This window comes from Vipera ursinii (assembly GCF_947247035.1).
Source record: "Vipera ursinii genome assembly, chromosome: W".
Classification (NCBI taxonomy): domain Eukaryota; kingdom Metazoa; phylum Chordata; class Lepidosauria; order Squamata; family Viperidae; genus Vipera; species Vipera ursinii.
In genome coordinates this window covers 32,403,641-32,691,998 of record NC_139522.1, presented here as the reverse complement: position 1 = coordinate 32,691,998, position 288,358 = coordinate 32,403,641, and the positions used below count along the sequence as shown (strand labels likewise).

General features: G+C 44.3%; 2 pseudogenes across 2 annotated transcripts; both read right to left on the bottom strand.

Annotated features, from left to right (window-relative positions):
- Nucleotides 1-210,076: 210,076 nt before the first annotated feature.
- On the bottom strand, nucleotides 210,077-212,185 carry LOC310648296 (homeobox protein Hox-B2-like; annotated as a pseudogene). The gene is made up of 2 exons: nucleotides 211,802-212,185; nucleotides 210,077-210,712 (listed from the first exon to the last, which is right to left on the bottom strand). The product of its transcript is annotated as a homeobox protein Hox-B2-like (transcript).
- A 6,553-nt stretch (nucleotides 212,186-218,738) lies between these two features.
- On the bottom strand, nucleotides 218,739-225,851 carry LOC310648248 (homeobox protein Hox-B3-like; annotated as a pseudogene). The gene is made up of 2 exons: nucleotides 225,383-225,851; nucleotides 218,739-219,421 (listed from the first exon to the last, which is right to left on the bottom strand). The product of its transcript is annotated as a homeobox protein Hox-B3-like (transcript).
- Between the last annotated feature and the right edge of the window lie 62,507 nt (nucleotides 225,852-288,358).

Here is a 288,358-nt window from a genome sequence, read left to right as displayed (position 1 = left end):
TCTCGTTAGGACTTCTAGTGTCAGTATGAACAGCAGTGGAGATAAAGGGCAACCTTGCCGTGTTCCCTTTTGGATTTGAAATTTCCTAGATGTTTCCCCATTAATAATTACTTTTGCTTCCTGGTTATAAATGTTTATAAATTTTTCACCCATATCCATAAAATTGAGTGTTGATATAAAAATGACCATTTTACATTATCAAAAGCCTTCTGGGCATCTAGAAATAGTAATGCCATCTGTTGTCCGCTGTGTAGTTCGAAATACTCTAACGTATCCAGTATTACTCTAATATTATGTTTAATCTGCCTCTTAGCAAGGAAGCCATTCTGGTCTACATGTATAAAGTCATTCAGGAATCGTTTAAGTCATTCAGCTATGATTGATGTGAATATCTTATAATCCGAATTGAGTAGCGATATAGGTCTATAATTTTGAATTGATGTATGATCAGTATTGTCTTTCGGGATGAGAACTATATTTGCCTCAGACCAAGATTTAGGCGTTCTTGCGTCTTCTAATACCGCATTAAACACCTCCAGTAAGGGTTGTGCTAAAATATTTTGTTGTTCCTTATAGATTTCTATCGGGAGGCCGTCAGGACCCGATGCTTTATTGTTTTTTTGTTCGTTAATGGCCTTTATCACCTCGGACAACCTAATTTCTTCATTCAGCATATTTCTAATTTCCTCTGTAACCTTAGGTAGTTTAGCTTTTGGGAAACATTCCTCCACTTTCTCCACGTTTATCTGACTATCTTCTTTGTATAATCGCTCATAAAATTCCTGGGCTATAATTTTTTTCTCCTCTTCCTGATAGTGTATGGAGAATACAATACAAATACAAATACAAATCTTTGTCATCACATAATTTACTAATCCAGCTTTTCTCCTTTTGTTTTTTCAATTTATATGCGAGCCATCGGCCCGGTTTGTTTGCATTTTCAAAAAAGTTTTGTTTTATGCCTCTCATTTGTTGTGCTAGTTTCTCTTTATCTAGAATATTAAGCTTATGTTTAATCAAATCCATTGATTGTCTGATATTCTTTTTTGTGGGTCTTGTTGGAGTATTGTTTCTAAACTTTTATATTCCCCTTCTAACCTTTTCCGTTGTTGTTTTTTCCCCTTGTTCTTATTTATCATATATGCCATTGCTACTCCTCTCATTATTACCTTGGCTGTGTCCCAGTTGTTTTGTACAGAGGTGTCTTCAACTTTATTTTCCTTGAAGAAGAGATCTAATTCTCTCTCCATCTTTGATTTAAAATCATCTTCTTTTAGGATTGATCTTTGTAAGGTCCATCTAGATATTTTTTTTGAACCTTTCCAGCTAAATTTCATGGGGTTATGGTCTGCCCAAGTACCTGTCTCAATACACACCTCTTCAACTTCGGAGTTGATTTCTTTTGTCATCCAAACCATATCAATTCTAGACCATGAATTACGCCGATTAGAGTAATATGTATATTGTCTTGCCTTGTGGTTTCTCTCCCTCCAAACATCCTGAATGTTTAAGTCTCTAGCCAAATTAAAAAAAGATCTCGGTAAAGTTCTTCTTTTCTTTTTCCTAATCATCTTGCCCATATAGTCCAGATTCGTATCTAAAATAGCATTAAAGTTTCCTAGCAAGCAGATCTCATCATGATCTATGCTACATATCTTATTATGTAGTGTCTTGAAAAACTGTTCTTGATTGCGATTTGGGGCATATATCTCTACCATCATCACCTTCCTATGGTTTATTTCAACCACAACTAGCAATATTCTACCCTCTTTGTCATTATAACTTTGTTTGGCTGCCAATTTCTGATTTACATATAATGCCACCCCTCTCTTTTTCTTTTGTCGGTCTAATGAAACGAATAAGTTCCCTAATTTTGGTTGGGCTAGTAAATGTTTTTGTTGTTCCTTTATATGGACTTCCTGGATTGCAACGATAACTAATTGTTGGCTAATGAGCTTATTAAAAATTTTCCGCCTTTTCACTGGCGAGTTTAATCCGTTGATGTTTAAAGACAAAATTCTACACTCATCTCCCTTTGTTTTACTTATTTCTAGTTTTTGTAGATCTCGTAATTCGGGGCTCTCTCGCATCCTTATCTCTGACTCCATGTAACTCTGTGGACTCTCCAGGTTTATTCCTTCTATCCTCTACTCCTAAAGCTTTCCCTTCCAAAACTATCCGTCTTGTGTCTCTTTCTCTTACCTCCCTTCCGTCTTGATCTTCTACTTCTACTTCATCCTGGCTATTGAAGTGGAGTTTATAAAAATCTTCTCCCTTCTCTATCAAATCCAATCTGTACCTTCTATCCTGCCACGTAACTAAAATACCTTCTGGAGTTAGCCATCTAAAGTTCACATTATCACTAATCAGTTTCGATGTTAAAAATTGATAGCCGCGTCTCAAATCCCTCATCCTTCTAGGTATCTGTTTAAGAATAGTTATTTGTTGTCCTCGAAATTCTAATGGCTCCTCTCTTGATCTATGCAGAAGTTCATCCCAGATCGATTTTTTAACCAGTCTTACATGTACTTCTTTAGGGAGGTTGTGTCTCCTCGCATAGTTAGTTTGAACCCTGTATGTTTCATCAATTTCCGCCAACATTTCCTCCTTCCCTAAACCAAGTGCCTTTGCCATTAATTCTGCCATCATATCCAACAAATCTTCCCCTCTTTTTTCTTGAACATTTTGGAAATGTAGGTAATGAGCAGCCTTTTCCGCTTCCAGAAAAATAACTGTTGTCTCTAACTCCTTATTTGCCTGAAGTAGTGTTTCATTTAGATCCTCAACTCTCTTCTCCTCTTTTTCCATTCTAGCTTCCATATCTTGTAACCTTTGTTCATTTTTAATTAATTGTTGTTGAATTCCTTCAAATTTATCATCTATCACTTGGATTTTCCCCTTAAGTTCACCACTATCGTTCCTTATTTGACCTATTTCTTTCTTCATCTCCTCATGATTTTTGGTCATTGCCTCATGCATATTTTGTAAGAGGGCTTGTAAATCTTTAAAAGAATTTGAATTTGATCTTTCCCTTTGCAACATGTCCTCTATGGATTTCTGACTAGAAGGGCTTCATGACATCCCTTGCCCCTGTGTTGTCGCCTTCTTACCTGCGCTAGACTTAGTTAGACTTGGAATACTTGTCATATTTAACCAGGTTGCTTAATCACTAACACGCTTTACAAGTATTTAGTTCCTTTAGCCTTATATAAACCTTTTAACTATGTAACCTTGGGGAGCACCTGCGGCCGGCGTCAACTTCCCTCCGCCCAGTACGATCCCACAGAGAGGGCCTCCTCAGGGTGCCACCGGTCAAAGAATGCCGACTGGTGACCCCCAGGGGGAGGGCGTTCTCTGTGGGCGCGCCAGATTTATGGAACCATCTTCCGGTCGAGCTCCGGATGGCGCCTGACCTCCGCTCCTTCCGGCGCGATCTAAAAATTTACCTCTTCGAACAAGCTGGCCTGGCCTGATGGGATGGGGTTGGGTTTTATTAATGTGTTTTAACCTGCTTTTAATGCGTTTTAACTTATTTGTGGGCACCTTGTTTAATCTTTTTTAATTTTTGTATTTTGTGTTTTAATATGTATTGCCCTGTTCACCGGGAGAAGGGCGGTATACAAATTAAATAAATAAATAAATAAATAAATAAATAAATAAATAAATAAATAAATAAATAAATAAATAAATAACGAAGGGTTATGTATAACAATTACAGCCAGATACTTATTACCAACTAAACAGATTATATAATAAGATTATGTAATATATTTATCTAGATATGTTCAAAATCATGTTCCTATTTCATTTCCGGCTCTGAAATTGGCACCTTTTATGTCTTTCTCTGCCACCAAAGACCAGTAGGTGTCTCACTATCCGGACTTCAGTTACTAAGTTGCTATGTCACTTACTCCATCTTAAGTCCATTAACCACCCGTGGCAAGTAGAGCAAAGTTTCAAAAGTTCAAAATTTACCAAGACAGTTCAAACAGTTCACTTTCCATGCCCGGTTTTTCAAAGGCTCAGTCTCCGAGGCTCCAAAGATAATCTTTGCCCTGATGCTTTTCTGTCGTTTCGTCTGAGTTCACGGCTAATTTACAGTTTACAGCAGTTTCCACAGCTAGTTTACAGTCTAATATATATATATAAATGTTAACTATTTAGATTACCTTGCTAGGCCCCAAACATGGGGCAAATCTTTATTTCCTGTTTTCAGCCTATCTTGAAGGCCATCAAACAGGCAGTAGTCACACCGGACAATTCATATATTTGTGTAAATTACTAACAAAGAATTAAAGGGAAACTGAGATGCATTTCTGACTCCTTAGTCGTCCTCAGTCAGCTATACCCTTCTGAGATTCGAACCTGGGCTGATTGCATACAAGGCAGTGTTATTTGCCTCTAAGCCACAAGTTCCCTCTCGCTCTGTTAGCTTTTTTCTGCAAGGGAAGATATGTTTCAAATGTTAACTATTTAGATTACCTTGCTAGGCCCCAAACATGGGGCAAATCATTATTTCCTGTTTTCAGCCTATCTTGAAGGCCATCAAACAGGCAGTAGTCACACCGGACAATTCATATATTTGTGTAAATTACTAACAAAGAATTAAAGGGAAACTGAGATGCATTTCTGACTCCTTAGTCGTCCTCAGTCAGCTATACCCTTCTGAGATTCGAACCTGGGCTGATTGCATACAAGGCAGTGTTATTTGCCTCTAAGCCACAAGGTCCCTCTCGCTCTGTTAGCTTTTTTCTGCAAGGGAAGATATGTTTCAAATGTTAACTATTTAGATTACCTTGCTAGGCCCCAAACATGGGGCAAATCTTTATTTCCTGTTTTCAGCCTATCTTGAAGGCCATCAAACAGGCAGTAGTCACACCGGACAATTCATATATTTACCCTTCTGAGATTCGAACCTGGGCTGATTGCAGGGTATAGCTGGGTATAGCTGACTGAGGACGACTGCAAGGGTATAGCTGACTGAGGACGACTGCAAGGGTATAGCTGACTGAGGACGACTAAGGAGTCAGAAATGCATCTCAGTTTCCCTTTAATTCTTTGTTAGTAATTTACACAAATATATGAATTGTCCGGTGTGACTACTGCCTGTTTGATGGCCTTCAAGATAGGCTGAAAACAGGAAATAAAGATTTGCCCCATGTTTGGGGCCTAGCAAGGTAATCTAAATAGTTAACATTTGAAACATATGTTCCCTTGCAGAAAAAAGCTAACAGAGCGAGAGGGACCTTGTGGCTTAGAGGCAAATAACACTGCCTTGTATGCAATCAGCCCAGGTTCGAATCTCAGAAGGGTATAGCTGACTGAGGACGACTAAGGAGTCAGAAATGCATCTCAGTTTCCCTTTAATTCTTTGTTAGTAATTTACACACACACACACACACACACACACACACACATATACATATATATATATATATATATATATATATATATATATATATATATATATATATATATATATATATAATATATATATATATATTTAATAAATATATATATATATATATTCTATTGTTTTTACTGTGGGCAATAATTTAATTCTTTTTTAACTTTTGTATTTATGTAGTTTTATGATATGCCCTGTTCACCGCCCTGAGTCCTTCGGGAGAAGGGCAGTATAAAAATTTAATAAACCTTAAACCTTAAACCTTAATAACTTCCTGGTTTCCTCTTCTTGTCACTCTCGCCTAACACCTTCTCTCAGCGCTTCTATCGCCGCTTGTTCCCTCTCCGTGAGGCACCCACTTCAAGCCAGAGTCTCTTTCCCAAGCGCTTTCTGATATTTTCAGATATAAATATTCGGATATACTTTCCGTCAGCTCCATTCTACCGTTGTACCACTAGCTCCGTGCTGGCTCCGTCCCTCTGTCAGGTCTTCATGTCGGCCATTACTGGCCTCCTTCTCCCCAGTTCGCTCGCATCAGGCTTTCTCCAGATCTCCGACACGAGCCGCCGCACATGTAGGTTCTCCGGGACGCCTGCAACTTCGGCTGTCCCTACAGGACCTCCTAGAGCTCCAAAAAGGCCCCGCGAACACTGGGTGAGAGGTTGTGTGTGACAGAGAAATCCGTTCACACAGCCACCCGCTCTGACAGCTGGCTCCGCCCCCTCCTCTATGTGCATTTGTTCTAACCAAAAATGTAGGAAAAGCTTTTAGTAAAGCCTTAGGAAAAGAAGAAATTATACAGTTAATGGTTAAAAGATTTTCTAAGCATGGCAATGAAGACCTTTCAGAGAAATAAAAATTAAAAGGGGGGATTTGATAGGAATAAGTGAATGGTCTTCAAAATTTAATAATGAAAGAGAAATTTAAAACTGAATTTGCTGCAGTGGAATATTACTGAGTGGAGAAACAAGCCTGCCAAAGAAACTACAATGGTTGGGAACCAGGAAAGGATAGCATAAAGGGAGATGTAAGATAAACAAGTAGGTAAAACATTATCTGGGTCTCCAGAATTGGGAAAGGAAGAATACAAGCTGTAAAAAAAATGTTGCAAAAGGAAATGGCTAGCCAGGGAAGATTAAACTGAAAAACAGGAAAGAACCTATTGTTTTAAGCAGCCATAAAATATCAGAGCTCAAAATAACTAATTGAATATGTCTAATATTTTATATTATTGTAGCGCCACCCCTGAAGGGACCACTGAAGTCTGGGTTCTCCTGGCCCTCTTGGTCTGGCTCCTGATCTAGCACCTCCGCACCACATGTCTCTGTCAAGCAGAGGTGTCCCAGTGATGATTATGGCGTACAGCTCATGAAAACCCCAAATTCACAATCTCAGAAAATTAGAATATTACATGCAATCAATAAAACAAGGAGTGTACATAGAACAATATCGGACCTCTGAAAAGTATAAACATGCATATGTACTCAGTACTTGGTTTGGGCCCCTTTTGCAGTAATTACTGCCTCAATGCGGTGTGGCATGGAAGCTATCAGCCTGTGGCACTGCTGAGGTGTTATGGAAAACCAGGATGCTTCAATAGCGGCCTTCAGCTCTTCTGCATTGTTCGGTCTCATGTCTCTCATCTTTCTCTTGGCAATGCCCCATAGATTCTCTATGGCGTTCAGGTCAGGCGAGTTTGCTGGCCAATCAAACACAGTAATCCCTGAAGGGGAAAGAAATTCAGATGTAGGGACAGGAATTCAGGCGAAGGAAAAAGAATTCAGACCTGAGTCGATAGAGAGCTTTGAACCAGCCAGGCAGCCTCGTCTCCAGAAAAAGAACTCCCCCGAGCACTGCCCGCTGAACTTTTATTCACCTCCAATCTTACAAAAAACTACATCAGTCTCATACCAAATAGGATACATAGAAATAATTGGATTATTCAGGTGCCTATGAGATCACACAAAAACAAGGTAGCATAAGATGTATGTGAAGGCTTTATCATAGCGTTTCCCAAACCTCCCACATGCCAGCCCTCCCATGAGCCAGGAGAGTGTGCTCTCACTGTAACTCAAGTGAAGGCCAAGCTAAGGGGGGGCCGGAAAAGCAGAAGGGTGAGAAACCAAATTCTTGAGAAGCCAAATTCTGGCCGTTCCCACAATCCCATGGTCATTGAACCAGGTTTTGGTGCTTTTGGCAGTGTGAGCAGGTGCCAGGTCCTGCTGGAAAATGAAGTCAGAATCCCCATAAAGCTCGTTTGCAGAAGGAAGCATGAAGTGCTCCAAAATCTCTTGGTAAATGGCTGTGTTGACCCTGGACTTAATGAAGCACAGTGGACCAACACCAGCAGATGACATGGCTCCCCAAATCAACACAGACTGTGGAAAGTTCACACTGGACTTCAAGCATCTTGCAGTGTGTGCCTCTCCATTCTTCCTCTCCATCCATCTGTGTGTGGTGGCTCTTGATGCACTGACTCCAGCCTCAGTCCACTCCTTGTGAAAGTCCCCAATGCTTTTGAATGGCCTTTTCCTGACAATCCTGTCCAGGCTGCGGTCATCCCTGCTGCTTGTGCACCTTTTTCTTCCACACTTTTCCCTTCCACATAACTTTCTATTAATGTGCTTTGATACAGCACTTTGGGAACATCTAACTTTTTTTGCAATTACCTTTTGAGGCTTTCCCTCCTTATGGAGGGTGTCAATGATGGTTTTCTGCACAACTGTCAGGTCAGCAGTCTTCCCCATGATTGTGATTCCTACTGAACCAGACTGAGAGACCATTTAAAGGCTCAGGAACCCTTTGCAGGTGTTATGGCTTATTTAGCTGATTAGAGTGGGACACTTTGAGCCTACAATATTGCACCTTTTCACAATATTCTAATTTTCTGAGATTGTGGATTTAAGGTTTTCATGAGATGTACGCCATAATCATCACCATTATGACAAATCACGGCTTGAACTATCTTGCTTTGCATGTAATGAGTCTATCTCATATATTAGTTTCCCCTTTTAAGTTGCATTACTGAAATAAATGAACTTTTGCATGATATTCTAATTTTTCAAGTTTCACCTGTAATTCTAGCTCTCTACAGTACTGTAGTCCTCAAGGCCAGCAAGCAGCAGATCGTCCACGCATCTCCAGGAAAACAAGAACAAATGGTCCTGCGGGTCAGATCTTGTTTGGCCATGTAAGGTTTTACACTTAGCCTCACAATTGCCCCAGCATTACTCAGGAATTTAAAAGAGCCAAAAGAAACTCCTGAGCTGAGGTTTCAGCAAGCAAACAACTTTTACTTTGATCAAAATAGAGTTGGGTCACCACATCTCTCTTCGTGGCTGGTAGAGAGATGAAGGCAACAACCAGGAAAGATGTCTTCTACCTTTTATACCCCTTCAGAACAAAGAGATCTGGTCTTGGTACTAGGAACCAAAAGGTACAGAAAAATAATTCCTAGATGATGACTCATATACAACAACCCAGGCTCCACCACAACTCCTTTTCCCCCCTCCCCTCACCATGTTCTTTTCACATAAGCAATCACCTGTACCTAAAGCATGAAACATTTGCCTTTATATAACTAATTTCCCAATATAAAGCACCTACAAAGCTGCTTGCACATAAACAAAGATGATTACAAAGTATCACTACTGATATCAATATTACTAACATCAACCTTAAGCATAAAAAATCCCTTCAGGACCAACTTTGGCCTTTTAATCTGTAACAGGCTGGTGGCAAATGACCGTCTCTTCCTGCTCTCTGCATCTAACAGAATTGAAGTGGATCATAAACCTCAAACAAATGTCCAGGTTTTATTTTAGGGTCTATGAATATTTCCTTCTGCATGTTAACTGCATTCTTCAACTAGCAAGCTTGCTTTGGGTCTGCCAGACAAGGTCACCTCTTCCTGGGGCTGTTATGTCACAGAATTAAATGCATAAAACTCAGCTGTTCATGATCAGCACAGCATGCTCACCAAAAGAAAAGGCACTGCCATTGCCTCCTTCCTAGGGCTTTGAGAAAGTGACTGGCCCAAGGTAACCCAGCTGTCTTTGTGCCTAAGGCAGAACTCAAACTGTGGGAACGGCCAGTTTTTGGCCTCCCAACCTTCAGCTTTCCCAAACATTTCTTATCGGCCTCTACGTGAATTACAGTGATGAGCACACTCTCCTGGTTCGCACAGGGTGGCATGTGGGAGGTTTGGGAAACACTATGATAGAGCTTTCACATATATCTTTTAGTATCTTGTTTTTGTAATGATCTCATAGGCACCTGAGAAGTTCTCACTACGTATCCAATTATCACTATGTATCCTATTTTTCTGAGATTGATGGGGGTTTTGTAATGTTGTATTTGGTATTCAGAAAAAGGAGGTGAATAAAAGTTCAGCGGGCAGTTGCTCAGGTTTTTTTTAGAGAGAGACGAGGCTGCCTGGCTGGTTCAGAGCATCTCTATCAACCCGGGTCTGAATTCTTTTCCCTACATCTGGTGCCCCATGTGAGGCACACTGTAACATCTGGCTTACCTTCACTCGGCAGGAGCTAAACGAACGTGTTCAACTATTCATTCCGGTATTAAGGAATCAACGAGGTAAGTATGGGGACTTCTCTTTCAACAGGACAGAAAAAACAGGTATCTGACCTTTGCTATTTGTTGACAAGGACTATGCAAACAGTTAAAGTCTATAAAGAGGATGTGGAAGAGCTGGTTAAGATGATTGGTAAGTTATGCCCTTGGTATCCTGCAGATGGGTCTCTTAGTCCCAATGATTGGCAAGAAATTGGGCAAAATTTGCATCGGGCTGCAACCACTCCAGTATCAGTACTACACACTTGGCAACTCTGCTGTAAAGCTATTATTGAGTTGTCCAATCCTCTCTTGTACCCTCCAAAATTAATAATTCCTGAGGCACCAATCCTGCACCCCCCAGACCCTCAGCCACCGCCGTCTTATAATAATTCTTCACGGCAGTGGAGCTCTGAGAGTCAGCAAAATTTGGACCCTCAACAGCCTCAAACACAGACTGCTATTCAGCAAATGGTGCAATCTGCATTGGCCTCTGGAAATTCAGAGGACGTCCAGGAGGCATTGCCATTAATGGCTGTCTGCCCCGTGGTCTGAAACGCTCAAAATCAGCGAGTCCATGAGTCTGTCCCATTTGCAGTTTACAAAGAGCTGAAAAGAAGTGTTACAGAAAATGGGTTGCAAAGCAATTTCACCCGAGGGCTTTTGGATGGCTTGCGAGGTAATAACAACATGTGCTCCTGTGATTGGCAATCTATGGTAAAAGCTATGATGACTCCTGCACAGTATGTATTATTTTTGCAAGAATGGCGTGACCTGGCTAATATAAAGGCCATGGAAAATCTTGGGCAACAGCTGGCAATCGATGTTGATATGCTGCTTGGGGAGGGACAATATGCAACCACTGCACAGCAGATCATAATGCCAGCCATCGCCTTTCAACAAATTGGCCAGATAGTCAAAGTTGCCTGGTATCGTATCCCAGACAGTGGGACACCTCTAGGGTCATTTGCAAATATTCGCCAGGAAGCAGGTGAGTCCTATATGTCTTTTGTTAATAAATTGCAGAGAGCTATAGAATGACAGGTTCAAAATGAAACTGCTGCTGACGTTCTGATGAAACAATTGGCATATGAAAATACTAATCAGGACTGCAAAACAGCCCTGAAAGCAATTTATTCCAAACCTGAGACTACCATTGCTCAGATGATTAAATTGTGTCAGAACATTGGAACTGAATCTCATAAGACAGAACTTTTGGCTACAGCTCTTGCAGCTGTAGTTCATCCAGCCAAAGACAAAAAATGCTTTGCTTGTGGAAAATTTGGACATTTTCAAAAAGAATGTAGATCAGTACCACAGAACTCAGGCCGACCCAAAAAGCCCTGTCCAAAATGTGGCAAGGGGTTCCACTGGGCGAACCAATGCTGGAATAATAATAAGAGCCAAAAGAATGGGTTCCAAAGAAAGCAGTCGGGAAACTGGATAGCGGGCGGTCCTCCAGCCCAGGGCCAAAGGAGGGTGATGCCTGTATCACTAAGCCAGAATTTGATACCCTACAACCACGAGGAATTGAACAATTAACTAATGCCACTACAGGGAGTGCTAGCTTTGATCTCACTACTGTAGAGCCCTGTGAGTTTCAATTTCCACAACAGGTTTATAAGATACAGGCTGATGTTAAGGGACCTTTGCCAGCGGGAACCTTTGGACTTTTATTGCCATGCTCTAGCACTTCTCAACGAGGTCTCTTTGTGATCCCTGGTGTAATTGACAGTGACTATACAGGACAAATAATCATACAGGCTTGGTCTAACTTGGCTCAATTGCTACCCTCTGGAGAGCAAATAGCTCAGCTTGTCATTTTGCCTTACTGTCAGGGACAAGCTCAGCTACAGCAGCGTCACGGAGGATTTGGCTCAACGAAGGTAGTAGCAGCTACAACTCTCATTCTACATGAAAAGCCAATGATGGCTTTGAGAGTAGGTGACAAAACCATTAATGGCCTTTTAGACACAGGTGCAGATGTAACTGTGATAGCACAATCAGAATGGCCTGTGGAACTGCCAACAATTCCTACCCAGGAGATTTGGGGTATGGGGGGATATCGTCCTGCTCAACGCAATGCCACTGCTCTTACTATACAATCAATTTCTGGCAACACAGCAATTCAATTAACACCTTACATTCTTCCCATTCCATTTTCTATTTGGGGTCAGGATCTTTTAAGTCAGCTTCAAGATACATTACAGACAAATTTATCCTAGCCGCCTCCACAGCATTGCAAAAAGAAAAAACAAGTCTTTAACTTGGCTTCCTGGCGCTCCCGTATGGGTAGATCAGTGGCCACTTCCTAAAGAAAAGCTTGAAGCTGTGGAGGCACTAGTAAAAGAACAATTACAGCAGGATCATATAGAACCATCTACAAGTCCGTGGAACACTCCAATTTTCACAATAAAAAAGAAATCGGGAAAATTGAGATTATTACATGATTTGAGACAAATAAACTTACGTATACAGCCCATGGGACCTTTGCAATGTGGGCTGCCTAATCCTAATTTAATTCCGGATGATTATGAGTTAATAATTGTGGATTTAAAAGATTGTTTTTATACTATTCCATTATCTCCTCAAGACAGAGAAAAATTTGCATTTACAGTTCCTGTATACAATTATGCACACCCCACTCGACGATATCAATGGAAGGTTTTACCTCAAGGAATGCTAAACAGTCCAACACTTTGCCAATGGTTTGTCCATGATGCCTTACAACCCATGCGTGAAAAATATCCACAGTTGTTGATTTACCATTTTATGGATGATATCTTGCTAGCTGGAAAGCCTTTACCTGCCAATTGTTTACTAACCTTACAGGAAATCTTGGCTAGATCGGGACTTGTTATTGCCACTGAGAAGGTTCAAATAAAACCTCCCTTCCTATATTTAGGTCATCGGATTCTTCAGTCTACTTCTTCTCCTTTTGTTCCAGCTTTGCACATTCCATCTCATTTTACTCTGGTACAATTGCAAAGCTTTTTAGGTTATCTTAATTGGGCTAGACCATTTTTAGGGTTAACTACTGCTTTGTTGCATCCACTTTTTATTGCCTTGCAAGGTCATTTAACCCCTGACGCACGGATTCCAGTCTGCACGGCGATGCGACATTGCCTTCATCAAATCAATTCTGCCCTTCGCAAAGTTATGGTTAACAGAGCTCCTCTTTTAGGATCGTTGTCTGCAGCACTTCTGCACACTCCTTTACAGCCAACTGCTATCTTATTCTTTCCTGAAACGCTTAAATCTATATGCATTGTAGAATGGTTGTATTTGCCACACACACCAGCTAAAAATGTGTCTCCCATTGATGTGTTATATTCTGATCTTTTAATGAAAGTACGGCATCGCGCGCTCCAGTTAACTGGCTTTGATCCTTTAGTCATTCATTTGCCTTGCACCAAGGATCAGCATGATTTCTTTATGCAAATGTCTAATGCTTATGCGATTGCCTTTGTAGATTATGTGGGAGCTGTATTGTTTAACCCCCCCAAGGACCAACGTTTGGTTTTATTGCAGGAATTGCCTTTTGTTTTTCAATCTGCACAGGTTTCTACCCCTCTTCCTAATGCTATTACATTATTCACAGATGGGTCTCATACCCATGGGGTGGTTGTTTGGCAAGTTAATGGCAAATGGCAAACTAAGTTTACAGCTTCTCAGACATCCGCCCAGCGTGCTGAACTTGCTGCAGTGATTTTAGCCTTTCAATTACAGGCTACAACTCCTTTTAATCTTATTGTGGATTCTCAATATGTTTACAATCTTTTTAACCATATTGCATTTGCTTATCTATCCCCTCTTTTGGACCGTAACTTGCTTTCTCTATTCCTTACTTTTCAAACTCTCCTGCGTGACCGTACTGCCCCATTTTTCGTTGCTCACATTCGCTCCCATACAGGTTTTTCTGATACTATTTCTGATGGCAACCACAGAGCAGATGCTGCTCTCCACTCTTTTAAGGTGGCTTCACTTTTTACTGACCCTTTGACTAGCCATTCCTATTTTCACCAGAATGCTAAATCTCTTCGTGCTACCTTTAATATTCCACTTTCTCAGGCTCGTGATATTATCTCAGCCTGTCCTTCTTGCTCCTCCTCCCCCCTCTCTTTTCCCTTTGATGCTGTTAATCCAAGAGGAACTGAGGCCAATGCTCTCTGGCAGATGGATGTTACACATGTTCCACAATTTTCTCCAGCTTCTTATCTTCATGTTTGCATAGATACTTATTCTGGCTATGTGTGGGTTACCCCCCTTCGCGGCAAAACTGCCTCCCATGTTATTCAGCACCTTCTCGCTGCCATGGCTGTCATGGGACGACCACTTGTCTTGAAGACAGACAACGCTCCTGCGTATACTTCTAATGCTTTTTCTCAATTTTGCAGCACTTGGGATATTTCTCTCCAACATGGCATTCCATACAATAGTTCAGGCCAAGCTATAGTGGAACGTGCACATCGTACATTTAAAACTTTGTTGTTTAAACATTTAAAAGAAAGGGGAATTACTCCTTCAGATCTTAAAACTTTGATTCCAGTATTGTTATTTACTTTGAATCATTTAACGATCACTAATCAAGCCTATACTCCTGCAGAGAGACATTTTAGAAAGGAGCTTCCCCTGGAACGACCACAAGTGCTATATAAGGAGCTGCCCGAGCCAACCTGGAAGGGACCAGCTGAATTGATTACTTGGGGAAGGGGGTATGCAACTGTTCTTACTCCTACAGGACCGGTGTGGGTGCCTGCCAGGTGTGTGAAGCCATTCCGAGCCAAACATGAGCTGGCACCAGAGGCTGAGCAGTCCGCTCCCAGAGTTCAATCCAGCCCTGACATTGAACTCGAACCCAATGGGTGAAACACCACGAAGGCGTAAAAGACCTTCGCGGCCAGCAGGAACTCAGCCACCAGTGACATGGGGAATGTTAAAAACACTCAGTGCAGATGCCCTTCGTGACCTTACTACTGCGCAGCTAGAGCCGACCCCAGAACTATTTCTGTCAGCAATTATTGCATGACTTAACACCAATTCAGCACTTGGACTGTTGCTGTGTTTTTTGGTTTTTATTCCTTCAGCTGTAGGAATTCATGAAGATTTAGCAAATAGAGGACAATTCAATTTGTGGCTACAACTGGCCAATATTTCTGGTCAGAGTAATTTTTGCTTAAAAATGTCTGCCTCTGCTCATGAAGTTACTAGCTCTTGCATTGTTCCTGTCTGTGCTCCAGCTACTACTGTTCAAAATTATACTCTTTTTGCCAATGTTAATATATCTACCACCTATGATACAATGTATTCTTGGGGCTCTCCAACTTATAGACTTAGAAAAAATGCTTTTTCTATGATTACTCCAAATGTCATTCATCATGAGAATATCACTTGTGCTAGAATCATTAATTGTACCCGTAGCTGTTTTAATTTTGGTGATTCAGCTTTGACTAATTGTGTTAAGATTGTTAAGGTATCCTACGCTATGGGTCACATTCCTCTTCCCAATGGATGGTTTTTTTCATGTGGACAGAGAACATTTAATTATATTCTGGCCAATCTGTCCAGTCCAACCTTATGTTGTTTGAGCCATCTAGCGCTCATCATGCCTGACAGTAAAACCATCGGGCAAGCATCTTCTGTCAATCGTAAGAGGCGTGTGTACAGTGGCGATGAGTTAGACTCCACCTGTGATTCTTCCACACGCCTTTTCAACAAGGAGGAAATTTTAGCATTGGCTTTGTTTGTTCCTCGTGCTTTAGCTGCTAGAAATAGCAGAAATATTAATTCTCTTGCATGTCTTGTAGCTAAAGCTTTGAACCATACTTCATCTACGATTGCACAGTTAAATGATGAACAGAAGGTGTTACGCCATGCAATTTTAGAAAATAGGGCTGCTATAGATTATCTTATGCTTTTACATGATAACGGTTGTGAAGCAGTGGAAGAAATGTGCTGCTTTAATATAACTGATAATTCTAATGCCATTCGTAACCATATATCTGCTTTGCAAACACTTGTTCACCAAATTCGTCAGGACAAAGGATGGGGTATTTGGAAGTGGCTTACATCTTGGCTACCAGATTTAGCTTGACTTAAACATTTATTTGTTTATGGTATCTTAACTATAATTATATTGATTAGTTTGTGTTGCTGTATCCAATGGATTCCCTCTTTGCTAGCATTGTGCCGCTCACTTATTGTTAGACGATCCCACACCTCTGCCTTCAACGCCAAAGATTTACACATTGTGCAAGCTTATCTCGAACATTCTGCTTCTGTAATTAAACAAAAAAAGGGGAAATGTGGGAACGGCCAGTTTTTGGCCTCCCAACCTTCAGCTTTCCCAAACGTTTCTTATCGGCCTCTACGTGAATTACAGTGATGAGCACACTCTCCTGGTTCGCACAGGATGGCATGTGGGAGGTTTGGGAAACGCTATGATAGAGCTTTCACATATATCTTTTAGTATCTTGTTTTTGTAATGATCTCATAGGCACCTGAGAAGTTCTCACTACGTATCCAATTATCACTATGTATCCTATTTTTTTGAGATTGATGGGGTTTATGTAATGTTGTATTTGGTATTCAGAAAAAGGAGGTGAATAAAAGTTCAGCGGGCAGACTTCCGGTGGCCACGCGACGCCGAAGACAGCCGTCTCCGGGCTGTCCACTCCGCAGCTGTGTTTTTTTCATCGTAAACAGCGCCGATCAGCTGTTTAGATGGATCTGAAGCCCCCTCCTTGGGAGAAGAGGAGGGGGTGAGGCCCCAGGTAGGGGTTGAGCTCTCCGGGGCCGCCTGAGCTGAGAGTTTGGGCGGCTGAATGATTGAGCCCCCCCGAAGCCTGGGTTGCTCCGAGCTGCGCAGTGTCTCTGCTCCGTGATTTTTGGAGCAGAGCCAGGCGTTAGCAACCACCCCTGCCAGAAGGAAATACTTTTGAGTATCAAGATGCAGGCAGAGCGGTACAGGAGGTCAAGGTGAAGTGGACTTTTATCTTTACTCTCTAGCTCAATGGATTTTATAGCTTTAAAGTGAAAGTGCACAACAAGTGAAAGTGGGGAAAGATGGCGGCCAAAACTTCTAAAGCTCTTCGGAGTGCGGGGTCTTCCCCGGTGCAACAGACCTCGTTGCAAGCTTTGCTTCCTCCTGCACCTCCTCCAGCATTGACGCTTAAGGATTTACAAGATGCCTTGAAAAAGCATTCACAATTAATGTCTGATATGATGGATGAAAAGTTGAAAAAGCTGGAGGAGAAATTGGAGAAGAAGATGGAAGAGAAGTTTAGAGCAATGAGGGTAGACATGTTGTCTATGATTGAAAGTGTAGCTGAATGTGTGCAACAGCTGGATGGAAAAGTGGAGGATCTCAGTCAAAAGAACTCTATATTAGAAGTAAAGGTATTAGAGAATGAAAATATAAGGGAAAAATGGACGAGGAATTGAGCCTTGTTCAGTACCATCAGATGCAGTATGCTATTAGAATCAGGGGCTTAAAGGAGAACTCTAAAGAAGATTTAAAGCAGCTGATCTCTGAGGCTTTGGAAGCGGTATTGGGCCAGCCAGCATCTGAAATTGAGGGAAGTATGGATAAAATTTTCCGTGTAAATTCATGGATTGCAAGACAGAGGAAGTTACCCAGAGATGTGGTGGTCTATTTTACAAAGAGAGTAATTAGAGATGAAGTTATTCAAGCTGCTTATGATACTAAATTGGTAGTTGCTGAGCAAGAAGTCTTGGTTTTAAAAGAGATTCCTCCAAAGATTTTAAGGAGAAGGAAAGATTTTGCATTTCTTGTACAGGAACTTAAGAAATGTGATATCAAGTTTAGATGGGAGATTCCAGTTGGACTGGTGGTGATGCACGAAGGTAAAAGACATCGTCTGGTTACTGTGGCCCAGGCACGTGATTTTTATAGCAATGTGTTAAAAGCAACCCCCCTATTACTTCTGGAAGCTGCAAAGGGATATGGCGAGGGAAAGCCTCAAGATGTTGCAGATAGACAGACAGAGGAGAATGGTGCTCGAGGGGATCAAGTTACAGTCTCATCGGTTGCTGCTGGAGAGCAGAGGATGACGCGTGCCGCCCTAAGACGAGCGAGACGAGAGCAAGAGCAAGACCAACAGAAAGTTATGGAACCTCCAAAGCATACTTACAGTGAAGCTGTGGGAGGGGCGTGGTCCAAAGAAGCTACAGGGGCCATTTCAGACGTGCTCCAAAATCTTTGGAGCGTCAAGATTGGTGACTAAATTTCTAATTTAGAATGTCAATGGATTAAATTCATCATAGAGGAGAAAGAAAGTTTTTCAATATTTAAAACAATTTAAGACTGGTGTTATCTGTTTGCAAGAAACGTATATTAGGGTTATGGACTAAAAGTATTTATTGAATTTAAGATTGGGTACGCAAGCTTCTAATCAACAACAAGTTGATTTTTCTTAACTTATTACATATAAAGGTTACCTAATTGGATTATAAATTTTTTTAAATTTTTTATTTTATTCTCATTGGAGATTGGAATGGTGTCCTAGACGTATAGATGGATAAAGCTGGTTTTTTTTTATTTGATATCAAGGATGATCTGGAACTGCGAGACATTTGGCGTGATACATGCAAGAACTATTTTTGATCATAGTTTAGTTTGGTTGGAGATTAATAAGGTTAATAGAGATAGGCGCTCTTGGCGCGTAATTGAGAATTTGTTTAGAAATTAGAGAAATGTGGGAGAATGTAAATAGTAGATGAAAGTTTTTTTTGTTTTTTTTTAAATTAATATGAATAAGGGTTGGGATTAAGAAATTTTATTTAGCATTTGAGTAAAGCTCCTTTTCTGTTTTCTTCTTTTTTTATCTGTAATATTAATATTGTTTGTAATCATTTTACATGAGCTAGAGGGTGATAGAATTAATAGTTTATTGTTGATAGCATATGGATGCTTATGTTTGTTTTTTGTTTTTATACCCTGTATTTAGCTCTGGGAAGTCAGGGGGGGAGGAGGGAATGGGGGAGAGGGATAGGGAGGGTTAGGTTGGGGTGGGGGAGGGGGGGATTAAAGTTAAAATGTACTGTAAAACTTTTTAAATAAAAAAAAAAGTTCAGCGGGCAGTTGCTCAGGGTTTTTTTAGAGAGATGAGGCTGCCTGGCTGGTTCAGAGCATCTCTATCGACCCGGGTCTGAATTCTTTTCCCTACACAAACTCATTGTCTCCTGGTTTCTAACCTGATGCCTTAACTACTACACCAACTGGATCTTTATACTGTCGTCAACATGTATCTCTAAACTCGGGGAATTCCTATTTATTCTATTGAACCTGATATGCTTGCTGATCCTCCAATCCAAAGACATAGACATTTTTCCCCCAGGCTTGACGGTGATCAGCTAAGGCACAATTGCTTGACCTAACCATAACCATCAAAAAAAAGTTGGGGGGGATGCAGGAGCAAAAAAGGGAAAACAATATATTTTAGAGATGGGGAATACTGGGTGTTGTGTAGCCAGTTCTTTGCAGGCAATAAGCAAGACGAGAGGTTGCAAACAGGAACATTGCTTTATTGAAGCAAACAGGAACAGAACTGAAACAGAGGCTGCTGCACAGCTACTTATATGGTTGGCCACTAAGTGGCGGCCAATAGGTTTAAAGGAACCCATTCCCACCCCAAATCATACAATGATCTTCTTGGAGACAGCAAGTCTGGCTTAGTCAGTGACCGTTACACAGACACACCATTGAGCAACCATAAGCAACATTCAAACAGACACGTGAACAGTTCAAGTAAAAATCCCAATACATTACACACCTCTCCCTTAGAAAGTACACACATTATTTAAGAATATAATCTTGTAAATATTGTGGTGGTCTACGCGACTGTTCAAAACACCTGGGGGATGCAGGCAACTCCCGGTCTACCAGCTTGCCCGCTGGGCTGGGTATACCTGGGCTCTTAAGTTCATGTGAGTCGGATTGACTCGAGTTCCTTTGCACTCCAGGACTATGTCCATCTACAACCACCTCCCCATTATACTGACTGATTGAGTCCTCAGAGTGTGTGAACTGCTCTGTATGGCTGCCGGTTCCCTGCTCTAGTTGCGGACCTGCCATGAGGTCCTCGCTTAGTGGCCGTTCTGCAAAATGCTTCCACAGCTGATCAATATGGCAGCAAATGACTCGTCCCCCATCCAGAGCCACCTCATAAGAAAGAGGTCCTGAAATTTTGACAATTTTACCCGGCACCCACAAATTCCGATGCCCATAATTCTGGTCCCACACCCCATCACCCACTTGCAACCCCCTTGGAACCTTTGGGTGTGTGGTGTCTGCTGCCACCTGGTCAGGATGCAACATGTCCAGTTTTGCTATGAGCCTTTTTAAACAGCGAAGCTCTGCTGGGCTTTTGCCTGTTGCTGTGCAAGGCGTAGTGTGCTGGCAAAGCAAGAAATCAGCCAGCCTATGATGCCAATCCCCGGTCACAATGTGCTTGAGTGACTCTTTTGTCATATGCACCATGCGTTCGGCCTGCTCATTAATTGAGGAGTGAAAAGGAGCCGATGTTGCATGCCTTATGAGGTTAGTCCTCAAGAAGGCCTGAAATTCTGCCGCTGTGAACTGGGCCCCGTTGTCCAAGACTACGATGTTCAGCAGCCCATGTGTGGCAAAAAGCTTTCTAAGCACCTGGATGGTCCTAGCAGTAGTCATAGTAGATATAGGAATTACTTCCAATCATTTAGAGTGGCTGTCGACCACTATCAAAAACAGCTGTCCCTGAAAGGGGCCAGAGAAGTCAATGTGAATCCTTGATCACAGTGTATGAGTTTCCTCCCGTCAATGGACAGGAGCCTGTGGCATTTCCGGTCTGGACTGTTGACACTTGTAACACCCGTGTACTTGGGCCTCAATAGCCTTATCTAACGCTGACCACCAAAGGTAGCTCAATGCCAGTGCCTTCATCTAGACTATGCCCAGATGGCCCTCATGCAGAGACTGAAGCACACGGTGCCTTAATGAACTGGGAACAATAACCCTGCTCCCCCATAAGATGCAGCCTTTATGAGCTGAAAGCTAGTGTCTACGTGTGAAATTGCTCTGGAACTCTGGTCCAGGGCTATTTTCAATCCACCTGGTGTGAATCCATGACAACACTCTACTTAAGATTTTGTCTGTGGCAGTTTCCACAGCCACATCCCCAGCATGGAGGGGAAATTCAGGCAAATCCTGAATTGACAAGATGCAAGCTGCTGGAGCCGGATCTGGCTCCACATGTGGCAATGGCAGCCTGCTAAGGCCATCTGCGTGGCCCATGTCTTTGCCAGGTTTGTGAACCAGCCTGTAGCTGTAGGGTGACATTAAAATGTGTTGTGATTCAGTGTCAGCCTGTGGTTTCGGCAGCTGAGTCAGACAATTCTGAAGAGGAGGAGGAGGGGTTTGGAGAGCCTTTGGTTGCAGAGGAAAGTTCTGATGCACTGCAGAGCTCTCAGCCAGGCCCCTCCCATCTTGTTCCTCCTCAGACCCAGCTGTGTGAGCCTGAAAGATTGGAAGAAGACAATCCACAGCTGGCTCTGTTCAGGGATGCTCGAAGCAGGAGGCAGACTAGCAGAAGTGAACAAAGAAAAGCAATGAGGCACCTCAGGAGAAGGCAAAGAGAAGCCACGCCTTGAGACTGCTGTTTAAAAGGGGAATGTGTAGGAGGTGCTGGTTGCTGAAGGCAACCGTTTGAAGAGCTTCTGATATAGTCTCGGTCTGTATTTGTTTAACTCTGTTTTGAACTGTTTCATTTAGTTTTTGCAAATAAATTTGGTTGGCTTAATTCCAGCCTATTGAATATAAAAAAGGGGTTGTCCCTGACATTCCAACAGGGCCGGTTGTAGGCTGGAACAGAACAAAATGGACCATCTTAACTTTCTAGGGGACAGTATTTGAGGTGTCTGCCTATCTGTGGTAAATAACTCCAACAATGGCTTGTGGTCAGTGAAGACCGTGAACTTCCTGCCATTCAAGTAATCATGGAATTTCTTCACCCCAGCCACGATGGCCAAGGCTTCTTTGTCAATCTGAGCATAATTGCGCTCAGCTGAGGACAATGTCCTTGAGTAATAGGCAATGGGGACTTGAGTCCCATCACTTGACAAATGGCTTAGTACAGCCCCCACCCCATAAGGGGATGCGTCACATGCAATGCATACAGGCAATGTTTCATTAAAGTGCGTAAGGACTGAATTTGTGTACAGTAGTGACTTTACTGCCTTAAAACTATTTTCGTGAACCTTGGTCCACTTCCATAGGGTGTTCTTGTCTAAGAACCGGTGTAATGGCTCTACCACTGCGGCCTTGTTAGGCAGGAATGCATGGTAAAAATTCAGGAGACCCAGGAATGCCTGGAGCTCTCCTTTGGATCTGGGGCTTGGTGCCAGCTGAATTGCCTTCAGCTTGGACTCTGCAGGATGGATGCCTTCAGCATCAATACGGAATCCCAAGAACTCAGTGGAAGGGACCCCAATTTTACACTTGTCCCTCTTCAGTTTGAGTCCTGCTGTACAGAACCATTGAAGGACGGCCTTGAGCCTCCTTGCAAGCACCTCAGTGGACTCACCGGCGATGAGCACATCGTCAAAATAGGGGCAGACCCCTGGAATCCCCTTGAGCATACTCTCCATAACTCCCTGGAAGATTCCTGGGGCTACGCTAACCCTGAATTGAAGGCGTTTGACCTTAAAAGCCCCCCTGTGTGTCACAATTGCTTGTGCGGCTGCTGTGGCCTCATCCACAGGTAACTGCTGATAGGCCTGTGCCTAAATGGCTTGGGTCCGGGATATCTGAGGGAGCATTTGCTGCCGGCATCAAGCTCCCTTCGTCCTGTGCACTCCCACAGGGAGGGTCTTCTCAGGATACCGCCGGTAAAAGATTGCTGGCAGACAATACCCAGGGGGAGGGCCTTCTCTGTGGGTGTGCCTGCCCTTTGGAACCAGCTGCCTGTAGAGCTTAGGACTGCCCCTGACCTTTGCTCATTCCGCCGGGACCTGAAGACCTGGCTCTTTGAGCTTTCTGGCCTGGACTGAGAGTATTAATTGGGGTTTTAATTGGATTTTAATTGGGATTTTTATTTATTCAAGGTTAATGTAATCATTTTAATTGTTTTTAATTTTTGTAATTGTTGTATTGTTTTTTAAAAAACCTTGTGAACCGCCCTGAGTCCTACGGGAGAAGGGCGGTATATAAGTTTAATAAATAAAATAAATAAAATAAAATAAATCTAACTTAGCAAACACGGTACCCCCTTGCAGCGATGCCAAAATGTGGCTAATGACTGGCATCGGGTACGCGTGCTGCTGTAGTGCCCGGTTAATGGTGCACTTGTAATCAGTGCAAATTCTGATCTCCCTGTTGGCCTTAAGTGGCGTGACAATGGGAGTTTCCCATTCACCCCCATCTACGGGATGTAGTACCCCCTGACTGACCATCTTGTCCAGCGCTGCATCGATTTTGTGTTTTAGTGCAAATGGCACTCGACGGGGCTTGATCCTAATAGGCATTATGGCAGGATCAAGCTTAAAGGCTATCGGAGGGACCTGGTACTCTCCCAGGCTTGTGTCAAAAACATCTGCGAATTCCTCGCATACTGACACGAAGTTTGCCGTTTGTGTCTGGTGCATACCGGTAACTTGAATACCCAGTGTATCAAACCAATCAAGACCTATTAAGTTTGTTCTCTGGCCCTCCACCACAATCACATCTAGGGCCCCTGAATACCCCTTGAATTTGACGGCCAAGGTGGCATCGCCTTTGATGGCTACTCGGGAATTCTGGAAGTCAGTTAGAATGATGTCAGATGGCCTAAGCTTGGCCCATCTCTTGCTGCAGTTGTACACAAACCGGAAAGTCTCCAGGGAAATAATAGATACAGCTGAACCAGTGTCCAGTTCCATGCTGCAAGGAACGCCTTGCAGCTCGACGTGAAGCCGAAGATTTGGTTTAAGGGGGCGGCGAGCTCCAGTGCGGCAAACACTCTGGCGACTGGAGCAGAACCCTACTCTATGCGGCCCTGGGGCCCCGGTACTTCTCCTGATCGGATCATCCGATTGGCGGTCCTTCTGGCGACCTCTACAGACAGCTGCGATGTGGCTGGATTTTCCGCAGGCCCGACACATTGCTGTCCGGAACCGGCAGTCTGCTTGTTCGTGGCAGCCGCCACAGTCCAAACACCGAAGGAAGGGAACTGCCTTGTAAGAGGGCTTCAGTTCCTTGTGGTGCTGTTGTATCTTGTCGACTTCATGGTTGGAGTCAACATCTTCTGAATGCTCGGCATCCTCGTGGTGGACAGCTTCCTCGTGAGGAGTACCTTTGGTGGGCCGCAACACCTTCACGGCCCCATCGGTGGCTTCGTCCACCATGACTTCTTTTAGGCCTTCCTGGAGCGAGAGAGTGTCTTTTGCGAAAAGTTTTTTTGAAGCTCTCTGCTCCTGAGTCCACAGACGAGTCGGTCTCGAAGCCTTTCTTCCAAGTCCAAAAATTGGCACAGGCGCAAAGCTTGTCTCAAAGCCGTGATGAACTCTGTGGCCGTCTCTGTTAAGTCGTGGGCTCTGGAGAGCAGGAATGATGACACGAGGCTGAGTACAGAATAACTCATACTTTTATTCTTGTTGGAACTGTACTGAAGCTTGGGCCACAACCAGGCACAATATATAGTCTAGCCCCTAAGCAGCAGCCAGTAGGTTTGAACCCATGCTTGCCGCCTGGGGCTGACCAATTGCAGGACCGGAGACGGTTTGTCTGGGTTGCTGGAGAGCCATTAGCTCCTCCAGCAATGCACATGGTGTAACACCACAAGTCCAATACATAACACCCCTCCCCTCTTAGATCAGACTATGACACCCTTAAAATAGTCTTAACAACTGTCAAGACTTATTAATCACTCCCAACAACCGTAATGAAAATAATGAAAAATAATAAATCAATAATAAATCAATAATTTTGCTGTGGCTACAATGAAATTAAACAACGTCTGAACAGGCTTACCAACGTAGTAAGAGCTACAATGAGATTAAACAACGTCTCATGAACAGGCTTACATTGCATTAATGGCAGTTTCACAATGCCCAGGTTTCTGTAGGTAGTGGTACAAGTTTCACAACACTATACATCACTTTATTTTACAATATAGTCTGTGAGGTACGCAGGAGGGTTGTGTGGCCTAGAAGAACGTCTTGGAGTTCCCCTCACTTTGTGGTCTACCAGCTTACCCAGTGGGCTGGGTACACCCATGTCCCCTTGTGCTCCAGTGTCCAGGGGAATCGAAACGCTCTGGCTGGCCTTACCAGGTTGGCCCACCCCAGAGTCAGTCTGTTCTGCAGAGTAGGCACAGCGGTTGCTGAGGTTCGGCTGGCTCGCTTGGTCAGGAGTTCCATGTTGCACTTCCGTGCTTCCCGGTTCTTCCTAAGATTCCACTTCTGCTGAGAAGAAAAAACCCTGGTGGTTCCAGTGTGGGCTGGCTTGGCTACCGGTTTGAGGACCTTGGGAGGGACTTATGCCACAGTCCTCACTTAGTGACCATTCTGGAAAACTTTTCCTGAGTTGGTCGATGTGTCTTCTGACCAGTCGCCCTCCCTCCAACCCCACTTCATAAGATAGGGGTCTGGATGCCTTGGTTATTTGACCAGGAACCCATAAATTCCCTGGACCATAGTTCCTGGCCCAAACCCAATCGCCCATGTGCAGCCCCCTTGGGGGTTTTGGTCGAGAGGCTTCTGTTGCCACTCTGTCTGGATGCAACCTGTCCAGTTTAGTAATCAAACGCCTCCCCCAACGTAGTTCAGCAGGACTTTTACCTGTAGCAGTGCAGGGCATAGAATGCTGGCAGAGTAAAAAATCTGCCAATCTGTGATGCTAGTCACCTGTGACAATACGCTTGAGTACCTCCTTTGTTGTCCTCACCATGCGTCCAGCTTGTCCATTAGAAGAAGGATGAAACAGTGCAGACATTGCATGTCTGATGAGGTTAGCTCTAACAAAAGCCTGAAATTCAGCAGCAGTGAATTGGGCCTCATTATCAGAAAATAAGACATCAGGCAACCCATGTGTTGCAAAGAGTTTTCTCAGCACCTGGATGGTCCTAGCAGTAGTCATATTAGGAACTGGAATTACTTCCAGCCATTTTGAGTGGCTATCCACTACTATCAGGAAAAGCTGCCCCTGAAAAGGGCCAGCGTAGTCTATGTGAATCCTAGACCAGGGAGTGTGCATTTCCTCCCACCTGTGAACTGCGGCCTGAGGCATTTCAGGCCTAGATGGCTGGCATGTATAACAACAATGAACTTGATCCTCTATAGCCTTATCAAGGCCAGGCCACCAAAGGTAGCTTCTAACTAAAGCTTTCATTCTGACAATGCCTGGATGGCCTTCATGTAAGAAGTGTAAGACCCTGTCCCTTAGGGAAGTGGGAATTATGACTCTGTTCCCCCATAAAATGCAGCCCTTATGTGCAGACAACTCATGTCTCCTGACAAAATAACTTTGAAATTCAGAGCCTGGACTTTTTTCCAACCAGCCCGTGTATACCCATGACAACACGCTACTCAGAATTTTTTTTAAATTGAAAAGTTTTACAGTACAGTTTTTAAATAAAACAAAACAAAAAAACACTCCCTCCCTCCCCCTCCCCTCCCCCCAACCCCCCCTCCCCTCCCCTCCCCCCTCCCCGACTTTCCAGAGCTGAATACAGGGTATAAACTTACAAACTTAAGCTACAATATGCTAACAACAAAAATAAAACATTAAATTCTATTGCACTTTAACTCTCCATAAACATAACTATATTACTAACAAATAACAAATAAGTAATAATACATCATATAAAACCACTACTTATTCAAATGCTAAATGAAACTTTTTAGTCCCATATTTATTCTGAATATATTCAATCCACCTTCTCCATTCCACAATATATCTCTGTTGCGATTGTTCTTTCAAATATGCTGAAATCTTTGCCATTTCCGCCAAGTTAGAAACTTTCAAAGTCCACTCTTCTATAGTAGGCAGTTCCTCCTTCTTCCAATATTGCGCTACTAAAAGTCTTGCTGCCGTAATTAAATTCAACATCAATTTAGTATCTATAACAGTAAAATCTGTAATAATACCCAACAAAAACAACTGTGGAGAAAACCTTATCTTTCTCTTAAATATCTTTTGCATGTTCCACCAAATTTTAATCCAAAGAGCTTTGACTTTTTTACAAGTCCACCATATATGATAATACGTTGCATCCTCACAACCACACCTCCAACGTTTGGGCTGGCAGTTCGGATACATACTTGCTAGTTTTTTAGGGTCTAAGTGCCACCTATAAAACATTTTATAAAAATTCTCTCTTAAATTTTGAGCCTGTGTAAATTTTACGTTTCTAACCCAAATCTTTTCCCAAGTATCCATTGTTACAACCTCCTGAAAGTTCTGGGCCCACTTTATCATACAATCTTTGACAAGTTCCGTTTCTGAGTCAATTTCTATCAATGCATTATATATCCTTTTTATATGTGCTTGACCTTGATCTCTAATTTGTTTTACCAAATTTCCATCAGTTATTAAAATACCAACTTTCTGATCTTCTTTCCATCTTGCTTGCAACTGCCCATACTGAAACCAAGTTTGTACAATCATTTCTTCTTTTAAAATATTATATGGCTTTAATTGCCATACATTCCTTTCTATCCTTAAAATTTCTTTGTATGTAATCACATCATGTTTAAATCCAACATTTATATTTTCTATTGCATGTTTAGGTATTGCCCAAATTGGTATCTTGTAATTTAACTTATGTCTATATTTTTTCCATACTCGCAACAGAGCATACCTTAATATATGTATCTTAAACACATTATCCACCTTCTTATCATACAATAAATATGCATGCCAACCAAATAACAAATCATAACCCTCGAGATTTAATAATCTCCCTTGTGTTAAATTAAACCAATCACTAATTGAAGATAGAGCAGCAGCCTCATAGTATAATTTAAGATTAGGCATTTTAAGACCACCTCTTTCACGTATATCTTGCATTAACTTAAATTTAACTCATGGTTTTTTCCCTGCCCAAACAAATTTATTAATACCTTTCTGCCATTCCTCCAAATTTAAATCCTTTTTAAGTATAGGTATCATTTGAAACAAAAATAGAAATTTTGGCAAAACATTCATTTTTACTGCTGCAATTCTTCCCAATAAGGATAATTGTAATTTTTTCCAACCATCTAGCTCTTTTTGTATTTTTGACCATAACAATTCATAATTATTTTTATATAATTTCACATTTGAAGCTGAAAGATATACCCCCAAATATTTAATCTTTTTAACTATTCCAAATCCCATTAACTCTTCTAAAACAACCTTTTGTTCTATAGTCATATTTTTAGACAATATTTTAGTTTTTTGCGTATTTATCTTAAATCCAGAGACTTTCCCATATGAAGCTATTATCTCCATCAACTCTACAACTGAATAAGTTGGTTGACTTACTGTAATAACCAGGTCATTCGCAAACGCTCTCAATCTATAATCTTGATCTCTTTTTAAAATTCCCTTAATTTTATTTGAATCTCGTATTTTAATCAATAATATTTCCAATGTTAAAACAAACAGCAAAGGTGACAACGGACACCCCTGTCTTGTACCCTTTTCAATATTACATGTTTCTGTCAGACTACCATTAACTATTATTTGAGCTGTTTGCTTGCTCTAATAGATTGTAAAAAAATTTCCCCAAACTCCATTTTCTCCAATGCCTTAAACAAAAATTGCCAATCCAATTGATCAAAGGCTTTTTCAGCATCCAAAAAGATCAGCGCTGCAGGGACCTGGTTATTTCTGTCCAAAAATTCCAATAAGTCTACAATATGTCTCACATTATTCTTCATTTGTCTACCACTTATAAATCCAGTTTGGTCACTCTGAATCATTTGCTGCATTACCTTCATTAATCTATTTGCTAAAAAATTTGCAAATATCTTGTAATCAGTATTTAAAAGCGATATTGGCCTATAGCTTTTGGCTTGAGTAACATCTTGATCTTCCTTCGGAATCAACGATATAAAGGCTGTTTTCCACGATGGAGGCACTTCTCCTCCCAATTGAATTGTCCTAAACAATTCTCTTAAAGGTTTCACCATTTCTGACTGTAAATCTTTATAATAGACGGCAGTCAAACCGTCTGTTCCTGGTGCTTTACTCACCTTTAATTGCTTAATTGCTAAAATAATTTCTTCATCATTTATCAATTGATTCATCCCTTCCCTTTGCTCTTGTGTAAGAACAGGGATATTAACTTCTTGTAGATATCTATCTATATCTACATCTCGAATCTTGTCTCTAACATACAACTTAGAATAAAAATCAACAAAGGCCTTTTTAATAAAATTCTTCTGAAACACCACTTTACCCTTGTACTCTATTCTATCTATATTACATGACCTTTGTTTCTTCCTTAACAAGTAAGCTAACCACCTACCCGGCTTATTAGCATTGCAAAAGGTATTATGTTTAGCATACTGTAAATTGGTTGCCACTTGATCTGCCATCAACATATCAAACTGGCCTCTTAGTAAAGTAATTACCTCTTTAATCTTCCCATCAGATGGATTCAAAATTAAGGCCTTCTCTTTCCTCTTAATTTCCTCCTCTAATTCTTTTCGCCTCAGAATTTTATTTGTGGCTGTTTCAGCAGCAATATCCCCTGCGTGAAGGGGAAACTCAGGTAAGTCCTGTATGGACAGTATTCTAGCAGCAGGAGCTGGATCAGGATCCATTAGTGGCAGTGGTAGTCTGCTGAGGCCATCAGCATGGCCCATTTCCTTCCCTGGTTTATGAATTAACTTAAAATTGTATGCAGACAAAAAAAATAGACCATCTCAACATTCTTGGAGATAGTATGTGGGGGGTTTGTTTGTCTGTTGTGAACAATCCCAACAGAGGTTTGTGGTCAGTGTAGACAGTGAAATCCCTGCCATATAAATAATCATGAAATTTCTTAACTCCAGCAACTATGGCCAGGGCTTCTTTATCAATCTGTGCATACAGCAGTTGCGCTCAGCAGAGGTAGAGTAAAATGCAATAGGAACCTGTTTCCCATTTTTCTCTATGTTGCTTAAGACTGCCCCCACCCAATAGGGAGATGCATCACATGCAAGACATACAGGTTTAGACTCTATGAAATGAGTTACAGTGGACTTTTCTGATAGAAGGGCTTTCAAATCCTGGAAGCTTTTTTCATGTAAGTTAGTCCATTTCCAAGGGGCTTTTTTATCACGCAGCCTGTGGAGGGGCTCTGCTATTGCTGCCTTATGAGGTAGGAATGTGTGATAAAAATTCAGGAGGCCCAAAAATGCTTGCAGCTCTCCTTTTGATTTTGGCCTAGGAGCCATTTTAATGGCCTTCACTTTAGAATCAGCGGGGTGAATACCATTAGCATCAATACAGAACCCTAAGAATTCTGTTGATGAGAACCCAATACTACATTTGTTCTTCTTTAATTTGAGGCCCGCTTCGCGAAGCCTCTGCAAAACAGCCCTGAGCCTTCTGGCCAACACTTCTGGGGATTCCCCAGCAATAAGAACATCATCAAAATAAGGGTAGATGCCCTGAATACCCTTAACTGTGCGTTCCATAATCCCTTGGAAAATACCCGGTGTGACACTGACTCCAAACTGTAAGCATTTGACTTTGAATGTCACTCTGTAAGTCATGATCGTTTGAGCCGTGGCTGTGGCCTTGTCAAACGGCAATTGCTGAAAGGCCTGTGTTAAATGAAGTTTAGCAAAAATGGTTCCCCCTTGCAAGGAGGCTAAAATATGGTTGACTACAGGAACCGGGTAAGCATTTTGTTTGAGGGCCTTATTTAATGTGCATTTATAATCAGCGCAAATGCGAACTTATCCATTGGACTTCAGTGGGGTGACAATAGGAGTTTCCCACTCCCCTCCCATCAACAGGCTGTAACACGCCCTGTTCTACAAGCTTATCTATTTCAGAATCAATTTTGTGCTTTAAGGCAAAGGGGACCCTGCAAGGTTTAACCCTAACTGGAACAACGTTAGGATCTAACTTAAAAGAAATTGGCGGGCCAGTGTATGTCCCCAGGGTTGAATCAAAAACATCTGCGTATTCTTCGCAAACAGTCATGAGGTCTGCAGTTTGTGTCCGGTTTATGCCAGTAATCTGAATACCTAAGACATCAAACCAATCAAGTCCAATAAGACTCGTTCTTTGGCCCCCTACTACTATTACATCCAGGTGCCCCCAAAACCCTTTAAATTTTACCAATAATGTGGCTTCACCCTTAATTTTAACGTGAGCGTTCTGAAAATCCATTAAAATGATATCTGAGGATCTTAGTTTAGCCCAATTGTTGCTGCGCCTACACACGAAGTCAAATGTGTCTTGTGAAATGATCGATACTGCAGAGCCGGAGTCCAACTCCATCTTACATGGAACTCCTTTTAGCTCTACCAAGAGCTTAAGTTTAGGCTTGAGGGGGCATCGAGCCCCGGTGCGGCAAATGCTTCTCTGGCTTCTGAAGAACCCCACACTAACTGGACCCTGGGCCCCAGTACCTTTCCTAGTTGGTTTTTCCGACTGGTGTTTGGGTGGCCTGTCTCTCTGGCGGGCTCTGCAAACCACCGCAATGTGACCAGTTCTTCCACAAGCTCTACACGTGGCCAAACGAAATCTGCAGTTGGTGCAAATATGGTTGCCTCCGCACCCTTTACATCTCGGTAAGAGAACTGCCTTGTAATCGTTCCCTCGCTGGTGGCTGCTGCGGTGTTGCGCATTTGGTTGCCTTTGGAGTTTGTTGATTTCAGGTTCTTCTTCTTCTGACGATTCTCCGGCGCATTTGGCGACCTCAAGATGGACCGAATCTTCGACTTTTGAAGGTTTGGTGGGCTGAACTGTCTGCACTGCACCCCTGGTGGCTTCGTCGGCCATCACCTCATCCTGTGCCTCGGAGAACGTTAGATTGGGTCTAGCAAACAGTCTCTGCTGAAGGGTTCTGTCCCGAAGGCCACAGACGAGCCGGTCCCTTAGTTGTTCTTCTAAGTTTGAGAACTTGCAAAGGTGTGCGGCCTGCCTTAGGCCCGCTATAAACTCTGAAGCTGTCTCCCTGGGTAGCTGCACTCTTTGGTCAAATTTGAATCGCCACGCTATCTCTGACATCTTGGGCTGGAAGTGCCCGGTCAGCTTCTTCTTAAGGTCTGCATATGATACTGCTTCGATGCATGTGCATATGATTCTGGCTTAGTCAGTGACCGTTAGGCAGACACACCATTGAGCAACCATAAGCAGCATTCAAACAGACACGTGAACAGTTCAAGTAAAAATCCCAATACATTACACTGGGTATTTTCCTACACCCCCCACTTTGGGATCTCTAGTTCTGTGTCTGCTGGAAAGGCCCTCCATCTGTGCACCTGTGAGCACACTTCCACCCTTACCCTTTTAACCCAAGTAACAGAAGATGCAGTCCTGGGAACAGGAGAAGAAAGGTTAGAGGATGAGGGATTGCTTCAGACGTGCTTCTGCAACAAACATTTGCTACATCTGGTAGGGGAGCAGGGGGAGAACAACTTTTTATCCACTTCAATTTATGATTTAACTTTTACCCTAGAAGTTGAGACTGGGTTTACTCCCTCCAGATAGGTTGTTTTAACTTTTAACTCCAGTCTCCCACCCCAGAAGTAGAGGTTCTTAAAAACCACATAAGTTTAACAGGTTTCCCATAGAAGAGAATACAGTATATGTAGCTCAGGGTTAAACTGTGGAGTTCTTGGTGCTCTCTGACCATGATTTTTTGCTTGCAGACATTTCATTACCCAACTAGGTAACATCACCAGTGCTAGTAAGTGTGGGGTTTGCTCCTTGTTTATATATACAGTAGCTTGCCCTGCCAGTGTTGGTGGAGATGAGGTTTTCAAGAGGTTTGTTAAGAAAGCAATACTTGCTTTCAAGATTAGGTTATGAGTGCCACCTTCTGGTTGCCAGAGCACAATTGACAGTGTCCCCCCCCCCCAATTTTTTCCCTTTTCCTTTTACTCCAGCTAAAACTTGTGTTCCCATTATAGGGTATGTGTATGTTTCTTTTTGTGTATTCCATCATTTTTGGCGGATTAAATAAGTCATTAAAAATTACCCCTGAAAAGTTGGAATTTCCTATTTTGTAGATCTGTAGAAATTAGGACAAAACCTGGTTTGTACAGATTAATTTTAAAAAATGTAGAGGTTGAATAGCCACACCTGCCTGCTCCATACTTTGAACTTAAAACAAAAATAAAGAAAATAAGGAAGTTGCATGTTCAGCAACCGTCTGTTATGTGCATTTTTGTCTTTCTTACAATAAACCTGTTCATAAATTTCCTTCTGAAATAGTTGAAAAGGAATGTACCCAGGGGGATAACATTATACAAATTATATAAGATATATGTTTACCCCCACCCCCAACCACACATTTACTTACTTTTAAAGGGGGGGGGAAAATCTTCTGTATCAGTGTAAGAGTTGTTATTAACTTCAACTTCAATGTTTGTAAGGTTTCCAGAGTCGTCTTGAAGCGAGATGGGTGGCAGAGGCCCAGTGGCTCAGTGGCTTAAAGACACTGGAGATGGTCTCTGCTCTGGCAGTTTGAGTCCCAGCACCAGCTTCTGCCCACCTAGCAGTTTCAATGCATTCTAGATATGAATAGATAAATAGGTACCACTGCTGGTTGCGGAAGCATGCCTGAAATTCTTCTTTAAGGCCTTAGAAAGTAACAAAATATGCCATAATCCTGTTTCCCCACCCCCCTATTCAAAACATGGGAAATTCCTGGAATTTGTCTTCCGCACAAAATATCTTCCACACAAAAGATATTTGTCTGTTCATATTGTTACCTCTGTCTCTATCCTTCACAACCTTCATGTTTGTACTGTTCAGAAATTCTCTCCCCCTCCCAGTTCCAATTTAGACAACCCACTAACTAATCCCCATTTTTGATTTTAACTCCTAGCCTTCCATTATAAAATATGTTAAATTTAAATTGTGTAGTTGTGTATTGAATATGAGATTTGTTTTTTTCCCCTTTTTTCTTGCTAAATAAGGATAGTATCTGGGGAACATAACAGATTGATTGATAAAGTAACTAGGATGGGAACAAAAATGAGTGTCCCAAATCTTGCTAAAACTGCTAAAAACCAACTTCCACACGTCCGGTATATCAGAGATCTATTGAAACAATGCTCCAACAAGAAAAAGCCAATAACTTCCAAAAAGAAATGCAGACAACACTCCAGTTAATTCAAGAAGCAATTGTCTCACACAAAGAAGATACAAGAAGAAATCACAAGGAGCCAAGAAACAATTTGGATAAGATAAATAAGCAGGTCTTCAATATAAATTCACAGCTAGACAACTTTCAACAAATGATTACAAAGAATGAACAAAGAATCGACTTCCGCTTGGGACCTCACTGCAATGCAGACGCAGGAAGACAGATTCCGTCTTTTGTGTCTGGTTTCTCTCCACTGGGGGACCCTGGAAAGGGTTGAAAGCTGCCCCATAGAGGCAGCAAGCAAAGAGGGGACTCTCATTGATTGCAGGGGGTGGCAGCCGCGATGTGTTCTGACGCAGTCTCACCCGGCTGCTGTATTCATTGTTCAAAGGCGTAGCGCCAAGCATGTCGCGGAACAATTAACAGTCCGAGCAGAGGTGGATGGACCGTGGTTCATTTGCATGGTCAATATCAAAGAAAAGAAATCCAAAACATGTTCTATAGTAAAATTTGTTTAATGAGAAAACAAAAGACCTAGACTGACTACATTCTCTCATCAGGCAGAAGAACAAAGTAAAGTAGTAACTGTGGGAACTTTTTTTAGGCATGCGCACAACACTGTTTAAAACCAAAACATTGGCTGGACATAGCTGGAGTCACTATGGTTACATGATAAGATAATACACAGGTGCAGAGCAGAAAAAGATGTACAAGTAGAAATGAGCGAAGCTGGCAAAACTAAAAAAACATGCAGTGACATCCCCTTCTTTTGTCAGCGAAGCAGAAAATCAGATAAGACACATCTTCTTGCGCAGGTACTCGTGTTGGGCTGTAGGAAGTGGCTTGTTCAGCATATCAGCAATTTGGTCATGTGTAGACACGTACTGCAATTTGACAAAACCTTGTTTAACTGCTTGTCTTGTATTTTGGTAACGGATGTCAATGTGTCTAGACCTGGAACCTGTAAAGCGATTCTCAGATATATAGACCACAGATTCGTTGTCCTCCATCACAGTGATTGGTCGAATTGGAGGTGTCCAGATATCTGTGATTAAGGCATCAAACCACGTTAGAGGAATACATGCATCTGAAACACAAGCATACTCAGCTTCTGTAGAAGAACAAGAAACAAAATTCTGTTTACGCACATGCCAGTAAACAGGACATCCATTCAAAAACATCATGTAACCCGAAGTGCTTTTACGTGATTTCTTATCACTTGCCCAATCTGAATCTGCATAACAACATAACTCTGCATAGTCAGTATGTGTGGGTTCTAACAACAACTTCATGTCTTTGGTGTGTTTTAGATATCTCAATAATTTCTTAACACATGTCCAATGAAACTGTTTTGCCTTGCCTACGTGTCGTGATAGGAGATTAACACTAAGTACAATGTCAGGTCTAGTCCAACTACTAACATATAGCAGTGACCCAATGACTGAACGATAAAGTGTTTGATCCTCGAACTCAGGACTCGGTTCATGTGTCAAGTTGTGAAAGTCGGTTTGCATGGGTATACTCACAGGTTTAGCATCCTTCATGTTGCAGTGATGCAATAGTTGTTCAATCTTATCTTCCTGTGCAAGACTGAACCCCTTCTGAGTTTTGGTAACTTGAACATTTAAATAAGTATTAATATGTCCTAAAGACCTCAATGTGAAAAACTGTTGTAAAACGTTAGCAAAACATTCACTCATCTGCTTATTTGGACCAATATAAACAATATCATCAACATAAACAAGAATTATCTCATACCTATTATCAGATCTTTTTGTAAACACACATTCATCTGTTTCGGACTTAATAAAGCCCATTGAATTTAGTTTGTCAGAAAGACATAAGTACCACATTAAACCAGACTGTTTCAGACTCTTAGTGCATCACTTTAAGGCCGGGCTCGACAGTGCCTTGCGGCGGGCTTGCGTGGTACGGGGGGTGCCGGCCCGTCTGCAGGACTGGTTCCGGGTGGCTGTCGAGCTGGACATTGGATTACAGGACACTTGAGGAAGGCCTGACGGGGTGACCGGGGCCCGGCGGCCTGCCGAAAGAGTGAAGCTGGAGGAGCGGCCCAGCCTGTCAGCCTGTCAGATATATAGACCACAGATTCGTTGTCCTCCATCACAGTGATTGGTCGAATCGGAGGTGTCCAGATATCTGTGACTAAGGCATCAAACCACATTAGAGAATTACAAACATATTCAGCTTCAGCCTCCCGGCCACCTTCCGGAACTCCCCGACATAGCGCACCGCCGGTCTTCCTTGCTGGTGCAGATCCAACACCTCGGCCTCGGCGCGGAGCACCCGCAAGATATCCTCAAAACGGGCCCGTAGAGCCTCCAGGAAAAGACCAAGGTCCCCAAGTTCACGGGCATGGTCACATTATAGGTCGGCCACCCAGGCCGCGGCTTCTCCTTGTAGACACGCCGTCACGGCCACGACCATCGCCCACTGGGACGTGTAGGCCGGTCCGTATTGGTCCATGTGGTTGATCACCTGGCCCAAGAACATTGCCAGGCGGTCTGGATGACCATCATAGACCGCGGTCAGGGGCGGTGGACCCCACACCAGCCCTGGACCCCAAGGACCCGGCAGCATCCCCTGGACTGGGGCCCCCACGTCTGGTCGTAGTGGCTGTTGTCTTGGTCTTCCGCCCAGGCCATCCCAGGGAGCCGTGCCGCTCGGTACCGTCATTGCGGGAGCCGGGACCCCGGGACCTCTGTGGGCCTCAGTTTGACGGGGCGGGCCCTGGAACCTCGGGCTGTCCATACGGAAGCGGGGCGGGCTGGACCGCCGTGTAGGGACACCTGGGAGGGACCACTGCCCCTGGTCTGACTCATCTGGAACAGACCAGAAAGCAGGCTCCCGACCCCTCACTTCCCCGAATCGATCCCTGAGCACCTCCATGGTATGGCTGCCCGGGGCAGTGGAGTAGCTCCATTCCTCACTGCTGTCCTCCGTGTAACACCGCTCTCTCCACTCTGTAGATGCACCTTTGGGCCGGGTCGTCTGGCCCTGACCGGGTCCTTTGTGTTCCCCAGCGGAGTGTGTCCACCAATCGCCGCTGCAGCCCCGCACTCCACTCTCCTGAGGCCCCGGACCAGGGCCTTCGAGAGGGGGAGGCCTTTCCTTCCGCCGCACCGAGGGCAACGCCTCTTCCCCCACCTCTACCGACTTGAGGAGCCCAGCCGTAGCTCCAGCCTCCTCCTGCGTTTCAGCCAGCGGTGCAGCATCCTCCGTGCCTTCCGCCATTGCAATCTCCCCGAGAATGCTCTCCACCAAGAGTAAAGGAATGCTGAGTTACTTTCAGCCCCCGTCCGTCGAATCACCAGAAAGAATGAGTCCGGAACGAGAGCTGGTTCTCCTGAGCCACGTTTATTACCTTCACAAACAGTCACTCGAAGACAGTCAAAGTCAGCGTTGATTCCACAGCACAATCAACGCTGCTAAGTAGCCGGCAGAGCCGACACCCACTACCACGCCCTTAATTGCTTAACCACCCCCTCACCCTACTTAACCACCGCCCCCCTTGGCTCCTGCCCTTTGGCACCCGCCCCCAGGTACGTATCCTCCTCGTCCCCGTCCCACCACCATTGCAGCCAGTAAGCCACCCCCCAGCCCAGACCGCCCTCCTTTTCCCCTGAGCTCCGCACATCCTCGCCTCCCCCCTCAGGTCCCCAGACCGCCGTGAGTTGCGCCGCTCGGACCATCCGCCGCTGGTGCCTGCCATGCAGTCCCTTGGCAGGCAAAGAGGCCGGCAGAGCGTTGGAACGTGTCTTCTGCGGGAATGTGTTTCCAGGGGGACGCAGTGCCAGTGCGCATCCTGGGCCCCTCCCCGTTCCGCCGGTAGGCCCTGCCGCCTCCTGGACCGCCCTGGCGCCCGTCCTTGGTCTGCTGCTCGGGCGCTGGACAACTGCCACCCACGCCACCGTACGGCTGCTCCCCGGCCCTCCGGACGGCCCCGGGGGTTGCCGGGCTGCGTCGGCGGCCGCGCTCTTCCCCGGCTCGTCGGTGGGATGCGGGCGCCGGCGGCTGTTCCCAGGGGCTGGTAAGCTGCTCTGCGGCCTCTCTGGACGTCGGGCGGGTGGCTGCTGGGCCGACTCGGTGGCCGCACTCTTCCCCGGCTCGTCGGGGGAATGCAGGCGCCGTCGGCTGTTCTCGGGGGCCAGCGGGTCGCTCCGCGGCCTCTCCAGGTGTCGGGTGGGTGGCTGCTGAGCCGTCTCGGCGGCTGCGCTCTTCCCCGGCTCGTCGGTGGGATGCGGGCGCCGGCGGCTGTTCCCAGGGGCTGGTAAGCTGCTCTGCGGCCTCTCTGGACGTCGGGCGGGTGGCTGCTGGGCCGACTCGGTGGCCGCACTCTTCCCCGGCTCGTCGGGGGAATGCAGGCGCCGTCGGCTGTTCTCGGGGGCCAGCGGGTCGCTCCGCGGCCTCTCCAGGTGTCGGGTGGGTGGCTGCTGAGCCGTCTCGGCGGCTGCGCTCTTCCCCGGCTCGTCGGGGGAATGCAGGCGCCGGCGGCTGTTTCAACATCAAACTGGAAAACTTCTAGACCAAGGATAGTTGCAGTGGCTAAGGCGATTTTCACACTCTCAATCCACACTGTGGGTGAATAGGTATTTGTATAGTCCTCAGGATAACGTTGAGCGAAACCCTGGGCTACAAGTCTGGCCTTGTACAACGACTCACCATTTGGCTTCTTTTTAATTCTGTAGACCCATCGAGTGCCAATAACTTTCTTGTTTGCTGGAGGGCTTGCAGGTGTAAACACCTGAAGTTTCTTTAGACTGTCCATTTCAGCCTGCATTGCCTCAAACCATTTATCTTGCTCTGATTCAGGAAGATGTTTGATTTGTGTGAACATCTCAGGAGGAAGTGTAACATTACAAATCAAAGGTAAAGGTGCTTTCGTTACTTGCCACGAATATCGCTTTGGAGAAATTCCTTTTGTGGTCCTCTTGGAACGTCTCGGAACAACCGTCCATTCTTCTTCCGTTTCGTCCTCGTCTTTATCATCGTCGCCAGCGGCAGCATCGGTGGCTTGCGAAGACGGAACAATGGCTTGAGAAGAACTCGTGGAAGGAACATTCGCCTGTGCATCTCGACCATCAGGCTGCATGGCATCAGCAGCATCATCTCTAGGAAAATAAACTCCAGGATCGTTAGAATGAATCCTGGACCAGTCAGCATCTTCCTCAAAAATAGCAGATTGTGAAATTACTACGACATGATGAGAGTCCATGTATTTGCTCCATTTTGAATTATCATCAATGCCCATAAATCTCATCCTTTTTGCTGCAGGACCCCCTTTCTTTCTTTGGGCTAAAGGAATATTGACCATAGCATAGGAACCAAAAATATGGAGATGTGAGAGGTCAGGCTTGTGTCCATATAACATGAAATAAGGGGTCTGATTTATCACACTACTCCAAGTGCGGTTGATGATATGGTTAGCATATTTGATAGCTTCACCCCAGTATGGGAGACTGAGGTTAGCATCTTCAAGGAGGCAACGCATCATGGTTTGCAGAACTCCATTTCTGCGTTCTGCCACTCCACTTTGAGCCGGAGTGTAAGGAGCTGAGGTCTGGTGTAGTATCCCATTCTTATGCATCCAGTCCTGGAAACGCTGAGACATGAATTCAGCATCGTGATCACTCTGAATTCTGGCGATGCTGACTTCATGTTGGGTATATACAAGAGCGGCAAAGTTTTTAAAGTTCTGAAAGGTCTCAGATTTTTCTCTCATAGGAAATACATAGCCATATCTAGAATAATTATCAACAATTGTCAAGAAATATCTTTTACCACCAATTGTTGGTGCAAAAGGACCCACTATGTCGGTGTGTACCAAATAAAAAATGCGTGTTGACAGGCGTGTAGCACGTTTTGGAATTGCTGCTGCTTTGGATTTGGCTTTCTTGCAGACAGCACAGTCCAAGAACACCTTACACCCCTTTAGATCCAAACCTCTTGAGAACTCTGGCATCTTCTTCAGAACACGGGAACTGGCATGACCCAATCTTCTATGCCACTTATGGATACACCTGGAATGCAAAGGTTTATCTGTTAGTGAATTCTCAACATTAGCATTTTTATTAGGAACCTCAGGCTTGCCGTGAGCAACCTGTGTCTTATTTGTCCTTTTATTGGCTTTAGGAGCCTTTGGAGTAGCAGCAGGATCTCTCTCTGGGACATCTCTCACTGGGCCTGTGCTCTCCCTTTTTGGAACTGGTATACCTGCCTGCTCTTGCGGCTTAGACTTTGGCTTTATATAATAAACACCACCAATCAACATTGTTTCAGCAACAATATCTCCATCTTTAACTACATAACTTGCTTTTTCGAGATGGTGTACCTGGAATTTTTGATACCCTAGACAAGTGACTCTGACTAAGCAAACTACTATTAGCTGATGGTATGTAGTAAACATCGGGAATGGATGCACCAAGCTCTTCAATATAAACAGTTCCTTTTCCCATGACCTGAACAGGATGATTTGAAAAAGAGTACAGTTCACGAAGTTCAGGTTCAGGCTCGTGCATCTCTGTGTAAAGCTCTTTTCTGTAGGTAACATGTAATGCTGCTCCGCTGTCCAAAGTCCAAAGTAGGCATCTGTCGTACTCTGGTTGAGGCTGTGAATCGTTGGTTACAACCAATGTGGCAAGTGGAGCTTGAGGATCACCCCTGGAACCACGACCACAACCTTGTCGTCCGCCTCTACCTCTGCCTCCTCTGGAATCTGTTCCTCTGGGCTGGTACATGGCGGGCGCTGGAAACCGTTGGGGACAATCCCGGGTGGCATGTCCCACATGATTGCAGATGTAGCATCTTGGCATTCTTGGAACGTAGGCTCTTCCACGGAATGGACGCCTCACAGGAGCTCTTGATGCAGGAGGTTCCCTTAAATGTGGCGCGGCTTGCATAAGTGCCTCTTCTTCGGTTAAAATTCTGCATATATGATCCACTGTGCATTGAGCAATAGGCACTTGATTAATCTTAGAAATAGCATCTTTCCATTCATAATTCAAAGAGTTAATGATAATGCTGATCATTTGAAAGTCATCAATAGGATAGCCTTTTTCACCCAGTTCTTTTCTTATTCCTTTCGTTTTCGTTAAGTGTTCTCCGATATGCTCACCAGGTTTTAAACATGTAGACTCAATGGACGTAGGCCAGTAACATGCTTCTAATTGAGCCCAAATTTGTTGGGCAGATGCATCTTGTGAAAATGTGAGCTGCAATTCAGTGTCCATGGACATCAATATTGTTGTGCATGCTCTATTATTCAAGTCCCATATGTCAGGAGGCCATGGCTGGGCAGGAGGATTAAACACCATCACATGGGTACCTTCTCTACAAAGCAAAAGTCCAACTTCACTGACCCATGCCCTGTAATTCTGTCCTGACCACTTCAGTTTTGAATCACCAGCCAGTGGTACAATAGAGGGTGCCTGTTGAGGAACAGGCAATTGGGGTACTGGCTGTGCAGTTTGTGCAATTGGGACTTGGCCTGCAGGAGGTGCTGGTTGTGCAGGCTGTGCCATCTGGGCATAACCAGCAGGGGGCAACAGTGGTGCCTGAGCCAGGGCCTGCGGCAGTTGCATTGAAGCTGCTACAGGTACTGGTGCTGGGGGTGGCTGTACCTGAGCTGCAATACCACCCTGGCCAGCAGAAGGTGCTGGCGCTTGAGCTGCTACATTAAGTTGGCCTGCAGTTAGCACTGGCCTTTGTATTTGAGGAACCAGTGGAGACTGCACTTGGGGTGAAGGCTGCTGAGACAGGAACTTTAATAGTAGCAGGCTTAATAGGCATTCTAGCTGAAGCTCCCAATGAATGAGGAGGTGTGGCAGCTTGGAGTGATGCCTGCTGAAGGGACATCTGTGAAAATGCATTCTGCATTCTTTGACACAGAAGACAGTCAGGCTCCCATTCGTCTGACACAAGATCCCACTGTGGGCATGCCTCTGTCTTTGAGGAAGAAGGCAAAATGGCGATTCCTTGTGGGTGTGGCTTTGCTTGTGAAGAGGGAGGCAAAATGGCTGATTCTGACAACTGAATGCCAGCAGAGGCTCTCCCATGCTTTTCATACCATACTGCACACAACTTTGCGTTTAGCAGCTCCTGCTCAAAAACTGCAATTTGTTCATAATAACTTTGCAAAGCCTTCTCCTGCACAGTTTGCTCAGGGCTTGGAGGATAATAGCTCACCTCCTTCCCTTCCCTAGTGAAGCCTTAGGTCTAGCACCAAATCTCTCATAATCAGCCTGATCCCCATGAGCAGAGGTTACTGCTGGGGCATCAGCTTGAGAGTCTGAAGAAACAGAAAATGGTGAAACTGACCTTGGCTCAGAGGCTGCTTCTCCAAGACGTGTAGCCGATGCCAACGGAGTCTGTAAACTTGAAGGGAGATCTCTCTGTAAAACGGCTTCCTCCTCCTCAGCAGAGAGATAACCGGCCTTCTTCTTTCTCCTTTTCCTCGGCATATTTGCAGCAATTAATCACAGCTTCCTCAGTGCCGGACTAACTGCCTGGCTAATTGCCTATCAATAAATCTTGAAAATAAAAATAAACCATCCTCGAGGACCAAATGTCGTGGAACAATTAACAGTCCGACCAGGCAGAAGAACAAAGTAAAGTAGTAACTGTGGGAACTTTTTTTTGGCATGCACACAACACTGTTTAAAACCAAAACATTGGCTGGACATAGCTGGAGTCACTATGGTTACATGATAAGATAATACACAGGTGCAGAGCAGAAAAAGATGTACAAGTAGAAATGAGCAAAGCTGGCAAAACTAAAAAACACGCAGTGACAAAGCAATCACCGACATCTTCGGTTGGAAGTTTTCTCCGAGCTTCTTCTTTAGATCAGCGTAGGAGACTGACTCCAGTGGTGTTGGCGCAAACAGGTTTTCAGCCAGATCGAATGTTGCTGGGCCGCACACACAGAGCAGCGTGGCGGCCTTCAAACCATCCTCTGCAACCTGGTTCCCCCGAAGGTAGTTTTCGACCTGGGACAGGTATGAGGGCCACCCTTCTGGTCACTTGATGTCAAACTCTCACAGCCTTCCGACCTTGGGCATTCTTCTGGTCTTCGCGGCTGGTTCTTGCATCTTCTGATCCTGCTCCTCCTTTGCCCAGGGACTGATCCACTGTAGGTGGGGGGGGAAATGCTTTTCCTGCCAGGTGTGCGCTGCCTCTCTCCTAGTGACTTTCAGCTCCTTCGGAGAAGCAGGATCCCACCCTCGTCACCAGTGTTGTGTTGTGAGTTCGTTGCGCAGGAATGAAGATGAGACGAGTGAGTTCAGCAATGAATATGTTTATTTGCTTGCAGGATCTGAACATGGAACTGGGCTGCATCTTCATCAATTTATAGCCTGGCCCCTAGGCGGCAGCCAATAGGTTTAAACCAACCTATTGCCGCCTAGGGGCAGCCAATAGCAGCACTGGAGATGAGGTGTCTGAATTGCTGGGAGCCATTAGCTAGCTCCAGCTTACCACGTGGTGTCACAATCAAGCCCAATACATTACACTTGGGTTTTAATCCTGTCAAACAAATGTAATTTATTTTACCCCCTTATATTTAGTCTGTCTATTACCTCCATTGAGTTCTCTTTGTGAATCAACAGGCCTGATTCAATGTTTCCACTTCGTACATTAGACAGGGGTTTCATGAGTGAAACATTGTTTCTGTATTTCTTTTCCTGAGTTTTATTCTTGTGATTTGGGGGGCATAGTAAAAAAGGATTGGGGGCATGTGTGTTCTTACCACAAACCCCACTTTGTGCCAAATAAGTATGGGGTGGTGATGGTAGGGTGGCACCCTGGTGGCACCCATACTTATATTGACACAAGATTAAGGATTGATTTGATATTTTCCAATTTGGCACATCATCAAGGAGACTCGGTGAGAGCCTCTGTTGGCATACCAGGTTGTGGGGAAACAAGCTTTTAAACTGTTAATGCAAAGGGGAAGTCATTGATAGTGGCAGCAGAAAAAGATCCCTGCAGTGGCTCCCAAAAGGAGAGCTTTCAACCCATGAAAGTCTAGCAACCAGGGCAAAAAATTCTGTTAAGTAGAAAAAATTATATAATATCCAATATTCTGTGCCAATTATTTTTGGATGTTTGATGTCACTTTCTATGAGCTTTCAGTCAGGTTGAAGCAAGCACATGTCCCAAAATTCTTCGTAGTCATGGTTTTGCCTTAGTAAATAATTACTGGCTGTCCATTTTCAAGGGTTGCTTCCTGAACCTGCCTTAGCTCTTAGTTTAGTGCATCCAGGGTTTGTGATTTCAGATTGGGGTTAGCCAGGTGCAAGACAGGCTATTAATATTTCTTAAATTGCACACAGTGAGCCCTAGGACTCCCACTAATGAGACCACCAGTGCAACATATTTTGCCTTACTGGGCAGCATCATTTGTGAGTCACAATCAGGGCTTAGGGTTTGAAGATCTCTTTTCTGCTACCTCCTCACTGAGGGTATATGGATTGTTAATTGCCTGAGGGGGCATGGTCCTCCTCCCATGGAATTGGCAGGACGGTATGCATGCATAGGCCTTAGTGCCACAAAGCAAGAACCAGCCTGTGGAGCTTTATGTGGAGGTAGGTGAAGGGGATAGCCTCAGTGTGGTTCTGAATGGTGTGTCTGTCTGTGTGTGTGTCTGTGTGTGCGTGCAGCTACTTCTAAAAGGCAGATAATACAAACATCCTTAGAGACTTCTGGTCCTGTGTGCAGTGCAGCAGTTGAGGGGTTTGGGACTCTGTACCCTCTGGCTGAGTTTCTTCCTGTTAGGGGACCGTAAATGGGCCAGAGGCCACCCTGGAGAGTTGGCAATAAAGGAAGTAAGTCCCGGGGACCTCAGAGAGATGGCTGTCAACCCGATCGGTGCAGGAGAAGCCTTCCAGAAACCAACAGGAGAAAGGCTAGCCTAACTTCAGAGTCTAGCCCAAGGTAAGCAACCAAAGACAAAAGCACTATTTTAAGCTGATCGTAAGCAGCGTGCTTGAATCTGGGTAAGAACATCGATTTTCTTTATCCTACCTATCAACTTTTCTGAAGGGGAGAAAAAAATCCCAAGAAGCAAAAAACCTCCAAAAGTGAAGGAGGGGGGTTGCCCCACCCTTTTGCTAAAGGAAGCCAGGAATTGAACCTTTTATGGAGGATTAAAATCTGAAAAATGAACCAGTGCTCACACCTACTGGTGGATGAGGAGTATGACAGCTATGGCTTTCATGTAGGACTTGGTAAAATCTGGAAACAACTAATCTCTACTTGTGACATTCAAAGCTTTAACAATAGAGAACAGCTGTGACAAAAAAGAAAATAATCTGGGCTGTAGATAAAGTGAGACTTACAAATTTTAGGGAACAAAAAAAAGAACTTTTTTGAACTCTCTGGATTATAAGTATTTATTTAACTCTGACCTCAAAGCTATTTCCAGAGGGGGAAAAATCTGGATTCTTGGTCATCATGGAAAATCAGTGATTTATAGAAAGAACTTATCAAGGAAAAAATAAATACTTTTCAAGAGGAGACATATGATATGTTTCAACTAATTCAAATAACAATGATTTCAAACCACAAAGAAATCCAAAATAACTTTGAACATATAAACCAACTCATCTACAATTCAATTTTATACAAAAAAAAATCCCAGGAAAATACAACAGAGAAGGAACAGATAAAACAGATATCTGAACATAAATTTGAGGATAGAGACTTAAAGATGGAATTCTAGAAAACAAAGAAATATTATTTAATCCAAGTGGAAAAAATTTTATAAGAAATACTGGATTTGGAAAAGACAACCTATATTTCAACACTACAAAATAAACTTGAGGATAAGAAAAAAGTATGGATAAAATGGACTGCAGAGATGCCAGGGAAAACACTAGAACTGGAGAGACAAAAATGACAAGAGAAGCAGAGAGAGAAAGAAGTAAAAAGATTCCCAATAAAAAGGAGTGTGCAAATGCCTCTAACGAAGATACTGTACTTGACTTACTTTTTACTTCTACAGTAACATCTATAAGAATATGGAAAGATTTTTTGACTCAGCAGAACATATTGATTAAGAAAGACATTGGGCAAAAGGAAAAGGCTAAAGTGAAAATTAAGAAAATAGATGATGGGGACTATCAGAGAGAATATTTTAAAAAGAAACACTTATTTGAGAATGGTTAAAGAAATAGAAAAATTTTGGATGTGAATTTGACTTTAAGAGGGAGGAGCCCCTCAAGTAACATAGTGCTTTCTTTTTCTTTTTTCTTTTTCTTTTATTTTTGGATATGTGTAGTATAAAAGAGTTAGAATGGCCTATATAAAGGAAATGTTTTAGATATCTAAAAGTGATTGACTTTAAGAAAATTATAAATGGATTTAAAAATGTTTTGACTAAGAGCTAAAAGACTAGAGGATTAGGTTTATTAAATGGAATATTTTAAGATTAAATACATTTTCAATAATGGTAAAAAAGAACAAAAAAATTCGGAAATAAAAATGTGTTAGCTTATAGGAAATAGGGATTTTAAGTAGTATATAAAAAGGTAAAGGTTCCCCCGCACATGCGTGCTAGTCGTTTCCAACTCTAGGGGCCGGTGCTCATCTCCGTTTCAAAGCCGAAGAGCCAGCGCTTGTCTGAGGACGTCTCCGTGGTCATGTGGCCGGCATGACTAGTTGCCAAAGGCTCACGGAACGCTGTTACCTTCCCACCGTAGTGGTCCCTATTTTTCTACTTGCATTTTGATGTGCTTTCAAACTGCTAGGTTGGCAGAAGCTGGGACGAGTAACAGGCGCTCACTCTGTTACGCGGCACTCGGGATTCGACCCGCCAAACTGCCAACCTTCTGATCGACAAGCTCAGCATCCTAACCCACTGAGCCACCGCGTCCCTTTTTAAGTAGTATACTATCTTTTTATTTTATTCTTTTTCTTATTTTTATTCTTTCTCTTTTTAGTCTTATTTATTCCTTAAGAAAGGTAAAAGTATTGGGTTGGTTTACATGAGAAAAAATAGATTTAAATATTTAAATGTAATTAACTCTGAGAAAATCTTAACCAGTAAAAATGTTTGGAAAATTGTGGGAAAAACAAATGTAAACAAGAACTGTAAACAGGATATATGATGAGACAACCAGAATGACTAGATAAAAAAGGAATATTATATTGATGTGATTATTTGTAGAAATAGTAGAAAACTTTTATACTTAATTATCATTTATTAAAGCAATAAGAATTGTATTAACTTAAGGTTGGTAAAAGAGAACACTATGGGGAAAAGAGGAAATCATGTAAAGTTATCATGTGGATTATAGATTATAGAATTTAATTGTTAGTGAATATTTGTTAAATGTAAACCCAGACAACGCACTGTCTACCGAATATTAAGGTGATTATGTTAAAAAATTAATAAAACATATTTTAAAAAAATGCAAACATCCTTGACAGATTTCCTTCCCACCAGACAGAAGTCCGAGGTGTTCAGGACTTGTTGTGCCAACCACTTCCAAATGCCATGCCTCCATGAATCCATTTAACTGGCTAATTCCAACATAAATGAGGCAAGAAAGAAAACCTTACAATGAGTTTCTGCCCTCCCTTTCCAGTTGTCTTCTAAGGCTTTACGTGGGGGGCAATGGATCCAGAAGTCCTTCTTTTCTCTGCAGCTTTCACAGGCATTTGGATAATATAGGACCTCTGGTTGTAGTGGTGACGTTTCTAGTAGATGGATGGATTCAAACCCAATTCCCTGGGAGGCAGTGTCTAGGTCAGTGTGCTCTGCTTCCAAAGGTTGTGGAGTCATCTGTGCAGGGCTGAAATATATGAGAACAAGCCCCTCTCCCCCCTTTGTGGGTGACCCTCCCAGAAGAGGCAATATTGGTCTGACATAGGAATGGAGAACACAGGATAAGAAATGGAGAAGTGGAATGAGGGGGGGGTAGCTTGCAGGCAGGGTTTGAAAAGACATAGGTTAACATTACAGATAATAATAATAATAATAATAATAATAATAATAATAATAATAATAATAATAATAACAACAACAACAACAAGAAGCCCCAGAGAGGCACTACCTTGACGTGGTTGTGGAGCTTGTGTACTCTGAGGAAGATGAGAGCTATGCCAGAGGTTCAACCATACTGGACAGGTCTCATCAGAGGAGTCAGACAAAGAGTGTCTCTCCCATAAAAAATATGGTGAGATGTAAATTTCAGAATGCCATACCGGCTCGGATGTCACCCGGGTTTACAAGGTCTGCGCTAGATGTTGGAGTTCCTGGATATCTGGTGAAAAATGGGTTACAGGACTCAGGACTGTTGGCTGAGCAACCAGGGCCAGCAGCTGAAGAACTACTGGAAGAAAAGGTGTTTACCCGTCGCAAATACACAGTGATTGAAAACAAAGAAATAATGATCTGTTATTACAGATCAAATCCAACAAGAAGAGGATATCTAAAACGAATGCACCAGTTCTGGAAAGAACAACATCCAGAATCAGAAATAACAGAACAGAGACTAGCAGATCAACGCCAATTTATAATACGAAATGTGAGGTGATCTCACGATGAATCGTTAAAGGAGCTTCCAAGCAAAGGCATCACGCAGAGATGTAATCATATTAGCTTTATTCATGATAGATCAAAGAGAAAGAAATACTTGGCATGAAAGCATTCATGCCTGCATGTGAGAGAGAAATAAAATAAAACAAACTAGCATTACATAACTAAAACAGGAGAAGGACTGAGAGCTAGGAGTAGAGGTAGAAGTTAGAACTAGAAATGGAGAACAAAGAGCAGCCCCTCGTGCAGAGGTATTTATGGGGGGTCTTGGTCCCTCCCTGACCATAAAACTCTCTCACCAATGGGGCTGTCGGGTCCGAGACCCTTGGCTCATCAGTGGAAGCAAAGAAGCCTCTTTGCTCCCATCTGATGACCCTTTTGGGGAACTGCCATGGCTGGCACTAATCATCTAACAATTCCCCTTCTTGCCAGCCAATGACAGGGACCAGTGAATGTATGTAAGGGGCGAGCAGGTGTCATAGACATGCATAAAAACATTCAGAAGGCCAAAAACAAACGCTTACACAGAAGGTTGTGCCGGTCAATGGGAACAGGCTTGGTAAACAGATCAGCCATCTGGTCAGCTGTATTACAGTGCTCAACATGTATAAAACCCTTTTTGGTAAGCTGCCTGACATTTTTATAGCGTATGTCTATGTGGCGAGATCTAGATCCTACTGCATAAGCGCCCGAGATTGCAATGGCAGCTGTGTTGTCCTCTAGAATTTGGATGGGCAGAGGGGAAGATGCCCAGATGCTTGTTATCAGCTCATTGAACCAAGTCAAATCATTGGCCGTGTCTGACAGGCTGGCATATTCAGCCTCGGCCGTGGAGCAAGAAATAAATTTTTGCTGCCTAACATGCCAATGTACTGGGCAGCCATTTAGCAATATGAGGAAACCAGAAGTGCACCGTCTAGTTTTGGTGTCGCCAGCCCAGTCTGCGTCTGAGTAAGCGGAGAGCTGGGCCGTCTTCCCCTTCTCTGGTTCTAGCATAAGGAGGGCATCAGCTGTGCCCTTAAGGTATCTAAGCACCCTTTTAACAGCAGTCCAGTGGAATTCCTTTGGGTGTTCCACGTGCCTGGACAATAGATTCACAGCTAAAGCTATGTCAGGTCTGCTCCAATTGCTGATGTATAGCAAGGAGCCAATCACAGATCTGTAAAGCGTGTTATCTGTGAACTCAGGACTGTCCTTATGGGTGTGGTTGTAAAAGTCGGTTTGCATTGGGCTATGCGTAGGATTAGATTCTGTCATTTTGCATTTGGCCAGTAATTCCTCTATCTTTTCTTTTTGAGATAGAGCGAACCCCCCCTTAGTGGCCAAAATATGCACACCCAAGTACTTGTCAACCCGCCCCAAAGACTTCAGAGTAAACTTTTCTTCCAGGGCCTTGGCAAATTCATCACACCTTTCCTTGTCAGGCCCTACATATAATAGGTCGTCCACATAAACTAACACCCGTTCTGTGGTACCCTTGGAATTGCGTGTGAAAACACATTGATCTGCATGAGATGTATGGAAACCAACTCGTTCTAAACTCTTTCTGAGGCAGTCATACCACAATTTCCCTGACTGCTTGAGACCATATAACCCTTTGTGAAGCAACCATGTATTTCCCCCTTCTTGCTGGTAGCCAGGAGGAGCCCTCACGTAGATCTGCCGGTCCAAGTTGGCGTGGAGGTAAGCTGTCTGGATGTCGAATTGGAAAACTTCTTCTCCCAGAGCGGCTGCAGTCACGAGGGTGGCCTTGACGCTCTCTGCCCGGACGGTTGGAGAGTAAGTCTCCGAGTAGTCCTCCATGTAACGCTGAGCGAAGCCCTGGGCTACCAAACGGGCCTTATACAGGTAGAGACCATTGGCAAGTGGTTTGGCCTTGTAAACCCACCTTGTGCCAATGACTTTCCTCTCCTTTGGTGGTTGCTGGGGGGTGAAGACTTTGAGTTTCTTTAAGCTCTGCATCTCCTTCTCCATCGCGAGCTGCCATTTCTCCTGCTCTTCGATGGGCAGCTCCTGGATGTCAGAGAAGGATTTTGGGGTGACCACAATGCTGTTGACAGACGCGATGTGGCCAATGTCAATTCTCTTTGGCGGGACCCCTTTGTTGGACTGCTTTGACGTCCTTACCTTCTGCCACTCACCGCTCTTTTCTTCCGCGGGTCTCTGAGGTGTCGCTGGGGGTGAAGACGGCGTGTCTTCCTCCGTGGGACTGGACGCATCTTCGTCTTGTTCCTCACTTTCGTCGGTGGAAGGGTACGTGGTCGCCTCTGGTGATGTCGTGGTCGGTGTGTCCTTGCTGGGTCGGTTGGCATATGGGCTCAGATCATTTGAGTGGATCTGAGTCCAATTGGAGTCCTCTTCGAAAGAGGCAGATTGGAAAGTCACAGGCCTGCCCCCTTCTCCCAGGAAACGATAGGCCTTGGAGCCAGGAGCATAACCCAAGAACCTTAGTCTCTGGGAAACAGATCTCCCCTTCTTCCGCAGCTGCTTGGGGATGTGCACCCATGCATAGGAACCAAACACACGCAAATGTGCCAGATTTGGTTTCCTACCGTGAACCAGGAAATATGGGGTCTGGTTCACAACACTGCTCCAGGTGCGGTTTAAGGTGTAATTGGCGTAATGGACCGCCTCTCCCCAGTATGATTCTGCGACACCTGCGTCTGCAATCAGACTACACACCATGGTTTGCAGGATTCCATTCCTTTTCTCAGCTACACCATTTTGCGAAGGGGTGAACGGTGCAGTTAGAAAATGGAGGATTCCCTTACGCCTTACCCAGTCCTGAAACTTCTGAGACATGAACTCAGCCCCGCGATCGCTCTGCAATTGTGCGATCTTGGTCTTGTACTGGGTCTCTACGAAGTTGTACAGTGACTTTATGGCATCAAAGGCTTCAAATTTTACTGTGAGGGTATACACATGGCTGTATCATGAAAAATCATCAACGGCAGTGAGAAAATACTTTTTCTTTCCTAGGGATGGTGTGAAAGGCCCAACCAAATCAACATGTACTAGTTGGTATGGGTACTGAGCCTTACGGGATGACACCTTTGGTATAGGGGCAGCCTTCCTCTTTGTTTTCTTGCAAATGGCACAGTCCAGAAACACGTCACAGTCCTTGAGCTGGACTCCCTCAGCAAATTCTCCCATCTTTTTAACTACAGGGAAGCTTGCATGTCCTAGCCTTCTGTGCATGAGGTGGACGCACTTATTGTGAATCGGCTTCCCCATTGACACCCTCTTGGCTCTGGTTGCTTTGAGTGGTGCTGTAGGTGCCTGCTGAGATTCAGGCTCCTTGCCCACACTGCCCTTGGAAAGCCTTGGGGCAGGCTGTGGTGGCTTGGGAGAAAAATATGGTAAGCCGTTTATGATTGTAATATTTCCAATGACCCTCTGGTCCCGGGTGACATGACCTCCCCCCTTGCGAAATAAGACTTCCACTTTGTCATCGTCACACAATTTGGTAATGCTTAAAAGGTTGTTGGCTATGGAGGGGGTGTGTAAGACACCTTCAACTTTCCCAAGACCAGGTACAGAAACAAACCCCTCCCCAACAACTGAAGCAGTATCACCGTTTGCAACCTTGACAGATGAGTTAATTTTCTTTAACCTTTTAAAATATAAGGGACGCGGTGGCTCAGTGGGTTAGGATGCTGAGCTTGTCGATCAGAAGGTCGACAGTTTGGCGGGTCGAATCCCGAGTGCCGTGTAACAGAGTGAGCGCCTGTTACTCGTCCCAGCTTCTGCCAACCTAGCAGTTCGAAAGCACGTAAAAATGCAAGTAGAAAAATAGGGACCACTACGGTGGGAAGGTAACAGCGTTCCGTGTGCCTTTGGCGTCTAGTCATGCCGGCCACATGACCACGGAGACGTCCTCGGATGAGCGCTGGCTCTTCGGCTTTGAAACGGAGATGAGCACCGGCCCCTAGAGTCGGAAACGACTAGCACGCACGTGCGGGGGAACCTTTACCTTTACCTTTACCTTTAACCTTTTAAAACCTTGACTCATATTAGTAATGTGAGAAGAAGCTCCAGAGTCCAGTAACCATAAGTCAGCGGAGGTATCAGCCTTTGTTGTGGGGGTGAGGGAACAAGTATGCAGTGAATTTCCCTTGCCCCTGCCACGCCCCCTTCCTTGCCCCTTGCCCCTTACTTGATTGGGACCACGTTTAGGGGCTTGATGTTGATGGGGGCAGTCTTTCTTGAGGTGCTCCTCAGAGCCACAGATGAAACACTTAAGTAGAGCATTAATTTGCTCTGAGTTGTGGCGCCCCCTTCTGGCTTGCTGAGTGGTGACTCTGGCGTATTCTCCGGCATTTTTTCTTCTCCGATCCTCTTCGATCAGTCTCCCTGTGAGGTAGGACAGATTTATGTCTTCCCTCTTGACCACTTCGAGTGAAACAATGAAATTGCTCCAACTCCTGTCTAGGGAAGCAAAAATGATAGCGACCATGTTCACATCAGTTACAGGAAAATCTCTGGAAATCAATTCTGCCCTGGGTGCCTTTAATTTTGCAAGATGTTCAGGCATGCTGGCACCAAACTTCAATTTGGTTGTATAAAGCTCAGTTGTATATCTGGTGATGGAACCAATGGTATCGCTGTTGAATAAATTGTATAATAATTGCCAGACTTGAGCAGCTCTGAGTCCTGCTGGTATGCTGGAGAACAAGTTATTATCCAGAAAACTGAGCAGAGCAGAATAAGCCTGCAAGTGTCGCTGCTCTTCTTGACGTCCCCATGGGGGAGGGGGTGGTTTCTGAACCATTTGTAGAGTCCCATTCTTTAAGAGATACAGCTGTATATCTTTACTCCAACTGCTGTAATTTTCCCTTCCCAGTTGTAGCTTTTCAAAATCGCTAGGAAGATTTGCGGGTGGAAACTCAGACCCATATTCAAAAAAATCTGAAATGTCCATTGACATAAAAGGGAGAGGGAAAGTGGTTCCTACAGTGAAAGGGGTCCCTCTAGTGGTCGAGGAGGGAATCCTTTCTTGACTATTTAGTAACTCCAGATGGGCGTGCCCGGAAACCATGTGATCCGGGGGAGGGCATTGTTCAGGATTTCTCCCTTCTTCCCATGAGGCATTGGGGGGGCGGAGCCCAGATTTGCTAGCTCGGAGTTGCTTCAATGAATCCTCCCGAGAATTGCAGCCACATGGATTTTCAGCATTGCCTGGTTTGCCTGGCTGGTCCTGAAGACCTGAAGAGAAGGTGGGAGGCCGTGGGGGTTGATTGTTGGGAGGCTGCAGTCTGGATTCCCCCCGGCAGTTGGGCCCTGGGGAGAGGGAAGGAGGCCTTGGGGGGGGTGTGGGCACCCCCGACGTCTGCTTGGCCCCCAGGGCCGTAGTCAGGACTTGGATGGCCGTTTTAATTGCATTTGTATTTGTATTAGTATCGGCTGGGCAGATCTCATTGTCATCATTGCACTTTAGGCTTTGTGGTGGGGAGAACTCAGGAATTTGCATGCTATTTCTGCTGGATGCCAGAGACTGCTGGCTTTCCAGGCTTAAAAAAGGGTTGTCTTTGTTAGACCGTGTGGGCTTAGTGGGGGCCGCCATCTTGTTTCCTGTGCCAGACCACGTGGGTGGAGCCATCTTGTTTCCGCTTGCCCCAGGAAGCTGTAGCTCACAGCTGGGCGGGGGGGTTCGCGCCAAAAGCCCTGGGGTCCCGGGGTCACTAAGGGAGGCGGGCGCCATATTTGGAGGCCTCGTGGTCTCTAGGGAAAGACTCACCACGTGTTCGGAGGCTTCCTGCGCGGTTTCCTGGGCTGCCTTCCCCCTCCCCTGCATTGCAAAGATCTCTTTAAGCAGCTCTTCACGTTCCTGTGCAGTCAGTTTACTCACGCGGCGTTTGGCTTCAGCCAGGTCCATCTCTGCAGCATCTGAACAATCTTGGGCAGTCTGCAAACCTTCTATGTTCTCCTCTGTGGCGTTCAGGGAGGGGAAGGCATGCGGGGCGCTCCCAGATGTTCTGCTGGATCCTCTGATGGGATGAAGGCCATTTGTGCTTTCATCTGCAGCTGAGGTTGCTTCAGGAACTGAAGTCTTGGATGTAGGCAGGGATGCCGTCTGCGATCGATGACTTCTGGTCATGATAGGAGAAGTCCTGCCATCTGTTATAAATGGATTTGAGCCGGGTTTTCCAGACATCTTGTTGGCTAGTTCCTGGCTGGCTTGGAAGCATTCCTTTAAACCATCCTCTGGCTACCAACTTGTGAGGTTATCTCACGATGAATCGTTAAAGGAGCTTCCAAGCAAAGGCATCACGCAGAGATGTAATCTTATTAGCTTTATTCATGATAGATCAAAGAGAAAGAAATACTTGGCATGAAAGCATTCATGCCTGCATGTGAGAGAGAAATAAAATAAAACAAGCTAGCATTACATAACTAAAACAGGAGAAGGACTGAGAGCTAGGAGTAGAGGTAGAAGTTAGAACTAGAAATGGAGAACAAAGAGCAGCCCCTCGTGCAGAGGTATTTATGGGGGGTCTTGGTCCCTCCTTGACCATAAAACTCTCTCACCAATTGGGCTGTCGGGTCCGAGACCCTTGGCTCATCAGTGGAAGCAAAGAAGCCTCTTTGCTCCCATCTGATGACCCTTTTGGGGAACTGCCATGGCTGGCACTAATCATCTAACACGAAATAAAGTATTCACAGAAACAGAATTGGACGAACTGCAAAAGTTTACCCAGGGCAAAGAAATCAAAGCCTTGCCAGAAGTAATTTACAATGTAGAGGCAAGCCAGGGGGAGTTGGCAGTGAAGGAATCCAGCAGAGATATACAACTGTTCTCATTTGGAAACCAGGCACCTCTTCCTCAGGAAGAACAAAGCCCTCTAACTAAAGAAATAAAAGAATTGAAAGAAAGAATAACTGAGCATCTAGAACAGCACAAAAACAACAGAATAAGGCTGCCTGCATTGAAGCTTGTTCCAAACAAACAGCTAGCACAAGCATTAAAAGATGCAAATACTGCAATATCAAGTATAAGCACCAATTCACTGCAAAAAGCAAACCAACTAATGTACAGAACAGTTGCAGTTATAACTGAATACCTGGGATGCAAAATCAACAAAGAAGAAAAACAAACAAACAGTGCACCACAAAAATAGAAGGTTAGACTAGAAAATAAGTTCAGCAAGTTAAGATCACATGCAAGCAAGCTAGAACAGATGAAAGAAAAGAAGCTGAAGAAAAAGAAGACCAAAGAATACCTAATCAAGAAATAACACTTAGAAACAAGAAAGATCAAGGAAGCACTGGCAATAATAAAGCAGCAAATAACAGCTCTAGCCAGGAAAATCAGTAGATAAGAAGCTCGAATTGCAAATTATAGGCAGAACCTCCAATTTCAATCCAATCAGAAATGTTTCTACCAATCCATCAATGGAGAAACTGCAATGAATCAGTCAGTACCTGACAAGGAAGAAGCAGTGCAGTTCTAGAAGCAGATATGGGATAACCCAAAGAAACACAACAAGAATGCGGCTTGGTTAAAAGAGGTGGAGGCAAAAAAAACAGAAGTTGAAATGAAAGAACTAGTAATAACAATATAAATGGTATAAAAAAGAGCAAGGAAGATCAAAAATTGGTCAGCACCAGGTGAAGATGAACTGCATGGGTTTTGGTTGAAACATCTAACTGTTATATACCCACTCATTGCCAAGCAGTTCAACAATACATACTACAAGGAGGAGAAATTGAAAAGTGGCTAACAACTGGGAAAACCTACCTAATAATGAAAAATCCAGCAAAAGGGGCAACACCAGGCAACTACAGGCCAATTACCTGCTTACCAACAAATTTCAAATTGCTAACTGGTGTGGTAGCTGATGTAGTACAACAGCAACTAGTTGAAAACAATCTCTTTCCACCCGAGCAGAAAGGAAACCGCCCCAATAGCAGAGGAACAAAAGATCAACTCCTAATAGACAAAATAATCTTGGAAAACTGCAAGAAAAGGAAGACCAACGATAGGTAGACAAAAATGCCAAATCCATTCTGAACATCTGGCTGACTGTGCGATGAATAATAATAATAATAATAATAATAATAATAATAATAATAATAATAATAATAATAATAATAATAGTTGGAAGGGACATTGGAGGTCATCTAGTCCAACCCCCTGCTCAGGAAGGAAACCCTATGTATGCTTTAGCTCAGTGGTGGCGAACCTGTGGCACACCTGCCAGAGGTGGCACTCAGAGCCCTCTCTGTGGGCAAGCACGCCATCGCCCCAGACAGAGAGACGTGGGCCCGGCTGCTCCCCTCCCCCTCTTCACACATGTGGAGTCTGGAAACAGCTGTGAAAAAAGACAGCATTACAAAAATAACAGAAACAAAGGCAGAATATAAGGAAAAATGGCTGGGTGACAGATTAAATAGATGGAAAACCAAAGCTTTGCATGGACAGCATTTGCAAAACATTGAAGGAAAATTTGATAACAACTTGACATGGGCATGGCTTAATATGGGAACCATCAAGAAAGAAACAGAAGGCTTAATACTGGCTGCTCAAGAACAAGCACTACAAACTAATGCCATGAAAGCGAAGATACAAAAATCTACTGACAATCCAAATTGCCGACTTTGCAACAACAAAGTTGAAAAGTTTCACATTTAATATGTGAGTGCAGCAAAATCGCGCAAACTGATTACAAAGCTAGACATGACCGAGTTGCTAAACTAATCCACTGGGCATTGTGTAAAAAATACGACTTGCCTGTGTCCGAAAAGTCGTGGGAACATAGGGTGGAAAAAGTTGTCGAGAATGAGAGGGTGAAGATCTTGTGGGATTTCCGAATACAGTCAGATCGCCATTTGGAACACAACACGCCAGATATCGCAGTCGTAGAGAACCGAAGCGTACAGTTGATTGATATCGCTGTACCAGGAGATGCCAGAGTCGAAGAAAAAGAACTGGAAAAAATTACGAAATACCGCGACCTGGCCATCAAAACTGTGCGATTATGGATGAAACATGTAACAGTGATACCCATTGTCATTGGGGCACTGGGAACTATGTCCAAAAACTTTGCAAAATACATCAAGAAATTGCAGCTGCAATAACTCCAGCAAAGCCACAAAAAACTGCGCTACTCGTAACAGCTTACATTTTAAGGAGATACCTGGTTGATACCTAGGATGCTGGCAGCGACCCGTGTCAACCATTAGTGTCAGTCAATTTGAGTGTTCAGTTGACTGAGTTTCATGTTTTATGAATAAAAGTTTAATAATAATAATAATAATAATAATAATAATAATAATAATAATAATAATAATAATAATAATAATAGTTGGAAGGGGCCTTGGAGGTTATCTAGACCAACCCCCTGCTCAGGCAGGAAACCCTATGTATGCTTTAATTCACTGGTGGCGAACCTATGGCACACCTGCCAGAGGTGGCATTCAGAGCCCTCTCTGTGGGCACACACACCATCGCCCCAGACAGAGGGACCTGGGGCCGGGCTGCTCCCCTCCCCCTCTTCACACATGCGGAGTCTGGGAACAGCTGTGAGAGACGGGAGGGGTGAGGGGAACCTAGTAAAGGAGCAGGTTTTGCTGGGAGAGTGAGTGAGCGGCCTTTGGAAGTGACCAGTGGTGGGTTTCAAATAATTTAAGAACTGGTTCTCTCCCTCACCTTCCCTCTGCCTTGGTTGGGGTGGGCTGCACAGGGGGTCGGCTGGGGTAGGGGGAGGAGCTCCTGGTTGCAGAATTACTGGAGGTCCCAGCTGGGAGGGGCAGTAGGGTACGGTTAGGGGGGGATGCAAGAGTCTCAGACTGGGGTGGGTACAGGAGGGTGGGATGTCATCAGGCGAAGGGGTCTGGCTAGGGGTGGGTGGGTGGGAGGGCCAGGATGCCTCCGCAGAGGAAAGCCCCCCCCACCAGCCGAGCCTCTCATCCACACTGCAGTCATGTTGGATTGCATAAAAGGGGCACCAGGCAGGGGGCTGGGGGGGTGGCCAGTAGGGGGGAATCAGAGACACCACCATCTCCCCTCTGCAGTGCAGCCCCATCAGTGTGGGCAGAGATGGCGCTGGGATAGCCAGAAGGGAGGTCTCACCTGGTGCAGGCCCTGTCCACTTGGCGGCTGCTGCTGCTCCTGCTGCTCCAACCACGCAGGGAAGCAGGAGGAGGAGGAGGGGCGGCCAGGTGTCTGGAGCCGCCTCAGCTGCTCGCTGGCCGCAACCAGCCCTGCCTCAGCAGCCCGACGAGGCAGCGGTTCTTGCGCACCAGCTGCCCAGCCTTGTGGAGCAGTGGCGCCTGGGCAACGAAGATGAATATTTTACCAAAATTACTCTTTTTATTTCAAACAATACCTATAAAACTGGGGAAATTTTTTTTTATGAATTGAATACACTGATTTTGAAATTTATTTGGCAAGGAAAGAAAGCTAGAATTAGATTGAAAATGCTACAAGAAGTGAAAGAAAATGGAGGATTTGGCCTGCCAGATTGGGCTTTTTATTATCAAGCATCTGTATTAACTTGGTTAAAAGAATGGATAACTCTTAGAGATAAAAGATTACTATACCTAGAGGGGCATGACCTACAACTCCGCAGAGGAAAGCCCCCCCCCCCTGCTTTTCGATCTATCTGGCCTGGACTGAGGGGGTTTTTAGTTTCAGGTTTTTAACATTGTTTTATTGTTGGGCTATTAATTAATTTAATTCTTTTTAATTCTATTTTTTATCTTAATTTTATTGTCTTTTAAATATTGCCCTGTAAACTGCCCTGAGTCCTTCGGGAATAGGGTGTTATAGAAAAATAAATAAATAAATAAATAAATAAATAAATAAATAAATAAATAAATAAATAAATAAATAAACTCAGATGGCATGCCTTCTTATGGTATGGGAAGAATAAAATACATAGATACTTTCAAAACCACTACATAAGAAACACACTTCTTCTAGAATGGGAAAAAGCTAAAATCTAGATGAAAATACCTGGATGGCTTTCAACAATGGAAGCGTCTGTTCACCCAAACTTAATTGACTAAGAAAATTGTGACCTATAAAGACATTTTGAATACTGAATGGAAACTAAAACCCAGACAAGAACTGAAAGAACAGGGCATTGATCTATCATGGTGGCCACATTTGAAAATTCAAACGAGATATGAAAAAGATTTTAAAATATCTGGATTTTATAAAGAACAGGTAAAATTTGACCAGATATTATTGACATCAGATGAAAAATTGATTAAGAAACTGTGTAAGTATACAGTATGTTAAGTTTAAAGACGGAAGAGGAACAAGTTAAAGAAACAATGATAACATGGGCAAAAATCTTTGGGCATAACATAGAAATTCTAAAATAACAAAGGCAGTGACTTACAAAGAAAACCTATACAAAATGTTCTACAGATGGCACTTAACACCTGTGACGTTAGCGAAAATGTTTAAAAATATGTCTAGCAATTGTTGGAAATGTAGACAAAAACCAGGCACATTCTATCATCTTTGGTGGACGTGCCCTAAAGCCAAAAGATTTTGGTCAAGAATACATACAGGTGAAACTCGAAAAATTAGAATATCGTGCAAAAGTTCATTTATTTCAGTAATGCAACTTAAAAGGGGAAACTAATATATGAGATAGACTCATTACATGCAAAGCAAGATAGTTCAAGCTGTGATTTGTCATAATTGTGATGATTATGGCTTACAGCTCATGAAAACCCCAAATCCACAATCTCAGAAAATTAGAATATTGTGAAAAGGTGCAATATTCTAGGCTCAAAGTGTCTCACTCTAATCAGCTAATTAAGCCATAACACCTGCAAAGGGTTCCTGAGCCTTTAAATGGTCTCTCAGTTTGGTTCAGTAAGAATCACAATCATGGGGAAGACTGCTGACCTGACAGTTGTGCAGAAAACCATCATTGACACCCTCCATAAGGAGGGAAAGCCTCAAAAGGTAATTGCAAAAAAAGTTGGATGTTACCAAAGTGCTGTATCAAAGCACATTAATAGAAAGTTATGTGGAAGGGAAAAGTGTGGAAGAAAAGGGTGCACAAGCAGCAGGGATGACCACAGCCTGGAGAGGATTGTCAGAAAAAGGCCATTCAAAAGTGTTGGGGACTTTCACAAGGAGTGGACTGAGGCTGGAGTCAGTGCATCAAGAGCCAGCACACACAGACAGATCCTGGACATGGGCTTCAAATGTCGTATTCCTCTTGTCAAGGCGCTCCTGAACAACAAACAATGTCAGAAGCGTCTTACCTGGGCTAAAGAAAAACAGACCTGGTCTGTTGCTCAGTGGTCCAAAGTCCTCTTTTCTGATGAGAGCAACTTTTGCATCTCATTTGGAAACCAAGGACCCAGAGTCTGGAGGAAGAATGGAGAGGCACACACTGCAAGATGCTTGAAGTCCAGTGTGAAGTTTCCACAATCTGTGCTGATTTGGGGAGCCATGTCATCTGCTGGTGTTGGTCCACTGTGCTTCATTAAGTCCAGGGTCAACGCAACCGTCTACCAGGAGATTTTGGAGCACTTCATGCTTCCTTCTGCAGACGAGCTATATGGGGATGCTGACTTCATTTTCCAGCAGGACTTGGCACCTGCCCACACTGCCAAAAGCACCAAAACCTGTTTCAATGACTGTGGGATTACTGTGCTTGATTGGCCAGCAAACTCGCCTGACCTGAACCCCATACAGAATCTATGGGGCATTGCCAAGCGAAAGATGAGAATCATGAGACCGAACAATGCAGAAGAGCTGAAGGCCGCTATTGAAGCATCCTGGTCTTCCATAACACCTCAGTTCCACAGGCTGATAGCTTCCATGCCACACCGCATTGAGGCAGTAATTGCTACAAAAGGGGCCCAAACCAAGTACTGAGTATATATGCATGCTTATACTTTTCAGAGGTCCAATATTGTTCTATGTACACTCCTTGTTTTATTGATTGCATGTAATAGTCTAATTTTCTGAGATTGTGGATTTGGGGTTTTCATGAGCTGTACGCCATAATCATCACAATTATGACAAATCACGGCTTGAACTATCTTGCTTTGCATGTAATGAGTCTATCTCATATATTAGTTTCCCCTTTTAAGTTGCATTACTGAAATAAATGAACTTTTGCACGATATTCTAATTTTTCGAGTTTCACCTGTATTTAGGTTTTCAAGTTGTCAAAACTCAGAAGGGGTTCAGTCTTACACAAGAAGATAAGATTGAACAACTATTGCATCAGTGCAACATGAAGGATGCTAAACCAGTGAGTATACCCATGCAAACCGATTTTCACAACTTGGCACATGAACCAAGTCCTGAGTTCGAAAATCAAACACTTTATCGCTCAGTCATTGGGTCACTGCTGTATATTAGTAGTTGGACTAGACCCGACATTGCACTTAGTGTTAATCTCCTATCACGACACGTAGGCAAGGCAAAACAGTTTCATTGGACATGTGTTAAGAAATGATTGAGATACCTAAAACATACTAAAAACATGAAGTTATTGTTAGAACCCACACATACTGACTATGCAGAGTTATGTTGTTATGCAGATTCTGATTGGGCGAGTGATAAGCAGTCACATAAAAGTACTTCAGGTTATATGATGTTTTTAAATGGATGTCCTGTTTACTGGCATGTGCGTAAACAGAATTTTGTTTCTTATTCATCTACTGAAGCTGAATATGCTTGTGTTTCAGATGCATGTAATTCTCTAACGTGGTTTGATGCTTTAGTCACAGATATCTGGACACACCCGATTCGACCGATCACTGTGATGGAAGACAACGAATCTGTGGTTTATATATCTGAGAATCGTTTTACAGGTTCAAGGTCTAGACACATTGACATCCGTTATCAAAATATAAGACAAGTAGTTAAACAAGGTTTTGTAAAATTGCAGTATGTGCCTACACATGATCAGATTGCTGATATGCTGAACAAACCACTTCCTGCAACCCAGCATGAGTATCTGTGCAACAAGATGTGCCTTATCTGAGTCCTGTGTTACTGACAAAGAAGGGGTTGTCACTGCGTTTTTTTTCTGTTTGTCAGCTCCGCACGTCTCACTCTGTTTTTCTGCCAGCTGCATAGTAATCTGATCAATGTAACCAAGGTGATTGTCACATGTCCAACCATGTTATGGTTTCATGCCTAGAACTGCTATTAAGCGTGCATGTCTACAAAAGTTTTCTCACTTTACTTTTTTTCTTCTCTTTGTATTCTGTTTGATGAGAGGATGTAGTCAGTTAGGAGTTTTCTTTTGCTTTCCAATTAAAGTTGTATATACAGTAGAATACGCCTCGGTTTTGTTTATTTTTACCTGATGTTTACCATGCGTCAAATGAACCACGGTTAATCGCCCTCTGATAGGGAAGTATTAATTTATTTTCCCTGACAAAGACCACGTACGGAGCTGTCATATCTGTGCAACTGCTAAACCTCGTGTGGGAAAGCTGTTGGGGTTACTTCAACCTGTGGCCAACCCTACTAGACCCTGGCAGGACATTGCAATGGATTTTGTAGTCGAATTGCCGGAGAGCCGTGGCTATAATGTTATTTGGACAGTCATCGACCTGTTCTCCAAGCAGGTGCATTTTGTGCCATGCAAGGGATTGCCGTCAGCCAGGCAGCTGGCATGGATGTTCATCACCCACATCTACCGCCTGCATGGAGTGCCCCGTTGAATCATCTCGGATCGAGGGGTGCAGTTCACAGCCCAGTTCTGGAGGGAGTTTGTCCACTTTATAGGGTCCTCCCAAGGCCTTAGTTCGGCATACCATCCAAGTACCAAAGGGGCAGCAGAACGTGCAAATGCCGTGGTAGAGCGATATTTACAGTGCTATGTGTCATATCAGCAATCGGATTGGGTGGACCTGTTGGCGTTTGCTGAAGTGGCACATAACAACGCAGTCCATAGCAGTACGGGATTCTACCTTTTCAGGGTGGTGTCTGGTCATGACTTTGTCCCCATCCCTGAGTATGACCAGGGGAAGCCCCTCCCATGCCAACCCAAGGAATGGATGGAACAAGTGGAGGCGGTGTGGGGAATGGTAAAGAAGGCTTTAGAGAGAGCTGCAGAGACGAGTAAAGAGCAGGCAGATAGGAAAAGGAGACCCTTCGAACCCTTCAGGGTGGGGGACCTAGTGTACCTGTCCACTAAATACCTACGCCTGCAGGTACCATGCAAGAAACTTGGTCCCAAGTTCCTGGGGCCTTTCCAGGTAATACAAGTAATCAACCCTGTGACGGTGCGGCTCTGGCTGCCCAGGTTCCTAGGTAAGATTCACCCAGTCTTTCACAGTAGCCTGCTGAAGCTGGCCAGGGTATCGCCCCATGGAGTAGGGTAGGGAGGTCCAGGGCCTGTATGTGACGACCATTTCGAGGTGCAAGAAATCCTAGATTCCAGGGTGCGGAGGGGAAGGTTACAGTATCTGATATTGTGGAAGGGTTATCCCATGACGGAAGCCTCATGGGTGAATGAGACGGACGTCCGTGCATCCTGCCTGGTTCGAGCGTTCCATCGCAAGCATCCAGGGAAGCCGGGTGGGGGACGCCCGGAGTCCTCCAGTCAGGTGGTCAGCCACTCATGTGTAACCTCTTGTCTTCCAGGTGGAGCCCTGGTAGGGGGAGCCGTCTGTCGAGCCCCGTAGGCCCGACACTCCATGGGGGAAATGGCCTCGCAGACCGACCCTGCGCCTTCCTCCTACCGTCCCCATCATGCTGCAGGGTGGCCAGCTCATTCGCCCATTCCCTCTGATGTTGCTGGCCTTCCCAGTCGTCCGTCTTTGTCGGCAGGCCTCCAGAAACGACCCAGGCTTTCGGCAGCCGCGCCTGCGCAGACGAAGCAGCCAGCCGAGCCCGCCGAGTGCCAGCTGATCCCTCCATCCTCGGTCGCCTGTCAGCTGTCTTCAGGACTACTGACAGGCATAGCCGAAAGAACAGAGCCTCCTGCTGAACCTGCCGGCCACCAGATGACAGCTGGGTCATGGGTCGCCTGCCGGCTGCTCTCCAGGACCCAGGCAGGCGTGGCTGGGCAACCGGACCCTCCAGCCAGGTCTGCCGCCAGATGACTGTTTCAAAGCGCGGGGCCGGACATCCTGGGGATCACAGAGGGTGGTTTGAGGCACGGATCCTCTGGTGTGGCCGGGCACGGTGGGGTTGGGCACCTGGGGATAAGGGTGGGGGTCACCGGGTGTACGTACCTGGTTGAGGGTGGTATGCTGGATGGGGGGAGGTGGGTTGACACGCACACGGAGGTATGGCGACTGGGGTAGCAGAAAAAGGGATTGTAGGGGGGAGGTGGGTCTTATATAGATGTGTTGGTGGGTGTTAGTCTGTAACGTGAGGGCGGAGTCCTCGTACCTGACGGCTATGTAAGCATTGGGAGCGAAGTGCTACCAACGCTGACTTTGTTTCCACTGGAGCTGAATAAAGTGACCTTTGATTTGTCACCCGTTCCTGCTGGAGTTGTGAGTGTGCTTCTACCCACGGACATGGTTTTGACAAATTCATGTTGTTTCATTGAGAGAACTGTATGTTAGAACACTTAGCATTTAAAGGTTTAAAGCTATTTCCTTAAAGAGATGGCTTCTTGGTAATGCAGTCTAGCTATTTAGTAGATCCTATGCTTTCTAGTTAAGTGGGAGGAGCTTCATAGTTTATTACAGGATTTCCTGGCTGTGTGCCAGGCTTGTATGCCCTTTGTTCTAACACTGTGCTACACCTGTGACTGCAGATGTAATCAAGAATAAGTGAGATGGACAAATTACTCTTTTTCTTTTACCTATGAAAATGGACAGATATGATTGTGTGTCTGGACCAGTCTACAGCAAAGTAAGTTTGTCTGGATTACCTGGAAATAAATCTTTCTGTAAACCCATTTCATTGAGTTATACTTTATGATTTCTTGAGCTAAAGACGCATTTTTAGGTTCTGGAAATCAGAACAATCATTCACCTGCAAGCAAAAACTGGTGAGACCATAAAATAGAGAAAGTCATAGAAAATGAAGACGTTAAAGTGCTCTTTTAACGTGATCTTTTCCAGGATATTTCCAGGTATTGATGTCAGGCTGATAGGTCTGTAGTTTGCTGGATCCATTTTTTCCCTGTTTTTTGAAGATGGGAACTACATCAGCCCTTTTCCAGTCATCTGGTGTTTAAGGCCCTACATGGCATGGGTCCGGAGTACCTTAGGGAGCACCTGCTGCCGGCATCAACCTCCCTCCGCCCTGTGCGTTCCCACAGAGAGGGCCTCCTCAGGGTGCCACCGATCAGAGAATGTTGATTGGTGGCCCCCAGGGGGAGGTCCTTCTCTGTGGGCGCCCCGGAGCTATGGAATCGGCTGCCGGTTGAGCTCCGGATGGCGCCCGACCTTCGCTCCTTCCATCGTGATCTGAAGACATTCTTATTTGAACAAGCCGGCCTGGCCTGATGGGGGATGGGTTGGGTTTTACGGTCATTTTTAATATTTGTATTTACTGTTTTTAGTCGGGCATATGTTTAATTTTCTTTTAACTTTTGTATTTTTGTATTTTTTATATTTGCCCTGTTCACCGCCCTGAGTCCCTTGGGAGAAGGGCGGTATATAAATAAAATTATTATTATTATTATTATTATTATTATTATTATTATTATTATTATTATTATTATTATTATTATTATTATTATCTGGTAGTTCCTCATTGCTGTAGGATCTTTGAAAGATATGGTTCAGTAGTTCTGAGGGCACGTCTGCCAGTTCCTTCAGAACCTTGGGGTGCAATCTATCTGGTCCTGGTGACTTGAACTCGTCTAGAGCGGACAAGTGTTCTTTTATAATCTCACTTTTCAAAGTCTCCCAAGCTTCTAGGTTTTTTTTCCCCTTGAGGATTTTCATCCATAGAATCCTTCCCAAATTCTCAGTTTATTGAAATCAACTCTCTTAAATTCCAGGACTCTAGTTTGATTTTGTTCTATTGCTTGAACTTGCATTAGGTTGAATTCCAATATTGCATGGTCACTACTTCCCAAGGTTCCTGTAGCTACAATGCCTTCTATCATTTCATCTCCGTTAGTGAGAATTAAGTCCAGTATGGCCTCTGATTTCAGGAGGCTGCAATGGAAAACAGGGTGAACTCTTCTGAGAGTTTTAGGTAAGGCAGGTAATAAAACAATAAAAAGAACATTAAAAAAACCCTTTATGATCCAGCAGGGGGTTAAATTAGAACAGCATTCAATCAGTTGATTAACATTTGAAAGTAAACATTAAAAGGGGAAAAAAATCAAAACCCAGGCATTCTTAAAACAGCAGGCAGCTGGAAGGAAAAAATGGAGAATCTACCCTCCGACTGCTCCCACTGAGAATTGCTACCTTCTAGGTCCTCTTCTCAGTGTTGGAAGTCACCCTCCTAGAGAAGGAAATATTTTGGGGGATATTAAAAAAGGCAGAATATTATATTTCCCCAAAGGAATAATGAAAACTCTTAGTCAAAGAAAGCCCCAAGTCTCCCTATTCCAAGCAGAAACTGAGTAGAAACCAGCTTTTAGAAATGCAGATTCAGTAATCTATTCAGAAAGACTGAGGCCCCATTCATGAGCAAACAAATACTACCAGCAGAAGCCCATTCAAGACAAGATGTTTCAAAATCCCTTGGAGCAAGATTTGACAGCTAACAATAGCAGAGTGATAGGATTAGAACCAGCAACCCCTCACCCAAAAAAATCCAACACAGGACATAGCCATCAGCCACAATAGAAGTTACCCAACACTCTTTTACAACACAAAAGCCCACCTCATTGCACAGCCCTCTGGAGCAGTCCAAACACAAAACCCCAAAGAATGTATAAAAGCCCACCTATCCCAACCCCACTTGATCAGCTGTCCCAGAACCACATGCTGTTGTTTCTGTTCTTCAATAAACAGAACCTTCCTTCTAAACAGCCTCCATTTTATTTATTCCCGGCTTGGACTTGTCACTGTGTAAGAAATGTTATGAACTGGAATAGCCATAGCAACAAACCAGCCAATGAGAACTGTTTTTGATTAAGACACAGTATTGGCTGTGTGAGGCATGTGATCCAGCCTAGGTCTGGGCATGTCTTAGTCTTCTCTGTGTTTGTTTTTGCTGATTTCCAAGTTAAGAGTTGTTGATGTTTCCCAGAACTGAATGAAACTGTATGTATCATGTTTTTATATATTTTATAGATAACGTTTTTCTAAAATATGCCTCCTGCTCATTTTGAATGTGTGCTTATTTTGGGGCTTATTTTTGGGCTGGAAAGCTGTAAAACTCTAACAGGTTATGGGCCCAGATCCAAGCCAGCCCTTGCACACAGTTCAGACTGAAGAAAAAGATTGAGGCTCAACATGGAGCTGTAAAAATCAGATGAGGGACTGCCTGAATTAAGAAAGAAAAAGACTGCTAAGATGAAGGCTTGCAGGATGGCTGCTGATTTAAAGGAGAGCTCAATGCCTCAATTGGAACAAAAGAATTATCTTATTTGGGCTGCAAAATGGAATGCTTCCTGAAGGCTAAGGAGCTTTGGGATATTGTGATTAATGCACCCCAGGGGCAATTAGCAGCTGCAGTTCAACAGAGGCCTGATAAGACACTGGCTTACATCATCTTAAGTGTGGAAGATGAACATTTCTTAAATGTAGCTGACTTTAAAACTGCAAAAGAAGGTTGGTTGAAGCTAAGAAGTGTCCATGTGAGCGTGTCAGCATGCAATATAGTGCAGTCATCGAGGCAATTGTACAGAGCCCAGCTGCTGCCACATGAGAGCATAGCACAGTATTTATTCCACATGCAGAAACTGTTTGTTGAATTAGAACAGTGACGAATGGAGATTCCTGAGTCTCAGAAAGTGCTGTTGGTACTTAATAGTCTTGATAAAATGTGGGCCATCATTTTAGCGGTTTTTCAATGTAGACCAGAACAGGAATTACAGGTGAATTCCTGAAGGGGAAACTAATATATGAGATAGACTCATTACATGCAAAGCAAGATAGTTCAAGCCGTGATTTGTCATAATTGTGATGATTATGGCGTACAGCTCATAAAAACCCCAAATCCACAATCTCAGAAAATTAGAATATTGTGAAAAGGTGCAATATTCTAGGCACAAAGTGTCCCACTCTAATCAGCTAATTAAGCCATAACACCTGCAAAGGGTTCCTGAGCCTTTAAATGGTCTCTCAGTCTGGTTCAGTAGGAATCACAATCATGGGGAAGACTGCTGACCTGACAGTTGTGCAGAAAACCATCATTGACACCCTCCATAAGGAGGGAAAGCCTCAAAAGGTAATTGCAAAAGAAGTTGGATGTTCCCAAAGTGCTGTATCAAAGCACATTAATAGAAAGTTATGTGGAAGGGGAAAGTGTGGAAGAACAAGGTGCACGAACAGCAGGGATGACCGCAGCCTGGAGAGAATTGTCAGGAAAAGGCCATTCAAAAGTGTTGGGGACTTTCACAAGGAGTGGACTGAGGCTGGAGTCAGTGCATCAAGAGCCACCACACACAGACAGATCCTGGACATGGGCTTCAAATGTCGTATTCCTCTTGTCAAGCTGCTTCTGAACAACAAACAATGTCAAAAGCGTCTTACCTGGGCTAAAGAAAAACAGACCTGGTCTGTTGCTCAGTGGTCCAAAGTCCTCTTTTCTGATGACAGCAACTTTTCCATCTCATTTGGAAACCAAGGACCCAGAGTCTGGAGGAAGAATGGAGAGGCACACACTGCAAGATGCTTGAAGTCCAGTGTGAAGTTTCCACAGTCTGTGATGATTTGGGGAGCCATGTCATCTGCTGGTGTTGGTCCACTGTGATTCATTAAGTCCAGGGTCAACGCAGCCGTCTACGAGGAGATTTGGGAGCACTTCATGCTTCCTTCCGCAGAGGAGCTTTATGGGGATGCTGACTTCATTTTCCAGCAGGACCTGGCACCTGCCCTCACTGCCAAAAGCACCAAAACCTGGTTCAATGACCGTGGGATTACTGTGCTTGATTGGCCAGCAAACTCGCCTGACCTGAACACCATAGAGAATCTATGGGGCATTGCCAAGAGAAAGCTGAGAGACATGAGACCAAAAAATGCAGAAGAGCTGAAGGCCGCTATTGAAGCATCCTGGTCTTCCATAACACCTCAGCTGTGCCACAGGCTGATAGCTTCCATGCCACACCGCATTGAGGCAGTAATTGCTACAAAAGGGGCCCAAACCAAGTACTGAGTACATATGCATGCTTATTGTTAAGGATTGTTATGCAGAGGTCTCCTTGTGCTACCAAAGAGTTGCACAGACAAGGAAGGGTACTGAGAGCAGTAAGAGTCACACAGTAACCACAAGAGTACACTGAGTTGTAAAAGCAAAAAGTATTTTACTTTGAGGTGGTGTAAGAACAAAAATGCACGGTCAGAAATAAACTGTCCAGGTCATACACAATAGCAACACTCCAAGGAGTAATCCAAAATACAAAGTCTTCTTACCGGTCCAGAGGTCAATACACAGTTGTACAGGTTTATCACAGTAGTAAACCAACAGTACAGCAAAACAGAGCAAAAACAGTAATAGTAAAGAGCAGTGAATTCAGAGAGAGAGAAGTTACGTTCCTAGCTCCCTCTTATGGCCATGAGAACACTTACACACCCATTGGCTAATTAAAATCTTAAAGTCACAACATCATGGTTTATATATTTTCAACTCAACATTGTAGGCTATCACCATATGCCTAACACTTATACTTTTCAGAGGTCCGATATTGTTCTATGTACACTCCTTGTTTTATATTTTTTTTATTGAAAAGTTTTAAAATACATTTTAAAAACATAAACTCCCTCCCTCCCCCTCCCCCCCCACTTACCCTCCCTCGCCCTCCCCCCCGACTTCCCAGAGCTGAATACAGGGTATTAACTTTTACAAACTTAAGCTAAAATATGCTAACTAACTAAAAAAAACCACATTAAATTCTATCACACTTTAACTCCCCTTAAACATAACTAAATAACTAACTAATAATGAATACCTAATAGTACATCATATAAAACTAATACTTATTCATATGCTAAATGAAACTTTTTAGTCCCATATTTATTCTGAATATACTCGATCCATCTTCTCCATTCCACAATATATCTCTGTTGCGATTGTTCTTTCAAATATGCTGAAATCTTTGCCATTTCCGCCAGGTTTGAAACTTTCCAAGTCCACTCTTCTATAGTAGGCAGTTCCTCCTTCTTCCAATATTGCGCTAATAAAAGTCTTGCTGCCGTAATTAAATTCAACAGCAATTTAGTATCTATAACAGTACAATCTATAATAATACCCAACAGAAATAACTGTGGAGAAAACCTTATCTTTTTCTTAAATATCTTCTACATGTTCCACCAAATTTTAATCCAAAAACCTTTGACTTTTTTTATATGATAATACGTTGCATCATCACAACCACACCTCCAACATTTAGTCTGACAGTTCAGATACATACTTGCTAATTTTTTAGGATCTAAATGCCATCTATAAAACATTTTATAAAAATTCTCTCTTAAATTTTGAGCCTGTGTAAATTTTACATTTCTAACCCATATCTTTTCCCAGATATCCATTGTTATGACCTCCTGAAAATTCTGGGCCCATTTTATCATACAGTCTTTAACAAGTTCCAGACTTCCGGGTGGCAAGGCTCCGTTGCCGGCAGCCATTTCGGCTGTCAGCCCCGTTGTTTCCGTAGAACCGCCAAAAACAGCGACGATCAGCTGTTTGGCGGCTCGGAAGCCCGCTCCTCAGGAGAAGAAGAGGGGGTGAGCGCCCAGGCAGGGGTAGAGCTCTCCCAGACCGCCAGAGTTGAAACTCTGGTGGTTGAAGGATTGAGCCCCCCCGAAGCCTGAGTTTGCTCCGGACTTCGGGACGCCTCTGCTCCAGGGCCTTGGAGCAAAGCAGGATGCAGCAACCATCCCTGCCAGCGAGAGTGAACTTTGGATTACTTGGATGCAGGCAGAGCTGTACAGGAGAATGTTGTCAGAGCAAGTATATGAACTTTAACTCAGTAGATTTTGTGGAGACTTTTAAAAGTGAAAGTGCGCAACAGATTTAAGTGGGTGAAAATGGCTGCCAAATCATCTAAAGTTCCTAGAAGCACGGGGGCTTCTCCAGTTCAGCAATCTTCATTACAGGCTTTAATGCCCCCCCCGGCACCTGCACCCGCACCAGCCTTGACAATAAAAGATCTGCAGGATGTTTTGCAAGAGGCTTTGAAAAAGCAATCTCAACAATTAGCTGAACTTATGGAGGAGAAGAACACAGAAATAAGGGCTTACTTGCACTTCAAGGCATGGTTGTTTGTATTGAACGTTTGGATGAGAGAGTGGAAGAACTTAGCCAAAATAGTGTGAGATTAGATGCTAAAATGACGGATGCTGAAACGGTGATGGAAAAGATTGACGACGATTTATTATTGGTTCAGCATAGAGAGATGGAATTTGCTGTGAGAATTAGAGGGATGAAGGAAGACCCTAAGGAAAATTTGAAAAAAAGTAGTTTCAGAAGCCCTTGAAGAGGTTTTGGGGTGCTCAGCAGAAGATATTATGGTGGATATAGATAAAATATTTCGTGTTAATTCCTGGATTGCAAGACAAAGGAAACTACCTAGAGATGTGGTGGTTTATTTTACAAAGAGAGCAATTAGAAATGAGGTTATTCAAGCCTTTTATAATAGCAAATTTGCAGTTGCAGAGCAAGAAGTTTTAATTTTGAAAGAGATCCCTCCAAAAATTGTAAGGAGAAGGAAAGAGTTTGCTTTTTTGGCAGAAGAATTAAGAATACGGGATATCCAGTTCAGATGGGAGATCCCAGTAGGTATGGTGGTGATGTATGCAGGCACGAGATATCGTCTTCTCACAGTGTTATAGGCACGTGATTTTTATGCCAACATTTTGAAGGCAGTCCCCATACCACTTCTGGAATCCAAAAGGAAGAATGGTGAAGGACAGCGTCAACCACAAAGTGAGAGTACACAAGGTGCTGAAGGAGTCACGCAGCTGAAAGATGGAGAATTCCAGAAAGTTACAGGAGTGGATCAGATTTCAGTATCAATGGAGGAGGTCAGAGACCAAAGAATGACACGCGCTGCAGCTAGACGAATGAGACAAGAGCAAGAACAGCAGAGAGTTATGATGGCATCTCAAAAACCTACTTACAGTGAAGCAGTGGGAGGAGCGAGGCCAAAGAGAGTGCAGGTGATTTTGGAAGAGGCGCTCCAAAAGCTTCAGGTCGCAAAAGATGGCGACAAAGCTTCTAACCTGGAATGTTAATGGTCTAAATTCACCACATAAGAGAAAGAAAGTATTTCAATATCTAAAGCAATTTAAAAACGATATTATTTGCTTACAGGAAACACATATTCGAGCGGCTGATCAAAAGTACTTGGTAAACTTTAGGTTGGGCACACAGTTTATTGCTTCTGCGCCTGATAAGAAAAATGGAGTTGTTATTTATGTTAAGAATACTTTAACAGCGAGTTTAATTGAAGCAGACAAACAAGGAAGATATGTTATAATTGAATTATTAATAGAAGGCAAGAAAATGCTTTTGGTTGGACTATACGCTCCTAATCAACAGCAAGGAGATTTTTACAATTTACTACACAGCAAGATTATTCAGTGGGATTATAAATCTTGTATTTTTATGGGAGATTGGAATGGCATCTTGGATGTACAAATGGACAAGGGAGGCCTTTTTAAAAGCACGCCAAGTCATGCTAAACTGCCTAAATCTTTTTTTGAGATGAAGGATGACTTGGAATTGAGAGATGTTTGGAGAGAAAGGAACTTGAAAGAAAAAGACTTTACTTTTTTCTCCGACAGGCATCAATCTTTCTCCAGGATTGATTTTGTATTAATTACTAATGATTTTTTTTCCTAGGATTAAGAAGATCAAGATTTGTCCAAGAACTATATCTGATCATAGTCCAGTATAGTTGGAGATAGAAAAAGATAATGGAGATAGACGGTCTTGGCGTTTAAATGAAAAATTTTTAGATACCAGGAAAATGTGGAAGAGTGTAAAAAACAGATGAAATAATTTTTTAAAATTAATATGCATAAAGGTACTTCTATTGAGATGGTTTGGGATGCAAGTAAAGCTTATATGAGAGGGGTATTAATATATTTGAATAATAAACATAGACGTAAACTGGAATTTAAGAGGAAAGAATTAGAGGATGAAATTAAGGAAAAAGAAAAGGCTTTAATTCTGAATTCATCTGATGGGAAGATCAAAGAGGTAATTACTTTATTAAGGGGTCAGTTTGATACGTTATTGGCAGATCAAGTGGCAACTAACTTACGGTATGCTAGACATAACACTTTTTGTAATGCTAATAAACCGGGTAGATGGTTAGCTTACTTCTTAAGGAAGAAGCAAAGAGCTTGTAATATAGATAGAATAGAACATAAGGGTAAAGTAGTGTATCAGCAGAATCTTATTAAAAAGACTTTTGTTGATTTTTATTCTAAGTTGTATGCTAGAGATAAGATTAGAGATGTAGATATAGATGAATATTTGATAAAAGCCAATATTCCTGTTCTTACGCAAGAACAAAAGGAAGGGATGAATCAATTGATAACTGATGAAGAAATTTTTCTAGCAATTAAACAATTAAAAGTGGGTAAAGCGCCGGCAACGGACGGTTTGACCACCGTTTACTATAAAAATTTACAATTAGAAATGGTGGAACCTTTAAGGGAACTGTTTAAGACAATTCAATTGGGAGGAGGGGTACCTCCATCGTGGAAAACTGCTTTTATTTCGTTGATCCCGAAGGAAGATCAGGATGCCACCCAAGCCAAAAACTACAGACCTATATCACTTTTAAATACTGATTATAAGATATTTGCAAAAATCTTAGCTAATAGATTAATGAAGGTAATGCAACAAGTGATTCATAGTGATCAAACTGGATTTATAAGTGGTAGACAAATGAAGAATAATGTGAGACACATTGTAGATCTATTGGAATTTTTGGAAAGAAATAATCAGATCCCTGCAGTGCTGATCTTTTTGGATGCTGAAAAAGCCTTTGATCAATTGGATTGGCAATTTTTGATGAAAGTATTAGAGAAAATGGAATTTGGGGAAAAAATTTTACAACCTATTAGGGCAATATATAAAAAGCAAACAGCCCGTATAATAATAAATAACGGTTTGACAGAACCATGTAATATTGAAAAGGGTACAAGGCAGGGGTGTCCGCTGTCACCTTTATTATTTGTTTTACCATTGGAAATATTACTGATTAAAATACGAGATTCGAATAAAATCAGGGGAATCCAAATAAGAGATCAGGATTATAGATTGAGGGCATTTGTGGACGACCTGGTTATTACAGTAACTCAGCCGGATTATTCAGTTGTAGAATTGATGGAGATAATAATGTTATATGGGAAAGTTTCTGGATTTAAGATAAACATACAAAAACTAAAATATTGTCTAAGAATATGACAGTATCACAAAAGGCTGTTTTAGAAGAGCTAACGGGATTTGAAATAGTTAAAAGGGTTAAATATTTGGGGATATATTTGTCACCCTCAAATGTGAAGTTATATAAAAATAATTATGAAAAGTTATGGGGAAAAGTACAAAAAGAATTAGATAGTTGGAAAAAATTACAATTATCTTTATTGGGAAGAATTGCAGCAGTGAAAATGAATGTTTTGCCAAAATTTTTATTTTTATTTCAAATGATACCTATACTTAAAAAGGATTTAAATTTGGAGGAATGGCAAAAAGGAATTAATAAATTTGTATGGGCAGGGAAAAAGCCACGAGTTAAATTTAAAATAATGCAAGATACGCGTGAAAGAGGCGGTCTTAAAATGCCTAATTTTAAATTATATTATGAGGCTGCTGCTTTGTCATCGATAAGTGACTGGTTTAATTTAACACAAGGGAGATTATTAAATCTTGAGGGTCATGATTTGTTATTTGGTTGGCATGCATATTTATTGTATGATAAGAAGGTGGATAATGTGTTTAAGATACATATTTTAAGGTATGCTCTGTTGCGAGTTTGGAAAAAGTATAGACATAAGTTAAATTATAAGATACCAATTTAGGCAATACCTAAACACGCAATAGAAAATATAAATGTGGGATTTCACATTTGAAGCTGAAAGATATACCCCCAAATATTTAGTCTTTTTAACTATTTCAAATCCAGTTAGTTCTTCTAAAACAACCTTTTGTTCTGTAGTCATATTTTTAGACAATATTTTAGTTTTTTGCGTATTTATCTTAAATCCAGAAACCTTTCCATATAACAATATTATCTCCATCAAATCTACAACTGAGTAAGTCAGTTGACTTAATGTAATAACCAAGTCATCCGCAAATGCTCTCAATCTATAATCTTGACCTCTTATTTTAATTCTGTTAATTTTATTTGAGTCTCTTATCTTAATCAATAATATTTCCAATGTTAAAACAAACAACAAAGGTGACAACGGACACCCCTGTCTTGTCCCCTTTTCAATGTTACATGCTTCTGTCAAACTATCATTAATTATTATTTGAGCTGTTTCCTTCTGATATATTGCCCTAGTGTAAGTACTTATCTATATCTAAAGCTTGTATATTCTCGCTAGCATATAACTTTGCATAAAAATCTAAAAAACCCTTTTTAATCAGATTTTGTTGATATATTTCTTTACCCTTGTATTCTATTTTCTCTATGGTACGTAACTTCTGTTTTTTCCTTAATTGATAAGCTAACCACCTACCAGGCTTATTTGCATTATAAAAAGTATTATGTTTCGCATATTGCAAGTTAGTTGAAACCTGATCCGCCATTAACATATTAAATTGCTCTTTCAACAGATTTATTGAGATCCTTAGTCTCTTGTCTGATGGATTCAAGATAAAAGCTTTCTCCTTCAATTTAATCTCTTCTTCCAATTCTTTACGTTTTTGCATCTGCTTACACCTATGACCGTTATTCATATGAATCAAAATCCCCCTCATATAAGCTTTACTAGCATCCCAAACCATTTCAATCGGTGTACCTTTATGCATATTCAAAACAAAAAATTCTTTCAAATAATCTCTACATTTCTCTGAGAGCACATCATATCTAAATAAGTTTTCATTCAATCTCCAAGATCTTCTGATCCCGTCTTCCCTAAACAACTCCATCCATACGGGACTATGATCTGACAATGTCCTAGGAAAAATCTTGACATTCTTGACCCTGGAAATAAGATCACCAGTAATTAAAAAAAATCAATTCTAGAAAACGATTGATGCCTGTCCGAGAAAAAAGTAAAATCTCTGTCCTCCAAATTCCGCTCCTGCCAAGTATCTCTTAGTTCCAAGTCATCTTTCAAATTAAAAAAAGCTTTAGGCAATCTAGAATGGTTAGGAGAATTTTTAAAAGATCCCTTCTTGTCCTTGCATGAATCCAAAACACCGTTCCAATCACCCATCAAAATAACAGATTTGTAATCCAATTGAATTAATTTGTCATGTAAAAACTTATAAAACTTTCCTTGCTGTTGATTAGGAGCATATAATCCAATAATAAGAATTTTCTTGCCTTGTAACACTAATTCAATAATAACATATCTTCCCTGTAGATCGGACTCAATTAATCTAGCCGATAAGTCACTTCTTAGATAGATAACCACCCCACTCTTTTTATCTGGGGCAGATGCTGTAAAATGTAATCCCAACTAGGAATTAATCAAATACTTTTGATCTTTTGCACAAATATGAGTTTCTTGTAGACAAACAATATCATTTTTATGTTGCTTCAAGTAGTGAAATACTTTCTTTCTTTTTTGTGGTGAGTTCAGGCTATTAACATTCCATGTCAGGAGGTTTATCGCCATTCTTAACGACCTGAAGCGTATGGAACACCGCCTGGAGATCCGCAGTTGGTCTCTTCGGTCGCACCCGTCCCACCGGCTCCGTAGTAACAGGGCCCTGTATCATAGGCCCAGAATTTATCTTCTGTTTGAATTGCTCCTTTTCTTTACGTTTATGCGCTGCCCGCGTCATTCTCTGTTCTTTTGGATCACCCTTTAACGCCAAAATCTGTTCAGTAGATTCAGCCAGCTGTACCTCTCCAACAAACTGTGATGTTGCACCTTCAACTTGCTGTTTATCTTCCAGACTTTCTTCTGTTCTCTTAAATTGTGGAGATGGTGGTGAACCTGCTTTCAGGACATAAGTATAAAAATAATAAGTCAGTATCGTGTCCCTGCATAGTTTACCACTATTCCAATAGGTATCTCCCATCTGAACTGAATCTGTCGATTTTTAAGCTCATCAGACAAAAAACCAAAATCCTTCCTTTTTCTCAAAATTTTAGGAGGTATTTCTTTCAAAATTATAATATCTTGACCTGCAATTTGAAATCTCTGTTGATAAAAGGCCTGGATGGTTGCATTTCAGAGTGACCTCTTAGAAAAATAAATCACCACATCTCTAGGTAAATTTTTCTGCCTCACAATGCAAGAGTTAACCCTGAAGATTTTATCCACCTCCCTTAATAACTCCTTAGGATCCCATCCCAAAATGGGAGCTATAGCCTTTACCACCTCCTCTTGCAAATCCTCTCGTGGATTCTCTTTCAATCCTCTTATGCTCAGAGCAAATTCCATGTCTCCATATTGTGAGATAGTCACCTCATCCTCAGTTCTATCGATTTTATTTTTAGCTTTAGCAATTCTACTTTCTAATTTTTCACTGTTTTCCACAACCTCATCCACACGGTCATCTAAGTGTTCAATATGTGCAGCCAGCCCTTGAAGTGCAAGCAATATGTCTTCTCTCATCTATTTTTACCCTCAAGAAGATCAGCCATCTCCTCCTTTATTTGTTGGGCTGTTTGTTGTGCTTGAAGCTTCAAAGCATCCTGCAGATCTTTAAGTGTAAATGCTGGTGGTGGAGGAGAAGGTGGAGGGGATCTGGGCTTTGAAGTGGATTGCGTTGCAGGCTGTGTTACAGGAGAATAAATTAAACTTTTAGAAACAACAGGAATTACCTGCTGTCTTGAAGCCATTTCCCCACTTGTTACAATTCACATTCTCTTATTACTTTCACTTTCCCTCTGCACTTCAGGATAAAAATAAAGTCCAAGAAAAAAAACAGAAAAAAATCTTTAAAATTTTTTAAAAACTCTGAAATACACAAAAATCCAATATGTTGTTTAAGCTTTAGCAAAATCTTCACACTTTATTCTTTTAAAAAACAAAGAAAAACATTTCGGCACCATCTTTTCTCTTTCAAAGTCAAATTAAGGTGTGGAGAAGATTAATGCACCCCGAGTTAAAGTTTTAAATACTTGCAAATTTGCCTTCTCCTGATCAGCTCTGTCTGCTTTAAAATCAGTCACAAATCACTATAATCCGCAGATGTGGATGCGGCGTCTGGCTTCGCCCCTGCAATTCAGAGCAAAGGCATCCTGGACTCAGAGAAAGCCTCGGGCTCCGTGGGAGCTCTCACCCTCTGACCCCCAGATATTTCTGGGAGGTCTCAGGGAGCTCTACCCCAACCCGAGGATAGCTCACCTCCCCCTCTTCTCCTGAGGGGGAAGTTTACGAGCCGCGGGACAGCTGATTGTTGCCGTCCCCGCGGTTCTAACGAAGCCTCAGGACGGGCAGCCAAAGAAAAGCCACCATCGGCGCGGCGTTGCCACTGGAAGTCAAAATTCTCCTTGCTGTTGATTAGGAGCATATAATCCAACCAAAAGTATTTTCTTGCCTTCTATTAAAAGTTCAATTATAATATATCTTCCTTGTTTATCTGTTTCAATTAAATTAGCTGTTAAATTCTTCTTCACGTAAATGACTACTCCATTTTTCTTATCTGGAGCAGACACACTAAACTGTATATTCAATCTAGAGTTTATCAGATATTTTTGATCAACTGCACAAATATGCGTTTCTTGTAAACAAATAACATCATTTTTAAATTGTTTCAAATACTGAAAAACTTTCTTTCTCTTGTGCGGGGAATTTAATCCATTAACATTCCAGGTTAGAAACTTTGTCACCATCTTTTGTGACCTGAAGCTTTTGGAGCGCCTCTTGCAGAACCACCTGGACCTGCCTCTTCGGTCTCGCTCCTCCCACAGCTTCACTATAAGTAAATTCTTGAGACATGATTGCAGCTTTTTGTTGTTCTTGTTCTTGTCTCATTCGTCTAATTGCAGCCCTTGTCATTCTTTGTTCTTTAACCTCTTCTGTCGACGTCTGGGGCTGCTCAACTTCTACAATTAGCTGAGATTCCTTAACCATCTGCGAAGTAACTCCTTCATCTCCTTGTTTAGTCTCCACTTAACTCTGACGCTCTCCTTCTTCCTTCCTTCCTTTGAATTCTGGAGATGGTGGAGGACCTGCCTTCAATATGTTAGAATAAAAATCTTGTGCCTTCAAAACTGTATTAAGACAATATCTCGTGCCAGCATAATTCACCACCAAGCCTACTGGTATCTCCCATCTAAACTGAACCTGCCGTTTCTTTAATTCATCTGCCAAAAACCCAAATTCTTTTCTTTTCCTTAAAATTCTTGGAGGAATCTCTTTCAGAAGTAAAACTTCTTGCTCAGCAACTTTAAATCTATTATTATAAAAGGCTTGGATAATCACATTTCTGATCGATCTCTTTGTAAAATAGACCACCACATCTCTAGGTAATTTTCTTAGTCTGGCAATCCAAGAATTAACATGAAATATTTTGTCTATATCCCCCATAATATCTTCCGCTTGACGCTCCAAGATCGGTTCGAGGGCTTGTGCCAATAACTCTTTCAAATTTTCCTTTGGGTCCTCTTTCAATCCTCTAATCCTCAAAGCAAACTCCATATCTCTATATTGTATCATAACTACATCATCACCAATCTTTTCCATCTTATTTTAAGCTTCCAACATTTTAACATCCAATCTCAAATTATTTTGATTCAGCTCTTCCACACGATCATCCATCATCCAAGTTGTTTTGATTGCATGTAATATTCTAATTTTCTGAGGTTGTGGATTTGGGGTTTTCATGAGCTGTACGCCATAATCATCACAATTATGACAAATCATGGCTTGAATTATCTTGCTTTGCATGTAATGAGTCTATCTCATATATTAGTTTCCCCTTTTAAGTTGTATTACTGAAATAAATGAATTTTTGCATGATATTCTAATTTTTCGAGTTTCACCTGCAAGTATGGAAGCACTTAAAGCCTGTTTGATTTCTGAGGAACAGAAACACCATTTTAGAACAAGCCACAAGGAGACATTCCTTTTTTTTTATTGAAAAGTTTTACAGTACATTTTATCTTTAACAATCCCCCCTCCCCCCACCCCTACCTAGCCCTCCCTGTCCCTCCCCCCATTTCCCCCTCCCCCCCGACTTCCCAGAGCTAAGTACAAGGTATAAAAACAAAGAACAATCATAAACATCCATATGCTAACAACAATAAACTATTAAATCTATCGCTCTCTAGCTCGTATAAGATAACTACAAGCAATATTAATATTACATATAAAAAGAAAGAGAAAAGAAAAAAGAAAGGAAGACTTATTCAAATGCTAAATGAAACTTTTTAGTCCCATATTTGTTCTGGATATAATCAATCCATTTTTTCCACTCCGTAATATAACGTTCTTGCGAATGATCTTTCAAGTAGGCCGAGATCTTTGCCATTTCCGCCAGGTCAGAAACCTTTAGAGTCCATTCTTCTATAGTCGGCAGTTCCTCCTTCTTCCAATATTGACCTATTAAAAGTCTTGCTGCTGTAATTAAATTCAACATCAACTTAGTGTCCACAACAGTAGCATCTGTAATTATGCCCAACAAAAACAATTGCGGACAAAACTTTATCCTTTGCTTGAAGATCTTCTGCATATTCCACCAAATTTTTATCCAAAAAACCTTAACCTTTTTGCAGGTCCACCATATATGAAAATATGTTGCATCTTCGCCACCACACCTCCAACATTTTGGCTGGTAGTTCGGATACATACTTGCAAGCTTTTTAGGATCTAAATGCCATCTATAAAACATTTTATAAAAGTTCTCTCTTAGGTTTTGAGCTTGTGTGAATTTTACGTTCCTCACCCAGATCTTTTCCCACGTGTCCATTGTAATAACTTCTTGGATATTCTGGGCCCATTTTATCATACAATCTTTAACAAGTTCTGTTTCTGAGTCAATTTCTCTCAATGCAAGATATATCCGTTTGATATGTGCTGGACCCTGATTTCTAATTTGCTTTATCAAATTTTCGTCAGTCATTGCAAAACCAATTTTCTGATCTTCTTTCCACCTGGCCCGTAACTGAGTATATTGAAACCAAGTTTGAACAATCTTCTCATCTCGCAAGAGGTTGTACGGCTTTAAACACCAGACATTTCTTTCCAAGGTTAAAATCTCCTTATACGTAGTCACATCATGTTTGAAGCCAACATTTATGTTTTCTATTGCGTGTTTTGGAATTGCCCACAACGGCATCTTGTAATCTAACTTATGTCTATACTTCTTCCAAACTCTCAGCAATGCCTGTCTTAAAATATGCACTTTAAACACATTATCTACCTTCTTATCATAGAACAAATATGCATGCCAGCCAAATAACAAGTCATGGCCCTCAAGATTTAATAATCTCTCTTGTGTCAAATTAATCCAATCACTTATTCCTGATAACACAGCAGCTTCATAATATAATTTAACATTAGGCATTTTAAGACCACCTCTTTCATGAGTATCCTGCATAATCTTAAGTTTAACTCGTGGCCTTTTCCCTGCCCAAACAAATTTATTGATACCCCGTTGCCATTCTTCCAAATTAGAATCTTTTTTAAGGACCGGTATCATTTGGAATAAAAATAAAAATTTAGGCAGGACATTCATTTTCACTACTGCAATTCTTCCCAGCAAAGACAATTGCAATTTTTCCCAGCTCTCCAATTCTTTTTGAATTTTTCCCCATAACTTTTCATAGTTATTTTTATATAACTTTGTATTAGAGGGTGACAAAAACACCCCCAAATATTTGACCCTTTTAACAATCTCAAATCCAGTTAATCCTTCTAAAAGGGCCTTTTGCGATACTGTCATATTTTTGGCCAAAATTTTAGTTTTTTGTGCATTAACTTTAAATCCAGAAACCTTCCCATATTGCATTATTATCTCCATCAGGTCCACAACAGAGTTTTCTGGCTGGGTCACCGTAACCACCAGATCATCTGCGAACGCTCTCAGTCTATAATCCTGATCTCTAATTTGTATACCCTTAATTCTTTCCGAATTCCGTATTTTTACCAATAATATCTCCAATGTTAAAACAAATAATAAAGGTGATAACGGACACCCTTGTCTTGTGCCCTTCTCAATATTACATACTTCAGTCAGGCTATTGTTAACTATTATTCGGGCAGTTTGTTTTTGATATAATGCCCTAATTGGTTGCAAAAATTTATCCCCAAAATTCATTTTATCTAAAACTTTAATCAAAAATTGCCAATTCAATTGATCAAAAGCTTTTTCAGCATCTAGAAAAATTAGCGCCGCAGGGATCTGGTTGTTCCTTTCCAAAAACTCCACCACATCAACTATATGCCTCACATTATTTTTCATTTGCCTACCACTAATAAACCCAGTTTGATCCCCATGAATCACCTGTTGCAGAACCCTCATCAATCTGTTAGCTAACACCTTGGCAAATATCTTGTAATCTGTATTTAAAAGTGATATCGGTCTATAGTTTTTTACTTGAGTAGCATCTTGATCTTCCTTCGGAATCAAAGAAATAAAAGCAGTTCTCCAAGACGGAGGCACCTTTCCCCCTCTCTGAATTGTCTGGAACAGTTCCTTTAACGGCTTTATCAGCTCCAATTGTAAATTTTTGTGGTAAGCCGCAGTCAAACCATCCGTGCCTGGCGCTTTATCCACCTTCAATTCCTTAATTGCTATAAGAATTTCTTCTTCTGTTATCAATTGATTAATCTCCTCCTTTTGTGCTTGCGTAAGAACCGGGATGCTAGCATTCTCCAAATATACATCAATGTCTTTTTCATTAATCTTCTCCTTAGCATATAATTTAGAATAAAAATCCACAAAGGCTTCCTTAATAAGATCCTGTTGAAACACAACCTTTCCCTTATATTCAATTTTATCTATATTAGAAGCCCTTTGCTTTTTCCTTAACCTGTAAGCTAGCCATCTACCTGGCTTATTAGCATTGCAAAAAGTATTATGCCTAGCAAACCGTAAATTGGTTGCCACTTGATCAGCCATCAACTTATCAAATTGTCCTCTTAATAGATTAATAACCTCCTTAGTCTTCACATCCAATGGGTTCAAAATTAGGGCCTTTTCTTTTTCCCTAATTTCATTCTCCAGTTCTTTCCTTCTAACTTCCAAGGTACGTCTGCATTTATTATTCATATATATCAACACCCCTCTCATGTAGGCCTTGCTAGCATCCCAAACCATGTCCATAGAGGTATCCTTATTCATATTAATTTCAAAGAAATCCTTCATCTGCTGTTTACATTCTTCCACATTTCTCTGATTTCTAAACAAATTCTCATTTACGCGCCACGAGCGCCTGTCTCTATTGTCCTTATTGATCTCTAACCAAACTGGGCTATGATCAGAAATAGTTCTTGCACAGATCTTTACCTTCTTAATCCTGGAAAAAAAGTCATTAGTCAACAAAATAAAATCAATCCTGGAAAAAGATTGATGTCTATCAGAAAAAAAAGTATAATCCTTTTCATGTAGATGTGTATCACGCCAAATATCTCGCAGTTCCAAATCGTCCTTCATTTCAAAAAAAGATTTAGGCAATCTAGCATGGCTCGGAACACGCTTAAAAGAACCAGCTTTGTCCGTCTGTACATCTAAGACACCATTCCAGTCTCCCATAAAAATAAAAGATTTATAATCCAATTGGGTAACCTTTGTATGAAGTAAGTTAAAAAAGTCAGCTTGTTGTTGATTAGGAGCATACAGTCCAACTAGAAGCGTTTTTTTTACCTTCTAACAGCAAATCTATCATAGCATATCTTCCTTGCTTATCTACTTCAATTAGTTCCGCTGTTAGAGTACTTTTAACGTAGACAACCACTCCATTTTTCTTGTTCATCGCAGAGGCAACAAATTGCGTACCCAACCTTGAGTTCGATAAGTACTTTTGGTCCATAACCCTAATATGCGTTTCTTGCAAACAGATAACATCAGTCTTAAATTGTTTTAAATATTGAAAAACTTTCTTTCTCTTCTGTGGTGAGTTTAATCCATTAACATTCCAAGTTAGAAATTTAGTCGCCATGCTTGGCGTCCCAAAGCTTTTGGAGCACATCTGTAATGGCCCCTGTAGTTTCCTTGGGCCGCGCCCCTCCCACAGCTTCACTGTAAGTACGCTTTGGAAGTTCCATATCTTTCTGCTGGTCTTGCTCTTGCTCTTGTCTGGCTCGTCTTAAGGCGGCACGCGTCACCCTCTGCTCTCCAGCAGAAGCTGATGAAACTGTAACTTGATCCCCTCCAGCACCATTCTCCTCTGTCTGTCTACCTTCAGCATCTTGAGGTTTTCCCTCTCCAAATCCCTTTGCAGCTTCCAGAAGTGATAGAGGGGTTGCTTTTAAGAGATTGCTGTAAAAATCACGTGCCTGAGTCACGGTAACCAGACGATGTCTTTTACCTTCATGCATCACCACCATTCCTACTGGAATCTCCCATCTAAACTTGATATCACATTTCTTAAGTTCCTGTGCAAGGAATGCAAAATCTTTCCTTCTCCTTAAAATCTTTGGAGGAATCTCTTTTAGAACCAGGACTTCTTGCTCAGCAACCACAAATTTAGTATCGTAAGCAGCTTGAATAACTTCATCTCTAGTTGCTCTCTTTGTAAAATAGACCACCACATCTCTAGGTAGCTTCCTCTGCCTTGCAATCCATGAATTTACACGAAAGATTTTATCCATACTTCCCTCTATTTCAGATGCTGGCTGGCCCAGTACTGCTTCCAAAGCCTCAGAGATCAGCTGCTTTAAGTCTTCTTTAGGATTCTCTTTTAAGCCCCTGATTCTAATAGCATACTGCATCTGATGGTACTGGACAAGGCTCAATTCTCCGTCCATTTTGTCCCTTATATTTTCATTCTCTAGTACCTTTACTTCTAATATAGAATTCTTTTGACTAAGATCCTCCACTTTTTCATCCAAACGTTGCACACATTCAGCCACACTTTCAATTGTAGACAAAATGTCTACCCTCATTGCACTAAACTTCTCCTCCAGCTTTGCCTCCAGCTTTTCCATCTTATCATCCATCATATCTGACATTACTTGCGATTGCTTTGCAAAGGCATCTTGTAAATCCTTAAGCGTCAATGCCAGAGGAGGTGCAGGAGGAAGCAAAGCTTGCAACGAAGTCTGTTGCACCGGGGAAGTTCCCGCACTCCGAAGAACTTTAGAAGATTTAGCCGCCATCTTTCCCCACTTTCACTTGTTGCGTACTTTCACTTTAAAGCTATAAAATCCATTGAGCTAGAGAGTAAAGATAAAAGTCCACTTCACCTTGACTTCCTGTACTGCTCTGCCTGCACCTTAATACTCGAGAGTCTTTCCTTCTGGCAGGGGTGGTTGCTAACGCCTGGCTCTGCTCCAAAAATCACGGAGCAGAGACGCTGCGCAGCTCGGAGCTAACCCAGGCTTCGGGGGGGCTCAATCTTTCAGCCGCCCAAACTTTCAGCTCAGGCGGCCCCGGAGAGCTCAACCCCTACCTGGGGCCTCACCCCCTCCTCTTCTCCCGAGGAGGGGGCTTCAAATCCACCTAAACAGCTTATCGGCGCTGTTTTAGATGGATAAACACAGCTGCGGAGCAGACAGCCCGGAGACGGCTGTCTTCGGCGCCGCGTCGCCACCGGAAGTCCTCAAGGAGACATTCCTGAGGTGGTGGTCCAAGGAGCAGAGAGAGCAAAGCAGCAGACCAACTGTCTATAGAGATCAGAATTCCCAAGAGGAAAGGGCAGGAGAAAAAGACATGCTTTATCTGTGGAGCTGAAACTCTTTTAAAGAAAAACTGTTTACAAGGAAGAACAACAGCGAATGGACAAGCTGCTGTTGCAAAAGTTACCTATTGTAATAGCAGAGACAAATGGTTAATAGATAGTGGGGCTAGTCAAACAATGGTTAATAATTTTACGTTGTTTTCCAGATTGGATTCAACTGGAGGAGATGCATTGGCCTTAGCAAATGGCCAGAAGGCAAAAGTCATGGGGAGAGGCAGTGTGCTGGTTCCATGTTTGGAGGAAAGGTTTAATAATGTATTATGTGTGCCAGAAATGGAGCATAATTTACTGAGTGTCTCCAGTCTTGACAAACAAGGGTTTGAGACCACATTTGTAGATGGGAAATGTCTCATAAAAAGAAATGGGAGTGTATGTGCACAGGGCATAAAACAGGATAATCTTTATGTGTTGCAGGCACAAAAGTCTCAATGTGCCCAAACATTTGGTAATGTGGCACAACATGATTCATGGATTCATCTCTTGCACAGAAAGCTTGGCCATACCAGCTTCAGAGTGTTGCATAGGATGCCTGAGTTTGCAGAGGGATTAACCTTAAAAGGGTGTAAGACATACTTAGACTGTGCAGTATGTAAATCATCGAAATCCAAGGTGTTCCCAGTGAGCAAGAAGAGCACAAGACAGACAACAAGGGTTCTAGAGCTGCTACATGCAGATTTGGTTGGCCCAATGCAAGCCAGCTTGGGAGGAGCCAAGTATGCGCTGGTCATTGTAGATGACCATAGCAGATTTGGGTTTTGCTATTTGCTTAAGAGCAAAACAGAGCTGCTGCAGAAGATCAAGCAATGGGTGAGCTTCGCAGAAAGAAGATATAGGGAACAGGTATGCCAGCTGCAAACTGACAAGGGTTCAGAATTCATGTCAACAAATTTTCAACAAGGTTGGGACAGCTAGGAATACGACATAGACGCACAAATCCGTACACAGCAGTTGAGAATGGCATGGCTGAAAGACGGAATGGAGTCTTGCGGACCATGAAAGGCTCACTGCTGTAGGATTCTGGTCTGAGAAGGTCATATTGGGGCAAAGCCTTTTTTTTTATTGAAAAGTTTTATCATACATTTTATCTTTAACAAACCCCCCTACCCCTCCCCTATCCCTCCCTCCTTACCCCTCCCCCCCTCCCCCCCGACTTCCCAGAGCTAAGTACAAGGTATAAAAAACAAAAAAAAGAATCATAAACAACCATATGCTAACAACCGTAAACTCTAAAATCTATCACTCTCTAGCTCATATAGGATAACTACAAACACTATTAATATAAAATATATAAAAATATATATAAAAAAAGAAAGGGAAAAAAAGGAACACTTATTCAAATGCTACATGAAACTTCTTAGTCTCGTATTTGTTCTGGATATACTCAATCCATTTTCTCCACTCCATAATATAGCGTTCTTGCGAATGATCTTTCAAATAGGCCGATATCTTTGCCATCTCTGCCAGGTCAGAAACCTTTAAAGTCCATTCTTCTATAGTCGGCAGTTCCTCCTTCTTCCAATACTGACCTATTAAGAGTCTTGCTGCCGTAATTAAATTCAACATCAACTTAGTGTCCACAACTGTAGCATCTGTAATTATTCCCAACAAAAAAAGTTGCGGACAAAACTTTATCCTCTGTTTAAAAATCTTCTGCATGTTCCACCAGACTTTTATCCAAAAAGCCTTAACCTTTTTACAAGTCCACCATATGTGAAAATATGTTGCGTCTTCGTCACCGCACCTCCAACATTTAGGCTGATAATTCGGATACATACTTGCAAGCTTTTTAGGATCTAAATGCCATCTATAAAACATTTTGTAAAAATTCTCTCTTAGGTTTTGAGCTTGTGTAAATTTTACGTTCCTCACCCAAATCCTTTCCCACGTATCCATTGTAATAACTTCTTGGATATTTTGGGCCCATTTAATCATACAATCTTTAACAAGCTCTGTTTCTGAGTCAATTTCTATCAATGCAAGATATATCCGTTTGATATGTGCTGGACCCTGTTTTCTAATTTGCTTTATCAAATTTTCATCAGTCATTGCAAAACCAATTTTCTGGTCTTCTTTCCACCTGGCCCGTAGCTGAATATATTGAAACCAAGTTTGAACAACCTTCTCTTCTCGCAAGAGGCTATATGATTTCAAACACCAGACATTTCTTTCCAAGCTCAAAATCTCCTTGTACGTAGTCACATCATGTTTGAAACCAGCATGTATATTTTCTATTGCGTGTTTTGGAATTGCCCACAGTGGTATCTTGCAATCTAGCTTATGTCTATACTTCTTCCAAACTCTCAACAATGCCTGTCTTAGAATATGCACTCTAAACACATTGTCTACCTTCTTGTCATACAACAAATATGCATGCCAGCCAAACAACAAATCGTGGCCCTCAAGATTTAATAATCTCTCTTGTGTCAAATTAATCCAATCACTTATTCCTACTAATGCAGCAGCTTCATAATATAGTTTAAGATTGGGCATTTTAAGACCACCTCTCTCACGAGTATCCTGCATAATCTTAAGTTTAACTCGTGGCCTTTTCCCTGCCCAAACAAATTTATTGATACCTCGCTGCCATTCCTCCAAATTAGAATCTTTCTTAAGAATCGGTATCATTTGAAATAAAAATAAAAATTTAGGCAGGACATTCATTTTCACTGCTGCGATCCGTCCCAACAAAGACAATTGCAATTTTTCCCAACTCTCCAATTCTTTTTGAATTTTCCCCCATAGTTTTTCATAATTATTTTTATATAACTTTGTATTAGAGGGCGACAAAAGCACCCCCAAATATTTAACCCTTTTAACAATCTCAAATCCAGTTAATCCTTCTAAGAGAGCCTTTTGCGAAACTGTCATATTTTTGGCCAGAATTTTGGTTTTCTGTATATTAACTTTAAATCCAGAAACCTTCCCATATTGTATTATTATCTCCATCAGGTCCACAACAGAGTTCTCTGGCTGGGTCACTGTAACAACCAGATCATCTGCGAATGCTCTCAATCTATAATCCTGATCTCTAATTTGTATACCCTTAATTTTTTCCGAATTCCGTATTTTAACCAATAATATCTCTAATGTTAACACAAATAACAAGGGTGATAACGGACACCCTTGCCTTGTGCCCTTCTCAATATTACATGCTTCTGTCAGACTATTATTAACTATAATTCGGGCAGTTTGTTTTTGATATAATGCCCTAATCGGTTGTAAAAAATTTTCCCCAAAATCCATTTTATCTAAAACTTTCATCAAAAATTGCCAATTCAATTGATCAAAAGCTTTTTCAGCATCTAGAAAAATTAGCGCCGCAGGGATCTGGTTGTTCCTTTCCAAAAACTCTAACACATCAACTATATGCCTCACATTATTTTTCATTTGCCTACCACTAATAAACCCCGTTTGGTCCCCATGAATCACCTGTTTCAGAACCCTCATCAGTCTATTAGCCAACACCTTAGCAAATATCTTGTAATCTGTATTTAAAAGCGATATCGGTCTATAATTTTTAACTTGAGTAGCATCTTGGTCTTCCTTCGGAATCAAGGAAATAAAAGCTGTTCTCCAAGACGGTGGCACCTTTCCCCCCCTCTGGATTGTCTGGAACAGTTCCTTTAACGATTTCATCATCTCTAATTCTAAATTTTTGTAATAAGCCGCAGACAAACCATCCGTACCTGGTGCTTTATCCACCTTCAATTCCTTAATTGCTGTAAAAATTTCTTCTTCTGTAATTAATTGATTAATCCCCTCTTTTTGTACTTGCGTAAGAACCGGGATGCTAGCATTCTCCAAATATATATCAATGTCTTTTTCATTAATCTTCTCCTTAGCATATAATTTAGAATAAAAATCCACAAAAGCATCCTTGATAAGGTCCTGTTGAAACACAACCCTTCCTTTATGCTCAATTTTGTCTATATTAGAAGCCCTTTGCTTTTTCCTCAATCTATAAGCTAACCATCTACCTGGTTTGTTAGCGTTGCAAAAGGTATTATGCCTGGCAAACCGCAAATTGGTTGCCACTTGGTCAGCCATTAATTTATCAAATTGTCCTCTTAACAGTTTAATAGCCTCCTTAGTCTTCACATCCTCTGAATTCAAAATCAAAGCCTTTTCTTTTTCCTTTATTTCATTCTCCAGTTCTTTCCTCCTAGCTTCCACAGCACGTCTATGTTTATTATTCATATATATCAACACCCCTCTCATATAGGCCTTACTAGCATCCCAAACCATGTCCATAGAGGTGCCCTTATTCATATTAATTTCAAAAAAATCCTTCATCCGCTGTTTGCATTCTTCCACATTTCTCTGATTTCTAAACAAATTCTCATTTACGTGCCACGAGCGCCTATCTCTATTCTCCTTATCAATCTCTAGCCAAACTGGGCTATGATCAGAAATTGTTCTTGCACAAATCTTCACCTTCTTAGTCCTTAAAAAAAATCATTAGTCAACAAAATAAAATCGATCCTGGAAAAAGATTGATGTCTGTCAGAAAAAAAAGTATAATCCTTTTCCTGCAAATGTCTCTCGCGCCAAATATCTCGCAGTTCCAAGTCATCCTTCATTTCAAAAAAGGATTTAGGCAGTCTAGCATGACTTGGGACACGCTTAAAAGCTCCAGCCTTGTCCATCTGTACATCCAAAACACCATTCCAATCCCCCATAAAAATAAAAGATTTATAATCCAACTGGGTAAGCTTTGTATGAAGTAAACTAAAAAAGTCAGCTTGTTGTTGATTAGGAGCATATAATCCAACTAAAAGCGTTTTTTTACCTTCTAGCAGCAACTCTATCATAACGTATCTTCCATGCTTATCTGCTTCAATTAAGTCTGCTGTTAAAGCACTTTTAACATAAACAACCACTCCATTTTTCTTATTCATTGCAGAAGCAACAAATTGCGTACCCAACCATGAGTTCGATAAATACTTTTGATCCACAACCCTAATATGCGTTTCTTGCAAACATATAACATCTATCTTGAATTGTTTTAAATATTGAAAAACTTTCTTCCTCTTCTGTGGTGAATTTAGTCCATTAACGTTCCAAGTTAAAAATTTAGTTGCCATGCATATCATCCCAAAGCTCTTGGAGCACTGCTTTGATAGGACTATCTTTTTTAGGCCGTGCCCCTCCCACTGCTTGGCTGTAAGTACGTTGTGGAAGTTCCATAGACTTCTGCTGATCTTGTTCTTTTATTTTTTTTTGATCGTTTTAAAGCAGCACGCGTCACCCTCTGCTCTCTAGGATCATCCAAAGAAGTTGTAGCTTGATCTCCTCCAGCACCGTTCTCCTCTGTCTGTCCATCTTCAGCCTCTTGATGTTCTCCTTCTCCAGATCCCTTTGCAGCTTCCAGAAGTGATAATGGGGTTGCTTTTAAAACATTATTGTAAAAATCACGTGCCTGCATCACCGTAACCAGACGGTACCTTTTACCTTCATGCATCACCATCAACCCAACTGGAATCTCCCATCTGAACCTTATATCTCGTTGCTTGAGCTCTTGCACAAGAAATGTAAAATCCTTCCTTCTCCTTAAAATCTTTGGAGGAATTTCTTTTAGAACCAAAACTTCTTGATCAGCAATCACAACTTTAGTATCATAGGCAGCTTGTATAACTTCATCTCTAATGGATTGAGTATATCCAGAACAAATATGGGACTAAAAAGTTTTATGTAGTATTTGAATAAGTCTTCCCTTCTTTTTTCTTTTTCTTTTTTCTTATTTTATATATTTTATATTAATAGTGTTTGTAGTTATCCTATATGAGCTAGAGAGTGATAGATTTTAGAATTTACGGTTGTTAGCATATGGTTGTATATGATTTTTTTTGTTTTTTATACCTTGTACTTAGCTCTGGGAAGTCGGGGGGGGAGGGGGGGAGGGGAAAGGAGGGAGGGATGGGGAGGGGTAGGGGGGATTGTTAAGAATAAAATGTATGATAAAACGTTTCAATAAAAAACTTCATCTCTAATTTCCCTCTTTGCAAAATAAACCACCACATCTCTAGGCAGCTTTCTCTGTCTAGCAATCCATGAATTCACACGAAACACTTTATCCATGCCTCCCTTTATTTCAGATGCTGGCTGATTCAATACCACTTCCAGAGCCTCAGAAATCAGCTGCTTTAGATCTTCCTTAATATTCTCTTTTAAGCCTCTGATTCTAACAGCAAACTGCATCTGGTAATATTGAGCAAGACTCAGTTCTCTGTCCATTTTGTCTCTTAAATCTTCATTCTCCAATACTTTTGCTTCTAATATGGCATTCTTTTGAGTCAAATCTTCCACTTTTTCATCCAAATCTTCCACACATTCAGCCACTTTATGCACTGAAGACAAAATGTCTACCTTCATCACACTGAACTTCTGTTCCATCCTCTCTTCCATTCTCTCCTCCAATTTCTCCAATTTCTCCTCCATCTTTGCAAATTTATCACCCATTGATTCCAGAATTACCTGGGCATGTTTTTCAAGAGCATCTTGTAAATCCTTCGGTGTCAATACATCAGGAGGATGCAACGCCTGCAATGATGATTGTTGCACCGGAGAAGTTCCAGCACTCCGAAGAGTTTTTGGGGGAGGTTTAGCCGCCATCTTTTACTTTCACTTGTGACGCACTTTCACTTTAAGTTTAAAAAGTCCTTCAAGCTCGAGAGTAAAATATAATAATCCTCTTCACCTTTTCCTCTTGTACCGCTCTGCCTGCTCCTTTTATTCCATAGTCCTTCCTTCAGGCAGGGGTGGTCGCAAACGCCTGGCTCTGCTCCAGGAAATCCGGAGCAGAGACGCTGACCAGCTGGGAGCGACCCAGGCTACGGGGGAGTTCGATCCTTCAGCCGCCCAAGCTACAAGCTCAGGCGGCCCCGGAGAACTCGACCCCTACCTGGGGCCTCACCCCCTCCTCTTCTCCCGAGGAGGGGGCTTCAAATTCACCCGAACAGCTGATCGGTGCTGTTTCGGGTGAAAATTACTCAGCTGAGCCGCGGGCAGCCCGGGAAAGCTGTCTCCGGCGCCGCGCAGCCACCGGAAGTCTGGGGCAAAGCCATTTTGACTGCAAATTATTTGGTCAATAGGCTGTGGAGTTCCTCTATAAATGATACTCCATATGCTGTGCTATATGGGAGAAAGCCATTTCTAGCACATTTTAGGGTGTTTGGAAGCAATGCACGGGTGCATATTCCAAAGGCAATCAGGAGAAAAGGGTAACAAAAAGCTAGAAAGCTCAGATTTATGGGCTATGAGCCTGGCTCAAAGAGCTATTGTTTTAGCAATGGAAGCAGAAGTATAGTAATTTCCAGATATGCTAGCTTTGCAGAGCAGAATTGGGGCAGAATTTATGCCAATTCTTGGGTTGATCCACTTAGTGACAATGATTCACTTAGTGACGGTGTCAGAGTTCAGGGAGGAGAAGCTGAAAAAGGACAAGAAAAAGGAGTCAGAAGAAGCTGGTGACTCTGATGTAAAGCAGGAAAGGGTTGACAGTCAAGAGGAGTCAATGCCACACAACTCAGAGCGATGGAACAAAGGATTCCACCTGATAGGTATTCAGTTGAGAAAGTAGAGGTGTGTAATGTGTGGTATGAGCCAAGAAACTATCAGGAAGTATTGGCACTACCCAAAGTGGAGCAAGAGAAGTGGAAAGAGGCCATGGACAAAGAAATGAAATCCATGGATGAACATAAAGTGTTCACCTCTATGACTTTGCCACAAGGTTACAAAGCTGTAGGATGTAAATTGGTATACAAAAAAGAAGTGTTACCCAACAATGAAGTCCAATATAAGACAAGATTAGTGGCACAGGGTTTTTCACAGAAGAAAAATGTGCACTATGATGAGGTATTTGCACCAACGGTAAAAAGTGAAACTATAAGGTTGGCACTAGCATTGGCAACAGCACGTGGGCATAAAATTTGGCACTTTGATATAACCACAGCATTCCTCAATGCAGAGTTGGAGGAAGAAATTTACATGGTTCAAGCACCAGGGTATGAAAGTAAAAAGCCTGGCACTGTGTATAAACTGAACAAGGCCATTTATGGGCTGAAGCAATCAGCCAAAAACTGGAACATCTGTTTAGATGTGGCATTGAAGGGTTTTGGGTTCAAGAGTTGTAATGCTGATGGTTGCATATATACTGCAAGGTTCCACAGTGGAGATTGCCAATTATTAGCATTTGTGGATGATCTTTGCTTCATTGCAAAGGATCTAGCACAGGTGAAGGAATTTGCTAATCAATTGGAGAAAAAGTTTGATTTGAAAAGACTGGGTGAAATACAAAACTATCTTGATGTAGACGAGATACAAAAAACTGAGAAAGGTGGCTATGTTCTCAGTCAAAAAAGGAAAATTGAACAACTGTTGGAGAGGTACAATATGAGGGATTGTAATTCTGCTCCAAAACCTATGAGCATAGATTTTCACAACACTTTAGGTGAGGACAAAAGTGAAGCCTGGGATCAGGAGATATATCAGTCAGCAATAGGGAGTCTGTTATATCTGTCACAGTGGTGCAGACCAGACATAGCTTGTGTAGTAAGCATCTTAAGTCGCTTTACTGCTGCACCAACACAGTTGTATTGGATGGGTGTGAAAAAAATTCTCAGGTATTTGAAGGGAACTGTGTATTTGGGTCTTCAAATACAGGTCTATCAAGAGTTAAAATTAAAATTGTCGCAGAACAATTAACAGTCCGACCAGAGGTGGATGGACCGTGGTTCATTTGCATGGTCAATATCAAAGAAAAGAAATCCAAAACATGTTCTATAGTAAAATTTGTTTAATGAGAAAACAAAAGACCTAGACTGACTACATTCTCTCATCAGGCAGAAGAACAAAGTAAAAGTAGTAACTGTGGGAAACTTTTTCTAGGCATGCGCACAAAACAGTTTAAAACCAAAACATGGCTGGACATAGCTGGAGTCACTATGGTTACATGATAAGATAATACACAGGTGCAGAGCAGAAAGAGATGTTCACTTAGGAATGAGCGAAGCTGGCAAAACTAAAAAAACATGCAGTGACAAAAATGTTATGTTGACAGTGATTATGCCAATGATGTCCAAACCAGAAAGTCCAATTCTGGGGTTCTGGTTAGGGTTAGTGTCCTCCAAAAGTAACAGGTTTCTTTTATTTTATTCTATTTTTATTTTAACTTTTTAACCCTTTTTGACACTGCATTTTAACCTACTTTTAAGCTATTTTTAACCCATTTTTAACGTATTTTTAAATCTGTTTTTAACCCTTGTTTGACTTTTTATAATAGTCAAAGAAATGGTGGGATTCAAATATGTGAACAACCAGTTCTCTGTGTGAATGCCGCTTCTGGAAGTCAATTCTGGGCTTGGGCAACAAAAAATTAGCTACCGGTTCTGCCGAAGTGGTGCGAACTGGCTGAATCCCACTCTGAGTCAAAGACTTTTTATAAAGGATATATACTGGAGAGGCTACCATTGTTGTGCCTACATTTTAACAACTCTACAAGCCAGGATTAACAAGAATGGGGAAAAGGAGAAAGAGACAGCGTGTTCACTCGGCAGCACAGAGTTCTTCCAAGCCACTGAAGCAGCAGAAAATGGAAGATTTCGCTGCAAACAGACAGTCTGCTCCAGTAAGTAACTCATCTGTATGTGACTCATTGGAATGGGATTTACAAACTGAACTTGAAAGCAAACAGCATATAGAACTTTCTGTTTCTCTCACAGAAAACAGCTCCCCTCCCTGGAAGTCAGCACCCGCTTTTCCTGCACAGGATGGGATAGTAACAAACTTAGTAAGGGAGAATGAAATAGATCTCCTTTCCAGACAATGTTTGCTCACAGTTCAAACCGTAAATTCAATCTATGAACTTTTATCAGTTGTCACAAATAAGGCTGACTGCTTGAAAGAGTCTTTTGCAAAGTTTATCAGCAGACAAACATTGCAGAAGGACCCAGGAGGACACATATAGAAAGACATGGGATGGCTAATGCTGAAATGGAAACTAGAATAGGCCCCTCTCTCCCTTCTATAAACGAAAGAGGAAAGAATATCCACAAAGAAAACAACACTCAATCAGATAGTTCTAGAGGTGACCATTATAATCTCAGTTTATAGACCAACCAGGTTACCTTGCAAATCTATGACAACAGAAGGAATAGAGGATGTTTGAGTGATAGAAAAGCTGTTAGACAGTCTCTCAGACAGCTGCTCCGCTACAAGTATACACAGATTGATTTATTACATGCAGAGTGACTGCCTGCAAGAAGGCAATGTATGTGGATTTTGTCATCCTTCAAGCAGTCCATAATTCCCTCAATGCTTCTTAGAATGAAGCACTTCCTGAGAACTTTTTCAATATTTCCAATATGTGTTTTCCGCTCAGGGAACCTGCGCCCACTCCTGGTTCAGTCTCTCCATGAGGGAACTATTGCTTTAAATCCAAGCGGCAACAGACCTCATACTGATAAGTTTGAAACACGGGCAGCTGAATCAACCTTGAGAAAACAGAGAAGTGATCCACAAACAGAGTTACCCACAGTCACTGATTCAGCTGAGGGTGTGCCAGATGAAATGTTGATAGACTTTAATGATATATTGCCAGAACCTGAGCAAGCTAATTATACACAGAGACTGGATGATTTAAAAGAAGCATTGACAATAACTACTCAATCTAATGCATCAGATAACAATTATCATAACTATCCTCCAACAAGTGCCCCTATGGAGAACTTGAACTGACTATATGAAGGCCAGTGCAAGAAAAACACTTTAAACATCATGTCATGGAATGTAGCTGGGTGGTATCGTTTCAAAGGCCTTAATCACTCTGATCCTCTGAAAGGTAAGGATATTATATTGGTGCAAGAGACTTGGACTACTGATGATCTCCTGCTTAATGGCTTTTATTCATATAAGTTGGAAGCAAGGCCAGGCAGAGGCCCAGGGAGACTGAAAGGAGGGCTGGGTATATTTATTTCTACCAACTTGAGAGCAGAGTCCACACTTATTACCCCTCTAAACCATTCAGCTATGGCCCTTCTCCTCAAGTTGGACTCCCTCCTGCTTTTGATGATTAATATTTATCTCCCTCCTGCACTAAGAAAAGCTGAAACCACTGCTTATGGCTCGAGTTGGAACACTACATTAATAAACAACTCATGAAACACCCAAATGCAAGGGTCCTACTAGGGGGAGACTTTAATGCCAGATTGGGACCAGATGATTATACATTATTCATGAAACATCATCAATACTCACCATCAGAGGTCCCTATACAAACCAACACCCCCCTCATATGACTCTCTAAAGATATTAAAGCTAACTATTCTGGCCTCTGTCTTTCCAAGTTGGCAAATAAATTTAACTTCTTCATATCTAACGGCTCATGACCTGGTGACTAGTCTGGTGAGTTTACATTTATGGCAGGGTCCAAAACTAGCACCATTGACTACATCTTAACTTCTATGGACTTAGTACATTATATAGAAAATTTTGAAGTCCTGCCTTACCTAGAAAGTTATCATCTACCTCTGTGTACATACTTGAAGCCCTTTATCAGGCAGATATGCTCCAAGCACCATTTTATCCCTGCAATCTCTACAGCAGGCCTAACAAGATGTCGGGTCAAATGGACCCAACAAGTTGATCAGAAGGTAAGAAGAGCCCTAACAGGATAATTTTCGAAAAATCCACACAGCCTTTATATCAGCCAACCCGACTCAAGATTTATTAGAACTATATAAAAGTTTAGTTTATGAGCTACAACCATTATTAGCACATGACTGAAATTTCTCAGCTAAGAGGTCCTGTACCACCTCCAAACCATGGTTTGATAAGGATTGCGTAGAAGCCAAGAAAGCCCTTAACTTGGCATACAAGGAGTACAAAAGTGAGAGTGGATATGGCAATAAAGCAATTCTTAAACAGTTACTTACAATTAAAAAAACAATTCAAGCAATTGATGGCATTCAAGAAGAGACAAGACACAAGGTCTTCCTGGGAACAGCTCATCATGGCAGCAAAGCAAAAGAACTCTTCTTTATTTTGACGTCTAATAGCTTGCCACTCTGAAAGAATCTACAGGTGAAAGTCGAAAAATTAGAATATCGTGCAAAAGTTCATTTATTTCAGTAATGCAACTTAAAAGGGGAAACTAATATATGAGATAGACTCATTACATGCAAAGCAAGATAGTTCAAGCCGTGATTTGTCATAATTGTGATGATTATGGCTTACAGCTCATGAAAACCCCAAATCCACAATCTCAGAAAATTAGAATATTGTGAAAAGGTGTAATATTCTAGGCTCAAAGTGTCCCACTCTAATCAACTAATTAAGCCATAACACCTGCAAAGGGTTCCTGAGCCTTTAAATGGTCTCTCAGTCTGGTTCAGTAGGAATCAAAATCATGGGGAAGACTGCTGACCTGACAGTTGTGCAGAAAACCATCATTGACACCCTCCATAAGGAGGGAATGTTAGGTGTTTAGTGCCAGCCATTGGCAGTTCCCCAAAAGGGTCATCAGATGGAGGCAAAGAGGTTTCTTTGCTTCCACTGATGAGCCAAGGGTCTCAGACCCACAGCCCCATTGGTGAGAGTGTTTTATGGTCAAGGAGGGGCCAAGACCCCCCATAAATACCTCTGCACGAGGGGCTGCTCTTTGTTCTAGCTTCTAGCTTCTCTGATTCTCTTCTTTGTTCCAGTCCTATCTCTACTCCTAACCTCTATTTTAGTCATGTAATACTAGCTTGTTTTGTTTTATTTTATTTCTCTCTTACATGCAGGCATGAATGCTTTCATGCCAAGTATTTCTTTCTCTTTGATCTATCATGAATAAAGCTAAATATGATTGCATCTCTGCGTGATGCCTTTGCTTGGAAGCTCCTTTAACGATTCATCGTGAGATCACCTCACAAGTTGGTAGTCAGAGCATGGTTTAAAGGAAAGCTTCCAAGCCAGCCAGGAACTAGCCAACAAGATGTCTGAAAGGCCCGGCTCCAATCCATTTATAACAGATGGCAGGATTTCTCCCATCGTGACCAGGAGTCATCGATCGAAGACAGCCTCCCTGCCTACATCCAAGACTTCAGTTCCTGAGGCAACCTCAGCTGCAGATGAAAGCGCAAATGACCTTCATCCCGTCAGAGGATCCAGCAGAGCGTCTAGGACCCCTTCACATGCCTCTCTACAACTGAACGCCACAGAGGAGAGCATACAAGGTTTGCAAACTGTCCAAGGCTGCTCAGATGCTGCAGAGACGGACCTGGCTGAGACCAAACGCCGCGTGAGTAAACTGACTGCACAGGAACGTGAAGAGCTGCTTAAAGAGATCCTTGCAATGCAGGGGAAAGGGAGGGGGAAGGCAGCCCAGGAAACCGAAGAGACCACGAGGCTCCCAAATATGGCGCCTGCCACCCTTAGTGACCCCGGGACCCCAGGGATCTTGGCGGGAACCCCCCTCCCAGCCGTGAGCTACAGCTTCCGGGGGCAAGCGGAAACAAGATGGCGGCCCCCACACAGTCTAACAAAGACTTGACTTCTTTAAGTCTGGAAAGCCAGCAATCTCTGGCTTCCAACCAAAATAGCCTGCAGTCACTGGCATCCAGCCTGAATGACATGCAATTCCTGGCATCCGAGCAAGGCAGCATGCATATTCCTGATTTCTCCCCCCCACAAAGCCTTAAATGCTATGATAGCAATGAGATCTGCCCAGCCAAAACTGTTACAACGGCTCTCCAGACAGCCATGCAAGCTCTGGCCACTGCCTTAGAGGCTAGCAAGACAGCGGCCACACAGACATCGGGGGTGCCCACCCCCCCTCCAAGGCCTCCCATCCTCTCCCCAGAGCCCAACTGCCGGGAGGAATCCAACCTGCAGCCTCCCAACAATCAACCCCTGCGGCCTCCCACCTTCTCTTCAGGTCTTCAGAACCAGCAATGGGCTCCTCAAGGCAAGCCAGGCAATGATGAAAATCCATGTGGTTTTAATTCTCGGGAGGATCCATTCAAACAACCCCGGGCTGGTAAATCTGGGCTCCGCCCCCCCCAATGCCTCATGGGAAGAAGGGAGAAACCCTGAACAACGCCCTCCCCCTGATCACATGGTCTCCGGGCACGCCCATATGGAATTGCTAAATAAGCAACAAGAAAAAAGAGTGTCCCCTTTCAATGCAGAAACAGCTTCAGGAGTAAGCGTTTTTCCGCTTCCTTTTACATCAATGCCCATCTCAGAATTTTTTAAATATGGGTCTGAGTTCCTGGTCACAGACCTACCTAGTGATTTTAAAAAACTGCAAATAGCAGGAGAAAATTATAGCAGTTGGAGTAAAGATATACAGCTATATCTCTTAAAGCATGGGATTCTACAGATGGTTCGAAAACCACCCCCTTCCCCATGGGGACGTCAAGAAGAGCTGCTACACTTGCAGGCTTATTCTGCTCTACTCAGTTCCCTGGATAATAACTTGTTCCCTAGTATCCCAGCTGGTCTCAGAGCTGCTCAGGTCTGGGATCTGTTATTCAAATTATTCAACAGCGATACCATTGGTTCCATCACCAGATATACAACTGAGCTTTATACAACCAAACTGAAATTTGGTGCCAGCATGCCTGAACATCTTGCAAAATTAAAGGCACTCAGGGCAGAATTGATTTCCAGAGATTTTCCTGTGTCTGATGTGAGCATGCTCTCCATAATTTTTACTTCCCTAGACAGGAGTTGGAGCAATTTCATTGTTTCACTCGAAGCGGTCAAGAGGGAAGACATAAATCTGTCCTACCTCACAGGGAGACTTATTGAAGAAGATCGGAGAAGGAGAAATGCTGGAGAATACGCTAGAGTCACCACTCAGCAAGCCAGAAGGGGGCGCCACAACTCAGAGCAAATTAATGCTCTGTTTAAATGTTTCATCTGTGGCTCTGAGGAGCACCTCAAGAAAGACTGCCCCCATCAACATCAAGCCCCTAAACGTGGTCCCAATCAAGTAAGAGGGAAGGGGCAAGTAAGGGGGCGTGGCAGGGGCAAAGGACATTCACTGCATACTTGTTCCCTCACCCCCACAACAAAGGCTGATAGCTCCACTGACTTATGGTTACTGGACTCTGGAGCTTCTTCTCACATTACTAATATGAGTCAAGGTTTTAAAAGGTTAAAGAAAATTACCTCATCTGTCAAGGTTGCAAACGGTGATACTGCCTCGGTTGTTGGGGAGGGTTTCGTTTCTCTACCTGGACTTGGGAAAGTAGAGGGTGTCCTGCACGCGCCTTCTATAGCCAACAACCTTTTGAGCATCACCAAATTGTGTGACGATGACAAAGTGCAAGTCCTATTTCGCAAGGGGGGAGGTCATGTCACCCGAGACCAGAAGGTCATTGGAAATATTACAATAATAAATGGCTTGCCATATTTTTCTCCCAAGCCACCACAACCTGCCCCAAGGCTTTCCAAGGGCAGTGTGGGCAAGGAGCCTGAATCTCAGCAGGCACCTACACCACCACTCAAAGCAACAAGAGCCAAGAGAGTGTCCATGGGAAAGCCAATGCACAATAAGTGCGTCCACCTCATGCACAGAAGGCTAGGACATGCAAGCTTCCCTGTAGTTAAAAAGATGGGAGAGTTTGCTGAGGGAGTCCAGCTCAAGGACTGTGACATGTTTCTGGACTGTGCCGTTTGCAAGAAAACAAAGAGGAAGGCTGCTCCTATACGAAAGGTGTCATCCCGTAAGACTCAACACCCTTACCAACTAGTACATATTGATTTGGTTGGGCCTTTTACACCATCCCTAGGAAAGAAAAGGTATTTTCTCACTGCCGTTGATGATTTTTCACGTTACGGCCACGTATATACTCTCACAGAGAAATCTGAAGCCTTTGACGCCATAAAGTCGCTGTACAACTTCGTAGAGACCCAGTACAAGACCAAGATCGCACAATTGCAGAGCGATCGTGGGGCTGAGTTCATGTCTCAGAAGTTCCAGGACTGGGTAAGGCATAAGGGCATCCGTCATTTCCTAACTGCACCGTTCACCCCGTCGCAAAATGGTGTAGCTGAGAAAAGGAATGGAATCCTGCAAACCATGATGCGTAGTCTGATTGCAGACGCGGGTGTCGCAGAATCATACTGGGGGGAGGCAATTCATTATGCCAATTACACTTTAAACCGCACCTGGAGCAGTGTTGTGAACCAGACCCCATATTTCCTGGTTCACGGTAGGAAACCAAATCTGGCACATTTGCGTGTGTTTGGTTCCTATGCATGGGTGCATATCCCCAAGCAGCTGCGGAAGAAGGGGAAACCTGTTTCTCAGAGACTAAGGTTCTTGGGCTATGCTCCTGGCTCCAAGGCCTATCGTTTCCTGGGAGAAGGGGGCAGGCCTGTGACTTCCCAATCTGCCTCTTTCGAAGAGGATTCCAATTGGACCCAGATCCACTCAAATGATCTGAGCCCATATGCCAACCGACCCAGCAAGGACACACCGACCGCGACATCACCAGAGGCGACCTCGTACCCTGCCACCGACGAAAGTGAGGAACAAGATGAAGATGCGTCCAGTCCCACGGAGGAAGACACGCCGTCTTCACCCCCAGCGACACCTCAGAGAACCGCGGAAGAAAAGAGCGGTGAGTGGCAGAAGGTAAGGAGGTCAAAGCGGTCCAACAAGGGGGTCCCGCCAAAGAGAATTGACATTGGCCACATAGCGTCTGTCAACAGCATTGTGGTCACCCCAAAATCCTTCTCTGACATCCAGGAGCTGCCCATCGAAGAGCAAGAGAAATGGCAGCTCGCGATGGAGAAGGAAATGCAGAGCCTGAAACAACTTAAGGTCTTCACCCCCCAACAACCTCCAAAGGAGAGGAAAGTCATTGGCACAAGGTGGGTTTACAAGGCAAAACCACTTGCCAATGGCCTCTACCTGTATAAGGCCCGTTTGGTAGCCCAGGGCTTCGCTCAGCGTTATATGGAGGACTACTCGGAGACTTACTCTCCAACCGTTCGGGCAGAGAGCGTCAAGGCCGCCCTCGTGACTGCAGCCGCTCTGGGAGAAGAAGTCTTCCAATTCGACATCCAGACGGCTTACCTCCACGCCAACTTGGACAGGCAGATCTACGTGAGGGCCCCACCTGGCTACCAGCAAGAAGGGGAAAATACATGGTTGCTTCACAAAGGGTTATATGGTCTTAAGCAGTCAGTGAAATTATGGTATGACTGTCTTAAAAAGAGTTTAGAACGAGTTGGTTTTCATACATCTAATGCAGATCAATGTGTTTTCACACGCAATTCCAAGGGTACCACAGAACGGGTGTTAGTTTATGTGGATGATCTATTATATGTAGGGCCTAACAAGAAAGGGTGTGATGAATTTGCCAAGGCCCTGGAAGAAAAGTTTACTCTGAAGTCTTTGGGGCGGGTTGACAAGTACTTGGGTGTGCATATTTTGGCCACTAAAGGGGGGTTCGCTCTATCTCAAAAAGAAAAGATAGAGGAATTACTGGCCAAATGCAAAATGACAGAATCTAATCCTACGCATAGCCCAATGCAAACCGATTTTTACAACCACACCCATAAGGACGGTCCTGAGTTCACAGATAACACGCTTTACAGATCTGTGATTGGCTCCTTGCTATACATCAGCAATTGGAGCAGACCTGACATAGCTTTAGCTGTGAATCTATTGTCCAGGCATGTGGAACACCCAAAGGAATTCCACTGGACTGCTGTTAAAAGGGTGCTTAGATACCTAAAGGGCACAGCTGATGCCCTCCTTATGCTAGAACCAGAGAAGGGGAAGACGGCCCAGCTCTCCGCTTACTCAGACGCAGACTGGGCTGGCGACACCAAAACTAGACGGAGCACTTCCGGTTTCCTCATATTGCTAAATGGCTGCCCAGTACATTGGAATGTTAGGCAGCAAAAATTTATTTCTTGCTCCACGGCCGAGGCTGAATATGCCAGCCTGTCAGACACGGCCAATGATTTGACTTGGTTCAATGAGCTGATAACAAGCATCTGGGCATCTCCCCCTCTGCCCATCCAAATTCTAGAGGACAACACAGCTGCCATTGCAATCTCGGAGGCTTATGCAGTAGGATCTAGATCTCGCCATATAGACATACGCTACAAAAATGTCAGGCAGCTTACCAAAAGGGGTTTTATACATGTTGAGCACTGTAATACAGCTGACCAGATAGCTGATCTGTTTACCAAACCTGTTCCCATTGACCGGCACAACCTTCTGTGTAAGCGTTTGTGTTTGGCCTTCTGAATGTTTTCATACATGTCTATGACACCTGCTCGCCCCTTACATACATTCACTGGTCCCTGTCATTGGCTGGCAAGAAGGGGAATTGTTAGGTGTTTAGTGCCAGCCATTGGCAGTTCCCCAAAAGGGTAATCAGATGGAGGCAAAGAGGTTTCTTTGCTTCCACTGATGAGCCAAGGGTCTCAGACCCACAGCCCCATTGGTGAGAGTGTTTTATGGTCAAGGAGGGGCCAAGACCCCCCATAAATACCTCTGCACGAGGGGCTGCTCTTTGTTCTAGCTTCTAGCTTCTCTGATTCTCTTCTTTGTTCCAGTCCTATCTCTACTCCTAACCTCTATTTTAGTCATGTAATACTAGCTTGTTTTGTTTTATTTTATTTCTCTCTTACATGCAGGCATGAATGCTTTCATGCCAAGTATTTCTTTCTCTTTGATCTATCATGAATAAAGCTAAATATGATTGCATCTCTGCGTGATGCCTTTGCTTGGAAGCTCCTTTAACGATTCATCGTGAGATCACCTCACAGGGAAAGCCTCAAAAGGTAATTGCAAAAGAAGTTGGATGTTCCCCAAGTGCTGTATCAAAGCACATTAATAGAAAGTTATGTGGAAGGGAAAAGTGTGGAAGAAAAAGATGCACAAGCAGTAGGGATGACCGCAGCCTGGAGAGGATTGTCAGGAAAAGGCCATTCAAAAGTGTTGGGGACTTTCACAAGGAGTGGACTGAGGCTGGATTCAGTGCATCAAGAGCCACCACACACAGACGGATCCTGGACATGGGCTTCAAATGTCGTATTCCTCTTGTCAAGCCACTCCTGAACAACAAACAAGGTCAGAAGCGTCTTACCTGGGCTAAAGAAAAACAGACCTGGTCTGTTGCTCAGTGGTCCAAAGTCCTCTTTTCTGATGACAGCAACTTTTGCATCTCATTTGGAAACCAAGAACCCAGAGTCTGGAGGAAGAATGGAGAGGCACACACTGCAAGATGCTTGAAGTCCAGTGTGAAGTTTCCACAGTCTGTGTTGATTTGGGGAGCCATGTCATCTACTGGTGTTGGTCCACTGTGCTTCATTAAGTCCAGGGTCAACGCAGCTGTCTACCAGGAGATTTTGGAGCACTTCATGCTTCCTTCCGCAGACGAGCTTTATGGGGATGCTGACTTCATTTTCCAGCAGGACCTGGCACCTGACCACACTGCCAAAAGCACCAAAACCTGGTTCAATGACCGTGGGATTACTGTGCTTGATTGGCCAGCAAACTCGCCTGACCTGAACCCCATAGAGAATCTATAGGGCATTGCCAAGAGAAAGATGAGAGACATGAGACCGAACAATGCAGAAGAGCTGAAGGCTGTTATTGAAGCATCCTGGTCTTCCATAACACCTCAGCAGTGCCACAGGCTGATAGCTTCCATGCCACACTGCATTGAGGCAGTAATTGCTGCAAAAGGGGCCCAAACCAAGTACTGAATACATATGCATGCTTATACGTTTCAGAGGTCCGATATTGTTCTATGTATACTCCTTGTTTTATTGATTGCATGTAATATTCTAATTTTCTGAGATTGTGGATTTGGGGTTTTCATGACCTGTATGCCATAATCATCACAATTATGACAAATCACGGCTTAAATTATCTTGCTTTGCATGTAATGAGTCTATCTCATATATTAGTTTCCCCTTTTAAGTTGCATTACTGAAATAAATGAACTTTTGCACGATATTCTAATTTTTCGACTTTCACCTGTATACCCCATTAGACTGTCATATATTTCCTATAACCTGGGAACTCCATTTACGGAGAATGTATGAAGACCCCTCCAGCGAGAGTACAAGGTCTATATAAAGAAGGATTTACCTGAGTGGCCTCCAGTTTCAGAGTCTGAAATCAAATCTCTCATTGGCCAACTCAGGATCAGGAAGGCTTCAGGAGCTGACCAATAAGTCAGCAGACTCTATTCCAAACACCTTCAAGATAAATTAAAGGCGTGGCTGGATCTTGAAAACCTGATTGCTGAAGAACAAGCTGGGTTTAGAGAGGGGAGAGGCACCATAGATCAGTGCTTAGTTCTTCATAATTTGATTGAAAAATATGCATCAGATAGACCTGTATCGTTATATGCTGCCTTTATAGATCTTAAGGCAGTTTTGACATGGTTACAAGGACTAAGCTATGGGAGAAGCTGGAAGCTGCCTCAATTGATCACAGACTTCTCCATCTGTTACTTGCCTTACATACCAAAACATCCCTCAAGGTGAGGTGTAATACGCAAGGGTCTCCCTCGAGGTCAGTTGAAACTCAAAAGGAGGTTAAACGGGTGCATTTTGGCCCCCTTGCACTTCAATTTTTTAAATAAATGATATGGTAAAATGGTTAAATAATCCAGATTACCACCCCCAAAAAATAGGTGACCAAAGCATTGCTCTGCTGCTCTATGCAGATGACGCTGGGATTCTCTCCAGGACTCCAGTTGGCCTTAAAAGAGCCTTGCCAGCCCTTGTCTAGTATTGCAAATATAATAAACTGGACATAAATTATGAGAAAACAAAGGTTATGGCTTTTGCAAAAAGGCCAAAACGGTACTCATGGTATTTAAATAGCCACAAAATAGAGCAGGTAACCATCTTAAGTACCTAAGGGTGGTCATCCATGCCACTGGCTCACAAAAAGCCCATGGAGAATACGCAGCTGCCTCTGGCCAAACATCAGTGAATGCCATTCTTAAATTTTTCTGCACAAAGGGAGGACACTATGTTCCAGCTGCAATTAAGCTCTTTCTGGCCAAGTCGCTAGCACAGCTTCTCTACGGGACCTTGCTCGGAACCTCAGCTTTGTGTTTTACACCACTGGAAAGAGTTCAATCCAAATTTATCAGAACAATTCTCCAGATGCCGCACTGTGTCCCAAATGCACTTCTGCGCCTGGAGACAGGATTGATAAAAGTTGAAGCAAGAATTTGTATAGCTTCCTTAAACTTCTGGCTAAGGCTTAATTGCTTTCTGCAAGGCCTTGCTCCACTGATTCTACAAGATAAATTTTCCTCTTTGTTGATCAAGGCAGTAGAGTCCAACCTTGCCAAACTAGGCTTCTCGTCAGCCTCAATTCTCAAATTGGACTACGACCAAGCAAAACAAACCTTGCGTCAAAGGGTAGAGGACATCGAGAGGCAAGCGGACTTAGGTATAACTCCACTGTTTCTGGCTCCAGACTCTATTAGATACGTGGTTACACCTGCCAGGTTTCTTAATCAGTTGAAGTCAGTAAACCACCAAAAAGCATTCTCGCTTGCACAGTGCCATGTGTTTCCATCGGCCGTCCTGTACGGCAAGTATAAAAAGACACCACTGTCTGAAAGACTCTGCTCCTGTGGCTCAGGAGAGGTGGAGACCATTGGACACATACTCCTTCGATGTTCCTTCTACAGAGCCATTCAGAAAAACCATATCCTCCCCATAATTGATAGGTCGTTCAGAAAATATTTATCTCCAGTGGCTGCCTAAGGATGAGCAGGCAGTGATCACAGCGCAGGTGGCTAGATTCTGTGCAGCAGCATTGGGGATTCACCAGAAACAATCATTTTAGATCTTTTTAATAATCTTTTATAATTGATTTTAGTACGTGTTTTATCCAGTTTTAGACTATTCTCAATATATTTTTATTGTCAGGCCAGTATGATTCAGTTTTTCTGAAGCTAGCTTGTTTTTGATATACTGTCTGTAAAACTAGGCAGACCTTGGTCAGCCATTGATTGCATCATTGATTGTGATGTATTGCTATGTCCTCTTGTGATGGTTCTGTTCAGTTTTGTTTTATTTGGATGTTTGATTTATGTGTGGCCTTTGGCTGTAATAAATTGATTGAACCTTTCAGGGGAATGAAAATATATTGAAATGAAAAGACTACAAAACTTAATTTGGCTAAGTTTGAAATTGGTGGAATCTGTTAAGATTTTCCTTTTATATCATGAAAATAGAAGTAAATAATTGTCTATTACTGAAAGAACTGGTGCTGACATCTAGTGGTGGATGAAAATATGCAACAGTTGCTTTACTACAGAGACTGGCAAGGCCCAGGAAAAGATAAATTTGATCTTGGTGACCTTCAATGTCTTAATACCAAAGAACAGCTGTGACAAAAAAGAGAAAAAAACATCTTGGGCTTTCTACAAAGTGAGAATTATAAACTCAAAAAAAAAAAAGAATTGTCCTATCTGGGTTACAAATACTCAACTGTGACTCTAAAGCTGTCTGCAGAGAAAAGAAAACTTTGATTTTTGGCTATCATGGAAAACCAGAGATCTGCAAAAAGAATATACCAAGAAAAAACAAATACTTTCCAGAAGGAGATTTATGCTATGTGGCAACTAATTCAAACAACAATAATCTCAAAGCACGAGGAAATTAAACATAACCTTGAAAACAGAAATGAACATATCTCTAATTTAACTTTACAACCTAAAAATTCTCACAAAATAAAAATAAGAGAGTGAGCAGAAAAAACAGACAACTGACTATGAGACAGAAGAGAGAGATTTCGAGATGGAATTTAACAATACAAGTGTGGGAGATGAAAATATAGTCCCTTCCTCATATAACAAGATGAGGCTGGAGCAAACCTGAGATAGGCCCCACAGTAGTGATTTAAAACAAAGCTTTAACTTGAACTCTACATACTGTTTCACAATACGGACATATTATTTGTAATCTGCTGAGCTTTGTACAATATGAAATTGCAAAGTAGATAGTTCTATGTATATTTGGAACATGAGTATTGAAACTGCTGGGAAAAGGGAAACCAAAAGTTTGCAATGTACACGGGTATATGTGGAAAGTTATTTTCAGCAAAAGTCAGCGGACCATCTGACTACAGTCTTAGAATGAGAATGAGACTTAGCAAGCAGCATGTTTTCCAGCGAAGCGCAAGCCAGCTGGGCAGGAGCCCAGGATCGTCATGTACAGCTACAGCTGATCCGCGCTTCTGCGGAGCCGCCCAGAAGTGTGGATCAGTTGTAGCCCAGTGCTGATCCTGGCAGCCACATCAGTAAAAGGTCTGAAGAGCATAAGAAGAAGCTGGATCTGGCCTGCCTCTCTCAGCCAGGGAGAACAACACTGAGCTAGCATTATGAGTTGATAGAAACATGTTGCCAATCTGTCTCTTTTCCTATTGATCCTTGCCTTGCAACTTGCTGAACCAAAGCACTTTCTGTCCAACCCCTTCCACAATTACCCATGAATATGTAGAGTCATTCTGTTGGAAGGACCTGTTGTGGGATACTTTTTCCACAACACTGGGGCAGATTTGAGCTGTCTGAATACACTGCAAGTCTCTTCCCCACTTTTAAAGCCAATTTTTCCTCTTAGCAGGAGATTTGACATCTATCATTCTCCAGAGTAAAATGTAACATGCATAGTTTTATAAAAGGCAAAATATCCATTAGCTCAGCTTCAAGAGACATATATAAGCAGTCCACATGGTTCCAGGAAAGAACTTTTGGACTAACTTGTTAAAACCTCTCCTTGTGCAAAGGTTGCTCTTTCATTCTCTTACATTTTACCTTGGAGGGAAGAGATGATATTAAAGGGGGTGAGGGAAGAGAGGATATTAAAGGGGGTGAGGGAAGAGAGGATATTAAAGGGGGTGAGGGAAGAGATGATATTAAAAGGGGTGAGGGAAGAGATGATATTAAAGGGGGTGAGGGAAGAGAGGATATTAAAGGGTATTGTGTAGTGTGTCCGACGCAAGAGAGACGCCAGCCGGTGTGTGACTTCAGCTCTTTATTGGAAGGGGAAGTGAACTGGGGAATGAGGGCTACCTGGCCTCCTTATATACCTGGCCAGGTAAGCTAACAGCCAATGGGGTTGGCCCTAGGTTTCCCGCCGAAACTGTCCAGGCCAACGCCCCCTGATGGCTGTTGCTATGCAGATGCCTGCATACATAACAAAGGGGGTGAGGGAAGAGATTATATTAAAGGGGGTGAGGGAAGAGGGGATATTAAAAGGTGGGGTGAGGACTACCTGTACTTTATCACTTTTATCACTTTATCACAGGGGTTTTTTTTGGTCATCAAGCTTTTGACACCTTGCTAGGTGACTTGTGGTACTTGAATATTGCCATATTCTGAAAGTGGTACAATTGGTGAAAAGGTTGAAAAGCCCTGATCTAGTCCTTTAACTTTTACTCAAAACATTTTTTATATAATTTTCTTAGATTCAGTCACATTTAAGTATCTAAAACATTTCCTTTATTTAAATCATTTCAACTTTTTTATATTACTCATAGCAAGGAAAAGAACACAAAAGAGAAAAAAGCATACTATATTGTTTAGAGAATTCATCCCTCTTAAAATAGTATATTCCAAAAAGTTTCTATTTCTTTAACCATATTCAAACAAATGTTTTTTTTAAGTATTCTCTCTGATAAGTCCCATCATCTATTTTCTCGGTTTCCACCTTAAACTTTTTTCTTTGCCCGATATCTTTCTTAATCAATGTATTTTGCTGGATCAAAGGTTTTTTCCATATGTTCATAAATGTTACTGTAGATATAAAAAGTAAGTCAGTATCTTTGTTAAGGGCATTTGCCCACTCCTTTTTATTGGGAATCTTTTCCCTTCTTTTTCCCTCTGCTTCTCTTATCACTTTTTGTCTCTCCAGTTCTGGTGTTTTTCCTAATATTTCTGTAGAACGTTTTATCCTGTTTTGTAGAATTCCATCTTCAAGTCTCTATCCTCAAGTTTATGTTCAGTCATCTGTTTTGTCTGTTCCTTCTCTGCTGTATTTTCCTGAGGATTTTTTTGGTATAAATTTAAATTGGAGATGAGTTGACTTATATTTTCAAAGTTATTCTGAATTTCTTTGTGATTTGAGATCATTGTTCTTTGAATTAGTTGCAGCTTTACATATATCTCTTGAAAAATATTCATTTTTTTCTTGATAAGTATTTCCTATAAATCTCTGATTTTCCATGACGACCAAAAGTCCAGATTTTTTTCCCACTTTGGAAATACCTTTGGAGTCAAAATTGAATAAATACTTATAGTCCAAAGAATGTTTTTAAAAAGTTCTTTTTTTGTTTTCTTTTGTTCTGTTTTTGTTCCCTCAGGTTTGTAAGCCTCACTTTATCCACACAGCTGTTATTTATTTGTTAAGGCTTTGAAGGTCACAGGAAAACCCAAATTTTACCATGACTGTCATAATCCTCATCCACCAGTAGGTGTCATCACTGGTTCATTTTTAAGATTTTTTTCCTCCATGAAAGGTTAAAAATTGCCACTTCTGGTGGCAAAAGGGTGGAGTAACACCCCCCCCCTTTCTTCACTTTTGGAAGGGTTTTTTTTGCTTCTTGGGAGTTTCTACCCTTCAGGAAAGTAGGTAGGATAGAGAAAATCAATGTTCTCACCCAGATTCAAGCACACTGTTTACGATCAGCTTAAATTAGTGCTTTTGACTTCCATTGCTTGCAGCTGGGGCTGGACTCTGAAGTTAAGCCAGCCTTTCTCCTGTTGATTTCTGGAAGGCTTCTCCTGGACTGATCAGGTTGACTGCTGTCTCTCCTAGGTCCCTGGGACTTCCTTCCTTCATTGCCACCTCTGGGCTTTTGGCCCATTTAGGGTCCCCTAATGTTGCGCACGAATTCAAAGACAAATTAAATCCACTAATTGGGTTGCAAAGAAAATGAAATTTATTGCTAACAAAGAAAAGAAAACAGTGGTTTGCAAATTGTGGTGGATCTGAGTCAAGACTTCACACAGGAAGTTCCCAAACAACGGATCACACGTGAGCCACGTTGAGCAGTCATTTTTATTCATCCTATTGCAATGTCCCATTTCCCTTCCCCTTTGGTCCCATTGGATAGGCCCGCAGAGGTCACAATCTATCAGAAGTGCCTGTCTTTGTCTGCTCAGGTTACCTCAACAACTGACATACTACCATATATGGGCATGTTGTTGTTCCAGTAAAAATTCACAGTTTGTTCTTTGGTTTTGGTGCACTAATCCTGTTTATTTTTAAAACATCCTTTTGCCTTGAACTGTTTCCCTCAAATTCCCTCCTTTTATTTTTATACTATTTTAAAAATAAAATTAAAGAAACTTTTGGAGATTGTTCCGTATTTCTTGTTCCCTTTCACATTCCACTATATTGGTCCCTTCAATCAGTTTTAAAATTTCTACTTTCTTAAAATTTAGGTTTTCATAGCCTGAAGTGTGATTCTTTGAGGATTTATCCACTTTTACTATTAGCATGGTTTCCTTTTCCCCTGTTTCTATGGATTCAGTAATCAATTTCATACTCCCAATTGTACTTTCAACAATCATTCTGATGATTGGAATTAGACAGGGTAATAACATTAATCCTAGAAATCCTACTGTTAACATAAATAAAGCTTGTTTCCAATTCCTAAACATTCCTCCCAGTAATCCCCCATCATCAAGTATTCCAGTCCAGGTTTGGACCAGTACATGGGCTATTTTCCTCATTCTATTTGTTATCTCCTCAGTGGTCTTCCTTTCATCGTCTATTTGCAGACAACAGTTGGTTAAGTTAAATTTTCCGCAAACCCCTCCTTCTTCTGCCAATAAATAATCCAATGCTAACCTATTTTGATAAATTCCAGTCCTCATCTGGGTATTTTGTTTAGCCAACTTATTCAATGCTGACGCTGTTTCATTAGTAACAATTTCCAGAAATGCTTGTAACCTAATAATGCGATTCAGCATATAAATTGGAGTCCTATATCCCCATGATCCATCCTCAGCCCAAGTAGTAGGTCCATACACCTGTATTATATGCCCAGGTGGCCATTCATTATCCTTCCAATCCCCAATTTTCAATGATCGCTTTTTCCTAGCTCCCTTATCCTTGTATACTGCTATTCCAAGTTTTTCCCCTTGAGGAATGGGAAGTAGGAAAAAACTAGGTTTTATATTCCCCAATACACATGAACCACAGCAATTGTTAGGTAGGCTGGTATATGCAAATTTTCCACAGATCCAATAAAATCCTTGCAGAGTGGGCCATTCTTGAGATGCATTGTTCCATAACCCCTGTAAAACTGTGTTATTAAAAGGATTTTGGTCAATACTATGCATAGTTCCCCAATTCTGAATACTTGAATTCCCATAAGATCTCTGGCCTTCGCATACCATGGTTCCTACTTCTTCCTGGTTTTGGGAGCAATTTCTCTGGAAGCAGAAGTGACCTACAATGGATGTAGTTAAGGAACATTTTTTACTTTTCTTTGTTAATTTAGTAGCCCAAGTAGACATAATGTTAATGTCTTGGATATCAATTTCTTTAGCTTCCCAAGGCCATTGTTCCCCCATATTTGTTCCACCACATACATAGCAATTCTTTACTCCCAGTGTAGTGGCTATTCTTTCTGCTAGTTCTATGAAGAGATTTTTGGTAAGAAAGGTGAGTCCCAAGGTATCAGGGTGATTAGCCTTCTCAAGCTCGTCATAAAAGGAGTGGAATAATCTTTTTTTCTATTGGGACAAATTTTTCCTGGTTACTTTAATGGTGATGCAGGTGTTCAGGTCCTTTCCTGTACCCTCAATTCGCAACCCATATTCTTGTGATCCTTCTTCAGGATCCACAAAAATGTAAGCATGTGGGGGTACAATGGTCTTCTAAGCGATCAGATTGCCCTACCCCCTTGGTTAAATTAAACCAACTGCTCTTATCTGTCCACACTCTAGGTGGGCCCCTACCATCAGAATACCAAATTGCCTGGGAAGCCCTGTAGGTGCTTCCTCTCTGTTGCTGTTGGCTGTAAACATATATCCTTTGTGTGAGATAACTCCGCTGCCAATTCAGGCCCCAACAGGTGGTCCAAGGGCTAAACCTCATGGCATAGCAGGCATCAAAACAGACCCTACTCTGTTGTTTAGCTGAGGTACTGGTGTTTTGTCCTAATAATAATTTTGACCTTTTCCACCTTGAGAGAGAAATACCTGAATGGTTGTTTGATATTTCACACTAGAGGGGTCAACGCATGTAACCTTCCTGTTTCTTTACACAGGGAAAATCGGGTGGTATTATGAACACATGTTCCTACCACCTTCTGGCAGCTTATCTGAGTATGATATTGTTGTAATTCCGTGTCAGCCTGTGCTCCCAGCAGCTGAGTCCGAGGGATCCAAGGAGGAGGTAGAGGAGGAGGAGGAGGAGGGGTTTGGAGAGCCTTCGGTGTCAGAGGGAGGCTCTGATGCATTGCAAGACTTTCAGTCGGAGGAAGAGCCCGCCGGGAGAGCGTGGAAGGTCCGGGTGGCATCTGCCGCGAGGAAGGTGCGTCTGAGGCGGGATGGGTGGGGTCTGAGTCAACAACTGTCCAGATGACATTGTGGCCCTTGCTCTCAGGCAGTTCAACGATGAAGTCCATGGCTATGTCCTGCCAAGGCTGGGTGGGGTCGGCTACCCGCTGGAGAAGGCCCAATGGCTTTCCAACGAAGGGTTTAGCAGTGGCGCAGACGTGGCACTTCCGCACATAATCTGTCTTTTACGTATTGCCCTGTTAACCGCCCTGAGTCTCTTGAGAGAAGGGCGGTATATAAATTAAATAAATAAATAAATAAATAAATAAATAAATAAATAAATAATTCTCGATGGTACTTTTCATGTGAGGCCACCAAAACTGCCGGCGCGCCAGGTGCAGGGTCTTCAAGAACCCAAAATGCCCTGCCTGCTTGGCGTCATGGCACTGGTATAGATGAAGGGCGATCCCGCATTGTCAGGAGGTCCGGATGGGCCTGCAGCCAGTCGTCCACCCGAAGGGCCTTCCTGAGCTCATGGCACAGACTTTCCTTTGCCACCTGGGCCGTTTCCCCTACCCGAACTGCCCCCTCCGCCTCTGCTGGCACGAGCGCCTGTACCACCTCCCTTTTGCTATCGTACTGCGGCATGCAGGACAAAGTGTCCGCTAGAAAGTTCCTCCCTCCTGGAACATACTTCAAAGTGAAGCGGAAATGGCAGAAGTATAGCGCCCACCGGACATGCTTGGGCGACAACCGCCGGGGCGTTTGAAGGGCCTCCAGGTTCTTATGATCCGTCCATACTTCAAACGTGTGGGTGGCCCCCTCCAGGTGATGCCACCACGTTTCCAGGGCCCAACGGACCGCGAAAGCCTCCTTCTCCCAGATCGCCCAGGCTCATTCGGTGGGAGTAAGTTTCTTGGAGGCATATGCACAAGGCTGGAGCACCCCTTTGCTGTTCCGTTGGAGGAGGACGGCCCCAAGAGCAACGTCGCTTGTGTCTGCCTGGACCACATAGGGCAGATCATGGTTTGGATGCAGCAGGACAGGTTCCTTGGCAAACAGGGTTTTGAGTGCTTCAAAGGCCCATTGGCATGTCATGGACCATGCCAGTTTGAGCCCCGGTCATGGCTGTACCACTAACTGTCGTGTGCGCAAGAGGTCCGTAAGTGGCAAAGCAATGGCTGCAAAACATGGAATGAACTGCCGGTAGAAGTTAGCGAAGCCCAGGAAACTTTGCAACTGGTGACGAGTCCGTGGGGCTTACCATTGCCGGATAGCCTCCACCTTCTTGGGGTCCATCTCCACCCCGGCTGCAGATATCATATATCCCAGGTAATCCAATTGCGTCCTGTGGAATTCGCACTTGGACAGTTTGACGTACAGCTGTGCCTCCCGTAGCTTGGCCAACACCTGCCGCACCAAGATGACATGTTCCTCCACCGTCATCGTGTAGATGAGGATGTCGTCCAGGTAGACCAGGACCCCACGGTACAAGAACTCATGCAGGACCTGGATCAGATGTACCATCTGCTACCCCCCCAGAGGTCAGAGATCTATGGGGGGTATGCCTTACCCTGGATGTGTATTCCAGGCTGCTTCCCTGATCAGGCCTGTGACCGTTGTGAGAGGGCGGTGGCCGACCTGTTTCGGAGGTTACCCAGCTCGAGTGGCAGTGGAGCTGGTTTGGCGGACTGGAGATCTATCTAACTTCTGGCTTTAGATCCTCCTTATCGATCATGGGACTGCCTTTGCTGGACTTGCATGGACAATTTTGGCTTGCCTATATTACACCAGCACGGACTTATTCGCTCTCAGGGGTGCCCCCCCTTCCTGGGTGCGACCCGCCTTTTTCTCTACTTCTCCTCTTGATGACGGGCCCAATTGTTGGGACCCTGAGAGATGGTTGGGCAGGGATAGGAGCCTCTGGTATAAATCTAATAAGAGGCTCCTGGTTTGCTTTTTATCAAAATATTTTACAAGGTTAGGGAGGGGGGAGGGATTGCGGGTTTGGTTGGATTTTGGGGGGTGTCCACCAACCGCTGTTCAGTCCAGGCCCGGGACAGATCGCAGTGGGATGGGGCCTGGGTTGGGCGCCTCCGGGGCCCCGGAGTGGGGTGTGGGATTTTCTATCCCCACGACATCTGGGAATGGCAGCAGACGATTGTACAGAGGGCCGTATCGACATCCGGGAGCGCGTCCCTGCTGTCTCCAAGCGGTGATGTGCTCCGACTCTCTGGTTTCGACCCGTGGTTCCAGGAACGAGGGTGAGCAGCCACCTAAGCTTAGGCTTGTGTATTGTAACGCCAGGTCCGTAGTTAATAAGGCTCCTCTCATCTGAGATTTGGTTGAGGAGCGTGCGGACCTGGCTTGCATTACGGAGACCTGGTTGGGCCCAGAGGGTGGTGTCCCTCTGACTGAACTCTGCCCTCCAGGCTTCTGGGTGCTCCACCGGCCTCGGGCTCAGGGTAGGGGCGGGGGTGTGGCAGTGGTTGTGAGGGAGACCTTATGTCCGTGGGAAGCCACCATTGTCCAGATATCCGGGTGTGAGTCACTCCTCCTGAGATGTGGCCCTAGGGCTCAGTTGGGCTTGCTGCTGGTGTACCCTGCCTGAACTTCTCGATATCCTCTCGGGTTTGGTGATTGAGTTCCCCAAACTTATGATTTTGGGGGACTTTAATCTGCCATCCCTGAGGGGATCATCAGAGTTGGCTCGGGAGTTCATGGCTTCCATGATGGCCATGGACCTGATGCAAGTAATTCAGGGCCCGACTCATGGGGGGGGTCACACGCTCGATTTTGTTTTTCTATCTCGACGGTGGTTAGATGATCTGGGTGGGGGTTCTCCAATTATTATGCCCCTGTCATGGACCGATCATCATCTCCTGCGACTGGCCTTCCGTTTCGCCACCCCCCATCGCTGGGCCACGGAACCGACAAGATGGTTCTGCCCCAGGCACCTAATGGACCCTGAGCGGTTTCAGGTGGCGCTTGGGTCCCCGCCTGCCGCCTTCGCTCACAGCCCGGCCGATGCCTTGGTAGAAGCCTGGGAAAAGGCAGCCACGGAGGCACTCGACCGCGTTGTACCCATGCGGCCCCTGACCCGGCGCAGATTCCAGTGGCCTCCATGGTTTTCCGTTGAGCTCCGGGAGATGAAGCGTCGGAGACGGGGCCTAGAGAGCTGTTGGAGATCCAGCCGGTCTGAATCCGACCGATTGCGACTAAGGTCCTCTACGAGGTCTTATCTCGCAGCGATGAGGGCGGCAAAGTCTAATTACTTTGCTGCCCTCATCGCGTCCGCAGATAACCGCCCGGCCGCCCTGTTCAGGGTCACCCGCTCCCTCCTTAATCAGGAGGTGAGGGAGGAGCCCTTGCAGGATTGTGCCGAGGAGTTTAGCCAACATCTGGCGGACAAAATCGCTCGAATTCAGGCCGGTTTGGACTCCGACTGGGCAGAGTCTGACAGAGGTGACACGAGCGTTCTTGGTGATGTTATCTGGGATGAGTTCGACCCTGTGACTCCGGAGGATGTGGACAGGATCATGGGGAAGCTGAGCTCCACCACATGTTTATTGGACCTGTGCCCCTCCTGGCTGGTTTATGCGGCTCGGGAGGGGACACGAGGCTCGCTCCAGGCAGTGATAACTGCTTCTTTAAGTGAGGGTAGCTTTTCTGCCACCTTGAAGGAGGCGGTGGTGAGGCCCCTCCTCAAGAAGCCTGCCCTGGACCCGGCTATTTTGAATAACTAATCGCTTTATTGCGAAGGTTGTTGAGAGCGTGGTGGTGCATCAGCTCCCTCTGTTCCTGGAGGAAGCGGATTATCTGGACCCATACCAATCGGGCTTTAGGCCCGGGTACAGCACGGAGACAGCATTGGTCGCACTGGTGAATGATCTCTGGCAGGCTCGGGACAGGGGATGTTCCTCTGTCCTAGTCCTATTAGACCTCTCAGCAGCTTTCAATACCATCGACCATGGTATCTTACTGCGGTGTCTCATGGGGTTGGGAGTGGGGGACACTGTTCTTCAGTGGTTCTCCTCCTACCTCCTGGGACGTTCGCAGTCGGTGCTGACAGGAGGGCAGGGGTCGGCCTCGAGGCATCTCGTTTATGAAGTTCCTCAGGGGTCGGTCCTCTCGCCTCTCCTGTTCAACATCTATATGAAGCCACTGGGTGAGATCATTCGTGGTTTTGGAGTGGGGTATCATCAGTACGCCGATGATACCCAGCTTTTCATCTCTACCCCAAACCACCCCAGTGATGCCCTCGATGTGATGTCCCGTTGCCTAGAGGCGGTTCGGGTCTGGATGGGGAGGAACAGGCTTTGGCTCAATCCCGACAAGACCGAGTGGTTGTACATTCCGGCATCTCGGGAAATTCAGTTCATTCCATCTTTAACCATGGGGGGTGAGGTGTTACCCCCCTGTAGATAGGGTTCGCAACTTGGGTGTCCTTCTGGATTCACAGCTCAGTTTGGAAGACCATGTAGGAGTGGTGACCACGGGGGCTTTTGCCCAGGTTTGCCTGGTGCGCCAGTTGCGACCCTATCTGGACCGGGATGCCCTGCGTACAGTCACTCATGTGCTCGTGACCTCTCGTATAGACTACTGCAATGCTTTGTACATGGGGCTGCCCTTGAGGACCACTCGGAGGCTTCAGCTGGTGCAGAATGCAGCCGCGCGAGTTGTGATGGGGGTCTCCCGATACTCCCATGTAACGCCTCTTCTCCGCGAGCTGCATTGGCTTCCAGTTGCCCTTCGGGTGAGATTCAAGGTGCTGGTGATTACCTATAAAGCCCTAAATGGCTGTTCTGAACCAGCCCTCTTCTGGCCTTGTAGTAAGGCAAACCCCTATTCAGAAAGAAGAGACTGGAGAGCGTCCAAGGCTAAAAGGCATCAGCCAAGATTTATTACGCAGTTAACAAAAACACTAGAGCTTGACTCCTCAAGCGGAAGAGTTGCTTTCAGCAACCAGCCCCTCCCCAAACACTCCTTTTATAGAGAGCTCAGGGCGTGGTCTCCCTGTGCCTCCTCCCGAGGAGTCCCACAGCCTTTCTTTGTTTGTTCCTGCTCGACTGCCTCCTGCGTCGGGCGTCCTTGAACAGGGCCAGCTGTGGGTCATCTTCCTCCGCACTCTCGGGCTCACGCAGCTGAGAAGAGGTTCCCGGCTGAGGGCTCTGCAAAGCCTCCAAACCATCATCAGCCGGTTCGTCACCCAAACACACCTCCTCCCCCTCATCTGAGTCATCCGATACATCTGAGCCGGGTGCCGAACCCACAGGCTGACCCTGAGTCACAACAATGGCATGGGTCCAGATTACTTACGGGAGCACCTGCTGCCGGCGTCATCTTTCCTTCATCCTGTGCGCTCCCACAGAGAGGGCCTCCTCAGGGTGCCGTCGGTCAGAGAGTGTCAGCTTGCAGCCCTCAGGAGGAGAGCATTCTCTGTGGGCGCACCAGCCCTTTGGAATCAATTACCGGTTGAGCTCCGGATGGCTCCCGACCTTCGCTCTTTCCGCCGGGATCTGAAAACCTGGTTATTTGAACAGGCCGGCCTGGTTTAAGGGGTTTAAGGGGTTGGGGTATTTTTTAATTATTTATTGTTAGGGCTTAATTAATTAAATTTTATTTTAACTTTTGTATGTAATGCTTTTATTGCCCTGTACACCGCCCTGAGTCCTTCGAGAGAAGGGCGGTATAGAAATTCAATAAATAAATAAATAAATAAATAAATAAATAAATAAATAAATAAATAAATAAATAACTGCATGAATACTGCGGGGGCTCCCTGCAGCCTGAACGGCATCACCCGAAACTGAAAACTACCGAGGGGACAGTTAAACGCTGTTTTCCACTCGTCCCCGGCCTTAATCCTGATCCGGTAATATGCCTCCCTCAGGTCCATTTTTGTGAACACCCGACCCTTAGCCAGGTGTGCTAGCAAATCCTTCATTAATGGGAGGGGGTAGAGGTGTTCGACACACACTGCATTGACTCCCCCAGTAGTCAACACACAGACGAAGGGTCCCATCCTTCTTTTCGCGGAACATAACAGGCGCCACCATCCTGGACTGTGCAGGCTGAATAAACCCCCTCTCCAGGTTCTTGTCGATGTATCACCGGAGCTCCTGCATCTCCTTCAGCGACATGGCATACATGCGGGGTTTAGGTAGCCTGGCACCAGGCTCTAACTCGATAGCACAGTCTGTGGGTCGGTGGGGTGGCAACGTGTTGCATTCGTGCTCATTAAACACATCCATCAGATCGGAGTAGGCCCGGGGCACCTGGGCCTCCTGGTCTAACCCGACCCCACAGGCCTTCTCCTGCTCCCCCATGTTGCCATGAAAGTGTGCTCCAGAGGGGGCTGGGGTCCCAACCCAAGATGGAGGTGTCGACAGCCCCCCTCCCACCAAATCGTGGGGCCCCACCTGTCCAGCCATGTGAGCCCCAGGATGACTGCTTCCATCATGGAGTGCACTACAACAAACCGCAAGGTCTCCCAATGGCTTCCCATCTCTAATCTGACCGGTTCTGTAAGGTGGGTGATGAGCGCCCCACCCAGGAGAGACCCATCCACTTGTTGGAACCAAACGGGAGTCGCCAGTTGTCTTAGCGTGACTCCCAATTCAGCCGCCACTGCCTGGCTTATGAGGCATCGGGTACTTCCCGAATCGATAAGGGCTTTGAATGCCCTCTTCCGTCCCATCAGTGGGCTGACCAGCAGCACTGAGAACACAAAAGGGCACACCGGAGCACTTACCAGTGGGTCCTCCTCCTGCTCCTGTTCCTTGGGACTCTTGTACTGCGTGGGCTGGGCAGTCACTGGAACGTCCACGCAGAGAGGGGTCGTTGTCCTGGGCGTTTCGCTGAATATTTGGTGAGTGGCCCGTGACCACTCTACGGTCTTCCTAGGGGTGGGACCCCGCACCGGGGAAACAGAAGGAGCCGCCCGGGCCAGTGGCAGTGGGCACTCAGCCGCCCAATGACCCGGTTGGTTGCACCTGAAGCACCGGATGGTAGCTCGTAATGGCTGAATAGGGGGTCTTGACGATGCCATCACGGGTCACTCCTCTGGTTTTGCCTTCTTGGTAGGCTGCCGACCACTGGGTATGACCTCAGGCCTTCCCCGGACGTCCTGTAGTCTGATATCCAGCTCTACAGCCACCCGAAACCACTCCTGCAACTGAGCTGGGACACCGCGCACTACACAGGCCCAGCGAAGAGCACCGTCGAGCCTGGCCCTGAAGTGATGTATGAGAAGGCGCTCTGGCCATGAGCACAGTTTCCCAGCCACCTTACAGAAATCCCCGACATAGTCCACTGCCAGTCTGCCCCGCTGACATAGGGTCAACACGGCTTCAGCACGATGCACCCGGGAAATGTCCTCGAAGCGGCCTCAAAGGGCCTCCAAAAAGAGACCGACGTCCCCGAGCTCGCGGGCGTGGTCGCTGTATAGGTCGGCCACCCAGGCTGCAGCCTCTCCCTGCAAGCAAGCCGTCACCGCCACCACCATCGCCCACTGGGACGCGTAGGCCTGGGCGTACTGGTCCATGTGGTTTATTACCTGACCCAGGAACATCGCCAGATGATCAGGGTGGCCGTCGTACGTCGCCGGCAGGGGTGGTGGCCCCCACACCACACCAGGACCCCAAGGCCCCGCCTGTGATCCCAAGGCTCGAGGTCCCCCGATCGGTCGCGTTGGATGCTGGCTGGGTCTTCCATCCGCTCCTGGCCAGGATCCTGAACTGCTTCGCACTGTGGCCGCTGGAGGCGGGCCCTCTGGAGCCCCTGCATGGGACATGCTTTGACTGGGTGGGCCCCGGAATCTTGGAGTGGCCAACCGGAAACGGGATGGGCCGGACCGTCCTGATTGGGTCCCTGTGAGGGACCACCGTCCCATTTCCAACTCAGAATCAGCGACCGTCCAAGGAGCAGGCTCTTGCCCACCAACCTCCCCGAACCTGTCTCTTAGGACGTCCATGGTTTGGCTGCCTGGGGCGGTGGAGTAGCTCCACTCCTCTCCATTGTCTTCCGTCAGGCACCGCTCTCTCCATTCCAGCGAAGCCCCTCTTGGCAGAGTCACCTGTCCCCGATCGGGCCCTCTGCATCCCAGGGCGGAGCTCAGCCACCACTCCCCTCCGCGGTCCCGGCTTCCAGTCTCCTGGGGCTCAACCACGGACTCCACCAGTGGAAGAGACCTCCCCTTTGGTCTCACCGTTGGAAGCGCCTCCTCCCCCACTTCCACCACTTCAGGAGGCATTGCAGCAGCACCGGCCGCATCCTCTGTAGCAGCCGCTGGAGCGGCCCCTTGCGTACCTTCTGCCATGTCCGACTCCCCCAGGAGGGTACACAGCAAGAAGAGGGTGAATGCTGACTTACTCTCGGCCCCATCCGTGGTAGCAGGAAAAATGCACAGCCGGAATGATTGTCGATTCCACAGAAAAGCGTTTATTGCAAGGCAAACAGCAATCCATGAAAAGGCGAAGTCAGCGTTGGCTGCTACCCACAACCAATGCTGCTAAATAGCCGGCCGAGGCATACGCCCATGCCCCGCCCAAACAGGCCAACATCCGCCTCCCCCCCTATTTACACCCCACCCTCCCCCGTCAATGTCCTTTGATTCTCGCCCTGACACCCAGTGCTCTCCTCCTGCCAGATATGTACCCACCCGGCCCTAAATCCGCGACCCCGCACCCCACCACCTCCACCCACAACAACCATCCCCCACCCAAAGACGTTCCCTACCCGACCCCGGGCCCTGGACACCCCTCCACCACCCACAGTCCCTGGTACTGCTGTAGACCCGTCCCCGCAGGCTCGTTCATTGAGTTCGGTCTCTCGCCACGGGCTTCAGGAGACGGGAGCCAGCAACTGCCTCACGGCAGGCCCACCAGCAAAATGTCCTCTTGCCGGCACCGGGTCCGGCCCCGGCGTCATAGGCGCAACTCCTGAGGACGAACGAGATCCCGGTCGGCAAACCTGAGCAGGCACCAGCCCCTCTCTTGACAAGGAATCCACGGAGCAAGCTGGCGCCGGGCAGGGCCCGGCAAGGAGGTTCTGTGCATGCGCGCGCTTCCCAACTGATCAGGAGTTCTCAGGATGCCTAGGCAGGCGCCTCTCGGCCAGCCCGGAGAGCGTGGAAGGTCCGGGTGGCGTCTGCCGCGAGGAAGGTGCGTCTGAGGCAGGATGGGTGGGGTCTGAGTCTCCTGCCGCGGGGAGGACCCGTGGGCGGGGTACTCCAGCCGGTCGCAACCCCCCTGCTGAATGTCAGGCCCGTGGGGCTCGACAGTTTGACTCTTGTTTGAGGTTTGAATCATTTCTTTTTGTTAAGGAAAATATTCTGCTGCTTTTTTGTTTGAAGGACTTTATTATTTGGAACTGTAAATAAATTTGGGTTGGTTTTTCCAGCCTATTGATTTAAAAAGAAAAAAGAGGTTGTCCTTGAAGTAAACTGGTACTGTCATAGGCTGGAACAGAACAGATATGTCAGAGTTTTGATTATCTTATTACCCATTTTGGTGGTTTTAATGCAAGCACTGCAGTTATCAGAGTTATTTATACTTTGCTGTTTACTAGTCTTTCTCTCTGGTCTAATTTTTAAACAATTGTGATAAAGGGTCTAAAGGAAAATAAATAAAGGTTATTCTTTTATAAATGGTACCAAATGTAACACCAATGAATTGTATCAAATGTAACACTAAGATGTGGGGGCCATCTATTTCCTGTTTAGACAGAGAATTCACACATGGTAATCAACAAAGTTCTTTTGAAATGTTAAAAAGGATACTCACCTCAAGAAGGTGAGTAAAACAAGATAGTGTAGTGACGAATGTAAGGAAGTTGTTACAATAAGTCTTTTGGAAGTAAAGGTTCAAAGAAGATCTTTTAGAAATGTAAATGACTTCAAAGACTAACTTAAGTTTCTTGGGGGGGCATGTATTGAGAAAAGAAAGTATAAATGCTTGCTTTGAAACTTGCTCAGCGCGCTGTTTGAACCCAATCCAACTTGGGAAGGGTCTAAGAGGCCGCGTTTGCAAACGCTTTCTTTCTTTATTATTTTCTTTATTATTTTCAATTTCTTTTCAATAAATCTTTGTTTTTGTTAACCAGACTTGTCTTTGAGTTGTGAGTATCAAATTTTGGGTTTTTAAATCTCACAATCTTGGCGACCAAAGGTGGGGCTTGAAAGAGCCTCTTGGGGCGAGCTGTTCTCAGTAAAGTCCAGGGGCGCGCCTGTTGATTTCAACTGCCTGGAGTTGTCTAAGATCTAGCTTCCCATTGCAGGCTCCGAGCCAAACTAAATTAACAATTCTGGTCTACCAAATCAAAGAATAGGAAAAAGGAAGAGAGTCAACAACTGAGGCCCAGGACCAGGTAACCCAGTGCACTGGCCCAGGTAAGAAACTTTTGCCCCGAAGGAGGGAAGCACGCAATTGTACCTGGGTGGTCAGGAGAGCGATTGTGGGAGGTTTCTGCGATAATGGCTGTGTGAGTGTGATGGGCTGTGTTCTGGGAACACTGGTAAGTCCAAAGCGAGTGCGGACCTGAAAGGTTGCATTTCCTTAACCCATGAGGGGAAAGGACAGCCTGAAGGGAAGTGAACTGGTGTTGGAAATTTTGAGTGGCCATAAGATCGAGAACCTCAGGGAACCATAATCAGGGAAACTCTCAAAGAAGATGGGCAATTGTTGTAGTTGTTGTAAACCTAAAGAAAAGAAAATTCAAAGAAATAAAAGCAAGTTTTTCTTCTATCTTTTTCTTTTAATCTAGCTCTTTGGACTATTCAGTTCCCTTTGTCAAAGGTGAGGTGAGGAGGGTGCTACTTTTCCCCTCCCCCTTTACACTTGCAAAAGACCCCAGGTTCAAAATTCCTTTTAGTCTTTCCCCACTGTCTTTTGAAGTTGGTGGGATAAATTGGAGGTAACCATAAATGTTTTTCCCCCTTTTTTAATTAAAAGGGGAGACCTGTTTTGGCCTAAAACCCCAAATTGATATGTGTGTTTTATTTTGTTATATATATATATTTGGACATTTGGAACATTAAGCTTGGACTTGGAATGGTGAGAAAAATAGGAGATGGTTAAAGGGCCCTATAGAAACCATGTTCGGTTGGAATCACCTCATGATTTTTCTCACGTCTTGTAAGACAAGCCATATGTCTAAATAAATTTTGTTTTAATAGTATCTGTGTATATATGTCTGTCTGTGTTGTTCTGTGTTATTTCCAAGACTTGGAAGAGGGTCAAAATCCTTTCTGATAACACCAAACAAAAAGGTCTTATTTAACAATGTATGGTTTGTCTGGAGAAAGTATGAAATGAAATTTTTGTATGTGAAATTGTTTATGCAAGCAGTCAGAATGGAAGTGAATGAGTTAATTTGCTGATATGTAAATGTGTGTGTTAGCCTTCAAACATCACTCACCCCCACCAGTCCCAGGAAGGAATAGTAAATTGCAGATTTTATTGTTGTAAAAGTAAATGAAAAAACAACAACAATGAGACAAGTTTCATGGACAATGTGTGAGAGAATTTATGGAAAAGGCATGTGAAGGACAGCAAAAAAAAAATTAGTGGTGAGATTTTTGTAAAATTTCTTTTACTCCTGTCTCTTTCTCTTCCCCCCTCCCCAGTTACTTTACAAGAGAGAGAGAGAGAGAGAGAGAGAGAGAGAGAGAGAGAGAGGAGAGGGAGGGGAGAGGGGGGCTGGTCATTTTAACCATTTTTTTTTTCTGCTTAGAATTCTGGTCTGAGGAAGGGGGGGTGTGAAATGTAATGCCCACTCTTGCAGTTTCAGCTTGTAATTTTTTTTTGGAAAGAGGATACAGTAATTGTTGGACAATTTTTTGGAAATCTTTGAGTTTTAGAAATTACTCTAATCTTTTTGTGGAGTTGTTTTTTTTGTTTTTGATGTTTTTGTGTCTGTGTGCAGGACACATTGATGGAAGGTGATATCTGGGAGAATTGGGGGAATTGCAATTCTGTCCTTGTTTGGAACAGGGAAGGAGTTGGGAAGATTTTTTTTAGGATTGTGAATGGCTATGTTGTTTTGACTAATGATTTGCATGCAAAACTATTAGGGAAAGAGGCAGCCAGTGGCATTTTTGTCTAAAATTGACATTTGGGGAAGTCTTGGTGGTTAGCATTTCTTGTTAAGTGTGGGTAATTTTAAATCAGAAAGCCCAAAGGAGGTATCCACTTGCTCATAGCAAAGTAGTTGGGGAAAAAAGAAAAAAAAGACACAATGAAGGTGGGAGAGTAAATGGAAAGAAAATGGAAGTGGAAGCTGGGAGAATTTCCCTCCCTTAATCAGCACTAACCTGTGGATTTTATGCCTTACAACAGGCTCTGAGATTGTTAATAAAGGAAAAGGGGAACATATACACTGACTCCAAATATGATTATGGAATCTTCAATACTTTTGGAGAAGAGAAATGTAGAGGACTGATTAATAGCTAAGGGAAACAGTTGGCTCATGCAAAAGTTGATAGAAGCTGTGGAAGCAGAAAAGACAGAAGTTAGGCCAGAGTGCCAGAAGGGCAGTGAATGAATGGAAAAGAGAAGGGAGAAACAGAAAAGTTGTTTTTAAGTTGGTTTGCACAGATTTGTGAATTGCATGCATTAAAATTGTTGAAAACAAGGGGATTGCCACTAACGGGGTCATCCTAAACATGTGAATTGTATGCCTTAACACAAGCCTTAGAATGCTGAAGGAACAAGAATGTACTATAGAAATATGGAAAGAGAGAAACATGGAAAGTAGAAGAAAGTGAGAGGTGGATGTTGCATGATGGGAGATGGAAGTTGAAAAGACAGGAAAAAAAATTAGCTAGAACACAGAAGCAGCAAAAAAAAAGAGATAAATGCTGGTGATACTACACAATGAACACTCCTCATAGGATGTGTAATAAATGAAAGACTGGTTTGCTTTATCAGAAACGTCTGAGATTTTTGCCATAAAGAATGTTAATTTCAAATTCTGTTGAAAAAGTGGAGATATCTGTATGATGTTTGTCATTCCATTCTTCGTTCACAAGTTCTCTCATTCCTATAATAGAAACTGTGAAGCAACTATTAAATCTTTGTTTTTGTTAAAAAATATTACAGATAAAAAAGAGGTGTACGGTTGTATTTATATTTTAGTTAAACAAATCTGTGATAAATAGAAGTAAATAAAAAGCTTTTCAAAGTTTGGCGTTGAGGCCATTTCAATATAGGCCTCAATCGGAAAACTCTCTTTGTCCCTTTCAAATGATGTATGGGAGACTTTTGTTACTTTCAAGAATGTCAATGAGGAAGAGTAGAAAATTACTCAATATTTAATCTGGCGTAGGTTTTCTCTTCTATCTCAGTACAGGCCCAGGCTGCCCTACCACCTGTCTCTGGCCATTGTTGTTCCTGGAGAGTGGGTTCAGGTGAAAAGAACTGTCACCTAAAAATACCAGCCCTGAATGGTCTCAACCATGACAAGTCCTCCTGATTTAAGGAATCAAGGTGTGAGTCCATGGAAAGTCCCATCATTCCCTCTCCAGTGACAAGCTCTGCAGCTGGACGGTCTGCAAATGAAATTTCAACCTGCCTCGCCTGTTGAACTGTTTCCATCCAAGTATGAGAAAAACCTCAATGGATTGGACTACCCTGGAAATCATGTTCCTGGAACCTGGACTGTGTATTGCAATATTTTTCTTCTGCTACTGTTGTTTCCCTCGTACCTTCTTTGGTAGAAGGAAGGACCATGGGCAAAAGGGAGTTGTGTTTATAACAAGGCTACGTATTCCACTTGCAAAGGGGCAACAGGGTCACTTGTTATGCTCCTGTCAATACAGTGCAGCTTTAACAACAACTTTAAATCTGGACATACTGTATGGAGGAACATACAAACATTACCTTTTGGGGAAGAATAACACCAGACTTATGGAAAAGTGCCAGAAACTTTTTTTTGATGCATGTAAAGCTATTGACTGTAATCAAGCTAAATGGACTAAGTGTGGAGACAGGCGTACTCATTAAATGCCAAATATGTTTGCACATCCTACCCAACCTGGCATAAACAAAGGATTCCTGCAACCCGGTGTGCTTCAAGATAACCAGACCAATGGATTTTTCAGTATCATTTGAACTTGCTATCAATTGAACCAGATACAAATATGGGTTCAAGTTGATCTTCCTGAACTGGAAACCACATTTGAGATTCCTTCAGTATCAAAGACATTTTTTACTGATCTGGCCCAAACAATTGTTTCATTTTCAAATGTGAAGTTTGAGAGAACATCACTTCTTATTTTAATTTGACTTAAAAAGAAAAGGACTGTCCAACCAAATGGGTTCTCTATTTTGTCATTGTGGCCCTAAACTGTATTATTAGACCCCAGTCCGATATTACATATAAGGAATATGTCAAAGAAGTCACTGACAGAAATGTGAAAGCTTGTAATCATGTATATGTATCTTTGATTATGTGCAAGCAACTTTGTAGGTGCTTTATATTGGGAAATTAGTTATATAAAAGCAAATGTTTCATGCTTTAGGTACAGGTGATTGCTTATATGAAAAGAACATGACTTTAATAACAACAAAAGACTGGGAAGAAAGAAACAATGTTAATAATGAAGGTAGTAAAACAAGGGTTGGGGAAAGAAGATTCAGAATATAATAACTTGCTTCCACAGGAATTTGAAGAAAAATTAGGGAATGATGAATTCCTAAAAGTATAAAAGAATAATTCAGGTAGAAGAGAAAAAGGGTGGAATTAAAGGAAAATAAATAAAGGTTATTCTTTTATAAATGGTACCAAATGTAACACCAATAAATTGTATCAAATGTAACACTAAGATGTGGGGGCCATCTATTTCCTGCTTAGACAGAGAATTCACACATGGTAATCAACAAAGTTCTTTTGAAATGTTAAAAAGGATACTCACCTCAAGAAGGTGAGTAAAACAAGATAGTGTAGTGATGAATGTAAGGAAGTTGTTACAATAAGTCTTTTGGAAGTAAAGGTTCAAAGAAGATCTTTTAGAAATGTAAATGACTTCAAAGACTAACTTAAGTTTCTTGGTGGGGCATGTATTGAGAAAAGAAAGTATAAATGCTTGCTTTGAAACTTGCTCAGCGCGCTCTTTGAACCCAATCCAACTTGGGAAGGGTCTAAGAGGCCGCGTTTGCAAACGCTTTCTTTCTTCTTTATTTTCTTTATTATTTTCAATTTTCTTTTCAATACATCTTTGCCTTTGTTAACCAGACTTGTCTTTGAGTTGTGAGTATCAAATTTTGGGTTTTTGAATCTCACAGGTCCAACAAATATGTGTGTTCCTTGTTTTGTCTTTATCACAAAGAGTGCCTATCTCCTCTCTAATAGCTTTTACAAACTGACAATTTTGGGTTATTTGATCTTCTTTTATACATTCCACTGTTGCATTTCTATCATAAAATCCTAAGACCTTATTGTTAAATTCCCATTGTCCTTTTTCATTCCATACAAACCATTGATCTACTCTCATATTAACTATTGTTGTAACCAAGGACAGGCAGAGCGCACAGAGTCCTGCCATTCTTGCCATGTTTTAAACCTCTTCCCTGTTTTTAAGTTTATATACTTCTTATCTTTTGGAACCTCGAAATAGTCTGGTAACAATTTTTCAGTGATTACAATGTTACACTCTTGTTTGCAATAACTGTGAGCTGGTCCACAGTCTACACAATGCTAACAACAACAACAATCAAATATACATGTGCAGTTACAATACCAACACATCAGGTAAATTCTGTAATTCTGTTTCATCCACTCTTTGCCTACCAGTAACCCAGTTGCCTTACCCAGTAAGCAATGGTTATAACTAAGAGAAGAAGGAAAATGTTTAAACCTATCCCTATCCAGAAGGGTTTGTCCACTGGCAACATATGTTCTTATCTCCTTTTCAGGACCAGTTTTAAAGGATCGTCAGAAGGCACAATGGTCCAGTCCTCATGAGGTTCAGTCACTGGTCCCTTAGTTTTTGTATGATGGGTCCACCCTTTTTCAGCAGTCCGGATAGCAGTTTCAGAGGTCAGCAACACCTGGAATGGGCCTTCCCACTTGGGTTGCAATTTCTCCCCTTTCCAGCTCCAGATCAGGACCCAATCTCCGATCTTGAATTTGTGTACAGGAAACTCCAGAGGTGGTGTTTGAGCCAGCAATCCTTGCTTCCTGCAATGGTCAAGATACTGGGACAGTTTATGCACATATTGTCTTAGTACATTATGTTTAGTTTTAAATGAATCTATACATATATTCCCTGGGGTGAATCCAACACCAAATAATAATTCATAAGGGGATAATCCAATATCTTTTCTAAGCTGAGTGCATAACCTTAGTAAGGCTAAAGGCAAACATTTTGTCCAAGGCATCTTTGTTTCCAATACCAATTTACTTATGGATTCCTTTAGTTTGGAATTTGCCCTTTCCACTTTCCCACTGAACTGAGAATGCCAGGGCGTGTGAAACTTCCAGTCCATTCTTAAAGCTTTCCCTACCTCTTGTACTATTGTCTCTGTAAAATGACTACCTTGATCACTATCTACTTGAGTTACTAATCCATATCTGAGAATTATTTGGTCTAATAATATCCTCACAACCATCCAAGTAGTTGCACTATTCACTGGGAATGCTTCAGTCCACCCTGTTAGATGGTCAATAATCACCAAAATATGCTTATAAGTTCCACTACGGGGTAATTCAGTGAAGTCTACCTGGATACACTGAAAAGGTCTATATGCAGGCGGTCTTCCTCCTTGAGGTTGTTTATGCAAAGCCTGTCTATTTATCTTTTTACAAATTAAGCATTTTTCTATTATTTGTTGTCCTATAGTGTAAATACCCATATAAGCATAATTCTTCAAAAAGATGTCTACAAGCGCTTGTGTTCCCCAATGGCTACCTTCATGTAAAATTTCCAATAGCCCCCTTGCAATGGCTTTTTTCAGGATTTGCCTTCCATCTGGAAGATACCATTTTCCTACTTCATCCTCCTATCTCTTTTAACTTCATTGTTTGTTCTTCAGAAAATAATGGGATGGGACTATTCTTAATGGTTGGGATTAATAACCTCATTTCTACTTGTTCTTCTTCTCCTGCTCTTTTAGCTTCCGCATTTGCTATTCTATTACCTATTGCTTCAAATGAGTTCCCTTTCTGATGCCCATCCACATGTATTACAGCAATCGGGCAGGGTTCAAGCAACGATTTAAGTATCTGTTTAATTCTTCATGTATTAATACTTTCCCTTTACTATTTATCATCCCTCTTTCTTCCCAGATTTTTCCGAATGTGTGGACTATACTGAAGACATATTTGGAGTCAGTATAAATGCTCCCTTTCTTATCTTTTAACAATTTTAGTGCCTGATTCAAAGCATACAATTCACAAATTTGAGTGGACCAATTCTTAGGGAGTTTTCCTGCTTCCAATAATTCTTTGGTATGTCCATTTATTATTGCATATCCATTTTTCTTTTCACCCATTTCCACTCTGGAAGAACCATCTATAAACAACGCTTCTCCTTCTATTAAGGGGAGCTCTTCTAGGTCAAAAAGGGACGCGGTGGCTCAGTGGGTTAGGATGCTGAGCCTGTCGATCAGAAGGTTGGCAGTTTGGCGGGTCGAATCCCGAGTGCCGCGTAACAGAGTGAGCACCTGTTACTCATCCTAGCTTCTGCCAACCTAGCAGTTCGAAAGCACGTAAAAATGCAAGTAGAGAAATAGGGACCACTACATTGGGAAGGTAATAGCAAACAAGATAGTGTAGTGATGAATGTAAGGAAGTTGTTACAATAAGTCTTTTGGAAGTAAAGGTTCAAAGAAGATCTTTTAGAAATGTAAATGACTTCAAAGACTAACTTAAGTTTCTTGGTGGGGCATGTATTGAGAATTGTACATTTCTAACCCAGATCTTTTCCCAAGTATCCATTGTAATAACTTCTTGAAAATTCTGAGCCCACTTTATCATACAATCTTTAACAAGTTCCGTCTCTGAATCAATTTCTATCAATGCAAGATATATCCTTTTTATATGTGCTTGACCTTGATCTCTAATTTGCTTTACCAAATTTTCATCAATCATTGAAAAACCAGTTTTCTGGTCCTCTTTCCACCTAGCTTGTAATTGCCCATACTGGAACCAGGTTTGTACAATCTTTTCTTCTTTTAAAATGTTATATGACTTCAATTGCCATACATTCTTCTCAAAACTTAAAATTTCCTTATATGTAGTCACATCATGTTTAAATCCAACATTTATATTTTCTATTGCGTGTTTAGGTATTGCCCAAATAGGTATCTTATAATTTAACTTGTGTCTGTACTTTTTCCAAACTCGCAACAGAGCATACCTTAAAATATGTATCTTAAACACATTATCCACCTTCTTATCATACAATAAATATGCATGCCATCCAAATAACAAATCATGACCCTCAAGATTTAATAATCTCGCTTGTGCTAAATTAAACCAGTCACTTATCGCTGACAAAGCAGCAGCTTCATAATATAATTTAAAATTAGGCTTTTTTATTACATTTATATCCCGCCCTTCTCCGAAGACTCAGGGCGGCTTACAAGCTTAGCAGTAGCCTTCATTCTATGTATATGCCTGCTTGTTAGGGCTTTCACACACACCCCAAGCGGCATTATTACAAAGTCAGCTTATTGCCCCCAACAATCTGGGTCCTCATTTTACTTACCTCAGAAGGATGGAAGGCTGAGTCAACCTTGAGCCTGGTGGGATGCGAACCTGCACTAATTGCAAGCAGCTGGTGTTACTTAAGGAGGCATTAGCCCTCTGCTCCACCAAGGCTCTTTTAAGACCACCTCTTTCACGCGTATCTTGCATTATCTTAAATTTAACTCGTGGCTTTTTCCCTGCCCAGACAAATTTATTAATTCCTTTTTGCCATTCCTCCAAATTTAAATCCTTTTTAAGTATAGGTATCATTTGAAATAAAAATAAAAATTTTGGCAAAACATTCATTTTCACTGCTGCAATTCTTCCCAATAAAGATAATTGTAATTTTTTCCAACTATCTAATTCTTTTTGTACTTTTCCCCATAACTTTTCATAATTATTTTTATATAACTTCACATTTGAGGGTGACAAATATATCCCCAAATATTTAACCCTTTTAACTATTTCAAATCCTGTTAGCTCTTCTAAAACAGCCTTTTGTGATACTGTCATGTTTTTAGACAACATTTTAGTTTTTTGTATGTTGACCTTAAATCCAGAAACTTTCCCATATTGCGTTATTATCTCCATCAATTCTACCACTGAATAATCAGGCTGAGTCACTGTAACAACCAGATCATCTGCGAACGCCCTCAATCTATAATCCTGGTCTCTAATTTGAATTCCCTTAATTTTATCCAAATCACGTATTTTAATCAGTAAAATTTCCAATGTTAAAACAAATAATAGAGGTGACAACGGGCACCCCTGCCTTGTACCTTTTTCAATATTACATACTTCAGTCAGACTATTAACTATTATGCGGGCTGTTTGCTTTTGATATATTGCCCTGATTGGTTGTAAAAATTTATCCCCAAATTCCATTTTCTCTAATACTTTCATCAGAAATTGCCAATCCAATTGACTGGATCCATTATTTTTGAAAGGAAGGCTACGGGTTTCCTTTATCCAGCCCAATTTTGAGTCAATACTCCTTGGGCCACCCCAACATCTGCATTCACAAATAGGTGAAATGGTTTATCCAAATTGGGAAGACTCAAAACAGGTGCTTGCACTAAAGCCTGCTTGAGGTCTTCAATACTTTTCTTCCCTTCCTCATCCCATTGTATCTCCCGTGGCTCATCATCAATTAATTTGGCATACAAGGGTTTAGTTAAATTGGCATAATTATTTATCCATAATCGGCAATAGCCCACTAATCCCCAAAATTTTCTCACTTCTTTCTTATCTTTAGGTAGCTGCTGTTTAGCTATTCCTTCTATTCGTTCCACCATTATTTTTCTGCTTCCTTCACTAATTAAATGTCCTAAATACTTTACTTCCTTTTCTGCATATTGCAATTTCTTCTTAGGTACTCTTAGTCCTTGTTCTCCTAAGAAATTCAGCAGTTTATCAGTGGCCAGTGTTACCTCCTGTTGCTTCTCTCTGGACAACAGTAAATCATCCACATATTGAATCAAATAGATCCCTCTTGGGATTTCAAATTTTTCCAGCACTTGTTCCAATATTTGTCCGAATAAATTGGGAGATTCAGTAAATCCTTGAGGTAACACTGTCCATTGATATTGTTGTTTTCTGCCAGTAAATGGGTTTTCCCATTCAAAGGCAAAAATGAGCCTTGACTCATTATCCAGAGGACATGCCCCAAAAGCATATTTTAGATCTATCACACTGAACCACTTATGTTTAGGTGGAATATGTCCCATTAAAGTATATGGATTAGGGACAACTGGATGCCTAATCCTTACAATTCTATTCAGGAGCCTCAGGTCTTGTACCATTCTCAAGGTTCCATCTGGTTTTCTTACTGGCTGAATGGGAGTGTTAAAGGGAGACATTGTTTGGCTCTAAAAGTCCATCTTCAATCAATTGGTCAATGATGGGTTGCAATCCTCTCCTCCCTTCCATTGAAATGGAGTATTGTTTTTGTTGCACTACTTCTCCTGGTGTTTTAAGTTCTATTTTCAAAGGGGGTACTCTAAGTCCTCCTCTATTTCCTACTCTTACCCATACTTCGGGTTGTATTCTTTTTTCGTCCTCCTCTGTTAACACATTAATTTTAATCTCTTGTCCAAATGTTATGCTTAAGCCAAGAGCATTTAAGGCATCTCTTCCTAACAAATTCACACTTGCCTCTGGTATATATAACATTTCTATTTCAATTCCCCACTCCTTATCTTTTTGCTTCATTTGTAATGATTTTAATTTCCGTATTTGAAAGCCTTCCCCTTTTACCCCTGACACTCTGATTGTTTGTTCACTTAGTTGCATTTGAGGGCTTAAGGTAGACACAGAGGTGCGCATTGCTCCAGTATCCACTAAAAACACTATCTCTTCTCTATCGGGTCCCACTTCTAAATTTATCAAGGGCTCATGATGGGACCTTAAAGAAAATTGCCCCTGACACCCCTAAAATTGACTTTCATCTTCTTCCATTAATTTACACACTTGCTGATCCATCTGCACTTGTGGACAATCTTTCTTAAAGTGTCCTTTCTGTCCGCACTCAAAACATGCACTTTCTCTGAATCCCATTCCAAAACTTCCTCTACCTCTTCCATTTAGATATGGATACTGTCCTCCTCCTCTGTTTCCATTTCTTCCTCTCCCCCTTCCATATGGGGACTCGAAGTGAGGGGTCCATCTGAGATTTTTCAGGTTGCTTCTTTAAGAGTTCATTTACTGTTGCAACCATCATTATTCCTTTTTGTTTAGCCTTTTCATTATCTCTCTGCACATATATTTTCTGCACTTCTTTCAGTAAATCATCAATCAACCTCCCTGTCCAGTTATCCAACTTCTGTAACTTCTTTCGGATGTCTGCCCAAGATTTAGTAACAAATTGCACCCTAACTAGTGGCACATTTGCGGCTTCATCCAGATCCATTCCGGACCACTTCCACATGCCATCTTTAAGTCTTTGTAAAAAGGCAGCAGGGGATTCCTCTTTTTCTTGCTCTATTTGTAGTGCCTGTGACATATTCTGTGCCTTCGGCACAGCTTCCCTCATTCCCCATATAAACATAGTTCTTAGATCTTCCATATTCTGTCTATCTACTGGATTATTATTATTCCAGTTTGGTCTTATTAATGGACATTTAGCTTCCCCATTTGGCGGTGGGTTATTCCCTCCCTGGGGATGTTCCCTGTCCCATATCTTCATTGCTGCCATACGAATGAGTTGTCTTACTTCAGCAGAGAACAAGGTATTCAAAATGGCCATAATTTCATCCCACGTGTAAATATTTGGCACTAATAAATTCTCTAGCTGTTCTGCTGTTCCTAAAGGATCTTCTATCAGGTTTTTAAGTTCCTTCTTAAAGGCCCATACCTCAGATGCCCGAAGGTGTTCCCGTACAAAACTAATTATGGGCACCCTCTGAGCATCAATTCCATTGGGTACCTCCCTTAAAAGGAACAAAGTTGGGTCCTCCATTTCTTTGTCTTTAGTGAAGGGCAAATTTTCAATATCTTTTTTACACTGTTCTAATTCCCTTCTGAGATTTTTATACTTCTTATTCTTCTTTTTAGTAATTGAAGGAGTTTTGGGTCTGGTCTCTGCCTAAGGGGGTGGACCTTGTGGGATGTTTTGAACTTCTGGAACAAGTCCGGGGTTATATGGAGGGGTAAAATATCAGTGTTGCCTATCTTCCTTGTCCTCTTCTTCTTCCTCTTGGTTCAAATAAACTGTGGTATACTCCAGATCTGCTGGTTCTACCCACTTATCAGGGGTCCAAATTAAGGCATAATCCAGTTCATTGTCTAAGGGCTTGCATGATTTTTGTTTAACATATTCATACAAGTGTTGGCATGCAAAATAGTAGTTCCCATACGTGGCCATTCTATTCTCTCGTCTTCCCACCAAATAAAACAACACATCTTCCTTGGTCAAATTCAACTTAATAATGATCTTATTATAGGGTTTTTTTTTCCCAATTGGCCAGCAGGATTCCTAATGGACTTCCCGGATCAATGTTCAATTTGGGGTTCTTTCTTATTTTCTTTACACATTTCTTCTTTTGGGATCCTCCTGAATTACCCATACTGGTTTACCGCACTGTTCTCTTATCCTAACCGATCTAATGAGACCACAGTTCGCTTCACAAAGCCACTTTCTCTTTCTCCCCACCAATCTCCTCGCAGAGGTATGGAAATCAACTACTCAAGAGTCCGCACTCACTTCGCCTTGCAACCCTATGGTTCTTGGGGAATCTCAAGCAATCCTCTCACAGATCTCAGATTCACACAGTCCTACTGTTATGTATCCAAGTCATCTGCATAGCAACAGCCACCAGGGGGCGTTGGCCTGGACGGTTTTGGCGGGAAACCTAGTTTCGGCGGGAAACCTAGGGCCAACCCCATTGGCTGGTCGCCTACCTGCCTGGGTATTTAAGGAGGCCAGGTAGCCCTTGTTCTGCCAGTACGCTACCCCCCCAATAAAGAGCTGAACATGTACTCTGGCTGGCATCTCTTCCTTGCGTCGGACCCACTACATTACAGTGGCGATGAAGGTGGGATCTGCTGCTGACAAGGAGCTGAAGTCACTTGGGGAGCGCACCGCACGCTGAAGGAAGGAGGAATCTTCCCTTCCTCCCAACGCGACTGCCAGCCACCGCCACCGGCCACCCACACGCCGCAACGACTGATGGGACAATGGCATGAGCTGGGCAACCCCGCGAGTTTGACACCCGCCACCCAGAGAAATGGGCCCGGTACCTGTCGCACGTCGAGCTGTACATCAGATTTAACCAAATCTCGGAAGACGGCTCGAAAGCGGCAGCCCTGCTCTGCCTAGGCAGACCAGCACTCCTCAAGGTCGCCGCAAACCTGTTCGCTCCAGAGGCCATCGATACCGTCTCGTACCGGGACCTCATAGCTAAGCTGAATGCCAATTTCTGGCCCTGCAGATCCAAGCTGGCTGCCCGAGCCCAGTTCGAGAGGAGGAACCAGCAGCGCGACGAGTCCGGGGCCGATTTCATCGCCAGCTTACGAGAAGCCGCCACGCCTGCAAGTTCTCAAATTTGGAGGAGCGGCTACAAGACAGGCTGGTTTGCGGCCTACGGGACACGAGGCTGCAGGAGCGCCTGTTCGAGAGGGAGGAGGTTTCACTCCAGGAAGCCCAGGACGCCATCCTGGCCCACGAGGCAGCCTGCGGGGCCGTCCAGGCCGTCCAGGAAGCCAACCCCAGCGGCCTGGCAGCCAGCGTCCACCAGCAGGTCGCCTCAGACGACGGAGGACAGAGCATCGACCTCCTCCAGTGGAAGTCGACCCCTGACCATCCAGGCAGACGCCCAGACAAGCCCAGGCCCTCTAGCAACGCTACCAACCTGCAGAAGTGCGCAGGGTGTGGTGGAAACCATGTGCGCAGCCTCTGCAAGTTCCGGTCGGCCACATGTCGGGCCTGCAAGAAAACAGGCCACATAGCCACGGTCTGTCGTAGCCTCCGCCCCCGAGAGGAGATCCACGAGCTGCAACCGGAGGAATCACCGTTCAAAGGTACTGGGGCCCCGACCAAAACGCGAATTGGCTATGTTGAGAGCTGGCTGGCCATCCACCACACGGGTAGCTGCTGGTTGCTCAAACCCAAAATTAGATTAACAATCCGCTTGCAAGGCGTTCCTTGCAGCATGGAGCTTGACTCCGGATCCACGGTCTCCATCATTTCGGACGAGACCCTTAACTACATTAATGGCTGGAGCAAGCAGCGGATTAAATTACGGCCTTCAAATTTAGCCCTGACCGACTTCCAGAACTCATCGGTCAAGGTAAAGGGGGAGGCCACCGTTTCCGTGGGGTTTAAGAGTTGTGAAGAGCACCTGGAGGTAGTAGTGGTAGAGGGTCAGAGAGCCAGCCTAGTCGGCCTAGACTGGTTTGAGGCCCTGGGAATCGCCGTCTCCGGGAACCACCGGATCCAGGGAGAATCCATCGAGGCCGTCTGCAAAGAGTTCGCAGACGTCTTCGATGGGACGCTGGGCAGGTACACAGGGCCCCCCATCTCGTTCAAACTAAACCCGAACGTTCCCCCCGTAAGGGTCAGGCCGCGGCGAGTTCCCTTCGCACTCAAGCACAAGATCGAGTGCGAACTGGATAAGCTGGTGGCCCAGGGAATCCTAGAGCCCGTAGGGGGGGGGGAATGGGAGATCCCGATAGTCACCCCACTCAAACCCAATGGGGAGGTAAGGATCTGCGCCGACTACAAATGCTCGGTGAACCACACCCTTAACCTGCACGCTTACCCGGTCCCCACGGTCAGCCACGTTCTTGCTTCCCTCCAAGGCGGCGCCATATTTGCAAGGCTCGATCTTGCGCAGGCGTACCAGCAACTCATGGTTACCCGGGCAACGGCTGATGCCGAGACGATAGTGACTCACAGGGGAGCGTTCAGGGTGAATAGGCTGCAGTTTGGGATCAGCGTAGCTCCTGGCATTTTCCAGGAGATCATGGAGAAGATGCTCAGGGGCATCCCGGGGGTTTGTCCCTATTTTGATGACGTCCTGATCGCAGGAGCATCAACGGAGGAACTGGCAGGTAGGCTGAGGAAGGTACTAACCAGGCTGCGCACTGTTGGGCTCAAATTGAAGAGGGAGAAGTGCAGCATAGGGGTCCAGTCCACAGAATTTCTGGGATTCAGGGTAGATGCCAAGGGAATCCACCCCACAGAGTCCAAGGTGAGGGCAATCAAACTGGCACCCACACCAAAGAACAAGGCGGAGCTACAGGCATTCCTGGGCCTGCTTAACTTCTATCACGCATTCCTTCCACACAAGGCAGCCATTGCAGAACCACTTCACAGGTTACTGGACAAGCAGGCATCATGGGTCTGGACTTCCGTCCATGACCAAAGCTTCAGGGCTTTAAAAGCACTACTGTCGGATAAGTCCACAGTAACCCACTTCATCGAAACAAAGCCCATTTGCGTCGCATGTGATGCATCCCCTTATGGTGTGGGCACAGTACTCAGCCACCCCGAGCCTAATGGGGCTCAAATCCCCATAGCCTACTGTTCCAGGATGCTGTCTGGAGCAGAGAGGAACTATGCCCAAATTGACAGGGAAGCCCTGGCAATCGTGGCCGGAATCAAGTTCCACGATTATCTGTATGGCAGGGAGTTCACTGTCTACACAGACCACAAGCCCCTGCTAGTCCTATTCACCACGGACAAGCAGACCCCCAAATACTGTCCCCCAGAATGCTCCAGTGGTCCATCTTCCTTGCAGCTTACAATTGCAAGCTGGTGCACAAGCCAGGGAAGGAGATGGGCCATGCAGACGGCCCAAGTAGGCTACCCATAGACACTACTGAGCCAGACCCAGCACCAGCAACACAAATCCTAGCCCTGCAGGAACTATCAGAATGCCCAGTACATGTCAAGGACATTGCAACCAGCACAGCTGCTGACAACATCATGAGCAGGGTACTCTCATGGCTTTGCACGGGGTGGCAGGACAAGTCTCCGGGGCCTGATTTCCAGGCCTATTTCACCAGGCGTCACGAGCTCTCCACGCACCGGGGTTGTCTCCTTTGGGGAAGCAGGGTCATCATTCCCACCGCAGTCAGGGGCAGGGTATTGGAATCCTTACACGAGGGACATCCAGGGGTGGTCAGGATGAAGGCACTGGCCAGAAGCTACCTCTGGTGGCCAGGGCTGGACAAGGACATTGAGGAATGGGTCAAGACCTGTTATACATGCCAGAGATCCAGGCCAGAGATGCCTCACGCCCCAGTGCACAGGTGGGAAGCCACACACACACCGTGGTCCCGCATTCACATCAACTATGCGGGGCCGTTCCAGGGCCAACTGTTCTTAGTGGTAGTGGACAGCCACTCAAAGTGGTTGGAGGTAGTCCCTGTCCCCAACATGACCTCAGCAAGGACAATCCAGGTGCTCAGAGCCCTCTTTGCCACACACGGTCTCCCCGACGTAATTGTGTCTGATAACAGGCCTCAGTTTACCGCTACTGATTTCCAGGCGTTCTTGAAGGCGAATTGGATTAGGCACGCCACCTCCGCGCCCTTTCATTCATCGACTAACGGGCAAGCTGAATGGATAGTAAGGACGACCAAGGACGCACTCTGGCGCATCATCAGCGGGGACTGGCGTCACAGACTGGTGAAATTTCTACTTGCCCAACACACTACACCATGCGTTGCTACTGGAAAGAGCCCAGCAGAACTTCGATGGGGACTGCGTCTCATCACCAAGCTGGACCATTTACACCCGGACCGAGTAGCAGCAGAGATGGATAGGCCACCATCATCATCATCATCATCAACACACAGGGATCTCAACGTGGGGGACCTGGTCTGTGGCAAGGAACTACGGGGCAGGGCATCCATGGATTCCGGGGACAGTGGTTGAGAAAACTGGACCCCTCTCTTACATCGTGGGGGTGGAGGGGGACAGACACATAAGGCGACACATCGACCAGCTCAGAGGAAGGAGAGACACATCGACCACGCCCAACAGGAGAGCCACACCCCAGGGGTGGTCAGCTCAACCAGAAACAACTCAGAACCAGAACCAGAGGAGGAGGGTCTCCTGCAACCAGCTCTGCTCAACCCAGCACAGAGGCTTCACGAGCTGGCTGTCCAAGTCCCGGGCCAAGCCACACCCAGACGGTCCACCAGGCCCCACAGAACACCTGCCTATTTAGCGGACTATGTGTGCAAGCGACCTTTCAGTAGTTGAATGGGTATCGGCACATTGTATATAGTTGTGCATGCATACAGTGGTAATGTGGTTCTTCTCTAAGGGGGGAGGGGTGTTATGTATCCAAGTCATCTGCATAGCAACAGCCACCAGGGGGCGTTGGCCTGGACGGTTTTGGCAGGAAACCTAGTTTTGGCGGGAAACCTAGGGCCAACCCCATTGGCTGGTCACCTACCTGGTTGGGTATTTAAGGAGGCCAGGTAGCCCTTGTTCTGCCAGTACGCTACCCCCCCCCCAATAAAGAGCTGAACACGTACTCTGGCTGGAATCTCTTCCTTGCGTCTGACCCACTACATTACACCTACCCAGTCCTCCATCCGACTGCCTAGGCAGTTTTTTCCTCTGATTTACACCAGATAACTCACCTAGGTTTGTGCACGAAATTGCCCAATCACTGAGGTCAGTAATTCATCACTGATCCCTCATTTCGTCATTTTCTTATCAAACTCTATTTGGGTCCATGGAAGCTGAGTGTCAATTCCAGACCTCGGTCCCTGGAGTTTGAGATCAGACCATCAAATTCAATGGGGCATGCCTTCCAATGTCATCTCCAGGTTCTCCGGGATCCGGAAATGAGTGTTTCCTTAAGGCTCCACGTTGGGCACCAAAACTGTTGTGCGTGAATTCAAAAACAAATTAAATCCAGTAATTGGGTTGCAAAGAAAACCAAATTTATTGCTAACAAAGAAAAGAAAACAGTGGTTTGCAAAGCATGGTGGATCCGAGTCAAGACTTCACAGAGGAAGTTCCCAAGTTCCCCATTTCCCTTCCCCTTTGGTCCCATTGTATAGGCCTGCAGAGGTCACAATCTATCAGAAGTGCCTGTCTTTGTCTGCTCAGGTTACCTCAACAACCGACATACTACCATATATGGGCATGTTCTTCCGGTAAAAATTCAGTTTGTTCTTTGGTTTTGGTGCACTCATCCTGTTTATTTTTAAAACATCCTTTTCCCTTGAATTGATTCCCTCACTAACAGGGAGAAACTCAGCTGGAGGGCTCGGAATCCCGAATCCCTCAACTGTTTCACTGCATGCAGGAACCAGAAGTCTAATTTCTTTCATTTCTGTCCATTTCTGCACAGTCCAGTATTTTCTTGATTATCTCTTCTTCAGATGGTATTTCTTCATTTTTCCAGTGCTGGGTAAATATAATTCTTGCTGCTGTTAATACATGCAACATCAAATATATATTTTCGTTATCATATTTTCCTGATATTATACCTAGTAAAAATAATAACCTTGGAAGTGCTGAATAGAAACATTAGACAGGATCCAGAAATAAAAGGAATGGAGATAAATGATGAAAAATATAAACTGCAAAATATATACTAGAGGAACCATTGGAGACAAGTCCCAAACTACTGAAAAGGATAGAAGAATTTGGAGAAGTAGCAGGATTGAAGATAAATAGAGAAAAAACTAAAGTTATAGTGAAGAATCTTACAGATAAACAGATAAAAAAAATCAACTGTCAGAAAAAATAGGTCTCCAGATAGTTAAGAAAGTATATCTAACAGCAAGATGCGCAACAATAAAAGAAGACAACTTAAAGCAAATAAAACTGGGTTTGGAAAAATGGAAAAACTTACAATTATCAATGCTAGGAAGAATAGCTACTGTGAAAATGAATATTTTACCAAAACTACTTTTCCTATTTCAAACAGTACCTATAAAAATAGAGAGATTTTTTTTGATGAGTTAAATACATTGATTTTGAAATTTATTTGGAAAGGGAAAAAAGCTAGAATCAGAGTGAAAATGTTACAAGAATCTAAAAAAATGGAGGATTTGGACTACTGAACTGGGTTTTATATTACCAAGCATGTGTTTTAACATGGCTAAAAGAATGAATAACTCTTAGGCATAAAAGATTATTATAATTAGAAGGGCATGACCTACAACTTGGATGGCATGTTTTTTATGGTATGGGAAGAATAAAATTATAGATACTTCCAAAATCATTATGTAAGAAATGCATTATTTTTAGGATGGGAAAAGATAAAAGCTAAAACCTACATGAAAATACTAGGATGGCTTTCAACAATGGAAGCATTTGTTCACCCAAACTTAATTAACTTTGAGAGAATTGTAACTTACAAAGATATTTTGAATACTGAAGGGAAACTAAAATCTAAACATGAGTTGGTAGATCACAGTATTGACTTATCATGGTGGCCTTTATTGCAAACACAACTGAGATATGAGAAAGATGCTAAAATGTATGGTTTCTATAAACACCAGACAATGTTTGATCAGGTATTGTTGACATCAGATGAAAAACTGATTAAGAAACTGTGTAATATTCTATTAGACCTAAAAATGGAAGATAAACAAGTGAAAGAAACAATGATAATATGGGCAAAAATTTTGGGCACAATATAGAATTAGAAAAATGGCAAAATCTATGGGAAAGAAACTATAAATTGACAATGGCAACTGCTTATAAAGAAAACTTATATGAAATGTTTTATAGATGGCATCTAAACACCTGTGAGGTTAGCAAAAATGTTCAAAAACATGTCTAGTAACTGTTGGAAATGTAAGCAAAAACCAGGCACATACTATCATATTTGGTGGACATGCCCTAAAGCAAAAAAATATTTGGACAAAAATACATACTTGGCTAAAAAGATGTTAAGAAAACATGTAGATTTTAAACCAGATTTTTACTAGGTATAATATCAGGAAAATATGATACGTTATTTATTATTGATCATCGCACAGTCAGCCAGATGTTCAGACTGGGTTTGGCATTTTTGTCTCCCTATCGAATCCTTACCAGACATGGATATTTGATGGAGTTACAGATATGGATGGAAGCTGTTCTGAGTAAGGCTGCCTTTTGCAATTGACTGATGGCAAATTTGTTGATGCCAATGGTGTTCAAGTGGTGCTCCAGTTGTTTTGGGATTGCACTCAAGGTGCTTATTACTATTGGTACTACCCTTGCTTGCAGGTGCCTGTCTGTTTGAATTCTAAAGTCCCAAAGCAATTTAACTTCTTCATTCTCTATGACTTTTTCTATTTTATGGTCCCACCAGTTCTTCCTTGCAGGCAAATGATATTTCTTGCAGATCTTCCAAAACACCATTGTTGCTACTTTGTCATGACACTGCTTGTTGTCAATCTGTGTGATCTTCTTGCAGCAGCTTACCAGGTGGTCCACTGTTTCTTCAGCTTCTTTGCATAGGTGGCACTTACTGTCTGTTGCTGTCTTCTCAATTCTGGCTTTGTATGCATTTGTTCCTCAGTCTCTTTCTTCAACTTTCCTGCTCTTAATCATTGCCAGGTCTTGTTCTTATCTGCTTTCCCTGCTATTTTTAATGTATTGTTCATGTAGTGGTTTGTCTTCCCAAGCCTCCATTCTGTTCTTCATTTCGTCTTTCTTGTAGGGCAGTTTGGTCTCTCCAGTAGCCAGTAAGCCTTCCTGTTCAAAGAACTAAGTTCATTGCATCTTCTCCATTGTCTTTTAGATATTCTTCCTTTTTTCTTCTTCAACCATCTGATGTACCTGCAACATTCCACACCCACCCATTTTCCTTGGAATGTAGAGTCTGTCAAAGTCGCTGCATGGATGAAGGGCATGATTCATTGTCATTATTTTTCTGGTCTTCCTATCCATAGCTTTTAGTTCTGCGTGAGTCCAGTCCACGATTCCAGCTGTGTATCTAATGACTGGAATTGCCCAGGTGTTGATTGCCTTCACGGTATTTCCTCCATTGAGTTTGGACTTTAAGATCTTCTTCACTCTCTTGATGTATTCACTTCTAACCTTTTTCTTGACTTGTTGTGGTTGATGTTATCACCTTGAAGGATACCCAGGTATTTGTAGTAATCTTCCTCAGCCAGTCTCTTAATGTTATTTTCGTGGGGCATCTTTATTCCTTCAGTTTTCATTATTTTTTCTTGTTTGATAGTGAGTGCAGCATATTTGTCCAACCCAAACTCCATTGCAATATCTTGGTTATATATACAGACAGTGTTGAGCACTGATTCTATTTCAGATGGTGTTTTTCCATACAGGTTCAGATTGTCCATGTAAAGGAGGTGGGATAGTCTGGCCAAAGTTTTTGATGTTTTTGATAGCCATGGCCTGAGTTATTCAGTATTGTTGACAGAGGAAACAGTGTAATGACAAATAGTAGTGGCGATATTCCCAAGGACCTGGGATAGGTAGATGTGGATGTCTGATGGTGTTACAGATATCGTCACAGGATATAAGCCGTAGGATGTAAGCTGTTCCAAGGAAAGCTGCCTTTTGCAATTGACTTGTTATTACTTCCCACTGAAGGCAAGGAATCTGGCAATGAGACATTATTCCTGTTTCCACAGCCAGGTCCTGAGACTTGGCAAGTGCTTGCTGTTAATTCACTGGGTCAACAAACAACCCTAGAGGGAACAGACTGTAAGCTAGGAGGAAAGGAACAGTGTGTGTTTTATTTTTTACATCCTCATCTAGTACTATAACACAGGTGTGTAGTAAAAAGAAATCCTCCCACAGAAAACAGAAATGTGTTGATTGCTGGGCCATGACTCCAGGTCCCTCCATGTCAGGGGGAAAAATTCCCATACTACACGCCCCCATACTCTAGGTTGCCTCCAATAAATTGGCATAGAATTTTAATACGATGAGCAACCTAATATGATCTGCAATCTTCCCATCATAACATTGTGTTCAGTATTTATTTGCTAGCACTAGACACAGTTTCCAGAAAAGGTTGGTTTTAGACCTGATCCTTGAAGCCCAATGTGGTGTTTGTACAGTAACCAGGACAGAATACTGTACCTTTGTACTTGAGAAAGAAGAGATCCATAGTGCACCTACAAGACCCCAAAAGCTGCAAGAAGGCATGGACTTTCATCTTTCTATCACCTTTTGAACTGAAACATGCACTGGGGAAACCTTTGCATGTTAAGGACCAATTTTTCTAATCCCCTCCCGAAAGAGTGTCAGGACCCCTTCAAAATCATATTTTTGGGGCTCTGCCATTTTGATGGGAGGGGGGAGGTTTCATACTATTGGGAGGGGGGGTTCAAGGATGTATTTCCTTTACTTTGTTCACTCTACCTTTGATGTATCACTTTGGGTATGAAGAGGGGGAGAAATGTGCCAGAAGCCATCTGCCTTATCTCTGAGCCATTGTAAAAGGAAGACACAGTGCCTGGGAACCGTCCCTTATCATTCCAGTTCCCATAACTTCACACCTGTGGATTGGCTGCAGATGTGTTGGACAGTGGGACAATGGGGAGGGGTTTGTGAAGGGAAACTTTAATGTAATGATTTACATAGGAATTCCTCAGATCTTGCTTTGCCTTTCTGCTTTCACTGACTCTCAATAAAGGTTCCTGTTTGAAACAATGCCTGTTTCAAGAGTTCTGCTTTCTTGGGAGTACTAGGTGAGGCAGGACCTTACAGGGAAAACCAAAAGGAGAGAGTTGTACTCACATATCTGGACACTGACTTAACCAACTGCTCTTCCTGCTTGATCACTTCAATATCTGGACTTGCGCCTCTAGTGCAACTTCAACTTGTGCCAAGAGGGACAGTGGGTAGAAATTTATAAGTGGATCTCAGGGGGGAATTGTATCAGTTGTCAGAACTATACAAAATACAGTATTTCCTGTATGCAACCTTGGGGGGCTGGGGACTGGATTTGCACACAAGGAATTGCTTAGACACTCTGGTTTTTGTCTACATTTTGGGCTCTCTTGTATTGGCAAATATTGGGACAATTGTGATTTTGCTGAGTCATGCAACCCCAACATTATGCAACCCCTTAAAACCCCACTCAGTACCAACTTTTATACTCTGCTTTGCTACAATACTGAATTGAGGGACATTAGTTCTATCCCTGATTTGTCTCTGGATCTGATCAAAGTTGGGTAAGATGAAAAACAACAATCTGGACTGACTTTAGACAAGACCACGGTGTAAGATAAGCCCCATTCATTTCAAAGGTAAGAAATCACTGGTTAGCTTATGGCTTTTGAAGGATTCAAAGAGCATCCCAAATGGTGAAGGCAGTTGCATAAAAAATAATCTTAGCCAAATCCCATTAGAGGATACTATTCAAAGAATAGGCACTTAGTAAAATCCTGCACTGGGTTGATCCTGCATGAACAAGCATTTCTTCTGCATGTGTGTTCATTTGTTTAATGGGAGTGCTTCTTCCTGGCTTTTAATTCCTGGGTAGCAATAGTAGACAGGTTTCCTTCATCTGGGCCAGGTCTATCCATGACTTAAGGATTCTGTTCTTGTAAATAAAAAGGTACCCCTGATTTTCACTAGGAAGTATAAGCCAAATTTGGGGAGCAGAATGATTCAGATAGGGAAGTAGTCCTACCCATATGATCAGCTCACTTCAAACTTCAAGTTTAATAAAGCTCACTGGTGCCCTTTTCAGGAATCATGGATCAAAATATGGAAGCAGCATCAAAAGACAGCAAAGCTATGGGCTATTTTTGTTCCTGTGTGTTGACAAACTCTCATTTTCCCACTTTCTAAATTCTCACTTTCTAAATCAAGATTAGACAACCTCATTTCCATCTGTCAACTCTGGAAACAGAGAAGTCTTTCCCATCTCACCTACGCTCAAACTAGCTTTACTTCCTTCTTTCCTCCTTTCCCTTCTTCCTACCACCCCTCCCTCCCTCTTAGGATTTGCCTTCTCAGGTGGGGAAAGGTTACCCAAAGCCCCTTGCAAGTAGCCCCCCTGATCAGAGCCATCGTGATGTAGTTGGAATTGCCCCAGGGTAACTGCACAAAAAGATTCAGGCATACTTCCCACTAGGTAGGAAGAGGAAAAGGAGGAAGCTGCAGCCAAGCTGCCAAGGTAGTCTGAGGTCTGGAAATAGGTTCCATCTGTCTCCATCTCTGGGGGACTGTGGTAGAACTGGGGGTTGGTGAAGCTGGGGCTAGAACCCAAGGCTGAGTATACCCCTTTCTCACCTTGGTGGCAGGGGCTGGTGAAGGGGATGCCAAGGCCAGCTGGGCTGCAAGAAAGAGGAGGAGGGTAGCTAGGGCCCTGTTGGTAGTAGATATTGGGCACAGTAGTGCCCATCCCCACCAATCCTAAAGTGCTCATCTGAGTGATAGCTGTCACAAGCTGGAGTGGTACCTGAGCAAGCTGGGAAGGAAGTTGTTCTTTGGTTGAGGTGTTGGTACTCCTTGGGCGGGTAGGTGCTCATTCCATGGTTATAAATTGCATAGTCTAAAAAGAAGTTCATTCTAGGTATTGTTCCTTTGCCAATTATGGAAGAGGGTTTCCTGTTTTATGGGGATTCCTTCTGCCCTACAACCTTTAGATGGTATGTCAAAGTTAACCAAGGGAAAAAGAGGGAGAGAGAGAGTGAGAGACAGATGAAGAGGAGAGCCACCCTTCCCATCTATGGATCTCTAGGCTTAAAGCCCTCCCCCCTTCCCAAAGCTTTCAGAATGGGGGATGGGAGAAGCTGGTGGTGGGGTGGAAGGGATTTGGACCATGTGGTTCCCTTCAAGCCCAATGAGCAAATGCCTCCCAAACTTTGTCAGATATCTGCAATCATCCATCAAGTCCTTGGCATTTGCATGACAAAGAAACTTCAATCAAACTTTTCCCCATACATCTGATTAACAACATGGATAGTCAAAAGTTGTTTCCCTCAAAGACTTCAGTAGAGGGGTAGAAAAAGGGAGTGTTAGAAAAGAGGTTGGGGGAGGAAGAAAGAAGGGGGAAAGTTAAAACTATTCAAAGTCTGTTTTTTGTGTTAGAAAAGACTAAAGGAAAATAAATAAAGGTTATTCTTTTATAAATGGTACCAAATGTAACACCAAATGTAACACCAATGAATTGTATCAAATGTAACACTAAGATGTGGGGGCCATCTATTTCCTGCTTAGACAGAGAATTCACACATGGTAATCAACAAAGTTCTTTTGAAATGTTAAAAAGGATACTCACCTCAAGAAGGTGAGTAAAACAAGATAGTGTAGTGATGAATGTAAGGAAGTTGTTACAATAAGTCTTTTGGAAGTAAAGGTTCAAATAAGATCTTTTAGAAATGTAAATGACTTCAAAGATTAACTTAAGTTTCTTGGGGGGGGGGCATGTATTGAGAAAAGAAAGTATAAATGCTTGCTTTGAAACTTGCTCAGCGCGCTCTTTGAACCCAATCCAACTTGGGAAGGGTCTAAGAGGCCGCGTTTGCAAACGCTTTCTTTCTTTATTATTTTCTTTATTATTTTCAATTTCTTTTCAATAAATCTTTGTTTTTGTTAACCAGACTTGACTTTGAGTTGTGAGTATCAAATTTTGGGTTTTTAAATCTCACAAGACTGACAAAAATCATCAGAATTTTTCTCCTTGGCTGAAACAAAAAGAGCTTTCACCCCATTTCCACTATAAGGGACTTGCCTAACAGAGAAAGAAATGTATGTGTATGAGAGAGAGTAAGAGGTACTGAAGACTTGTTTATGATAGAAAATGTTCCTTTTCCTCATTAAAATAAAATCACTGAAAAGATACTTAAACAGTTATGGGGTTTGCTTAAAATGTCATTTGCTTTCCCTTAAAAAAATTCAAATAACTTTGCTTTGCACATTGCCTTTGTGTCTAGAAGCAAAGTTCTTAAGAGCAATTTAATTCAATCAACATTCTAATGAGTTGTGAAATGAAGTTAGAAATACAATTGTGTTTTGTTAAAAGGGGAAGGGAGAGGAAGGCAAATGAAATTCTATCTGCTCTATCCATTTATTATTTATTTGATCTGATTAGCCATCCATTTTCCATCTCTACCTCCTAATATTATCTCCAACTCCCTCCATTTTCTTCTTCCATAAAAACTTGTAGTCGCTGGATTTTGATTTGTCTGTTATTAGAGGGAGGTATTTTAATTGTTGCAAATCATTCTTCACACTTAAATAAAGACAAGCAAAGGACTCCCAAAGGCCACTTTCTGAGTCATTGGTTCTTAATCCTAATTTGCACAGGAAGAAGAGCAAAGAGTCCCTTCATTTTTGATGGCAAGTGTATAAAATAGGCATTTGGTTCATTGCTTTACAGAGCAAAGGAAAACGAGTTGTTTTCATTTCTTTGAGAAGGGAGAAACTTCACCTTCTCATTTAACTTCTGGATAAATTGTGGACAGGTCCAAACCCTTCAAGTTGGAAAGCTGGCTCTTAAATGAACTTTTGGCCTATATCAACCTCTGGTGCTTTCACCCTGGGCTGTACAGCCAATAAATATACTGACAAGTAACAAATGACTGTAGGCATCAGCCTGCAAGTTACTCTTGTCTACTGTGTGCTAACAAGTAAATAAATGTTGTTGGCTTGATCTTCCATTATATTCAGCATCCCAGAGTGGTTGAGCCTCTTCCTCTTTGCCAATACACATGGGCTAGAGAAGGAGATTCCCCTGGAAAAGAAAGTCCATAATTACCCATTTATGGACTCTAGAAATTAAGGGTGCCCACACACCTCAAGCTGAACTGAAGAAAGGGAAGACAAGGGGACTGGGCAGCAGAAAAGCATTGGGAGTCCTCCCAAAGGCTTTAGAAATTTAGGATCAATATCATGTGTGATTGGAGGGAGCATCAGGACTCACATTTCTTTTTGCATTTTTTTCAGGAGGCAAAGGATGAGGAGACCAACCTCTCTGAGAGATTTGCTATCTTCATAGAATACACTGTATACTGTAAATGAGAGGGCTAAGGAGAGAAAACCAAGAAAGACTCACTGAATGAGAAAAAATGAAATTAAAAGTGGGACTGGGTTGATAAAAGTACTGTAGTTTACATTTTTTTTAACAAATGTATTTCATGAGAAAATATTTGCACTAAAAATATTTATAAGAAATTTCTTTTGGGCCATTCCCTCATTAACAAGAGGTAAAGAGCATTAAGCATGTTTGCCACCTTAAGTTATTTATAAAAAATAAACACGGGATAAAAATCTAATAAATAAAATAAGCTTCAGCTTTTCCCTTGTAGTCCTATCTAAAAATCTTGACCAAATGTTGTACAAATGTTGGCTTATGTTTGGAAATACTGTTTCCCTGCTTCCTTCCACATTTATTTCCTAACCATGTACCACTAAAAACTTCAGGTGCAAAGTGGCATTTTGATGCCCTTGTACCTTAAGCACCCAGTCAGAACCTGGGAGGCTTCTGCTCCCAAACCTGTGATGCCATCGATGAGAGCCCTGTCCAGCAGGGGAGTTAGGGCAGGAACTTCATCTGAATGCTGCCTTGGGAGTTCTTCTGGGCAGCTCCACAGTGGGAAGGCTCTCTACCAGGATGATAACCTTGTCATTGGCACAATGCAAGGGTCCGGGGAGAATTCCTTCCTTCCTTCCCTCCCTCTCCCATCTCTGCAAAAACTAACTTGGGGTATCACTTTGTCATTCCCACACTCACCCTGCACCCCCATGCCCCCTTTAGGAGGTTGCCCTGTTAAAAAGAGGTAGTAAATTGCAGTCACGGGAGAAGGAGTCATAAAACCCAAATAAAAATCAGGACCATTTATTAAGTCCAAGCAATGCTTCTGAAGTTGAAGGGGTGGTGGGGAAGGAAGGTTTGAAAGAGTTATTTGATTCAGGCTTTCAGAAACACCAGAAAAAATCAAGTTGTTTTGAGTCCTGCTCCTTCTGGGGGAAGGCAGTTCTTCAATGGCTGGGAGAAGCAAGTCTGCAAGGCTAATCATTGTGTAAGGAAACTCTAGCGGGGCTCTGGGTCCCAGTATTCAACCATAGCGAGAAAAGCGGGATAGGAACAGGGCAGGGGGGATGAAAGAAGGAGGACATAAATGGGTAGTGCTTGGTTTAAATCAACATTCTGAGCACTGTTTCCTGGTATAAAGGAAGTCTTAATTCTAGCTGTTATATTTTCGATTCTTTAGGCATTAAGCGAGACAAAGTGTTGAAACAGCAAACAAGTTTATTAACTCAAAACAGAAGCAGCCCTAATGGCTGCTTTGCAGCTATTTATACAGTTAGCCTCTAGGCAGCAACCAATAGGTTTAAAGTAACAGTTTCCCGCCTCAAACCTAATTATCAGCCTGGAGACAGCAAGTCTGGCTTTCAGTAACAGCAACCATTATATAACAAAGAAATCTAGGTCAGACATTAAGCAAGTGATTTAAAACAATTATGGACAATACATTACACCCCTTCCTGCTAGATAGCTCAAACCCTCAATTGTTTGACATAATCTTGCAGATATTTAGGCGGCCTTCTTGACCATTCCAAACGTCTAAGGGTTGCAGGGATCTCCCGGTCTACCTGCTTGCCTGCCAGGCTGGGTAGACCAGGGCTCTGAGGTTCAGTGGAGTCGGATTGACTCGAGTCCCTTTGGCTGGCCAGTTCCGGTTGGCCCAAACCAAAGTCCAATTGTGCAGCAAAGTGTCGCGCCCCGCAGGCCCGACATTCAGCGGGGCCTCAACGTTCGGCACCGTGCCCATGGACCCTCCTCACGGCGGGGCACCCAGACACCACCCGTTTCCCCGCAGACATACCTTCTTTGTGACGGCCGGCTCCTGCGCTCTCCCAAATGGCGAAGCGCCCGAGACGGCATCCCGGAGCTTCCAAATCAGCTGTGGAGGCGCAGGACAGCCCTGCCGGGCCCCACCTGGTGCCGGCAGGCTCCGTGGCCTTATCGTCGGGGGACGGGCTCGTTCCCACCGCGGTGCCTGCATCGGAGCCGGCACCGGAACAGCCAGAAGGACTAGGAGCTGGCGGACCTGCTGGGGGCCAGCTGCCGGCTCCCTCCCTCTTGGGCGCGCGGCAAGGGATCGTGCCCACTGAGCTCGCCGGCGCAGCTGGGACTGTAGTGGTGCGTGGGTCTGTGGGGGGCAGCGCGGTGTCCGAGGGCCAGGGCCGGGTGGGGGCCACCCTTGGGTGGGATATGGGGGTGGTGCATGGTGGTGGTGGGTCGTGGACTTGGGTGAGAGCTTACCTGATGGATAGGGATCGCTGGGCGTTGGGGCGAGGGGCAAAAGGCCTTGCTGGGGAAGGGTGGGGCGGGCGGATATGGGCGTGTTTGGGTGGAGTATGGGCGTTTGCCTTGGGCGAGTATTTAATTTAATTTAATTTAATTTAATAATATTTATATACCGCCCTTCTCCCTGAGGACTCAGGGCGGTTCACAGGGCAGAATAAAATACTAAATACAAACGTTAAAAAGAGATTAAATAATTGCCCATGTTAAAACAGTTGAAATAGAATTCTAAAACACCAAGTTAAAAATTAAGACACCAAAAATAAAAACCCCCACCAATCCCCATCAGGCTAGGCCGGCTTGTACAAACAGAAACGTCTTGAGATCGTGACGAAAGGAGCGAAGATCGGGCGCCATCCGGAGCTCTACCGGTAGCTGATTCCACAGCTCCGGAGCGCCCACAGAGAAGGATCTCCCCCTGGGGGCCACCAATCGACATTCTCTGATCGGTGGCACCCTGAGGAGGCCCTCTCTGTGGGAACGCACAGGGCGCAGGGAGCTTGATGCCGGCAGCAGATGTTCCCTAAGGTACTCCGGCCCCATGCCATGGAGGGCTTTGAACACCGTTACCAGTACCTTGAATCTCACCCGGAAGACAACTGGCAACCAATGCAGCTCACGGAGCAGCGGTGTAACGTGGGAGTATCGGGAGACTCCCAACACAACTCTCGCGGCTGCATTCTGTACCAGTTGGAGCTTCCGGGTGGTTCTCAAGGGCAGCCCCATGTAGAGAGCGTTGCAGTAGTCCAGACGAGAGGACACGAGCGCATGAGTGACCGTGCACAAATCATCCCGGCTAAGATAGGGCCGCAACTGGCGCACCAGGCGAACCTGGGCGAAGGCCCCCCTAGTCACAGCTCCTACATGGTCTTCCAAGGTGAGCCGTGAATCTAGGAGGACTCCCAAGTTGCAAGCCCTATCTACGGGGGGTAATAGTTCACCCCCCATTTAGCAGCGTTGGTTGCGGGTAGCGGCCAACGCTGACTTTGTTTTCCTTTGAATTGCTGTTTGCTTTACAATAAACTCTTCCTGTGGACTCGGCACTCGTTCTGGCTGCATTTTTTCCCTGCTCCTCCGGACAGGGCTAAGACAAAGTCCGCAGGGCTGTTTCTCAGCACAGTTTGCCTGTCCTGATCAGCGGATACAGTTTTGTTGTCCGAAGGAGACTCTTCTACGGCCATCCCCTGTCTCCTTGAGCAAGAGTTCTGTCAGAGCGTGCAAGCTACTCTGATGGACCGCTGTCATGCGGGCCCTGTGTTTGGCCCTCTTGGGAGTCCTGAGCCAGCGACTGATCCCCTAGCTGCTGACGCAGCTGGTCAATGTGCTAGCGAATGACTCACCCATCTTCCTGGACCACCTCGTAGGAGAGTAGTCCTGACAACTTAACAACCACTGCTGCCACCCACAAAGCCCCTTGCCCATAATTCTGGGTCCAAACCCGGTCACCCACTTGTAAGCTTCTTGTTGCCTTTGGCTGTGTAGTGTCTTAGGTGACTCTGTCGGGGTGTAGCCTCTCCAGTTTGGTGATCAAGCGTCAACCCCATCGGAGCTCGGCTGGGTTCCTGCCAGTGGCGGTGCAGGGCGTTGTGTGCTGACAGAGTAGGAAATCGGCCAGTCTGTGGTGCCAATCCCCTGTGATTATCCATTTCAGGGATTCCTTGGTGGTGCGGACCATGCGTTCTGCTTGATCGTTCAATGCTGTGTGAAAGGGAGCCAACATGGCATGCCTTATGAGATTTGCCCTGAGGAAGGCCTGGAATTCTGAAGCGGTGAACTGAGCCCCATTGTCTGAGACTAAGATGTCTGGAAGCCCATGTGTTGCAAATATTCTGCACAGTTCATGGATTGTCCTGGCAGTAGTCATAGTGGGCACTGGTGCAACCTCTAACCATTTAGAGTGACTATCGACCGCTATTAAAAACAGCTGTCCCTGAAAGGGCCTGGCAAAATTGATGTGGATTCTTGACCACGGTGTGTGAGTGTCCTCCCATCGGTGGACAGGGGCCTGCGGCATCTCCGGTCTGGATTGTTGGCACATGTAGCAACCATTTACTTTGGCCTTGATAGCTTTATCTAGCCCTGGCCACCAAAGGTAGCTCCTCGCAAGTGTCTTCATCCGGGCTATTCCCGGATGGCCTTCATGCAGACACTCAAGAACTTTGGGGCTTAAAGAGCTGGGGACTATGACCCTACTTCCCCAAAGAATGCACCCTTTGTGAGCTGAAAGCTCATCTCTCCTCATGAAGAAATTCTGAAATTCTGCCCCTGGACATTTGTTCAACCATCCTGTGTGTACCCAATTTAACATGCAGCTAAGTGTTTTCTCAGCTGCTGTCTCAGCAGCTACATCTCCAGCATGGAGAGGAGACTCTGGTAAATCCTGTATAGCCAGGATGCATGCAGTCAGAGCTGGATCTGGCTCCATGTGTGGCAGGGACAATCTACTAAGGCCGTCTGCATGGCTCATTTCTTTGCCCAGTTTGTGAATCAGCCTGTAGCTGTAGGCTGAAAGGAAAATAGACCACCTCAGCATGTGAGGAGACAGAATCTGAGGTGCCTGCTTCTTCGTAGTGAACAACCCTAGAAGTGGCTTGTGGTCCATAAAGACCGTGAAGTGGGGGCCATGGAAATAGTCATGGAACTTTTTAACTCCAGCGACAATGGCCAAGGCCTCCTTGTCAATCTGCACGTAATTGCACTCTGCAGATGACAGGGTCCTAGAATAGTAGGTGATGGGAGACTGTTTCCCATCAGCCGACAAATGGCTCAACACAGCCCCAACCCCATATGGTGATACATCACACGCGATGCAGACTGGCAACTTCTCATTAAAATGAGTGAGTACAGAGTTTGAGGACAGAAGTGATTTGACTGCCTGGAAACTCCTTTCGTGGACACTGGTTCACTGCCACTGAGCCTTTTTGTTTAAGAGCCAGTGTAACGGCTCTGCCACTGTGGCCTTATGTGGGAGGAATACATGATAAAAAATAAGAAGGCCCAAGAAGGCTTGAAGCTCTCCCTTGGACTTCGGACTTGGGGCCTGCTGAATTGCTTTCAGCTTGGAGTCCACTGGATGAATGCCATTGGCTTTCAGGAACTCAGTTGACTCTACCCCAATCTTGCACTTATCTTTTTCTTTTTTTAAATTTAATGGGGCTGCCCTTGAGGACCACTTGGAGGCTTCAGCTGGTGCAGAATGCAGCCGCGTGACTTGTGATGGGAGTTTCCTGATACTCCCATGTAACACCTCTACTCCGCGAGCTGCATTGGCTTCCGGTTGCCCTCCGGGTGAGATTCAAGGTGCTGGTGATGACCTATAAAGCCCTAAATGGCTTGGGTCCAGGATATTTGAAGGAACACCTGCTGCCGGCATCAAGTTCCCTTCGTCCTGTGCGCTCCCACAGGGAGGGCCTTCTCAGGGTGCCACCGGTAAAAGACTGCCGACAGTAACACCCAGGGGGAGGGCCTTCTCTGTGGGTGCGCCTGCCCTTTGGAACCAGCTGCCCGTGGAGCTTAGGACTGCCCCCGACCTTCGTTCATTTCACCAGGACCTAAAGACCTGGCTCTTTGATCTTTCCGGCCCAGGCTGAGAGTTTTTAATTGGGGTTTTTATATTTTTACTTCAGGGATCGAATTTAATTATTTTTAATTGTTTTTTAATTTTTGTATTGTATTGATGTTTTAAACACCTTGTAAACCGCCCTGAGTCCTACGGGAAAAGGGCGGTATATAAATCTAATAAATTCTAAAATCTAAATCTAAATCTAATTTAAGTCCCGCTGAGTGGAACTGCTGAAGGACGGCTCTAAGCCGTTCAGCCAGTACCTCTACAGATTCCCCTGCAATGAGAACATCATCGAAGTAGGGGCAGACCTCTGGAATGCCCTTGAGCGTGCGCTCCATTACTCCCTGGAAAATCCCTGGGGCTACACTCACCCCAAACTGTAGGCGCTTGACCTCAAAGGGCCCCCAATGGGTGACAATGGTTTGGGCGGATGCCATGGCCTCATCCACCAGCAGCTGTTGGTAGGCCTGTGCCAAATCTAATTTGGTGAACACACAGCCTCCCTGCAATGATGCCAAAATATGGCTGACAACTGGCACCAGGTACGCGTGCTGTTGAAGTGCCTGGTTAATGGTACACTTATAGTCAGTACATATGCATACTTCTCCGTTGGCCTTAAGTGGCATTACTATGGGGGTCTCCCACACCCCACTGTCTACGGGCTGCAATCCTCCCTGACTGACCATTTTGTCCAGCTCTGCGTCGATTTTGGGTTTTAAAGTGAAAGGCACTCGACAAGGCTTGACCCGAATCAAGCTTGAAGGCTTGAAGGGGATCAAGCTTGAAGGCTATTGGAGGACCCTTGTACTCCCCTAGGCTTGAACTGAAAACATCTGCAAACTCTTGGCAGACTGAAGACAAGTCTGCCGCCTGTGTTTGGTGAATGCTGGTTACTTGAATGCCCAATGCATCAAACCAATCGAGCCCTATGAGGCTCGTGCGTTGGCCTTCCACCAACACAACATCTAGTGGGACTAGATTTAAATAAGCATAAATTGAACATTATAGAAAAGGAAGAAATGGCACAAAGAATAAAAAGTATTAGACAAAAAAAATTTGAACAGGCAAACAAACCTGGGAGATGGTTGGCCTATAGACTGAAAAAACAAAAAGATAAAAGATGGATTAGTAAACTATGCAATGAAGCAGAGGAGATGGTACATCAAAATGAAGGGAAAAAATGGGTGACGTATGAATTCTATAAAAATCTCTATAAAGATGAGGAAAAAATTACTGAGGAAAGAATATTACAATATCTCATGAAAGTGGACTTACCAACGGTTCCGGAAGAATTTCAAAATATATGAAATAAGGACATAACAGCCCAGGAAATTATAGAAGCTATTAAAAAGCAAAAAAGTAATAGAACACCTGGCCCCGACGGATTACTGTCTGAAATATACAAGAACCTCCAAGAACTTTTGGCCCCAACTTTATTGGACATATTTAATGATGTACTAAACACAGCAAAAATCCCAAACTCATGGAAAGAAGCAACCATCTCACTAATTCCTAAAGAAAACTCCAATTTGACTTGCATTAAAAACTATAGGCCCATTTCTTTATTGAATACGGATTATAAGATTTTCATGACTATAACGGCAGAAAGATTTAAAAAATACTTGGCTGAATTTATCCATACTGACCAAAATGACTTCTTGCCCAAAAGACAAATTAGACACAATGTTAGGATTATACTAGACACCTTAGAATATTAATGAATCACACAGCAAAAAACAAATGGCATTGATTTATGTTGACGCTCAGAAAGCATTTGATAACGTCAAATGGAATTTTATGTTGCCTCAACTTAAACAGATGGAATTTGGGGAAAGATTTATAAACATGTTTAAAGCAATCTATTCCAAACAAGAAGCAAAAGTAATTATAAATGGAGAATTAACAAATAGCATTCAAATACAAAAAGGCACGAGACAAGGTTGCCCACTATCTCCTTTATTATTTGTTCTTTCTTTAGAAGTACTAACAAGAATAATCCGAAAAGATAAGCTGATTAAAGGACTAGAAACCAGAAAAGAGACATTTAAATTACAGGCCTATGCAGACGATTTAGTTTTTATTTTGGAAGACCCCTTAGAATCTGGAACAAGACTACTACAGGTGCTGGAAAATTATGGAGATTGCGGGGTTGAAGATTAATAAAGAAAAAAACTAAAATGTTAGTTAAAAACATGTCCAATTTACAAGAAACTGAGAGGCGCTCCAAAAGCTTCAGGTCGCAAAAGATGGCGACAAAGCTTCTAACTTGGAATGTTAATGAACTAAATTCCCCGCAGAAGAGAAAGAAAGTATTTCACTATCTAAAACAATTTAAAAATGATGTTATTTGCTTACAGGAAACGCATATTCGAGCAGTTGATCAAAAGTATTTGATAAACTCTAGGCTGGGTACACAGTTTATTGCTTCTGCTCCTGACAAGAAAAATAGAGTTATTATTTACGTCAAGAATACTTTAATAGCTAGTTTAATTGAAACAGATAAACAAGGAAGATATGTTATAATTGAACTATTAATAGAAGGCAAGAAAATACTTTTGGTTGGATTATATGCTCCTAATCAACAGCAAGGAGAATTTTATAAACTATTACATAGCAAGATTATTCAGTGGGATTACAAATCTTGTATTTTTATGGGAGACTGGAATGGCGTTTTGGATGTACAATTGGACAAAAGAGGCCTTTTTCGAAGTATACCAAGTCATGCTAGATTGCCTAAATCATTTTTTGAGATGAAGGATGACTTGGAATTGAGAGATGTTTGGAGAGAAAGAAACATGCAAGGAAAAGACTTTACCTTTTTTTCTGATAGGCATCAATCCCTATCTAGGATTGATTTTGTATTAATTACCAATGATTTCTTTTCTAGGATTAAGAAGATTAAGATATGTCCAAGAACTATATCTGATCATAGTCCAGTACGGTTGGAAATAGAAAAAGACAATAGAGACAGACGGTCTTGGCGACTAAATGAAAATTTGTTTAGATATCAAGAAAATGTGGAAGAGTGTAAAAAACAGATGAAAGAATTTTTTAAAATGAATATGTATAAGGGTACTTCTATTGAGATGGTTTGGGATGCAAGTAAAGCTTATATGAGAGGAGTGTTAATATATTTGAATAATAAATACAGACGTAAATTGGAACTTAGGCGAAAAGAATTAGAGGAGGAAATTAAGAGAAAAGAAAAGGCTTTAATTTCGAATCCATCTGATGGGAAGATCAAAGAGGTAATTACTTTACTAAGAGGCCAGTTTGACATGTTGATGGCAGATCAAGTGGCAACTAATTTACAGTATGCTAAACATAACACCTTTTGTAATGCCAATAAGCCAGGTAGGTGGTTAGCTTACTTGTTAAGGAAGAAACAAAGGGCACGTAATATCAGGGATCAGGACCCTGAGCTCAGACTGGTGTATTTCAATGCCAGATCCGTGGCGAACAAGGCTCCCCTCGTCCCGCAGCTGGTCTTCCATTGTGCCACCCCCCGCTGCCAGGCTGTGTAACTGACCAGGTGGTTCCATCCCAGGCGCCAAATGGACCCAGAACGGTTCCAGATGGCGCTTGGATCCTTACCTATCTCCCTCACTCACAGCCCGGTCGATGTCTTGGTTGATGCCTGGGAAAGGGCAGCTACCGAGGCACTCGACCGTGTTGTACCCTTGAGACCCCAGACTCGGCACAGATCCCGTTGGGCTCCATGGTTTACTGTGGAGCTCTGGGAGATGAAGCGTTGGAGACGGGGTCTAGAGAGCGGTTGGAGGTCCACCCAGTCTGAATCTGACCAATTGCGACTAAGAGCCTTTACAAGGTCTTACCTCACTGCGATGAGGACGGCGAAGTCTAATTACTTCGCTGCCCTCATCGCGTCCGCAGATAATCACCCAGCCGCCCTGTTTAGGGTGACTCGCTCTCTCCTTAATCGGGAGGTGAGGGAGGAACCCTTACAGGGTCAGGCTGAGGAGTTTAGTCATCATCTGGTGGACAAAATCGCTCAGATCCGGACCGGTTTAGACTCTGACTGGGCAGAGTCTGGCATGGAGGAATCAAGCAGTCTTGAGCATGTTATCTGGACTGAGTTTGACCCTGTTTCTCCCGATGACGTGGACAGGATTATGAGGAGACTGAGCTCCACCACTTGCTTACTGGACCCGTGCCCCTCCTGGCTGGTTTATACGGCTCGGGAGGAGACACGAGGCTGGTTCCAGGCAGTAATAACTGCTTCCTTGAAGGAGGGTATCTTCCCCGCTGCCTTGAAGGAGGCGGTGGTGAGGCCCCTCCTCAAGAAGCCTGCCCTGGACCCAGAGATTTTAAACAACTATCGTCCGGTCTCCAACCTTCGCTTTTTGGCGAAGGTTGTTGAAAGTGTGGTGGCGCATCAGCTTCCTCTGTTCCTGGAGGAAACTGATTATCTGGACCCGTACCAATCGGGTTTCAGGCCCGGGTACAGCACGGAGACGGCATTGGTCGCACTGGTGAATGATCTCTGGCGGGCTCGGGACAGGGGATGTTCCTGTGTCCTAGTCCTTTTAGATCTCTCAGCGGCTTTCGATACCATCAACCATGGTATCCTACTGCGGCGTCTCAGTGGGTTGGGAGTGGAAGGCACCGTTTTATGGTGGTTCTCCTCCTACCTCCTGGGCCGCTCACAGTCGGTGTTGACGGGAGGGCAGAGGTCCGCCCCGAGGTCTCTCGTTTGTGGAGTCCCTCAGGGGTCGGTCCTCTCTCCCCTCCTGTTCAACATCTACATGAAACTGCTGGGTGAGCTCATTCGTGGTTTCGGGGTGGGGTATCATCAGTACGCTGATGATACCCAACTTTTTCTTTCCACCCCGAACCAACCCAGTGATGCACTCGACGTGATGTCCCGTTGCCTGGAAGCAGTCCGGGTTTGGATGGGGAAAAACAGGCTTCGACTCAATCCTGCCAATACTGAGTGGCTGTGCATATCGGCATCTCGGATAAACCAGGTTGTTCCACCACTAATGATGGGGCGTGAGGTGTTACCCCCCGTCGATAGGGCTCGCAACTTGGGCGTCCTCTTGGATTCACGGCTCAATTTTGAAGATCATATAGGAGCCGTGACCAGGGGGGCTTTTGCCCAGCTTTGTCTGGTGCGCCAGTTGCGGCCCTATCTGGACCAAGATAAGAGCCTTGGTGGAGCAGTGGGCTAATGCCTCCTTAAGTAACACCAGCTGCCTGCAATTCGTGCAGGTTTGCATCCCACCAGGCTCAAGGTTGACTCAGCCTTCCATCCTTCCGAGGTAGGTAAAATGAGGACCCAGATTGTTGGGGGCAATTAAGCTGACTTTGTAATAATGCCACTTGGGGTATGTGTGAAAGCCCTAATAAGCAGGCATATACATAGAATGAAGGCTACTGCTAAGCATGTAAGCTGCCCTGAGTCTTCGGAGAAGGGCAGGATATAAATGGAAATAAAAAAAAATGCCCTACCCACAGTCACCCATGCGCTTGTGACCTCCCGGCTAGACTACTGCAACGCTCTCTACATGGGGCTGCCCTTGAGGACCATCAGAGGCTTCAGCTGGTGCAGAATGCAGCTGTGCGAGTTGTTATGGGAGTTTCCTGATAATCTTGTGTAACCAATGAGCTGCATTGGCTTCCGGTTGCCCTCCGGGTGAGATTCAAGGTGCTGGTAATGACCTATAAAGCTCTAAATGGCTTGGGTCCGGATTATCTAAGGGAACACCTGCTGCTGACATCAACTTCCCATCGTCCTGTGCACTCCCACAGGGAGGGCCTTCTTAGGGTACCGCCGGTTAAGGAATGCCGGTGGGTTACTCCCAGGGGAAGGGCGTTCTCTGTGGGCACTCCGGCCCTTTGGAACCAGCTTCCCACGGAGCTTAGGACCGCCCCCGACCTTCGCTCATTTCGTAGGGACTTGAAAACTTGGTTTTTTGAGCTGTCTGGCCCAGACTGAGGGGTTTTAATTATTTAATTAATGGGGTTTTAGTTAAGTTCAGGGATTAATTTAATCTTAGTTTTAATCGTTTTTAATTGTATGTGATGTATTTTAACTTTTAATTTTCCCTGTAAATTATATAAATTTAAATAAATAAAATAAATAAATAAATAAATATAGATAGATAGAATAGAGTACAAGGGTAAAGTGGTGCATCAGCAGAATCTTATTAAAAAGGCTTTTGTTGATTTTTATTCTAAGTTGTATATTAGAGATAAGATTCAAGATATAGATATAGATAGATATCTGCAGGAAGTTAATATTCCTGTTCTTACACAAGAACAAAGGGAAGGGATGAATCAATTGATAAATGATGAAGAAATTATTTTATTTTATTTTATTTTATTTTATTTTAAGAAATTATTTTAGCAATTAAGCAATTAAAGGTGGGTAAAGCACCAGGAACAGACGGTTTGACTGCCGTCTATTATAAAAATTTACAGTCAGAAATGGTGGAACCTTTAAGAGAATTGTTTAGGACAATTCAATTGGGAGGAGAAGTGCCTCCATCGTGGAATACAGCTTTTATTTCGTTGATTCCGAAGGAAGACCAAGATGCTACCCAAGCCAAAAATTATAGACCAATATCGCTTTTAAATACTGATTATAAGATATTTGCAAAAATTTTAGCAAATAGATTAATGAAGGTAATGCAGCAAGTGATTCATAGTGATCAAACTGGATTTATAAGTGGTAGACAAATGAAGAATAATGTGAGACATATTGTAGATTTATTGGAATTTTTGGATAGAAATAACCAGGTCTCTGCAGCGCTGATCTTTTTGGATGCTGAAAAAGCCTTTGATCAATTGGATTGGCAATTTTTAGTTAAAGCATTGGAGAAAATGGAATTTGGGGAAAAAATTTTACAACCTATTAGAGCAATATATCAGAAGCAAACAGCTCGAATAATAGTTAATAGTAGTTTGACAGAAACATGTAATATTGAAAAGGGCACAAGACAGGGGTGTCCGTTGTCACCTTTGCTGTTTGCTTTAACACTGGAAATATTATTGATTAAAATACGAGACTCAAATAAAATTAAGGGAATTAAAATAAGAGATCAGGATTATAGACTGAGAGCGTTTGCGGATGACCTGGTTATTACAGTAAGTCAACTGACTTACTCAGTTGTAGAGTTGATGGAGATAATAACGTCATATGGGAAAGTTTCTGGATTTAAGAAAAATATACAAAAAACTAAAATATTGTCTAAAAATATGACTATAGAACAAAAGATTGTTTTAGAAGAGTTAACGGGATTTGAAATAGTTGAAAAGACTAAATATTTGGGGGTTTACCTCTCAGCTTCAAATGTGAAGTTATATAAGAATAATTATGAATTGTTATGGTCAAAAACACAAAAAGAGCTAGATGGTTGGAAAAAATTACAACTATCCTTATTGGGAAGAATTGCAGCAGTAAAAATGGATGTCTTGCCAAAATTTTTATTTTTGTTTCAAATGATACCTATACTTAAAAAGGATTTAAATTTGGAGGGGTGGGGAACTTCCGGTGGCGACGCGACGCTGAAGACAGCCGTCTCCGGGCTGTCCGCTCCGTAGCTTTGTTGAATCATCGAAAACAGCGCCGATCAGCTGTTTAGGTGATTCGGAAGCCCCCTCCCCAGGAGAAGAGGAGAGGGTGAGGCCCCAGGTAGGGGTTGAGCTCTCCGAGGCCGCCTGAGCTTTAAGTTTGGGCGGCTGAAGGATCGAGCCCCCCCGAAGCCTGGGTTTGCTCCGGGCTGCGCAGCGTCTCTGCTCCGTGATTTTTGGAGCAGAGCCAAGCGTTAGCAACCACTCCTGCCAGAAGGAAGGACTCTTGAATATCAAGACGCAGGCAGAGCGGTATAGGAGGTCAAGGTGAAGTGGACTTTTATCTTTACTCTCTAGCTCAACGGATTTTATGGATTAAAAGTGAAAGTGCGCAACAAGTGAAAGTGGGGGAAGATGGCGACGAAAGCCTCTAAAGTTCTTCGGAGTGCGGGGGCTTCCCCGGTGCAACAGACTTCGTTGCAAGCTTTGCTTCCTCCCGCACCTGCTCCGGCACTGACTCTTAAGGATTTACAGGATGCCTTTGAAAAGCAAACACAATTAATGTCAGATATGATGGAAAAGCTGGAGGAGAAAATGGAAGAGAAATTGGAAGAGAAGTTTAGAGCAATGAGGGCAGACATCTTGTCTACAATTGAAAGTGTGGCTGTATGTGTGCAAAGCTTGGATGAAAAAGTGGACGATCTTAGTCAAAAGAACTCTATATTAGAAGTAAAAGTATTAGAGAATGAAAATATAAGGGATAAAATGGATGGAGACTTGAGTCTGGTCCAGTACCATCAGATGGAGTTTGCTATCAGAATCAGGGGCTTAAAAGAGAATCCTAAAGAAGATTTAAAGCAACTGATCTCCGAGGCTTTGGAAGTGGTACTGGGCCAATCAGCAGCTGAAATTGAGGGAAGTATAGATAAAATCTTTCGTGTGAACTCATGGATTGCAAGGCAGAGGAAGTTACCTAGAGATGTGGTGGTTTACTTTACAAAGAGAGCAATTAGGGATGAAGTTATTCAAGTTGCTTATGATACTAAGTTTGTGGTTGCTGAGCAAGAAGTTCTGGTTTTAAAAGAGATTCCTCCAAAGATTTTAAGGAGAAGGAAAGATTTTGCCTTCCTAGCACAGGAACTTAAGAAATGTGACATCAAGTTTAGATGGGAGATCCCAGTGGGCATGGTGGTGATGCACGAAGGTAAAAGATACCGTCTGGTTACAGTGACTCAGGCACGTGATTTTTACAGCAAAGTTTTAAAAGCAACCCCTCTATCACTTCTGGAAGCTGTAAAGGGATATGGCGAGGGAAAGCCTCAAGATGCTGATGGAACACAGACAGAGGAGAATGGTGCTGGAGGGGATCAAATTACAGTTTCATCGGCAGCTGTTGGAGAGCAGAGGATGACGCGTGCCGCTTCAAGACGAGTGAGACAAGAGCAAGAACAAGATCAGCAGAAAGTTATGGAACCTCCAAAGCGTACTTACAGTGAAGCTGTGGGAGGGGCGCGGCCTAAGGAAGTTAAAGGGGTCCTGGCAGACGTGCTCCAGAAGCTTCGAGACGCCAAGAATGGCGACTAAGTTCTTAACCTGGAATGTTAATGGATTAAATTCACCACAGAAGAGAAAGTTTTTCAATATTTAAAACAATTTAAGACTGATGTTATTTGTTTGCAAGAAACACATATTAGGGTCATGGACCAAAAGTATTTGTTGAACTCAAGGCTGGGCACGCAATTTATTGCCTCTGCAACGAACAAGAAAAATGGAGTGGTTATTTATGTTAAGAATACTCTGACAGCGGAACTAATTGAAGCAGACAAGCAAGGAAGATATGTTATGATAGATCTGCTGTTAGAAGGCAAAAAAATGCTTTTAGTTGGACTGTATGCTCCTAATCAACAACAAACTGATTTTTTTAGTTTACTACATACAAAGATTACCCAGTTGGATTATAAATCTTTTATTTTTATGGGAGATTGGAATGGTGTCTTAGACGTACAGATGGACAAAGCTGGTTCTTTTAAGCGTGTTCCGAGCCATATTTATATTTATATTACTGACTAATGACTTTTTTTCTAGGACTAAGAAGGTAAAGATTTGTGCAAGAACTATATCTGACCATAGTCCAGTTTGGTTGGAGATCAACAAAGACAATAGAGATAGGCGTTCCTGGCGCGTAAATGAGAATTTGTTTAGAAACCAGAGAAATGTGGAAGAATGTAAAAAGCAGATGAAGGATTTTTTTGAAATTAATATGAACAAGGATACCTCTATGGACATGGTTTGGGATGCTAGCAAAGCTTATATGAGAGGGGTGTTAATATATATGAACAACAAATATAGACGTAATTTGGAAGTTAGAAGGAAAGAACTGGAGAATGAAATTAGGGAAAAAGAAAAGGCCCTAATTTTGAATCCATCGGATGCGAAGATTAAGGAGGTCATTAAACTGCTAAGAGGACAATTTGATAAGTTGATGGCTGATCAGGTGGCAACTAACTTACGGTTTGCTAGGCATAATACTTTTTGTAATGCCAATAAACCAGGTAGGTGGTTAGCCTACAGGTTAAGGAAAAAACAAAGGGCTTCCAATATAGATAAAATTGAATACAAAGGAAAGGTTGTGTTTCAACAGGATCTTATCAAGGAAGCCTTTGTGGATTTTTATTCTAAACTATATGTTAAGGAGAAGATTAATGAAACAGATATTGATGTATATTTGAAGAATGCTAGCATCCCGGTTCTTACACAAGAACAAAAGGAGGAGATTAATCAATTGATAACAGAAGAAGAAATTTTTATAGCAATTAAGGAATTGAAGTTGGATAAAGCGCCAGGTACGGATGGTCTGACTGCGGTCTACTACAAACATTTACAATTGGAGCTGATAAAGCCATTAATGGAATTGTTTCAGACAATTCAGAGGGGGGGAAAGGTGCCTCCGTCTTGGAGAACTGCTTTTATTTCTTTGATTCCGAAGGAAGATCAAGATGTTACTCAAGTAAAAAACTACAGACCAATATCACTTTTAAATACAGACTACAAGATATTTGCTAAGGTGTTAGCTAATAGATTGATGAGGGTTTTGCAACAGATGATTCATGGGGATCAAACCGGGTTTATTAGTGGTAGACAAATGAAAAATAATGTGAGGCATATAGTTGATGTGGTGGAGTTTTTGGAAAGGAACAACCAGATCCCTGCGGCGCTAATTTTTTTAGATGCTGAAAAAGCTTTTGATCAATTGAATTGGCAACTTTTGATGAAAGTTTTAGATAAAATGAATTTTGGGGATAAATTTTTACAACCAATTAGGGCATTATATCAAAAACAAACTGCCCGAATAATAGTTAACAATAGTCTGACGGAAGTATGCAATATTGAGAAGGGCACAAGACAAGGGTGTCCGTTATCACCTTTATTATTTGTTTTAACATTGGAGATATTATTGATAAAAATACGGAACTCGGAAAAAATTAAGGGTATTCAAATTAGAGATCAGGATTATAGATTGAGGGTGTTTGCAGACGATCTGGTTGTTACGGTGACTCAGCCAGAAAACTCTGTTGTGGACCTGATGGAGATAATAATGCAATATGGGAAGTTTTCTGGATTTAAGGTTAATGTACAAAAAAGAAAAATCTTGGCCAAAAACATGACAACACCGCAAAAGGCCCTTTTAGAAGGATTAACTGGATTTGAGATTGTTAAAAGGGTCAAATATTTGGGGGTGTATTTGTCACCCTCAAATGCAAAGTTATATAAAAATAATTATGAAAAGTTATGGGGAAAAATTCAAAAAGAATTGGAGAGTTGGGAAAAATTGCAATTGTCTTTACTGGGAAGAATTGCAGCAGTGAAAATGAATGTCCTGCCTAAATTTCTATTTTTATTCCAAATGATACCGATTCTTAAAAAAGACTCTAATTTGGAAGAATGGCAACGGGGTATCAATAAATTTGTGTGGGCAGGGAAAAGGCCACGAGTTAAACTTAAGATTATGCAGGATACTCGTGAAAGAGGTGGTCTTAAAATGTCTAATCTTAAATTATATTATGAAGCTGCTGCGTTGTCAGGAATAAATGATTGGATTAATTTGACACAAGGGAGATTATTAAATCTTGAGGGCCACGACTTGTTATTTGGCTGGCATGCATATTTGTTGTATGATAAGAAGGTAGATAATGTATTTAAAGTGCATATTTTAAGACAGGCATTGTTGAGAGTTTGGAAGAAGTATAGACATAAGTTAGATTGCAAGATGCCGTTGTGGGCAATCCCGAAACACGCAATAGAAAACATAAATGTAGGCTTCAAACATGATGTGACTACGTATAAGGAGATCTTAAGTTTGGAAAGGAACGTCTGGTGTTTGAAGCCGTACAATCTCTTGCGAGATGAGAAGATCGTTCAAACTTGGTTCCAATATACTCAATTACGTGCCAGGTGGAAAGAAGACCAGAAAATTGGTTTCTCAATGACTGATGAAAATTTGATAAAGCAAATTAGAAATCAGGGTCCAGCACATATTAAATGGATTTATCTTGCATTGATAGATATTGACTCAGAAACAGAACTTGTTTTTTTTTATTGAAAAGTTTTAAAATACATTTTATCTTTAACAATCCCCCCTCCCCCCCTACCTATCCCTCCCTACCCCTCCCCCCCATTTCCCCCTTCCCCCCCGACTTCCCAGAGCTAAGTACAGGGTATAAAAACAAAGAACAATCATAGACATCCCTATGCTAACAACAATAATCTCTTAAATCTATCGCTCTCTAGCTCATATAAGATAACTACAAGCAATATTAATATTACATATAAAAAGAAAGAAAATAGAAAAAAGAAAGGAAGACTTATTCAAATGCTAAATGAAACTTTTTGGTCCCATATTTGTTCTGGATATAATCAATCCATTTTTTCCACTCCATAATATAACGTTCTTGCGAATGATCTTTCAGGTAAGCCGAGATCTTTGCCATTTCCACCAGGTCAGAAACCTTTAGAGTCCATTCTTCTATAGTCAGCAGTTCCTCCTTCTTCCAATATTGACCTATTAAAAGTCTTGCTGCCGTAATTAAATTCAACATCAACTTAATGTCCACAACAGTAGCATCTATAATTATACCCAACAAAAACAATTGCGGACAAAACTTTATCCTTTACTTGAAGATCTTCTGCATATTCCACCAAATTTTTATCCAAAAAGCCTTAACCTTTTTGCAGGTCCACCATATATGAAAATATGTTGCATCTTCGCCACCACACCTCCAACATTTTGGCTGATAACTCGGATACATACTTGCAAGCTTTTTAGGATCTAAATGCCATCTATAAAACATTTTATAAAAGTTCTCTCTTAGGTTTTGGGCTTGTGTGAATTTTACGTTCCTCACCCAGATCTTTTCCCACGTGTCCATTGTAATAACTTCTTGGATATTCTGGGCCCATTTTATCATACAATCTTTAACAAGTTCTGTTTCTGAGTCAATTTCTATCAACGCAAGATATATCCGTTTGATATGTGCTGGACCCTGATTTCTAATTTGCTTTATCAAATTTTCGTCAGTCATTGCAAAACCAATTTTCTGATCTTCTTTCCACCTGGCCCGTAACTGGGTATATTGAAACCAAGTTTGAACAATCTTCTCATCTCGCAAGAGGTTGTACGGCTTTAAACACCAGACATTTCTTTCCAAGGTTAAAATCTCCTTATACGTAGTCACATCATGTTTGAAGCCAACATTTATGTTTTCTATTGCGTGTTTTGGAATTGCCCACAATGGCATCTTGTAATCTAACTTATGACTATACTTCTTCCAAAGTCTCAACAATGCCTATCTTAAAATATGCACTTTAAACACATTATCTACCTTCTTATCATACAATAAATATGCATGCCAGCCAAATAACAAGTCATGGCCCTCAAGATTTAATAATCTCTCTTGTGTCAAATTAATCCAATCACTTATTCCTGCTAACGCAGCAGCTTCATAATATAATTTAAGATTGGGCATTTTAAGACCACCTCTTTCACGAGTATCCTGCATAATCTTAAGTTTAACTCGTGGTCTTTAACAGAACTTGTTAAAGACTGTATGATAAAATGGGCCCAGAATATTCAAGAAGTTATTACAATGGACACTTGGGAAAAGATCTGGGTGAGGAACGTAAAATTCACGCAAGCCCAAAACTTAAGAGAGAACTTTTATAAAATGTTTTATAGATGGCATTTAGATCCTAAAAAGCTTGCAAGCATGTATCCGAATTATCAACCTAAATGTTGGAGATGTGGTGGTGAAGATGCAACATATTTTCATAGGCTTTTTGGATAAAAAATTGGTGGAATATGCAAAAGATTTTTAAGCAAAGGATAAAGTTTTGTCCGCAATTGTTTTTGCTGGGCATAATTACAGATGCTACTGTTGTGGACATTAAGTTGATGTTGAATTTAATTACAGCAGCAAGACTCTTAATAGGTCAATATTGGAAAAAGGAGGAACTGCCGACTATAGAAGAATGGACTCTAAAGGTTTCTGACCTGGCGGAAATGTCAAAGATTTCAGCTAACTTGAAAGATCATTCGCAAGAACGTTATGTTATGGAGTGGAAAAAGTGGATTGATTATATTCAGAACAAATATGGGACTAAAAAGTTTCATTTAGCATTTGAATAAGTTTTCTTCTCTTTCTTCTTTTTTTTTCTCTTTTTATATGTAACATTAGTATTGCTTGTAGTCATTTTATATGAGCTAGAGGGCGATTAGAATTAATAGTTTATTGTTTTTAGCATATGGATGTTTATGATTGTTCTTTGTTTTTATACCTTGTACTTAGCTCTGGGAAGTAGGGGGGGAGGGGGAATGGGGGGGAAGGATAGGGAGGGTTAGGTAGGGGTGGGGGGAGGGGGGATTGTTAAAGATAAAATGTACTGTAAAACTTTTCAATAAAAAACAAATTGGAGGAGTGGCAGAAAGGTATTAATAAATTTGTTTGGGCAGGGAAAAAGCCACGAGTTAAATTTAAGATAATGCAAGATACACGTGAAAGAGGTGGTCTTAAAATGCCCAATCTTAAATTATATTATGAGGCTGCTGCTTTATCATCAATAAGTGATTGGTTCAATTTAACAGAAGGGAGATTATTAAATCTTGAGGGTTATGATTTGTTATTTGGTTGGCATGCATATTTATTGTATGATAAGAAGGTGGATAATGTGTTTAAGATACATATATTAAGGTATGCTCTGTTGCGAGTATGGAAAAAATATAGACATAAGTTAAATTACAAGATACCAATTTGGGCAATACCTAAACATGCAATAGAAAATATAAATGTTGGATTTAAACATGATGAGACCACATATAAAGAAATTTTAATGTTAGAAAGGAATGTATGGCAATTAAAGTCATATAATATTTTAAAAGAAGAAAAGATTGTGCAAACCTGGTTTCAGTATGGGCAGTTACAAGCAAGATGGAAAGAAGATCAGAAAGTTGGCTTTTCGATAACTGATGGAAATTTGGTAAAACAAATTAGAGATCAAGGTCAAGCATATATAAGAAGGATATATAATGCATTGATAGAAATTGATTCAGAAACGGAACTTGTTAAAGATTGTATGATAAAGTGGGCCCATAACTTTCAGGAGGTTATAACAATGGATACTTGGGAAAAGATTTGGGTTAGAAACGTAAAATTTACACAGGCCCAAAATTTAAGAGAGAATTTTTATAAAATGTTTTATAGGTGGCACTTAGACCCTAAAAAATTAGCAAGTATGTATCCGAACTGCCAGCCCAAATGTTGGAGGTGTGGTTGTGAGGATGCAACATATTTTCACATATGGTGGACTTGTAAAAAAGTCAAAGCTTTTTGGATTAAAATTTGGTGGAATATGCAAAAGATATTTAAGAAAAAAATAAGGTTTTCTCTGCAGTTGTTTTTGTTGGGTATTATTACAGACTTTACTGTTATAGATACTAAATTGATGTTGAATTTAATTACGGCAGCAAGACTTTTAGTAGCGCAATATTGGAAGAAAGAGGAATTGCCGACTATAGAAGAGTGGACTTTGAAAGTTTCTAATCTGGCGGAAATGGCAAAGATTTCAGCATATTTGAAAGAACAATCGCAACAGAGATATATTGTGGAATGGAGAAGATGAATTGAATATATTCAGAATAAATATGGGACTAAAAAGTTTCATTTAGCATTTGAATAAGTAGTGGTTTTATATGACATATTATTAGTTATTTGTTATTTGTTAGTAATATAGTTATGACTATGGAGAGTTAAAGTGCGATAGAATTTAATGTTTTATTTTTGTTGTTAGCATATTTTAGCTTAAGTTTGTGAGTTTATACCCTGTATTCAGCTCTGGGAAGTCAGGGAGGGGGAAGGGGAGGGGAGGGGAGGGTTGTGGGAGGGGAGGGGAGGAGGGAGGTTTTTTTTCTTTCTATTAAAAAAATGTACTGTAAAACTTTTCAATAAAAAAAAGAAACTGAGCTAGTAGAAAAAATTAACATCCAGACATCTAAAAGAGTAAGATCCAACTGTCAGCAAGATGTATTACACTTAAAAGAGAAAATTATGACAAATTAATAGATCAAATTACAGCAGACTTAGACAGATGGAAAAACCTGCAGCTCTCCTTTATGGGGAGAATAGTGACAATCAAGATGAATATACTTCCCCAATTACTCTTTTTATTCCAATGTGTACCAATTAAATTAGGCAAGGATTTTTTTGAAAATTTAAACAGAATTAACATCCAAATTTATTTGGCAAGGTAGAAAACTGAGAATTAAATTAAAATTATTACAGAACACAAAGGAAAGAGGAGGGCTCGGCCTCCCGAATTGGGAAAAATATTATCAAGTGGCAATATCGGTATGGATAAAGGATTGGATACACCTAAGGAATAGAAGACTACTAGCATTAGAAGGCCACAACATGCAGATAGGGTGGCATGCCATAATGTGGGACGGGAAATACAAGGCTCATCAGTACTTCCAGAATCATTATATCAGATGGGCAGTATTAGACATGTGGATAAAAATTAAAAAAATTAACTATATAGAAATCCCCAATTGGCTATCGATATTAGAGATATTCATGCACCCCAAATTCATAAACTTAGGAAGAGTAATCACATATAAAGATATCTTAGACGAGAATGAAGATTTGAAAACAAGGAAAAGACTATTAGAAGACGGTATAGAGCTGGAATGGTGGGCATACTTACAAATACAGTCACGATACAGAAAAGACAAAAAATAACCAGTGATAAAATTAGAGCATACACAATTAGATAAAATCCTTCTAGGAACAGACGACCAAATGATAAAAAAGATATATCAATATTTATTAGAACAAGATATGTTATAAGAACAGGTAAAAGATACAATGCTAATCTGGAGCAAAAATTTCAGTTACAGTATAGACAATTGGCAATCACCATGGGATAGAAACAGGAGGTTAACGCTAGCCACCTCCTATAAAGAAAATTTATACAAGATGTTTTATAGATGGCACCTTCCTCCCACAAGGCTAGCAAAAATAGATTAAAAAACCTCACCGACATGCTGGAAATGCAGAACGCTTCCAGGGACTTACTTTCACATGTGGTGGGAATGTTTAAAAGTGCAAAAATTTTGGCACCTGATAAAGAATTGGCTTGAAGAAATATTATTACAAAAAATTGATTTAAAACCAGAAACCTTCCTATTAGGGATTATTAATGATAAATTCAGCAAAGCATCTTTTTACTTACTATTGCATATTTTAACCGCAGCAAGATTGGCCTACGCTCAAAAATGGAAAAGAAAGGAAACCCCTACTGAACAAGAAATAATAAACAAAATTCTATCCTGCGCCTAAATGGACAGGTTAACATTAGAGATCAAAAATAAAACTGAAACAGAGTATTATGAAATTTGGAAAAAAAATGTACAAATGGTTAGAGTTAAGGAGGAACGCTGAGATGACTATCAATTGATTAGTTGATAACGATATTTATTTACAACGTAGATGACTGAAAGAGTGTTTACCAGAAAACTTACAGACGTTATATGTACATTTTGTCGATGTCAATGCTGCTAACATCGAATGTTATTACTTGACAAGAGATGAAGAAGTAGCTATTTCATATGTTAAACTTGTGTATTGCTTTAAGACATTTAGTTTAAGGTTGGGAGGGGGGATGAGTAGGATTGCACCTTTCAAGGCCATCTCTAACTAAGAAGTTAAGACCTTGGCAGGTTTTCTAATGGAAGGGAAACTGATTCTTTAAATTAATTGGAGAATATGATTAATCACAAAATTAGAAAGGTGGAGAATTGTGTTTTAATATACTGTGCAAGGGGCGGAGATTTCAGATTCCAGCTTTGTTCGACCAAGCATTTGCCGGTGTATAAGGCTAATAAAGGACTTTTAAGGTAAACAATGCCTCAGAGTCACTTGAAAAGCCCATACGTTGGAAACTTGACATCAAGCTGGAATCCACACTACTTTTAAAACTAATTAGGGAGTCCTGACCTCCCGTCGCTGTCTCCAAGTTTGGGAGGCAGTCTGGCAAAGAGTTGGGGAAGATCCCATAATGGAGGGAGTAAAATTGCATGAAGCCAGCTCCCCGGCACCAGCAGCCACCCCAGTGGGGGAAGGGCCAGCGAAGAAGCCGGCAGAGAAAGAGTTTCAGCAATCCTCCCAGCTGGGAGCTAGACCCAAACAACCAGGAGAATTGGTCTGGTCGTCAGAGTGGATTAAGCCCAGCGGAGACTCCAGGCGCCTCGGAGCAGCCAGGCCAGCTGAGATTGAATACTTGGGTGAGTGGAAAATCCTGTCTGCAGATCAGACAGCCTGCCAGACCCAGGAGTCCCCTGCCAAGCCCTCCAGACCCATAGAGGCAGAAGACCCCAGCCTGGGGCCTCTGCAGCAATGGGAGGTTGGGAAGCCCCCACAAGTGAAAGGCCAACAACCTCTGAGCTTGCCCCAGCTAATAGAAGCCTTGCAACAGCTGGGGGTGGTGCAGAAGCCTGGAGATCAGGAGCTGGTGGGAAGACAACAGCAAGGGTGGCAGCAGCAGGACCCAAACGTGCAACCCCTGAACATACAGCAGGACCAGTGGGGCCAGCAGCAGTGGGGGGCCTGGCAGCCATTAAATCAACAACCAGGAGGGGACCAGCATCAACTGGGGGCACAAGAGGAGTGGGGGACCCAGCAACCATTGATCCAACAACCAGGGGTGGGCAGCAGTAATGGGGGCCCCAGCAGAGTAACCTTCAATGGGGACCCAGAGAAACTGATTTTTTTCCTCAACCAAGTACGGTCTGACTTGAATCACTGGGGTCACTCTTACCCAAACCCGGGTGTGGCGGTCGATGTGATTGCATCCAACCTAGAGGGAGAAACATCTGAATGGTTGAACAATTTATATAATGGGCAGGCCCCTGAATTTGAGGACCCCCACCTTTTCCTCCTGGGGCTGAGGGAAAGATTTGAGGACCCATCCATTGCCCTCAAAGCAGAAGAACAAATCCATAAGATAGAGCAAGCTGGCCAGCCTGCCGTAGAGTATGTACAGGAGTTTCGAAAGATGGTAGGTCGGATAGAGAGATGGCCTGAGCAATCAATAATTCATCTTTTTAGAGAAGGGTTAGACGACCACCTTTCTCAGGCATGTATCTACTGAGCTGTACCCGAACAGCTGCATGAATGGTACCAGGCAGCAGTGAAATTAGATGTCCAGCTCGCTCGCTGTAAAAAGCATCCCCCACCTGAAGCTGCACCAAAACCAGGATCCAGATGGCTACCACCACCCCCGAAAAACCCCGACTGCTACTGCCGAAAGACCTAGACCACCTACAGGTCCGCCAATCAAGTGCTTTCGATGTGGACAGCAGGGACATCGAGCAGCAAACTGCCCAGTTCTTTACCCACAACAGCATAATAGACCACATCCAACAACGAGGAAGAAACCCACACAGCAGCCATTGAGAGAAAAGTTCAACTGGTCCACCCAGGAGCCCGTTACCCAGGTTACATCCCCCACCCAGGAGGACGCTGGCCCACTGACCAAACCCACCCCCACTTTACCCGGTTTTGACAGCAACGATGAAGGGGAGAATGACCCGATGATGAGTCAACGCATCCTACCTTTTTTATTGCCTGCTAAACTCATGATCCCTAAGTCAGGGGCACAAGTAGACCTGAAAGTGCTACTCGATATCGGCTGCTCCCGATGCATCATTAGCCTGTCATGTGACTTGAGACTGGGCATACGGGCCAAGCCGCTCTCCAAATCTGTGAGGTTCAAGCAAGCTGATGGCTCCCTAATGGGAGGGACTTTAGTCACACAATTAACGGAGCCCTTATGCCTGGAAATAGGCGAGCACTGGGAGTTTATTCGCTTCCTGGTAGCTCCAAAGATGTCTGAGACTATGATCCTAGGACTAGCCTGGCTAGACAAATGGAAGCCATTTATCTGGTGGGGAAAAAGGAATGAGAACTGTGAGATTACCCATAGGGCCCGATCCCCCCATTGATTCAACAGATGTTACAGGGGATTTTAGTCCACCCAATGAGCAAGCACACATGGCTGCCTTACGGCCACCTGGTGAGCCGCTCATCCCCAGCGAGTACCAGGACCTAGCGGAGGCATTTAGTGAGAAACAATGCGATACCTTGCCTCCTCACCATCCCAATGATTGTTCCATTAAACTGTTACCAGGTGCCAAACTCCCCCGACCAAGAATGTACACTATGTCCCACTTGAAATGGAGGAGATGCAGCGATATGTGGATACAAACCTAGCAAGGGTGTTAAGGAATTTGTTGTGCAGAGGTCTCCTTGTGCTACCAAAGAGTTGCGCAGACAAGAAAGGGTACTAAGAGCAGCAAGAGTCACACAGTAAACACAAGAGTACACTGAGTTGTAAAAGCAAAAAGTAGTTTACTTTTGAGGTGGTGTAAAAACAAAAATGCATAGTCAAAAAATAAACAGTCCAGGTCATACACAATAGCAACAGTCCAAGGAGTAATCCAAAATACAAAGTCTTCTTACCGGTCCAGAGGTCAATACACAGTTCAGGTAACAGAGCAAAAACAGTAATAGTAGAGAGCAGTGAATTCAGAGAGAGAAAGAAGCTACGTTACTAGCTCCCTCTTATGGCCATGAGAACACTTACACACCCATTGGCCAATTAACATCTTAAAGATGTTAATATATTTTCAACCCAACATTGTAGGCTAACACCATATGCCTAACAGAGGGGATTCATCAAACGGGCCAAGTCTACTGTGGGAGCCCATGTGTTGTTCAAAGAGAAAAAAGATGTGTCTCTACGTCTCTGCGTGGACTATAAAGGCCTAAACACTGTGAGTGTGAAAAATAAATACCCTCTCCCCCTCCTGAAAGACTTGCTAATCCACCTGGCGAAGGGGAGCGTCTTCAACAAGTTAGACCTGAGAGAAGCATATTACCGGGTAAGAATAAAGGAGGGGGATGAGTGGAAGACTGCCTTCAACTGCCTCTTGGGGAGCTACCAATTCAAAGTCATGCCATTTGGACTGCAGGGGGTCCCAGCCATATTTATGCAGTTGATTAATGAGGTCCTACATGATCACCTATACAAAGGGGTCCTAGTATACCTTGATGACATCCTGATATACAGCATGAATATGACTGACCACATAAAACTGGTCAGAGAAGTGTTAAAGAAACTATTGAATGCCAAACTTTATGTCAAATTGTCAAAATGTGAATTTCACCAAACCTGATTAGATTATCTTGGCTATAGAATCTCCAATGAGGGTATCAAAATGGACCCAGCCAAAGTAAAAACCATAATTGAATGGCAGCCCCCCAAAACCCGCAAAAAGCTCCAGAGCTTCCTAGGGTTTGCCAACTTCTACCATCAATTTATTCCCTCTTTTGCCGAGATTGCTCTACCTCTTACAGAACTACTCAAAACGGGCAAGGGAAGGGGAAAACCACGACCTGGCCAACTGCTAGCATGGACTATGAGTTGTCAGAAAGCTTTTGAGAATTTAAAAAGACTATTTGCGGCTGAACCAGTCCTAAAGCACCCCTGCCCAGGGGAGCCCTTCTTAATTCAGGCAGAGGCCAGCGACGTGGCAGTCGGAGCGGTGTTATTGCAAAAGAATAAAGGTGGGGTCCTGCAACCTTGTGCTTACACCTCTAAGAAATTTACTGAAAGCGATAGGAGATGGACAGTCTGGGAGAAGGAAGCCTTCGCTATTAGGTGGAGGCTATTAAACTGGCGGCACTACTTAGAAGGGAGCAAGGTGCCTTTTGAAGTATGGACAGATCACAAAAATTTAGAGGCACTAAAAACTCCCCGCAAATTGTCCCCAAAACAAGTACGATGGGCACAGTACTTCAACCATTTTAACTTTACTCTAAAGTACATACCAGGAAGAAGAAACTTCCTAGCTGATGCGCTCTCCCAATTGCCACAGTACAAAAGTGAATGTGAAGAAGTTCATGAGGCAATTATCCCCGGTCCACAAACTGTGGCCCAACTCACACCTCGCAGGACCCCTAATCTTGATGACCCCGGGGTAAAGAAAATAAAGCGAGAACTCCTCACTGATCAATGGTTTAAAGACAATCAGACATCCCTAACATGCAGGGATGGTCTGGCTTACAAGGGGGGGGGGAGAAATTGTACTTGCCTGAAGCTCTTCGTCTTAATGCCCTCAAACACAGCCATGATGTCAAACAGGCTGGACATTTCGGATATCTAGAAACTCTACATCTCACTCGCCGGCAATTTTGGTGGCCGGGAGTAAAACGAGACATAGAAAACTATGTCAAGACCTGTACTGTATGTGCCACCATGAAAAGAATCCCAGGAAAGACCCCTGGGTTACTGCAACCGGTGGCCGAACCTTCTCAACCATGGGAAAAAATAGCTATGGACTTTATAGTAGAACTACCTGACAGTAGAGGAAATACTGTCATTTGGACTGTGATAGACCTATTTTCAAAAGAGGCTCATTTTATCACCTGCAAAGGACTTCCATCGGCTCAACGCCTGACTAAGTTGTTCCTAAAACATATCTATCGACTACGTGGCGCCCCTAAACAAATAATTTCAGACAGAGGGGTGCAGTTCACAGCGAACTTTTGGAGAAACTTTCTTAAATTAATTGGATCATCTCAAGGCCTATCAACTGCTTTTCACCCGGCTACTAACGGAACCACAGAATCTGCCAACAAAATGGTGGAACAATACCTTCGATGCTACGTCTCTTACCAACAAACAAACTGGACCGACCTCCTCCCTTTTGCAGAGGTGGCTTACAATAATCCATTACATAGCAGCACCGGCTACACTCCTTTCCGTGTAGCCACCGGGAAAGAATTCAACCCCATACCGGAATACCCTCAGTTACCCTCTGCTTCCCAGACTCTTGATCATTGGGTGAGGGGTTGGGAAGAAGTTTGGAAAAATACAAAGATGGCCTTAAAAAAGACTTTTGAGACCTACAAAAAGCAAGCTGACAAAAAGAGAGCTCCCCAAAGAACATTCCAAGTTGGGGAAAAGGTCTATTTGTCGACCAAATACTTACGCCTTAAACTACCCAATAAGAAATTGAGAGCGAAATTCTTGGGGCCTTTCCCCATTGTCAAAATTATCAACCCAGTCACAGTAAAATTGAAACTACCCAGACTTTGGGGTAAAATTCACCCGGTGTTCCATTGTAGCTTGCTGTAAACTTTTTGAACCTCCACTTTAAGACCTCCCCCTAAGAAAGCATCTGGACCCCTCGTGGTAGCAGGTCAGACCCTGTTGTGATTCAGCATCAGCCTGTGATACTGGCAGCTGAGTCTGATGATTCTGAAGATGAGGAGGAGGAGGGGTTTGGAGAGCCTTTGGTGTCAGAGGGAGGCTCTGAAGCACTGCAGGACTCTCAGCCTGGCCCCTCCCGTCATGTTCCTCATCAGACTCAGTGGTGTGAGCACGAGGTATTGGACGTAGATGATTCACAGCTGGATCTATTCAGGGATGCTAGGAACAGGAGGCAATCCAGCAGAGTAGAACAGAGAAAGGCCATGAGGCAACTCGGTGAGAGGAGAAGGCAATGAGAACCCACGCCTTGAGACTGCTGATAAAAGGGGAATGTGTGGGAGGTGCTGGTTGCTGAAGGCAACCGTTTGAAGATCTTCTGCTAGAGTCCTGGTCTGTTATTCCTGTTTAACTCTTGTTTGAACTTTTGATTTCTTTGTAAATAAATTTGGTTGGGTTTTTCTAGTCTGTTGACTATAAAAAGGTGTTGTCCCTGACATTCAAACAGGGCTGGTCGTAGGCTGGAACAGAACAGACCCATTATAAAGTGAAACATATTCTTGACTCTAGAATCTTTAAAGGAAAATTGCAATACCTAGTACAATGGAAGGGATACCCATTGTCTGAAGCCATTTGGGTGAAATCTACTGATGTGAAAGCTGACAGACTTATCAAAAGGTCTTATGAGAAACTCCCCAAAAAACCAAAAGCCAGTTTCTAACTTGTGTTTTGTTTACATTACAGGATCTGTCCTTTTTGTAAGGGGGGGCGGATGTCAATGCTGCTAACATCGAATGTTATTGCTTGACAAGAGATGAAGAAGTAGCTACTGTAGGTAAGACATTAAGCAAGTGATCAGACATTAAGCAAGTGATTTAAAACATTTATGGCCAATACATTACACTGGCTCAACAGAAAGATGCCTCAATCTTGCAGTGAATAGAAGGTCCTGCAACTCTGTCCCCTGCCCAATGAACAACCCTTCCCTCAATATGCCGATTTTCTATTTGTTGGTTTCCTTTTCCTACTAAATCCTGCAACCTTCTCCACCAGAGGTTCCTCTTTGGCTGTGCTGGCTCCAGCAACCAATACCGGCAGTTTGGTATAGTTTAAGGAGAGGAAGGAAGACATGGTCTTCCTGCTGCTATCATTTTGTTTCACAGTATTATGAATAATAAAGCTCATGCCACAGAAACCACCTCGCAATAGTCCGTTTTAAAGTGCTAAATATAAAGCGTGCAGGGGGGGAGAGACTCAAATATGTTGAAATTATATTCTCCTTTCCAAAATATAATCCAAGAAAGACCACTCAGTGTTGACTGATCTGTGGATTTCTTCCTATGGCCTCACACAGGAGCAACTGCCTGCTAGATCACCTGCTTTGCCTCCCTTTGAAGCTCAATGGCTGCTCACCATCTGCTCCTTAAGGGTGGTGATTTTGTCACCCTGCATTCATCACCATTCTCTTGCATTTCACAAAATTTCTTGTGTCTCAAGAACCTTGGGAGGCGCCTGGTGCTTGCAAGTGAGTAAGAGACGTCTGATTTCTACTTTAAGGAAGATTTGTAACTGGACCTTCGCCATAAGCTGAGAACACCTTTGTGGGAAGACAGCACCCACCCACCCCCATAGAAGGAAATAGTTTGGGGAATATTTTAAAAAAGCAGAATATGTTTTCCCAAAGGTATAATAGAAAATCTTGGGCAGAAACCACCACCACCGAAATCTCTCTGCCCCAAGCAGAAACCAACTGTGTAGAAATGCAGATTTGATAATCCTTTCAGAAAGACTGGATCCAGGAAGCTTGAAGCTGATGGGATTAGAAAGACAAAGACCTCTAAAAATCTACATCCCCCACCCAAAATCTAAAGACATGACCTTTAGGATATAATAGGATTAACCCACCACCACTAGAATACCAAAAGGGCACACTGAACCTCAGGTCATAGTTCATGTCATAGGAAGAACTCCAAACACAAAAGCCCAAGAAGGTATAAAACCCCACCACTCCCAGCTCCATGTGGTCAGCTGCCCCAGACCCACATACTGTTGTGGTTCTGCTCTTCAATTAACATGAACCTTCTTTCAAAAGCAGCCTCCATTTTATTTATTCCTGGCTTGGACTGGACCCTGATGAAGATTTTTCTTTCAACACCTTCTAAAACTGTTTTCTAAGAACTTTTCAGAAAGGGAAGGTCAGTAGAAGGGTCCATTCTGAAGGCTGGCAAGAACAGGCAGCCATGATTTTTTTTAATCAAAATTCAGATCTTGGGGGATGGGGGGGAGAGAACACCCAAATTTTTTCTCACCAAATTTTCAGACTTTTCAAATATTAAATTAAAAGGGTTGTTAAACTAATTTTAAAGTTATATTGTGTTGTTGAAAGAAAAATCTTCATCAGGGTCCAGTCCAATCTGGGAGTAATCAAAATGGAGACTGCTTTAGAAAGAAGGTTGTAGTTTATTGAAAAGAACCAGACAGAAAGATGGCTCTGGAAAAACTGACCACATGTAGTAGTGAGTGGGTTTTTATACCTTCTTTGGCATTTGTTTGGAGTTGTTCCCGTGGCATGAACTTTGACCTGAGTCTGAGTGCGCCTTTCTGGTATTCTAATGGTAGTGGGTTAATCCTATTATGTCCTAAAGGTCATATCCTGCTTCCCTAGGGCTGTGGTTGATGAGTGTTGGATTTTTTTTGGTGTGAGGGATCTTTATCTTTCTAATCCCAGCTTCCTGGCTCCAATCTTTCTGACAAGATTATCACATCTGCATTTCTGCAGATCTGGTTTCTGTTTGGGGCAGAGACACTTGGGGGGGGTTCTGCCTTTAAAATCCTTTGGGGAAATATATTCTGCCTTTTTAATATTTCCCAAAATATTTCTTTCTCTGGATTCTTCCCAAAGTGTAGTGTTATGTGTGCCTTCAAAAGTCAGTACAATATTGGGAATGGTGTATGGTAGAGTATCAAACAAAGAGTTTATATGTTTAAATGCTAGCAAGAAAACTTGAATATTCTCTAATTAGCCATTTTAGAAGGGTTTATGGAAGTAGTATTTCAAAATATCTGGATAGCACCAAATGTTGGTATGGCATTAAATTTTAGTGATGTTCTAAAGTAGAGATTAGTTTTCATTGGTTCTTATGGATGTATTGCAATATATTTATTGATTGCTTGCTTCATTGTGATATCAACCTTATAATGATGAAAGTTATATTTTGCATCAGTTTCTCCAGTGGATCTGCTGCTTTGTCTATCCCATGGGTCAGCAACCTGTGGCTCTGGAGCCTCATGTGGCTCTTTCAGCCTTCTCCTGCAGCTTCCAGTCATTTGCAGAGAGAGAGACAGAGACAGAGAGAGGCACTTGTGCTTCCCTTCTCTCTCTCTCTCTGTGTGTGTGTGTGTCTGTGTGTGTAACTCATGCTGTCCTCCAAGAAGCTGACAAGCTTATTGGGCAGGGGTACAGCCTTTGCTGCATCTCCACAGGAAGCAGGAAGCAGCAGGAGAGCCAGCCCAATAAGAATGTGTGTCAGATTGTCCAGAACAGCGTGAAGCCAGCTTGCCAGGTGAGCAGAAGATTGGAGAGAGGGAGAGAGAGGGGAGAGAGAGAGAGAGAGAGAGAGAGAGAGAACTCATGCATACAAGCCTCTATTTCTTTTTAATTAAACTCTTCAATCAAGTTCCCTGCCTCGCGTGCATGCAAGTTTTGCGGCTCCCAGTGTTTTTTTTCCCCTCTGGGAAATTAGTCCAAGTGGCTCTTTCAGTGTTTAAGGTTGCCAACCCCTGGTCTATCCAATCCCCTCTAGCAGCTTATTCAACCTGGGTGCTTTACATATATGTGGATTTCAACTCTCAGTCTTCTTAATATAATCATGCTTGTTGGAAAATATGGAACTTGAAGCCCGTCGTTCTTGAAAGGTTCCAGTTGGGGAAGACTATACTACCATGGAAAACAGCAAGAACTAACTAAACAAGTATTTGAAGTGGTCCAGCCAAGGAAGGTGAAGATGTTCACAATCTCTCTCCTCTTCTTATTGGACAACTTAGTATTTTCTCATTTAATATTATTATTATTTTATTATTATTAATTTTATTTGTATACCGCCCTTCTCCCGAAGGACTCAGGGCGGTGAACAGGGCAGTACATGTTAAAAGACAAAATACAAAAATTAAAAGAGATTAAACAAAATGCCCACAACTCTTACAATAAGTTAAAACACATTAAAAAGTAGGTTAAAACACATTAATAAAACCCAACCCCATCCCATCAGGCCAGGCCAGCTTGTTCGAAGAGGTAAGTCTTTAGATCGCGCCGGAAGGAGCGGAGGTCGGGCGCCATCCGGAGCTCAACCGGAAGATGGTTCCATAAATCCGGCGTGCCCACAGAGAACGCCCTCCCCCTGGGGGCCACCAGTCGGCATTCTTTGACCGGTGGCACCCTGAGGAGGCCCTCTCTGTGGGAGCATACTGGGCAGAGGGAAGTTGATGCCGGCTGCAGGTGCTCCCCAAGGTATTCCGGACCCATGCCATGTAGGGCTTTGTAGGTCATTACCAACACCTTGAATCTCACCCGGAAGACAACTGGAAGCCAATGCAGCTCGTGGAGCAGAGGTGTAACATATATATTGGGCACATCCTCATGTACCCCAAACCCTGGCATGAACATGTCCCAATAATAAGGGTTTTATATACGCATGTCCCTTGTCTCCTCCACAGCTTAAAATAGTCTTTTGCAGTTCTTGTTTTAAAGGAGTGCCTTCCCTCTTTGTCAACACAAGTTTTGTAATGAACACAATCTAGCAAGTTTCACTGATTTATGATGCAGTCAGAGGTTGGGCACTTCAGAGCGCTGTTGGCAAGTCCCTTCCCCTCTGGTTGCTAAATTCCATCTTCCATGGTCATTTGCACTTGGGATTCAGGAAAAACTGGACATCTGGCTTCCTGTCAGAACCCTCACTTATTAATCCCCCTGTTATGTATTGCGTTGGTTTGAAGCATGAGGCAAGATGAGCAGGTGAAAACAGGAACATACTTTATTGAGCTGCTGGAACAGAAGAGGGCTGCGCGTGTGTCCGCACTGCTATTTATCAGGTTGGCCACTAGGTGGCAGCCAACAGGTTTAATGTGCCATAGTTCCCGCATAAATCAGCCAATTGCTGAGCAGGAGACTCTAAGTCTGGCTAAAACCCTCAAGCTGTTACACAGGCAACCTTTAGCAGCAATCACAGACATGTGAACTTTGCACACAAGAAAACCCCCAAAACATTACACCCCTCCCCCTAGAATGTACACACATTCTACAAATCATTTAGGCACAAAGTCTTGCAGATATGGTGGTGGTCTGCGTGACCTTGTAGAACGCCTGGGAGATCCAGGCACATTGTGGTCTACCAGCTTGCCCGCTGGGCTGGGTAGACCAGTAGTCAGATGTTCACGAGAGTTGGACTGACTCAAGTCCCTTTGGTTGGCCCTTCCAGATTGGCCCAGACCAAATTCCAATGCTGAAGCAGAGTTAGCAGCAGCGGTCTTTTCTGGTTGGCTTTCCCCATCAGGGGACCCATGTTGCACTCCCAGGCTGTGCCCATTTACAACCACCTCCCCGTTGAATTGACTGCAAGAGTCCTCAGAGCATGTGAACTGCTCTGTTTCTGGCCCTGGGAACGGGCCTGGTGCAAGGTCCTCACTTTGTGACTGTTTTGCATAACACTTACACAACTGATCAATATGGTGGTGGACGATCCTCCCCCCATCCATAGCCACCTCGTAGGAGAGGGGGCCAGAAATTTTGACAATTGTGGCCAGTACCCACAAGTTCCCATGCCTTGTCTTCCGGGTAAGGTTCAAGGTTTTGGTTATGATCTTTAAGTCCCTACATGGCATGGGTCCGCGATACCTCGAGGACCACCTGCTGCCGGCGTCGACTCCCCTCCGCCCTGTGCGCGCCCACAGAGAGGGCCTCCTCAGGGTGCCTCCTGTCAAGGAATATCGACTGGTGGCCCCCAGGGGGAGGGCCTTCTCTGTGGGTGCTCCGGCGTTATGGAATCAACTGCCGGTCGAGCTCCGGATGGCATCAGACCTCCGATCCTTCCGTCGCGGGTTGAAGACCCATTTATTTGAACTAGCGGGTCTGGCCTGATGGGGGTACTTGGGTTTTTTATTGGTTTGTTTTAGTATTCTGGTTTTAACTTGGGCATTAATTTAATTATTTTTTAATGTTTGTATTGGTGTTTATATTTATGCCCTGTGAACCGCCCTGAGTCCCTTTGGGAGAAGGGCGGTATAAAAATCTCAATAAATTAAATTAAAAATTAATAATTCCGGGCCCACACCCCCTTGCCCACTTGCAACCTCTGTGGAGCTTTTGGGTGCAGCCTGTCCAGCTTTGTGATTAGTCTTTTTCCCCAGCGAAGCTCTGCTGGGCTCTTTCCGGTCGCTGTGCAAGGCGTAGTATGCTGGCTCAGCAAGAAACCAGGAAGCCTATGGTGCCAATCTCCAATCACTATTCGCTTCAGTGACTCTTTTGTTGTGCTCACCATACGTTCGGCTTGCCCATTAGAGGAAGGGTGAAAAGGGACCGATGTGGTGTGCCTTATGAGGTTTGCCTTCAAAAAGGCCTGGAACTCTGTTGCTGTGAACTGGGCCCCGTTATCCAAGACTATGACGTCCGGCAGCCCATGTGTTGCAAAAAGCCACCTAAGCACCTGGATGGTCCTAGCAGTAGTCATAGTTGATGTGGGAATTACTTCCAGCCATTTGGAGTAGCTGTCAACCACTATTAGAAATAGTTGCCCTTGGAAAGGGCCAACGAAGTCAGTATGGATCCTTGACCACGGTGTATGAGTCTCCTCCCATCTGTGGACTGGAGGCTACAGCATTTCTGTCCTGGACTGTTGACACGTGTAACACCCATGTACCTGGGCCTCAATAGCCTTATCTACAGTAACCCTTCATGGATTACTGCCTTGTCGTGGCGAAGGGGCTTGTGTAATTCAATGAAGCTATGAGCTATGCCGTGCAGGGCCACCCAAGATGGAAAGGTCATAGCAGAGAGTTCTGACCAAACGTGATCCACTGGAGAAGGAAATGGCAACCCACTTCAGTATCTTTGCCATGAAAACCCTATGGACAGTTCCAAAAGGCAAAACGATATGACGCTGGAAGATGAGTCCCTCAGGTCAGAAGGCGTCCAATATGCTACTGGGGAAGAGCAGAGGGCTAGTACTAGTAGCGCCAGAAAGAATGAAGCGACTGAGGACCCAGATTGTTGGGGGCAATTAAGCTGACTTTGTAATAATGCCGCTTGGGGTGTGTGTGTGAAAGCCCTAATAAGCAGGCATATACATAGAATGAAGGCTACTGCTAAGCTTGTAAGCCGCCCTTAGTCTTCAGAGAAGGGCAGGATATAAATGGAATTTAAAAAAAAAGCCGAAAGGACACTCAGCTGTGGATGTGTCTGGTGGTGAAAGGAAAGTCCGATGCTGTAAAGATTTTTTCTCCATAGGAACCTGGAATGTAAGATCCATGAATCAAGGAAAGCTGGACGTGGTCAAACAAGAGATGACAAGACTGAACATCGACATCTTAGGTATCTTAGGAGGCGGTGGTGAGGCCCCTTCTCAAGAAGCCTGCCCTGGACCCAGCGATTTTAAACAACTATCGTCCTGTCTCCAACCTTCTCTTTTTGGCGAAGGATGTGGAGAGCGTGGTGGCGCATCAGCTTCCTCTGTTCCTGGAGGAAACTGATTATCTGGACCCGTACCAATTGGGTTTCAGGCCCGGGTACAGCACGGAGACGGCATTGGTCGCACTGGTGAATGATCTCTGGCGGGCTCGGGACAGGGGTTGTTCCTCTGTCCTAGTCCTATTAGATCTCTCAGCGGCTTTCGATACCATCGACCATGGTATCCTATTGCGGGGTCTCAGGGGGTTGGGAGTGGGAGGCACTGTTTTGCAGTGGTTCTCCTCCTATCTCCTGGGCCGTTCGCAATCAGTGTTGACGGGAGGGCAGAGGTCTGCCCCGAGGCCTCTCGTTTGTGGAGTCCCTCAGGGGTCGGTTCTCTCTCCCCTCTTGTTCAACATCTATATGAAGCCATTGGGCGAGATCATTCGTGGTTTTGGGGTGGGGTATCATCAGTACGCTGATGATACCCAACTTTTTATTTCCACCCCGAACCAACCCAGTGATGCCCTCGCTGTGAGGCGGTCCAGGTCTGGATGGGGAGAAACAGGCTTCGTCTCAATCCTGCCAAGACTGAGTGGCTTTGCATACCGGCATCTTGGACTAACCAGTCTATTCCACCTTTAATGATGGGGGGTGAGGTGTAACCCCCCCCCGTCGATAGGGCTCGCAACTTGGACGTCCTCCTGGATTCATGGCTCAGTTTTGAAGACCATATAGGAGCCGTGACCAGGGGGGCCTTTGCCCAGGTTCGCCTGGTGCGCCAGTTGCGGCCCTATCTGGACTGTGATGCCCTGCGCACAGTCACTCATGCGCTCGTGACCTCCCGATTGGACTACTGCAACGCTCTCTACATGGGGCTGCCCTTGGGGACCACCCGGAGGCTTCAGCTGGTGCAGAATGCAGACGCGCGGGTTGTGATGGGGGTTTCCCGATACTCCCATGTAACACCTCTACTCTGCAAACTGCATTGGCTTCCGGTTGCCCTCCGGGTGAGATTCAAGGTGCTGGTGATGACCTATAAAGCCCTAAATGGCTTGGGTCCAGGATATCTGAGGGAACACCTGCTGCCGGCATCAAGCTCCCTTCATCCTGTGCGCTCCCACAAGCGTACTGCCGATAAAAGATTGCCAGTGGACAATACCCAGGGGGAGGGCCTTCTCTGTGGGTGTGCCTGCCCTCTGGAATCAGCTGCCTGTAGAGCTTAGGACTGCCCCTGACCTTCGCTCATTCCGCCGGGACCTGAAGACATGGCTCTTTGAGCTCTCTGGCCTGGTCTGAGCATATTAATTGGGATTTTAACTGTTTTTAACTGGGGTTTTATTGCAAGGTCTATATAATTCTTTTAATTGATTTTAAGTTTTGTAACTGTTATACCTGTTTTTTAAAAAACCTTGTGAACTGCCCTGAGTCCTACGGGAGAAGGGCGGTATATAAATTGAATAAATAAATAAATAAATAAAGAAAGAAAGAAAGAAAGAAAGAAATAAATAAATATCAGGAAACTAAAATGGACAGGAATGGTAGTATACCATCAGGTATACTACTGCGGACAAGAATCCCTCAGAAGAAATGGAATAGCCTTCATAGTCAATAAAAGAGTAGGAAAAGCAATATTGGGAAACAATCCTCAAAATGACAGAATGATCTCAGTTTGAATCCAAGGCAAACCATTCAATATCACAGTAGTCCAAGTCTATGCCCCAACCACCAGTGCTGAACAGGATTAAATTGACTGGTTCTATGGTGGTACCTTGCTCAATAGTAGTAACTGTGAGAGGGATCTCGGAGTCCTAGTAGACAATCACTTCAATATGAGCCAGCAGTGTGCTGCAGCTGCCAAAAAAGCCAACACAGTGCTAGGCTGCATTAACAGAGGGATAGAATCAAGACCAAGTGAAGTACTAATACCACTTTACAATGCTTTGGTAAGGCCACACCTGGAATACTGCATCCAGTTTTGGTCACCACGATGTAAAAAAGATGTCGAGACTCTAGAAAGGGTACAGAGAAGAGCAACAAAGATGATTGGGGGACTGGAGGCTAAAACATATAGGGAACGGTTGCTGGAATTGGGTATGTGTAGTTTAACGAAGAGAAGAGTGAGGGGTGACATGATAGCAGTGTTCCAATATCTCAGGGGCTGCCACAAACAAGAGGGAGTCAAGCTATTCTCCAAAGCACCTGAAAGCAGGACAAGAAGCAATGGATCGAAACTAGACAAGGAGAGAAGCAACCTAGAAGTAAGGAGAAACTTCCTGACAGTTAGAACAATTAACCAGTGGAACAACCTGCCTCCAGAGGTGGTGAATGGTCCAACACTGGAGTTTTTTAAGAAGAGACTGGACAGTGATTTGCCTGAAATGGTATAGGGTTTCCTGCCTGAGCAGGGGTTTGGACTAGATGACCTCCAAGGTCCCTTCCAACTACTTCTTCTTCTTCTTCTTCTTCTTCTTCTTCTTCTTCTTCTTCTTCTTCTTCTTCTTCTTCTTCTTCTTCTTCTTCTTCTTCTTGTTGTTTGTTGTCGTTGTTGTTGTTTGTTGTTGTTGTTGTTGTTGTTGTTGTTGTTATTATTATTATTATTATTATTATTATTATTATTATTATTATTATTATTATTATTATTATTATTATTATTATGCCCTACAGCACCTTATAGAACTAACACCAAAAAATGATGTCCTTATCATCATGGGGGATTGGAATGCTAAAGTAGGAAGCCAAAAGATAACCGTAATAACAGGAAAGTTTGGCCTTGGAGTACAAAATGAAGCAGGGCACAGGCTGATAGAATTTTGTCAAAAGAATACGATGGTCATAGCAAACACTCTTTTCCAACAACCCAAGAGACGGCTCTACACATGGACATCACCAGACGGTCAACACAGAAATCAGATTGACTATATGCTCTGCAGCCAAAGATGGAGAAGCTCTATACAGTCAGTAAAAACAAGACCAGGAGCTGACTGTTGCTCAGACCATGAGCTTCTCGTTGAAAAGTTTAGGCTTAAACTGAAGAAAGTAGGGAAAAGCACTAGGCCAGTCAGGTATGAATTAAATCATATCCCTGTTGAATATACAGTAGAGGTGACAAATACTGTAGATTTAAGGAATTAGATCTGATAGACAGAGTGCCTGAAGAACTATGGACAGAGGTTCGCAACATTGTACAACAGGTAGCAACCATAACCATCCCAAAGAAAAAGAAATGCAAGAAAGCAAAATGGCTGTCTGAGAAAGCTTTGCAAATAGCTGAGGAAAGGAGAGAAGCGAAAGGCAAGGGAGAAAAAGAAAGATATGCCCAATTAAATGCAGAATACCAGAGAAAATCTATAAGATATAAGAATGCCTTCTTAAATGAACAGTGCAAAGAAATAGAAGAAAACAATAGAATAGGGAGGACCAGAGATCTTTTCAAGAAAATTGGAGAGATGAAGGGAATGTTTAATGCAAAAATAGGCATGATAAAGGACCAAAATGGCAGGGACCTAACAGAGGCAGAAGAGATTAAGAAGAGGTGGCAAAATTACACAGAAGAACTATACAAGAATGAGCTTAACGTCCCTGATAATCACAATGAGGTGGTCACTGACCTCGAGCCAGACATCCTAGAATGTGCAGTGAAGTGGGCCTTAGAAAAGCTGAGCAACAACAAAGCTAGTGGAGGTGACAGTATTCCAGCTGAGCTATTCAAAATCTTAAAAGACGATGCAGTAAAAGTGCTACACTCAATTTGCCAGCAAATTTGGAAAACTCAACATTGGCCACAGGATTGGAAAAGATCAGTTTACATTCCAATTCCAAAGAAAGGCAGTCCCAAAGAGTGTTCAAACTATCACACCATTGCACTCATTTCTCATGCTAGTAAAGTTATACTTAAAATCCTACACGCTAGACTTCAGCAGTATGTAGATCGAGAACTACCAGAAGTACAGGCAGGATTTCGAAGAGGCAGAGGAACTAGAGATCAAATTGCCAACATATGCTGGATCATGGAGAAAGCTAGGGAGTTCCAGAAAAACATCTACTTCTGCTTCATTGACTATGCTAAAGCCTTTGATTGTGTGGATCATAACAAACTGTGGCAAGTCCTTAAAGAGATGGGAGTACCAGACCATCTTATTTGTCTCTTGAGAAACCTATATGCGGGTCAAGAAGCAACAGTGAGAACTGGACACGGAACCACTGATTGGTTCAAAATTGGGAAAGGAGTCGGGCAAGGCTGTATACTGTCACCTTGCCTATTTAACTTATATGCAGAGCACATCATGAGAAAGGCAGGGCTAGATTAATCAAAAGTTGGAATTAAGATTTCCGGAAGAAATATCAACAACCTAAGATATGCAGATGATACCACTCTAATGGCAGAAAGTGAAGAAGAACTAAAGAGCCTCTTCTTGCGGGTGAAGAAGAAGAGTGCAAAACTTGGGTTGAAACTTAACATTAAGAAAACCAAGATCATGGCATCCGGCCCTCTCAATTCCTGGCAAATAGATGGGGAGGAAATGAAGGTAGTGACAGATTTTATTTTCCTGGGTTCCAAGATCACTGCAGATGGGGACTGTAGCCAAGAAATTAAAAGACACTTGCTCCTCGGGAGGAAAGCTATGGCAAATCTAGACAGCACACTAAAAAGCAGAGACATCACCCTGTCAACAAAAGTGCGTATAGTCAAGGCTATGGTCTTCCCAGTTGCAATGTATGGCAGTGAAAGCTGGACCATAAAAAAGGCTGAGCGCCAAAGAATTGAGGCCTTTTAACTCTGGTGCTGGAGAAGACTCCTGCGAGTCCCTTGGACTGCAAGGCGATCAAACCGGTCAGTCCTAGAGGAGATCAACCCTGACTGCTCTTTAGAAGGCCAGATCCTGAAGCTAAAACTCAAATACTTTGGCCACCTAATGAGAAGGAAGGACTCACTGGAGAAGAGCCTAATGCTGGGAAAGATTGAGGGCAATAGAAGAAGGGGACAACAGAGAATGAGGTGGCTGGATGGAGTCACTGAAGCAGTAGGCGTGAGCTTAAATGGACTCCAGAAGATGGTAGAGGACAGGAAGGCCTGGAGGAACGTTGTCCATAGGGTCGCGATGGGTCGGACACAACTTCGCAACTAACAACAACAACAGCAAACCCAGGCCACCAAAGGTAGCTCCGTGCCAATGCCTTCATTCGGACAATGCCCGGATGACCCTCATGGAGAGGCTGCAATACACGCTGCCTTAATGAAGTGGGGACAACAACCCTGCTCCCCCACAGGATGCACCCCTTATGAGCTGAAAGCTCATGTCTGCAAGTAAAATAACTCTGGAACTCAGGTCCACAGCTATTTTCTAGCCACCCTACGTGAACCCATGCCAGAACCCTGCTCAGAACTTTGTCTGCAGCAGTTTCTGCAGCCACATCCCCTGCATGTAGAGGGAACTCAGGGAAATCTTGGATTGACAAGATGTGAGAGGCTGGAGCCGGATCTGACTCCACATGAGGCAATGGTAACCTACCAAGGCCATCAGCATGGCCCATGTCCTTTCCAGGTTTAAATGTTAGCCTAAAGTTATAGGCAGACAGGAAAATGGACCACTTTAGCATTCTGGGTGAGAGGATTTGAGGGGTCTGTCTGTCAGTAGTGAACAGCCCCAATAATGGTTTGTGATCAGTGAATTTTGTGAATTCCCTGCCATTCAAGTAATCGTGGAATTTTTTCACCCTGGCCACGATGGCCAGAGCCTCTTTGTCAATTTGAGCGTAATTTTGCTCAGCAGCTGACAGGGGTGCATGAGGCTGCAGGTGTGCTGCGAATTGATAAATGCAAACTCAGCTATGGCCAGATAGTCCACCCAATTGTTTTGCTGCAGATTGACGTAGCAGCGCAGATATTGTTCCAGGATACCGATGACCTTCTCGGTTCCCCCGTCAGTTTGAGGATGATGCGCGGACGAGAGGCAAATCTTGATATCCAACGCATGCATCAACTCCTGCCAGAAGCGGGCTGTAAACTGGGCCCCCCTATCAGAGACCACTCTATCAGGGAGGCCGTGCAGCCGAAACACCTGCTGAATGAACATACGACTAGTGGCGCGGGCTGACGGTAAGCCGCGACAGGGGATGAAGTGCGTCATCTTGGTCAGCATGTGCACCACCACATACACTGTCATAAAACCAGAGGATGGGGGTAAATCCGTCAGAAAGTCCATGGACACAGCTCCCCAGGGTCTTTTGGGTGTCGGCAAAGGCTGCAGTAATCCAGGCGGGGCCCCTGTCGCTGACGTGGCCTGCCTGCATGGGATGCAGGAGGTAACATAGGACTGGATGTCGTGTCGGACTCGGGGCCACCAGAAGGTACGGGAGACCAGGTTCAGGGTCTTGAACAGGCCAAAATGCCCCGCCGCCGGGTTATCGTGACACTGGCTGAGGATGAGTCCCCTGAGTGGCCCTCCCGGAATGTAGAGCCGGTCACGATAATACAAGAGTCCATCCGTGACCGTCCAAGGAGAATCTGGCCCCACCTCCTCCTTCCGCTGAGCCACCCAAACCTCCTGCTGCTGTGCCTCCCGGATCCGAGCCCGTATATCAACCGGCTCCCGCACCGCAGCAAAAGACTCGATGGGGATCACTGTCCTGGGCAGAAGCTTGTCTTCCGCTCGAGAATATTCGGGCTTCCTGGACAGAGCATCCGCTCTTTGATTGTGCCCACTAGGTATGTACCGAACCCGGAAGTCGAACCTCGCAAAGAAAAGAGACCACCGGATCTGGCGTTGGTTCAAATTCTGAGCGGTCTGCAGGCTTTCCAAATTCTTATGGTCCGTCCGGACCTTGATTTTATGCCACGCTCCCTCCAGATGATGCCTCCAGGCCTCGAACGCCACTTTGATGGCCAGCAGCTCCTTCTCCCAGATTGTATAATTGCGCTCCGAAGGGTTCAGTTTTCGTGAATGGTACGCGCAAGGGAAGAGGGTACCGCTGGGCGTCGTTAGCTGGAGTAACACCGCCCCAATGGCAATGTTGGAGGCGTCCGCCTCCACGACAAACGGGTCAGGATGCTTCAAGATGGGCTCCTTCATGAAGGCTTCCTTCAAAGTCTGGAAAGCCCGTTGTTCTGGAGCGTTCCACTGAAACCGAGTCTTCTTCTGCAGGAGCTGGGTGAGGGGGGCTGTCAAAGCAGCAAACCCAGGGATGAAAGCTCAGTAATAGTTGGTGAACCCAAGAAGTCGCTGAACATGCTTCACATGACGTGGGGGTTGCCAACTCTGCAAAGACTCAACCTTACTCGGCTCCATGGCGATGCCCTCAGGAGAAATGCGGTGACCCAGGAAATCGATGGTCACCTGGTAGAACTGGCACTTCTCCAACTTGGCAAACAGCCGATGTTCTCAGAGTCGCTGCAGGACCTGATGGAGATGCTGATGGTGCACGTCACGCGACGGGGAGTAGATCAGGATGTCATCCAAGTAGATCACGACAAACTGATCCAACAAATCCCGGAAAATGTCGTTCATGAAATGCTGAAACACAGCGGGGGCGTTGGTCAGGCCAAACGGCATCACCGTGTACTCAAAATGTCCATAGCGAGTACCAAATGCCGTCTTCCACTCATCACCCGGCCGAACCTTGACGAGGTTGTAAGCTCCACGCAGGTCCAGTTTCGTGAAGATCTTAGCCTCCCGGAGTCGGTCCAAGAGTTCGGGGATGAGGGGCAGCGGGTAACGATTGCGCACCGTGATGGCGTTGAGTTTCCTATAATCGCAGCAAAGCCGCAATTCGCCCGACTTCTTTTTGACGAAGAGCACGGGTGCAGACACTGGCGAGGACGAGGGCCGGAGGAAACCGCGAGCCAAATTCTTCTCCAGAAAGTCCCACAATGCAGCCAACTCGGGGTCTAACATGGAGTACAAACACCCCACTGGGAGAGGCGCATCAGGGACTAAATCAATGGGGCAGTCATAGGGCCTGTGCGGGGGTAATTGATCCGCCTCTGTCTCGCTGAACACATCAGCAAAGTCGGACAGTTCGGGAGGCAAGGAAACCCCTGGGGAACCCTCCACCTGGCCGGCACAGATATGGCGGGAGTGGTCCACGCACTGCAAGCTTGGGAAGGTGACCAAGTTCTGTGACCAATAGATCTGAGGATCATGAGCCCGGAGCCACGCCAGTCCCAAGACCATGGGGAAATGCAGATCTGAGGTGATATAGAACTGGATGGCCTCCACATGGGAACTGATGGCCATACATAAGGGTTGCTTGGCGGCCGTAATTGGCCCAGACAGGACCACTCGACCATCGATAGTCTCCACTAACATGGGCGGATCCACCGGGCACTGGGGAACAGCCCATTTGGCCACAAATGCTGAGTCCATAAAATTTGTGGTGGCCCCAGAGTCAATTAAATCATGGACTGGAATCCCCTCTGGCTTGCCAGGAAGGATCAGACGTGCCTCCAATATCAGATGCCGTGGAGGTCCACAGGCAGCATCGGAAAGACGTCGCTCAGTGTTGTTGTGGGATGCCCGATCTATCACACTGTCTAGATCAGGCTTGGGGCGTTTCCCGACAGAAAAGTAGGGGTCTTTCTCGGGGCAGACTCGGTCACTGTTGCCCGCTGTCGCTTCTTTGGGCAAAAAGCAGCCAAATGTCCAGGGTCCCCGCAGTAAAAACACAACCCCCCCGATCGTCGTCTGTTCATTTCAGTCACCGATAGACGAGACCTGGTGGCACCCAGCTCCATTGGCTCCTCCCTTTGAACTGGGGTCTCATGCACAACAAGGGCTGCAGGGGTCTGTGGGGTGGCACGGCGACTCCTTCGCTGCTGCAACCGAGCATCGATCCGCAGGCAGAGATGGATCAGCCCATTCAGGTCTGAGGGAATATCCACACAGGCCAGCTCATCCAACATCTCCTCCGACAATCCATCCTGGAAGGCATCCACAAGCGCAGCCTCATTCCAGGCAGAATCCCGGCTAAGCAGCTGAAAATTGCTGATATAGCCCTGTAGGGGGCGTTGACCCTGCCTCAGAGCTTTCAGGCATCGAGTAGCAGTCTGCATCTTTATAGGGTCCTCATACATCAGATGCATATGATCACAAAAACCCACAAAGTTGTCCAACAATGGACCAGGTTGAGCCAGCAGAGGCGTGCCCCAACGAGCTGCATCACCCGAAAGAAGGCTTAACACAAACCCCACCTTATCCCGGTCAGTGGGGAAATCAGCTGCTCTCACGCTGATAAAGAGCTGGCATTGTCCCAGGAAAGCAGGAAACAGTTCTGGATTGCCAGTAAATTTATCCGGCATCACAACTTGGCATTTTCTCCTGGGTGGGGTTGATGTTGGGGTGCAGCATTTACCTGAGCTTGCAATTGAGCCACCTGAGCTGCCAACAAAGTGAGTTGCTGGGCGAGCTGGGCATTCTCAGCACGTAGCTGCTCCATAATAATAGTAAGGGGTAGGAGGCTGAAGGCAAACTGTTCTGTACCAGCCTACTACCGGCCCTGCAGATAAGGCAGGGACAACCCCTTTACAAGAAGGCAAGAGGCTGGAACTAAGCCTGCCAAATTTATGGACACAAAAGCAAACAGAACAAGATACGAACCATGAAACAGGAGCTATTCAAACTGTTGCCTTCAGCAAACCAGCCCTCCCACGCATTCCCCTTTTAAAGAGTTCAGGGCGTGGCTTCTCTCTGCCTCCTTCTGAGGTGCCCCATTGCCTTCCTCTGTTTACTCCTGATTGACTGCCTCCTGCGTCGGGCGTCCTTGAACAGGGCCAGCTGTGGGTCATCTTCATCCACGCTGTCAGGCTCACACAGCTGGCTCTGCATCATAACCAGGTGGGAGGGGCCTGGCTGAGGGCTTTCATCAGCAAGCTCTCCAACACCCTCAGCAACCTCTCCAACACCCCCCTCCTCCTCCTCTGAATCGTCCGACCCAACTGCCGAACCCACAGGCTGAACCTGAATCACAACAGGTGAGCTCCGTCTTCCAAAATCCGATTTTGCATTGCTGGGGGACCCTGGAAAGAGATGAAAGTCACCCTGTAGGGGTGACCAGCAAGGAAGGTGTTATGTATGCAGGCACCTGCATAGCAACAGCCACCAGGGGGTGTTGGCCTGAACGGTTTTGTCGGGAAACCCAGTTTTGGCGGGAAACCTAGGGCCAACCCCATTGGCTGTCCGCTTACCTGGCTAGGTATTTAAGGAGGCCAGGTAACCCTCATCCCTCAGTATGCTACCCCCCTTCCAATAAAGAGCTGAACTCGTACTCCGGCTGGCGTCTCTTTCTTGTGTCGGACCCACTACACAATAGTGGCGACGAAGGTGGGATTGCTGCCGACAAGGAGCTGAAGTCACTGGGGGAACGCTCCGCGAGCTGAAGGGAAAGGCATTTTCCTTCCTTCTTTCCCCCCACGACCCCCAGCCGACACCGGTCATCGCATCCGCGACCAAGATCGCACCAGCACCACGATGGCAAGAGCCAGACAACCCCGTGAATTCGACACCCGCCACCCCAAGACATGGGCCCGTTACCTGGCTCACGCCGAACTGTACATGCGGTTCAATCAGATCTCGGAGGACGGCGCGAAGGCGGCCGCCCTGCTCTGCATCGGGGGACCAGAGCTCCTGGAGATCACCGCGACCCTGTTCGCCCAGGAGGCCATCAACACCGTCGCGTACCGGGACCTCATGGCCAGGCTCAACGCCCACTTCAAGCCCCGGCGCTCCAAAGTGGCCGCGCGGTCACAGTTCGAAAAGAGGGACGAGCGCCCCGACGAGTCTGGTGCCGAATTCCTAGCCGCTCTACGAGAAGCCGCCGTCGCCTGCAGGTTCTCGTACTTGGAGGAGCGGCTACGGGACTGGCTGATTTGCGGCCTATGAGACAGGTGGCTGCAAGAGCTCCTGTTCGAGAGAGAGGAGGTTTCGCTCCAGGAAGCCGAGGACGCCATCCTGGCCCACGAAGCGGCCTGCGGGGCCGTCCAAGCAGTCCAGGAAACCCGGACCGGCAGCCAGGCGGCCAGCATCCACCGGCAAATCGCTACAGGCGAGGACGACCAGAGCATCGACCTCCTCCAGCGGAAGTCGACCCCCGACCAGCGAGCCAGACGCCCAGACAAGCCCAGGCCTCCCAGCAACGCCACCAACCCTCAGAAGTGCGCAGGGTGCGGTGGGAACCACGTGCGCAGCCTCTGTAAGTTCCGGTCAGCCACGTGTCAGGCCTGCAAGAAAACAGGCCACATAGCCGCGGTCTGTCGTAGCTGCCACTTCCGAGAGGAGATCCATGAGCTGCAACCGGAGGAATCACCGTTCGAAGGTACTGGGGCCTTGACCAAAACACGAATTGGCTATGTTGAGAGCCGGAGGGCCATTAACCACACGAGTAGCCGCCGGCTGCTCAAACCCAAAATTAGACTAACAATCTGCTTGCAAGGCGTCCCTTGCAGCATGGAGCTTGACTCCGGATCAGTGGTCTCGATCTTTTCGGACGAGACCCTTAACTACATAAATAGCCAGAGCAAGCAGCGGATTAAATTACGGCCTACAAATTTAAACCTGACCGACTTCCAGAACTCATCGGTCAAGGTAAAGGGGGAGGCCACCGTTTCCGTGGGGTTTAAGGGTCGCGAAGAGCACCTGGAGGTTGTAGTGGTAGAGGGCCGGTGGGCCAGCCTGGTCGGCCTAGACTGGTTTGAGGCCCTGGGAATCATAGTCTCCGGGATCCACCGGATCCAGGGGGACTCCGTCGAGGCCGTCTGCAAGGAGTTCGCAGACGTCTTCGACAGGACGCTAGGCAGGTACACAGGCCCCCCCCATTTCGTTCAAGCTTAACTCGAACGTTCCCCCCGTTAGGGTCCGGCCGCGGCGAGTCCCCTTCGCGCTCAAACACAAAATAGAGCGCAAACTAGATAAGCTGGTGGCCCAGGGAATCTTAGAGCCCGTAGATGGGGGGGAGTGGGAAACCCCAATCGTCACCCCCCTCAAATCCAACGGGGAAATTAGGATCTGCGCCGACTACAAGTGTTCGGTGAACCGCGCCCTAAACCCGCACGCTTACCCGGTCCCCACGGTCAGCCACGTTCTCGCTTCCCTCCAAGGCGGCACCATCTTTGCAAGGCTCGATCTTGCGCAGGCGTACCAGCAACTCATGGTTACTAGGGCAACAGCTGACATTCAAATCATAGTAACACACAGGGGAGTGTTCCGGGTGAACAGGCTGCAGTTTGGGGTCAGTGTTGCTCCTGGCATTTTCCAGGAAGTTATGGAGAAGACACTTAGGGGCATCCCTGGAGTCTGCCCCTATTTTGATGACATCCTGATCGCAGGAGCATCAGCAGAAGAGCTGGCAGGTAGGCTCAGGGAGGTACTGTCCAGGCTGCGCACAGCAGGCCTAAAACTAAAGAGGGAGAAATGCGGCATAGGTGTTCCCTCCACAGAATTCTTGGGATTCAGGGTAGATGCCAAGGGAATCCACCCCACAGAGTCCAAGGTGAGGGCCATCAAACTAGCACCCACACCCAAGAACAAGGCGGAGCTACAGGCATTCCTGGGCCTGCTGAACTTCTACCACACATTCCTCCCACACAAGGCAGCCATTGCAGAGCCACTCCACAGGCTACTGGACAAACAGGCAGCATGGGTCTGGACTCCCGCCCACGACCAAAGCTTCAGGGGTTTAAAAGCACTACTGTCGGATAAGTCCACAGTAACCCATTTCATCGAGACAAAGCCCATATGCATCGCATGCGATGCATCCCCTTACAGTGTGGGCACAGTACTCAGCCACCTCGAGCCTAATGGGGCGCAAATTCCCATAGCATACTATTCTAGGACGTTGTCTGGAGCAGAAAGAAACTACGCCCAAATAGACAGAGAAGCCCTGGCAATCGTGGCAGGAATCAAAAAATTCCATGATTATCTGTATGGCAGGGAATTCACTGTCTACACGGACAACAAACCACTCCTAGGCCTGTTCAGAACGGACAGGCAGACCCCCCCCCAAATCCTGTCCCCCAGAATGCTCCGGTGGTCCATCTTCCTTGCCCACTCCACGCCAAGGACATTGCCAGCAACACAGCCACCGACAACATCATGAGCAGGGTACACTCATGGGTTTGCACAGGGTGGCAGGACAAGTCCCCGGGGCCTGAGTTCCAGGCCTACTTCACCAGGCGCAACGAGATCTCCACGCACAGGGGTTGCCTTCTCTGGGGAAGCAGGGTCATCATTCCCACCGCAGTACGGGGCAGGGTATTGGACTCCTTTCATGAGGGACACCCGGGGGTGGTTAGGATGAAGGCACTGGCCAGAAGCTACCTCTGGTGGCCAGGGCTGGACAAGGACATTGAGGAACGGGTCAAGGCCTGTTACACGTGCCAGAGATCCAGGCCAGAGATGCCACACGCACCCGTGCACAGGTGGGAGGCCACACACACACCCTGGTCTCGCATCCACATTGACTATGCAGGGCCATTTCAGGGCCAACTGTTCTTGGTAGTAGTGGACAGCCACTCCAAGTGGCTGGAGGTAGTCCCTGTTCCCAACATGACCTCGGGGAGGACAATCCAGGTGCTCAGAGCTCTCTTTGCCACACACGGTCTCCCCGACGTAATTGTGTCTGATAACGGGCCTCAGTTTACCGCTAATGATTTCCAGGCGTTTTTGAAGGCGAACTGGATTAGGCACGCCACCTCCGCGCCCTTCCATCCATCGACCAACGGGCAAGCGGAACGGATGGTAAGGACAACCAAAGACGCACTCCGGCGCATCATTAGCGGGGACTGGCATCACAGACTGGCGAAATTCCTACTCGCCCAACATACTACACCATGCGTTGCTACCGGGAAGAGCCCAGCAGAACTGCGGTGGGGACGGCGTCTCATCACCAAGCTGGACTGTTTACACCCAGACCGAGTAGCAGCCGAGGCGGTTAGGCCACCATCACCATCATCATCATCATCATCATCTTCATCGCAATCATCACCAGCGCACAGAGTTCTCAACGTGGGGGACCTGGTCTGGGCGAGGAACTACGGGGCAGGGCATCCATGGGTTCCAGGGACAGTGGTGGAGAAAACTGGACCCCTCTCTTACATTGTGGGGGTGGAGGGGGACAGACACATAAGGCGACACATCGACCAGCTCAGAGGAAGGGTCCCTGAGCGCACCACACACGCCCAACAGGAGAGCCACACCCCAGGAGAGGTCAGTCCAACCAGAAACAACACAGAGCAGGAACCAGAGGAGGAGGGCCTCCTGAACCCAGCTCTGTTCAACCCAGCACAAAGGCCCCAAGAACCAGCTGTCCAAGCCCAGGGCCAAGCCACACCCAGACGATCCACCCGGCCCCACAGGACACCTGCCTACCTGGTGGACTATGTGTGCAAGTGACCTCCACACAGTTACATTGTTTTTGTTGTTTTTGACATACAGTGTACATAGTTGTAGCTAGTTGCAAATTGTTATCGTTGTTATGTGGTTCTTCTCTAAGGGGGGAGGGGTGTTAAGTATGCAGACATCTGCATAGCAACAGCCACCAGGGGGCGTTGGCCTGAACGGTTTTGGCGGGAAACCCAGTTTCGGCGGGAAACCTAGGGCCAACCCCATTGGCTGTCCGCTTACCTGGCTAGGTATTTAAGGAGGCCAGGTAACCCTCATCCCTCAGTACGCTACCCCCCTTCCAATAAAGAGCTGAACTCGTACTCCAGCTGGCGTCTCTTCCTTGCGTCGGACGCACTACACAATAGAAGGGATCCCCACTTGATCACAGGATGGCGGTAGCCCTTCCACCAGATCCGGTGCAGCCCTCCAAACCGGCGGACAAAACACCGGCCATAGAAATATGGCTTGTCACCAGGCTGCAGACAGCCAAAGTCAAACTTACTACCAGGCACCTACAAAGCAGCGTGGATGAGACTGGGTAAAATCTGAACCTCTCGTCAGTCCTAACTATCTTTTCCACCTGTATAAGCTGCCTAAAGTATTTTTCCCCCTGTGGAGAGAGGGAGGGGAAACTCTATCCCACTCTCTAATAGCGGCGACTGACTAGGGGAGTTTAAAATGTTGAAACAATAACCTGATTTTAATTGGATTTCTATCTTTCCAAAACTTGAGGACTAAAATATTTCCTATTTTTATTGAAGATTTGGGTTTTTATTTACAAAAAAGAAGTAAGATTGGAAAAAAGACTATAAAAATCTTGGTTGTTGTTGTTGTTGTTTTTTAAATCCAAAACAGTATGGGCAACATCTTGTGGCTAAACCTGATATTACAACCTGTTATTCTCTGAAAGACTATAGATAAGATTTTTGTGACCTTGCCAATCAGCTATGAGAAGCCCAGCTGTGTTCTGTACTCAGTAATAAAATTATTTTCATTCTATGACTGTAAAGCTTTTAAACCACACCACTAAGAGAACATGGACGAAGATCAGAAACAGATTTTATTTATGTTGAAAGCAATTCATGAAACTATTCTTAAAGCCACTGATGAAATAAGAGGCTACAGAAAAGGACAAGATGTCAGCCTAGACATATGAACCCAAACTTTGATTACACCCAAAGAATTAACTACACAGAATATAATAGAAGTGGAGCAATTAAATACTATGATAGAAGACTCAACTGATCAACAAACACAGTTAATAGAAAACTCAAAAAAGGGATTGATAACTTTGAAAATGGAAATGACTTTCTATATAAACCAGAAGAAACCTGAGGATCAAGAAAAAGAACAGACCGAAGGGAAGATAAACATTTCAGGACAACTATGCCGGGAGAGAAAAATAGAGAGACAATTTGTTAGCTCCTTCAAAAAAATGCTGACTGGATGGCCTTTCTTACCTCAAACAATGTATATAATAACAGAGGGAGATCTATATGATGATTTAAAAACACAGATATGGAAGGCAAGTTGGCAAAGAAAGAAAGCTAGAATAAGGCTGAAGAAAATCGGGGCCTTGATTTATTAGTAAGGATTAAAATAGAATATACTCAATTTGACAAGATACGTACTTTGACCACTAGATTTTGTTATGAACTGAGATAAAGAAAACTTTGGTTATTTTAAAATTTGGAAGTATAAATATTAAAAGTTAAATATGAATATTGATTTGTTTATAAAGGTTGAATGTAAAGCTAATTAAGATATACATAAGCTAAAAATATATTGATAAATGTAATAAACATGTTTTTACTTAGCTGATATAATAAAAACTGTATTAGTTTAAATATGAGATAATAGACATTAAGAGAAAAAGAGAGGAATTATTTGATGCTGAAGGAAGAGAAAATTTGGTTATTAAATTTAAGACGTTTGGAAATTAATAGAAAATAAGAAAGTTATATCGTATTATTAATTAGTTGATGTAAGATGGTGAGAAATAGAATATATTCTAATAGATATGTATTCTGAATATTAGACTTTGTGATGTATTGTGATAATAGGAACTTTGGTTACTTAAAACTTGGAAACTAGAAATATTAAATGTTAAGTTAAATATTAATGGGAAATTAAAAATTGGGGAAAACTAATTAGGACATTGTCTATAAAGACTGAATGTTAAAATAATAATGATATGTATAAGCCAAAAATTATTGATAAATGTAAGAATGACATTTTTATTTAATTGATTTAATAAGAATTGTATTAGTTTAAACAGGAGACACTAAATTCTATGGGGAAAAGAGAGGGAAAATTTAATGTAACAGCTTGAGACTTGCACTAAAAATACTTCTATGTCATTGTATTATGCCTTAACCCAGCCACCACATGTCTTTTCAAGTACTTAAATGTAAAATTAGAAAATCAATAAAATATTTTTTTTAAAAAACATGGGGCGAAATCAACTGAATTCTTTGAATAAATTACAATAAATACTGATAAAACTGTTAATTTCCTTTTTTAAAAAAAGTGGTCAAATAGAGAAATAAGATGGAAGCTGTATACATTACTAAGCAATATTTGTGTATCCTTGTATGTTGTCACATAAAGATACCAGTTACACTCATATACTGTAGGTCCTTATTTTTATGCTCCCTTGGAAACAGTAGCTTATATACTTATGCTTGTCTGTATAAGACAGAAGTATAGAATCTTTTTTGAAATGGGAGCCACACTTAGCCTCTGAGTGACATATCAGGAGCCATTCTCCAAACAGTGAAAGGAGACAGGATGAAATAAAAAATGGTGCCAAGACAAAATGGAATCTAAATTGTTCATATGATTTATCCCTGTGTAATTCACCCTTTCTGCTGCAGCAATACTTTTATAGCAACTTTGGGAGTCCCTAAGTATGAGACCTATATGCTCGGGCTCCTATTCAGAGTCCAGTGGCAAACAATTGTCTTCACAGAGCTTCTCAAACTTCTCCAAAGTGAAAAGGGGAGGGGGGAAAGCTGCTTATATCAGGCCATCTCTACCTAGAGGACAAAGAAGATGGTAGGTTAGAAGCTTCCCACGCTGTAGGGAAGCTAAACTTCACAAACACTTCACATGTACAAGGTTTTAAAACTGATTCAGACTGGAAATTCTCTTTGCCCAAAAGCACCCAGAGGGACTTTTAGTAGCCACTTTCAGTTTCACCTACCTCAAGAATTGTTGCAATCTGCATGTGTTTGGAAAGTCAGTTTTGAAGGGAGAAGAGTCAACACTGTTTGCCATAAGAGGACTGAAGGAAAGTTGGAATATAACAAAATAGGACATGGGGAGTTTACCAGTTATTCAAGCTCACAAAATGCATTTGGAGAATCAGTTTGATTTAAATGTTCCAATAGTATTGGGCCAAACTGCTGGATTAAACTGATTCTATTTGAATTGATTCAAATGTTTAAAATGCAATTACCCTGCATGGAAAATGCCTGAATCATTAGATTCAAATGCATCACTTTATTGGTATGATTTCTGACATGGATTAAAATGTTCACATATTCACATTACTGATGCTTCTAGAGTACTAAAGAATAATGGGATCTGAAAAGAACACCCCACAATCTTTTGTATTGCTGAGAACTAGTGTTGGGGCCAAATCCTGTTACAGATGTGCCAGATTTATCTCCATTGAGTGAGAATCTTGTTTGCTCTTGTACTCAGCTGCTAAGATTTTCCCAGAGCAGGCAAACATCATGGTACTTGTTTCCATGGAAATGATCATCCCATGCATGAACAAAAACACAGATGTCATACTTAAATCCATACTTAATCCATACTAATGTAAAATAAAATAAAGACAGCAACCAGAGTAAGACTCTCTCTGTGTATGTCTCTCTATGTGAAAAGGTTGGTTTTAATAAGGTGCTGTTTACCTGGGAGATAAGTGAAATAAGACAAGTCTTCCTTTCTCACTGCTTACCTCTGCCCATCTATAGAATATATTTCAATTTGTTCAGAATAGAAAATATGAATTTATCCTGCTACTTACCAATAACCAGTGCAAAAGTACTTTATTGTATTTCCCTGGGGCATCAATTGTGCTTGAAAATAATTTAATTTAAAACTATTACCAATGTACAAGAAGAGGGCTTCAGAGAACGCACATCCAGGGATTTGTTCTTTCCTCCCATAAATGTGGACCCCATTCAATTAGGCTTTCTGGGGGAATTCTTTAAAAACATGCAAGAAAGGAGACTATGTCTATTTTCCGCGAAGGGGAAATGCCTATCCGTCATACTCAAAATACAATTTAAGAAAGAAATGCTTAGATAAAGAGCTCATTGCATAATTATGTGATCTTGCTGAGCTACAATCTGATGGAGAATTTAGGATGTCAGAAGCTCCCACCTTGGTCAACCACAGCCTCCATTCCTAACTGCCCACGCTACCCCCGCAGTAAAAGAACAATTTCTGCCATCTATAATGGCTGCCTGGATCTGCAATGTAGCCCCCCCCCCAATCCTCCCGCGCAGACTGACATCCCTGCGCCATATTGAGTTTCCATTTCTCTTTCCCTCCACCTTCCGGCGTCGGTCCTTCGTCCTTCTCCCCCTATCTCGGGTCTCTGCGCATTACTTTGGCCATCCGTTGCGACTTGAATGCGTCCCCAAATTCTGCCATGTTAGGGAAAACACCCGTGATTTAACAAAGACATAACATGGTTTATTTGTGTGTACACGCCCGCCTGTGTGTGAGAGTATAACAATGTTTGTCACGGCGCTTCTGTTTCTTTTCTTCCCTAGGGCTTCTGTCGCATAATCCAGCAAATTTTCCTAAACGTAAAACATTTTTTAATCACTCTTTTGGCTCTGGTCTCGGAAATTTGGGCTTGTAAATAATAAAGTGAGTCCTGCTGGCGGAGTGGCATATTCAAGCCAGCCCTCCCCAAGAAAGAATATAGTCTTTTGTTTCGATTTGTTTTATCTTGAATTGATCGTGAGAAATCTTGATTCTTCACGGAAAGTGTTGAAAATCGTGGTTTTATGTAAATAATATTTCTTCTTTTCTCCCCTCCCTCTTTTGGTTCATTTACAACATCTTTGTCTTCCAGAATGTTTGCACATTTGAAAAGTTGACTTCAGAATTCAACATTCGACACCATTCTCCTACTAGGATTTCCATTCTTCCATTTTCCTTTCATTCCGTTTCTTTTATGAATTAGAAATCCATAGACACAAAGCAAAGTTAGCAAAAATAGAATACAAAGATTCCAAACAACCAGGTAATATTGTTGCTGTGTTGATTATAATGGTGGTGATGATATACTTCCGTTTTAAGAAGAGTTTTACAAATATTGCCATTTTTCATTCTACCCTTTCTTTCTGATTTATGCTAAGTGTATTATAGAGGCATCTAACTGGTCTGGCTCCAGATATTTAAATTCTTCCCAAATCTAGAGGGGTGTGTGTGTGATCTCCAACTATTCAGCCTGCTTTTAAAATATTTTCTTTTACTTGTTACAAATATTCTAAAACATCTCTGATGTATTGTAATCTTACAGAATTAACTGATATGAACACAGTCTTTTTTTTTACAAAAATCACAGAAAATAAAATTAATTTTAAATTACAGGACAGTATAATTCTTTAAACCCTGTTAGGAATAAAATCTCAATGAACCGGGACAGGATAGGAACTTAAATTAGATTCTTTATTTCGATGCCTATAAAACAAGAATACGCATTTTAGAGACTATAAAGCCATTTATTTAATCTATGAAAATAAAGTACAAGAAATATTTTGCATTTTATTATTAAAGCATTTTAAACATTTAAATTAAAGCATTTAAATAAATAGTCTACTTTTAAATGGAAGGGGCAAAATCTTTATTTTTAAATTAAGACAACTAAATGTTGTTTTGGTTCCTGAGAATTTCGTTAGGACATTTTCTTGTCCTGCATTTGTTAGTGTCTACTTGGTAGAAATGGGGGCATAGGAGGAGAAAGAAACTGTTTTTTAAAAATGTTTCAAAGTCTAAACGAGATATTTTCTTGAGCTTAAAAAATAAAAACCTCCTTACATAATATTCTGTATTTTTAACACCTAGGGCACCAGCTTTACCCCAAACCACACATTTGCAGTAAAATCCAAATTTTATTGACCTATACCTTCCCTTTGGAAAAAAAATCTGACCGTAATTATTTAACGCGATAATTTCACTGAAGACATACACCTTTCTCTCCAAGGTTACCTTTTTCCCCATGTAGTACTATGAGAAAATGGGAGGGTGGTTAAAAAGCAGTGGTTTGAAATGACTGGGCTTAACTGGGGATGGTGTGTGCATACGCTTCTCTGTATTATTTATAGGGGCATATTACCCAAGGCAGATAATAAACGGGGAAAGGGCGCGAGAGGTTACTGGAAATTGAAATGGGGCAGATCCAACGCACACATCGTGCTGATAAAAAAGTTCAGGTCTTCTAGGGAGAAACTTACAGGGCTATCTGCGCAGCCCTGGAGGCTGGACGAAACCTCTCCTGAGGCCTGTGGGCAGGAATTCGCCGAAAAGGTGCTCGCGTCCAGCGGCAACAAAGGGGACCTATCATTTTCCGAGAATGCTTCGCCCGGAGAGGAGGCAGAGGAGGAGGACGAGGCGAAGGAGGTGGTGCGAGCGTCGGCGCTCCCTCTGGGCTCCACGGTCGGAGCTCTGCCCTAGCTAGGCGTCGGGTAAGGCTCTGGAGCCCTCCGAGCCTCTCTGCTGTGGTTGCTGGCTGGGTAGGGACAAGGCATCTTCCGCGCCCCTCCGCAGGAGGAGAGGCTGTCTTCGGCTTCCCCCTCTTCTTGGCTGTTGTCTTGGTCCCCTTCGCTGGGGTCTATGCTGTGCTGTGTTTGCCTCTTGTGCTTCATCCGACGATTCTGGAACCAGACCTTCACTTGCCTTTCAGTCAAGTCCAACAAAGCCGCGATCTCCACCCGGCGGGGTCTGCAGAAGTATTTGTTAAAATGGAACTCCTTCTCCAACTCCAGGAGCTGCGTGTTGGTATAAGCCGTCTGGAGGGGGAAGACAGCAGAATTATACAAAGTAACACCAACCGGCCGCTAAACGAAGGGTCCCGTCATCGTTTTTTTCTTGGGGGTGGGTGCGGGACTACGGGACGGGAAAGGGGAGGGGAGAGAGCCATTTTAAATGGCTTGAGCATCTTGCAAAGTTTTGTGGGGCACAGTCTTCCCCGACCACCCGGATGCCTCTTCACCCAGGGACACACAGCGCAAAACGGCTCGGTCTTTCCACTTTGTCCAAGAACCAGAGAACAGTATAGAAACAGGACAAGGTTAATGCCAAATGCGTATAGGAACTGGGGGGAGTGCATTTTGGAAGAGCTCCCTGGCATTCAGCTATAGAGGAATCCACATTCAAGAGTGAGTGTTGGTTTGTTGTTGCTTATCCTTGCCTTTGTGTTGTGTCTTTCTATGTATGTCCTCTGTAAGAGGAGGATATTCCTTAACTAAGTGACCTAAAACCAACTCTGAGCAAGCAAAATAACATAAACCATGAATACCAAAAACAGAGAAAAAGGCAAGCTCGCCTTGAAAGTTGTATCTCCCTATCACCAACCTAAGAAATGAAAAGCCCCCAAAGCTAGCCTGTACTGTCCACTAGCCTGAACTAGAGAGGGGAAAGGGGAAAAAAGATTGGGTTTTCCCTCTGCCTTCTTTCTGTTCCTCACTCCACTACACTGGAAATAGAAGCAGAGTACTGTATACCACTCCCCATGCTTCCCAAAGCACCAGTAAGAGTCCAAACACAGTCACAGAGGAAGATGCCATATAACAGAGCTGAAAACATTGTAGAATAGGGGAGATAGAAGTGGAATTATTCACTTCTGAACATTGGCTGAGGCTGGAGAAGGAAGGAAGGAAGGAAGGAAGGAAGGAAGGAAGGGAGGAAGGAAGGAAGGAAGGAATCATCCATTCTAATCTTTCAGTAATTCAGATTAGAAATGGAAAATGGGTATTCCTTTGCCTCCTTTTCCAAGACCATCCAAGAGTTTTGAATAGCAGAAAATTTGTCTCTTCCCTCCACCCTGCCAGCCACCCAAATGTTCACTCTACCCCCCCCCCACCCCCTTTACTGTATACATACATACCTGCAAGACAAGTGTGGGAGGGGGGGACAGATCCAGGCACAGAACAGGTGGGAGACAAAGAGGCAGGGCCCTGGTAGGCTTTCATAAAAGAATTCTTCTTCATCCAGGGAAATTCTGCACCCAGGGCAGAAGGCTGGAGCATGGCTTTCTGGGCCTGCTTTAGCCTTGCTCTCTTTTGGCTAGGCGTAGGCTGGCTACTGGAACATGGATTCAAGCCAAGGAGGGTTTGTTCCAAAGGAAGAAGAATTAATGTTGGTGGTTTCTTGATTGATGAAGTTTGAAATGTCTCCAGGACAGTGGGAAGGGACGTCAGACACTCTGCTAGCAATGGCTGGCTGTTTATGAAGCCTATTTCCCTCTCAAATTCAAAATTCATGGCTTTTTCCAGAGGCCCAGTGCAAAAGGGAGGGAGCAGGGGATGCGAATGGGTGGGGAAGGAGTGCTGGATCTTTCAGGTCCTTCCAATATTCTATATCCTTTTTAGTATAAGTATTATTTGCAATCTCCTCTCCCTCTTCTACCCACCTTTTTATTTTTAATATCTTATATTGCTGATAAAACAGGCATATGGGGACCTTGCTCCATTAAACTGATGAACAGGGATAAATTGCAGCCAATTCCTCATCATGTGACCTGGCTGGCCCACTAGCAGGGCCAACCTAGTTGAAAACAGAGGGTTGCCCCCCCCACCTCACCATCATGGCTAATAATAATAGCAACCATGACAATAATAACAGTAATACTCCCACTTGTCAGATTTTTGGAGATTTCTAGTGCTGATTACAAAAGCTAAATCCAGAGGAAGGTGCTCTTGAAGGTTTGACTGAAGAGACAATAGTGGGGGCTAAGCAGGTGGTAATGGTTACAGTTTACCTTTTAAGTTCATCTGGCAAATGGATTGAGTGGCAGGCCCAATCCAAAAGAATGAATGAAGGGGGGCAGGAGGGGATGGGGTTTTGAAAGAGAGGACAGACATCAGGTATACAGAAAAAATACCCCAGGGAAAATAAAGACACTTCTCATGTTCAACCAGCCACACTGAAATGGAATGAAACAAACTCATGAGAAACAGCTGTTTTGAAACTTATCTGGATTAAAAAATATTCCAAACTGTTCAATTCAAATCAGTTTGAAAGGACTTTCAAAAGCTAACACATTCTAGAGCAACCGCTTAGAGACCTTGGAATGTTTAAGATGATGGGGAAAGAAGATATAACTTACTAAATAAAGATCTGTAAAAAGTTTCTTTAAGAATAAAGGGAAGAATTCTAACACTTTTTCCCTCCCCATAGTTTATCTCTTCTCCCCTCTCAAATGTATACTTTCTGGGATCATAGATTTAATTTTTAAAGCCCTTTTTCAAATATAAAAACTGGTTCTTAAGGATGTATCTTAGAATGTTTCCAGGTATCCATCCCTCCCCCTTTTTAAAGTTGCCCACAAACTGAGTGAATAAAGAACAGAGTCTGAAGGGGAGAGGAAGGTGATCAATCTTTTCTCACCAAAGACTTCTGACAGCCCAGGCTTTGCTCACTACTTAAAGAATTTGAATGTTTATCAGAATATCTGAAAGATGATTTTTTTCCCACAGATTTGGACTTGATTGGTAAAGTTATAAAATAAAATATTTTGAAGGCTAGCAGGTGGGAAATTGAGATGGGGATAAGAGAGATAAAAAACAAAAGAGCATCTTAAAATCTAGAATGCTGTTTGCCATTTGTTTGTTCAAGTTGCATTTCTCTCTAGCCTCCACTATACTAGAAAATAGAGATGGAAATCTTCAGTAGAGGAAAGAGGCAAAACATAAAATCTTTGTCAGTTCAAACTTCCATGTGGGTGGCATGAAAACCTTAAATCTGAGAGAAATAGATGGCTTGTAAGGAAAAAAGAATTCCAAAAGCCTATGTGGGCAGAACTACAGGTGAAACTCGAAAAATTAGAATATCGTGCAAAAGTTCATTTATTTCAGTAATGCAACCTTAAAAGGGGAAACTAATATATGAGATAGACTCATTACATGCAAAGCAAGATAGTTCAAGTCGTGATTTGTCATAATTGTGATGATTATGGCGTACAGCTCATGAAAACCCCAAATCCACAATCTCAGAAAATTAGAAAATTACATGCAATCAATAAAACAAGGAGTGTACATAGAACAATATTGGACCTCTGAAAAGTATAAGCATGCATATGTACTCAGTACTTGGTTTGGGCCCCTTTTGCAGCAATTACTGCCTCAATGCGGCCTGGCATGGAAGCTATCAGCCTGTGGCACTGCTGAGGTGTTATGGAAGACCAGGATGCTTCAATAGCGGCCTTCAGCTCTTCTGCATTGTTCGGTCTCATGTCTCTCATCTTTCTCTTGGCAATGCCCCATAGATTCTCTACGGGGTTCAGGTCAGGCGGGTTTGCTAGCCAATCAAGCAAAGTAATCCCACGGTCATTAAACCAGGTTTTGGTGCTTTTGGCAGTGTGGGCAGGTGCCAAGTCCTGCTGGAAAATGAAGTCAGCATCCCCATAAAGCTCGTCTGCGGAAGGAAGCATGAAGTGCTCCAAAATCTCCTGGTAGACGGCTGCGTTGACCCCCGACTTAATGAAGCACAGTGGACCAACACCAGCAGATGAAATGGCTCCCCAAATCAACACAGACTGTGGAAACTTCACACTGGACTTCAAGCATCTTGCAGTGTGTGCCTCTCCATTCTTCCTCCAGACTCTGGGTCCTTGGTTTCCAAATGAGATGCAAAAGTTGCTCTCATCAGAAAAGAGGATTTTGGATCACTGAGCAACAGACCAGGTCTGTTTTTCTTTAGCCCAGGTAAGACGCTTCTGACGTTGTTTGTTGTTCAGGAGCGGCTTGACAAGAGGAATACGACATTTGAAGCCCATGTCCAGGATACGTCTGTGTGTGGTGGCTCTTGATGCACTGACTCCAGCCTCAGTCCACTCCTTGTGAAAGTCCCCAACACTTTTGAATGGCCTTTTCCTGACAATCCTCTCCAGGCTGCGGTCATCCCTGCTGCTTGTGCACCTTTTTCTTCCACACTTTTCCCTTCCACATAACTTTCTATTAATGTGCTTTGATACAGCACTTTGGGAACATCCAACTTCTTTTGCAATTACCTTTTGAGGCTTTCCCTCCTTATGGAGGGTGTCAATGATGGTTTTCTGCACAACTGTCAGGTCAGCAGTCTTCCCCATGATTGTGATTCCTACTGAACCAGACTGAGAGACCATTTAAAGGCTCAGGAACCCTTTGCAGGTGTTATGGCTTAATTAGCTGATTAGAGTGGGACACTTTGAGCCTAGAATATTGCACCTTTTCACAATATTCTAATTTTCTGAGATTGTGGATTTGGGGTTTTCATGAGCTGTACGCCATAATCATCACAATTATGACAAATCACGGCTTGCACTATCTTGCTTTGCATGTAATGAGTCTATCTCATATATTAGTTCCCCCTTTTAAGTTGCATTACTGAAATAAATGAACTTTTGCACGATATTCTAATTTTTCAAGTTTCACCTGTACAATTACAGCCTGATTTCATGCCTTCAGTAGAACTAAACACATTATTTTAAGTACAAAGATAACTACTGGCATTTTCCCTAAATTACAATAAGTAAAAAAGAATCGGGAGAACAGGAAGAATAGAGAAGAAAATTTGGTTCTACAATGTTGAAGAAAAGACACCATAGTCCTTTATAACAAGTCAATATTAAAAAGAAAGGTACAATTTTCTTATAAATACATAAATGTTGGGGATAATGCAACAAAAGAAAAAATAGTTTAAAACAGGCTATAACATCTCCATTGTATTCCAATGTGTGTCCTTTAAAAGTTGGTACTGTATATATAGCCATTAAAATGTAAACTCTAAGTGCAAGAAAGAATGTTAGGCCAAAGAAGAGGTGCCAGTAAAGAAGTCCCCTCTCCAAAGGATCTTTTATTTCATTTTCATTTGGAGGACATATCAGTTTCTGATTAAATATAACCTGTGTTCATGTTCAAGAAAAGTTATGCAAACAAAAACAAAGACATATTAGATGTGAGAGTCCCCTAGCCTTTAACCAACCTTGGGGTTGGATTTTATAAATGGATTCTAACTTTTAATCTGTATTAATTTATTACGGGCACTGTTTAATTACTTTTTAATAATTTTTAATTTTTGTATCTTGTTTTTATGTATTGCCCTGTTCACCGCCCTGAGTCCTTCGGGAGAAGGGCGGTATACAAATTAAATTAATAATAATAATAATAACAACAACAACAACAACAACAACAACAATAATAATAATAATAATAATAATAATAATAATAATAATAATAATAATAATAACCTTAAAACAAAAATAGTAAAGAAGGGTAAGCAATCATTTTGATAGGTAGGACAAGTAGGAGGTCTCTATTTTTCTCCTTCCAGATGTTAGATTTTTTTTATTTGTATAAGCAATTACAATTTTGCTGTTAAATTTAATTGGCAAAGGAACCACTCCACTGCCCAATTCTGAAAAAAAACCTGATGGAATTAAAGAGGGAGGGGAATATAATCTGTAAGAATGTATTTTTGCAGATAATGGAGAGTTGGGCTGGTGAAGGAAACTGGCGGGGGGGGGGGTTGCGGGGTGCGTACGGGTGAAGATACACTGGGAATGGAAAAAGACAGTTTTCCATTCAATACTTTAGATTTCTCTTTCTCCTTTGTAAAATAAACCTTTAAGAATTGTGATAGATTAGTACTTAGCTAAGGGAGAAGGAAGTAGATATAAGAAATATTGAGGTGCATTCAAGATCCACACCAAGCTTTTTGTGCATGTTGTATTATTATTTTTTAAAAAAGTAACAGAAATAGATTAGAAATCAATGGATTTCTAAGGTTCAGAAAAACCAGGGCATTTTTTTACATTTAAAACATTTGTGTCAAAACCTCAGGACAAATACATGTATGAAATGCAAATCTGAAATAGATTCTCAAAAGGAATTTTAAAAAGGGGTGAAATTCACATCCCCCTTTCCCCTTATCAAAATGGGTTTCACCAAATCCCTGTGTGTAAGTGTGTCTTTGTAAATGTATGTTCCTGTGTGGCTGATTGTCTCCAAACAGCTACTGTATATACCCCATTTATGATTGTAAACAAAAGTATTTGCATACTTCTAAGAAAAGAAAATACTTGAAATGAATGGAAATAAATTCTACAGCTAGACAACTTTCAGCAGATAATTCCCTTGCACAAACTGGATTGAAATAAATGGCAGCTTAAGTTGTTTGTTTTGGGGAGATTGTGTCCATCAATCAGTGGTTTCAGCAGGTCTTTTAAATGGGGCAATCTTACATACATCCAAACACTTCCTATCAAATTGAAGACTTAATGAATGTATCAATAACCAATCTACAGTGATACCTTGGTACTCAAATGCTTTGAAACTCATCAGATTTGGTACTCAACACATTTTTAACCAAACATTTTGTCCCAGTACTCAGTACTCATTGTTTATTTGGTACCTGATGCACAAGCTAGAAATTGTCAGTGTTTGCTGCTTTGTGACACACTACATTATTCCTTATGGGAAAAATTTGTTTGGTACTCATTGTTTTTGGTACTCATTGTACCTCCTGGAACCAATGAATAATGAGTACTGAGGTACCACTGTATATTTAAGGAAATCTTCTGTTGAATATAAATAGGCTGCAGTTTTGTGGTCTGTGTAGGACACATAGACATGATTGGAAAATTTTCTCCTAATCTCATTAAGAATGCTTACTGCCTGCATGATTGGGAATGTGACCTGTGAATAGACAGAATGGTGACTCCTTTTGCCATTCAGATTATTTCCATGGAATTCCCCTTGACAAAGATTTACTTGGGAGTAATTAAGATTCTAGCAGTTATGAAAAAGGGGTGGTACAACAGTGGTAGGCATCTGTTACCATCTAGCAAATCCAGACTGCATCTCCCACAAAACTTATTTATTAGCTGACCAGGGCTGATGGAAGTCAAAGTCCAAAACTGTAAAAGGCATGGAGTTACCCTCCTATAGTATATATAGTGAGTTGGGACAGTTCTTCAGCTTGTCTTTAGACTGCAACAATGCTTCCATATTTACAATACACCTCCACCTTGCCTGTGGAGAGTTAGTATCTCATGAAAATGGTCTGCTTCATTCAAAACGTTACCTTGAGCTGTTAAAACATGGCTCCCACATGTATATTCACAAAACTGGCAAGAGTTGTGGGTCCAAGAAAGCACAAGTTTACTCTGCACCCTTGTCTGCACCCTTGTCTATTCCCTTGGACTAGAACACAAAAGATGGAGCATGTTTAAGATGCATTTCTTAAAGTTCTCACACTAAGGAAAATGGAAGTTGATTCCCACAATCATATTGACTTTTTTGCACTTTTGGGTTGCAGAAGACTAGCCATCCCTAGCCTGGGCTTACAACAGAGCCTTCTAAAGCTCAACTAGGGGCTCAGGAGCCCTAGGGTTTGTTTGTTATAATCCAAGGATTGTTATCTCAACCACATGAAGGGCCCTGGGTTGTCAGCTGCCTTCACCTTTCGTTTAGAGAGGAATATATAGGAATACTTCCTCTCCAAAGAGGAAGTATTATATATATAGGAATACTTCCTCTCCAAAGAGGAAGTATTCCTATATATTCCTAGCGATAAGCCTCCTAAGCTCTCTTTCACCCTAGGGAAGCCACCCCAATCAATCTGGCAGGAATGGCAAGACACAGCATGAATGAACTGTGCCCCTTAAACAACAGATTTGGAGTTTCAAAAAGGATCTCAACACAAATATTTGTTGACCATTCTCTTTTGCAAAGGAAGAGCCCATGGTTTCAAACAACCAGTCTGTCCACTGACCCACTAATCCCATGTCTGCCTCCCTTCTCTATTAACTCCCCACCAAGTCTGCCCTGCTTCTCATCACAGATGCGTCAGCTTGGGTGCCTCTTAGATTCTACCCTGAGTAGAAGCATGGTGAGAAGAAAGGTCTGTATAGGTTGGATTACCCTTGCAAGGCCGATGGTGCTGGATGGAGCCCATCTGAGAATCCATGTAGTTGCCACCTACATAGACTGGGCTTCCTTGCATATTGGTGGGGGCATAGTTGCCACCCCCATTACCCTGTAAGACATGAGAATTGTACTTGGGTGCCATATTGGTGTACTTCTGTTGGCTGAGGTATCCTTTGATGGGGTTTTGGTAGGCAGTGGGCATGGCATAGGCATTCTGGTGAAATTTGTGGAAGGAGGGCGGAGATGGTGCTTCATAGTTTGAAGTCATGGGGTGCAGGGCATTCAGGAGGCCTGCAGTGGCCTGCAGGGCTTGGGGCGGGCTCCCTGAGGGGGAAGGCTCCCTGGAGGATGTCCCAATGCCTTTTGACTTCTGATCCTTTTTGTATTTCATCCTCCGATTCTGGAACCAGATCTTGATCTGCCGCTCACTGAGGTTTAACAGGTTGGCCATCTCCACTCGACGTGGCCTGCAAAGGTAGCGGTTGAAATGGAATTCCTTCTCCAGCTCAACCAGCTGGCCACTGGTGTAAGCTGTGCGGGCCCTCTTAGAAGCTGAGGAGCCTGGAGGGCTTTTCTCACCACTGCAGCTTTCTGGAAAGGAGGTCCAGAAATGAAATCAAAGATAATTACTTACATGCAGAAAATTGAATGCACAGGCTTCTTAATAAATCCTCTGATGGGTGAGAAGGCTACACCCTCCCCCAGTTCCCACTACATAATTGTGTCATTTATTAAGAGTTCTATTCTCCAAAGCTGCCCCGTTTTATGAAAAATTGATCATATCATGCAGAGAAGATATCCAGGGCTATTTATTTGAGAGACCATTTCAGAGGAAATTAACAAGTTGGCAAGGCAAAATCAATCAAGTACCTGCCCTGCCCATGGCCCATTAAGACTGCTAGTCTGAATGAGTCAACAAAAGTGGGTACCTGCCTGCTTTGAGAAGTTTAACTCATAAGTCAACTTCCAGCGTATGCACACACAGACACACCCTCTGCACTTTTGAAAGGCACATGCCCATTGCAAGCCCCCATTTATTCCAAGGGAGGGCTGCATAGGAGAACTTCTTGTGGGATTGAGTCCAAGCATTTTTATAATAAAAAGTGCAAAAGATGTATTTAGGAAAGGACAGCAAGCTTTCTATACAGATCCAAATGCTGGTATTTACTGTATTTTGTGCTTTAAAGTAAATGGAAATAGTCTGGGTGGGGGGTTTAAGGAGCTGGGAATTGTTCCCCAACCCTTCAGTCCTGACTTGCAAGGAAAATCAACTGTTAAGCAAACAACTGTACTGCCTCAAACCTCTGTGTTAGAGGTTTGAGGCAATACAACTGGATTAATCATTTGAAACTGCAATTGGGGAAACCATTAGTAATAAATAGCTCCCCCCCTTGTAGAAATCACCCCACCATAGAAGCAAGTGCAATATGGAAACTGTCTTTTTTCAAATGATTTCTACATCTACAATCTGAAATGAGACTAAACCATTGTATTGCTCAAGAATCTATTACCCACTTCAACCATACATCTATCCTCTGCCTTATTTGGGAGAGTTTTAAATTGTAACAAACTTACACTCAAGGATATGTTTGTACATTAACAGTTGTACAGAGATGTGTTACAGCTGGGTGAAACACACATAATTTGAAGTCATAGTTAGTATCTATTAAATAAATGTGTAATTTTCCCACCACTGTTGTAAGGTGCAATAAAATTCTTGTGTTCTTGCAGTGAGAAGAGATGTAAAGAAAATGTAAGAGTTTCAAGAAAATGTTTTAATGTGGGACAAATAGTATTTGAGTGTGCAGTTAATACAGATTTGGTGGACACTGCTAAGAGTTCACATGCCTGTCAGGGCCAGGTGGTTTGCGAACTTGCCTTTACAAAATTCTTTCCTAAAAATTGTACTTTTCAGTGAAGGAGAGCTTTTCCATTTAGTTCTGAATCATAGGCATGTGTGAAACTGAATCTAATTTATACAATTGTTATTCTAGGCTATGATTCCATTAGTATTTACTCAATGCAACATGCACAGACTACTCAAGAATCCAAAGAAGCTGTGAATATGCAAGAGGAACTACTAAATGAAAACCTGGATATAATCTGTCCCAAGGGCTTCCAAACCTTTTGTTTTCACTGGCACATTTGAAATTTTAGAACATGATGTGGAATGCTCTCCTAGAATGTCTGCTTGGGAATTTATTATTTCCCCAAATGACTGTCATGAGGGAAAACAAAACACAGATTTATCAGAATGCTACCCTCCATTCATTGTGGATGTTTCCCTGTAGGGTGCTTCCTACTTACCTTTGTTTGCTGTTGTCCTTACTCTGGGCAAGTGGACATGCATCCAGAAATAGTACTGGGCTACAGCCACCTATCATTTTTATTTTCTTAAAAAACAAAAACAAAACAACCTAATGGAGTCCACTGGGGCCCAAAGGCATTGGTGTTAATAAAGGTGATGCTGGAGGATGGTACTTTGCTCATGCAGCATGCCAATTTTCAATTCATTTTTAATTGAAAGGTTTTTTAAATGTGATGTGATGCCTCCAGGCAAATAGATGCCACACTGGGATTCTACCTATTGCCTTTTAGTAGGACCATATTAACATGTTCAAACATATTAATCTGGCTACTCTCTTAATTCTAGCATGAATTTAGCTCTGTACCTTTTGCACAATAACACATTCATGCAAATTATTCATCCAAATTGAACTGTGTCATAGTGCTCAACTTTGAATAGTGCTGCTGATTCAAAATCACTTGGTATAGAGAATTGGCTATAAGAAGTTTATTCCTCAAATTAAACTCTTTATATTAAGAAAGGAACCTCACTGACATCAAAAGAATATATACCTAAAAGAGAATTGTAACCTTAGTATATTTAGAAATTAGTTCTAATAATATTATTCTCGCTTGCTTCCATTTGAATTTAGGATCTTCACACCAACTTGCTTAGAAATGAATCTGGAGCCATTGACATGTGTGGCTATTACAAATTTTGTCCCCTATAAAACCTGCTATCCCTAATAATTATATAGTGTAAATATCAAGCAAAACAAACAAACAAACCAAACAAACCTATTTCCCTACCAGACATGACTTGGACTAAATGACTACATTATATATGGACAAAACCCATTTTGTATGGTATTAGAAGGTGGAGATTGGGAAACAGTAGCCTTCATGCCTGCAACAAATTAAACAATCTCTGTTGGATACTGTATTAGTGAGCATCCATGCTAAACTAATGGCATATAAAATAGAGTATAGCACACAACTCAGGATTTGATGAAAGTACATTTTGCCATCTGTAAAAAAACAGACATTATAAATTGGAGACCATAACTCATGATAAGCCAGATATGCCTAGACTGTCTGGTTTTAAGAAAGCATGTTCTACAGGTGAAATTTGAAAAATTAGAATATCGTGCAAAAGTTCATTTATTTCAGTAATGCAACTTAAAAGGGGAAACTAATATATGAGATAAACTCATTACATGCAAAGCAAGATAGTTCAAGCTGTGATTTGTCATAATTGTGATGATTATGGCATACAGCTCATGAAAACCCCAAATACACAATCTCAGAAAATTAGAATATTACATGCAATCAATAAAACAAGGAGTGTACATAGAACAATACCGGACCTCTGAAAAGTATAAGCATGCATATGTACTCAGTACTTGGTTTGGGCCCCTTTTGCAGCAATTACTGCCTCAATGCGGCCTGGCATGGAAGCTATCAGCCTGTGGCACTGCTGAGGTGCTATGGAAGACCAGGATGCTTCAATAGCGGCCTTCAGCTCTTCTGCATTGTTCGGTCTCATGTCTCTCATCTTTCTCTTGGCAATGCCCCATAGATTCTCTATGGGGTTCAGGTCAGGTGAGTTTGCTGGCCAATCAAGCACAGTAATCCCACGGTCATTGAACCAGGTTTTGGTGCTTTTGACAGTGTGGGCAGGTGCCAAGTCCTGCTGGAAAATGAAGTCAGCATTCCCATAAAGCTCATCTGTGGAAGGAAGCATGAAGTGCTCCAAAATCTCCTGGTAGACAGCTGCGTTGACCCCCGACTTAATGAAGCACAGTGGACCAACACCAGCAGATGACATGGCTCCCCAAATCAACACAGACTGTGGAAACTTCACACTGGACTTCAAGCATCTTGCAGTGTGTGCCTCTCTATTCTTCCTCCAGACTCTGGGTCCTTGGTTTCCAAATGAGATGCAAAAGTTGCTCTCATCAGAAAAGAGGACTTTGGACCACTGAGCAACAGACCAGGTCTGTTTTTCTTTAGCCCAGGTAAGACGCTTCTGACCTTGTTTGTTGTTCAGGAGTGGCTTGACAAGAGGAATATGACATTTGAAGCCCATGTCCAGGATCTGTCTGTGTGTGGTGGCTCTTGATGCACTGACTCCAGCCTCAGTCCACTCCTTGTGAAAGTCCTCAACACTTTTGAATGGCCTTTTCCTGACAATCTTCTCCAGGCTGTGGTCATCCCTGCTGCTTGTGCACCTTTTTCTTCCACACTTTTCCCTTCCACATAACTTTCTATTAATGTGCTTTGATACAGCACTTTGGGAACATCCAACTTCTTTTGCAATTACCTTTTGAGGTTTTCCCTCCTTATGGAGGGTGTCAATGATGGTTTTCTGCACAACTGTCAGGTCAGCAGTCTTCCCCATGATTGTGATTCCTACTGAACCAGACTGAGAGACCATTTAAAGGCTCAGGAAGCCTTTGCAGGTTTTATGGTTTAATTAGCTGATTAGAGTGGGACACTTTGAGCCTAGAATATTGCACCTTTTCACAATATTCTAATTTTCTGAGATTGTGGATTTGGGGTTTTCATGAGCTGTAAGCCATAATCATCACAATTATGACAAATCACGGCTTGCACTATCTTGCTTTGCATGTAATGAGTCTATCTCATATATTAGTTTCCCCTTTTAAGTTGCATTACTAAAATAAATGAACTTTTGCACGATATTCTAAATTTTCGAGTTTCACCTGTAGATCCAGCACACTGAGGAAGGAGATGACAGGGTTCAATGATGGAAGGGTGTATAGAAGTAGTTTGGAGAGTCATCAGGAATGCTCCTGCAGCTAAACAAAACCAGCAAGCCTCCTTGTCATGAGACAAAGAGGACTGCAAATTTTCTGATTCAATTGTGTTTTACCTTTAGAGAGGAGGTTTATTTTTTTCTTTTAATAGGGAGTACAAGTAGTCTTTGACTTATAGCCATTTGTTTAGTGACCGTTCAAAGTTACAAGGGCACTGAAAAAGTTACTTATGACCATTTTTCACACAACCCTTGCAGCATCCCTGTGCCTATGTGATCATAATTTGGACGCTTGACAACTGTCATGTATTTATGACAGTTGCAGTGTCCTGGATTCATGTGACCACCTTTTGCAACCTTCTGACAACCAAAGTCAATGGGGAAGCCAGATTCACTTAAGTGTGTTACTAACTTAAAAACTTAAAAAACTGCAGTGATTCACTTATCAACTGTGGCAAGAAAGTTTGTAGAATGGGGCAAAATTCATTTTACAATTGTCTTGGTTAGCAACAGAAATTTGGGGCTCAATTGTGGTTGTAAGTGGAGGACTACCTGTATTACAAAATGTTGTTCTCACCTATAGAAACCTACATTGTGCCCAACAGCTGGGACTATTGGAAGTTAACTTTATGGACATCAAAAAGGGAAGTGCTTTGAGTCCCAATTTTACTAGTGGCAGAACCTCTGCATGGGTGTAGGTGTGAGAGACAGAACATTACTCCAGTGTAAGTAGCTGATACTGATCATCATGTGTGATTAGTATTAAAGGAATGGAGGTAGGAGGGATGTTGTTAATATAAGGAATTGAAGTGAAGAACCTGTTCCTCCTCCATTGCCAACTTTATTTTATTCATTTGTTTATTTGTTTATTTATTTAATTTATTGGCCACCCATTTTACCATAGGGTAACTCTGGGCAGCTTACAGTTACATCTAAGTCAAAGTTTAAACTTTTGCCCTGCTGCTTTCATGCACAATTCACAAATTCTACCCACACCTTGTTGTATTCTTTGTTGCAAGCCACCTCTCACTTCTGTAACAAGCTTTTCCATTGTGTTCAAATTTCCAAGCAGGTCCTTTTTCTGAGCTATCTTGATCATCCATTTTCTTCTAATCCAGATATGTGGAACAGGAACACACACACCTCATCACCCTGAGCCAGCATAGCTCTGCTGGCTCCAATGAATGTGGATTGTTGTTCCACCCAGGTTGCTGCCCTAAGTTAAATGATGTTCTTCGAGGGCCAAGTGGGCTGGGTTCCCAGTCTAGAACCTTCAGACAAGGGAGGGGAAAACATGTCACTGCAAACAGTGCCTGGCACTGCCCACCCTTCAGCAGGAGAATATTGCACTAGCTTGTACTCATCCACCACATCTTTCCTACACCCCACACCCAGCTGTCTAACCAAACTGAGCCTGCTTGTGTGCATGCAGAGAGCACTGTAGGTGCATGGGGAAGTGTGGGGCTATTTCCAAAAGCAGAAAATACCTGCACAGGGGGAGCTGTTTTTCTGCCTGGCGTTTTGCCTCGACTCTTTCATTCAGGGGAAAATCAGCTTGGTGAGGGCTGCATTGCTAGAGGCCAGGCTGGATTTGCTGGGGACACTTTTGACCACCCCCGATTGGCTATGGTTATTGCTGCCGCGGGTGGTGTTGGATGTGATACTGCCGCTGCCGGTGGTGATGGGGTTGGTGGGTGGCGAGACGGGCGGGGGCGGGTGATGCTCCTGAGGCAAGCTGGGGCACAGGCAGCTCTCATTCAGGTCCTTCGCCTTGGCCAGCGGGGCCGCTTTGTCCAGAGACTGGAGGGTGCAGGCAGGCCGCTGGTGATCGCTCTCCACGTGAGCCACGGGCTGGAAGGGTTGCAGAGAAGGGCCCTCGTAACCGAAGCCGTTAGCCCCCGGGTAGAAGTAAGTCCCAAAGAGCGGGGAGGTGTCGTAGTAGCTGGCCTTCTGCATGGCTGGGGTTCACCGAGGCGCTGTCTTGCTGCTACCAGGCTCCGGTTAGCCCTCTCGTGGAAGGACATTGGCACCCCCAGGGTCACGTGACGAGGGGCCCTTCCCTTCCCTTCCCCCGGTGCCTTTTGGAAGCTGACCTGAAAGGTTAGAAGGCACACACAATGATATGGCTCGGCCTCTGAATACATCTTGGCAGCTGAAAAGCGCGTGACATGAATAGGGCGCGGGCTACGGAGGAAAGCGGGCAGCAGATGCCGCAGCCGCCAACAGCTTTTTGCCGGGTGTTCTGGACTCACCTCGCCCCTCTCCATTGGGCCAGGATTTCTAGATATATACATATGTGAGATGTAAAAACCCAAAATTTGATACTCACAACTCAAAGACAAGTCTGGTTAACAAAAACAAAGATTTATTGAAAAGAAATTGAAAATAATAAAGAAAATTAATAAAAAAAAAGAAAAGACGTTTGCAAACGTGGCCTCTTAGACCCTTCCCAAGTTGGATTGGGTTCGAAGAGTGCGCTGAGCAAGTTTCAAAGCAAGTATTTATACTTTCTTTTCTCGATACATGTCCCCCCCCTTTTTAAGAAACTTAAGTCAGTCTTTGAAGTCAAAAAGATCTTCTTTGAACCTTTACTTCCAAAAGACTCATTGTAACAACTTCCTTTCATCCATCACTATACTATCTTGTTTTATTCACCTTCTTGAGGTGAATAACCTCTTTAACATTTCAAAGGAGCTTTGTTGATTTACCATGTGTGAATTCTCTGTCTAAGCAGGAAATACTGTAGATAGCCCCACATCTTAGTGTTACATTTGATACAATTCATTGGTGTTACATTTGATGTTACATTTGGTACCATTTATAAAAGAATAACCTTTTTTTTCCCTTTAATTCCACCCTTTTTCTCTTCTACCTGAATTATTCTTTTATACTTTTAGGAATTCATCATTTCCTAATTTGTGTGGAAGCAAGTTATTGTATTCTGAATCTTCTTTCCCCAACCCTTGTTTTCCTACCTTCATTATTAACATTGTTTCTTTTTTCCCATTTTCAACTGAAGATGTTATTAAGGTCATACTTTTCATTGTTCGTCTTATTAGTATTTGTATGAGAGGAATCAAACATGGTAAAAACATAATAGCCAAGAATCCTAGTATTGCAAATTTTGCTAGTTCTTTCCAATTTGCAAACCACCCTCCAAACCAATTATTTACCCCATCTAAGGTCAACCCCTTCCAGGTTTGGACTGGGACATGAGCTAATTTTATCATTTTGTCTGTAATTTCCTTTACTACCATACCACTTTCATCTACTTCAATGCAGCAATTGCTCAGATTAAATTTTCCACACACACCTCCTTCTTGAGCTAATAAGTAGTCTAAGGCTAACCGATTCTGCATAATGTAAGTTCGAGACTTTACACTTTCCTTAGCTAAATGCGTTAGAGTACTTACAGTGTCATTTGTAATTATTTCAAGCACTGCTTGTAGCCTAATTACCCTATTTAGAATATAGATGGGCTCTCTGGCACCTAAAGTGCCATCTTCCGCCCATGTTGCCGGTCCATAATAGTTGATGATCTTCTCTGGAGTCCAATCATCATCTTTCCAGGTTCCAATTTTCATATTGCTTGGTTGTATGGCTCTTTTCTTTCGGACTTTATCTGATAAATCATCATATACAGTTAGTCCCAGCGATTGTTTTTGTTCGATGGGAAGGAGGAAAAAACTTGGCTTTATTATTCCTAAGATACAAGATCCATACCACCCCTTGGGTAGATACCCATAGGCATATTTTCCACATATCCAATACATACCTTCCGGGGCTACCCAGTCCAGGGTGTCGTTTTCAGGATCTTTTAAATAAGCCATCTCAGTTATTTCACTTAATGTCTCTTTCTTTGATATTCCACTTCCTCCCCACCAACTGTCATTGTTCCATACAGCCAAGCAAATCATGTCCCCTACTGCGATTGTCCTATTCTTTCTTTGCCTCTCATAACATATTTTCCCTACTAAATTTGTGGTTAATGCCCATGTTCCCTCTTTTCCTTTTGTGAACTTGAGAGTTTTATTTTTCCACATTTCCACCACAATGTCATGTTTTAATTCTTGAGCTTCCCATGGCCATTGTTCTCCCATATTTGTTCCTCCACAAACAAAACAATTTCTTACTGTTAGAGTTTTTGCAATTTCTTCAGCCAATTGTACAAACATATTCACTGTTTTCTTAGGAAATTCAGGTAATTCTAATTTTTCGAATTCCTGATAATATGACCAAAAGATACTCTTGCGTATTGGTTTTATTTTAGTTGTTTCTATTTTTAATACTAGCCACCCCCATGGGTCTTTTCCAGTTCCATCAATTCCTATTCCAAAGTCCTTATATTGAATTCCTTTTTCTAATGACTGATTTATATGTATACACATTGGGTTACATTTTCCTTGAGTGCAATCAGTCCTGGTACTTCTGATACTAATATTCACTTCCTTTGGACCTATACTTCTCTCATTTGGGACCGTAGTAGTATACCAATAATCATAGCTTGGAGTAAAGGCAACAGGTACTACACTTGATATGTGCACTTTGTGAAATAAATACTTCCTTTTTTTATATAATTTCTTTCCCACTCTAAGTTTTCACATCTCACCCCAAACGAGTTATCAGATCCTTGTCCATTATTAATAGCTTGGCAAGCATCAAAGCACACCCCCACACTAGTTCCGCCCCTGGTTTCATTATGGGCTATGTAACCTCGTCTGATTTGACTTAATGAGAACATCTGAATTGCACCTACCCCTCCCTTATAAGCATACACCCACATTTTTGCAGTTACTGGTCCTATTGCTTTTGGGTCATAACATTCTACTCCTATGTTGGTGTGACAACGCTTATATTATATTGTGTGTCATTTTAAATGCAGTCTGTTAAGTTAGTTTGTAAACATTCAGGAATCATTGTTTTCTCAATTTTCCCTTCCCTTTTTGTCATTTTTACACATTGCGTACATGGTTCTAGTGGTTGGACAGGTTTTAAGAGTATAATAAGAAGAACTCCCAAGTACCACCCAGTAACATTCCAGTACATCCTCTATGCTCTTAATATCACACTCTATCTTACACCCCGTACATAAAATGCAATCAATATAATAGGAGCAACAACAACATCCACAAAGGCACTTACAAAACCAGCACCTCCCGGAGATATGGAGATATTGGATTTTTCCCAATCTTGGCTTTTCTCTGGGAGTGGAAGCATAAAAAAAATGCAATGTTTTAGTCCTTATGTCTCTTTTACCCCTCCTTCTGTCAAGAGTCTGTTAGGTCCTTCGAAGCTTTAACTTCAGTGGATCTCCTTGGTGAGATTCCACCTTCCACCTCTCTGGGGCTGGCACGGGCCCTTTCACTCGGGAGTAATGAATCCAACCTCTTTCAGCTGTCCGGATGGCTGTTTCAGTAGTTAACAAGATGATGTAAGGTCCCTCCCAAGTTGGAGTTAGTTTTTCATCTTTCCAGGCTTTTATCAACACCCACTGCCCTGCTTTGTATCGGTGTACTGCAAAGTCCAAGGGTGGAGTTTGAGCAAGAATGCCTTTCTGTCGCAAGAGAGAAAAACATCTGGACAGCTTAAGTACATATTCTATTATTTTATCTTTCAGTTCAACTCGTGGCAATCCCTCCCTCCCCATATAAGGTACTCCAAACATGAGTTCAAATGATGACAATCCAATATCTTTACATGGTTGTGTTCGTATCCTTAATAAGGCCAAGGGGAGGCATTTATTCCAGGGTAAATTTGTTTCCTCCATTAATTTAATCAAAGTTTGTTTTAATTTTTCATTAGCATGTTCAGAAATCCCAGAACTACTGGGGTGCCAAGCTGTGTGATAATCCCATTTTATTCCCACGGCCTCATTAATTAATTTTACTACCCTTGCCGTAAAATGCGTCCCCTGGTCACTGTCTATTACTTCAGGAAGACCATACCTGGGTATTATGTTTTCTAACAATATTCTACCCGTGGTGCTAGCATTTGCATTCACACATGGAAAAGCTTCTACCCATCGAGTTAAATGATCCACTATGACAAGCAAAAACCTTATTTTTCCTGCTTTTGGTAATTCAGTATAGTCAATTTGAATTTTCTGAAAAGGTGGTATTGCCAACTCGCTTCCCTTTTCCAAACAAGGACAGGATTGTAATTCCCCCAATTCTCCCAGATATCACCTTCCATCAAGGTGTCCTGCACACAGACACAAAAACATAAAAAAAAACCTCCACAAAAAAATTAGAGTAATTTCTAAAACTCAAAGATTTCCAAAAAAAATTGTCCAACAATTACTGTATCCTCTTTCAAAAAAAAGAATTTACAAGCTGAAACTGCAAGAGTGGGCATTACATTTCACACACACCCCCTTCCTCAGACCAGAATTCTAAGCAGAAAAAAATGGTTAAAATGACCAGCCCTTCCTTCTCTCTCTCTCTCTCTCTCTCTCTCCAGGGGAGGGGGGAAGAGAAAGAGACAGGAGTAAAAGAAATTTTACAAAAATCTCACCACTAAATTTTTTGCTGTCCTTCACATGCATTTTCCATAAATTCTCTCACACATTGTCCATGAAACTTGTCTCATTGTTGTTTTTTTCATTTACTTTTACAACAATAAAATCTGCAATTTACTATTCCTTTCACAGCCTGGGACTTGTGGGGGTGAGTGATGTTTGAAGGCTAACACACATTTACATATCAGCAAATTAACTCATTCACTTCCATTCTGACTGCTTGCATAAACAATTTCACATACAAAAATTTCATTTCATACTTTCTCCAGACAAACCATACATTGTTAAATAAGGCCTTTTTGTTTGGTGTTATCAGAGAGGATTTTGACCCTCTTCCAAGTCTTGGAAATAACACAGAACAACACAGACAGACATATATACACAGATCCAAAGAGCTAGATTAAAAGAAAAAGATAGAAGAAAAACTTGCTTTTATTTCTCTGAATTTTCTTTTCTTTAGGTTTACAACAACAACTACAACAATTGCCCATCTTCTTTGAGAGTTTCCCTGATTATGGTTCCCTGAGGTTCTCGATCTTATGGCCACTCAAAATTTTCAACACCAGTTCGCTTCCCTTCAGGCTGTCCTTTCCCCTCGCGGGTTAAGGAAATGCAACCTTTCAGGTCCGCACTCGCTTTGGACTTACCAGTGTTCCCAGAACACAGCCCATCACACTCACACAGCCATTATCGCAGAAACCTCCCACAATCGCTCTCCTGACCACCCAGGTACAATTGCGTGCTTCCCTCCTTCGGGGCAAAAGTTTCTTACCTGGGCCAGTGCACTGGGTTACCTGGTCCTGGGCCTCAGTTGTTGACTCTCTTCCTTTTTCCTATTCTTTGATTTGGTAGACCAGAATTGTTAATTTAGTTTGGCTCGGAGCCTGCAATGGGAAGCTAGATCTCAGACAACTCCAGGCAGTTCAAATCAACAGGCGCGCCCCTGGACTTTACTGAGAACAGCTCCTCCCTAGAGGCTCTTTCAAGCCCCACGTTTGGGCGCCAAGATTGTGAGATGTAAAAACCCAAAATTTGATACTCACAACTCAAAGACAAGTCTGGTTAACAAAAACAAAGATTTATTGAAAAGAAATTGAAAATAATAAAGAAAATTAATAATAATAAAAAAGACGTTTGCAAACGTGGCCTCTTAGACCCTTCCCAAGTTGGATTGGGTTCGAAGAGCGCACTGAGCAAGTTTCAAAGCAAGTATTTATACTTTCTTTTCTCGATACATGTCCCCCCACTTTTTAAGAAACTTAAGTCAGTCTTTGAAGTCAAAAAGATCTTCTTTGAACCTTTACTTCCAAAAGACTCATTGTAACAACTTCCTTTCATCCATCACTATACTATCTTGTTTTATTCACCTTCTTGAGGTGAATAACCTCTTTAACATTTCAAAGGAGCTTTGTTGATTTTGTTGTTGTTGTTGTTAGTTGCGAAGTCGTGTCCGACCCATCGCGACCCTATGGACAATGTTCCTCCAGGCTTTCCTGTCCTCTGCCATCTTCTGGGCTCCATTTAAGCTCACGCCTACTGCTTCAGTGACTCCATCCAGCCACCTCATTCTCTGTCGTCCCCTTCTTCTATTGCCCTCAATCTTTCCCAGCATTAGGCTCTTCTCCAGTGAGTCCTTCCTCCTCATTAGGTGGCCAAAGTATTTGAGTTTTAGCTTCAGGATCTGGCCTTCTAAAGAGCAGTCAGGGTTGATCTCCTCTAGGACTGACCGGTTTGATCGCCTTGCAGTCCAAGGGACTCGCAGGAGTCTTCTCCAGCACCAGAGTTCAAAGGCCTCAATTCTTTTGCGCTCAGCCTTTCTTATGGTCCAACTTTCACTGCCATACATTGCAACTGGGAAGACCATAGCCTTGACTATACGCACTTTTGTTGACAGGGTGATGTCTCTGCTTTTTAGTGTGCTGTCTAGATTTGCCATGGCTTTCCTCCCCAGGAGCAAGCGTCTTTTAATTTCTTGGCTGCAGTCCCCATCTGCAGTGATCTTGGAGCCCAGGAAAATAAAATCTGTCACTACCTCCATTTCTTCCCCATCTATTTGCCAGGAATTGAGAGGGCCGGATGCCATGATCTTGGTTTTCTTAATGTTTAGTTTCAACCCAACTTTTGCACTCTCCTTCTTCACTCGCAACAAGAGACTCTTCAGTTCCTCTTCACTTTCTGCCATTAGAGTGGTATCATCTGCGTATCTTAGGTTGTTGATATTTCTTCCAGCAATCTTAATTCCATCTTTTGATTCATCTAGCCCTGCCTTTCTCATGATGTGCTCTGCATATAAGTTAAATAGGCAAGGCGACAGTATACAGCCTTGCCGGACTCCTTTCCCAATTTGGAACCAATCAGTGGTTCCGTGTCCAGTTCTCACTGTTGCTTCTTGGCCCGCATATAGGTTTCTCAAGAGACAAATAAGATGTTCTGGTACTCCCATCTCTTTAAGAACTTGCCACAGTTTGTTATGATCCACACAATCAAAGGCTTTAGCATAGTCAATGAAGCAGAAGTAGATGTTTTTCTGGAACTCTCTAGCTTTCTCCATGATCCAGCGTATGTTGGCAATTTGATCTCTAGTTCCTCTGCCTCTTCGAAATCCTGCCTGTACTTCTGGTAGTTCTCGATCCACATACTGCTGGAGTCTAGCTTGTAGGATTTTAAGCATAACTTTACTAGCATGAGAAATGAGTGCAATGGTGCGATAGTTTGAACATTCTTTGGCACTGCCTTTCTTTGGAATTGGAATGTAAACTGATCTTTTCCAATCCTGTGGCCACTGTTGAGTTTTCCAAATTTGCTGGCAAATTGAGTGTAGCACTTTTACTGCATCGTCTTTTAAGATTTTGAACAGCTCAGCTGGAATACTGTCACCTCCACTAGCTTTGTTGTTGCTCAGCTTTTCTAAGGCCCACTTCACTTCACATTCTAGGATGTCTGGCTCGAGGTCAGTGACCACCTCATTGTGATTATCAGGGACGTTAAGCTCATTCTTGTATAGTTCTTCTGTGTAATTTTGCCATCTCTTCTTAATCTCTTCTGCCTCTGTTAGGTCCCTGCCATTTTGGTCCTTTATCATGCCCATTTTTGCATTGAACGTTCCCTTCATCTCTCCAATTTTCTTGAAAAGATCTCTGGTCCTCCCTATTCTATTGTTTTCTTCTATTTCTTTGCACTGTTCATTTAAGAAGGCATTCTTATCTCTTCTAGCTATTCTCTGGAATTCTGCATTCAATTGGGCGTATCTTTCTTTTTCTCCCTTGCCTTTTGCTTCCCTCCTTTCCTCAGCTATTTGCAAAGCTTCCTCAGACAGCCATTTTGCTTTCTTGCATTTCTTTTTCTTTGGGATGGTTTTGGTTGCTACCTCTTGTACAATGTTGCGAACCTCTGTCCATAGTTCTTCAGGCACCCTGTCTATCAGATCTAATTCCTTAAATCTATTTGTCACCTCTACTGTATATTCAACGGGGATATGATTTAATTCATACCTGACTGGCCTGGTGCTTTTCCCTACTTTCTTCAGTTTAAGCCTAAACTTTGCAACAAGAAGCTCATGTCTGAGCCACAGTCAGCTCCTGGTCTTGTTTTTACTGACTGTATAGAGCTTCTCCATCTTTGGCTGCAGAGCATATAGTCAATCTGATTTCTGTGTTGACCGTCTGGTGATGTCCATGTGTAGAGCCGTCTCTTGGGTTGTTGGAAAAGAGTGTTTGCTATGACCATCGTATTCTCTTGACAAAATTCTATCAGCCTGTGCCCTGCTTCATTTTGTACTCCAAGGCCAAACTTGCCTGTTATTCCGGTTATCTTTTGGCTTCCTACTTTAGCATTCCAATCCCCCATGATGATAAGGACATCATTTTTTGGTGTTAGTTCTATAAGGTGCTGTAGGGCTTCATAGAACCGGTCAATTTCATCCTCTTCAGCACCGGTGGTTGGGGCATAGACTTGGACTACTGTGATATTGAATGGTTTGCCTTGGATTCGAACTGAGATCATTCTGTCATTTTGAGGATTGTATCCCAGTATTGCTTTTCCTACTCTTTTATTGACTATGAAGGCTACTCCATTTCTTCTGAGGGATTCTTGCCCGCAGTAGTATACCTGATGGTCATCTGAATTAAATTCACCCATTCCTGTCCATTTTAGTTCACTGATACCTAAGATGTCAATGTTCAGTCTTGTCATCTCTTGTTTGACCACGTCCAGCTTGCCTTGATTCATGGATCTTACATTCCAGGTTCCTATGGAGAAAAAATCTTTACAGCATCGGACTTTCCTTTCACCACCAGACATATCCACAGCTGAGCGTCCTTTCGGCTTTGGCCCAGTCGCTTCATTCTTTCTGGCGCTACTAGTACTAGCCCTCTGCTCTTCCCCAGTAGCATATTGGACGCCTTCCGACCTGAGGGGCTCATCTTCCAGCGTCATATCGTTTTGCCTTTTGGTACTGTCCATAGGGTTTTCATGGCAAAGATACTGGAGTGGGTTGCCATTTCCTTCTCCAGTGGATCACGTTTTGTCAGAACTCTCTGCTATGACCTGTCCGTCTTGGGTGGCCCTGCACGGCATAGCTCATAGCTTCATTGAATTATGCAAGCCCCTTCGCCACGACAAGGCAGTAATCCATGAAGGGGTTTGTTGATTTACCATGTGTGAATTCTCTGTCTAAGCAGGAAATACTGTAGATAGCCCCACATCTTAGTGTTACATTTGATACAATTCATTGGTGTTACATTTGATGTTACATTTGGTACCATTTATAAAAGAATAACCTTTTTTTTTCCTTTACATATAATACACATACACAGAGAGAGGGGAGGCTGCGTGCCGGCGAACTGTTCACGAAATCAATTCCTCAATAGCTTTTCCCTTTTCTGTTGTTCGAGAGTTTAATTCCTTTTGTCCGTCCGCTTGTTTCTTTTGACTACACCATTACCTATATATAGTTCTTTTAGACAGAGAGATCGCTGCCGCAGGATTCCTTTTAGACCATTCAGCCCAATTCTCCAAGAACTCTGCCGTGGATAGTCCAACTACCTCTGTATAAACCAGTCTTTACACATACACGCGCACAATTGCTCCAGTTACAAGGACGAAGTATTTTATTTCCACGCCCCAAAGAAGTGAATCGATCTCAACCTCGCTACCGCTTATTTAAGGGACTGAATGAAGACGAAGAAAACGGGGACGGGAGGAGGCTTGAAAGTTAAAATTCCGGAAATCTGTGGAACTAACTTCCAGATAAACTATGTCTGAGTTGGAAGGTCACTTGTAAAATCTATTCGGAATGAATTTTAGTAGTATTTGCATATTTGTAACAACCACAGTCAGGCACCCGCATGGAAATGCCAAGCGTTTCACACCCGAATTCGTATTGCAAAATCAAAGTATATTTTTCCAATTCAGGATTAAGGAGCTTTGGAAAAACAAACCTAAGTATAAATTGAATAAAATTGTATTTAACGGTACCTTTAAATGCTTCTGAGGTTCAACATTTAACACAATGAAAATGTTTTTTTACGCTTCTGAAATATTTCGAGATTTCATTAATCTTTCAAAACAGGAAGGAGCTCAAATTCTTTGATGTTGGTTCTTTTGATGCTGTTTTAGCAATTCTGATTGCAGTTTGGAATTGGCTGTGCAAAGGCCCTCTTCCCTGTAGTCCTTAAAATTCTGCCTTGTTGCCGCTCAAGGTGTGAGCCTGCCCTACCTATCTCTTTCCTAAAGCCCAGCTACAGCCCAGTTTTCATCTGCTCTTTGAACAAAACAAATCCTGTTTTTCTCATAAAACCATTTGGTCCCTTGCTTTTCTTTCCCTTTTACTTTTATGTCAGGTTAATTTATTTCAGATAAGAGACTATATCCTTCTCAAAGAAATGGGACTTATTTCACTGCTAGTGAAAATTTTATAAATATAATAAAAGCTCTAATGTATTTCATGGGCCAAACCATGAATCTGGAAAGGAATTCTCTTTATCTCTCTTCAGCCCTTCTTTGTTTCATTTCATTCCAGATGGCTACATTCTATTTTCCTTCCTTTCAAGCATAAAAAGCCACCACTCAGTTCTGCCCATTGTTGGGGGATGGGCAAATATACCAACCTTACATACACTGATTCAGTTCAAAATCTACAGTATATCTCACCCCTTCCTCTTCACGTTTGTGATTCTCTGCCCTGGCCTTGAAACTGTAGCCATTGCTTTCTAGGCAACTAAAATCTTCCATGGCCCAGCGTTTCTGGAAAGAATTAGGGCAGCTGCCCTGCCTCAATTCAGCATCCAGGAAATATTTATTAGCAAACACCATCATTTAGTGCTCTCCCCCAAATGGTTTGAAGAGGAAAGAAAAAGGAAGTTTCATGAAGGTGGAAGGCTGATCACTCTAAGTCAGCCATTATCTTCTCTCTAGACCCACCCGGTTTTAGACTTTTAGGGAGCACTGGAGGGCCAGGGAGAAATAGGCATCAAAGGGTTTTTGCTGTTGCCTTTTGTTGGGTTCAATTAAGCTGCATCTTTAAGATATTAATCTCCTTTCTACCCAAAAAGGAACCCAAAGTAGTCTATGCACTCAGTAGCTAACATTTAAGTCCCTTTTTATACCTCATCTTTCAACACTTTCCAAATGTCGGCCATTTGTCTTAGTTGAAGAGGAAGAGGGGTGGAATCATAAATGATTGACTCCAAGGGATTGCTGTGGTAATTAAACACATGCACACAAAAACAAAAGAAAATACCATTTGAATAATGAATAAGAAATCATCATGTGTTTGCAATTAGTCATTGAAATGTCAACCACAGCCCTGAAGTTGGTTCTTGCCCACTTAGAAGTTTCATTTTTATTCCTAAGTTTATTTCAGAATAAATGCCTCTTTTCTTAGGTGCTTTAGGTGTTTTTTTAACATAGTTTACCAAACTGAAGAATCCTAAAGCTTGTGATGAAATTGAAGGAAGGCTGTAAGGTCGATATGGAAAAAAATCATAACCGTTTTCCCATTAACCTCCATAATGGGGTGGGGAAAATCCTAATTATATTGCAGAATAAAACTAAGCAGCTTTTTTGTTGAAAGCTTGTTTTCCCAAAGCAAACGGTAATCCAGGTCCTTGGGCAGGACTCAATAGGTGGACAAAAATGCCAAATCTAGTCTGAACATCTGGGTGTGTGATGAATAACAATAACAATAACAACAGTTCTTAGGTCCTTGGTTACGACCTGAACTGTAAAGTTTTTACCAGTCCCAGACTGTGAATCGAAATGAAGATTAAATAATTATATGTATATGTATAAGTATAGAACAACATAACAATTCAAAGCAAAATGCTACTATATTCATTAAAGCCAAGATGGATGGATGGATGGAAGGAAGAAGGGAAAGAAGGAAGGATTCTAGTGAAAAAGGGAAGGATAAAGAGAAGGAAAATAAAGGAATGAGAATAGCGAAAAGAGAGCAAAAGGGGGTAGAAGAAAAAGGGAGGGACGGGAAGCAGGGGGAAGAAGAGAGAGAGAAAGTGTCGCTGCTTGGAAAGAAGCTTACAGCTTGTGAACTCTTCATGAACCGCGCGCTTTGCGAGTCATACAGCTATAAATCATGGAGACACGGTCTCCGCCATTCACAACTGATAGCCTATTTCGGTCCACCTTACCTTAGCCTCTGATGAGAGCAGCGCAACGAACAGACATAATATATTTTCGCAGCCAGAAAGCAACACAATCAATAAGCAAGGAGAGCTCCCCCCATTCCTCTCAGTTAAAAAAAAATGTTCAAGGAATCTCTAGAGGGAGAAATCCGGTCATAACTCCAGAGGGAGGGGGGATCTCTCTATAGAAGCTCTGGTGGAGGGATGCTCTGGTCCTTCCTTCCTCCTTCCCTCCCTCCCTCTCTCTCTCTCCCCCCCCCGTTTGGGGAGGAGGGGGAAGGTGAGGGAGAATTTACAAGATTCTCGACCGCCTTCCAAAGATGTTGAGGGAATCCTTGGATTCTGACTGCCCTGCACTTTTGGCATGGTACTCCCTGTTCACGGTTAACAATGGCCTCTGGCTTTACAGTAGAAGGCAAGAGAGGAGAGAAAAAAGGGGACAGACACTAAGACCGACAGACAGGGTACCAAGGAGGGGAAAACAGAAAGAATTGCTGAAATCAAACCCTCAACTAGGCAATGCGAAGACTGAGGTTTAAACATAATACTAATATTAGCACTAATTCTAATACTAATAACCTGCTTGCCATTTAAAGGGGAGAACAAGAGGGGGGAGGAATAAGGAGATGGTACTGTAAAGAGACTTTGTATCTTGCAAGTGGGGAGGGGATTGTGTGTGTGTGTGTTTGCGCGCACAGCGCCTGTGCTTTGGAGAGCTTGGCCAATGTTGCTTTCTGACAGTGTCAGTTAAGGAAAAAGCAATATGCAAATGGAGATATGGTGGACATAGAGGCCTAGCAAGAGAACTGGAGTTGTATTGATCTACATGCTTCTCAACTACATGTCAAGTTATGGTAATAAATCATCACAAAGAGAACCAAACCCACTCCACCACCTCCTTGTCATCCTATTCTCTTTCTTCCTCTTCTTCCTCTTTTTCTCTCCTCCTGAGAATTATTTCAGTACAGCTACAGAAAAGGCCTTTCAAAATTCTGTTACCTCATCTGGTGCAAACTAGACACCATATATAGAGAATATGACATCATTATGGTGGCTACCCTTCAAGAGAAGGTAACAGAAACTTGGCAAAATGAAGTTGTGTGTGTTTTAGTGCAAATTTAAACATTCAAGGGGGTAGGAACTAGAAGGAAAGTCAAGCAAAGTTCATATATTAACCCAGAATTGTTGTAATTGGCTCTTTGTATGCTTTGGCAATGTGTGAACAGGAAAGAGAGTTAGGAAAGAAAATGGTACATTTCTGGCAACCAATCACATTACTTTTTGAATATGGAAAGGTACAAAACCATTTGTTTGTTGGGAGTTACTTCTAAGTTGTGTAATTGCAATGGGGATGCATGAAACAATTTGACATGGGAAAAGTAAAGGGAAAGATGGAGATGATAGATAGATAGATAGATAGATAGATAGATAGATAGATAGATAGATAGATAGATAGATAGATAGATAGATAGAGTCAAAGTAACTCAAGATTTATTACCCAGTTCCTGTCCAAAAGGAGCTTTACTTGCAAAGACAAAAGGTTTGCACCAGTTTCTGCTGCTGTCAGGAAAGGGAGTTGCCATTACAAACAGAGTGGGAGGAAGAAGTTGAGGTTTCTGTGCATTTGGGTGCCTGTAAGCAAGTCAAAATGAGAGATCTATTGTTACCTCTTCCCCAATCTTTTTCTCAGCCCTACCTTTTGGGGTGCTTAATTGCTGAATTGACAAGAACTGGCATTGAGAAAAGGAAGAAGCACTGGAATTGGCTGGTTTATTTCTTCAGACACTCTTGCTATCAAAAGAACATCATATCTCACTCAGTGCATTTTTATGATACTTTTGCAGGGAGAAACTTTTTCATCTGAGCACTTTGTCAAATCCAACTTTACCTTTGACCTGCACCAAATGGTTCCAGAAATTACAGATGAACTTCTTGGTCTTCCACTTGGATAATAATAGCTATTGGTGTGCAGGCTTTCTTAAAGAGCTAAGAAAAGAAAACATGGGTGTTTCTTGTAATATTACACTTTTTTTATTTGCACTACCATCAAAAGACTGGCTACCAAACATCTTTTTTTCATCCAGAAGATTATTTTTAACTACCATGAATGGTAAGCTAACTTTTACAGGATAAAATCTACACTTTAGTTTAGTTTATCTGCTTAAGTAACAAGATTGGGGGACAGTTGCAAAACAAAAAACAAAAAACCCAAGATTTAACATTTGGAATTTGTACTTCTTCCTCTATTTATCTGTAGTTTGGTCTACCAGGTCAGTTTTTTCTTTTAAGATTTAAGTACACTTTTCTTGGACTAAACCATACTGAATGCAGTAGGTCGTGGTTCTGAATAAATATGCATAGGAATAGCTGTGTAAGTTACTTAGCAATCCTGCAAAAACTTACCTGGGAATCCTTAAAAACCTCCTTGGCATTTTCTTCTGAGGGAACAGACTCAAAGCAAGCTAAGGGCAATGAACCTGCCTCTACAAAGTGAAAGATTACACACTTGTGGTGGTGCTGGCAATATAGCTTGGGGTGTGTCAGATAGGTCACAAATGTACTATTAAAAACTCAGGTGAGTGATCCAGAAGATATAAAGAAAAAGAACAAATTGAAAAAGGAGGGGCCTGTTTAAAGAGAGAGGGAAGGAAAGAGGGAAGGGGCAAATGTGGGTGGAGGAACCTTTACTTTAAAATAGATGCGTTTGTGGTAGGAGTGAAAATATACTCCAAATAGAAACAGAGTCCTCTCTCTCTTCTCAGCCCCATTATTTGCGATTCATTGTTATAACCACCATTAATGCAATAGTGTACAGTACTTGAAGCAGCCAGTTCACTTTGCGAGATTTAGTCCTGGAACCTGCTAATTTTGAAAAAAGCAGCACGTCTCTGAATTAGTTCATCTCCAACCACCCAAATACTGATTTTTGAGACTTTTTATCCAAACACTTTTTATGTACACTGGACTGCCTATTTCTCAATTTTAATGGTACAGCAGTTACCCAGATCACTTATTTTCGTTGAGGAAAAAAAAACCCTTAACATATACTTTCCTGGGCACCAAAGCGCGGCTTCGTCCCGTTTACATTAAGTACAAAAAGACACACGGCAGGCTTGTGTGTGTGTGTGTTAGGTTCTTAACAGTTCGCGTTTGTTGTTGCTTTTCGGCATTGAAGCTGAGAGAACATCTTCGAACAGAAGAAAGAGGAATTAAGTAAACCCTCACCCGTGAATTAAAGTCCCTACAGGAAGCTTGGTAGATTTTCTAAGGGTAAAGTGGACTGCGCTTCTTGACCCTTCGTGATAGGGAGGGAACCCTTCAGATAAAATATTAGCTGGGGCTCTCGTTCTCTATTTAAAGACTGCCTGAGAACAGACCTATAATTTCACCGCGGTATGCCCAGATCTAAAAGGACATTTATTTGGTGTGTAAGAGAAAACGACGTCGCCAAACAATGAGCCCAGAATTAGTGGGAGGTGAATAACGAGAGACCTATCTCTGAAACGGGGAGAAGGTTTCGTTTGGGAAAGGAGAGATCGTTTTAAACTATTTTCGTTAGGGGAAACATTCCTTGGTTTTAATAACTTCGTTTCCCGTTCTGAATGTTATTATTAATCTGTAATAAAAAACGTCCGCTAATCACCCACCCACAGTCCCCGGCTCAGCATCCCCCTATGTCACACAACCTCAAGAATGTAAATTACGACCGGGAGGCCTCGTACACCTTCTTCTCGGTTCTGCTGTCTCTGGCAGCAATCTGAGCGTCATTCCGGGCGCTCCTTGTTGTTACTCCGGCCCGTTTGAACTGCCACCGAGTTGGCATCAGTCCAGGGTTACCAGATCCTCGTGGGTTCTCCGTTTCTGGCTTCCAGTTGAAATAATTCGTTCTATAAATAAGACTATCGGCTATTATTTTTCAAAGTGCTTCTAGACTCTTAAAAATTCAACAGGTTACATCTGAAATATTGCAATGCTAATAATGATTCTGTGCTACCAGATCTCATCATTTGTTAAAGCAACTCAAGAAAACTGAAGATTAAAAAACTATTATTTTGTTACTCCAGATCATTTCTTCAGCCTTTGGCAATTTGATGTCTGACAGAAATGTTGAATACACCTCCCACTCTTGGACATCTTGAATGTGGCTGATTGGATGTGTAGTTCCACATATTTGTAAGGCACCGGTTTGGGGAAAGTTGATCCACACATTCAGCTGTAGAATCAGGCATCCAATTATTGCCTCTATCTTTTAACTAAACCATGAAATATAGATGTTCACCTCAGCCAGATGGCTTCAGGAGTGGTTCAGTGGGGATGGACTGGACCCTTTTCAAAGTAAATTGGGGAATTATTTTATTTTAACCTTTAAATCACAGCTGCTGGATAAGGAAGCACAGAGGACGAGCTATATTGATCTACCTATACCCTCTTAATGTATACAACATCCATTGTCCCAGCATCTGTGATCAGTGTTTGTTGGAAGTCAGGAATGCTGTAAACCAAGCATCTGGGGAGGGAGCAGGGAGAGGCACCAGGTCTGGAAAGGTTGGACAGGCATGCTGCCTGGAGCTTTTTGGAGTAGCAATAGAATACATTTCAGATGGAACTGTCTTAAGACAGTAAACCTACAGCATAAGCCTCTGGATGATGGGGAAAAGAAACCCTATGCCTAATACACTAAAGTTTTGGAACTCTTGTGTTACTCACTCATTCATTGCAAAAGAGTTGCTATTCAGAATCCACCCATTAAATGCCATATAAGTTACTGATGAGGAAATGCAGTAAAAAAATAATAACTGGTGCTTCCTCATTCAGTTTTGCAGTGGTTCTTCATATCTGTGCAGGAACCAGGAATATGTTCCTTCAGAACTTGGACCCTAGTTCTCACCAGTTCCAGCCAGCTGGTGATAAGGCATGCTGGGAGTTGTAGTTCTCCAATATCTAGAATACTACAAATTCCTTATCTCTGATTTAGGAGTGGCCCTTGTCTTCTTTTCCTCAACATAATTTATTCCCAATGGCATGTAAGTGGGGCAGTTTATTGTTTTATTTATTAGTGCAATTAGTGTGGGAATTGCTGTAATGTTACCTATTTGTTGCATCATATCCCAACTTTCTTCTATGATATGTTTCATTTGCTGGAAGTAGATTGTGTCTCAGTTAATTATAAATATAGGGCTACACCGGTCACGAGCTCATGGTAGGGGTGGGGGAGTGGCGGTCACTATTAGGGAGACCTTATGTCCGCGGGAGACCACCGTTTCTCAGATAGTCGGGTGTGAGTCTCTCTTTGTGAGATTTGGTTCTGGGGCGCAGTTGGGCTTGCTGCTGGTGTACATTTCGCCTAGTCGCGCAGCGGCAGCCCTGCCCGAGCTGCTCGATATCCTCTCGGGGTTGGTGGTTGAGTTTCCCAAACTTATAGTTTTGGGAGACTTCAATCTACCATCCCTGGGAGGTTCATTTGAGCTAGCTCGGGAGTTCATGGCTTCCATGACGGCCATGGACCTGACGCAAGTAATTTCTGAACCAACTCATGAGGGAGGCCACACCCTTGACCTGATTTTTTTATCTAGACGGTGGTTGGATGATCTTGGTGGGGGCTCTCCATTTATTATGCCCCTGTCATGGACCGATCATCATCTCCTGCGGCTGGTCTTCCGCTTTGCCACCCCCCGCCGTGGGGGTACGGAGCCAATTAGATGGTACCGCCCCAGACGCCTAATGGATCCTGATAGATTCCAAGCGGCGCTGGGGTCCCCACCTGCCTCCATTGCTCACAGCTCGGCGGATGCCTTAGTGGAAGCCTGGGAAAGGGCAGCCACTGAGGCACTTGACCGGGTTGTACCCTTGCGGCCCCTGACCCAGCGCAGATCCCAGCGAGCTCCATGGTTCTCCACGGAGCTCCGGGAGATGAAGCGTCGGAAACGGGGCCTAGAGAGCCGTTGGAGGTCTAGCCGATCCGAACCCGACCGGTTGCGGTTAAGAACCTATATTAGGTCTTATCTCGCAGCGATGAGGGTGGCGAGGTGTAATTACTTCTCCACCCTCATCGCGTCCGCAGATAATCGCCCGGCCGCCCTGTTTAGGGTGACTTGCTCACTTCTTAATCAGGAGGTGAGGGAGGATCCCTTGCAGGGTCGTGCCGAGGAATTTAGTCAACATCTGTCGGATAAAATCGCTCGGATTCGGACCGGTTTGGACTCCAACTGGGCAGAGTCAGGCGATCAGGACACGGGCGGTCTTGTCAATGTTACCTGGGAAGAGTTTGATTCTGTGACCCCTGATGAAGTGGACAGGATTATGGGGAGGCTGAGCTCCTCCACATGTTTGTTGGACCCGTGCCCTTCCTGGCTGGTTTATGCAGCCAGGGAGAGGACACGAGGCTGGCTCCAGGCGGTTATATCTGTTTCCTTGAGTGAGGGTTATTTCCCCACCGTCTTGAAGGAGGCGGTGGTGAGACCTCTCCTCAAGAAGCCTGCCTTGGACCCAGCTGTATTGAACAACTTTCGTCCAGTCTCCAACCTTCGCTTTCTTGCGAAGGTTGTTGAGAGTGTGGTGGCGCATCAGCTCCCTCTGGTCCTGGATGAAGCGGATTTTCTGGACCCCTACCAATCTGGTTTCAGGCCCGGGTACAGCACGGAGACGGCATTGGTCGCTCTGGTGAATGATCTCTGGAGGGCGCGGGACAGGGGATATTCCTCTGTCCTAGTCCTATTAGACCTCTCGGCGGCTTTCGATACCATCGACCATGGTATCTTGCTGCGGCGTCTCAGGGGATTGGGAGTGGGAGGCACAGTTCTTCAGTGGTTCTCCTCCTATCTCCTGGGACGCTCGCAGTCGGTGTTGGCAGGGGGGCAGAGATCGGCCCCTAGGTCTCTCGTTTGTGGAGTTCCTCAGGGGTCGGTTCTCTCGCCTCTCCTGTTCAACATCTACATGAAACCGCTGGGTGAGATCATTCGTGGTTTTGGAGTTGGGTATCATCAATATGCCGATGATACCCAACTTTTCTTTTCGACCCCAAACCACCCCAGTGATGCCCTCGCTGTGATGTCCCGTTGCCTGGAGGCGGTCCGGGTCTGGATGGGGAGGAACAGACTTCAACTCAACCCTGACAAGACTGAGTGGCTGTGCATTCCGGCATCCCGGGACATTCAAAATGTTCCATCTCTTTCTATGGGGGGTGAGCTCTTACCCCCCGTGGATAGGGCTCGCAACTTGGGAGTCCTCCTAGATTCACGGCTTACCCTGGAAGACCATATAGTGGCCGTGACTAGGGGGGCTTTTGCCCAGGTTCGCCTGGTGCGCCAGTTGCGGCCCTATCTGGACCGGGATGCCCTGTGCACGGTCACTCATGCGCTCGTGACCTCTCGCCTTGACTACTGTAATGCTCTCTACATGGGGCTTCCCTTGAAGACCACTCGGAGGCTCCAACTGGTACAGAATGCGGCCATGAGAGTTGTCTTGGGAGTTTCCCGGTACTCCCATGTTACACCTTTGCTCCGCGAGCTGCATTGGTTACCGGTTGTCTTCCGGGTGAGGTTCAAGGTCTTGGTTATGATCTTTAAGTCCTTACATGGCATGGGTCCGGGTTACCTCAGGGACCACCTGCTGCCGGCGTCAACTCCCCTCTGCCCTGTGCGTTCCCACAGAGAGGGCCTCCTCAGGGTGCCTCCGGTAAGGGAATGCCGACTGGTGGCCCCCAGGGGGAGGGCCTTCTCTGTGGGCGCTCCAGCACTATGGAATCAACTGCCGGTGGAGCTCCGGATGACATCAGACCTCCGAACCTTCCGTCGCAGCCTGAAGACCCACTTATTCGAATTAGCTGGTCTGGCCTGATGGGGGAATATGGGCTTTTAAAATTGTTGTTTTTATTATTGTATTATTGTTTTTTATTTGGGCATTGGTTTAATCTTATTTTAACTTTTGTATCGTAATTTATATATGCCCTGTGAACCGCCCTGAGTCCCTAGGGAGAAGGGCGGTATACAAATTAAATAAAACCTTAAAACCTTAAACCTTAAACCTTATATTTATAATTAACCTTAGCATTAATCTTAGTTGGAGAAAACCCTTGAAAATCAATCAGACTTAAACAGTTACTGATTTAAATTCAGAATTACAGACTAACAGAATATCAGAGTTGGAAGGGACCTTGGAGGTCTTCTAGTTCAACCCTGCTCAAGCATGCCCTACACCATTTTGGACAAACGACTGTCCACTCTCAAGTGATGGAGCAATCACAACTTCTGAAGGCAAGCAGTTCCCCTTATTAATTGCTCTGACAGCAAATTCAATGAATGTATTGTGAATCTTACTAAATCTCAATCCCATCTATCCATCAACCCTGTATGGAAAGATAATATGTGTCTATATTTCTAATTTTAAAATGTTTCATTACTGAATCAGTGTTTCAAATTTAACTTTTAGGAACATTCCTCACCATGGTATCTTCCATGTTGAACTCTCTTTGCAGGGTGCCAGACTGTGAAGGGTGATTATCAAGGAAGTACAGGTGAAACTCGAAAAATTAGAATATCATGCAAAAGTTCATTTATTTCAGTAATGCAACTTAAAAGGGGAAACTAATATATGAGATAGACTCATTACATGCAAAGCAAGATAGTGCAAGCCGTGATTTGTCATAATTGTGATGATTATGGCTTACAGCTCATGAAAACCCCAAATCCACAATCTCAGGAAATTAGAATATTGTGAAAAGATGCAATATTCTAGGCTCAAAGTGTCCCACTCTAATCAGCTACTTGAGCCATAACACCTGCAAAGGGTTCCTGAGCCTTTAAATGGTCTCTCAGTCTGGTTCAGTAGGAATCACAATCATGACAGTTGTGCAGAAAACCATCATTGACACCCTCCATAAGGAGGGAAAGCCTCAAAAGGTAATTGCAAAAGAAGTTGGATGTTCCCAAAGTGCTGTATCAAAGCACATTAATAGAAAGTTATGTGGAAGGGAAAAGTGTGGAAGAAAAAGGTGCACAAGCAGCAGGGATGACCACAGCCTGGAGAGGATTGTCAGGAAAAGGCCATTCAAGAGTCAGTGCATCAAGAGCCACCACACACAGATGGGTCCTGGACATGGGCTTCAAATGTCGTATTCCTCTTGTCAAGCCGCTCCTGAACAACAAACAACGTCAGAAGCGTCTTACCTGGGCTAAAGAAAAATAGACCTGGTCTGTTGCTCAGTGGTCCAAAGTCCTCTTTTCTGATGACAGCAACTTTTGCATCTCATTTGGAAACCAAGAACCCAGAGTCTGGAGGAAGAATGGAGAGGCACACACTGTAATATGCTTGAAGTCCAGTGTGAAGTTTCCACAGTCTGTGTTGATTTGGGGAGCCATGTCATCTACTGGTGTTGGTCCACTGTGCTTCATTAAGTCCAGGGTCAACGCAGCTGTCTACCAGGAGATTTTGGAGCACTTCATGCTTCCTTCCGCAGATGAGCTTTATGGGGATGCTGACTTCATTTTCCAGCAGGACTTGGCACCTGCCCACACTGCCAAAAGCACCAAAACCTGGTTTAATGACCGTGGGATTACTGTGCTTGATTGGCCAGCAAACTTGCCTGACCTGAACCCCATAGAGAATCTATGGGGCATTGCCAAGAGAAAGATGAGAGACATGAGACCAAACAATGCAGAAGAGCTGAAGGCCGCTATTGAAGCATCCTGGTCTTCCATAACACCTCAGCAGTGCCACAGGCCATGCCACGCCGCATTGAGGCAGTAATTGCTGCAAAAGGGGCCCAAACCAAGTACTGAATACATATGCATGCTTATACTTTTCAGAGGTCTGATATTGTTCTATGTACACTCCTTGTTTTATTGATTGCATGTAATATTCTAATTTTCTGAGATTGTGGATTTGGGGTTTTCATGAGCTGTACGCCATAATCATCACAGTTATGACAAATCACGACTTGAACTATCTTGCTTTGCATGTAATGAGTCTATCTCATATATTAGTTTCCCCTTTTAAGTTGCATTACTGAAATAAATGAACTTTTGCACGATATTCTAATTTTTTGAGTTTCACCTGTACAAGTAAAATACTTTGGCTTCCACTTTTGTTGGCTGCTGTGAAATAGGATGCAGCAGTATTTGGGGAAAAAAAGAGGGAAGAGGGAAATGCCAAAGGGGGATGTCTCATTTTGCAGTGCAGCATGCTGGGTTGCCTTGTCAACAAAACCAATAAAAAGGGGGGAGACACAACATGGAAAATGGGGCTCTATTCTTGTATGCCACAGTAGCATTCATTTCCCCCCCCCAGCCTATTTAGTTGGTGTGAAATATCTCTGCCTTTAGAGGTGCTTTCTACCTTAAGTAAAGTTCTTCTGAAATCTCAGGGAGAAGGTTCATCTCAACACCCACTCAGAATCTGTTAAGAATAAGGAAAGTACAATAATGGAAGCATTAATGGAAGAGAACATTTACTTTGGAGCTCTTCTAGTGTTTTGAGATTCACCTAAACATCCTTTCCCTTAAACTTTCTGTCAGGTCAAGGAAAAATCTGCTCATCTAACCAAGATTGCAATACAGCCTGCTTATGGAAACCCAAAATATCCTTTTGAATTGAATGTGATTTACCTCCAAGTAAATATATTGAGAGATGTGACCTGACACATGTATCTGGTAAGGATTTAACGAAGCTAGAACAGTGAACTCCACACTCTTGGAGTCTAAAATGTCAGCTAGGTTTGAAGAGCAACCCACTGCATTTGTGCAAGGAACTAAGACATTCATTTCTGTGATATCTCTTTCCAGCTAAGCATTGAGCTTTCTTAACATGATCTCCTCCAGTTGTGTTAGACCAGACATGTCAAACTTGTGATGGGCTGGCAGTTTGACACCCCTGTGTTAGACTACAATTCCCATCAAGCCACAGGAAGTAATGCAGTGCTGTCTGATGATTATAGGAGTTGTAATCCAACATTTTTGGAGGACTGCAGGGTGGCCAAGGCTGGTATGTAAGAATTTTCACATAGCCAGACAGACCAGTATGTTCAGGGCTGGGTGGCTCAGTAAGCATCAAGCACATGAGACAGATGATAGCTAGATGATAGCAAGATAGCTAGAGCTAGCTAGCTAGCTAGCGAGGAGGGAGGGAGGGATACACACCACATGAGAGCAGTGGTGGGAGTCAGCTGGTTCGCATCACTTTGGCAGAACCGGTAGCGGCATCCACACAGAGAACTGGTTGTTGACATATTTGAATCCCACCACTGCATGAGAGGGATTCACCACAGAATTGCTGAAGAGGATAACAGCCAAAATGATTTACTATTAAACTTTCAGATTTCTGTTTTCTTAGTCACATACTCAAAATATACCTGCTTTATTAACAAGCAAATGTGAAAGGAATTGGATATGACTATTTTTAACAACAGTATATGTACATTGTGCAGCTTAGAATTGAAAGAGCTGTCTAAAATCCAATGGACAGAATTGCGGGTACTAATCTCAGCAAAAGAATGTTTAATCCTAATAGAATGGAAATGGAGATACATTCAAACTATAATTCTCTAAAGACATAAGTTTGAACTTGAAATCCCTTTACTTCTTGGGAAGAAAGTGGATTGTCTGACCCCACATGATGGAATTATGCCTAGAGAATGTAAGAGGAAAGGCCTTTCAGATAGGCAAGCATTTTACTTCACAGTTTGGTTATTCTTAAATTGCTAGTTGGCAAAATAGGCAAGAGTTGAGTCAATGACATACAGAGATAGACAGAATATCTGTTATCTATTATTTATTTTAGCTTTACATGATCTTGTTCCCAGACACCTACAAAACTATATATATCATAACAATTTAACCAGTCATATAATTGATTACTGCCAGGTGGAGGTAGTCCCCACAGCTTTAAACCTTTCTGAGGCCAAAACATTGATGCAAATTCTTTACCGGGCACAAACAGAAATTTATTTTGAAGAAAGAATTTCTGGAAACCATAGAAACAAAATTCCTGTGATCAATTTTAGCTGCACCTAGAGGGACATCAAATGCCCAGCTGAAAATTGAGACAGGAATGCCTCAAATTCTGGTTAGGTCCTAGAAGGTAACTTACTGGTTGGAAATTCAATTCTTCCCAGAAGGCTTGACCCCTTTAGTCCTGATAGATAACTTCTCTCCCTGGAAACAGGTGATAGAGCACAAGCTGGCCTTCTATGGGTTTTCCCCACTGTTCTTAATCTCCCTAGGCTATGATCAAGCCAAGCAAGTGGTTACCAGTAGAATAAGAGACATGGAGTACCATCTAGAACTTAATAGGATATACAGTATCTCCACAGCAGAAATAAGATTAAATGGGGTGTGTGGGAACCAGCAAGGTATCTGAAAGACCTGACCTTTCCTAAATGTAGAATAGCATTTTTAAAGCCAGATTTAATATCCTCCCCTTAGCACTCCTGCAAGGCAGCTATGATAAAACCCCAATAGCTTAATGTACTGTACATGTGGCAGTGGGGAGGTTGAAGACATCTTACATGTCTTCAGGGACATCAGATCAACATACTTTCTCCCTCTATTAGAGAGATTTCTAGGGAGAGCAGATAATTTCTATGTGAACCATCTTCTCCAGGACTCAAATCCAGCCAAATTTTGTGCAGCTGCAGTGATAATAAGACAACACTGGTTAAAGAACTAAAGACCTCTATTTTCATCAACATCTTGCTTAGTTATTTTTAATAATTTTCAGATGACATACATTTTAGTGTATAGGTTTATTATATTAGATTTGTTAGTGTTAGGTAAATAAACATGTTTTTATTGTAATAAAGGACTTCAGAGTATACCATATTTTATTTTATAGTTGTCAATATATAATTGCACCCATTTTCCTCTGTTGATCCTGATTGTAATTGTTGTCTTTTATTCCCTCTTTATTATTTTAACTTGCTGGTCACTGACCAAATAAATACATGGGGCTGCCCTTGAGGACCACTCGGAGGCTTCAACTGGTGCAGAATGCAGCCGCGAGAGTCGTGTTGGGGGGTCTCCCAATACTCCCATGTTACACCTCTGCTCCGTGAGCTGCATTGGCTTCCAGTTGCCTTCCGGGTGAGATTCAAGGTGCTGGTAATGACCTTTAAAGCCCTACATGGCATGGGTCCGGAGTACCTTAGGGAGCACCTGCAGCCGGCATCAACTTCCCTCCGCCCAGTACGCTCCCACAGAGAGGGCCTCCTCAGGGTGCCACCGGTCAGAGAGTGCCGACTGGTGACCCCCAGGGGGAGGGCGTTCTCTGTGGGTGCGCCTGATCTGTGGAACCGTTTACCGGTTGAGCTCTGGATGGCTCCCGACCTTCACTCCTTCCGACGTGATCTAAAGACCTATTTGTTTGAACAAGCCGGCCTGGTCTGATGGGTTTGGGTTTTATCACTGTTTTTATGTAATTTATTTGTTGTATTGGGCATTATGGTTTAATCTCTTCTTAATTTTTGTATTTCTGTATTTTAGTATTTATTGCCCTGTTCACCGCCCTGAGTCCTTCGGGAGAAGGGCGGTATACAAATTAAATTAAAAAAGATAGATTACTGTTGTACAGACTTTGTCTGTTTTATGCTGTTCCCTGTTCAGTGTCTCTGGTCTGGGAACTGCTCAGAAACAGCAGCAAAGAATGTTATGGTTTCTCTACTTCATATAATGTAGAGGGAATGGCTGAAAGGATGAGGTAGAATGAGTGGAGGTAGGGAAAACGCAGAGAAACACACCTACTGTTGTATGCTTATAACTTAACTGGCCTTCAGCTCTTTATTGCTTCATTTCTGATTCCATAACTCAGTTTTTGTTGTGTACTGGATCCGACACAAGGAAGAGATGCCAGCCGGAGTACGAGTTCAGCTCTTTATTGTGGGGGGGTTCGTACTGAAGAACAAGGGCTACCTGGCCTCCTTATATACCTCACCAGGTAGGCGGCTAGCCAATGGGGTTGGCCCTAGGTTTCCCACCGAAACTGGGTTTCCCGCCAACCGTCCAGACCAACGCCCCCTGGTGGCTGCTGCTATGCAGAGGCTATACCTGGATACATAACACCCCTCCCCCGTTAGAGAAGAACCACTTGGAACTATAACACATGCATAACTATTTACAACACAACATAATAATAATTTTATTTGTATACCGCCCTTCTTCCGAAAGACTCAGGGCGGTGAACAGGGCAAACATATAAAAATACAAGAATACAAACATTAAAAGAGATTAAACAGGTGCCCAGAAACTAAGAACAATGAATTAAAATACATTAAAACAATATTAAAATCTAAACCCATCACCCATCAGGCCAGGCCGGCTTGTTCGAACAAGTAGGTCTTCAGATCGCGTCAGAAGGAGCGAAGGTCAGCCGCCATCCGGAGCTCAACCGGCAAACGGTTCCACAATTCCGGCGTGCCCACAGAGAAGGACCTCCCCCTGGGGGCCACCAGGCGACATTCTCTGACTGGTGGCACCCTGAGGAGGCCCTCTCTGTGGGAGCGCACAGGGTGGAGGGAAGTTGATGCCGGCAGCAGGTGATCCCTAAGGTACTCCGGACCCATGCCATGTAGGGCTTTAAAGAGCATTACCATCACCTTGAATCTAACCTGGAAGACAACTGGAAGCCAATGCAGCTCACGGAGCAGAGGTGTAACATGGGAGTATCGGGAGACTCCCAACACAACTCTTGCGGCTCCATTCTGTACCAGCTGGAGCCTCCGAGTGGTCCTCAAGGGCAGCCCCATGTAGAGAGCATTGCAGTAGTGTAAACGAGAGGTCACGAGCGCATGAGTGACCGTAGGTAGGGCATCCCGGTCTAGATAGGGCCGCAACTGGCGCACCAGGCGAACCTGGGCGAAGGGCCCCCTAGTCACAGCTAATATGTGATCTTCTAAAGAGAGCTGTGAATCTAGGAGGACTCCCAAGTTGCGAGCCCTATCTACGGGGGGTAATAACTCACCCCCCCATAGAAAGAGATGGAATATTCTGAATATCCCGAGATGCCGGTATGCACAGCCACTCAGTCTTGTCAGGGTTGAGTCGAAGCCTGTTCCTCCCCATCCAGACCCGAACCACCTCCAGGCAACGGGACATCACGTCGAGGGCATCACTGGGGTGGTTTGGGGTTGAAATAAAAAGCTGGGTATCATCAGCTTACTGATGATACCCAACTCCAAAACCACGAATGATCTCACCCAGCGGTTTCATATAGATGTTGAACAGGAAAGGCGAGAGGACCGACCCCTGAGGAACTCCACAAGCGAGAGGCCTCGAGGTCGACCTCTGCCCTCCTGCCAACACCGACTGCGAACGTCCCAGGAGATAGGAGGAGAACCACTGAAGAACTGTGCCTTTCACTCCCAGTACCCTGAGACGCTGCAGCAGGATACCATGGTCGATGGTATCGAAAGCCGCTGAGAGGTCTAATAGGACTAGGACAGAGGAATATCCCCTGTCCCGGGCCCTCCAGAGATCATTCACCAGAGCGACCAATGCCGTCTCCGTGCTGTACCCGGGCCTGAAACCCGATTGGTACGGGTCTAGATAATCCGCTTCATCCAGAACCAGAGGGAGCTGATGCGCCACCACACTCTCAACAACCTTCGCAAGAAAGCGAAGGTTGGAGACTGGCCGAAAATTATTTAACACAGCTGGGTCCAAGGCAGGCTTCTTGAGGAGAGCTCTCACCACCGCCTCCTTCAAGACGGCGGGGAAATTACCCTCACTCAAAGATGCAGCTATAACAGCCTGGAACCAGCCTCGTGTCCCCTCCCGGGCCGCATAAACCAGCCAGGAAGGGCACGGGTCCAATAAACATGTGGTGGAGCTCAGCCTCCCCATAATCCTGTCCACTTCCTCCGGAGTCACAGGATCAAACTCCTCCCAGATAACATCGACAAGACCACCCGTGTCCTGATCGTCAGACTCTGCCCAGTCGAAGTCCAAACCGGTCCGAATCCGAGCGATTTTGTCCGACAGATGTTGACTAAACTCCTCGGCACGGCCCTGCAAGGGTTCCTCCCTCACCTCTTGATTAAGGAGGGAGCGGGTCACCCTAAACAGGGCGGCCGGGCGATTATCTGCGGACGTGATAAGGGTAGCGAAGTGATTAGACCTCGCCACCTATATCGACACGAGATAACACCTAATACAGGTTCTTAGTCGCAATCGGTCGGATTCAGATTGGCTGGACCTCCAACGGCTCTCTAGGCCCCGTCTCCGATGCTTCATCTCCCGTAGCTCCGCGGAGAACCATGGAGCCCGCTGGGATCTGCGCCGGGTCAGGGGCTGTAAGGGTACAACTCGGTCAAGTGCCTCCGTGGCTGCCCTTTCCCAGGCTTCCACTAAGGCATCTGCTGAGCTGTGAGCAAAGGAGGCAGGTGGGGACCCCAGCGCTGCCTGGAACCTCTCAGGGTCCATTAAGGGCCTGGGGCGGAACCATCTAGTTGGCTCAACACACCCACGGCGGGGAGTGGCAAAACGGAAGACCAGCCGCAGGAGATGATGATCAGTCCATGACAGGGGCATAACAATTGGGGAGCCCCCACCAAGATCATCTAACATGATGAATACTTGTGCGTGAGTGTCACTTGCACACATAGTCTGCTAGGTATGCAGGTGTCCTGTGGGGCCTGGTGGACCATCTGGGTGTGGCGACTCCCTGGCCCATCCTGTCTGGCTTACGAAGTTCTTGCACTGGGTCAGGTCCGGCTGCCAGGTTCCTGCCACCAATGATGCCCTGCTGCTGCAGGGCTGGTTGTAGGAGGCCAGGGTTTCTGTGGTTTGCAGTTGGTCTGGCCTCTTCTGGGGTGTGATTGTCAGGTTGGGCGGGTGTGGTGCACTCAGGGACCCTTCCTCTGAGCTGGTCTATATGACGCCTGATGTGTCGATTACCCTCCACCCCTACAATGTAGGATAGAGGCCTCGTTTTGTCAACCACTGTCCCTGGAATCCATGTGTGTCCTGCCCCATAGTTCCTTGCCCAAACCAGGTCCCCCACGTTGAGTACCCTATGTGATGTGGGCCTGTCTGTCTCTGCTGCCACACGGTCAGGGTGCAAACGGTCAAACTTGGTGATGAGGCGCCGTCCCCATCGTAGTTCTGCTGGGTATCAGCCCCCCATCCGACGAGGCAAAAGAATGCGACCGGAACGAGAGCTGGTTCTTCTGAGCAACGTTTATTCCGCTCCATAAACATTTACCCAAAGACAAATGAAGTCAGCGTTGGTTGCACAGCACAACCAACGCTGCTAAATAGCCGGCGAGGCCGACACCCATCACCACGCCCAAACAAGCCAACAACTTACACCCCCTACTTAAGCACCACCACCCCTGGCCTCCACCCTTTGGACCCTGCTCTCCATGTGGACCTCCGTTCCATACCGCAGGTACGTACCCTCCCTGTCCCCGACCCACCACCACTGCAGACAGTAAGCTACCCCCCAGCCAGCGCAACCCCCCTCACAGCCCCGAGTCCTTACACCCCATCACCCCCCACAGGTCCCCGAACCGCCGCGGGCTGCACAGCCTGGGCTGTCATCTGGCGCCGCTTGCCCCGCAGCTCCTCGGCAAGGCCGGCAGGAGGCGGCCTTCGTGCTGATGATGCAGGCAAAGCCTCGGAGCGAGCCGTCTGCTGGGGAGGGTTTCCAGGGGGATACTGCGCAGGTGCGCTTTCCCCCGGCCTGCCGGAAGTCATCCGGGGCAACCCCGGCCCGCCGGAAGGCCCCAGTGGCTGCTGGGACGTCCCGGTGACCGCGCTCTTCCCCGGGCTGCCGGAGAGCCTCGGAGGCGGAAGGGCCGGTTGTGGGCATCGGCGGCTGGTCACGAGGCCTGTCGCGGGCGTCTGCTGGCCCACTGGTGAGTCGTCCTGGGGCCTCGCCGGGTGTCGGGCCTGCCGGGCCCGACATGCCATCCCCCCTACCAAGGGTCCTCCTGCAGGGGTAGAAGACAAAGGTAAACGGCCATCCACCCCACGCATACCTTCACCCCTCCACCCCCTTGGCCTGCCGGGGTGGGCATGGTGGAATGCCCGGACTAGGCGAGGCACGTGGACATCCTTTCCCGGCACCCATGAGGCCTCCTCCACCGGGTACCCCTTCCACCGGAGAAGGTATTATATGGCACCCCTCCGCACCCTGGAATCCAGGACTTTTTGCACCTCGTAATGGTCAGCACAGACGGGCCCGGGACCCCCCTTCCCTGCTGCTGCGGTGGCCGCTGGGGCGGGCTTTAACAAGCTACTATGAAATACTGGGTGGATTTTACCCAGGAACTTCGATAAGCATAACCGCACTGTTACCGGGTTAACCACCTGAACCACCCGAAACGGCACTCCGTGTAAACGGTAGATCTGTGTGACGAACAACCATGCCAGCCACCGGGCCGATGGCAATCTCTTGCAAGGGATGAAGTGTGCTTGGTTGGAGAACAAGTCGACCACTGTCCAAATGACGGTGTGCCCCTTGCTCTCCGGTAGATCAACAATAAAATCCATGGCTATGTCTTGCCATGGCCGGGTGGGGTCAGCCACTTGCTACAGTAAGCCCAAAGGTTTCCCGACCTGGGGTTTTGCGGTAGCACAGACGTGGCATCGCCGCACATAGTCCTCGATGGTGTTCTTCATACGTGGCCACCAGAATTGTCGGGTCTTTACGAACCCAAAATGCCCCGCCTGCCTGGCGTCGTGGCAGCGGTAAAGGACCCGTGCCCACATAGACTCGGGTACGTACATCCGCGTCCCGTGCCACGCCAGGCCTTCCCGCATGGTCAAAAGTCCCGGGTTGTTCTGTAACCAATCGTCCTCCTGGAGGGCCCTTTGGAGTGCCTGGCACAGTCCTTCCTCTTCCACCCGCCCTACATCTCCTGCCCAGACACCCCCCTGTCCCTGCCAGCACGAGCGCCTACACCACCTCCTCCCTCTTGCTGTCAAATTGCGGCATGCAAGACAAAGCATCCGCTAGGAAGTTCCTTCCCCCCAGCACGTATTTCAGAGCAAACCGGAAGCGACGGAAGTACAACGCCCACCGGACGTGTTTGGGCAACAACCGTCGAGGGGTCTGCAGGGCCTCCAAGTTCTTATGGTCTGTCCACACCTCAAACGGGTGGGAGGCCCCTTCCAGGTGGTGCCGCCAAGTCTCCAGGGCCCAACGAACCGCGAATGCCTCCTTCTCCCACACTGTTGTGATTCAGGGTCAGCCTGTGGGTTCGGCAGTTGGGTTGGATGACTCAGAGGAGGAGGAGGAGGGGGGTGTTGAAGAGCTTGATGAGAGTCCTCAGCCAGGCCCCTCTCATTTGTTCACGACGCAGACCCAGCTGCGTGGATGAAGATGACCCACAGTTGGCCCTGTTCAAGGACGCCCGACGCAGGAGGCAGTCAATCAGGAGTAAACAGAGGAGGCAATGGGGCTCCTCGGAAGGAGGCAGAGAGAAGCCACGCCCTGAACTGTATTTAAGGGGGAATGCGTGGGAGGGCTGGTTTGCTGAAGGCAACCGCTTGTAAAGCTTCTGTTTCTTGGTTTGTGTCTTGTTTTGTTTTTGTATCAATAAATTTGGCAGGCGTAATTCCAGCCTCTTGCCTTCTTGTAAAAGGGGTTGTCCCTGCCTTTTCAGAAGGCCAGTAGCAGGCTGGTACAGAACAGTTTGCCTTCAGCCTCCCACCCCTTACTAATATTATGGAGCAGCTATGTGCTGAGAATGCCCAGCTCACCCAGCAACTCACTTTGCTGGCAGCTCACATGGCTCAACTGCAAGCTCAGGTCCATGCTGCACCCCCACCATCACCCCCACCAAGGAGAAAATGCCAAGTTGCACTGCCGGATAAATTTACTGGCAATCCAGAACTGTTTCCTGCTTTCCTGGGACAATGCCAGCTCTTTATCAGCGTGAGAGCAGCTGATTTCCCCACTGACCGGGATAAGGTGGGGTTTGTGTTAAGCCTTCTTTCGGGTGATGCAGCTCGTTGGGGCACGCCTCTGCTGGCTCAACCTAGTCCATTGTTGGACAACTTTGTGGGGTTTTGTGAACATATGCATCTGATGTATGAGGACCCTATAAAGACGCAGACTGCTACTCGTCGCCTGAAAGCTCTGAGGCAGGGTCAACGCCCCCTACAGGGCTATATCAGCGATTTTCGGCTGCTTAGCCAGGATTCCGCCTGGACTGAGGCTGCGCTCGTGGATGCCTTCCAGGATGGATTGTCGGAGGAGATGTTGGATGAGCTGGCCTATGTGGATATTCCCTCAGACCTGAATGGGCTGATCCATCTCTGCCTGCGGATTGATGCTCGGATGCAGCAGCGAAGGAGTCGCCGTGCCACCCCACAGACCCCTGCAGCCCCTGTTGTGCGTGAGCCCCCAGTTCAAAGGGAGGAGCCAATGGAGCTGGGTGCCGCCAGGTCTCGTCTATCGGTGGCTGAAATGAACAGACGACGATCGGGGGGGTTGTGTTTTTACTGCGGGGACCCTGGACATTTGGCTGCTTTTTGCCCAAAGAAGCGACAGCGGGCAACAAGTGACCGAGTCTGCCCCGAGAAAGTCCCCTACTTTTCTGTCGGGAAACGCCCCGAGCCCGATCTAGACGGTGTGATAGATCGTGCGTCCCACAACAACACTGAGCGACGTCTTTCCGATGCTGCCTGTGGACCTCCACGGCATCTGATATTGGAGGCACGTCTGATCCTTCCTGGCAAGCCAGAGGGGATTCCAGTCCATGATTTAATTGACTCTGGGGCCACCACAAATTTTATGGACTCAGCATTTGTGGCCAAATGGGCTGTTCCCCAGTGCCCGGTGGATCCGCCCATGTTAGTGGAGACTATCGATGGTCGAGTGGTCCTGTCTGGGCCAATTACGGCCGCCAAGCAACCCTTATGTATGGCCATCAGTTCCCATGTGGAGGCCATCCAGTTCTATATCACCACAGATCTGCATTTCCCCATGGTCTTGGGACTGGCGTGGCTCCGGGCTCATGATCCTCAGATCTATTGGTCACAGAACTTGGTCACCTTCCCAAGCTTGCAGTGCGTGGACCACTCCCGCCATATCTGTGCCGGCCAGGTGGAGGGTTCCCCAGGGGTTTCCTTGCCTCCCGAACTGTCCGACTTTGCTGATGTGTTCAGCGAGACAGAGGCGGATCAATTACCCCCGCACAGGCCCTATGACTGCCCCATTGATTTAGTCCCTGATGCGCCTCTCCCAGTGGGGTGTTTGTACTCCATGTTAGACCCCGAGTTGGCTGCATTGTGGGACTTTCTGGAGAAGAATTTGGCTCGCGGTTTCCTCCGGCCCTCGTCCTCGCCAGTGTCTGCACCCGTGCTCTTCGTCAAAAAGAAGTCGGGCGAATTGCGGCTTTGCTGCGATTATAGGAAACTCAACGCCATCACGGTGCGCAATCGTTACCCGCTGCCCCTCATCCCCGAACTCTTGGACCGACTCCGGGAGGCTAAGATCTTCACGAAACTGGACCTGCGTGGAGCTTACAACCTCGTCAAGGTTCGGCCGGGTGATGAGTGGAAGACGGCATTTGGTACTCGCTATGGACATTTTGAGTACACGGTGATGCCGTTTGGCCTGACCAACGCCCCCGCTGTGTTTCAGCATTTCATGAACGACATTTTCCGGGATTTGTTGGATCAGTTTGTCGTGATCTACTTGGATGACATCCTGATCTACTCCCCGTCGCGTGAGGTGCACCATCAGCATCTCCATCAGGTCCTGCAGCGACTCTGAGAACATCGGCTGTTTGCCAAGTTGGAGAAGTGCCAGTTCTACCGGGTGACCATCGATTTCCTGGGTCACCGCATTTCTCCTGAGGGCATCGCCATGGAGCCGAGTAAGGTTGAGTCTTTGCAGAGTTGGCAACCCCCGTGTCGCGTGAAGGATGTTCAGCGACTTCTTGGGTTTGCCAACTATTACCGAACTTTCATCCCTGGGTTTGCTGCCTTGACAGCCCCCCTCACTCAGCTCCTGCAGAAGAAGACTCGGTTCCAGTGGAACGCTCCAGAACAACGGGCTTTCCAGACTTTGAAGGAAGCCTTCATGAAGGAGCCCATCTTGAAGCATCCTGACCCTCAACGGCCATTTGTTGTGGAGGCGGACGCCTCCGACATTGCCATTGGGGCGGTGTTACTCCAGGCAACGACGCCCAGCGGTACCCTCTTCCCTTGCGCAATTCACGAAAACTGAACCCTTCGGAGCGCAATTATACAATCTGGGAGAAGGAGCTGCTGGCCATCAAAGTGGCGTTCAAGGCCTGGAGGCATCATCTGGAGGGAGCGCGGCATCAAATCGAGGTCCGGACGGACCATAAGAATTTGGAAAGCCTGCAGACCGCTCGGAATTTGAACCAACGCCAGATCCGGTGGTCTCTTTTCTTTGCGAGGTTTGACTTCCGGGTTCGGTACATACCTAGCGGGCACAAAGAGCGGATGCTCTGTCCAGGAAGCCCGAATATTACCGAGTGGAAGACAAGCTTCTGCCCAGGACAGTGATCCCCGTCAAGTCTTTTGCTGCGGTGCGGGAGCCGGTTGATATACGGGCTCGGATCTGGGAGGCACAGCAGCAGGAGGTGTGGGTGGCTCAGCGGAAGGAGGAGGTGGGGCCAGATTCTCCTTGGACAGTCACGGATGGACTCTTGTATTATCGTGACCGGCTCTACGTTCCGGGAGGGCCACTCAGGGGACTCATCCTCAGTCAGTGTCATGATAACCCGGCGGCGGGGCATTGTGGCCTGTTCAAGACCCTGAACCTGGTCTCCCGTACCTTCTGGTGGCCCCGAGTCCGACACGACGTCCAGTCCTATGTCACTTCCTGCATCCCATGCAGGCAGGCCAAGTCAGCAACAGGGGCCCCGCCTGGATTACTGCAGCCCTTGCCGACACCCAAAAGACCCTCGGGGGCAGTGTCCATGGACTTTCTGATGGATTTACCCCCATCCTCTGGTTTTACGACAGTGTATGTGGTGGTGGACATGCTGACCAAGATGGCGCACTTCATCCCCTGTCGCGGCTTACCGTCAGCCCGCGCCACTAGTTGTATGTTCATTCAGCAGGTGTTTCGGCTGCACGGCCTCCCTGATAGGGGGGCCCAGTTTACAGCCCGCTTCTGGCAGGAGTTGATGCATGCGTTGGATATCAAGATTTGCCTCTCGTCCGCACATCATCCTCAAACTGACGGGGGAACCGAGAAGGTCATCGGTATCCTGGAACAATATCTGCGCTGCTACGTTAATCTGCAGCAAAACAATTGGGTGGACTATCTGGCCATAGCTGCGTTTGTATTTAACAATTCACAGCACACCTCCACACAGATGACACCGTTCTTGGCCAATGTGGGATATCACCCCCGGTTTTTCCCCCTTTCTCCCGTGGACTCACCGGAGCCGGCAGCAAACGACTTCATGGCAGAGTTACAGGCGATCCATCGATTGGTGCGGCGTCAGTTAGAGAAGGCCAAGGCCGATTACAAAAGTTTTCTGATCGGTCAAGACGGGATACGCCTCCACTATCGGTGGGAGATCGGGTCTGGTTGTCCACCAGGAACCTACCGTCAACACGGCCGGTGGGAAAGTTAGATCACCGATATTTAGGACCGTTCCCAGTCGAGGCTGTCATCAATCCGGTCGCCTATCGCTTAACTCTGCCACGTTCCCTGCGCGTGCACCCAGTCTTTCATCGGTCTCTGTTGGTCCAGGAGCCTATCCACTCCACCGAGCAGAACCTCCCCCATCAGGACCTCGTGATGGAGGCAGCACCCCCGAGCACGAGGTTGCCAGCATCAGGGACTCCCATTGGCTGAAAGGTCGTTTCCAGTACCTGATTGAATGGAAAGGTTACGGACCAGAGGACTTCACCTGGGTAGACGCGACCGCCATTCATGCCCCTGCGTTGGTGACCGCTTTTCATGAACAATTTCCATCCCGACCGCATCCGGATCAGCAGACCCGGGGGAAGGGCCCTGCGGTGCGGGATAGTGTTGTGATTCAGGGTCAGCCTGTGGGTTCGGCAGTTGGGTCGGATAACTCAGAGGAGGAGGAGGAGGGGGGTGTTGAAGAGCTTGATGAGAGTCCTCAGCCAGGCCACTCTCACCTGGTCACGACGCAGACCCAGCTGTGTGAGCCTGACAGCGTGGATGAAGATGACCCACAGCTGGCCCTGTTCAAGGACACCTGACGCAGGAGGCAGTCAATCAGGAGTAAACAGAGGAAGGCAATGGGGCTCCTCGGAAGGAGGCAGAGAGAAGCCACGCCCTGAACTGTATTTAAGGGGGAATGCGTGGGAGGGCTGGTTTGTTGAAGGCAACCGCTTGTAAAGCTTCTGTTTCTTGGTTTGTGTCTTGTTTTGTTTTTGTAGCAATAAATTTGGCAGGCGTAATTCCAGCCTCTTGCCTTCTTGTAAAAGGGGTTGTCCCTGCCTTTTCTGCAGGGCCGGACTGCGGTGGGGATAATGACCCTGCTTCCCCAGAGGAGGCAACCCCTGTGCATTGAGAGCTCGTGACGCCTGGTGAAATAGGTCTGGAACTCAGGCCCCGGGGACTTGTCCTGCCACCCTGTGCAAACCCATGAGTGTACCCTGCTCATGATGTTGTCAGTGTCTGTGTTGCTGGCAATGTCCTTGGCATGAACTGGGCATTCTGGTAATTCCTGCAGAGCTAGGATCTGCGTTGCTGGTGCCGGTTCTGGTTCAGTGGTGTCAAGGGGTAGCCTACATAAGCTGTCTGCGTGGCCCATCTCCTTCCCGGGCTTGTGCCCCAGCTTGCAATTGTAAGCTGCAAGGAAGATGGGCCACCGGAGCATTCTGGGGGACAGAATTTGGGGCGTCTGCTTGTCCGTTGTGAACAGGCCCAGGAGTGGTTTGTGGTCCGTGTAGACAGTGAACTCCCTGCCATACAGATAATCGTGGAACTTTTTAATTCCTGCCACGATTGCCAGCACTTCCCTATCAATTTGGGCGTAGTTCCTTTCTGCTCCAGACAGCGTCCTGGAATAGTAGGCAATGGGAATTTGGGCCCCATTAGGCTCAAAGTGACTGAGAACAGTGCCCACGCCATAAGGGGATGCATCGCACGCAATGCATATGGGCTTTGTTTCTATGAAGTGTGTTACTGTGGACTTGTCAGACAGTAGTGCTTTTAATGCTCTAAAGCTTTGCTCATGGACGGAAGTCCAGGCCCATGCTGCCTTTTTATCCAGTAGCCTGTGAAGTGGCTCTGCTATGGCTGCCTTGTGTGGGAGGAATGTATGATAGAAATTTAGCAGACCCAGGAATGCCTGTAGCTCTGCCTTGTTCTTGGGTGTGGGTGCCAGTTTGATTGCCCTCACCTTGGACTCTGTGGGGTGGATTCCCTTGGCATCTACCCTGAATCCCAAGAATTCTGTGGAGGGAACACCTATGCTGCATTTCTCCCTCTTTAGTTTGAGGCCAGCTGTGCGCAGCCTGGATAGTACCTCCCTCAGCCTACCTGCCAGCTCTTCTGCTGATGCTCCTGCAATCAGGACGTCATAAAAATAAGGGCAGACTCCTGGGATGCCCCTGAGTGTTTTCTCCATAATTTCCTGGAAAATGCCAGGAGCTACGCTGATCCCAAACTGCAGCCTGTTCACCCAGAACGCTCCCCTGTGTGTTACTATAGTCTGAATGTCAGCTGTTGCCCTAGTAACCGTGAGTTGCTGGTACGCCTGCGCAAGATCGAGCCTTGCAAAAATGGCACTGACTTGGAATGAAGCGAGAACGTGGCTGACCGTGGGGACCGGGTAAGCGTGCAGGTTTAGGGCGCGGTTCACTGAGCACTTGTAGTCGGCGCAGATCCTAATTTCCCCGTTGGATTTAAGGGGGGTGACGATTGGGGTTTCCCACTCCCCCCCATCTACGGGCTCTAAGATTCCCTGGGCCACCAGCTTATCCAGCTCGCACTCGATTTTGTGTTTGAGCGCGAAGGGGACTCGCTGCGGCTGGACCCTAACGGGGGGAACGTTCGGGTTTAGCTTGAACGAGATGGGGAGCCCTGTGTACCTGCCCAGCGTCCCATCGAAGATGTCTGCGAACTCTTTGCAGACAGCCTCGACGGAGTCTCCCTGGATCCGGTGGATCCCGCAGACTGTGATTCCCAGGGCCTCAAACCAGTCTAGACCGACTAGGCTGGCTCTCCGGCCCTCTACCACTACAACCTCCAGGTGCTCTTCGCGACCCTTAAACCCCACCGTAACAGTAGCCTCCCCCCTTACCTTGACCAGCGAATTCTGGAAATCGGTCAGGGTTAAATTTGTAGGCCGTAATTTAATCCGCTGCTTGCTTCGGCTATTGATATAGTTAAGGTTCTCGTCCGAAATGACGGTGACCGCTGATCTGGAGTCAAGCTCCATGCTGCAAGGAATGCCCTGTCACTGCACGTTTTTTTTTGTTCGTCAGAAAGTTCATTTCTAACTGTACATTTTTCCCTGCTCTCTGCACCTGTTGTGATAACTTATCTGGTAACCATAGTGAATCCCATATGACTAGTAATGTTATGGTTTCAGTCTGTTTAGTGCGCATGTCTAGAAAAAGTTCCCAGAGTTATTTCTTTATTGTGATTCACTTTGCTGCTACTGTCTGTTACGTTAGGATGTAGTTAGCTAGCTCTTTTTATAATATATATTTAGTTTATATATTTTAGTTTTTATATTTTTGTAATTAAAGGTATTTAGTAAGATTATGCGTCGTGTTTTATTTCCTTCCTGCATCCATATCATGCATTCTCTGAAGCACGGTCCTTCGCCCTCTACAAAGGTGATTTTTACCTTGACATTTTTGGTATCGAGGATGGTTTGATTTATGTTTCTGCGGCTGTTATCAGTTAGTTAGTGCTAGCGAGGCAGCGGTGATTAACTGTTGAAACATGTCAGGAAGGAAGCCACGGCTGAAAAGGAGTTTGTCTGTTGGGCATCTCCCTTCAACTTTAAGAACTCCGATAGCTTCGGCCACACGCCTTGGAGAAGACGCACCTGCTCCTGTAGGGCGGCGAGGAATTCGGCTCTGGACTCGTCGGGACGCTGGTCCCTTTTTTCGAACTGCAACCTCGCAGCCAATTTGGACCACCGGGGCCGGAAGTTGGCGTTGAGCTTGGCAACGAGGTCCCGGTAAGAGATGGTATTGATGGCTTCTGGGGTGAACAGATTCGCAGCGATCTCTAGGAGTGCGGGTCCCCCAATGCAGAGCAGGGCTGTCGCCTTTGTGCCGTCCTCCGAGATCTGGTTGAACCGCATGTACAGCTCGGCGTGTGCCAGGTACCGGGCCCATGTCTCGGGGTGGCGGGTGTCAAATTCGCGGGGTTGTCCGGCCCGTGCCATCGTGTGGTTGGTTGTGGGTCTTGAATCGCGGTTGCGGTGACCGGCGTGGTCCGGTTGGCTGGCGGTCGTGTCGGGGGAAGGAGGAAGGAAAAATGCCTTTTCCCTTCAGCTCACGGTGCGTTCCCCTAGTGACTTCAGCTCTTCTGTCGGCAGAATCCCACCTTCGTCGCCACTGTTGTTGAGTGGGTCCGACGCAAGGAAGAGACACCAGCCGGAGTACGAGTTCAGCTCCTTATTGTGGGGGGGTTTGTACTGAAGAACAAGGGCTACCTGGCCTCCTTATATACCTCGCCAGGTAGGCGGCTAGCCAATGGGGTTGGCCCTAGGTTTCCCGCCGAAACTGGGTTTCCCGCCAACTGTCCAGACCAACGCCCCCTGGTGGCTGCTGCTATGCAGAGGCTGTACCTGGATACATAACAGTTTTCTCCAGAGCAACTCCATTAAATCTAGAAAACCATTTCAGTCTAAGTTTAAAGTTGCTCCAAGTCATTTATTAGGGTTTTTTGACTGCTGTTTTTTTTTCTCCAATGTATTTCTACTTTCTTGCACCACTCATTTCTATTTCCATTAACTTAAGGAGAAATAAATTGTCCTGAGGTCAATGAAACTTAATTCCAAACTGTTGTGTTTTGGACTGGGCTGTGTTTTCTGCATCCATCTAGGTTTCATGTTAACCAACAGTTTTCTGGCCCGTTTTTTTCTTACTTTACTGGAAAACTCTTCAAAGCTGTTTGATCTGAGCATTCATCAGCATACCTCATTCATCAGCATACCTAAAGGCTAATTAGAATCTAGGCATCCATAACAGACTGGAAAGTGCGGAAACCAAGAGTTAATTTTTAATTGCAAAGGTGAAGTATTGCAAAATGGCCAAAGTTTAACAGACTCTCATTGTGAGACATGTTTAGGACAACTCACCATGGGACAAGAGTTACACTAATGAAGAAATAGTGGAATAGAATCATTAAAGAAAGGATACCAAAGGAGGGACAAAATGAAATGTGAATGACAAAAATTAAAATAATTGTTTAACTATTTAAAATAATTAAATTGAATTGTTGAATTTTCCTGCAGCAAGTTGTCCTGTGGCAAGTTGGCCATGACAAGTTGTTCCATGGTGAGTTAGCCATGGTGAGTTGGCCTTGGCAAGTTGACCATGGTGAGTTGGCCCATTCAGTTCTCTACTGGAATAGTATACTATAACTGATCAGCTTTCTTTTTTCCCTCTGAAGAAAAGCACTTCAACTTAGATGTCTGGGTTATCCAGATTCAGAATCTGATATTTGGTGCTGCATATATTAAGATCTAATTCAACCCCGGAGATCTTCAGCACTGCAGTGAAGCTGTGCTGAAGTCATTTGACTTATGGACCTTTGAGGGGTTGCCAGCTAAACCATGCCAATTAAGATTTTAAAAAATGATTAGAAAATACTCTCCCAATCATGCCCCCCAAATTAGTTTTCCAACTGGAGAAAAACAATATGTGAATTTAAGCACCAGCTACTCCATTAATATCCATCTCCATCAATGAAAACTTTGGTTCTTCATCAAGTTGATGATTTATGATTCAAACAATTAAATTAGGGTCACTTAAGGGCTTCCCGGTTTCCTCTTGGATTTCATCACATCTCTTTTCTCCCTCCCGCCCTTTTAATCAGATTTAACTGGAGGGTAATAAGGAAGAATATTCTGGAGTAGAGGAAATTTAACACAAAGTAATTTTTCAGAGAAGAGATACACTCATTGAGTTGAGTTGCCATTCTATTACAACATGGCCTGATTTTGCCAGTGGAAATATTAAACACTGAGGTAATTTTGGTGGTTTGGTGGTTTTGGCTTTCTTTTTAAGTAATAAGGGATATAGTTACAGTTAATATAGCATTTCAAAAACCTCTTTCTTATAACTGCTAGTCTCAGACCAAAATGTAAATGTACTGTCAGCCTTGGTGACATTATCCATTTAACAATTCTAACTAGATCAGTCATCAGTGATTATTCATTTATTTAGCTCATACTTTTTAATGCAACTCTGGTTTCTAGGATGCTCTGAATTGGCAAAAAGAAAACTGCTTTGAATCCAAATGTAGAATTAATCTGCAAGAAGCAATTTGAAGAAAGGAAGAGGAAAAGAGAAGAGACCCCCATGGAGCATGAGGGTTTCCTATAGTTGATATGAAAGCACTGAAATCTTTTTTAAAAAATGGATTATCCAATTGTAAAGAAAATTATATGGATTTCAATTGTCAATTTATAGCCCTTAACAAATTCCAGCTCTCAACGGGTTCTTAGTCCAATCTTAGTCCTTGTTCTCTTGTAAGAAGATTCAGACTGCAGTTTTATGAGCACTTACTGTACCTGGTAGTAAATTTTACAGAATTCAGTGAGACTGCATTCTCATAGGCATAGGACTGGGGTATCAGTATGTTCCCTAAATGTTGATCCCAGGTAAGTCTGTATAGTTAATAGGCAGACTGACACCCCCAAATATTCATGGACAAAATTAATGCCTACAAATTATAAAATATAAGAAAAAAAGCAAACATGATGCTGGTAAGGTGTTCCCACATCTGAAAAGTTAAATGAAAACCAACTTTGTCTTCCTTTCTTGTCCCTTCTGGCTCTACAAACTAGTAACACGTTTGCTAAACACAAATAGCAAACACAAACGAGAGTAATATGGGTGGAAGGAAGAGATTCGGATTTGGTCTTCTAGGAAACAGACTAGCCGTGACAGTAACCACCTCAAATACAACTTTCTCATCGCCATAAATCACACCCCTCTGTTTTATAAGCGCACTTTCCCCCTCCCAAAAAGAAGCGTTTGTACTTTTCCCTTTCAAGTAGCCCAGAGGCCTTAAACCTTTAACAAATGTGGGCCGGGTGGAACAGCGGGGATGGGGGCATCTACTTTCGAAAGAACAACCTGTCATCCATTTATTTAATTTATATTGGAAGCTCCTATTCAACCGTTATTAGGCAATCATTAATATTACTTATTTAATATATGACAGGTTCCAGTTTCTTCTGATGAAAAGACAGGATTAGGGTTGTGTTCTGTTTTTCTGGCGGGGTGGCAGGGTGGAGTGTTGCGCTATCTACAGTGGAGAATTCAGGCCGACCAATCGACATCTTCCCAAGCTTTGTCCGAGCTATTAAATCTCTGCAGGCCAATTATCTCTCTGCCAGGCTCAGACGAAGCTGCCTCGCAATTTCGGATTTGAGCTTCCTTATTAAATTCGAGTTTTATTTTAATTTCTATTAAAATGCTTTACCTGCAATAATGCTCAGCGAAACCATTCCCGCGGAAGAGGAAAAGGCGACCCAAAGCTTCAGAAAGGGTTCCAAGAAAGCGGAGCAGAAGAAAGCAGGAAGCTGCATGAATAGAGTTCCACAGATGTTGCGGCTAACCTCTTACAGTGTACCTTGTGGCTTGGCGAGTTTTGATTCCCACCGCACAGACGCGCATTTTTCCACAGTTTTTTGGGGGGAGGGCAGTCTGTTTTTACATTCCAACTGGACTAAAGAAAAAAAATGCAATGATTTCCTAAACCCAGTTTTTACCGGTAGTAGGTCGAAGACACATAGGACTTCAAAAATCTGCCCACTTCTACCCGGAGAAGAGAGAAAAGCCGTATCGCTCTAGACAGGGCTGGTTCTCTTTATAAAAACTTTAAAACGTGGCAAGAAGGGATCCTACAAAATGACAAGAGGTGCCAGAAAGGAACCAAATGGGCTATGGTTTAAGAGGCCAGCAAATTGGTTCTCAACCTCAAGATACGAAATTGATTCCATATATCTGTTCTGTTCTCTCTCTCTTTCTCTCTCATGGTTTCTTTTTACTGATGTCAATGAAAAGTGAAGATTAATCCAGCTTTCATTTTTGTAACTAACATCAATAATAACGGCAACAAAAACAGAGGAAATGAGTGTCAGGAAAAAAAAGGGGTATACTCATGTTTTAAATAACCGTGATCCCGCGGGTTTTTGTTTAAGCAAGGAAAGCTGAGCAAATGGTCCCCCTGAAGAAGGAAAACCCCACATGAGCAAACTATTTGCTGAAACATGCATACCTACATGGCGTCCTTTTCTCTGTCTTTATAGTCTGTTAACAGTGCAGTGGCTTCCTTCTTTTTAAAATTCCACCTGTTTATCCAGCACCCATTATGATGATTTTAATACCTTCCTTTTCAGAATTGTTTTTCTACTCTCAGGGGTGCACAAGATATTACTGTGTGGAATCAGTTAAGCACTTCCTAACCACCAATCTTGGCATGTATTTTATTTTAGTAAGAGATTAATATTCCTTCCTTCCAATTAATTTTGAAATTGACCTGGAATTACTGGTTCAAATGGAATTTCTTCAGATGTTAGTCTTTGGGAGGTAATATGCCAGAGACAAAGGAAGAGATTCTCCTGCAGTCTGTGATCTGAAGGCCATCTTCCTATCTTCAACCCCTTCTCTTCACAGCTGCCTGCTGGCTCCTCAAGAGCTCAGAGATGGGGGTCTCCTAATAAAGAGCTCCTGCTTTTGTAGGACTGGGGTGCTTTAGTCTTCCATTTTACCACACTAGGACCCCTCCCTGCAGTGCCCCCAAATTTGAAACTCATCCCATGTTAATCTGGTTAACCCTAGTTCTTTAGATTAGTAAGTGGCTCATTTGTTCTCTCAGTTCTCCTAGATTTGATGTCTGAGAATGAAATCCAAATACAATACACCACATTGTTCTGAAGAAAATAAATTTCTTTCAAATATGAACAGGAGAACAAGTTAAAAACACTGTGTGTTTAAAAAACAATGTTCTCAAAAGCTTCCTCACTCTGAAATAAATCTCTTTTTATGTATGATTTACTTCCTTATACATGTACTGTACTTTGGATTGTCTACTCAATGTTGGATAACACATACCATATTTTAGTACTTGTACTGTGTTCACTATTATTTAGTTTCCTTAAACACAAATGCTCCAGGATTAAGGCAAATGGACCACAGATTTCAGTCACTTGCTTGTCTGCTTCTATTAATAATCCAGCAATGGATCTTGTTCCTTCCTTTTCTCCTTATTCTTTAATAAATCCTGTTCAAAGTGGGCATATTCCAAATCATGGATACTTTTATCTCCAGGATTCTTTAAAGGAATACTTCTGCAACTTTTATGGGAAAAATTCATTTTTCCCATTAAAGCAATCAATCAAGACTTTGTGAAAATATGACCCCAAAGCAAAGCACCCCATGGAGTTTTAATGTTGGTGGGTGCAGTGTATGCCTCCCAGCATACACAAATTACAGCACAGCAGGAGGCTGATGGTGCAGATCAGCAGAGGGGTTGGACAGCTCCGGGCGATAACTGCTCACTCAGGATAAGCCTAATGAGTTAAGCTGTTGACAGCCCCAGGCATGGTCAGCCTGGTGGGAAGCCAGGATCTACACCCATTGTCACCTGCACTGGCAGGAAGCCCAGGTTTGAACTGATTGGATGCCATCCACCTGGGCAGGTACAAATAGACGCCAGGCTTCCCTGTTTCCCCAGTTCGTTCTGTTCAGAATAAACTCATCTTTACCCCAGCTCTGTGTCCGTCTCTATGTGAAGCACGCAACTTTACACTGGCGACGAAGGTGGGATCCTGCTCCGGAAAACGCTAGCCGCGGACGAACTCCCATCGGCAGCTCAGGAACCGATGCAGGACGACCTGGACCGAGGTAATGGCACAACTGGGACAATACCTCATCTTCAACAGCAACCGCCCTGAGGAGTGGGAGGTGTTCGTAGGTCAGCTCGAGTGCTACCTACGGGCGAATGGGGTCAAGGACGACCGACAGAGAGCGGCGGCGCTACTCTGCAGCTGTGGCACGGAGACATATCAGCTGGCGGTCGGTCTGTGCGCGCCCGACGACATTCACGCCGTCGGGTACAGCGAGCTGATATCCAAGCTAACGGAACACTTTAAGCCCGAAACATCAGAGATAGCTTGGCGGTACCATTTTGAGAAACGGGACCAACGTCCAGGCGAGACTGCGAAGCAGTACATGGCTGCCTTGCGACAAGCGGCGAGACTCTGCAACTTCGACAACCTCGAAGCCCGTCTGCGGGATCGGATCGTCTGCGGGCTAAGGGACCGGAAGCTGCAGCAGAAGATGTTTGCCAAGCAGAAGCTGACCCTTCGGGATGTCCAGGAGGAATTCTTAGCCTGGGACATAGCGGAGGAGTCCGACGCAAGGGAGAACGGGGCCATCCATCAGCTGTCCGGCCACAACGACACAGAAGGGGGAGACTTCAAGGTGGACGCCATCCACCGCCAGCAGCGATCGACCACCTACTCCCGGGACCGCATGAAGGAGCATCGCCCAGCGACAGCCAAGCAGCGGTACCAGGAGTGCGGATGCGGAACGAGTGGCCCCTGGTCTACCCAGTTCGCCGGCTGCAGCACCCATTGCTCCCGGTCTACCCAGCAGTGCGGCGGCGGCCCCAGGTCTACCCAGCCCGGCTCACTTGGACAACACCGGTCTACCCTGTGCATCGTCTGCGGGTCAGGAAACTCCAACCGATCTACCCGTTGCGCCAGCTGCGGAGGACAGCACCCCCGGTCTACCTGCCGGTTCAAGTCGGCGAAGTGCAGACCATGTGGGAAGACCGGCCACATCGCGGCGGTCTGTCGGAGCCGGCCAAGGGACAGTCTGCACGAGGTGGAGGCAGACTTCCAGCTGGCCACAGGTACAGGGGAGCAGCCGCCAAGGTTTACGGTTATCCACACGGCGGGACGGTCGGCTGTTTGCGAAACCAGGGGACACCCACCCCTTATTCCAAAAATCAAACTGAGGGTTAAAATTCAAGGGGTCCCCTGCGTAATGGAACTTGACTCTGGGTCAGCCGTATCCATTATCTCTGCGCGGACTTTCAGCGAGATCTGCAAGCGGAGCGGCCAGCGGGTTCCCCTGAGGCCATCCAAACTGACCGTCTCAGACTTCCAGAACTCTCCGATTAAAGTCAGGGGGGAGGCGTCAGTGACGGTCCACTACAAAGGGTTTAAGGGGAAGTTGAGCGTGCTGGTCGTCGAAGGGCAATGGACTAGCCTTGTGGGGCTAGGATGGTTCAGGGTGTTGGGCATTGGGATCACCGGGATCCACCAAATGCAGAGCCACACCTCCCTGGAGGGCATCTGCAGGGAGTTCGCGGATGTCTTCGACGAACGGTTGGGGAAGTACACCGGGCCCCTGATTTCTTTTAAATTAAACCCCCTAGTCCCACCGGTCAGGATGAAGGCGAGGAGAGTTCCCTTTGCGCTCAAGCATAAGTTTGAGCAGGAATTGGATAAGTTAGTGGAACAGGGGGTGCTGACGCCGGTAGATGGGGCGGATTGGGAGACCCCCATAGTTACTCCGTTAAAGGCAAATGGGGACATTAGAATCTGCGCAGATTATAAGGGGACAATAAACCGGGCGTTAAGTGCGCATTCGTACCCGGTTCCCGCCGTAAGCAGCATCCTGGCATCCCTGCAAGGTGGGGGCGGTATTCGCGAAATTAGATCTTGCCCAGGCTTAACAGCAGCTGCCGGTAGACCCTGAGGCAGCAAGGGCCCAGACCATCATCACCCACAAAGGGGCATTCCGGGTAAACCGACTGCAATTCGGGGTGAGCGTAGCTTCGGGGATTTTCCAGGAAGTCATGGAAAAAACGCTAAAGGGGATCCCCGGGGTTTGCCTGTATTTTGACGACGTCCTTATAGCGACCAGCTCGGAGGACGTCCTGGCATCACGGCTAAGAGCGGTACTCGGTCATTTTAGGGATGTGGGTCTAAGACTGAAAAGGGACAAGTGTAAAATTGGGGTTACGGAGACGGAGTTTCTGGGATTCAGGATAGACGCGCAGGGCATCCACCCGTCAGCCTCCAAGGTGAGGGCTATCAAGGAAGCCCCAATTCCCAAAAACAAAACGGAGCTGCAAGCGTTCCTTGGTCTCTTAAATTTTTATCATACATTCCTGCCGCACAAGGCGACCATCGCGGAGCCCTTGCACAGGCTCCTGGACAAACAAACACCCTGGGACTGGACTGCCACACACACAAGCGCGTTCAGGACCCTTAAGAACATGCTAGCCGGGGACGCAACGGTCACTCACTTCAGGGAGGACCAGCCCATCTGCCTAGCGTGCGATGCATCCCCTTATGGGATAGGGGCAGTCCTCAGCCACTTAAGGGAGGACGGCTCGCAGGCTCCCATAGCATACTATTCCTGGACCCTGTCAGCGGCAGAGAGAAACTACGCGCAGATAGATAAGGAGGCGCTGGCAGTGGTCGCGGGGGTAAAAAAGTTCCACGACTACCTGTACGGGAGGGAGTTCCTCATTTACATGGATCACAAGCCCCTGCTGGGATTATTCACCACGGAGAAGCAAACGCCACAGATCCTTTCACCAAGGATGCTCCGTTGGTCCATTTTTCTTTCAGCATACTCCTGTAAGCTAATCCATAGACCAGGAAAGGAAATGGGACACGCAGACGGACTCAGCAGACTTCCCCTGGAGGCTGGACCGGATCCCGCTCCTGCTAATCAGATATTAGCAATACAGGAGCTGGCTGAGTGCCCATTAGACGCTAGCGACATAGCAGCCGAAACTCCCAGGGATAAGATTCTTAGCAGAATTCAGTCCTGGGTTAGCAGCGGGTGGCAGGACAAGTCACCGGGACCTGAGTTCACAGCATTTTTTACGCGGCGGCACAAGCTCTCAACCCATAAAGGCTGCCTGCTGTGGGGGAGCAGGGTCATCATCCCCACAAAACTTAGGGAGAAAGTCCTTCAGTCCTTTCACGAGGGTCACCCGAGAGTGGTAAGGATGAAGGCTCTGGCCAGGAGTTACCTGTGGTGGCCTGGGTTGGATAAAGAGATAGAGGGGTTGGTAGCAGGATGTTACACATGCCAAAGGTCTCGCCCAGAGCAGGCACACGCTCCAGTCCACAAGTGGGAACAAACTCACACCCCCTGGTCCAGGGTCCATATAGATTATGCGGGGCCATTTCAGGGACACACCTTCTTAGTCATCGTGGATAGTCACTCCAAGTGGTTAGAGGTGGTACCTGTGTCCAACATGACATCAGCGGGCACAATACAGGCACTAAGGGGAGTGTTTGCCACACATGGGCTGCCAGATGTAGTAGTATCTGATAACGGAGCGCAATTTACCTCCGCGGATTTCCAGGTGTTCCTGAGGACCTTGGGGATTAGGCATGCCACTTCAGCGCCCTTTCACCCTGCCAGTAACGGGTTGGCAGAAAGGTTCGTGCAGACTACCAAGGATGCACTCAAACGAATAGTACAAGGGGACTGGAAACAGAGACTGGCCACATTCCTCCTCCATCAACACGCAACACCCTGCACAGCCACAGGAAAGAGCCCAGCGGAGCTCAGGTGGGGCAGACGCCTCATAACTACGTTAGACAGACTCCACCCAGACAGGGTATCAGCAGACACAGAACCCCCAACCCTCAAAACCAATTTCAACATAGGGGAGCAGATCTGGGCCAGAAATTACAGCACAGGCCATCCATGGATGCCAGGTGAAGTGGTGGAACAGACAGGCCCCCTCTCCTACAGAGTAAGGGTGGAGGGGGGACTCCTGTGGAGGAAACACTTAGATCAACTAAGGAAGAGAGCCCCTGAGAGGATGGGTGGAGAATCAATGGAAACAGCAAGGGAGGAGGCAGAGCAAACACAAACACACACACAGCCACAGTCACCCAGAAGAACAGCAGGAAGGGTTTGGGGGCATCCATCTTCCTGGCAGGGAGCTGACAGGGAAAGTAGGCAAGAGCCTGAGGGCAGCAGGTCACAAAGAGCCAACACAGAAACACATGCATACACACAAATCAGACCAACACAACCAGACCAAGGAACAGGAAGCAGAACCGAAACCACTACAGTGCCAAGCCTGAGAAGATCAAACAGGACACACAGAGCCCCCAGCTACCTCAGTGATTATGTTCGCTCTTAAGCCAGGGGGGAGGAGGAATCTGGAGGGTTAAATGTAAAAAAATGTAAATAAGCTGTATATAGTTAAGAAGGAACGACAGAGGATCCTCCTCACTATGGGGGAAGGGGTGCAGTGTATGCCTCCCAGCATACACAAAGGACAGCACAGCAGGAGGCTGATGGTGCAGATCAGCAGAGGGGTTGGACAGCTCCGGGCGATAACTGCTCACTCAGGATAAGCCTAATGAGTTAAGCTGTTGACAGCCCCAGGCATGGTCAGCCTGGTGGGAAGCCAGGATCTACACCCATTGTCACCTGCACTGGCAGGAAGCCCAGGTTTGAACTGATTGGATGCCATCCACCTGGGCAGGTACAAATAGACGCCAGGCTTCCCTGTTTCTCCAGTTCGTTCTGTTCAGAATAAACTCATCTTTACCCCAGCTCTGTGTCCGTCTCTATGTGAAGCATGCGACTTTACAGTGGGGAGGATTCAATGAAGCAAACTCCTGTGCAAAGTTTGTAAAACTGAATGAGAATTATTCAACTTGGTGAAGCTTGCCTAGAAGAACCTCCCTCTAAATTGTATACAAGATGTTAAGTTGTAGCCGCCGCGTGGACACAATGAAGAGACTAGGTACATGACTGTTCCGTTTATTGATTACATTATGGAAGCACCGGTCCTTCCTTTGTTAACCCCTTATATACTATTGATGCCCCACCAGCTGACCAACCCGATTACTCCATTTTTCCGCCGGTCAGGTGACACCCAACCTGGTGTCGTATATTTCACGCCAGACAGGTTTACCTATGACTTCACCTGGGTGATGTCAGTGATGTTAGGTTGGCTCTGCCAGTCAAGCAACCTACATACACAACACCCCTTCCCCCCCCACAAGAACAATTACTATTCAACCAAACACCAACAATCACCTCCAGTTATGGTCTCACGTAATCCTTAAGATAGGCCGGAGTTTTGTGAGTTCTGACGGGGTACCTTCCTGACGGCTTTCTGGCCTCTGTATTATCTGGCTTACTGTCCACAACATTCTTTTCCCTGCAAGAGAACCTCGACTCTGATCTTTGGGCCTAATAATTGGTGAATGGAATAGCGAGTCCTGGATGCCACCTTTTTCCCTCGGTTACAGGTGAGTGCCTGGGGCCGAAGGAGCTCGGAGCCGTGGCGCAGGGTTTTTGAATTACCTGGGGCCCACGCTTCTAGGTTGTGAAGGCTGTCGCGGACTCGGCTCTGGCAGATGGACTGAATGTGACCCATCTTGCCACATACGCGACACTTGGCACTGCGGAATCTGCACGATGCCCTGGAGCGGGGTCCCCCGCAGCTGCCACATTTTTGCTCCGTGTCTCGGCGACTGTTGTTTCCATCCCTCTGTGGTCTCGCTATTGTTGTTGCTGGTCTTCTTTGTCATCCTGCGTTGTCGCGGCGATCGCTCCTCATCGGTGTCTTCACAAACCTCTGTGTTATTTCATCGATCTCTGCTTCGCAATCCAGCTCTCCCACCCTGCCTTCCACAATACCTTGTTGATGTATTGATCCTCTTTCAGCATTGCTATTTCGGGGGGGCTCCCGTAACTCGCTGTCCTCATGAGTCATTAATTCTTCCATGACCTGCAACAGAGTTCCGGTGGGCTTAGCGATTACTTCATTTTGTAACCGCTCGTCCCTCAGACCAAAACCTATTCTGTCTCGGATCCTGTTCTCCAGGTCTGGGAATGTGCATCTGCAAGCAGCTTCATGCACAGTAGCTACAAAATCTGTCAGGGATTCACCCGGGAGTTGGTTCCGACGCACGAATTTCCTTCTCCAGTATAGTTCTGAACGATTAGGTGTAAAATGCTGGCTCAATTTCCTTGCTAATTCAGCGTAAGCGACGGTTGCCAAAGGAGTCGGGTGACACAGGGACCTGGCTACCTTATAGACTGCCGGTCCGCTGAGGGATAGTAATGCAGCTGCTTTCTTTTGGTCTTCCGTGATATTATTGACTAACAAGTATCCCTCCACTTGTCCCACATGGGCTTCCCACTCTTCTGGGTGATGCACGTCGAATTCTCTTATCACTCCTAGGTTCGCCATTCTGTTGTCTTCTTGATGGTATTTTAAAAATTCCCGCTTCGTGCTGCTGCACCTCCGCTCTTTGCACCGTCTCCGCTCTTTGCGGAACTCGCTTGTTCCGGCCGCTTTTCCGTGTTCAGCTCACAGCGCTTCACGGTATCTCACCCTCGTCGCCACTGTTAAGTCGTAGCCGCTGCGTGGACACAATGAAGAGACTAGGTGCATGACTGTTCCGTTTATTGATTACATTATGGAAGCACCGGTCCTTCCTTTGTTAACCCCTTATATACTACTGATGCCCCACCAGCTGACCAACCCGATTACTCCATTTTCCCGCCGGTCAGGTAACACCCAACCCGGTGTCGTATATTTCCCGCCAGACAGGTTTACCTATGACATCACCTGGGTGATGTCAGTGATGTTAGGTTGGCTCTGCCAGTCAAGCAACCTACATACACAACACAAGATATTCAGGGTCATGACCTTACATCTGGAACCTGATAACTCATTCTCAGATACACTAACTTCAATTCTTCTGGTTTAAAAAGGCCTACTTTAATATAAAAATAACTATCAATTTATATGAAGCACAGCAATGTTGTTTTTATCTCTTAATATCCCCTTTGGGTCAGACACGACTTTGCAGCTAACAACAACATCCCCTTTGGCTTCTTCAGCACTTCCTCAACCACAATTGCAACACTAAACCTACCTGTGAGTAGGTCATAGTAAAGTTAATGGATTTATTTTTAAGGCAGCTTATAGAACTGTAATGTCTAAACTTGGAAATAAGCCACGCAGAAAGGAAGAGAATGTATCTTTTGTGCTTCAGTGGGATCTGTGCAACAAAACCTCTCACTGAATCCTACCCAAAGAATAAATGAATGGTTTCTCAGGCTATTACACCAATGGTATATTTACTATGGGGGTAGAAATTGTGCTAATTTACAAGGTGAAGTACATAGATCTCAGGTGACCAAACTGCTACTTGATTTAGCTTTAGTAATAGTGCTTATGTGGTTGCAATGCCCATTAATATGAAATCATCCCACTGTCATTGAACTACATAGATCATGCTTTCTTTCAGGATTAAGGGAATTCAATGGCCCAATCCTGAGTAGACTAAGTTGAATAGGCTCCTTTGAATCCCTTGTTATTTTCTGACTGGAAATGCAGGTCTCATAGTTACTTGGAAGTAATCTCTATGAAAGAGCCTTGGTGGAGCAGTGGGCTAATGCCTCCTTAAGTAACACCAGCTGCCTGCAATTAGTGCAGGTTCGCATCCCACCAGGCTCAAGGTTGACTCAGCCTTCCATCCTTCCGAGGTAGGTAAAATGAGGACCCAGATTGTTGGGGGCAATAAGCTGATTTTATAATAATGCCGCTTGGGGGCCCCCCGAAAGCCCTAACAAGCAGGCATATACATAGAATGAAGGCTATTGCTAAGCACATTGATTTGTGCTTTAAATTGTAAGCCACCCTGAGTTTTCAGAGAAGGGCGGGATATAAATGGGATTAAAAAAAAAGTCAGGACTGATTAAGAAATAGTTCTACAGGTGAAACTCGAAAAATTAGAATATTGTGCAAAAGTTCATTTATTTCAGTAATGCAACTTAAAAGGGGAAACTAATATATGAGATAGACTCATTACATGCAAAGCAAGATAGTTCAAGCCGTGATTTGTCATAATTGTGATGATTGTGGCTTACAGCTCATGAAAACCCCAAATCCACAATCTCAAAAAATTAGAATATTGTGAAAAGGTGCAATATTCTAGGCTCAAAGTGTCCCACTCTAATCAGCTACTTAAGCCATAACACCTGCAAAGGGTTCCTGAGCCTTTAAATGGTCTCTCAGTCTGGTTCAGTAGGAATCACAATCATGGAGAAGACTGCTGACCTGACAGTTGTGCAGAAAACCATCATTGACACCCTCCATAAGGAGGGAAAGCCTCAAAAGGTAATTGCAAAAGAAGTTGGATGTTCCCAAAGTGCTGTATCAAAGCACATTAATAGAAAGTTATGTGGAAGGGAAAAGTGTGGAAGAAAAGGGTGCACAAGCAGCAGGGATGACCGCAGCCTGGAGAGGATTGTCAGGAAAAGGCCATTCAAAAGTGTTGGGGACTTTCACAAGGAGTGAACTGAGGCTGGAGTCAGTGTATCAAGAGCCACCACACACAGACGGATCCTGGACATGGGCTTCAAATGTCGTATTCCTCTTGTCAAGCCGCTCCTGAACAACAAACAAGGTCAGAAGCGTCTTACCTGGGCTAAAGAAAAACAGACCTGGTCTGTTGCTCAGTGGTCCAAAGTCCTCTTTTCTGATGAGAGCAACTTTTGCATCTCATTTGGAAACCAAGGACCCAGAGTCTGGAGGAAAAATGGAGAGGCACACACTGCAAGATGCTTGAAGTCCAGTGTGAAGTTCCAGTCTGTTGATTTGGGGAGCCATGTCATCTGCTGGCGTTGGTCCACTGTGCTTCATTAAGTCCAGGGTCAACGCAGCCGTCTACCAGGAGATTTTGGAGCACTTCATGCTTCCTTCCGCAGACGAGGTTTATGGGGATGCTGACTTCATTTTCCAGCAGGACTTGGCACCTGCCCACACTGCCAAAAGCACCAAAACCTGGTTCAATGACCGTGGGATTACTGTGCTTGATTGGCCAGCAAACTCGCCTGACCTGAACCCCATAAAGAATCTATGGGGCATTGCCAAGAGAAAGATGAGAGACATGAGACTGAATAATGCAGAAGAGCTGAAGGCCGCTATTGTTTTTTTGGCCCTGCTGAAGTACTATGGGGCCCTGGTTTCCTCCTCTATCGGCCTGACTAACATCTGGTTCTTTCCATGACGCGAAAAGGAACTTGGAACTGGAGCTTCTCTTACCATTTTGTGACTCTATGGGTTTCTTAGCCCTAATTTATCTCGCTGACGCTTTTGCCCTATGGCCCCCCCTTTCCTTTCCCCTAGGGTTTTGGAAGGTCCCGGGTGTAAAACCACTGTGGGAGAGTGGTTAAGAGTTTCCATCTACTACCGTCCTAGAGGTGAGAGCTCTAGGTGGTATCTCCTTCCCCGGTTGTATATTCCAGGCTGCTCCCCGGTCCTGACCATCGTGAGAGGACGGGGATTGTTCTGGGGTTACCCAGCTCTAGTGGCAGCGGAGCTGTGTTTGCAGTCTGGACACTCTCCTTCCATCTTAAGATCCTCCCGTTTTGATTTTGATCTGGGTCTGCTTTTTTGCTGGATTATCTAATTATCATCATGTCCCTTAGTTACCCCAGCACGGTTTTGTTCGCCCTCAGGGGTGCCCCCCATCCTGGGTGCGACCTGCCTTATTTTCTACTCTGCCTCTTGATGAAGGGCCCGATTGCTGGGACCCTGAGAGATGGCTGGGCAGGAACAGGGGCCTCAGGTATAAATTTAATAAGAGGCCCCTGGTTACTTTTTTAGCCAAATTTTTTGTGGGGTTAGGGAGGGGGGAGGGTCATGGTTGGTTGGTAATGGGGGGTAATCCACCAACTGTTGTTCAGGCCAGGTCCAGGATAGATCGCGTAGGGGGGGAGCCGGGGTTAGCTTCCTCCGGAGCTCTGGAGCGGGTCGTGGGATTACCTATTCCCACGACGGTAGGGAATGGCAGCAGGTGTAAGAACAGAGGGCCGTATCGACATCCGGGAGGGCATCTCCGCTACTTACAAGCGGTGAGGTGCTCCAACCCTCTGTTTTCGGCCCGAGGTTCCGGGAGCGGGGATGTGCAGCCACCTGAGCTCCGGCTGGTGTACTTGAATGCCAGGTCCGTTGTTAATAAGGCTCCTCTCATCCGGGATCTGGTTGAGGGTGAGCACGCGGACCTGGCTTGCATCACGGAGACTTGGTTGGGCCCAGAGGGTGGTATCCCCCTGGTTGATCTTTGCCCACCAGGTTTCCGGGTGCTGCACCAGCCTCGGGCTCAGGGTAGGGGTGGGGGAGTGGCGGTAGTTATGAGGGAGACCTTGTGTACGCAGGAGGCCACCGTTCTTCAGATAGTCAGGTGTGAGTCTCTCCTCCTGAGATGCGGCCCCCATCTCCTGTGGCTGGTCTTCCGCTTTGCCGCTCCTCGCCGTGGGTGTGTTGAACCAATTAGATCGTTCCACCCCAGGCGCTTAATGGACCCTGAGAGGTTCCAGGCAGCGCTGGGGTCCCCACCTGCCTCCTCTGCTCACAGCTCGGCAGATGCCTTAGTGCACTGGTCTGCAACCCGCGGCTCCGGAACCGCATGCGGCTCTTTCAGCCGTCTCCTGCGGCTCCCAGTCCTCTGCTATGTGTAGTCCAAAAAAAATAAAAGTGGGACTAAAAAGGTTCAACCAGTCAATTCAAATATGCAGGGTAGGTGCATATCTCGCCTTGGCTCCAGTCTTCAGTCAAACCTTGTTCTGCGGCTCCCAGTTTTTCCTTTTGTGAGGGAACCGGTTCCGAGTGGCTCTTTCACTGTTTCAGGTTGCTGACCCCTGCCTTAGTGGAAGCCTGGGAAAAGGCAGCCACGGAGGCACTTGACCGAGTTGTACCCTTGCGGCCCCTGACCCGGCGCAGATCCCAGCGGGCTCCATGGTTCTCCGCGGAGCTCCGGGAGATGAAGCATCGGAGACGGGGCGTAGAGAGCTGTTGGAGATCCAGCCGATCTGAATCCGACCGATTGCGACTAAGAACCTACATTAGGTCCTATCTCGCGGCGATAAGGGTGGTGAGGTCCAATTACTTCGCTACCCTTATCGCGTCCGCAGATAATCACCCGGCCGCCCTGTTTAGGGTGACCCGCTCCCTCCTTAATCAGGAGGTGAGTGAGGAACCCTTGCAGGGACGTGCCGAGGAGTTCAGTCAACATCTGTTGGACAAAATTGCTCGGATTCGGACCGGATTGGACTCCGACTGGGCAGAGTCTGACGATCAGGACACGGGTGGTCTTGTCAATGTTATCTGGGAGGAGTTCGATCCTGTGACTCTGGAGGAAGTGGACAGGATTATGGGGAGGCTGAGCTCCACCACATGTTTATTGGACCCGTGCCCTTCCTGGCTGATTTATGCAGCCCAGGAGGGGACATGAGGCTGGTTCCAGGCGGTTATATCTGCATCTTTGAGTGAGGGTAGTTTACCCGTCGCCTTGAAGGAGGCGGTGGTGAGACCTCTCCTCAAGAAGCCTGCCTTGGACCCAGCTGTGTTAAATAACTTTCGTTCAGTCTCCAACCTTCGCTTTCTTGCGAAGGTTGTTGAGAGCGTGGTGGCGCATCAGCTCCTTCTGGTTCTGGATGAAGCGGATTATCTAGACCCATACCAATCAGGCTTCAGGCCTGGGTACAGCACGGAGACGGCATTGGTCGCTCTGGTGAATGATCTCTGGAGGGCTCGGGACAGGGGATATTCCTCTGTCCTAGTCCTATTAGACCTCTCAGCGGCTTTTGATACCATCGACCATGGTATCTTGCTGCGGCGTCTCAGGGGATTGGAAGTGGGAGGCACGGTTTTTCAGTGGTTCTCCTCCTATCTCCTGGGACATTCGCAGTCGGTTTTGGCAGGGAGGCAGAGGTCGACCTCGAGGCCTCTCGCTTGTGGAGTCCCTCAGGGGTCAGTCCTCTCACCTCTCCTGTTCAACATCTACATGAAACCGCTGGGTGAGATCATTCGTGGTTTTAGAGTTGGGTATCATCAGTATGCTGATGATACCCAGCTTTTTATTTCGACCCCAAACCACCCCAGTGATGCCCTCGACGTGATGTCCCGCTGCCTGGAGGTGGTTCGGGTCTGGATGGGGAGGAACAGGCTTCGACTCAACCCTGACAAGACTGAGTGGCTGTGCGTACCGGCATCTCGGGATATTCAGGATATCCCCTCTCTTTCTATGGGGGGTGAGTTATTAGCCCCCGTAGATAGGGCTCGCAACTTGGGAGTCCTCCTAGACTCACAGCTTTCTTTAGAAGACCATATAGTAACTGTGACTAGGGGGGCCTTCGCCCACTTTCGCCTGGTGCGCCAGTTGCGGCCCTATCTAGACCGGGATGCCTTGCGTACGGTCACTCACGCGCTCATGACCTCTCGTTTGGACTACTGCAACGCTGTCTACATGGGGCTGCCCTTGAGGACCACTCGGAGGCTCCAACTGGTACAGAATGCAGCCGCAAGAGTTGTGTTGGGAGTTTCCCGATACTCCCATGTTACACCTCTGCTCCGTGAGCTGCATTGGCTTCCAGTTGTCTTCTGGGTGAGATTCAAGGTGCTGGTAATGACCTACAAAGCCCTACATGGCATGGGTCCGGAATACCTTAGGGATCACCTGCGGCCAGCATCAACTTCCCTCCGCCCAGTACGCTCCCACAGAGATGGCCTCCTCAGGGTGCCACCGGTCAAAGAATGCCGACTGGTGGCCCCCAGGGGGATGGCGTTCTCTGTGGGCGCGCCGGATTTATGGAACCATCTTCCGGTTGAGCTCCGGATGGCGCCCGACCTCCGCTCCTTCCAGCGCGATCTAAAGACTTATATTTTCGAACAAGCTGGCCTGGCCTGATGGGATGGGGTCGGGTTTTATTACTGTTTAATGTATTTTAACCTATTGTTATAGTTTTGGGCACTTTGTTTAATCTCTTTTAATTTTTGTATTTTATCTTTTAACATGTATTGCCCTGTTTACCGCCCTGAGTCCTTCGGGAGAAGGGCGGTATACAAATAAAATTATTATTATTATTATTATTATTATTATTATTATTATTCTTATTATTATTATTATTATTATTATTATTATTATTATTATTATTATTGAAGCATCCTGGTCTTCCATAACACCTCAGCAGTGCCACGGGCTGATAGCTTCCATGCCAGGCCGCATTGAGGCAGTTATTGCTGTAAAAGGGGCCCAAACCAAGCACTGAGTACATATGCATGCTTATACTTTTCAGAGGTCCGATATTGTTCTATGTACACTCCTTGTTTTATTGATTGCATGTAATATTCTAATTTTCTGAGATTGTGGATTTGGGGTTTTCATGAGCTGTACGCCATAATCATCACAATTATGACAAATCACGGCTTGAACTATCTTGCTTTGCATGTAATGAGTCTATCTCATATATTAGTTTCCCCTTTTAAGTTGCATTACTGAAATAAATGAACTTTTGCACGATATTCTAATTTTTCGAGTTTCACCTGTACAAAGATGTAGGTTAGAACGAGCCCCAGTGAGAGTCTTTTATGGGGAAGGAGATGAATGGAAAGGAGGCAAGATCCATTCCCCCAGGCAAATGATATCTGAAGGAAAGACTGATACAAAGGAATGCCAGGGGGATTTATAGTTGTGGGATTGTTGTATAGGAAAGAACAGAAAAGGGTGAGTTCTGACCACTCTGAATCCCTACCATGGCTGCTGTTATGTATGCAGGCACCTGCATAGCAACAGCCACCAGGGGGCGTTGGCCTGAACGGTTTTGGCGGGAAACCTAGTTTCGGCGGGAAACCTAGGGCCAACCCCATTGGCTGTCCGCCTACCTGGCTAGGTATTTAAGGAGGCCAGGTAACCCTCATTCTCCAGTACGCTACCCCCCCCAATAAAGAGCTGAACACGTACTCCGGCTGGCGTCTCTTCCTTGCATTGGACCCACTACATTGCAGCTGCTGCTGTTATTCTCCTTGCTTCCTTGTGTTGTACTAGGCACTGTACATTTTTTGTGCCTTCTGCAGCCTTTTGGATTTTGCCTAGCATACCATCTCAGAAATATTTTGGCCACAGTTCAGCAGATTTTTTCTGTGCTAAGACCAGGAAATAAAGGGAACCAGTGTGTGATTTTTCAAAGGTGCCTGGGCTTGATGGGGTTGGGTTTCCATTTGCTGCATGAACCTTTGAAAGGAGACACACATTTTAACCCTTGTTGTTCATCCACCCTTTCCCATCACCCCGATTCTTCTGGAACCCATTCACACCTCTCCTTTTTCATGATGGAAATCAAATGCCCCAAAACTTCTAGAGGAGCTAGACTTGGTCCCTATATGCAAGAAACCCTGAGGAATTAGAAGAGTTGATTAATCATACCACATCAGTTTGTAGAAACTTGCATTTTTAAAATAGACCTAAGCTGCCACCTTACATACGATTGTACTAAGTAAGTCTCACTGAATTCCATAAAACTGCTTCCAAGTAGATATGCATAGGATTGCACCCTGAATAGATTTTTCCCCTGATCATCTATTTTTCTCTTTGAGTTCCCTTCCTTTTTACCTTGCTTGCATATTCACAAATCAAAATATTACCTTGAAATAATAAAGTAGGAAGGGACATTCTTGTCATTATTGATGGTTAATGGAAGTCATCATGTTGCCCGAATGGCCTGACATAGGGGCTTGTCCTAGCAGACAAGAGTAAAATAGCACTGTTTCGGGCAATAGGTGAGCAAAGCAAACAAGGGCTCCAGCATAGCCTTTGTGGTGCCTATCCTGCCAGTTTTCTCCTCTTCCCTTCCAGTCAGTTGCACAGCCAGCTTTCTAGCCCTGGCCTTGCAAGGGGTTCTGCCCAATCTGACTTTCACTTTCTCCCCCACCTCCCCCCCCATTTGCACTCTTCAGGGAATGGCCAGCTCCTTGAGTCAGCCAGCAAGCTGAAAGGTCACTGGCAGGTTCTGCCACTTTCTTGTCTGAGCTGGACCTGCCTCACTCTTTCTGCATTTCAAACACGACAACCTTTGCCCAGAGCTCCCTTCCATACTGGGCAGCTTTGAACTCCACGCTTCCCCTTCTCCATTAGCTGCCCAGGACAGTTTGGGCTGCAGATTTCAAGGATGATTCAGTGTCCACCAGTGGCACCTAGAGTAGCACGCTGCAGTAGTCCTCCTTCTCCCCCCATGCGCACCCCTCCACATCCTTTCCTGCGAACCAAGGAAATGAAAGCAAGCCAGAAGAAAATACAACAGCAACATTCAGGAGGCTAGTGGTTACACCAGTCCAGTGAATCAGGCCCATGAGGACCAACTGCGTTCACAATGCACTCATATGCATTGAGTGTTCAGGAGCAAGTCCTAGCAAGTTTAAGGAGTCTTACTCTCAGGTAAGTGAGCAGAGGATGGCAACCTCAGTCCCCTGAGAGTTAGCATATTGCTCAGGCAGTGAATATTCGGAACTTCAGGGAAGGTCCCTTGATATTTCACATTTACCAAATCTTTTGCCCTGCAACATTTCTCTAGTTGTCATCAAGTTCTGCTTTCCCTTGACTCCCCACCCCATGCCTCCCTTTTGGCCATGCCATTGTATTATTATAGAGGCCATCCTTATTGAAGGAGCCCCTGACATGCCTCCTGAGCGAACAAAAATATCCTTAAAATTAATTTCTTGTTTGAGACAAGTACATGATTTCTAAACCGGAGGCAAGACCAGAGGGAAGGCCTCCAGTACAAAGTTCATGCTGGGTTTTCCATTGTTCTCTTTCTTTACCGCAGGCTTGAAAAGGGATCATCTATTGTTTTGCTGAAGCCTCGAATGAGAAATTAAACAACACATACATATATAGGAATATACTGGGCTCTTTTCAGTAAACTAAACCAGTGTTCCCAGCCTCTTATTTTTAGGTGCAGGTTTTGGCACATTTCACACACAGACAAATGTTCGCATCTCACCTGTTTTGCCATTGTCCTTTCCCAGAAAAATTGTGGCTTTGACATTGAGTTCTTTAAGCCCTTTGTCTGAGTTCTCAAGTAGGATTTTTCAAAGCGCTTTGGGCACAATCCATGGGGACTTTGTGGTGCTTTTAAATAAACAGGACTTTCTTACAAATAGGAAAACCTGTCTATGTATTGGGCCCCTAGTCTTTCTTGCACAGAAAGCAGCATTTAACCTGGGCAGCCAAACCCCCAACGATCTCTACCCCCCCACCCTCACTGATCCATTTTGTTTTAAAAATTTTCTTCTAAGAATAGGCAAAGAAAATTTCTCTCCCCAAGATTTCCAACTGCCACTTTGATATTAGGTTTTCAGGATTCCTGGATTGCTCAAAATTTATACAAATCTCTTCTTAATTGGTAATCACAGTTGCTTCAATTTAAGACTCCCAGCTGTGAGATTTAAAAACCCAAAATTTGATACTCACAACTCAAAGACAAGTCTGGTTAACAAAAACAAAGATTTATTGAAAAGAAATTGAAAATAACAAAGAAATTAATAAAGAAAGAAGACGTTTGCAAACGTGGCCTCTTAGACCCTTCCCAAGTTGGATTGGGTTCGAAGAGTGCACCGAGCAAGTTTCAAAGCAAGCATTTATACTTTCTTTTCTCAATACATGCCCCCCCAAGAAACCTAAGTTAGTCTTTGAAGTCATTTACATTTCTAAAAGATCTTCTTTGAACCTTTACTTCCAAAAGACTTATTGTAACAACTTCCTTACATCCGTCACTACACTATCTTGTTTTACTCACCTTCTTGAGGTGAGTATCCTTTTTAACATTTCAAAAGAGCTTTGTTGATTACCATGTGTGCATTCTCTGTCTAAGCAGGAAATAGATGGCCCCCACATCTTAGTGTTACATTTGATACAATTCATTGGTGTTACATTTGGTGTTACATTTGGTGTCATTTGGTACCATTTGGTACCATTTATAAAAGAATAACCTTTATTTATTTTCCTTTAATTCCACCCTTTTTCTCTTCTACCTGAATTATTCTTTTATACTTTTAGGAATTCATCATTTCCTAATTTTTTTTCAAATTTGTGTGGAAGCAAGTTATTGTATTCTGAATCTTCTTTCCCCAACCCTTGTTTTCCTACCTTCATTACTAACATTGTTTCTTTCTTCCCATTTTCAACTGAAGTTGTTATTAAAGTCATGTTCTTTTCATATAAGTAATCATCTGTACCTAAAGCATGAAACATTTGCTTTTATATAACTAATTTCCCAATATAAAGCACCTACAAAGTTGCTTGCACATAATCAAAGATACATATACATGATTACAAGCTTTCACATTTTTGT